The sequence below is a fragment of the Podarcis tiliguerta genome (assembly GCF_965153285.1).
Source record: "Podarcis tiliguerta genome assembly, chromosome: 4".
Taxonomy (NCBI): Eukaryota; Metazoa; Chordata; class Lepidosauria; order Squamata; family Lacertidae; genus Podarcis; species Podarcis tiliguerta.
Window position 1 is genome coordinate 49,374,646 of NC_139537.1, and position 277,852 is coordinate 49,652,497.

At 41.2% G+C, this 277,852-nt stretch overlaps 3 protein-coding genes across 9 annotated transcripts; all 3 read right to left on the reverse strand.

Annotated features, from left to right (window-relative positions):
• Positions 1–25,788: 25,788 nt before the first annotated feature.
• Positions 25,789–183,001, reverse strand: GRIK1 (glutamate ionotropic receptor kainate type subunit 1). 7 transcript variants are annotated; one of them, XM_083438600.1, is made up of 18 exons: positions 181,663–183,001; positions 98,098–98,265; positions 94,301–94,558; positions 90,839–91,020; positions 80,379–80,432; positions 78,642–78,815; positions 76,382–76,525; positions 64,950–65,057; positions 62,123–62,167; positions 57,725–57,838; positions 57,037–57,240; positions 55,854–56,077; positions 47,555–47,673; positions 41,357–41,574; positions 37,280–37,505; positions 34,847–35,097; positions 32,237–32,402; positions 25,789–26,274 (listed from the first exon to the last, which is right to left on the reverse strand). In XM_083438600.1, the coding sequence occupies exons 1-17, from the start codon at positions 181,784–181,786 to the stop codon at positions 32,253–32,255; spliced, it is 2,763 nt and encodes a 920-aa protein (XP_083294726.1). In that variant the 5' UTR covers positions 181,787–183,001; the 3' UTR covers positions 25,789–26,274; positions 32,237–32,252. The 7 variants fall into 7 exon arrangements, with proteins under 7 accessions (XP_083294726.1, XP_083294729.1, XP_083294725.1 ...); XM_083438603.1 differs by lacking the exon at positions 62,123–62,167 and having other exon boundaries at positions 181,663–182,999; XM_083438599.1 differs by lacking the exon at positions 32,237–32,402 and having other exon boundaries at positions 181,663–182,999.
• Positions 183,002–240,621: 57,620 nt separating this feature from the next.
• Positions 240,622–241,287, reverse strand: LOC310676699 (claudin-8-like; the record flags this gene model as incomplete). Its single annotated transcript, XM_083438805.1, has 1 exon — positions 240,622–241,287. One exon carries the CDS (start codon positions 241,285–241,287, stop codon positions 240,622–240,624), a length of 666 nt encoding a protein of 221 aa, XP_083294931.1.
• A 9,031-nt stretch (positions 241,288–250,318) lies between these two features.
• Positions 250,319–251,844, reverse strand: LOC310676621 (claudin-8-like). Its single transcript, XM_083438643.1, has one exon. It carries the CDS (start codon positions 251,683–251,685, stop codon positions 251,002–251,004), a length of 684 nt encoding a protein of 227 aa, XP_083294769.1. The 5' UTR covers positions 251,686–251,844; the 3' UTR covers positions 250,319–251,001.
• Positions 251,845–277,852: the final 26,008 nt, after the last annotated feature.

Genomic DNA, 277,852 nt, shown 5'->3' on the forward strand with positions numbered 1-277,852 from the left:
TCCGAATCAGATTTAATGACTTTTAAACATACATGCATGCTGCCTTTAGGAAAGCAGGACACAAAAACGGAGACAATCAGATGATGAACGATAGGGCTCTGTTTTAGTCTGCAGTATTTCTAAATGATTCAAAATGACTTCACAGAAATGTAGCCCAACCCTCTGCAGTGCAGGAATCTTTTGCCCAACCCCATGACCAAGGGATTAAGGGTCTCATAGAGCAGTGTGTGCCATGCAATCCGTCTTGTGCCACCTTACCTGCCCTGCTGCCCTCAGGTGTTGTGGTGGACATGGTCTCATTGCCAGTGCTGATAACAGTTGGCAGCCATGGGCAGGGTGGGCAGCACTCTTCAACTCAGGCCCTGTCAGTAGACTCAGTACAGTAGATTCCTCGCCACAGGCACCCAATAGCTATCTTAGGTAATCATTTTATATGAATCGGGGAGTTACACATAAGTGCACTCTGAACATGATAGTCCTCAGTCCAACCACAGAATGTGCAGTCTACGGAAAAGAATACCAGAGGGGAGATTTTGCTCTTAAGTTAAATAATTTACCTTCCCAATTAAGGAAGCATGACTGCTTAGTGGGGTAAAAAATAGTATCAGCTGACACCAATCTCTTCCAAAAGAAAAATACCGGTAAACCTTGCCCATTGTTGCCTGCTTGCTAATGTTAGCTCATTAAATGTATCATTTCAAACCACCCATTTCATCTGCTGTTAAGGCGAGTTTAAGGATTTAAAAATGATATCAAAGAGTGAAGTTCAAAGGAAAAACACAATTGTGTGGTATTAAATCTTGCAGGGCATAATTCTATTATGAAACTGACTGGTTCCTTAACCCCCCAAAAGTTACAACTGGATACCCCTTTATTAATCATAACCACTGTTGTGTTAATGTATGTATAGCCTTGAAGAGCTCTGCATGTGTGATTTGCTGAATGAAATGCCAAAATAAAGTGTCTGGACACTGATTCATTCTTAAACTATAGACTCAGAAATGTGATGTACATAATATGAAAAATATTCAGAATTATAAACTCACTCCTTCTTTTGCTAAATGCTTATCAATTGTTTTATTCCCTTTCTGCAAGAAATGTACCGCATTTACATCCCTCTCACACTCTCTCTCACATACTTATACTCAATGTCAATAAAATCCATACTGTTCTGACAGTATGCTCTTACCAAACAGGGATGCTATCATATTCATCAATATACATAGTATATCTATTTTTCATACATTCCATCAACAGGAGCCATTTACTTATAAATTTTGTCTTCCATCCCACAATCGAAACAACGCTCTGGGTTTCTCATTTCCGCCACTTTCCAAATTTTAACTAGCCATTCTTTAATTGTTGGTTGTAGCTCTTCCATTTTTTGGATCCTAACAAATGGGCAGCAACATTTAACTATTAAGACTGCCTGGGTTTTTACACACTTCTTGACATAGAATCTATTTTATGGAGCTCCACCTTTCTGTTGCATTACACGGGTTATTTTCACTTGCTGAAATTTATTTCTTCATGACATCCCCTTGTTTAGAATTTTGATAGCCCAACAGATGTAATGTGTGTGTGAGCTTTATTAATTTGAGAAAACAAAATTAAGCTTATACTCCTCCATCTGGCATTGAGCAAATAATTACTGTTCAATGTTAATCTGTGTTTTCTTTTGCAGATTTAGTGTGAGTGATGTTAATTTTGATTGCATTAGGAGTAAGCCAATAAAGGGGAGTGAGAAGCTTTGGAGTTCATTACAAAGGTTTCATTCATTTCAAATGCAACTCAAGGCAATATGTAAAGAATTCTTCTAGCGCAGCTCTTGTGTAGGTGTGTTGTCATAACATGGGGTACGGGTTCAGGGTTTGGAGATTACTACAGGCATATAGCAAGTACTTTTGGGAATCTTCCTATAGAGATTCTATTTGAGTAAATACTTTGATCATAGAAGAATTATATGAAAATCCTATACCACATTGTGCTACTTTAAATATTGAATTAAGGAGATAGCTTTTCTTTCTTTCTTTCTTTCTTTCTTTCTTTCTTCCTTTCTTTCTTTCTTTCTTTCTGACCACCCTTTGGAGAACGCATAAATATTTGCTCTTTGATATGACTTAATCTTCTCTCAGATTTATTGGGAGTGTGTGATTCCACAGCTACAACTGCTTCAGCAACTGTGAGAGCACCCCCAGGGAAAATTGGAACTGCTGGTGATGAGCTTTAAAGCCCCAAATGACTGGGGACCAGAATCACTTCCCACACTAGGAATTCCTTGGTGTTGCTCAGATATTACTCTTCTACTCTTGGCTGTAAATAGAGTTTTAAAAAATGGCTGTTCCACACTGTTTAGGGAAGTTTTAAATGTTAGATGTTTTATTGTATTTTCAATATTTTGTTGGAAGCTGCCCAGAGTGGCTGGGGTATAAATGAATTATTATTATTATTATTATTATTATTATTATTATTATTATTACTACTACTATTACTGCACTTGATAATGTACAACATTTCTGTTAAATGGCCAGGGTGGCCATTTAAACATCACCAAAAAGGAGACACAGCGGCATAAAACATACATGTGATGATTTATATGTATGTATGCGCTGTGGGTTAAACCACAGAGCCTAGGACTTGCTGATCAGAAGGTTGGCGATTCGAATCCCCGTGATGGGGTGAGCTCCTGTTGTTCGGTCCCTGCTCCTGCCCACCTAGCAGTTCAAAAGCACCTCAAAGTGCAAGTAGATAAATAGGTACTGGCGGGAAGGTAAACAGTGTTTCCGTGTGCTGCTCTGGTTCACCAGAAACAGCTTAGTCAGGCTGGCCACATGACCCGGAAGCTGTACGCCGGCTCCCTCGGCCAATAAAGCACTGCAACCCCAGAGTCGGTCACGACAGGACCTAATGGTCAGGGGTCCCTTTACCCTTTACCTTTATGTTTACTTATTTCATAAAATTTATACACTGCTTTTTTGTAAGAAACCTTGAAGTGGTTTACAAAAAGATAAAGCAAGAAAATCAAAAGTTTAAATACTAAAACAGGTTAAAATTAATATAGATACAGATTTTGAAATTCAGTGGTACCTTGGTTTAAGAACAGCTTAGTTTATGAACAGCTTGGATTAAGAACTTTGCCTTGGAATAAGAATGTGTTTCGCTTCCTGTTGAGTGTGTTTCATTTGTAAATTTAGTCCCCTGCTTCTATGGGAAAGCACGCCTTGGTTTAAGAAAGCTTTGGTTTAAGAAAGGACTTCAGTTCGCAAACCAAGGTACCACTGTAAGTACTATAACTTAATAGAAATGCCATAGGGAGGAAGACTGTGCCCAGGTGACTTGAGTACCTGCTCATTCTGTGGTTCAGGTGCTGTTGGTGAGCAACTATAAGACACCTCCTAGTTTAAAATATCTTTAAACCACGCCTGGTTGCTTCATATAGAGGACGCCTTAAACAGAGGGCTCTCTTCTGTAAAGTAAGACACATGGCCACTGCACTAACATCTGACAAGGCCCACCCACACAGTGAAATATGAGGAAGGCCATTTGATGAGACCCCTCTAAAATGGAGTGGGGGTGAGTGGGGAAGGCAAACTTCCTTTTAGTGCTAGAACACAAGTACTGTCGTCCATCAGCACTTTTTACACATCTTAGTGCTCTGGGTTACAGAATGCACAGGGCTTCTTATTTCTGAACTTCAAAGCTTAGTGCAAGAGAATGGGCTTTTCTCCTTCCACTCTCTTATGGAATAAAGCTTTGAAAGCCATAAAGCTTTGAAAGCAGCAAGGGTTTCATGCTTAGATCTGAGCAAAAATTGCCACTTAAAACTGTACTGGGGTGCAACGTTGCTAAATTTTCTTTGGGTGGCAGAGAAATACTTCAACAAGTAGGTGGAGCTAAGTATAAACATCAGTTGAGCTTTTTCTCAGCAGCAGCAGCAGCAGCAGCAACTGTAATGTCAGCCTAGCAGATGTTTTGCATCTACCTCAAATGCCTCAAACCTGGCATTGTTCTGGAGTATTGTTATGGGGGTGTGTGAAGAGGTGGGGTTATGGCCACCAGAAAAACAACAGGGATTCAGAGGTATACTGCTGTAGTACATAGCCATAAGGCTACTAGGTATTGATAGCCTTATACTCCATGAATTTATCCCTCACCCTTTTAAAGGCATCCAAGAGGCCATCGCTACAGCTTGTAGGAATTAATTCTGCATTTGCCTCTCTATGCAACACCCACCTTTATTGGAAGATCTTGCTTTCTAATATAATGAAGGAAGGAAAAACATTCTTTTTTCACTTTCCCCAAACTGTGCATAACTGTACACACTTCTATCATGTTTTCCTCCTTACTAACCTTTCTTCAATATTAAAAATTCAACTTGGAGTCTTATAAATTAGCACAGCCTCTTGCTGCTTTCAAAACCTCACAATTCAACAATCAACATGACTAATAGAAGGGAGGGATACTCTCCCCACTTTCAGTGGGTCTGTGAAGGCTTTGCAGAGCTCTCTGACTCAACACAAGGCCCTCGCATGCCCTGTCCCACCTCCGTTGAAACTAAGGAATGTACCGAGAAAACAAAAAGCATTAAGTGTTCACAGTACTTGTGTTTCATCACAATAAGGAAGTCTGTGGAAGGGAGAGTCAGCAGTAAATAGAATCGCTGAGGTTGCAGTGTTTCAGGGTTTTCCCTCCAGTCCGAATGCATTAGATCTAAAAAGGAACAAAACAAAAGAACAATGGTTTGCTGACAACACTATATGATCAGTAGGGAGTGAATGGACCAGAAATAGCAATTGGCTAGTATAGAAGTAGCTCAGGTTATCGGAACCATCTCCTGTATCAGGGATGGAAAACCTGTGGCCCTCCAAATGTTGTTGGATTCCCAACTCCCAACAGCTCCCGCCAGCATGACCAATGGTCCCTGCCCTATATGTGTTTCAGATCTTCAGAAGACGGCCTTCTGTATTCCTCGCCACATCTGTAAACTTTCTTTTGGTGTCCCCCAACACCACCCTGTTGCCTCCCACAGACAAGAGGTAAACAATCCCCATAGTTCTTCTCTGTGCCTGGCTCAAACATTCCCATTCCCCTCTCCAAAGACCATCTGATTTACAAGAAATATATCATTTCCAATCTAAATGTTGGCTGCCTTTCAGCTGATAGCAAATGTTTATTACTAGGCATAAAACTCTGTAAATAGCCATTTATAACTGAAACACTGATGAAACTAAGCAATAAAACTAGACAGCACATCAATTTCAATGTAGTTGCCTGTTCCTTGTGCTGGACCAAACACACACACACACACACACACACACATTTATAACACAGTCCTACATATGTCTGCTCAGAAGTAAGTGCCATTGAGTTCAGTGTACTTAATCTAGGTAAGCATGGGATTGCATACACTATTATGCTACTTATTTCCTCTATGCTGGATTATAAGAAACAGTTGTAAATTTCTCAGATGTTTATATGAAGAAATGGTAATCCTCAAGGTCACCTAGTCTTCCCAAATAGTCCCATTAACATAAATGGGAATAGAATTTGACAATTAACTCTTCTGCTCCATTGTATTGATATGCACATATTTATTTGCTTTTTAAATGACAAGACTAGGAAATTATTGCTTCCAAAGCAGGAGGGAAAGCACCCATCTGTGAGTCTTCTTTTCCTTTCAAGGATATTGACAATTTCCAGTGTAAATAAATAAATGCTCTCTGACTAAACAAAACAGTAAGTACAAATGCATCTGTGAAAAATATACTTATTTCAGCATATGCTCCCTATTACCAATTATGTCAAATCATGCTTGTGAATTAAAGGCAGGAACTGAAACAGATGAGTAGTAAAACTCACACTGAGAGAGAGAAAAATTCTCACAGTGTGATTTACAGAACAGGTTGTGGCTAGTATAGTGGACTCATAAAAACAAATATAATTCAGATGGAATTTAATGAGAGACTGTTTTGGCCAAGGACAATCCCTTCCTATCTGAAGCCTACCTTTTGTCTGTCTCAAGGCTTTTTTCTTTCTGCACAGAAAATGCCAAAAGAATCTTACTTTGTAATGCATGATGGAGATCCAATGAGCTGCCCGGGCCCCAGCAGAATTTTTCATATATATAATTTTGTCCTGGGTTCAAAAGGCTATCTTAGGCTGTCTTAGAAAGCAGGTTGTTTCAGTTGAACAACCTGCTTTCCAGCAGTTCACCTGGGCTGATCTGTGTCCATATGGATAGCCGTAGAAAGCAAGCAGTTCCCCAGATTCCATCCGCTCAATCCATCTGTTCTCTTTCTCTCTTATCCAAAGAGAGGCTCCAGAGCAGGGATCGGGAAACTTTTCTAGATGGTGCTCCCTGTCCCATCTAAGGGCCTTCTGGTGATCCCCTTACTGTGAGAAGTGAAACTACAACAAACAGAAGGCATTATGGGTAGTTGCACCTGCCCTGTGGAGTACCCTCCCAATAGATGTCAAATAATTAAACAACTATATAATTTTTCCTAGACATCTGGAGGCAGCCCTGTTTTGGGAAGCTTTTAATGCTTGATGTTGTTTTTCCTATATTTTTGTTGGGAGCCCCCAGAGTGGTTGAGGCAACCCAATCAGATGTGCGTGCTAAACTGGGTAGGCTAGGAGGTGGAGTTGAGGAAGGGTGGGGGCCTGGGAAGAACCATGAGGACCAGAGAAAGAGATATCTGAAGGGCCACGCTGCACCACTTGGCCTGAGATTTCCCCACTCTTACACTAAAGGTAAACAAGCTAAGTACTTAACATTGTCATTCAGGGCACCTGTTTTGCTGAGTTCTCTCACAATATTGCCAGGCAGGCAGGACTTCCAGAAAATAAACTGACTTTTGTCACAAAAAGGGGACCTCGCACACCCAGGGGAACATATCACCTGTTTCTTCCCTCTGGGGAGCCAGAGCCTTAAGTATCTCAAGAATATCTCTCTCATATATAAAATTGTAAAGATCTCATCACACTGCACTTCACTTGGCCACAGAAAGGTGGCAGTAAGAACTACAGCATGGATATCCCAGGAGAGGAGCAGAGGAGGGATCTAGAGGATGGAAATGCAAGCCCAGGCAATGTGAGGAAGACAGAACTGGAGGAAGGAGATGGGGACTGTTGAGCATGGGGACAGCCTGGGCAACATGTTGTCAAAATGGAAAAATCTCAGCCAAATCAAGCAACACTTTCCACTTCTCTTACTGAAGAATTACATGTATTTGATCATTTTTTCACATTTTATAGGATATGCTTTTTCTGTTAGAATGAAGCAAAATTGCCAGATATATTGTTTCCCCTTGTAAAAGCTATTTAATGAGCTGAAAGCATGACAAACATTAAGTGGTAATCTTGCCCTGCCAAGTCTTGTGAATATAATAAATGCATGTGCAATAAGCCATGGGTTTATGTAAATAATGAATGTCCTTTGTTTTTAATGTGTTCTGTTTTAAACAGCATTACATTAACATCACACTCAATTTTATCTATAAGCCTGGGAAGCAGAACAAATCAGGTAGGCTGGGTATTTGCTTACAATTATAGAATGAATTTTACTAAAGAGCAGGGTATAAATCCCTGTACAAACAAACAAAGTAAATAGGTTGCTCCTCACTCCATCTTCACAGTTCACCTGTTTCTACTTTGCTTTGATCCAACAAAAGGATAGATGAGCACAATCAGAAGTGAGTCAAGCAGCCACTTACTGTAGAAAATAAATACAATTACAAAAGTAGGCACAAGTGGCTCTAGAGACTAGCTTCCTGCAGGTGTCTTTAGACTAGAGGTGCTGCTATAGCAGGCCCACATAATTTACCTCAGTGCAGCCCACAAGGTACACATTGTGGATTTCCAAGTTCTTGACAACACCATCCTCCATTTTAAAATTTCTGATGAAGATCAAGCATATCAAGTAAACTACAGTACATGGCTGGGGACAACCTTTAGCTTGATGTTTGTTGTTGCCCAAGATTGAATCATATGGTGATGAGGATGCCACGTAGAATGCCTAGTTTCCAAAATCTTTGGGAAGGTCCAAAGGCAAGGGAATGGTTCAGTATGTCCAAATGAAAGGAAAAGCCAAGCCTCAGGGGCCTTTGTTTCCTCACATCATGACCCAGATCATCACAAGTGTTGTCCTGCACATTCCACAAAATAGGTATCTCAAAGTGTCCCACATCACAGGCTGTAATTCGAAACAACTTCTCTGTCTTCCACCCACAGAGTGATGCCAACACCCCTTCAATGTGGAGCTCTCTGTTTTGCCTGCCAAAAAGAGAGGAGATTACAGGTGGGATTCCCAGTTATGGTAGTCTATGGAAGGCCACAAAGCAGGGTGAGGAGGGACTGAAACAGCCCCAAATTCACCAGATCCCAAGCCAGCCCCACTGCCATCACTTGACAGCCATAGCTAAGCACAAATATGTGAGCATGCAGCTACTCGCAGTAGAAATAGTGGCTGCTTTGATTCTTCCCAAGCCATCCTGCTATGCTACCTGTCGCTAAAAGGTCGTCTGGCTTAATCATCCATCTGAACCTGAACTTGTGGTGTATCTTGCTCCAGATAAACCACAAGCTGTAGCTAAAGTTAATTCTTGACAGACCATCAAATAATTAAATAACGTAGTTTGGCTTTCATTAGGTCTTAATAAATTTAGATCAGCATATGTGAATGTTAAGCAAATAAATTGTGGTTTAGAGCTAACAAACACAGAAGCCCAAATGTTCCTTCGGTGCAAAGATCCCAGCAATAATATGGCTTTAAAATCTACTTCTGTTTACATAAAATCTGCCCCATAATAACATATGAAGACTACTTTTTTTAGGAAGATATATAGCAATCATGAACAGAAGGGATTAAGAAACATACTGTCATTTATTACAGCTACTGTATCCATTACTGCATGGAACATCAAGTTAGCATATTATAGAAATGCTTAATTATTTCAAACATGGATTTAGATGAAAGGAATCCATCAACATAACTTTTAAATAGCCAGATGGTCAATGCATACACATGTTTATAATTTCTGTTTGTTGCAGCCTTCCCTGAATTAATATTACCCATCTGATATTTTTTAAGGAATCTGATTGTCCATCTAGCAGCTGGCTACGTTAAAAGTGTTAAGTTTATATAGCTTTAAGGCAGTAGACTTTTTGTGCTTGACATAATAGAACATTGCCTTGTGGCTATGAGTGTAACAGGCCCTTTTCAAAACTTAGCAGTTCTTTTGTATTGCTCAGCTTGCTTGGTCATGAGGAGATTTTGCTAGTATTCCTGAAGGATGTTTGTCGAGTGATGGGCTTCTCATTTCTGAGCTATCTCTCTCAAGTGAAGGAATACTGTCTGCTGCAAATCTATGGATTATGTGAATTACCTTGGGCAAATGCTTTGCAAAACGTTGTGACAGAATTCAGAAAATTATTTCATTCAGTTAAGATTATCCCCCCAAATATATTCAGATTCTGTTTATGGCAAGAAAAATAAATTAATTATTCTGTCGTATATTGTAGCTTTTGATGAAAGTTGGCAAGAGATAAGTGCAGTCTCTGGAGATGGCTTATTATTATCAATTATTTAAGAACACATAGGAAGACAGCCTTACAATCAAATATACTAGAAATAAATGTAAAGTTGGAGGGCAAAAAGACTCCCGGTGCAATCCTAATCAGTCTAATCAGAAGTAAGCACTACTGAACCTAATGGAACTGGCTCTTTAAGGTAAGTGTGCAGAAGTGCAGACTTACCGTAATTGGATGGTAAAAATAAATACAAATGTGTACGACTGACTACTCTGTATTGGATGATTCATAGGTGAATAGTAAACAGATTCCATAAATACTGTCTCAGAAGGCTCTCCATGTGTTAGAACCTCTGGAAAATCAGGACCCTAACAGATGAAGGGAGTCTCCACTTTCAGAGGAGGAAGTTCATCCTCCAATCCATGGAGACATGGTCTCTCTCTCGCTCTCAAACATAATGACTGAAGAGAGCTAGAATGTCTGCCTGTCTTCACCCTAAGCAGAAGTTTAGAATGAAAGGCCCATATATTAATAAACTATTAGCGTTATTGGTCATACCTTTTTCTTAAGACCATAACTTTTGTCTTGTATTTCAGCCTGGCTGAGAGGTAGACCAGAAGACGAGCACTGGAGATGGGGCACCATAAAGCCGCAGTCCACTAACCTTCAGTGGAAAGCATGATGTATTCAGCGTTTTTCCAAGCTCCAGGCTCTCATGCCACAGAAAGCCACTTTTCAGACTTGGTGGTTTGATCCTGTGGGTTTGTGTATTGCTTTTTAGAGTTCAGCTGTACTAATACAAACATATCCATACTCCAAAGGTATATTGTTTCTGTTGTCATGCCTTCTCTCCCAGAATCTTGAAAACTGTGAGGTGCTGAGAATGGGACGTTGATAGTCCACTCCTTAAAGAACCACAGTTCCTAGGGCTCCTTAAGGTAAGGAAATTAGTATTACTATTAGATCGTTTTAAGTCTAGGAGTTGAGAACTGTTGGTCCTCCAATTGTTGTTGGAATCCAACTTCCACTGGCCCCTGTCAGTATGACCAATGATCAAGGATGATGGGAATTGTAGTCCACCACCACCTGGAAGGCCACAGGTTCCACATCTGTAGTCTAGATGTGTTTTTGCCACTTGTTTCTGGTGGTGTTTTTGTTTTAACTGTTTTAAGTGGTCTGTGCTGTTTGTTTGATTTTGAGAGACACAAGGGAGTTTGAAATAAGACATGATTCAAGAATTTGATACTGGTCTTGTTCTAAAAGTGGAATGGCTTTCTTTTAATATTATAAAAATACACATGAACTCTCTCTCACTCTTGTAGTGGATTTCATCCTTTGGGGTGACAGAGGGAGGGAAGGTACAAGAGCATGTATATTGGATGAAAGAGAATCTGACCATTTAACATACACGCTTTCCTATAATCTCTTCCTGCTCTGGTCATTTATATTTGCTCTTGCTGGAAAGGAAGAAAGGGGAGCAAAGCAGCTGTGTACTAGAGGCAGGTCATGGGTCTTTAATCTTCTATTTGCTACATATAAGATTAAAGATCTGCTTTGAGTTTTGATTAAGAATTCAAAGTTAAGAGATTAAATACCCGCAAGCCAAATTAAAGAGGTTTAAATCCAATCTCAGAATTCATCAACCTACCAAAATTTTAAGCTGTCATTACAACATAGGATTGTGCAAAGCTCTCCTGAATCTTGATTTGATGTCCTTTAGTCCTCGCTATTTCTTTCTCTTTACACTGTGAGAAAGCTATTGCTGTGCTTTAGAGTTCATTTCACCTAGAATCTACTAGTTAAATATCCACTGTATCTTTTGTGATCCGCCACCTAAATAGCCACAACCACAGCATACCATTCTACATTGTCCCAAACTATATTAGAATTTTCCTCTTTTAGGAAATAAGAGAAAGCCTTCCTAATAATTCACCTTGTTCTGCAATATGTCCCTTCTATATCCTCACTTGCCTTGATTATTGAAAAAGATATGTTGAGTTGTAAGAAAAGGGGGAATGCAGTAAGTAAAATGGGTGATTAATTTTGTGATTAAGGACTGTAACTAATGAACATTCCTGATGATAATCAGGAAATATTTCAGATAAACTTGACAAAGATAAATTATTTCTAAAATGGGTAAAGATTAATCTCTGAATCCTTCTACCCCAAATCTCCCCAAAGAAATTATGCAATTATCTATATTCAGGAACTTTCATACTTCTATTTTTGGTTTGGATTCAGTCACAAAACAGCAAATTTAGGCTGTGTTATTAAAGTTGATTTGGAAGTCTTGCACAACATACCCACTTCCCCCGCAAATCAGACTTGTTGCCATAAGGAGAATGCAAACAAATCGGAAAGAATGCTCAATGAAGCCATCTAACTTTCCCACAAACTATTTGCAAATAAATCAGGATTAATACTCAATATCTAGGCTGTATGTAAATTACCTAAATCAGCAACCCAACTTTTCATACCGAGTGCACCAGAAGAATATATTTTGACATGTTAGCGGCAGGTTGCACATTGCCTTGTTGCACGGGTGAGGGGAGGCGAGTCCAATATTTTATGCCCCCCCCCCAACCCTCTTGCTGCCTTCTCACAGCCAGATAAGCTGAGAGGCTCTGGCAGTGTCTTAGAGTCCCCTGATCTCCTTCCCAAAGCCCAGCGTCTCACTTAGCTGGCTTTGGGAAGGCAACGTGAGGGCTGGGGAGGGGATGTCAAATGTTGTCAAGGGCTGCCCCAAAAGCCCTTGAGGACCACGTGTTGGACAGTCCTGACGTAAACTACAGTGGTACCTTGGGTTAGGAACTTAATTTGTTCTGGAGGTCTGTTCTTAACCTGAAACTGTTCTTAACCTGAGGTACCACTTTAGCTAATGGGGCCTCCCGCTGCCACCGCGCCATTTCTGTTCTCATCCTGTGAAGCAAAGTTCTTAACCCGAGGTACTATTTCTGGGTTAGCGGAGTCTGTAACCTGAAGCACATGTATTGCAAATAGACAGGTTGCTTGCTTGCATTTTTTCTTATTGTAATGTTTTGGGTCTTTTCCCATTTGGGTACTGTTCTGTTTTTAAAGTAGATGGTAAGTTCTTGCAATTTAAACAGGAATATTTCACTGGCTATGACTGTAACCACTTGTATGTATTGCACTGGAGATTACCTCTACTCAAAATGATTCCCAGAATACTGTGTTGTGTGTGAAATGACCTATGGAGAAAAACTCCATATAAACCTGGGATTGCAGGGAAATTAGTAGAATAAGAAGAATGCTACTTGGCTAATTTTCATACTGTATGAATGTACACAATAAAATAAATACTCTACTGTTTTGTTGAAAACATCAGATTAATATTAAGGATGTGTCAGGTGAGCTCTAAACCAAGGCAAGTTATTTGTCAGAGTTTCCCCCCAGTTAATTTACATAGTTAAATGCAACACTAGTCTTTATGGCACAATGTTTCTCTTTGTTTCATATTACCATAAATAAAAGTGAATTACAGTGGTGCCTCGCAAGACGAAAAGAATCCGTTCCGTGAGTCTCTTCGTCTAGCGGTTTTTTCGTCTTGCGAAGCAAGCCCATTAGCGGATTAGCGGATTAGCGCTATTAGCGGTTTAGCGGCTATTAGCGGCTATTAAAGGTTTAAGGGATTAGCGGATTAGCTGCTAAAAAGGCTATTAGCAGCTTAGTGCCTTAGAAAAAGGGGGTGGGGAGCGAAAAAAAACCCCCAGGAATCGCAAGACATTTTTGTCTTGCGAAGCAAGCCCATAGCAAATTCGTCCTGCGAAGCACCTCCAAAACGGAAAACCCTTTCGTCTAGCGGGTTTTCCGTCTTGCGAGGCATTCGTCTTGCGGGGCACCACTGTATGTTATTTCCTTGTGAAGCTGTATTGTATAAGCAGTAGTTTATATTGCATCCTGTAAGGGAAGGCACTGTAAAAGCCTGACTAACCACACTTAGGCCTCAGTAACCCCTCTAATAGCAAAGTTAAATGCTAGTCTGTGGATATGAAAGGTGTCTTTCCAGGCAACCAAGAAAGAACAAACGAAAGTCTCAGCGGATGATAACGTATCCTTGCAGAAAAATAGTGTGTGGGACTCAAAACAAGCTCCCTGTCAAATCCCCAAAATGTTCCTTGGCAACAGGCTGTTCCTATGTGCACACATTAGCTGCAAGGGAATATCCCCAGTAGCTGAAGGCATCATACATATGCTAGCCCTTGGCCTGAGAGGGTCGGGGAGACTGTCCATATGGCAGAAATGCCTTAGCTGAGTGGAAAGCTTGCTTTCCTTCTTCGTCAACACAAAGAGCTGCCAGCTGACAGGACTCTGGGTCCTCCTGTCTGCCACTGTAAAATTATATGCTTCACTGCTTGCCCCCCTTTGCTGTCAAAAGGATTGCAAGGACAGCAGAAACAGGCAGGGCATTTTTTTTTTATATAAGCATATAACATGTGAGGGAAATCCCATGCAGACCACATGAATCCCCCTCTCTGGTGCCCTTTTCATTTTTCCTGGCTGGAGTTTGCATTTGGGGAAAACACTGAACATGCTAGATGCTGCTTTGTGTTTTCCTCTAGACAATGTGATTTAGCACCTGACATCCTTCTTTTAAGCCTATGTAACCAACATGAGTTGTTTAGCTTATTTTGTAGTTGTTGATATGTTAACAGTGTTTTATAGATTGCAATTGTTTTGCTGACGATTTGTTAATTATTCTGTATGATTTATGCAGGGTTTGTGATAACGCTATTGTTATTTATTGTTTGTAAGTCGCTTTGGGGTTCATTTGAAAGAAACGTGGCACTGAAACAGAAGAAATCAATCAAATAGTAAAGAAGTGGCTTAATTAGGCCTGTTACTTTAAGGATCTCCAAGGCTTTTAAGTGCAGGTGTGTAGAGAAAGCAACCCAAGGCTTTGGAAGCCATTTTGATTAAGAGCTGCTGAAGAGCTGAAGGAGTGAATTTCAGGGCAGGCCTGGCCTACCTTGTTTTAAAGGGTGAGCCCTATTTGCCTAGTTATTATCTTGGGGGGCGGGGGGGAGGTCTTTCAAATCCACATGGCAAGGACAGCAAAATAGATTTGTGACTGTTTTCAAATTTTTTTCTAGAATATGCTAGAACCCTGAGTCAGGAACTCCCATTTCCCACCAGGGCTGCTCTGCAAGGACCAACCCCTTTCCTCAGCAATCCTGCTTTTTTGGGTTAGGAGGCTTGGGGAAGCAAAAGGATATTCAAAGTCCTGAGTTGGAAGAAGACTTTGGCTTGGGAAAGTCTGCTGCTATTTGTTAGAGCTTTATCTAGTTAAGAGCTGGAACTGAAGGAAGCTTGAACCATTCATCCCAGGTGCTACTTTTTGTATAATCCAGGTAGATGATAGGAGGCTGTGGTTTTTTTTGTGTGGGCTGTGTGTGTTGGTGTGTGTGTGAAATATAGGACAGTACTTGCCTATTATCCTGGACTAAACAACAACAACAAAAAATTTCTTATACCCTGCCCATCTGACCAGCCACTATGGGTAAGCATGGCTTCCCTGTTGCCAAGTAGTGCCTTATGTTTTAGTATCTGTCCCACAGTTTGTGTCTGATCAGGGGACTCTCCTGCAGATGGATCTGAGGGAAAGTTTTTTTGAGTTGTTGTTTTTTAATCAAAACTGCATAATCCATTCAAACTCCAGTTCCCCAACCACCACTGACTGGTAGGGGAAGTTCATTCCAGGGCCCTGGTGGAACCTAATGCAAGGCAAGGTCTGCTGTCTGAGATCTTCTATCTGCACAGTCACAGAATTTATGAAGGCAGGATTGATGCTGTGTGCCTGAGTCTTTCCAGGGAAAGGTGGCATATTTGCAGATGAACCATACAAACAGTGGCAAGAAATTTCTGAAGTGCTGCTTCTCCCACTTTGGAGTGATGTAGGATGTTCAGTGTTTGTGTCTTTGCCTGCTGGTGCCCATAACTTTTGGCATCGGGCAAAATCTTCTGGCAGCAACTCTCTCAGCACACTCGCAAACAGAAATAATTGCATGACCATGCATCTTATTATGCTGGATGACACACAAACAAGTATGACACAGATAGTTAATACGTGGTGAAACATACCTCGGAATGAGATTGGTGCAATGTGTTATGGGTAGTGGATTATTGGGTTGTTCTTGTTCTTGTGTTATGAATTTTGTGTTTTTATAGTGTCATTTTATATTGTATACAGTGGTACCTTGGGTTACATATGCTTAAGGTTACATACGCTTCGGGTTACAGACTCTGCTAACCCAGAAATAGTGCTTCAGGTTAAGAACTTTGCTTCAGGATGAGAGCAGAAATCGTGCTCCGGCGGCATGGCGGCAGCAGGAGGCCCCATTAGCTAAAGTGGTGCTTCAGGTTAAGAACAGTTTCAGGTTAAGAACGGACCTCCGGAAAGAATTAAGTATTTAACCCGAGGTACCACTGTACTGTCCTGAAACCTGTGGGTATAGGGTGGTATACAAATTTAATAAATAATAATAATAATTCTTGGCCTGTTGTTGTCCAGAGACAGGAGACAATACCAGCCTGTTCCAGAGATTTCTTCTGAGCAGGATTTTGTTAAAACAGCCGCAACACCAAAGTAACTTTCTGAGTTGTGTACATTGTTAGCTAATTCTTAAATACAGGGGTACCTCGGGTTACACACGCTTCAGGTTACAGACTCCACTAACCCAGAAATACTACCTTAGGTTAAGAACTTTGCTTCAGGATGAGAACAGAAATCTTGCAGCAGCGGCGACGCGGCAGCAGCAGGAGGCCCCATTAGCTAAAGAGGTGCTTCAGGTTCAGAACAGTTTCAGGTTAAGAACAGACCTCCAGAACGAATTAAGTTCTTAACCCAAGGTACCACTGTACCAAGTTTCTTTAGATTACTATTAAAATAAATGTTTCATTAAAAGCTTAATTATGCACATCTACTTATTTAAAATGTAGATTTAAATGTCCTTCTGCATGATTTTAAAGTGTACTTTTGAGTTCATGCATCCCCTCCCTCCATGAAAATTCATTTTTTTTAATTATGGGTCCAATACTACATGTACTGGGATGCCAAAACCTACCAATTAATTTCAGTGTCAAAGTGAGTGATCTTCTTTCATCACTGAATAGATTGTAAGGGAAAGAAGAACTGAATGATGGTGGTGGGAAGAAAATGGACAAAAAAAAGTGTGCCCTTTTCCATTCCCCTCAGCAATTTACTCTTCCTTTTCCTGCAATTATTTGCATGACCTTCCTTCTTAATAATGTGGATGACAATGCAGCTTGAATGTAGGAAGGAAATGCTTACCATTTAAAGACTCTCACTCTCTCAAAGCTGAATTTCTTGTAAAAATCATTGCATCAATAACTTGGTTCATCATTTTGGAAATAGTATCATCAGTGCACTTATCACTTAAGGCATAAGTGTTGAAGCAATTGCTTCAATCACTGCCAATCACCGTGTCTTTGTTCGGCTGATGGAGCTAGTATTACGCTTCATGTACATATTTCATTACGCTGTGTCTCATTGACCACCTACTGAGAATGCTAGACATTTCCCTTTGGGATTTCATGTTTCTAGCCTTAGAAAAGCAGAGTGTTCCAGTAAAAGCTGAGATGCCGACTAGATGAGATATGTCTGAGAGTTTATTCTATTTTCTGTTTTACATAACTGTGCAAGCAGGAAATGGTGCATGTAGTCAGGTTTGGGGTTGTTTTTTTAAAGCAAAATTCTTTTAAGCAATGTTCCAATCATTGCCCTGTCACCACTTCTATGCATATTAAGCCATGGGTATGTTATTCTGGGTTATCTGTACTCAAATTCAAAAAGATAGCAAAGCATCCCTGAATGTTCTTTGTTGCTAGAATAGTGATGAACCACCCTAGGTATGGGGACTATTATTCCTACATGTTGCTGTTACCATATAAGTGTTCACACCCAGAAGAGTTTGACTTATTATCTCGTGTGGGGAGCCTCTGTGGCTAAGATAAACTCCACCTGAGGAATGATGAAGTAGTTGCCTTCTACATAAGACCTACTTACTATGACTTTATATGATCAGGTATTGCCTCAGCCTCTTTTCTCCCCCACACCTAACTCCCCACAGCACCAAAAAAAGAGGCAATCTCCAGTGTAGTCCACACTGATGGTATGGTTACTTTACTGATGGTATATTTTTCCTTTATTTTATGTGTAAGATCATGACAACTTTAGAATAGCCTAGATGTTTTACGATTATGCCTTTTAAAGGCTCTCCCCCATGTTTTATGTTGGTACTTGAATGTAATATGCTGCTTTGACTCACGTTTTTTCATAGGTTTCTTGCTTTTCCTTTGTATAAGAGTCATTATTGACATTTATTGACATTTGTTTATGGAGCATTCTGTTATAAACAAATTTTTCAGGATACCACTGCTCTGTAACAACTACTACTTTCTGGTCCAAAGAATAGCTGTCCTCTAGGAGGCATACCAAAGAATGTAGCATTCGGCCTCTTCAAGGAGAGTTGTACTATATAGTCAAAGATATATAAACAATGCAGTGTGTGAATGGTATTTGGAGAAAGATGTCCAAAGTAAAGCACACTGTTGCAGAAGAACACAGAGAGAAAAATAGTTACTGTATTTTTCTGTGTATAAGACTAGGTTTTTTTACTAAAAAAATATGTTAAAAAAGGGGGGTAGTCTTATACACGGAGGCAATCTTCCCCCCATTTTCTAATTCTGAGCCTCCAAAATAGGGGGCATCTTATACATGGGGGCACGTTATACACGGAAAAATACAGTATATTATTTATAAAGACCTCTGGGGAGTCATTCTGCTACCGGCAGTTAAGTAAATCATCTTTCTCTTTTTGATGCTTTATTATCTGTGGCTTCATTTATTTAAGGCTGAGTTGCACAAAGAAAGGGATCAGATTGAGCAAGCTGGATCCCAGTGATACTTCTTTTTCTTAAGTAAATTAAATGGTTTAAAATTGAAAATTAATGAACAGAAGCATTCTTAGAGATTTCGTTATCTTGTTGAACAAATGTATGATGACAAGTGTAAGAACTAGCTATAATTTGTTTTAGTTCCTATGGATTTCTGGCACCCAACAATAAAGGTGAATTGGGCCTATTGAGGTATTTTGTACAATTACCGTATTTTTTGCTCTATAAGACTCACTTTTTCCCTCCTAAAAAGTAAGGGGAAATGTGTGTGCGTCTTATGGAGCGAATGCAGGCTGCGCAGCTATCCCAGAAGCCAGAACAGCAAGAGGGATTGCTGGTTTCACTGCGTAGTGATCCCTCTTGCTGTTCTGGCTTCTGAGATTCAGAATATTTTTTTTCTTGTTTTCCTCCTCCAAAAACTAGGTGCATCTTGTGGTCTGGTGCGTCTTATAGAGTGAAAAATACGGTATATCTCACAGAATTCATGCTTGATTTGTCTTACAGCCACTTGTGATTTTGAACATTTTATTTTATACTTGACTAATTCAGAAAACCAGTTGTCCTTCAACTTAGCTAAGGTCTAGACAGTGCCACCAGCATTTATTTATGAGCCCTCAAATACTAAAATGATCAATACTATAGAAATGCCTTTATTTAGGTGGCTAATTCCCAGAGTATAGAGTTACATACTGGCTGCTGCATGTTCACCCCAGAATGTCTTGATTTTGTCTAATAGAAATATGATCTGAAGAGAAACCAGAGTTTTATTTTTCTTTTGCCAGATTGCATCCGTGCCTGTTTTTGTTTTGTTTTTTATTATGCTAGCATAATTATCAGTAAAGTCTCTTAATGGGGAACAATTCACTTACTTTGTTAAGAATAACATCAAATTTATATTTCTGGTTTTGTAAGACATATTAGGTTCGATAGATGCTTGTGTCTAATGCTGGAGGAAAGCGTGGGAGGATTGCAATTTCTGCATATTCCTTTTACTGTTTCCTTCCAAAAAGCCTGCTCCAGAGGGCTCTCCACAACTGCATGAGGTGATGCTCTGGATTACAGGGTAAAAGCGGAAATAGTGAAAAATGGCTTCCTCTATCAGAACCCCCCCCTCCCCTTTGGATTTTGCTTTCCTCTGTGAAGGGAAAGAGCCCTTCCATTACAAGGGTAAATTCAACCTTTTTATTTTTAAAAAAGTGTTCTTTGTGTGAAACAAGAACCAGCCCTTCCTCTGGACACAAAACATTTATCCCAAACTGAAACTGTATGTAACAGGAAAAAAGGATTATGGATATATCTTCTGGTACTTTACTAAGAGCTTAATTTCCCTGGAAATCTAGACCATGTCAATATTTTGTCATCTTACGCCACCTTCCACCTTGCATTTTAGCCAACTCAAGCAACATGTAATAGTAAATCATAGCAGTCTAGTGTGTTCCCGTGTTTTACTCTTGTGTTTTCCTCTCCAAGCTGTTTGTGGCGATTTTGGACTATCCTGGTTTATGCTTTTCTGACATTTCCCCAAAGCAGTAGAGAACTGAGAGAATGAATGCAATTCTGAAACTGCAGTACTGTACCTGCACCTATAGTTTACACAGATACATTTACTTCAGTTTGGAACTAAACTTTATCTGCTGAATGATATATTTTCTCTGGGCTCAAATGATGATGATGATGATCTAAAACTTCTGTTGCTCAGTTTTTCAGTTGTGAGTTAAATTAGCACAGCCAGCCATTAGGAAGTAAAGATACACAGTATCTTCTTTGGTTAATTGGGAAGGTTTGAGGAAAAACACACACTAATGTGCCAGTTATGAGATTCTGCAGTGCTAAGTCCAAGGTTGCAGAGATCCTTTCCAAAATAAAACCACCACACATTAGAACAGGATTTATATGTTGTTAGCTAACTTGGCAGGACCTTAAATAAAAGCAACAACAGCTAAGGAACATACATACTAAAAATCTAACCTGCATTTCCCCTTCACTGTGTACCTTAGTGATTTACAGAAACTTAAGTGTTTTGTATTGTTTTTGCCTATAGGTCCCAGGGGTGGAGTACTGTACTTACTCAGGCTTCTGTGCCCAGATAGATTCTGCTAATAGGCCAGCACTCGGCGGAAACAGGTAGGTTCATAATCCGCTTTCTTTTTATTAGGAATGACATGTAGAAACATAAGAATCTTGCTGCTAGACAGAGCATCACATACATCAGAGGTGGATAATTCCTTTCAGCCAAAGGAATACATTCCTTTCTGAGCAGCCATGGGGGGGGGGGGGACACATACCAGTGTGGGAAGGGTAAGAGGGAAAAATAGCTGGAGAAATGAATATAAATGTTACTTCTGTATGTAGGCTGCTTTCCACAGAAAATCACGCACCCCTTTCTATTCTCCATCCTGTCAAGCAAGAGGAACTACCATAGTTCAAGAACACATTCCAGCCAGCCAGTAACGTGCAAGGAGGGTATGAAGCAAGGCAGGTGAGGGGTTGGTCTTTTTGATGGAGGAGTTGGTGTTGCCTGAGGAGAGTCTCAAGGGTCAGGCAGAGAGGCCTGGAGAGCCACATTTAGTCCCTGAACCTGAGCTTCCCCACCCCTCTCATACAGTCTTACCACTCATTCAGGTTCTTCTTTCTCACATACATGTGTTGGTCTAAACCACACCAGACAAGTATCAGAGAAGAAAGTAAGCTTTTACATAAAATGGATAAGATGCATGAAGCAACAATTCCCTGTTTATCATTTTTTAACTTCGCCTTTGTCAAATTTCAGAGGCTCTCTAAGTTTATTTTATGGATTTATAAAGATCTGCTTATCTTTGCCATGAAATATTGATAGGGCAAGATAGCTTTGCAATACCATTGTAGTTCATTCTGGGAAAGTCAGAACCTCAGCCAACTGGACATATTTATGTTCTGTGGGAGCCTCTGTACACAAAATTGGAGAGTTGGTGAAATACATCAAAGTGAACCAAGCAGCTTTTGTCTTCTCCCCTGGTAACTGGCTAGCAAGCAGGAAGCAGAGGCAAAGAATATATGGATAGTTTTCACAGTGGAAAGAAGTAATCAGCAGGGCCCCTTAAGGATCAATATCCCACAAGGATCTGTACTGGGAAAAGTCCTATGTAATTTATTCATGAGTAATCTCAAGTCAGGAGTGAGGCAACCATATATTCAAGTGTTAGCAAATTATTCAGGAAGGTGAAAATTGATGCAGAGTGCTGACTGCTCAGTTGGTTAGAGCATGGTGCTGACAACACTAAAGTTGCAGGTTCAGTCCCTATAGGGGATAGCTGCATATTCCTGCATTGCAGGCGGTTGGAATAGATAGTAATTTATTTATACCCCGCCCATCTGGCTGAGTTTCCCCAGCTACTCTGGGTGGCTCCCAATCAAGTGTTAAAAACAATACAGCATTAAAAATTAAAAACTTCCCTAAGCAGGGCTGTCTTCAGATGTCTTTTTTAAAAAGGATAGCTGCTTATTTCCTTGACATCTGATGAGAGGGCGTTCCACAGGGCGGGCGCAACTACAGTGGTGCCTCGCAAGACGAAAAGAATCCGTTCCGCGAGTCTCTTCGTCTAGCGGTTTTTTTGTCTTGCGAAGCAACCCCATTAGCGGATTAGCGCTATTAGCGGTTTAGCGGCTATTAAAGGCTTAAGGGATTAGCGGATTAGCTGCTAAAAGGCTATTAGCATCTTAGTGCCTTAGAAAAAGGGGGTGGGGAGTGAAAAAAAATCGCAGGAACTCGCAAGACATTTTCGTCTTGCAAAGCAAGCCCATAGGAAATTCGTTTTGCGAAGCACCTCCAAAACGGAAAACCCTTTCGTCTAGCGGGTTTTCCGTCTTGCGAGGCATTCGTCTTGCGGGGCACCACTGTACCGAAAAGGCCCTCTGTCTGGTTCCCTGTAACCTCACTTCTTGCCATGAGGGAACCGACAGAAGGCCCTCGGTGCTGAATCTTAGTGTCCAGGCTGAACAATGGGGGTGGAGATGCTCCTTCAGGTATACAGGACCGAGGATGATCCTTGGGATCGCTTCCAGCTTGATGTTTTATGTTCTAATTTGTTGGAAGCTGGCCAGAGTGGCTGGGGCAATGCAGCCAGATGGACAACATATAAATAATAAATTCTATGATTCTAAGATCTCTCCAGACTGGGTTTGTGAGAAACAGCATGACATTCAGTGTAGGTAAATGCAAAGTTTGAGACAATAAAGTCTGATTTTTGTATATGTACTGTTAGGATGTATGCCGGCTGTGACTATGCAACAGACCTTGGGGTCATAGTGAAATGTTCCATGGAAATGCCAGCTTTTGTGTTTATTCATTGCTATGGATTATTAGGAAAGGATCTGAAAATAAAACAGCTAGTATCATAATATAGTCTTTATAAAATATGTGTTTTGCAGCCGCATATGGAATACTTCTCACAGTTCAATTACTTCATTTCAGAAAAGCGTACTGAAGGACTAGAAAAGGTTCAGAAAGGGTAATGAAAATGACAAGAGGTTGGAGCATATTTTCTACAAGGAAAACCTCTAGCATTAGAGGCTTTAAAAAACAACATGCTCATAGTTTTAAAAAAGTTATGGCGCAGATGAAATCAATATAATGGAGATTCCCCCCCCCCTTTCTTAATAGCACTTGTGGTTGATAGTGGATTCAAGATAGACCAAGAAAGTACTGTTTGACACAACATTTACATAGTACTTGCAGAATTCACTTTCACAAGATGTGGTGGAAGCCACTAGTTAAGGTAAATATTTGAATGGTAGTCCCTGGTGGATGGCGGAGAAACAATAGGGCAGGCATGTCCAAAGCCAGTTTTGGGGGCCCACCGGTCGGCTTAATCTGGCCCCTATGGCAGTTTTCCTGGGGCAAAATCCTAAAAAAAACACCTCAACAACTTCAATCCTAAGAAAAGCTCAACCACTTGGGGGAAAATGCTTAAAAAAGCTCAACTTCAGTCCTTGACTTCATCAAATCTGGCCCCCCTTTGAAAAAAGTTTGGACACCGCTGCCATAGGGAGAGGCCTGCTGCCTTTGGCCCATGCTTGTGGGCTTCCTGGAAGTATCTGGCTTGTCTCTGTTAGAAGCAGGATGGATGTTGAACCAGCTGGACTATTTGTCTTACTTAGAAGATCTAGCTGTTAATTCTCCACTGAAAGGGCCTAAAGTGCATGGCACTATTACCTAATCAGATAGTCATGTATTGATATCCATGTGCCTGAGCCTCGTACAACATGGTTGACTCACTGAGAGTAATCAACAAGTAGATCTCCAGATGACAAGTATCTTTGAGGAGGATGTTGAGGTGAAGTGAATGTTTGCATAGCTTGCAGCAGTGCTTCCTGTTTAAATACAATACAGAATTATGTGAACAGGCTCAACTAACCCTCTGTCATTTGTAGTGCATAATGTGCTAATATGGGGAGCGTTGATACAGTTTTCTTTAAAAGAAATATATGAAAATGGACTAGTGTCATGAATTAAAAATTCTCCCACAATCATATTCAGGAGGTTGCAAAACATTTCCTAATGAACAATTCACTTGTGCATTTAATTCTTCCTGTTATCACCTTCTCCCTGGGTAGTTTATGTGATTTGTTACTTTTAGTTCTTAACTGGAACCTGGAGAGCTAAAGAATATGAGTGTGTTGTTTTGAATAAAAGTATTGTTACGTCTGCACATCAAATAATTGTGACACCCAGGAAAAGTTTCTTTCAGGAGGGTGGAATCCTGCTTTAAGCAGGAGGGAGCACAGTTTTCTTGCATTTATTTCTTTGTATTTAGTCAGATTGCCCACATGACTGTGACTTTTCAAGATGTGAAAATCATTTGTTCCTTGATGTGCACATTGTTCCATGCAATACACAAGCAGGGGGTGGATGCTAAAAATAAAAATCCAAGTCCTCTGTCCAGAACACTGACATTATGTCATATAAATAACACACACACATTATTCAGATGGGCATGATTTTGCTCAAATTATCTTCTTCAGTTGCACAATTGATTACTTATAAACTTCAGGTCCGCTCATGGCTACCCACTAGTGGTGGCAGCATGACACTTCTACTAAAAATGAGGATTGAGGAACATGCATGGTTTATAAATTTACTCTCTATTGCCCATGTATACAATGCTACTTCACAATAATGGTTTTGTGTGTGCTCAGTGCCTGAAGCAGAATTCTGTCTATCACAGTGGCACTGAAAAAAGAAAATCTCCTTTGTCTTCTGCTGCAGAACTCCATAGATCTGCCCTAGAAAACTTTCTGAGATCATCTGAGAGCTAAATCTGAAGCCTAGAGATGGGCAGATCTCGCTGATAAATTTTGCTAGTCTTACTGTTTTGTATGTTTTGCCAGAGAAGAAAGGTTCAAATTCGTCTGGCAATGTACCTTTAGAGGTGCAGAGTTCCCCTATATTCATCAGATTTTTTTTCTCCATCACTTGAAATTCTTCTGATTTCACCTGAGCAGCAACCCTTGTTTTGGATGAAATTCAGGGGGAACTTGATAGATTGTATGTATGTATTTGATTTTTTCATGTAAGCTGTTTGGACATCAGCATAACCCTTTCCCATCATGGAAGTGTAGAACTTCCTATCAGCATTTGGTCCTATTAACATATTGACTAAAACTCACTCATTTGTCATACAGAGATCTGGTAACCTCTAGGCTAGATTACTACAGTCCATTATACATTGGGCTGTTTCTGAAGAAGTTTCAGAAACTTCAGCTGGTGCAGAATTGGGCAGCTGGGCTGCTCACTGGGGCAAGACAGTTTGAGCATATTACACCAATTCTGACCTAACTGCAATGGCTGCCAATTAGTTTCTGGGCCCAATTAAAAGTGTGGGTGTTGACTTATAATGCCTTAAACAGCTCAGGACTGCAATACCTCAAGGAACGCCACTCCCAATCAACATCATCATCATCTGAGCCCCTTATTTGTGTTCCTCATCCATGAGAATGAGCCTTTTCTGCGGTGACTCAGCATTTGTGGAATGAGCTCAGAGAAGCTCGCCTGGCGCCTTTATTACATATCCTTAGGCACCAGGTGAAAGTGTTTCTCTATAACCAGGCCTTTGGCTGAATAATGTTCTATATATAATAATTTAAGGAAAAACAAGATATAAAGCAGCCTGTTGCATTATTAAGTGATTATGTATTATTATTTATTTAATTTCTATACTGCCCTGTACCTGAAGGTTTCAGTGCGGTTTGACCTTCATTGTATGGTAGCTTCCTGAGTTCAATGTAATCATGCTGAAGAAGAAAATGTCAGGTGACTTCTGATGAGGAAGTGAAAGAATAATTCCATACTGAAAAATCCCTGTTTTTATTCATTTAGAAAGCACATACAGCAATGAATGGGGAAGTAGTAGAGAGAGATGCAAAATAGGTGACCGTACAAATCATTTCAAAAGTAAAAGCGAGACGTTTCCTGGGTGATTTGTAGTACATCAGTCTTATGTGAGTTCTGATACTGCTGTACCGCCTCGAGATTAAAAAAGGGGAAATCACACTGAATTTCTGAGATGTAAGCTGTCTCTTTTTAAAAATCCCTCTGTACAATTGTCTGGTAGGCATAAAAAGTTTTTTGCTTTGCCTTTTACTCAAGATCTCTTCCATGGGGAAAGTTGAACTCATTCAAGCCATGGTTTCTTTTCTCAGTGTCCGCCTCTGATGACAAGTAAGGATACTTGTGAATGACGACCGCCCTTTAGTTCTTGTCCTTTTCTTTAATTTCTTCTGGTGTTTGAGTGAAATTCCAAGTTCCTCCATTATGGCATTGAAAGAAAGACACTAGTAGAAGGTGGGAGATGAAAAAATAATTAAGAATTACGTTTAGTACAGATTGTCACCCTATTTTGCACAATTGATTTTCAACTAGATTCTGAACATACTAACTGGGAAGTCTGAATATCTCAGTTCATTGAGTTAGATTTCTTCCACTATTACTGTGAATTTGCAGAATTGAATTAGGGGTGCGATGTGTAAAGGATTCTTTATGACCCCAGAAATTGTAAATATTGGCTGCTTCTTTATTGAAATGTGTATGTCCCAATGGCAGGAATCTGGCTAATTGGCATTACACAGAAATAAGGGTTGCAAAAGAGTAGAGTCACATATTTAATAATATCCAACCTCAGATGGAATTCATGTTGCCCCTTAAAAATCTAAATGAGGATAACCAAGATTTGTTGGTTTAGCAGACTTCTAACTTGCATCCAACTGCAAAGCCTTACCAGTTGAAAAAAAATAAACTATTAATCAGCAGACATGTTTATCTAAATAGCATTGAGCCAAAATATTACAAAATCAATACTTTGGAGCAAAATGGTGCTTGTGCTGTGGTGGGCTTCTGATAACCCTGAACCATGCGTTTAATTTGTTATTCTGCAGCTGTTTGCAAACTTTGACCCCACAAGAGAAGTGAGCCCCATCAAAGGACTGGAAGAAAGGGAAGCATCCCCACATTGATTAGGCAGCCAGATGAATTTTGCTATTTTCCTTTGCTGTGCTGCAGTGACTCACCAGGTTCAGTTGAGTGCAAGAAGAGAGGGAAGCAACACAACATTGCCTAGGCAATGCAAGGAAATACCCCTCTCACTCTTGCCACCAGCACAATGAGTGAACTCTCCCACCCTTGAAGTCTCCCCTGAATAACTGACAAAGGGAGGCAGCAGTGAAGCTAGGATTGGTACCTCAGCTAAGTACAAATTTTTGGGCTAAACTTGCACATACTGATCAAAATCCAAGTTTTGGGATTTTAGCTAGTTCATTACCATGGACTTCAACAGAACAAAATCAGCTTACACCCAAGTACTTAGTCTTATTTTGGTTGCGCATTAGACTGCCCACCACCTGCTCTACCTCATTGTCATTTTGCCCCTTACTGATTTTGTACCAGAAAATGTAGCCAAAATTCTGTCTTTTGTGTTGAACTTTTTTCATGCGTTATTCAGCATGACCAAAATGCAATAGCAAAAGGCTTTTCCAAAGCTTTATTTTCCTGTTTAAGTTTGTGTCATAAACTGTAGGGAGCAAGTAGGGAGCAAGACCAATGCTTGTTTTCTTTCTTTCAAAGAGTGACTAGAACTTCTTAGATAAGTTTCATGCTTGAACAGTTTAAACAGGAACGTTTTAAGCAGCAACATATCACTGTAGTGGTGAGAAGTAACAAAGAAATAGGTTAACAGTAATAAACATTTGTGAGCACCCAGATTATATAGCTAAGTGCCAATACCAGAAGTTGAGTTCTCAAACCCTTGTACAATTTTTTTGTTTTTCGTCTCAAGAATTGCAATCAATTGTTCTTTTGTAACAAAGAGACTAAATTGCAAGAAAGAAACTGGAAAGGACTCGAGCTATAATTTTCTGAGCCTGTTGAGGTATGTAGGAAGACTTGTAGGCAGCCAACAGGGATTTCATTCTTTCCTTTCCCATATACTACACTGAAATGGGAGTTTGTAGTTCCTTTGTTTAAAAACAAAGAAGATGATTGTGAAGATTACTATGGTGGAAGTGGTGTTTTTCTTTTAATTCTAGTCTATGTCATGCATGGACAGATGGACAACAGAAATTATTGCTTACGGTGAAAAACCACAGCTCATTGAAACGTATCTGAAATCCTCAGAAGCTGCTGCTAGCCAGTGTAAGATATCTCAAAATGTTTAATTAGCATTTGCTATTCAGGAAAGGAAGAATTTAAAAATAAATCCAAAAGCTTAGAGCAGGAGTGGCCACTTTTAGGGCCTGCTGATGTTGTTAGACTACAAGTCCCATAATCTCTGACACTTGGACATGCTGACTGGGCCAACTGAAGGGCCACAAGATATCCATTGTAGAAATTATTCTGGTCATGTGGAAATGGAGAAAAAATGGAGTACATCTGAAATGTTCTATGCCAGAATTGTAAGGAAAATGGAGATGGAAAGGTAGCAAGAGTTTCAGTAATATGCTCAAATAATTTAAAATTTATCTTAATTGGATAAGTGAGAGTTTCTGTTTTGTTTTAAAAGCAGCCAATGAGCAGTGTCTGTGTCTATAAATAGTCAAAAAGACACATCTGCTATAATCTAGAGATCATGGGTTGTACGTGGGAAAAGGCTGTTGTGCATGTGTCAGCAAATGGCTGTGTGGCTCTGGTACCATTTATATTGAAAATCCATGTAGTATATAGAAATGTGCAAGGGCAAAGTCAGGCTAATGGGCTGCCTGGTCTGGTGCCAGATTGATTACACGGGAGCTGAATGCAAACCCCATGTGCAAGTTGCATGCCTGTCAGAAATACATCCAACGTGTCCATTGACTTGTTTTCTTTCCTTTGCCAAGATTCCTTTTTATAACATGGAATTTATAAACAAGATACAAAGGTAAAGTGAATACAAGAGAAAACAGTGAGTCATTGATACGCAGCTTGTAGCCATGGTTTAGTTAGCTTACAGAACATGGAAGTCAAGGGGAGTATAGAAATATAGAAATGTTGATCAATTGGCGATGGCATAAATTGGAAGTAGAATTCATAAAAGTATTGCATTAAATTAAATATTACTCTGCTGCCTTGGAACAAACTGAAGGTTACATAAGAGGAGAATAGTGCAATGTTGTGTAAATAGAGGGGGTGAGCATTTAGGACCATAATTTGAAGTAGACAACTGATGACACTGTGTTGTTCCTAGAATCTTATTTTAAACTTATTTTATTGATGTCTAAGGTTACAATTCTGATCACAATAACTTTCCACTCAAATCAGTTTAGCTCTGAAGTAGAAGCAATGATAACTGGGGTGTAAGTGTGTGAGCGGTTTTGAAGTTGAACAAGTTGCCTTTAGTGGGTTGTGAAATCTTTGTCCTTAGTGGGTTCCCAATAAGTCCTGGACCTACTGCAAACATTGTCAACTGTGAAAAGTGAATAATTTTAAGGGGGTGGAGAGAGAGAAAATATGAGTGATATTTGCTCGAGCAGATGCATTGAAAGGAGTGGCTCAAACACAATCATGTCCACTCATTTCAGTGGGTCTACTCTGAGTAAAACTTTGTTAACTACAACTCTACAATATTTACACTGGCCATAGTACAGATGATAGATGAGATTTCAGTTTTAAAGAATGGGCTCTGTAAACACAGTTCCAGATGCTGGATCAGGGAAGGGAAACAGCTGGTGCCAGCAGTTTCCCATTCTAAATGCATGGAAGCATGCTTTCACACATGTAATGGCCCCAACTGGATTGAGTTTATTTATTAGTTTGAAAGATAGCATTGCATTTTGCCCAAAACATTTTCATAATTCTGTTTGGAAAATACAACACACTGAAGCACAAGTAAGGCTAACTAATTGAAGTGACATGAAAATGGACAGTGTTATCAGATTATGATGCTATACTAGAGTAATTTGGAAATCGGATTCATTACTGGCTTGTGAAGTCTAGCTATTTTATGACATATAAATACTGCAATTTATTTGGTAAGTTCTATCAATTTGATTTTACAGTAGTTAGAAATATATGATTTTTTCAAAATCTTGACTTCACAGACACAAAGCTGTCAGCAAAGAATGGAACTGTCTGTATCTGTGCGGTAGTTCTCAGAAGTCAACAGGCACCTGAAAGCTTATGATTGGATAAGAAAGAACAGCATTGGCTTTTAGTGCAGGTAAAACTTATCTAAAATCCTTGGTTTCAGGTGCTGGTACTCTAATTAGTTCTGCCAGGATAGAATGCAAACAAATTTATCTTACCTGAAAATGCTGAATCATGCAAAAAGAATGGTAAAAATTTATTGACCCCAATCCAAAAACAGATGTAAGCAGCAAGGCACATACTGGTGGAGTGATCCAAGACAACAGACCTTGCAATGTAGATAGGAATTACCGTATTTTTTGCACCATAACACTCACTTTTTTCCTCCTAGAAAGTAAGGGGAAATGTCTGTGCGTGTTATGGAGGGAATGCCTACAGGTGGCGGGGGGGATCTGCTGCAGTCGTGAGCAGAGGATCCATGGTTCCCCTTCCTTCCCTCCTCCGTGGCTCGCTTTGAAACAGCAAAGCGGGAGAAGAGCCTCTGAGTGGGGAGGAGAGAGGGACAGCGAGCCTGCTTCTTTAAAGGAGCAGTTCCGGTTGGTTTCTTTAAAGCAAGCAGGCTCTCTGTCCCTCTCTCTTCCCCACTCAGTTCACTAAATAGCAGCAAAGTTTTTCAGCTCGCTAAGCCGGGGATGAGCGGGGAGGAGGGAGAAAAGCAGAGCCTGCCTGCTTTGAAGGAGCAAAGCGGGAGAGGAGAGGAGCCTTCTCCCCTTATACCCCTCTTCTTCATTATTAGCAGCATGCTTCTCCACCCACCCCACACATGCTCCTTGTCCCTTGAGTGCTTTTCCTTCCCTCCCCACTTAAAACGTGGTTACAAAGCACGGATCCACATGGATCCTCAGGATTTTTGCACTGGGTCACCCCAAATTCACCATCAGATCACATAGCATGTCCATGGCTACATCTTGCACCAAAAAAATCACGCACCAACTGTTGCCTGGGGCCGCAGTGGTGCAAAAACATGGTTACAAAGCATGGATCCACATGGATCCTCAGGATATTTGCATTGGGCTACTCCAAACTCACTGTCAGATCACATGCCTGTGGCCACAGCATGAACCACAAAAATCATACATCCACTGTTTCGTTTAGAATATTTTTTTTCTTGTTTTCCTCCTCTAAAAACTATGTGCGTGTTATGGTCGGGTGCGTGTTATAGAGCGAAAAATACGGTAACATCCTCATAAAAGAGAATGGATAGGGATGTATGTTTCATTCCACATGGTTAGACAAATGAAAACGTGGGCCTGCTCCAAACCAATGCATTGTGGATAGGGATTACATCTGATGTGTAGGAGCCCTTTCCAATGTATCTTGTACAGTGGTACCTTGGGTTACAAACACCTCAGGTTACAAACACTTCGGGAAACAGACTCCACTAACCCGGGTTAAGAACTTTACCTCAGGATGAGAACAGAAATTCTGCGGTGTGGCGGCAGCGGGAGGCCCCATTAGATAAAGTGGTACATCAGGTTAAGAACGGTTTCGGGCTAAGAACGGACCTCCGGGACGAATTAAGTTTGTAACCAGAGGTACCACTGTATTTTACCAAACAACAGTTATTAATTATAACATTCTGTTACACTGTGATGTGGCATTTAGAATACATTTTTAACTTTACCAATCTTCAGGATGACTGGAGAGTCATCCAACAGTTTGAACATAAAGCCTTGGTAGAAAAAGCTTAAAAGTATTTTAGACACTCAAGTGGTAGGTATGCCTAGTAGGATTTTTTTTTAATCTTTGAAAAGCAGCTCCTGATAACATACCACAACCTGCTTTTGAAATTCCTCTCACTTTCAAAAGCCATTTGCTATTTGACACGTGGGGCTACTATAAGAAACTCTAGCCCAGAACTGACTTTAACACAGTGGGTAGTATTCAACTGAATAGTTGTGCTGGCAGAAGGATTAGCAAGAATAAAGGGGGTTCTCCCCCCTTCACTACATTCTGCCCTCAAATCTGTTTCAGAGGGTTTTTGGGGAAACCCAGAAGAGATTTAGAGAGGGGCTGTGGGGAGGAGAGGGAGAGAAAGTTCTATTGTGGAAGAATAAATCCTTGTGCTGACTTAGATTAGTGCTGTGTTGAATACAACCCACCACGTTTTTCTTTGGATTCCAGCCAAAATATGGTTTCCTGCTAATGTACATTGTTGAAGAGGTATGCCTTAGGTGCACACACCTTTGCTTTACTGTAACTATACAGTATGGATTGAGGGTTGTGTTCGAATCCCTCGTTCCTCCCGAATTAATTTGCCACAGTCTAACTCCGTAGATAAGGTAGTCCCAGAAGTGGAGTTGGATGGATGCGTTTGCTTGCACTGCAGTCCATAAAAGAAACAAAAGGCCTTTTCGCATGCAGAAAGGAAAAGATGGAAAAAAGAAAAATAAAGATAATAATGGTTAAGCAAACCAACAAGAAAGTTTAAAATAAGAATGATACCAAAAACTATAGGAAATGGGAAATGAAAACTGTCAAAAATACGAAAAATTAATGGCCCCTCCAGACAACCTGTTTATTGAGCATTCATCAATATTTTCTTGCACAAAGCTTATGTGGAGGATTGATTATATATTGTCTTTACTGAGCATTTATCCTGATTTGCTTGTAGGGTGTATGAATGTCTTCCTGTATGTTCATTCCATACTTTTCACTGTATTTCCCTATCTCTTTCCAAACAACAAAAGGTCATTTAAAAATGGATTTGTTGTGTTAGGGTGAAAGAGCCCTTTAATCCACGCTTCATTAAGCAAACCTAAACTTCCAGTATGTGCTTGAATTCCTACCGCAAAATAGTGGCAGTCTGGAGGTGCCATAACTTAACCTCTGAAGATCATGTATATTTGTACTTTAGATTATTAAATGTTCATATTTTCAAGAACCAAGCAATCTGTATGAATGCTTTACCCTTCACAGTTTTCTTAATTGTTTCACTGAATAATGATAGAAGAGCAGAATAATACCCATATTACCATTTACCAGGGATGCATATGAGATTTTCTTCTGTGATTTTGGGGTTCTGAGTTACCTGAACTTTTTAAAAGAGCGGCAGTGATGTGTTACCAATCCACCATTTTTCTGGGTTTGATTCTCTGACTTCTCAAACTTCTGCATATGCAGAGAGTTTGATGCAGTATCCAGCTTGTACTTCCACCCCCCCCCCAAATTTCTGCTGACACCATGCAAAGAGGAATCTTGATAAGATTAGCTTGTGTACATTGATTAAATCAGAGCACAAAAAAGGATCCTGATGACCATTAACATTTGCACATAATCTCATAATGAAAACAAAGAAGAAAGTTATGCCAACATTAATTTTCTAAATTTTTCAAGGTAAATTTTCTAAATTTTTTAAGGCAGACATTACAGTATACAGGGCAGAACCTACCAACGTGCATAATGATAATGATAAACAAAATAGGGGCAACTGCTCATCCACCCCTGCTCTTTACAAGTTTCTGCCATACAGTGAGATGATTTTACATAAATATGATATGTATTATGTCAGAATTCTCCTCTTGTGAAGCACAGAATGCTGATCTGTACATAGGAGGAATTTATTAGTTTCACTGAAATGAATGTGTTGTTTCTTACTGACTTCAAGACTGTAGAAAACAGATGCCACCCAGCAAACACTGTTCTTGTGCAGTCCCCAGTCATTTTAACAGGATTTGCATAGAAGCAACTGACCTTTACTGTATTATATAGTTGCTCTAATAACAAAGCAACCATCTATCAGGCAACTCGCCATGCATTATTTGCTAATTTTAAGGTAAAAATGTTCCAAAGTTAGGATTATAAATACAGATTTCAAAATAGCAGGCTGATCCTATCCATAGTGGTTCAGACATGCAGAGCCTCAAGCCACGGTGGCTGCAGCAGCCTCCTGCATTATTCCAGCAGAGCTGGAAAGCTCTCTGTTGCTGCATAGCAAAGGAAACACCCATGCTATAATCTCAGGATCGCCACGGCTTTTCCAGAAGTAATGAACTGAAGCCACCCCGGCAGCTTTTATGATGGGCATGTTAGCAACACCTCTGAACCTCATAGAGACGTTGTAACCTCTCTGTTTGAGGAGCAGGTGCCAAAGCACTGTTCTCTTGTACTAGTGTTGGGAATTTAGCTCTCGATCATCTGCTTTGGTTTCATTATAGGATGTCCCAAATCAACTGGTACATACATTTCCAGCTGGAAATACAGCAAGGCTACATCCAGAGCTAGATATTTCTGCCTTATTTCCTTCCAAGCCAGCCTATGCTTGATTTCCGACAATAAAACAACAACTGTGTGCAATATTAACTGTGCCAAAAAGTTCTGCACAGTTTTGCCAAGTATCAAAAATTGGATGGAGCCCTTGGTACTTCCCTCTCCTCATTAACAAATGTACACAAGGCAGTGCCAGAAAGTCTGGCAGACTGTTAGTGGAGGAGTCTGACTCATAGAGCCTATTCTAAAGCTGAGATTCCCATGGGAGCTCTTGCACTGAAATGCCAAAGCCTGCAAAAACCTAACCTGGGTCTTGACCTGCTTCTTAGGTAGGTAGCTTAAGCGCTGCATTCTGCCTTGCAATGAAGCAGTTATGCAGAAAGAGGCCAAGATAGACTCTCGGCAAGTACTGTATTGCCAGGTCACAACATAACCTTGACAGCTGCTGCTGGCAAATGACCCTGTATGCAAAGATAGTCCTTTGGAATCTATGGAGAGGGAGCAGTTTTGGGGTTCAGTCTCCCAATCTCAAACCACACGCAAACACATTTTTGTACCACACAGACTCACTCAAACTCTACCTACCTGTTCAATGTCACTGTTTTTCCTCGATTTGTAAATAAATTCTCCAATAGCTACAAACACAGAAAGAACAAGTCCTGCTGCAAGCACTATGAAGATGCCCCCAATGTTCTCCACACCAAGGGCACTGGCTTCTTTGCTGTCCTCCTCAGGGCAACCATTGCCTCGCCACCACTTCTCCTTCATCATGTGCAGCTTTCCTTCCTCCTGTAGCTGGAGAATGGCAATAGTGATTTTGTCTCTGTAAGGAGAGCCTGGGCAGGGTGGGAGGGAAGCAAAACAAGAAGGATTGAATATGACATTCAGGCAAGAGCACAGGCAAAAGTGGAGTTATCAGTCTGATCCAGCTCTTTGTATAGTAGTAGTAGTAGTAGTAGTAGTAGTAGTAGTAAGTTGACGTTATCAAGAGCACTAAAATATACATTGTGCATTCAAAGCATCCAGAACTGGACTTTTTAACAATGTTACTTATGCTGGTTATTCATATTGCTTGTTATACCACACAGAATGGGCAATAGTTCTTTTTAATATTTTTGAATCTTGGTGATTTCTTTGTTCAGCCATTGATCCCATGGCTTAGTAGGACTTTGACCTGAGATCCAATTTTCTGTTCGTTGGATAACACTGCTCTTTATCCAAACGGAAAGTAATATTACAGCCAGACACCTGAACCTTTAATTTATCCAGCACTGACCATGCCTCAATCACAGATAAAGTTCTCAGTGTTAAGAGTTCAATCCTGAAACATGTATATTATTAATGTAGGAAGTACCTTGGAGTTTTGGTTTTCTAACCGTTCCATCTATGTAGAAGAATATTTTCCTAATATTTGGACAAAACAAACTTTTCTATCCCTTCCTATAACCAACACCACCTGTTAGTGGCAAGGCTGACAAAGTTGTCAGATGTCTGTAAATCCTGGAGAAACCTGACTTTCCCATCAGTCATCTTGTGCATTTGTTTTTTGTTGTTGGCAGTTCAACAACACTGCAGAGCAATAATGCAAGAAAACATTTGAGTTTGTTGACTTTGCGAGCATTGTAGCTTATGAAATATTTTAACTTTTTTGTTTGTTTCAATTGTGTGGATGACATTGAAATTATTGATTTCACCATAAACACATACATATCTTCCCAAATCTTTCTTTAAATTCATATTAATCATATAAGAAACCTCTTATAACTACATCCCCCAGCTGTATTTCTGATGCATACGTTCTCCCTAAGGAGCTACCATCTGTTCTAATTTATTCCTTCATTGTTTTGGGCTTGAAGCATAGAATCTTTATCACTGCCCTGAAATCTTTACAGTGCATCAATCATTATCTTGGAACCTTTGCATTTTCTCCTGGGGGCAGTGGTTGACGACTGCTGTCATCAAAGAAATTCAAATACAGTCTGAAACATTAGTCAAAATGCAACAATACTTTACAAATTAAGAGAACTTGGATAAACCTAGTCCTAAAAGCTAATCTAGAATCCTAATATTAAAAATCAGCAGCATTAAACTGGAATGATGAACTGACACAATTGTTCAAATTTACTGAAATTATTGAAAGTATTTATTAGTCATTATTGAATTATTGAAAGTATTTATTAGTCATATTAAGGTTGTAGCTCTACATGCGTGGAGAACATGGCCCAGGGGGCTCCCCTAGACTTCCAGTATAATTACTCCCTTTCATGCCAAACATGCCACTGTTGTGCTAGGTGTGGTCCAATGTACCCAGATGACTGGGGCCTTGCTGGGCTTTCCCTAAGAGGCCTTGTGCCTGGCTTTACTCTTGCTTTTTCTGAGAGCAGCCTGCATATTATGAATCTGGAGAAGAATAAGCTGCTAGATGTTACAAGGAGAGGCCTGCACTTGACATGAAATCTACTCTTGCCTCTATAGGACCAAGGAAACTGAGGAACAATTATCTGGTGAGTGCCAGGCCTGTTTTCAAAGTACAGAAGGGGAAAGGAAAGGGCAACTGTCCCCCTCAAAGCACCCATCTCCATCTATAACTTCTTCTGATGAAAAAGGCCCCAGCCTGGCTGCCCTAGTAGCCCACCTTGGTGCCTTAAAGAAGGCAAGCACAACCGAGGAAGCAAAAATAGCTGGTAGGGAAATAGGGCAGGAAATGCTAGAAACCACCAGGTCAATGCAATTGATCTTGGTGCTGTTGAGGCCTGGGTTTTAGTTGAACCTCTACGGGAGGAAAGTTCCATCAATTTCGAACGCCTCTTTGTTTTTTCTTGTTATTAAAATGAGAAGAGGATATAAAAGAATATAAAATAATAGCTTGTGGGGCTTATTTGGATATATTTGTGAAAAACATTGGAACTCTTTCGACCTACCAGAGCTCTTGCAAAGCAGTGAATGTGTCAGATAAAAAGGATTTTAATTTACCTATCACAGTCTAGCAGTCACCACTGATATTCATACACTTCTTACCAATGGGAGTTCCTACGCCGTAACCTTTGGAATCAATGAGCCCTCCAATCTGGGTGAGATTACAGTTCCTCTGAGTGACGTATTCTATGCTAGTTGATTCCATCAGCAGAGCATAGTCGGTGGTGAGCACACGCTGGATTCCCTCGTCATTGTTCTTTACCAGCGCTGTCTGCTGCCTGCTGCTCATGAATGCCCACATTTTCTCATAAGTTGATATTTTGGATTTCTAAGAATAGAAGTCACAAGCATCAGAAATAGGTCCTATTCACACGCTATATATACATTTTTAAACCCTCACATTGCTAGTTGGCATCAGTTCTAGTTGTTGAGTGTAGGAGAATCTTTTGAGAATTGGGAATCTTTTCCATTCAGATATATTCTGCTGAATGAAGCCTTATGGGTCAGCACTTTTACAAATTTCCAACAGCTAATATAATGAGCACATGGCTTCTTTTAACACCATTTGTCACAAAATACCATAGAGGCCTGTGGTCTGTTTGTGACCCAGTGAGACCTACAATGGAAAACCGATGGACAGTACAGAACAATTACTGCCAGGTGTTCTATAGGAAAAGAGCTGTGCTATTGCTCAGCTGTGATAGAATGTACTGTATTGTTCTTAAAAATAGTCCAGTCTGATAAAGACAGTTTGTCAGCTTCAAACAAAAATATAAAGGCAAACTAATAAAAAAGAATTCAGGAACTTAAAAGAGTGCTCAGGATAACCAAGGCCCCTGGTCTCCATGATAAAATTGCAGGTGAACGGTTTAATTACTGAATATTCAAAATACAGGCTCAGTTTTTAAATTTATAGAGCCCAAAACACAACTGTGTTTTCTTTTATCCATAAAGAACATTATAGTCCCAGCCTTGTTCTTCCATCACTGACTGGGATATGATCTTTTGCTAGTGATATCTGCTATTCAAATCAATTATACATCTCTATTTGCCAGAAAACACCTGAGGTTTTTTTTAAAAAATACTTAAGAAGTTGAGATTTGCATACATAATATGAATATCACTTTGGATGGTACCAGGATCTTACATGAAAAACACCAGAGTTTTTTTAAAAAAAAAATACTTAAGAAGTTGAGATTTGCATACAGAATAGGAATATCACTTTGGATGGTACCAGAATCTTACATGCTGATGCTTATATTTCTAGTCTTGCATAGAAACCAGTACATTTCCATCATGTTAAAAGGATCCTCTACCATAAATCTTTAAGGAAACAGCTTGTGAATAAAGTCCCTACTGCCTTCACCAAACAAGAGTTGAATCCCATTACAGAGTCTTTATATTCATGGATGGGTGTAGCCAATACTTTGCGAGACAGGATGTCTCTGTAAATATAATCTTCTGGGATGGCCCCAAGGCAGTGAGATGTTACCTTATCTTTAAGCAGAAACTTAACCTTAGACTTTTCAGTATTTGAACTTTTACTATGTCTCTTCTAGTATGCTGTTTTAAACAAAACATTGTTTTTGACTTAAATGTCAAGGTTATTTTGTACGCATTGAATACCATCGCAAACACTTGTATAACCCATATTTTACTGTAGGGCAACATAAATTTCCACATAACTGCAATCTGGAAAGACACACACATTCTGGCAACACAAATCTGTAATTAATTAGCAACACTGGTTTCAGTGTGCCAAATGACAGTATTTATCCTTACAGCAGTATTGTGAAATAAGTAATTTATTAATTAATTCCATTGATTAATCACCTAATTAAAATATTTCTCCAGGTGACATAAAAAATAATATACAAAATTAAGACAGTGCTACAGTTCAGTAAAACCAATAAAATCTACCTCACAACAATTCGGTAACAAAAAGGAATTATGATTCTGTGTTTAGAAGCAAACAAGGACAGAGAGAGAGAGAGAATGACTTAAAGCATCACTAGCACTGAAGCACAACTTAGAAGTGATTCGTGTGGCCATCAGGCACATGGCAATTTCTGGAAATTAACTTTAAATCAATTGCATGTTTTGTTATGACCAGTGGTTTTTAGGAAATAAATTTGACTGACTGACATTGCAAGTGTTTTGCCTTTCTCCCTTAGTGGCCTGGTTGTTTGTGTTGGCATTACGCTGCCACACAAATGTACAGGCTTTTTGCATGCATCACAGTCCACATTGTATCTGGCTGGGTGAATCTGTTCTCACCTGTGAGACATGACCAGGTCTTAAGTAACAAGGCTGCACTCTTCTGACTCCTGTTCAACTACTCATAGCATCTGTTGGGTGTCCTCTGCAGCTTCCATGAGGCTCTCCTCTCCTGAGCATAGGAGAGCTGGGATTCCTGCCTTTCCATCCAGAGGTGTTGGATCTGAGGAAGGGTGAGGATTTCTTTCCTCCAGCCTTGGCTCCAGCACTTCAGCCTCCCCCTCTTCCTCCCTTTCCTCATTGCCCGCCAGCCCAAGCCTGACACCATCTCAGGGCACTTCCAATATTTGTCATGCCCTGAAAGCTTTGCTACCACTCTTTCTTGGTATGGGCTTCTGAGGGGCAATACCTTTCTTGTATAGTGGCATTTCAGCTTCTCTGTGTTGCATGATTTATAAGCGTGCACAGTATTAAAAAAACATTTCGGCTGTAGCCTCCAGAGCCATCTTAGCAAAAACATGTTTATAAATGCAAAAGGAGAAATGTACATAGTTATCATAAGGGGAAAAAATGGGGAAATGGTTTAAAAATACAACTATTCTTTAATTCTATTTATTTTGATGCTTTTATGGAGAACACCAACAGAATAACAATAGAAAGTACTAAATACTAATGCAGTTAGTTTATTAATCTCATTTCCAAGCAGCAAGGAAGGCTTTATTTATGAACAGAGGTATCAAGGAAGTTTGTCGTTAACTGTGCTTTTGCAGCTGTGTTAATACACTTAGATATTGCTAGTTTTTAGAAGAGTCAGAGATATAAATGCTGAGAATCCCAACCCCACAGTTTCACCATGAACTTGTAAATGTGTGGTCAGTAACTGAAAGCAGCCATTTATAAAGTCATGATGGCAACCATAGAAATCTGTTCGCAGAAAACAGCAGAGATAGCAGGAGCACATTCCTTTCCAAATTCCCATAGCTTTGTCAATCTGTCACAGCGTCTTTACAGTGATAGCTTCTTAAAGGTTAGCTTTGCCTCTGTGCATCATGCTTAGATCCCACAGTGGGGATGTGGATAACTATAATTACCTGCATCTGCTCAGGTGTTTCCTCCCTGAGATTACCAACTGCTGTTTATATAGCTCTGCCATATTCATAGCTCAGAGGCTCAGAGTATGAAACTAATAAACCAAGAGCTGCCCCTGTGAACTAAATGAAATTTAATGTGATTATTCCAGAATAAAATGTGTGAGAATTGAAGACGTGCTTTATTTTATGAGTTAAAGGTGCAAACCAATGGTCCCTGGGCGTGTGTCCCCGGTACCATAAAATTCTGGCAGATCTCCTCTCAGAAGCCCCCTCCCAGGAAATGTGGGAAGGGCTGCTACTATTGGCTCATCACCATTGATACTCCAGGGACAAGAGAGTGTAAAATATATTTGGTTTATATCTATATAACATAGTTTTGAAATTATATAATTATGTAATTTTGTTTATATTTCCTTAGCTGTGGTACATCTTTCCAACTAGTTCAGATAGATAACTGCCAGAGTTGGTCCAAATTAGCCCAACATAAGTGCCAATTTGATATTGTGTGTAATTCTGCCAATGACACAAAGCAAAGGCAACTGGTGATATATCACTTGAGATTCTATAGACTGACTGACCACATTTCCCCCAATTTGTCTTTTATTGCAGTAAGTTTTGGCTGTTTCCCAAATGCTGAGCTGGAGTTCTGAAGGGCTTACTGGTGGCTCCAATCTATTTTGGGCTGATTGTGCAATGGAGGGTTCCTTTGCAGACTGAGCAGTATGGCTTTGAGCAAAGATCTTTGAGTTCGGCAATGGAGCAGTGCAGGTCACACACAGTTTCCCGCAGCTATTCCGACATAAATATCTCAGGTTCATTTGATTTCTCCATTCACATTTACTATCTAGTTCAAGAAAAAACACTATCTTACCTTGAAGAAGGTCATAGTTGAGCCATCTCTAACAGCTCCGTATTCTATCTTAGTTTGCTTTGCCAGATCATCTGCAGAATCAATGGGGGATTCCATTCTCTCAACAGTCAAGAAGGCGGCCAAATTAGCAGTGTAGGATGAGATTATGATCAAGGTGAAAAACCACCATATTCCTCCAACTATTCTGGTGGAAAGAGCTTTTGGCATGAGCTCAGATCCTATATAACACCATCAAAACATTTGTATTACAATTGGCTGAAATAAATGTCAAACTAGTTCTACGGACTTACGTTTAGGAACATGCTAAATGTATGAACAACAGACTACAATGATTTGATGTAATAATCGCGGACATACAGAGTTAACACTAAACAAGGAAACATACTTTGAAAAATAAGTATGAATGCTAAATGATAAACACATGGATGTCCTTGGGTCTGAATTCCAAATTCATCCTCCAAAATTCTTTGTCATTAATAATATATTGCTGTTCCCAGTAACATAATTGGGCTCTGATGCTGAACACACTTACTCAGATGTAAGTTTCATTGACATTACTGTAATAAATGTGGTTAGGAACAGGGAACTTATATTAATGTGAATTATTTTCCTTCCACCTCAGTAATGGCTTGGTACCACGAAATCACATGGAGGAATAGGCTTACTTTAGTAACAGCTACAGAGCTTAAATGGGTAAGAGGAAAAAGGGGGGAAAACACATAAATTGTCTTTTAAATATACAGTTAAGCTCTTAGGGACAGTTAAAAGTGAGAACCCTAAGCCATAATGGACAACTGCGGTGAAGCAACACAAGATGCAGCAAGCTTAGGACAGTAAATGGATAATTTTAATGTTAATTCATTGTTGAAAGTAAAATTCTTTCCCCATATTAAAGATTTAGTTCTATCTATATGTTTATTGCATTAATTTGAACCCATTTTCCCATCCCTGCCCCAGTAAAAATGGTTCCAACTTAATATTTGGTGCTCATTGGATGACTTTATGAAGTGATCCCATTAAATATATATAACCATTTTTAGAGAGCCTGCTGACATCCAGGCCCTTCAGAATTAACAAATTCTCACAGGACCTCTTCAACATCACTGCCAGGTCAAAATGTTATGTCAGAATCAGCCCTGTTTGCCCTGCATAGCCTTTCAATGCACAGAAGACAGAAATATTATTAAAAGTTTTCTTGAAGCACCATGAAGTCAGTCTATTCTTCATGGCTGAGCTGACAGACAAGCATATTAGCAAATCAAATACTGATTCAAGATGTTTGCACGGCCCTCTCCTGCACTTTCCCTTTGCCTTTCCCGTACTTGCTTGCTTCCCCTTCCTATTCCTGCTTTATCCAGGGAAAATTAACAAAGTGCCCTTCAGCTTCTGGGCAAAACGTAGACATGAGGTTAATACTCGCACACATTGTTAAACTCATGGGTGCAAGGTGGGCTCAGGCTTCCTTGTAGCAGCTATTATACAGGGCTGGAACAAGGGATTGTGCCACCTGAAGCAGGCAGAAATATTGCTGCCATGCCACCTCTTCTCACCCTCCCATCCCCCTCTTTGCAGCAACAGCGATGGTGCTCTTCTTCCTGCGCTTCCCCATGTCTTCTCCCCCCTGTGTTCTTCTCCAAAAAATGCATTAGCAGCATCATCACTAGAGGGAGGTTTATCTGCCTCCCTCTTTCCTCCTGCCCCCTGGCTCAGTGCCTCACTATGTGGAAGGGTCAAAAGTGGCCAGGAGAGAAGCTGTTTAAACGTATAAACTTTTCAAAAGATGCTTTAAAGTTCCTTAATGTTTTTCCAATGCTTTCCCCCACCGTGGAGTGGGTGGCTCAGACCCTTATCTTGCTAGGGGGCAGACAGGCATCTAGCGGTGTTGGCAGCAGCGGCAGCAGGACCACTGGCCAATAATGAGATGGGTTGGGGGCACTTGGGATTGGGACAGTTCACTGCGTTCCTATGACCACAGCCCAAAACAGTTGTCTCATTCCTCCTCATGTTTGGGTTGACCCTGTATTTGCATAATAGAAACTGAGCACACCAAGTTCATCAACACAGTTAACATCACATCTAGTGTGGCTCCCCATTCTGGGAACCAGCCAGTAGAGAGCTTTGCTAATTTTCACCAGGTATAGGAGGGGGATGTAGCAACAAGGGAGAGAACAAGGAACCAGGCAGGGTCTGTATGCTCATCTGTTTAGTTTCAGCTGGGAAATCACGTTTGTGTATCTTCTCTTCAACTGCAAGTCTCTGCTCCTACTGAATTTACAGTTGAGTCAAAGTACATGCTTAAATGCTTATTGGACTAAAGCATACATCAGCATGTGGTCAAATTTTGAGCTGGATACTAAACACTTGATACAATTTGTTCAGCAAACATTTTTTGGCACTGAAGTGCTGTGCCTTCTAAGACAATTATGTGAGATGAATACAAAAGATCGATGGCCTTGGCAGATTTATTAGTTTATAAACTGTATGGCTGGAAAAGGACCATCATTTTCCAAATGATAGCTGAAAAATAAAACTTCTCTTTATATCAATATGTCTGTGCTAAGAATGAGTCAAGGCTCCAAGCATGTTGATGTAGGCATTTTGAGCGTAATTGATGGGAATTTGCTCCAATTACTTAGAGTTAAGTGGGTGCCTCTGATTCTATTCTTTCATTTTGTGTTGTATTCTATGTACATACATGGAACGATAACTTCCATTTTATGGGGAATACTTGCCAAACACACGTTTCTTTGTAAATGAGATTGGTAATCTGACATATTGCTTGGGTTTTGGATTGGGATCTGCATATTTATGGCACATGCAGAGCTGCATAAAAATTAACAGCCTGATCCAGCAAAGATCTGCACATAGAGGCAATCTTCCATGTGTGCACCCAGTGCAGATATGCAGCTAAAGAGCAATACTCAGCCGAGTACCACTGAACTAAATGGATTTGTTTGTTTTGTTTTGGGTATGAATGATCATCTCAGCCCAGGGTCACTAGTTGTCTACAGTAAGAGCTGGATAGTGACTGTTTAATGGGATTGTACTCCTCATTACTCAGAAGCAAGTCCTTCCTGAATTTAACATGACTTACCTTCCAGTGAGTAGATGTAGGATTGCAGCCAAAGCTTCCTATTAATCTCAGAAATGCTATTTTTAAAACCAGTATCTTTATCTCCACTATAATTCTTTTCCTGGCACTCCAACAATACAATTTATTTTTACACACACCAACTCTTCCAGGGGTGATGCCCTTAGATTTGATCTGCAGCTGATCTAAACCAGCACAAGAAGCAGCTGCAAAGAGTGCTGATTCAGTTCTTCATGAAAACATTATTTACTAAAAGCTCAGCAAAGGAATATAAATTATGTAGACACTGATGTAATGCCACATTTTAATGAATATAGATGGTAATAATGGCTACCTACATTTCAGAAACCATTGCAACTTGGAAGAATAATCTAGAAAATTGGTTTCCTAGATAGGTGTTCCACAATAAAACACTGAGAAGTTTTGAAAGGTTTCAACCTCTAGCTAATTCTAATTTCTCTTTCTCTCCTCTGATTTTCTGTCATAAGGAAACTCAGTTGCTTGAGTGAAAACAGAAAGTCTGCATTTTACCTCTTTTAGATTTGGTTAGGTTGAAAATTGCTGAGCTTGTAAAGTGTCAGTGGACACCATCAGCAACTGCCTTAAGCAAGTAAGAAGCTGAAGGCAAGCAATTGGCTCACAGGACCATGATGACTTACAAATTTTGATTGCTGATTCAGCACAGCTAAAGAATGAACACCTTTAGACCTACTTGGGTAGCATACAGATCTTTTTACAAGATATTCAAGAGAAATCATTGCTGTCTTTTGCCTCAGTCCAGATCCTCATGCAAGCTCTGATGCATACATGAAGCTCTTCTATGTGCAATTTCCCCTAGTAATCTTTTTGAGGGGAGCAGACCTGTAAGTGTAGAGCTTTATTGTTGCCCTGTTCATCCCAGTGAAGTGCATGAGTTAAAGCACATGTGAATTAGGAGTTCTATATGTGCATCAGAGTTGTGGCACATACAGAAAATTGCTGGATCAGAGGGTTTTCTTCAGGGGACCTAAGATTCAAAATATGCTTAACAGCCTGATCACATTCATGGGTTGGTTTTTTTTCTTGCGTAAGCCCTATGGAGTTCTCTTTTTTTATTCTTTTAATATTATTATTATTATTATTGCGATTTTGTTACCAAGCACAGGCTTGTGTTATGACACTAAAATACTATATGTGTCTAAAGGAAGAGTGTCATTGAGTTTAGGGGGATAAATGGACATGGGACTGCAGCCTTAGCCTTATTTCATTCATAAGATATTGCTCTTCAAAGCAGCACGCTGTACTCATTTCAGAGGAATTTCACTGTCATTAAATAGGCTAGTAAGGTGGGAGCCATGACCTGTGTAGCTTTCTATACATTGTCAATTAATTTGCCAAGTATTTTGATAACCTTTCAAAGAAAATATGCTGTATTTGTATAGAGAACTTAAATAAGAGGTGTGAGAAAATAATGCTATTATTAAGAACCAGAGTCAGACAATACTTGCTGAAGACTCTCTAGTGCCTTTTTATGGCAGACATGACAGCCAATCCTGATCCAGACTTTGCTCACGCTCTGTAGAAAAGAGAAAGTCTGATCATCACATTTTAAAATGTAATAAACCAGTGGCTTCCAATCAAGCACAACAAGCAGCTTCTGTTAACAAGAAAGAGCATAACAATAGATGCAGAGGTTAGCAACCGTTCATCTCTTGTTCAGACTCTACATGTTAATGATGGTGCACTTACAGTCCACACGTACCACAAGTTTGTACATGGAAACATTTGCTTCAACTTACAATTTTGGTTTTTTGCTTTTAAAGCTTCTTCAAAGACAAGCAGAGTCTGGTTGGGGCTGACTGTCATGTACCCAAGGTAGTGGTAACTAGTAGGCACGGCATCCCACAGTTTGCTGTGGATGATGGTAAACTCCAAAAATGGCAGGCCATTCAGAACACAACGTATTTGGGCACTTGCACACACAAAGCATTCACAACTATAGACCTGTCCAATACTGTAAAACCTTAGTCTGTGTTTTACTGACAAACTGACAAACTGGGACAAGAAGCTGATTTTTCAATTCATCTTGGATAGAATCCATTCTATGAGTATCTGTGCCCCCCTTCCCACTTAGCCCAATAAATGCCTAATATACTACAGGGAACAGAATCAATGGTCAAATTCCCACTGGTGTTAGAAAATCAGGCTTATGAAATTGTGATGTTTGATTTCTACTCAACCCCAATTTGTTATTCCTCATATTAATTGTTCTTTGAGTTGGTCTAGGGGTGTTTTCACTTGCATGCCTTTATTAAAATATTTCACTATTCTCATGATTTTCTCAGTGTGTGGTTTTTTGAGGGGGTTCACAATGATTAAACATATATTCTGAACACGCACCTCACATAGAGGCAAAAGCTTATTAATGGGAGCCTCAGAATGAACACATCATATACACACATGGTTAGTATATGCACCGCTGATTCTTCACGTCTATTGCACCTCATTTCCTTTCATTGTAAAATGAGCATCTCTGTGCAGTTTCCAGAATCAACAGCTGTTAGGACGTTGTGGGTGTCAAAGGCTGGATGCATTTACAAGAGGCAAAACCATAAAGACCTGCAGAAAAGTGATTAATTAAGTTTGGGGATTTTTAAGCAATAGAAGTTTGACAAATGCTCATGAAATAATGATTCCCACAAAATGTATTGTGGCCCTTAAAAAAAACAAACCACCTTGCCTTAGTGTTTTATAATGGCATGAAGTCTAATTGAAAATTATTTTCTTCTGTAGTTTGATTCATATAGATTACTACTTTCAGTGAAAACAACTCCAAAGCCATCTTGCTCCTTAGATTTTGCCTATCAAAGTACAACCATGTGATATAAAAACAAACTTTGCATTTCATTGCATGCTTTCCTTCAGTAGATTTACTTTGGATTTTAAAAGTTTTAATTTCTTCCCCGGACCCCCTTTTTAATTGTCAATATATACAGTGTTGTTGCATGTCTCTTGTCTAGATCAGGTTTTACAGTATATGCTAGAGCTACAAATGGTGGAGTTTACCAGCACAGAAGCTCTTGAGCAGACTGTGGGATGTGTGCAGTAATGAGGTGTAACCGGTGTACCTTGCTGCATGAGAGCTCCAACTCCAAACCAGAAACTATTAAGTAAAGTAAAATTGTTTTCCACCACATCTGAGTCAGGGTTGCACGGGTGGGGGTTATACCACTCATAGGGTGTAAACCTGTGGTAGTTAACAGAAACAGTTTGTAAACATCAGATTTTAAAAAAAATACAGACAGCACCAGCAAACCTGCTGAACAATGCACAAAATGCAAAGATTAATGAGGAAAACAAAAGAGAAGAAAATTAAGGCCATATTCATAAATGTACAGCCACAGCATAGAAGTTCCAAGGCAGCTTGGCAATGCAGCAGGCAGGTTTTAGAGCACCAGAGTCAGTCACATGCCTTAACGATAATTGTACTTTGATTCTAATAAGTCCAGCACACTCTTCAAAGAGAAGGAAAACTGCTTCCAGACACTTGCTTTCCAGGTGACCCTTGAACTATAGTTTTGAAGACCCTTGAACTATAGTTTTGAAGACTCTTTGTGATGCAGAGAAGACTGTTGCCTCAGATGTGTTCTTGCCAAATGCACTCGTTTGCTCTCAGCTTTCTCCAGGCAGGCAGTGCAACCGTGTGCATGCCTACCCAGAAGTAAGCCTCAAGTTCAGTGGGACTTGATCCCAAGTAAGCGTTACAGGACTTCAGCCTGAACAGCTTGATTTCTGGAAAAGGAATTGATCCACATAAATGTTCGGATCATTTCCATCCAGTTCACTATTCAGATGTGTATATTTGTGGTGCCACAAATTAGGGTCAATTCACTCTTCATACTGCAGTTGTGAATAAGCCTCTCCTCATCCAAGAGGTGGATGAGGGGTGTGTGTTGTGGGCGGGATGCGATTTCTGCATCACGCAGGGGGCATTACGCCCCCTGCCCCAGTCACCTGGCTGGCACACCACGCCCACAGGTAAGGCTTGGAGGGGGCGTGGTTTGCAGTTTAACTTACGGCTGTGCCAGCCATTCCGCCTCATTTTCCACCTTCTCATCGTGAAGGGGTGAAATATTTCTGAACACTTGAGTACATGGCATGGATTCATAAGTGGACCTCGCCCACCACACACACCCCTTTCATGTTTACAGGTACTCTTCTCATCTTCTCTTTATGCAGGAGCTTCACACATATATCCCAGCGATGCCAGATGCAAAGCTCTTCCTAACTCTTGTACAGTGGTACCTCTGGTTACGTACTTAATTCGTTCCGGAGGTCCGTTCTTCACCTGAAACTGTTCTTAACCTGAAGCACCACTTTAGCTAATGGGACCGCCCGCTGCTGCTGCGCCACTGCCGCACAATTTCTGTTCTCATCCTGAAGCAAAGTTCTTAACCCGAGGTATTATTTCTGGGTTAGCGGAGTCTGTAACCTGAAGCGTATGTAACCCGAGGTACCACTGTATCTATGTTTTGCATTCCTACGCAAAAAATAATAAAAATCTGTTTCTACTTGCTGATCTATGACACGTGTTTCTAGAAATGAAATGGCTAATAAAAGTTGGTTGATATTGTGAAGGAGTTCTTGTGCTCAAGCATTATAGGGGTCAACGGAAGAAATTATAAATTACCCTTTTGCAAACAGATACCCTCAGTTCTTGCAGAAAATGGACACTGTATTCTTTTGTGATCTATACTTCACAAAATTATTTTAAGACTGCCCTAGCCACAGAATCCTGCCTGTTGCTGATTATCACAGCTGTAGGGCATACTTTTATTGTGATGTTTATGAATATGGCTTTAATTGACAGTGTCATGCCAGTACATTTTAATTGCTGTTTTAACAATATAATTAAGCTTTGAATTTATGCACTCTTGCAACTAGAGTGCTGTGCTAGGCTTGAAGCAATGAACACTGATAATAATGAAGGCACTAATTGAAACAGTTTTTAGTTTAGGATGCTGTTAGTTAAATAACATCATCATTATTGGTACAATAGATAATTAAAAAAAACTGTAACACAAGATGCAGAATATAGCTTCAAGAAAAAAAATACATGCATTATATAAAGTCCCATTAAAAAACCCAAGTTCTTGTATTTAAAGCACAAGAATAGCAACATTGAGTCTAATTGAGCATCAGAGCTCATTACACCTGCTCATATGACAGTTTTAAATGAGCTGACCTACCTGCTGTCCCTTGCTATCCATTGCCTACTTATTGTTGGCTCCCCCACTGCATGCTTATTATACTCAAAATGACAGCAATGGACAATACTAGCACAGTATGGAGGTCTCTCGAGAGCAAACTATTATGGCAGACAACATGCACTGGGGGAAGGAGCTGGGGAAATTGGTCTAAATTGGTCTGTGTCACCTCCCGCCCACACTATTGCCTAACCCTCTAGATAACCTTAGTATGATTTGCTCCCTTGTAGAAAAGCAGCTTATGTGCTCTATCTGGAATCTGTGGAACAAAAGATGGATGGATGGACCTAAAACTTGTCCATCAAATAGAAGTAAATCTGTATTCTGAATTACAGCCATGAAGGACTTCCACTGTGTACAGGGACCTGGTTTCTTCTTTAAAAATTCTTTTTTTAAAAAAACCGCAGGGTTGTATTCAACTAACTCCTACTCAAAGCAGATCCATTGAAATTGATGAACTTAAGTTAGTCATGTCAATTAACTTCAGTGGGTCTTCTCTGAGTAGGACTATCATGAAATATAACCCATAATGCTGAGTAGGAGCAACTTCCTTCAGACCTTGTAGATAAAGATGCACTCCAATTATTATTAATATTATTATTATTATTCTGTCTTTCTCCCAAGTTGGGATTCAAGGCAAATTATGTTATGTGGCATACTCTATTGCATTTCCTGCCAACTGCAGGGCTGTCCTACAGGAAGCAGAAGGCAGACCTACAGAACTGACATTGGGTAAACATCATTGGCTGGATCTTGGTTGCAGGTCAGGTTCACCTCGATTTGGAACTGACATTGGTTCAGTTAGATTTACTGAATGCATGTTCCATCAACCATAGGAAAACATTCAACAAAATTGTTTCAGACTGATGTATCCAGCAAAAAGTACAGTATATTTTGTTGCGTCCTCGGTCACTATCACTGCTTCTAGCTTTTATTTCCTTTTTAAAAGTCATCAATCTGAGGTAGTATTAGCTGTTTTTAAGATGTGAGGAAATCACTGTTATATAGTTATGATAAATGTAAAAATAAATAAAAGACATAAATGCCCTTTAAATATTGAGAGCAACTGGCATTTGAAACCTAATCCAATTCACCTTCCTCTGTTCACCTCAGTGCAAGCCTGAGGCTCTTAACATATTGTGCAGGAGGCTGCTGTGAAAGAAATACATCAAATTGGATTAAATTCTAATTTGGCGGAAGTCAGTGGCTGCGGCTAGGCATAATAGTATGCATACATAACATCCTTTAGCAGCATTAACAATATGTTAAACCACCCACAAGGCTGCAGGACATCACATAACCTCCCCTCCTTTCTCTAGACTTCAAGACCCTCTTGCAGAATCGAATCTACCACTAGATGCCCCATTCTATAAATAGTGCAGGCATGATGTCTAAAATTTTCCAATTCTGGCACAACCAATAGGCTCCCTAGGAAGAGAACCAATTATCACTCCACATATGTGCATTTATGTCCTATTAATACTGCATTCAGTATTAAAAAGCAAAGCATTTGTGCTAGGGGTGCATAAGCAATATAGCGATGTTTGCAAAAATGCAAGTAAAGTGTGACTGTGTTGCTCAGATACTGGCTTCTTAAAATGGACAGCAAGTTAGAATTACTGGACTACACTCCAAATATATCATGTTAAAATGATTTCTTTAACACAATGAAAACTTCAAGAAATACAGTCACCCAAAGTGGCACATTTCTTGGACTGAAAAAGGCCCACAGAATAATTCCAATATAATTTACTTCTAAAAGCTTTGTATTATTAGAAACAAATGACTTTTCCATTTCTATTGCACCGCTGTAATAGTTTAGGCATTTCATGTGGAAAGTAGTTTACATCTGGAACACAAAAGGTCAAGAAAATCTATGACAACGGATATCACCAATGAATGGCAAAAAGAATCATAGCTTTGGAAGATAAAAAACAATTTGGAAGTGTAAGTAGAATGTTCTGGCATTTTTTTTTTAAAAAATGTAATTTGAGTTCTGTTATCTTAGCTCCTTAGCCATCTTTTCTCCCAAAGAGAGCATGTGCTGATAATCATAGTATAATATATCCCAAAGTTATTTTTGTCTAAAATCATAGCTCAGAGTTCTGAAAACACTTCTATGGATTCCATTTCTCTATACAGGGCAGTAGCAGAGAACGTAGTGGGGCTGTGCTGCTCATTTTACCTCCTTCCAGCTGAGTTGCTGCTGCATACTGACCCAAAGAGGTGGAGGCAGCAGTAAGGTTGGCCTAGAGCAAATGCACAGGCCAGAGCATTGGATTGGCTTCACTGGTGTGTTTGCACCATGCTGACCTTGTCTGCCTGCCTCCCTTGTCTTCCTCTCCCCCTGGTGTTCTGCAGCGACTCAGCCAGAGAGAGTTCAGGTGAGTGGTTCAACCCCACTGCCCATTGTTCACTACTGGAGAGGTTGGTGAGGCCACACGCAAAGGGGTAATTGAGATGTTTTTCAAAAGCAGTTCATATATGAGTATGGCTAGCTACGTATTTGAAAGCCAACCTTCCATACAGACCCTCTTGGTGTTAAGATCAGTGATGGGAGATCTGTTGGAAGCTCCATCACCTTCAGAAGGTCAGGATGATGGCAGTCTGCAAAAGGGAAAACTCTGTGCTGCCCCTAATGTGTGGAATTACCTCCCCATCAAGCTGCTCTGGCATTTTCATCATATAGCTTTAGTTATGTGCTGAATACGTATCTCGTAGCCCTAGACTTTGACACCTGAAAAAGATGTTTTTAGGTTCTTTTGATTGTAAATTGTTTTAGCTGATTGTAATATTGTGTTTTGGCATTGCTGTAACCCACCTGGAAATCTTGTGGTGATGCGCTGAGAAGAAATCTAATAATAGCAAGTACAACTTCTCAAGGGTGTTTTTGTGCATGTGTGCATATCTGTGAGCATATTATAAAAATGAGGTATATTGAAAATAGAAGAAAATATAATTTTAAATGAAGAAAATTAATTATTCTCAGAAATAAGTTTGTAGAGGGCTTCCGGTCCCGCCTGCCTTAATGGAGGCAGCCCCCATGACAGCGGGGGATCATCGACGAGCAAAAAGGATGACGGAGGGTAAATCATCCTTGCAAATTCCCCTCAGGGACGGGGGAGGGGGGAATGGGCTTCACTTGCAATTCGTTTTGGTACCTGGCTTTCGGTCTGGCATGGAATGTGGGAGGTAGAGAGGCGCTCAGTGCAAAAGCACTTTGCCTGGCAAAAACCCTCGTATGCCACCATTAAGGGCAGAATAAAGATAATAGTTTGAGTTCCTCACTTGAAGCGTTATAAATTTATATATTATAAAATCCTGAATGGAAATCATTAATTATGTAGCTGTTGTTTTGGGAGTTAATTGTTATTGTTATAATTTGGCTATTATTGGGGGTATATTGGAAAACTGATTTTAAAAATTACAAAAAAAGAAATAAGCTTGCAGAGATCCCTGTGTGGTGTTTTTTGATTCTAGTTAGCAATTCATGGCCCCCTGACCTGTTGTCTGGACACTTCACTTGCCCGTTGAAAATTCTAAAATGTTAAAAGCATTTAACATCTGTAAAGCTTCTCCAAATAACTGGAGAAGCATCTAAACATTTTGTCCTAATATGAAAGGAAGGAATCACTAGAGATTCCACCTTTCTTTTCTGTTAGAACTTCTGCATCCTAAAGAGCTCATGCCTGGCAGAAGCTTTTCTTATCATTTCATCTCCATGCTAGGAAAATACTGCTAAGTATCTGCTTCTCAGATAACTGTTGAGGACACAAACACTTTGCTAGAAGAGAAAGCTGGTAATAATAACAAAAAATGCTCATATCTAGCTATTACAACTAAGTGGATATGTCAACGTTTGGAGATTGGCATTCATTCAGAGCATCTTGTGTTGACATTGCTGAATCAAGCCCAAGAGAGAGGAAGCTGCAGGTTACTTACTTTCACCCATCTTTTTCTTAGAGACTAGAGCTAGTTTCAGTCTTGGCTCATTACACAGAAGACAAAAGAAATCTGTCAACGATGGTCAGATTGTTATTAGTCATGTATGAGTTCATGGTCCATGCAGAGTCAAATCTATTATTCATGGTACAGTGAGCAGAGTTTGCCAGAGTTTATGACTGTAAACAGTGGCTGCACTTGCAACAGCCTTGTTTAGGATTTGCATGGAAAACCAACCATTAATTTCACTCTCTGCTTTTCTCTCTGACACATGTACAACTAAGTTGAATATGGTTTTTGGATATTTTGCTCTAACTGTTCATTTTAAAGTATGAAACAACCCTAAAAAGTACAGTTTGATAGCAGATCTACTTTGAAAATCACTTTGGTTGAACCAAATTGATTTATTCACAGTACTATGATGTAATCTAGGAGTTTCCAAACTTTTTACTTTGTAAAGAACTTCTCTGCATCAGTATGCCAGCAACAGAATCCCCACATACTGTGGAAGAGTCTGGGAAATGTTATAGAGAGCACAAACAGTTCAGGTGGCACATGAAATTGCTGCAAATGTATTGCAAGTGGTCTTTGAAGCAAACCAACACTCTGCTTGTGACAGTGTGCCTCAGCCAGACATTGTTTACTTATGTGCAGGCTCATGGAGGGGGACGGGCAGCAGCCAGGTACACTTGCCCTGGGCCTTGGAGGACTAAGCTAGTCAGGGAGTCCTGTTCAGTCTGCTGAAGTTATGCTGTCATGCCAAGAACAAGATTCCCGCCCTAGGCCTCAGACAAACTCTGCACGGGCCCGATGATGTCCATTCATTATTGATCTTGGGCTGTGCTGCACAACCATAAAGTCTCTCTTCTGGTGGTCAGGGGACACCCCCCTCCCAAGAAAGGCCTGGAATGTGTGTGGGGGAGGGGAGGGAATTGTTCAAAATCAGGGGAGGTAGGTTGTACAAGCTTCATCGCATTATCCAGGCCGAAGATGCCTTGACCTTCAGTAAAGGCTTTGTAGAAGACACAGAGGGTGGAAGTGGGAGGGAAGTCCACTGAAAATATCTAATAAAAAATCCAAAACATCTCATGTTTCCCTCAGTTATAGTTTGGAAAGCGCTGGTTAAATGCCTTGCAGAGAAAGACTATAGTACAAAGTAACTCCAGCTGTATATCTAGTTGCCAGTCCCTCCCCAAGTGCATGTGACATGTTGCGTATCCTGGCCATAGTCAAGTCAAGAGACAGTGTGAAGCCCTTCTGTTCTCAACCATCATAAGTAACCTGATGTATAGTGCTAACATCCATGAGACCGAGATGGAGGTCTTGTTGTCTGGGTAGCCCACAAGCTCCATACACACTGCATAGAGGGATGCCAACAAGTGCTAATATAGTAGTGTGTTGACAACGTTACCACATTGCAGGGACATTTTGCAGTTTAGTATGGAGTAGAAAGGCACATCCCCCTGTCGTCGTCCCCATCCCGTCCCCCACATATTCTCATTTTGTTCTTGTTAACTCTGGCTATTTTTAGCCAGTGATGCCATGTAAAGGAGCTTTAAGTATTCATTAAAAAACATAGTATTGTTTTTTTCTCAATATGGTAATAGTAACCCTTAGGTTACTGTAACCCCTTAGGTTACAGGGTGGCGCTGTGGGTTAAACCACAAAGCCTAGGGCTTGCTGATCAGAAGGCCAGCGGTTTGAATCCCTGTGACGGGGTGAGCTCCCATCGCTCGGTCCCTCCTGCTGCCAACCTAGCAGTTTGAAAGCATGCAGTGCAAGTAGATAAGTAGGTACCACTACGGCAGGAAGGTAAATGGTGTTTCCGTGAGCTGCTCTGGTTCGCCAGAAGTGGCTTAGTCATGCTGGCCACATGACCCGGAAGCTGTATACCGGCTCCCTCTGCCAGTAAAGGGAGATGAGTGCTGCAATCCCAGAGTTGTCCACGACTGGACCTAATGGTCAGGGGTCCCTTTACCTTTAACCCTTTATTAATATGCCAATTGACTGTAGAAACCCCATCTGCTCTACAAATTCTTCTGTTTCCTGTTTCTACAATAATAAAGCTCTGGAGTTCACAATATTATGTATAGAATAGTGCACAGAATATCATGTGATTATTATTTTGGAGACAAGAATAATGTATGTGGTCAGTGTACAATGTATAGAAAAAGAGTTATTAATGTGGCTTAGTGTTAGACATGACCTTTCAACTTACCTTGCAATGACAAAGAGCACACAACTGACTCCAAGGCAAGCTAGGAGGACATACATCCAAATATCAGGAGAAAGAGGGTTTAGAAAGGAGAAAACACCAGGGTTTGTGCCATTGGGCTTCCGATACAAAATACTGATTCCCAGCGTCATGAAGGGCTTGGAAAAGTCAATGACTTTCTCTCTTACGTAGGTGATGGTGAGAGGAGCAACTGCCAGGTCAGCTTTCTGAGGACAAAAATTGGAAAATAATATTGTCATTAAAAAAATAATAATAATTTACCCACATTTTTTATTTCTTCACTTTCCTCAAGTGTACTGACACAAATAAGATTCATTTGCTCATAACTGTAAGCACTGATAAAATTTAAATGAAAAATAACTTTCTCATTGAAGCTCAATGGGGAGGAAATATAGCATCATTCAAACTATGTTAATTTCATAGTAATAATTCAGAGTGTGTGGTGCAGTGATGCCTTGAAGAAGCATTAAAGTGGTTACAGCCTTTTTCCATAGGACTTCCAGACTGACACTTTCACAGCAAAACTGTCATGTGGTAAATACAAATGTACCACTGCAGATAATCTTGGCATCATGTGGTTGTGGCTACAATAGGCCCACCCATGCTTCCAAGAGAAATGGTGCACATATTAGATGTCTCCATGTCTATATCGTAATAGGTAGACTATGCATTGTGCTCACCACATAAGAAATGGGCTGACTCTGCTTGTTAAGAACTTTGAAGCCTCCCTCCTGCTAAAGAAAGCTGCTGGGGATTATACCCTAGAGGAGCAAAGTGACAAGTTAAACAGATACAGTGGACCAATCAGTGTATGGAGAAAAAGTAGTCATAAGTTTCCACTTCCTTGTGATCTATCCAGCATTCTTTGGCTGTTGACACGGAGCCTTCAAAGTTCTTATAAGATGCAGCTAAACTGCTTACCACATGGTGAAGAAAATTTGGCTCTTGTAGGGAAAATTTTTTTTATGCAGAAACTGATAACTATATTCTTTCCTGAGTATATGTATATACAGTATACACTTTCCCATTCTAATTCTTCTTGCATCTCAAATGGTTATTCTGTCTATTAGTATTATTTTTTAAAAGGCTGAGTGTCCTGCTAGTTTAAATATATGTATCCAGCTATTGCTGGTTGACAAGCATGAAGAAGATGATTCCATCTTACGTGATCGATGAGTTCTTTGACCATCCCATTCCATTCTCCTTTGTCATTCTGGGCTCCATATTTCCCATCAGACACTAGTTTCACTTCATAGATGAAGCCTAAAATATTTGATAACTCCTTCAACAAATCCAAGCAGTACCCTTCAAATCTGTCGTTGCCATAAAGGGGTTTGTCAGATTTCTTGTACATGACATACGGATCTTCCTGCATGAAAAGACACAAGGCATGTCTCAGAAATTATTCTTCTTAAGTACATCTGTGATTGATAAAATACAGGAAAGGCTTAATTTCCTGATAAAATTTTACATGGGCTACTTAAGAATAATAAATACTATATAAAAAATAGCACAGTAGCATAAAACTATGGCAGAGTCAAAAGTCTGGTATACATTTTTAGTGAAGAAGCTGAAATGCTTCCCAAAGATCCCTGAAAAGTTCACATTTATTTATTTGTTTGTTTATAGCATTTATTATAGCTGCTCCTCACCTTCTGTAGCAGATTTATGGGGGATGCAGGGAGATGGTAGGATGGGAAAGTTCCCCTGCTAAAGCTTCTTGAGGCTGAAAACACCCACCCCTTTCATGAATGAACAAAAATGTGTAGTGATTAAATAAGTGGTTAGTAAGGCAACGTAAATTAACCAACGATAATACACAAAGAGTAGCAACAACGCATGCCAAAACTTACCAAAATAGTGGTGACTATGAGCGTTCGGTTCGCCAGCGAATCAGTGATATTGGTAGATCTGTCTTTATTGCTGTCAGTCATATTAAGGCCACTGTTTGAGTTCCAAAGCCCAATCTACATAGAACAAATTAGATAAATGGCTGCCAACCTTCATTAATTGTGTTAAGGAAAGGGTTGTTCATATAAAAAATGCAACTGAAAGTTCTGCACAGGAATTATTATTATTTAGGCAGAACTGTATGTTACAGCAATTGAGCAATAAACAAGTTGTATAGGATATTAAAGGAGCAGACCAGCTCCATTTTAAAGTAGCAGATCTATAATAAATGATGGGTTATGAGTACTGTTAGTCGAGGGAAACACATTGCTCATTAAAAAGCAGGCTGAGATGGCCTAGTCACAAGAGTGTTGCATTAGTTATGTATAAAAATATTAAAAATATATAGTTTTGTTTAAGCAAACCAGCCTGCATTGTGGAACACCTACATTTCTGTTCTAAATTCATGGTTTATGGTTGTTGTTTTTGTAAAGGTGAAGTGGAAACGTAAGAAAACCTTTCCTTTCTAATCCATCAGTTTATAGAATATGCTGAAATAGGCTGCTATATTCACTGGCCCTTCTCTTCTGTTAAAACCTGCTGAAGGTACAGATTTATTTTAGTTACTTTGTGACTATTGTATATGACAGAACCAATAAAATGACCCACTGATCAGTGCTAACTCAGAAAATTAAAACAAAAGAGGCAGGGAAATCTGGCCTTGGCCTTTTTTCCAAACCCAGGAGCATTTTGTAACAAGATGACTTTTAGGTGCTTTAGGCCTATCTATTCAGGAGGCAGATTTCTTATTTCAGTGGAATTTGAAATCCCATCTAGTGGCATACATGTAAACTGCAAAGCAAACAATAACATACTTGTAAAATCAACTGTGCATGAATTCAATTTTTCACCCCCTTAGGCTTTAATGGAATTGCAGGGGAAGAAAAATAGCTATCAATGACCAGTGTGAAACAACCAAGAGTAGGGCCAAAGCAGATGTGTTGATTGCACAAATGTGGATTCCGGGGGGGGGGGCAGCAATGGGACTGCAGGTCAGAGAGAAGAAGTTTAATCCTTCTCCACCACTATCTACATCATTGGTGCTAAGGCTTCCCTGTCAATGCAAATAGCTCACATAGTCTCAAAGGATGCTTTGATCCCCTGTACCTGTCATCTGCATTACAAAAAATGGGCATATTAATTGTATTCCTGCAACTGGCATTTACTTGAATGGAGAGGGTGTTTCTGCTTCTAAGGTGAAACTGTGAAGCACCCTTGTCATTTTTGCTAACAGATGCTGCATGTTTTTAAAGTAATCTTGTTATACTGTACGTATAATATTGACATGTGGTTTTGTTATTATTTTTCTTTTGCTGTGTTTTTGTGAAATTGTTTTTGTAGAGTTCGTTTGAAATGCATCCCTATTTCCTTATTGTAAGCCGCTTTGAACATGAGTTATTTGTGGAAAAGCGGCATACAAATAAAATAAATGAATGAATGAATGAATGAAAGAAAGTGAAATACACCAGCTAGGTAGCATTTATATTAGTACATACTTAATACATATCTGGATTTCTTGATGCTTCATCCAGTGAAATTTGGACAGATTGTTTTCTAAGACCACTTGATAATATTGTATACCAAGACTGCCAGATAAGATGCTGTCTGTCTGAATCTGTGTCTTGCTGATCTTATATATATACCATTGGTCACCATTAGAACTTCTACAATGACCATTATTTTAGTGGTCTCACCAGTAAAACCACATTTGGACAATCTGTGACTTGTATCAGGGTCTAAAAGTTTAGATCTTCAGATCCAGCCCAATGAATGATTCACACCCACACAACTCAAATAGCAGCAGACACACATAAACTCTACTAGTGATCTATCAGATTCTGTCAAATCTCCTGCTGGATTTCAGTCCTGATCCATCAGATCTGTTCCATTCTGCCAATGATCTGTCATTGTTCTATTATGCTTTTCTCATGACCTAGTAGATTTAATTCAGCCTGGATGGGCACTATTTTTGAAATCAGAAATTGGCAAGACGCCATTATCTGTCAGTAGTCAATATTGACTTTGGCGAGATAATTTCAAATTAGGGCCTCTCTGAATTTAAGATCCATCAGCATCTTTGGGTTGATTCTTCAGTGATGTTTAGTGGAATGTGTGAACTGCCTCTCTGAAAAGTATTGTACTTGAGGTAATAAGTACAATACTTAATTGTTATTTGAGCTGTTATAGATATTTCAGGTATGCAAGGCATTATAGGAAAGTGCTGTACTATAGATGAAATAATAAAAAATCAGGTCTTCAGTGGGTGAAAACCTGCAGGCTATCCTTAGCTTTCTTAGGAAATTACTTTGTTTTTACTGCCTCAGCCTGCTGATACCTCATTCCTGCTTTAATTTTCATGATTAAAGCTATATTCTTTGAAGTATTGTGTTAAAAAATAATGGCTATTTTTGGGTTGTTTGTTTGTTTGTTTCAGTATTCTGGGGCTGATTGTCAGCATCAAAATGAAACAAACTATCTAATCCTTTTCTTTGCTTCTGTTTGGAATAGCACTGCTATATTTTTATTTTCTCACTATAAGCTTTCTTTCATTCACTTTCAGAGGGAATCAATTCAGTGGTATTGATTCTAAAATAAATGAAATACTTGTATAATAATATAGTTTTGCTGGGAGTGAGGGGAAGATACACTATTCATAGATTCAGATTTTTTTCTTTGCAGTCTTTGCAATAAAGTCATAACTGTAAGGAACTACTGTGTATTAAGTCAGACCAATGAGCCATGTTGTCCGATGCTGTCTATCACTCTTCAGCAATTCTCAAATCTGCAGCAATTCTCAAATCTCAGGCAAAGCTTTTTCCCAGCCCTGCAACCTGATGGGTTTTGGCTGAAGATAGCAGAGGTTGAACTACAGGTTATACATGTAAAATGTGTGTGCTACCACAAACCAATGTCCTGTAGGTTTCCTGATGTACTTACACTGAGTGTGGAATTGTTGACAATGGGAAATTGTAACACATTCATACCAAAAAATAATTAAAAAGGGAACAATACAGTCACAAAATTTACAGAATACAATATATACACTGTACATTAGCATCAAAGGAATGAGAGTGTAGGCCAACCTTACAGTTATGGGAAAGGTCAGGAGGGCATTGAAGGAACGAGACCAAAGTACCACAGCACTAGGGTGAATTCAGGAGATTTATTGCAGTTTAGTGACAAGTTCAAAGCATAAAATATGACAAATAGTGTCCAGTGCATTTTTTTTATTTATTAGAATTTGGATTAAATTAATTAAGCATAATAACTTGAACTACCAACAATGAAAAGATTTGTTACAATATGTCAGATCATGACACATTAGTTGATGAGAAAAATTGGTTTTTAAAAAATCTTTGACTAGTTTACTGCTTATTAAAATATGTTTAATAATTAGGCATTTTATTAGGTTATAATGAGATTGATGAAAAGCTGTAACTAATAATACTATGCCTGGAGTGTAGATAGATAGAGAGATAGATAGATAGATAGATAGATATATTGTTGCAAGATATATAACCATTATCCTAGGTTTAAACAAGTGGGCTGCAATGAGAGCTTCCTGCTCTGTGATAGGAAAATACTTACGTTGTTCTCATGCATACACTATTTCTCTTTTAATTGGAGAAGCTCCTTAATGGGCAAGGCTAAGTGCATGCAAACAGTGCCCCTTAATTGTGGCATTTACATGGAAGTAAGCTTTCTCAAAATAAATGGAAAGTACTTCTATATCATATGTTTTGGATTAGGGTGTAACATCTAGATAGTGTTTAAAACTTGGTCCTAGTTTTGTACACTTCGCCATCAGATACAGTGGAAAGGTAATCAGCATTTCAGACTCCCATAATCTGATCTCACTATTCAGTAGAAAAAGACTGTATTATTGTAAAGGAATTCTTAAAACAGGCTACCTCAGCCTCGGCCCTCCAGATGTTTTATTTTTCCAGTATCACTGCAAAATATTAAGGCTGCAATCCAGCTGCCTTATTACTCGTGTATAAATCCCACAGGGTCTTAAAATGAGTATTGCTAATAGCAGGATTGCACCCTAAAGTGAAAGCTGTTACATATAATACTGACTCCTCAGCGGATTGTGGCCAAAACTCACTGTGACTTCAGCATTCTACAACTGGATAGATAAAATGGTTAATCAAAAGTCTATACTACATAGCATAGTTTATTCTAAGACCGACTTTTATTGTCTCTAAACTGCAATTGGAGACCATTTGTGGAAACCCTAAGGAAGAGTTTTTTTCAGACTCAACCTGTAGGTTTCTTACATCATCTGTCTATATACAAACCTTCTTCCATACTTTATATAAATTATTAGTAGCTTCACCAGCAGCCTTAATTTAGAAAAGAACAGAAAGGGACACAAAACAGTTCTTCAGTCAAAATATAAAGCAAATCTGTATGTTTTACATAGTCTTAGCATTTTCATTTCAATCTTACCATAGCATGTACACTTACAGAACCACTTACTGTAGGATTGAGACATTATTGTGTTTAGTAATTGGTAGTACTGACCTTTCATTTAACTAAATTAGAAAATTTACTCATGTTAGAATGAATTCAGTGCCTCATCTCTTCTCTCTACAGCCCCCCACGATTAAATAAATAAATACTGTAAATCTAATGCATATTTTGCTTTTTGATAACAGTGTGGATTTCCCACGCTGAGTCCCAGCATCTCCCCCCGCCCTGTCCAAAAACAGACCAGTTCCATATTATATAAAGAGGGTTGTTAATCCATAATTTAGTCAGTAGTAGATCAATTTGAATGGGGGTCACACCACACATAGATTTAATAGCTTTGCAGCTGCTTTTGTAAAGCGGAATCAAGTTTTCTGGATTGGAGTAGTTTTACGTTGCTCTTCTAGTGGAAAAAAACCCACCGGCTTCTTAAGGCATGTTATTAAGAAAGGCAGGCTATTTATGTTTCATCTTGTGTAACAAATAGAGGGTTTAGATAGCTCTATTGTTTATAGGCTTCTCAAGGCTGTCTTGATAAAATATGACTGTGCCTGACCTTTTCGCTTGGGTGTGATGTCTAAATCAAAAGCTGACTGAAAGCAGTAAGAACAGAATATATATGACATGATCTTTGCTTATGTAGATATAGCCCCTGCAGGTGAAAGAATCCCCATAGGGCTTAACAGAGCCCTGTTTTCATCCCTTCCTCCCCTCAATGCGGGCAGAAAGGCATGCCAACATGTCAGGGCGCTCTGGGAAATGGGATTTTTGTGTGTTCTCGCCTATCACCATTGCAGCTATTTCCTTCTGTTCAATTATTAAAACGCCAGAGATAACGTGCTTGTGTGTACCTCTGTGCACATACTGGAGTGGGGGGCAGGACTCTGTAAAGCTCTTCATGCAGGTAATTGAGCCCCCATGGGGAAATATCATAGCCATAGTTCTCAAAGAATGCAGTGTTCGCAAGGCAGGTGGACAGACATGGGCAATTAAGAATGGGGTAGAAAATGTTAACAAGTGCTACTCTGTTAATAAACATGAAGTGGCTTTGCTGCGGCAATGCCTTTGGCCAACATACACTTGCCTGTGAGTAATTCCCTCTGTGTAAGAAAGGCACATGTGTACAGCTGTTTGTGGCTATGGTGAGAAAAGAACAGTCATCTGACTGTAGCTGTTATCAGACATAGGTTGCTTGCATCAGATGCTGTCTTCTGCATGCAGAGAAATAGAGCTCTTCCTACTCTTAGTAGAGCATGAGACTCTTAATATGGTTTATGACATTCCTGCATTGCAGGTGGTTGGACTAGATGACCCTTGGGGTCCCTTCCAACTTTCCAGTTCTGTGATTCTTTACTCAGAGGTCCATACATTTTCTCTGGCCTTGACAGGTGCGGTCTTGCCTCTCATCTTGTACAGCACCTCTGGAACTCAGCACAAGGCCAAGGACAATTCCCTGCTCCCATCCCCAGCTCTAAGCATTGTGGATCCTTGCCCTATCTTCACAACATTTCCCCACATTGTGGAATCCCACAGCTGCCTTTGCATACAGAAAGTGTATCACTAGAACTGTCAACTGTGCAGCAGGACACTTGTGCTTGTGGATCTGCAGTGTGTGGGGGAGATGACTAGGTTGGGGCAATAATCATTGCTTCACTTATACTGAAAAAGACAAAACATAGCTAAAACAGGGTGGAGGGTTACTTTAAAAAGAAGTACTGCCATTCTTTACCAAATATGTATACTATAATCCTCAATCCATTTATTTTCGAGAAATTGCATTAGAACAGTAGGACTGGTATATACAAGCTGGTTTTCAGCGTCTGTGCATGTATGAAGATCCAAGAGTGTGTGTATATTTTCCCAAAGTGTACCACCCAATTCACTTATTTCAGTAGGAATACGAATCAGTTTTTTCTTTGTTAAGATTAGAGTTTAGGGTTGGTGCTATGAATGTTACTTTGTATAGCTGAAAAAATATTTCGGATATAAAATGATGACATTAGACATAATTCAAAGACGATCGGATGTGAAGAGTAGAAACAGGGAGCCCTGTCTATCAGTGTGCATGTGCATTAGTGGAAGTAGAATTCATACAGCCCTGTAAAATAAGCTGCTATGCCGCCCATCGGCTGTTTGGTAGGGAGAACAGAATGGGGGGTAAACGGTTTATCACCACGTTTGCCGCATACTCTATAGGGCTTTATGCATTGCACTCTGCTACTAAATTCTGTTGGAGAACTGCCTGTGCAACACACAGTTCCCTGTGCTAATTGCACAGGTAGGTGGCTTCTAATTAGGTTAGGGTATTATATCTAGGTTGTCACTTGGAAATTATTACGAGCTACAAGAGGTAAATAAAAACTGAACTACCAGCTTTTGAACTACCCACTTTTATTTGCTTCTATTAAGTGTGTAGGCTTCAGGATAATGCTGTCAATAGGCACACCACAAGGATGTCTGGTTGAACAAACTTCATTGAAATGATTGAGAGATATATACAAGAAGAAAAATGCTCATACTTCATATTAATTTCAGTGAGATTTGTACAGCAAGGTGCCTAATATTCATTGTTCCTTCTGCCTTTGAATATATAAAAATCTTGCTGTCTGCACCGTCTGGCTCACAGCATGCACACAGTGGTACCAAACTGGTTACCTTTTCTGTTCCTTCCTCCTTGAGGCTAATAATATCCAAATCGAAATCCTTTCTTAAGCCATCTGTTTTGTTGAAAGTAATTCGCCCTGTCAAACCATCCCAACGAGCCTAGAGAAAGAGAGAGAAATAATGTGTAGCGTCAACTTTTCAAGCCCATGAAAAATAATTGTGCATAATCTCTCTTTCTTAGTAGAATTCCTTTCAAAAACACTCCAAACAAAACAATCTTCTTTTATTGATTTTCTGATTTTATTCAACTCAATGCATTATCAATAGTTATATATAAGGACAGAAAACAACATGTGCATGGAACTTGGGGAACATCCCCAAGGTACATTATCCATCAACAACATTCAAACCAAAAATAATTCATGGGATTGCAGAGTTTTGAGCTGTCATATGTCCTGGTCTCAGGCCAATCTTTGCACTGTTGGAATTACAAAAATTAACAGAGATGCCATTCTGATAGGCATTAACCCAATTTATTACACAAAGAAACCCTATCAGTCGGCATCTACAAACCACTTTTCTGCTTTCAGGGAATAAGCAAGAAGGACTAAATTTAGTGGAAACACTGCGCTAAAGAATCTGTTTTTCACTGTGACCCCTGGCTCTATTCCAGAGGACACACTGTATGTCTCGTAGAGCTGGCCCAGATCCAACACATTTTAACCAAAATACAAGGGAGTAAGTGTGCGCAACTGGGGTAGTTTACTGAAAACAGCAGTGTGTCCATGTAAGGAACTAAAGAGAGCAAGGAAATGAGTTCAGAACTTTTGCAAAAAAGTTTTGTTGAGGATTGAATGGTTAACTAATGGAGGCAGATACCTGGGCTGAGTTCTGGCATTAATATAGCCCTTGGTGGGAGCACATAATGGAGAATTTGCCTATGAAGGGGTGGACAGAGGGAAGAGAATTGTGAAAATCAAATGCATTGTTGTGAGAAGTTGTAGAAAGGTGGAGGAGGGAAAGACAGGAATGGAGTTTTGTGGGTGATTTACTTTGTTTATTAAAAAAAATTCTGCCTCAACTTTCCACCCAAATTTGCTTTTAAGGTGACTTACAAAGTCCAGAAGAAAACCATGCACACACACAAAACAATTACAAAATCAATTGACAAATTAGATAGCACTTAAAGCAATTAAAACAATCCAATACTGATTAACCAAAAGAGTCAAAGAAAGAGAAACATTAAGACCTAAGATATAAACCAGCCAAACTAACAGAAACAAAAAGAGCAGTAAAAATCACTTTTAACCGTCAAACCTCAGGTAAACAAGATGGATTTCTCCTAGTGCCTAAAAGAAGATGCTAGGTGAATATAACTCAGGAGAGAGTTCCATTATATGGTGCAACCACAAAAAACATGGTTGTGTGTTCTCTTGTTACACAGCACACTAACAAATGTGGTAGCATGAAACATACTTAACAGTTCCTTTCTTTTACTGAGAGTAATGAAATGATTAATTTGTTAGTTGGGCATAAAGGCTACAACCAACATTTTTGGTTCTTGTTGTCCTCACACAAACATATACCTCTTTTAGCCTCATCTGCTATGAATAACTGCATCACTGTTGAGAGTTAAATAATATATGTGATAGCCTGAGTCAAAGGTAAGCCTTAAGATGCTGTTAAGAAAAAGCTGGCAGAGGTGGACTTGTATGCAGGCTCCAGACCTACCACTGGGCAGACTAAGGAGACTGCTTCAGGCACCTGATTTGGGACTTTATAAAAGGACAAGAAATGGCTAGCTACTTACATTATTATAGTTGTATTTGTGAAGTTTCTGCCTCAATGTCAAAATAAATTAATTGACCAGGCACTGGCTACAGCCAGGTCTCTCTCTCTCTCTCTCTCTCTCTCTCTCTCTCTCTCTCTCTGTGTGTGTGTGTGTGTGTGTGATTGTGTGTGTGTGTGAGAGAGAGAGAGTGCTTTGTGTTCCATCTGAGGCAACAAACTGCTGCAGTTTCTTTTATACGGCTTTCTTTTTAAAAACTCTGAAAGGTTTCTAATGCAAGAAATATTTTATATATGATTTATTTTTTTATTTCTTGCCCACTCTTTACCATAAAGTCCCAAGGTGGGTTGCAACAATAAAATAAGCAATTATGTAACCATTACAACCACAAAAGTGTAAAAACAATTTAAAACAGTTCAATATATTAAATAAATAAGCAACAACACTTCCATGTTTAAGAATAATGTAAGCATTTTAAAACAATTCCATATTTAAAAACAGTTCCAGTACAGGTGCAGTCTTCTCTTCCAATGTTTCCTGTGGATACAAACTGGCCTTTGGCTAGTTCCTAGTGACTTCCATTGTAACACTAGAAGAAAATAGATTTTCAAGTGTAGACAATCTTTATTATCCTCATTTAGCTTGCTCCTTCATGAAATAGCTTAAAAATGCCAGGAAGGCTCACAATATATTATAATAGAGCAAACTCATCAGTGTCTGCTTTACAATTCTAATTACAGGTTCTCTCAGCTATATATTTATTCCTATTCTGCATTAAACACATTGTAGATAGCTATCTACTATGAACCTGGATGGTGTACACAAAACTGAAAGAAGTATGATTAAGTTTCTATCTTTTTTATCTGTAGAACTGAATCTACTGAAATGAATATTATCATGTGCACAGCAATATCATAATCACATGGCACCTAAATCCTTTACGTAGTGTTATGGATAGTAGGGTGGGATTTTTAAGAGGTCTGTGGTGATTTAAGGTTCACAGAATAGGCTCTTCAGGAGTGTAAATGGTAGTTATTGTAGGAGCTCTCACTGAAAAGTCATTCTCCTGATGGTTCTGCCAGAGAATTATCAATTTTCAGTTGACAGGCCCTTTGTCACCTCTGTCTCAGAAAATATTCTCACATTTCCTATTGACTTGCTGGTGGGCCTGCTCTTCTCATTAACTGACACCCTCCATAAGCAATAAACTGTCCACTTTTGTAGTTACAGATGCTGTAATCCAATCTATAAAATTGCTCAAAAGTAATTGGGTTAAGCATTAGATCCCAACTTATTTGACCAGAAGTCCCAGCAATATCTTACTTTGAACTAATTTCAAAGTGTGAATGTGTCATCAATGAACATTTGATGGCCAGAGTAAAAGCTAGATTAGGAAAAATCCCCTAACAGGGCTCCTTCACAGGGCTTATTCTCCAGAAAAAGGTTGGGGCGGGCAAGCAGCTTCCTTTTCCTAGGAGAAATCACTGACTCCCCTTCTCCTGCTGCATACCGTACTTGTTGGTGTCCTGCCGTTCACTAGAGCATGTGACCCGTTCAGTTAGTGATGGTGCTTGAAGAGACATCCTTGATATCTATCCAAGAATACTGGAACTTCACTTGTTCCTGACACTTTCTTCAGGGAACATTTCCTATATTCCTATTTTAACCAAATTTTAAGACCAGTTGGCAGAGTTCTGGGGATTTAACATCTGTTGTCTTTGCAGTTTAATTTGATTTTAGCTGATTTATTTGTTATTACTAATCCTGAATGTTCCATATAGAGCAACATACGCATTCCAATGAAATAAAAGGAGCTCAAAATAAAAACACATACTGAATTTTATTTTCAAAATACTTTAAAATAGTATGAGCACCATGCTGCCTTCAGATATCCTCCTTGATGTTAACCAAGGCCCCTTGCCCCTCCCATTTTTTAAAAAAGAAAAGAAAGGTGCAGACATTTTTCCTGTTGTTTGTTTCAAGTGGGAGGTTCTAAGTTCCACCACTTTTTCTGTGAAATGGGTATTTTGTGGCAGAATAAGTTCCACATCCTGAACTAAATGACCTTGGGCCTAGTAATTATGTAACTGTACTAGACCAACTGTGGCCCTTCTATTCAAAAAAGCAGCCTGTGAGTTTTCAAGTAGTTCTTGGTTAAGTGAAAGTTTTGACAGTCTGTGGTAAAATATGTGAGGCACTTAGCAACTGAGAAGATGCCAGCAACTAATCTGGACAAGACTGAAGCACTTGCAAAGTATTGTAAAGTTCTTAGGTACTAGTTACCTTCCCCAGGGTTCTCTAATTATTATAGAACAGGTTGTGAAAATATGTTTCTCGATGGTGTAACTTCTTAGTTAGTTGTTGACCGGCAACCCAGTGAGACTGCCTGGCCCACAATATTAATATTGTGCCAGAGAGCTGGGATGTGTGTTATGCTTGCCATGGTGATGTAACCAAAATGGCAACTTCATGATGATTTCCCCTTCTTCGTGTCATGTACAAGCACTTACCATATGATTTGGCTCCATCATATGGGGAGCATCTCTTCCATGGTCTATATCAATATGGACAGAGAGATGGTGTAGGACAGGCCCTTCCAACTCCCAAGAGACTGTGATCTACTTCCAGTATAAAACTGGCAGTGATCTACCCATTGTCATTTCTGAGAGTTGTCAAGCTTTTTTGGGGAAGGATAGCCTGTAGGACACCCGCGATCAACCAGTAGATTGCGATCGACTGCTTGGACATGCCTGGTGTAGGACAATAGCTGCCTCTTGTCAGAAACAGGCATTAATTAATAGCTGCCAATGACAGTTGCATCAGCAGAAGGCAGTCACTGTAGAACAGTGAATTTTTAGTCCCTGCAAAAGAGTGGTGTAATCCACCTTCAGACCGTGTGCGTGGAAAATGTTGCTCAGATGATTGTCAACATGCTTGGTAGTTGTTTGGAAAAGGCACCATAAACTTGGATTTAGCTCTTTCCTTTATTGCCTAGTTGATAAGCTAGCTATCACAGATTATTGAACCAAGGTTATACATGCACAAAGTGGCACCACATATGCATGCAAGTGAAGCATTAATTTCTAATATAACTAACAAATTGTGCAGAAGATGCTAACTTTCAGTGGTCAAAATTGTCTCAATAAGCATAATTCATCTATAGGTGCAGTATTTGAAAGATAAATTGTCACTGCAATAATATCTGGAATCTATATTTTTAAATGAGGTTATTAACCTTAATAAAAACTGATTGAATATGAATGTGTATCGATCTTAAATTCAAGCAAATGCAATTTTCCCTGAAAAACTATCATTGTACCATTGATTGAGATCATTGTTTCACTTTCTCTGAATTTATTAGTCATGCATCATTGAGAATCAATATTACACCATGGTTTCTAGCCAACAGTAGCCATCAGATCAGTCAGAAGTTTTTAGCTGTGACTGTACCCAATTAGAGTAGTCAGTCATTCTAGGGAAACTTTCCCACACTGAGCTACTCTATATGCAGCTCAGTCCAACCCAAAAGTCTTTTGCAGTTGGTGTGAAGCAGACATTTCTTTGTGTTATACTAGCTAAAAAGAATAAACAGGCTTGAAAGTACTACAAAGCGCACACCATCTCTGGGCCATTACAAACTACCCAATGTGAGCTCTGTGTGTGTTTTTGTGTATATGCTTAGCTCAAAGCATTAAGATATTGATCTTATTTTCTGTGGAATTTATAGAATGGGGTTAAGCTGACTAATTACACTTTCTTCTGCCCTTAGTGCAAAGAGCTTGGTGTGGTATACAAGATCTCACCACCACCACACATTTTATCATTGCAACAACTGTTAGAGTTAGACTGAGTGAGGGACAGGTCCAAGGCCACCCACTGAGCTGCATGCGGAAATTTTGAACTGGAGCTCTCCAATCTTAATCCAATACTGTAACCACTTTACCAGAACTACGGTATATACACCTGGCTTTTTGCATTTAGTTTTATGTCCTTTAAACCCTAAGCTCAGTCCTATATGCTAGAATGTGAGGCTGGATTCTAAGGCAAACCACACTTATCCATATCATGCTTCACTGGTTTGAATTAAATTTTAAACATTTATTTTTTAAGATTATGGGTTTTTTTAAAGTGATATGTTAAAGAACAGGCTGAGCCTTTCAATTTTTTTCTTTATTCAAAATAGTAAGTTCCAAACCGGTACTAAATATAAATAGGTATCTATATTTCCAAACACTCTCTGGCTTCCTTGTTCCAGTTCTTTATACTTCCCCCTCCTCCATTGCTTTTTTTCTTCCACTTGCCTTTTGTTTTATCCTACCTCTATACCTTCTTTCACGTCCACTATCAAGAGTATATGTCTCCTGAAGGATGTCCAGTTTATGCCCTATAGAATCCATCTCTTAATGCAACTACCCTTTCATTTTCCATTTCTATTAGTTAAACTTATTATTATCAGGTATTAGTCAATGAGCTGCAATTAGGGAGGAAGTGAGAGATGAATACCTCTGAAAAGCTACACATTGAACCACCCCAATGCAATCTTTGCCAGATGGGCTGGGCCGCATATTGGTAAAAAGCAATTGGAAAACAGCCATACATTTATCTGAAGAGAACATAAAGACTATGCGTGAGCAAACAACCGGATGATCTAGTGTTAAGGTGGGAGTGGGGAGTTCATTCAATTGAATTCATAGGAGTCATGAAAAATCTGGACAGATTGAATTGGCATTTCCCCACCTCTTCATATTTTGATTTTTTTATTATACTGTTGCAGTTACAATATCAGCTATTACTACAAAAACAAAATATCCAGCATTTATCCATAGTTACTTTTCCAGTAAACAATAATAAATAAAGCAATACAAATAATAAGATCTTCTATGAATACCTTCCATCAACTTATCCATTTCACTTAGTTCCAGACATTTTTAACAGCCATTCCTGGACAGATGGCAGCTGAGAGTTTTTCCACTATATAATCCCTACTGTGTTAGCAGCAGTCAATAAATTTGGCATGTGAAGCTCAATTAAAGTCTAAATTTAAGAATGTTTAGTGTGTAGAGTATAAAATGTCTTCATTCCCATTAACCATATCTCTCAACATTCCTCAAGGACTGCAATTCTGTGAGTCACTGATCTGATCTGTGAGCCACAAAGTCACCTTTCTTCCTTGGAAGTATGACCCTGGAAAGTTATCTAATTCCCTGAGCCAGATGCATAGCCCGATTCACAACTCATGTGTATGTGTTAGTGTAGTTGTATTTAAGACTTTTAAGTCTTCATGGATATGTATAGTGCAGCTAATAGTCATTTCATTTCCTCAAGACATTCTGGAAACTGAAGTTCTGCGTGTGCTTCTTGAGAAATCTCAGTGCTATAATCAAACTTCAGTTCCCAGGATTCTTTGGGGAAGGCACAACAATTAAGCCAGTATAAAAATTATAGAAGTGTGGATGTGCCTTTCAGGCCTTGACTGTAGTTTCTTTTCCAATATGCAGTTTCCTTTTTTCATTTAGTTTAGCACACTGCACAATAATAAACAGCTAGCTTTGGATTTCTTCCTTCTTTGGCTTTCTATTATTCTTCGTCTACTTACTGTATAATTACTATAATGACTGCATAACTCATTGCACATTTTACCAACTAGAATATGCACTTCAAGGCATAATTAAACATATTTTTCATGCTAATATTTCTTATCAAATTATAAAGCTCTCATAGGTTTATTGAGTTCTACTAACAATCCTCATGCAAACCTGCCTGTTATTTTTCTGTAATCACCATGCTGTGAAAATTGTTCAAATCATCATCAAATGTTAACTTTAACAAATTAAGTTTTTATTTTGAGTTAAATCCATATCTATTGTACTGTATAATTGCAATGTTAAATCCATATTTATTGCACGTCATAATTGTAGGGTTTTTGGAGTTGGAGAAATGCAAAAATGTCATATATATATTGGGGAAAAGTAACAAATATATTCAGAGAAAGCTCAAGGGGACTGTGGAGCCTCTGGCTCCTTTTGTTTATCTACTGTTTATTTATGATTATTTCTCCTTTAGCTAGTTTTCACAAAGGGTTTATAGTTGGACAAATAGCTACAGTCCCTTCTATGTTTGCTGCTAATGGGAATCTTTAGTATATCCCAAATACTTTACTTATGAGGGGCGTGTATATTTTGCATTTATCTCATTTCCTTGCTCATGGAGCCTGGTGGTGGTGCTCTTCTGCTTTGGGTTTTTTAAATAGCTTTTCTCCCTATAAATCAGGCCTGGTTAACCTTTGGTCCTTCAGGTGTAGCTGGAATACAACTCCCATAATCTATAACTATTGGTCATGCTGGCTGGGGCTCATAGGTTATCTTCATTAAAAGAATCACAGGTTAGCCATCCCTGGAGACAGAGAGTTAAATAGCAAGGCAGCTGTCTGAGGAATTAAATTTAATTCCTCCAAACTGATTTTAGTTGTCCTGAAGAAAAAGATAAATTTTATTTTGCAAGAGAATGACCTGTTTCCCTCTTTGTCTGGCAGGGAATATAGATTTGTTTGCAAACTGTTTCATGAGGGGGCGAAGGATTAGAGTATCATTTAGATATCAAATGACATTAGGTCACAGGAACAGGAACTTCTGGAAAGGATTTAGTCTCCCCGTCTGATTGTAACTGAATGCTGATCCTAGGCAATGTACTGTATATAATATCCACCCACACAAAACCTGGCTTGTGAACTCTAGTTAGGTTACCTTAAATCAGCAGGAATATCCAAAGGGTTCCAGCAAGCATATATTTCTCCAGCGAAAGCTTAATGTTCCCCACACTCATACATAATATCCAGGGTTTGTGTAAAGTAACATTAATGGTATTTCTGTTGCAATATTAACTATTTTTTGTACATTCTTGGATATTACAGGACATTTGTTCTTTAAAGTGCATGGTAAGATGTTGCATCTAAAGCACAGCCATTTTTCAAAATCAAGGGACAAGCAGACAATTCAATAAAGTCTACTTTAAAACGTCTAGTACTGCAGGGCTATAAGTTCTAGGTAAGACTGGTGCTGCCTCAACTGTTACTCCCTATCCCATACCTCTTACTTAGCAAAAGCGAGGAGGAAAAAAAGTAAATCAGCAATCTACTTTTCTAATATATATAAATTAGTTGCTAAATGGCAAATATAGTGATTCTAGATTCCTTGGTGGCAATTTTTTTTTTTTTTGTGGTTATTGCAGAGATCCTTCCTTTTGTGATACTCAGCAGTCAGATAAAACTAAAACTCCTTTGACAGGAGAATTTCAAAGGAGGGGATCTAATACTGTTTGTGGGCACACAGCTCCTACTGATATAGCTGTCTAATTAAGCCTGAACAGAAAAGCTTGGGGCAATTTAAAAGTTTCTTCAGAGTAGCGGATGCTGTGATTTCCTGATCAAAATTTCTCCTCCCAAATGCTGATTGCTGCACAAGGAGCAGCTAAGTATGTTTGCAGGTCTGACAGGGAAAGAGGCACAGAGGAAAAGGACTTAACACCTCTTTTCTGTTAGTAAAGGTAAAGGGACCCCTGACCATTAGGTCTAGTCGTGGCCGACTCTGGGGTTGCGGCGCTCATCTCGCTTTATTGGCCGAGGGAGCCGGCGTACAACTTCCGGGTCATGTGGCTAGCATGACTATGCCGCTTCTGGAGAACCAGAGCAGCACACGGAAACGCCGTTTACCTTCCCGCCAGAGCGGTACCTATTTATCTACTTGCACTTTGACGTGCTTTCAAACTGCTAGGTTGGCAGGAGCAGGGACCGAGCAACGGGAGCTCACCCCGTCGCGGGCATTCAAACCGCCGACCTTCTGATCGGCAAGTCCTAGGCTCTGTGGTTTAACCTACAGCGCCACCCGGTCCCCTTCTTTTCTATTAGCTCTTCAGAAATTCTCAGTCCCCTACAAATGCATTGGAGTTTTGTCTTTTAAGAAATGCCTTGAAATTGAATCACAGATCTCTCACATAATGTGTAGCTGCCCGTATGCTACCTTTCCAAAGGTTTCAGAATAGCTCAGTGTTCACACATATGCACTATACAGTATCATTTTATTCTTCTTACTTTTAGATATTTGGGCTTTATGTCTAATTTTCTCAGATTGCAAGTTTCCCTGCTGATCTAGTTGCTCTTTAAAGGGATTTGTTGCTTGGATTGTTATTGTTTTAAGAACTTCATTAGTTGCTCTGTGAGGCGGTTGCCTGAAGTAGTGAGATATAAATCCTCTTAATAAATAAATACATATGTACACACTGCAGCAAAAATAGGAAGGCATAGATAAGCTTTGGCATTATCTATTACACCCTACAGTTTGAAAGCAATTACTGCTGTGGAAATAGCGCAGCATAGTGGTGTGCTGCAGTTTTCAATCCATCATGGTGATTGTCATTTTTCTCTTTTGCTAAGTACAAAAAAAACACACTTCAAAAGATAAGAAGCTTGAGCCTTTTGAGTTAATGTTTTATAGACCATAAAATAAATTATCTGTGAAACTACCAGTAATTAGGTCAGATCTCATGTGCCATGCAGAATCAAGCTGTACACAATAAATGTGAATTGTACAATAAAGTCACATATCAGACCATGAACTACATTTACTGAGAAGCTGTGTTGCTTTGGGGCATAACATAATTAAGGCATTCTATGAAAACTGCTTAAGCAATGACACAGTCTGGTTGGAAATGTTTCACAAATGTTTTGATAAACTTTCCCACAACCTCATTATTATTGTTATGCTAGATACTGTGGGAAATTAATGTGGAAGACTAGTGAGGAATTGGGTTTGGAGTGTAAATCTGGGTTAAGATGATTGAATAGATGTTGTGAAACATATACCGTATTTGTATATGGAGTAGGATTAGCTGAGTTTCTAAAAACAGAAAAATGTGTAGAAATTCAGGCATTAGCTCTGTTTGGACATCGCAATCAGCTAATGTTTCTTGTGACAGGAACAAGCATAAGAGAGATTTGACTCATACAAGAGAACAGGAGAATGAAAGCTTTCACTTGGAATTACAGTTAACCATAATTTAGTGTTGTGAGCACATGCTAACATGAAATTACTCTGAAGCTTCATAAGCCATTGTTTGAAGTTGGCTTGTTTCAGCAAAGCACAGTACTCATCAGATCTGAATATACAGTTGTGTAAGTCTATTATTGTATAGAAATTGTATGCTTGAAATAATCAAAATATCACACAAATTAACTTCTAAGAACTGATGTTTAAAAAGAGACAAATTTGATACTCACATTTCAATATTTATGTTCTTTGGTGCTAGTATCAAACATTTTAACTGAAAATGATTATATTTTGGTTTCCCCAAGCTCTGTGTGCTGATACAGGCTTACAAAAATGAAAATCACCCCCCAACTCCCAGTGGAAAGTTCACTAGAAACCTTAAACTAATAGTTCAAATGCAGAGGGCAGGGGTGATCTTTGCTTTTAATGGCCCTTCAAAAGTTACGTCAGGTTTGCTTTGTACCAAATTGTAGGCTGAAGTTTTAAATACTGTACCAGGAATTTCCTTCAGTAAAGAGGATATGTGAATATTCTGCTGTTAGCTAAGCACTAGAAATGACACCAAGCATTGTGTGGTAGAGAGAGTTTCTAGTGTATTAAACAGCAATAGAGAAAAAGGCTATTCTGAATTCCAGCAAATGGTCCATGCTTACCTCTTTTATCAGGTTCATAAATCTGGGTCCAAAACGCCATGGCTTATGTCTGTGACACTGCAGGGAGCTGACAGTCATTTGGGAGGCACGCTGGGAAGCCACTGCAACCATGTAAACAGCATCGTACACGAGAGCTGCTTCTGTCTGTATGTGGGAAAATAGAAAACACTTTTAAGACAACATGTTTCCCCTTCATTCATCCAAAATATGAGCCCTATGTCTAAGGCTTGTAGTACTCTCATCAATTATCTGTGATTATGTAAGAGTAATGTCTAATTTTAGACATTAGTTTTCGGAACCAGCAAAACTTCTTTGGATCGGGCCCTTAGTGAGCAATTATACATTTAAACGACAGAGGTTTGTTGAGTCTATAAGACCAATGGATAGAGTTAAAGACTCATCTGTTTAATGAGACATATTATTATTTATTATAAAACTTCACACACTGCAAATCTTTTGGGAAATTAATAGATTAATTCTATGCTTCATTGACCTACTTACACTACTTATAAATACTAGATAGTTTAGCAATCAAATGTGATCTGAATTTACTAACAGTTCTTAATATAGTACAGATCTGTGATCATTGTTGGTGCACAAATTAGGATTGGCGTAAAATCAATAGCTTTGTTTGAGAATAAATTTAAAGTCTTAACTTGTTGTGAGCAGTGCTTCCCATATAATCTTTCAGATCTAGGACCTGGCTTTAACCACAAACTACAAATGGGAGCCAGTTTTAAATTGTTTACCTATAATAACCTTCATAAAAACCTAAGATGACCCCTCCTGGATCAGACCGAAGGCTCATCTACTCCTGTTCTCATAGTAGCCAACCATATGTTTTTGGGAAGCCTGCAAACCAGACCTGAGTACAACAGCACTCTCCCCACTTTCGGCTCCTAGAAACAATTATTCAGAGGCACACTGCCTCTGCAAGTGGATGTAAAACCTAAGTTATTATGGCTTTATCCTCCATGAATTGGTTCAATCCTCTTTTAAAGCCATCCAGGTTGGTGGTCATCAGTACATCCAGTGGGAACGAATACAATACAGGTAACTAGCAACTTACACACATTTAACTTGTGCACATTTAGCTACACACGCCTGACAATTAAAAAAATGAAAAATAAAAAGGGGGCAGTCATCTGGGGGAAAAAGACTTTAGCAGTCCCACCTGCCATTAAACCCTATGTGTTTTTAACTATATACGGTTTTGGCTTTACAGGGAATCCCTGAAACATAATCCCAGCGTAAGTTGAGAGTTGCCTGTATTTTAACTATGCACTCTTTGTGGAAATACTTCCTTTTGCCTGTTTCAGTATTCTAGTATTGTACTTCACTGGACAACAATGGGCTCTAATATTATAAGAGAGGATTTACTTTCTTCACTTTATAATATTACACACTTCTGTCATGCGCCTTCTTACTCATTTCCCCCCTAAACTAAGAAACCCCAAATGTTGTGTAACCTTTCCTCATAGTGGAGCTGCTCCATCTCCTTGATCATTTTGATTGCCCTTTTCTGAACCTTTTCCAGCCCTAGAATATCCTTTCGGAAGTGAAGCAACCAGAACTGTACACAGCATTCCGACTGTGCTTGTACAATACATTTGTGTAACAGCTTTATGATATTGGCAGTTTTATTTTCAGTCCCTTTCCTAATGATTGCTAGCATTGAATTTGCCTTTTACACAGCTGTTGCACACTGAGTTGACATGCGAGCAGAGTCATCCTGCACAGAAGATGTAGCTTGTCACTGTACATGAGGAAAAGAGCTACACCTGCTGAAATTTCCAACAGTCAAAGGCACAAACTTATTCTTTATTGGGTTGGATGATCTTCAGGGTCCCTTCCAACTCTACATTTCTATGATTTATTAACAATGCTACCCAGTAACAATTCTCTAGGTGGCACAGAGTGCTAGATTTGCTAAGGCTCCAGTTCTGTATACACACTTGCCTTTGAGTAAGCCTCATTGTATTTAGTGGAGCTTATTCTGAGTAGACATGCATAGGATTGTACTGTAAAAGACAACTATAAACCTGAAATAAATCACCACCACCACTACAGCATAAAACCTCCAGCAGAAGAGATTAAAAGCAGTATAGCAAATCTTTTAAGCAACACCAGAAAACATTTTTAAGAGGTTTTCAACAGACATTAAAATAAAAAAGTCTTCATCAAGCAAGTGAAAGACCACAGAGCAGACACCATTTTCTGCCAACATTGTGGATATAGTAGACAGTGCTCTTTCACTTACAGTCATCATGCCATCTAGGAGACCCGTCTCTGGCTTGGGTGGTGCCTGTAGCCGTTCCATTGACCACTTCTCAATAACTGATGACACTTGTGGATTGTCAATGTTGAGTAAGCGAAATCCAGTCATATTGACTCCACTGTATCTGTAGGGTTCCAGGTCTAGTGCAAACAAATCCTAAATCATCAAGGTTTCATTTTGGGGGGAAATAAAGGAATAGATTGTATTAATGATAAAAGGAACCATCCTATATATTGAGTCAAGCCAGTAGCCTAGTAGTGCCAACCTAGAGTAGTAATGGGTTTCAAAGCCATGGCTCATGAACCAAGGAATTGTTTTTTCCTAGCCCTGTACTGTTTTTCCTTGATCCCAAGCTCACCAAAAATGGCATTCATTATAAAATCTGAATAGCTTTGATCTGAGTAGGATTTATTTTCCCCACCTTGACTTTAAGCTCACCAGACTCCAAGCTCACCAGAAATGACATTCATTATAAAATCTGAATAACTTTGAGCACAGTAGGATTTATAACATAACTCATGTTTGATTTGTTGGAACATAAAACATTAGATGCTCACAACATTATTTTATAAGCAAGTTTCAGTGCAGTACCTGGTATTGATTTATATTATCCCAGTAATAATGTTACAGCTATTACAAATGAAAAGAAAAGAAAGAAAAGCTTGAAAAATTGGCTGGTCAATGTTAAGAAAACTTTCCAGCCCTGAGAATGAAAAAAGCTTACAGCAGTGTGATGAACAACACAGTTTTAGTACTTATGAGCACCATATTTCTGCTGCCTTGCCAGCTTTGGTAACATGCAGTCACTGTGTCTGATATATGTTTCAAGCTGGTGAAGAAGGAGTTCTGTGTGCATTAGAAGTTTGCAAAGCAGGGATATAATGGAGGCCTTAAGTGATATTATTTTTGTGACACATTTCATAAGCAATGTCATGGACCCCCCAAAAAGTGTGAGACACTTGTCAGGATTTGTTTCAAGGAAAAGTATTGTTGATGCTGATATCAACAGTCTTGCGAATAAACATTGTCAATCTCTGGCAGGATTTCAGTCACACTATTAAAACTTCGCAATGTTTACAATACCGCAATTGCTTCTTTAAATTATAGAATACAAAGCAAAAGCTTGCTAGTCTTTCCTATGGAAGGAAAGATTGCATAAGCTAAAACGTGTTTAATTGGCTTTAAGCAACAACGAAGTGTTTCACAAGGGATGACAAATTAGTTTCCTTTCTATATCTCCTATGTCTCATAGAACACAGCTAAAAATATTTTTTTATTTAGGAATATTTTTGCCTAGCCTTCATCACATAGCAATACTAGGATGGGGTAGCATGACTCTAGCATATTAACATTTCCACTAATATAGAGAAGCACTATAATTAGTTAAATAAGATGACCTAATTTTGAATAGTCTAGATTTGGTTCTCTCCATCCCCCCCCCCCCCCCAATTTCCTTAGATATGGTTTTGAAGTATGGATTCACAGGCATACAATTCTATTTTCCCCTATGCAGCACAGAGAAATGAGAGTGGGGTGGAAATAGGTTTGGTGAGTGTGACAGATATACTAGGCCACCTCTATTGCAAGATGGTTTTGCTATCAACAGTAATACAGTTAAGAAGCACTTTTCATCTATAATGGTTGACACACAGATCATAGGGGATGAAGGTCTTTAGCTACTACTGCTGTAATAGATACAAATTTATCAAAATGTCTTACCAGGGTTGTAAAAAAGTAGTGATAGTATTCAGTCATCATTCCCATGGAGAGGATCTGTTGAGAAAGCAGATTGGGAAGGAGATAAGCAAGAGAGAGAAGCACAACACAAATAATAAGCAATCTACACGAGAAATTATGAGCATATTTGTATGGCAGGTGACTGCAGGGCTTATATTGCTTTTGCAGATCTACAGAATAGCACGGTGCTGTATGTGGTGCTGAGGGATAATAGCCTCATATCTAGATTGTGCCTTATCTTACTTTCCTTACCTGTATGCTAGTTTAAAAAATGGAAATGGGAAAGTGAGGTTTCATTTTTGAGGGAACAGGGGTTTGGGACAAGATTTCAAACTCTGGAGTGGAGAATTGTCAGATAAAACATATTTGGTACATTTGTGCGGGTAGGTTTCTGCTTTGTACATAATCAGCAGCATAGAAATCAGCACTAGTGAATGAAGGAATTGTTTTAACACATGTTGCTGCTTTCCCACTGTAAGGTTGTACTCCCTGTCCATAGCCCCCAATTCTCCTTCTGAGGGGAGAGCTATGGGGAAAGCAGACACACATACTCTGGAACACTGGATGAACCAGTACCTCTCCCCCCCCCCCCTTCAACAACAGCAAAACACTTTCATGTATTGTCATTTTTATTGAGCATATTTATTCGATCATGGAACTCAAGGCAGCATGCACGGGGCTTCCCAAAGGGCCCTCCCTATAGACCAGGCTTCCTTGACCTCAGCTCTCCAGATGTTTTTGGCCTACAACTCCCATGATCCCTAGCTAGCAGGACCAGTGGTCAGGTGAAATATACTCAGAGTCGCAAAGTGATTTCATGCTCTTTATTCAGCTCATAGTGGTGAGGAGGAATGAATGCCAGTCCCTCAAAGTATCTGCCTTATATACATTATTTACACAATGGGCTGCACATGATTGGCTAATTCCGGAATTCTACTGTAAGCCAATCAGGTTGTGGATTCACTTCTATCTGGAGCATGATTGGGTGGTTCCTGCCAACCAATCATACTGCTGCATTGTTCTAGGACCAATCAGACTGCTGCATTCTGAATCCTATTGTTCTAGGACCAATCAGACTGCTGCCTTTTGGATCCTATTGTTCTAGGACCAATCAGACTGCTGCAGTTTGGATCCTATTCAACTCAGTACATAACACCCCTCCCCTCTAAGTTCCAGTCCTGCCCGGGAGGTCGCATTCATAGTCCTCAAGGTACGCTGGCGGCCTACGTGTGCGTTGCGGCCTCTGGTGTTCCCTGGTCCGGGGTTCCGGTTCTGGCTCGTGTTCCAAGGATGCTGGCTGTGATGGGGCTGTTTGGTCTGGCGCAACTGGCTCGCTCAGTCGTGGTTCTGGTTCTGGTGTCCTTTCGGCCTCACGGGTCCTCTCTGTATTTACTGATTCTGCCTCTCCTGCTGGCCCCTGCTGCTCTATGGGCCTCACTGCCCCACTGTTCCCTTGGGACTCCTCTGACCTGTCCGCCGCCTCCTGGTTATCTCCCGGGAATCGTCGCCGTATCTGGTCGCAGTGGCGGCGCCAGCATTGCCCCCCATCTGTTAGCACCTCGTACGACACGGGGCCAGTGACCCTGGTGACCGTGGCGGGTACCCATGCAGGGCCTGCCCCAAAATTCTTTGCGTACACTGGGTCCTGGGCCTTGAAGGTCCGGGGGTTCCTGCCTTCCCCCACCACTACCTCATCCTGAGCTCTATCGGGGTGAAGGCGGTCCAACCTGATTGCAAGGCGCCGACCCATTAGTAGTTCAGCGGGGCTCCGGCCAGTCGTTGAGCTGGGGGTGCTGTGCTGTGCTAGAAGGAATGTGGCAAGGCGGTACTCCCAATCCCCTTGCGTCATGCGGCGAAGGGTGTCCTTGGTGGTCCGCACCATGCGTTCTGCTTGGCCATTGGTGGCAGGGTGGAATGGCGCCGAACGGATGTGGCGGATGGCATTCTGCGCTGTGAAGGTTTGGAATTCTCCTGACGTAAATGCAGTCCCGTTGTCTGAGACGAGAGTGTCAGGGAGCCCGTGGGTTGCAAACAGCCTGCGTAGTACCCGGATGGCTGCAGATGCAGAAGTGGACGGTACCAGTGCGACTTCCAGCCATTTGGTGTAGGAGTCCACCACTATGAAGAATGTTTTCCCCTGAAAGGGGCCAGCGAAGTCCACATGCAGGCGTGACCATGGTGCTCGGGCGGACTCCCAGGACTGGACTGGGGCCCTTGGGGGATCTGGGCGGGATTCTTGGCAGGCCTGGCAGTGTTTGACCCAGGCCTCTATCTCTCCGTCGATCCCCGGCCACCACACATAACTCCTGGCCAGGGCCTTCATTCTTACTACCCCTGGGTGTGTCTTGTGTAGGGCTGTGAGGACCCTTTTGCGGAGGGGCTGGGGAACAACGACCCTGCTTCCCCATAACAGGCACCCCTTGTGGGCCGACAGTTCATGTTTGCGAGTTGTGTAGCCAGCGAATTCTGGCCCAGGGCTGTTGCTGGGCCATCCCCTCCACACCCAGTCCAGGACCCGGGAGATGACCCTGTCTTTCTTGGAATGGTGTGCAACTTCTTGTGCCTGAATGGGGCGGTCGGGAAGCAGCTCCAGGCTCATAACCTCTTGTGCAGGTGCTGGGTCGGGGCCTGTTTCCGGTAGTGGTAGCCTGCTGAGGGCGTCCGCATGGCCCATTGCCTTCCCAGGGCGGTGAATCAGTGCATACTGGTAGCTGGCAAGGAAAATTGACCACCTGAGGACGCGAGGAGACAGCACTTGGGGGGTCTGCTTTTCGGGGGCAAACAAGCCAAGCAACGGCTTGTGGTCAGTCACCACGGTGAAGGGCCGCCCGTACAAGAAATCATGGAATTTTTTTACTCCCTTCACGATTGCCAGACCCTCCTTGTCGATTTGCGAGTAGTTCCGCTCGGTTGCATTGAGTGTCTGGGAAAAGTATGCCACCGGTACCTCTCTTCCATCCGGGAGTTGGTGTCCCAGGACAGCGCCAATGCCATAGGGTGAGGCGTCGCATGCTAGCACCACCGGCAGCCTCTCGTCGAAGTGTGCCAAGACCGAGTTTGAGACAAGCAAGTCCTTGACTGCCTGGAATGCGGCCTCCTGGCGCTGGCCCCACACCCAAGGGGCCCGCTTGTCCAGGAGTCTGTGTAGGGGCTCTGCTACCGCTGCCTTGTGGGGAAGGAAGGAATGGTAAAAGTTCAATAGTCCCAAGAAGGCCTGAAGCTCAGTCTTGTTCTTGGGCGCTGGGGCATCGCAAATGGCCCGTACCTTGTCCCCAGTCGGGTGGACCCCTTCTGCATCCACCATAAATCCCAGAAAGTCCACCTGAGGCACTCCTAGTAGACATTTTTCCCACTTCACCTTGAGACCCGCCGTCTGGAAACGGTGCAGAACGGTGCGGAGGCGGTCCTCAAACTCCTCTGGTGTGGGCCCGGCAATCAACACATCATCGAAGAAGGGGGTGACGCCAGGGATTCCTTTAAGGAGAGAGTCCATTAGATTCTGGAATATGCCTGGTGCCACGCTGACACCGAATTGCAGCCGCTTTACCCTGAACGCTCCTCTGTGCGTCACAATCGTCTGTGCCTCTGCTGTGGCCTCATCTACTGGTAGCTGTTGATATGCTTGGGCCAAGTCCAGCTTGCCAAAAATTTTCGACCCAGCCAGGGTGGCAAGGACATGGCTGACCACTGGCACTGGGTATGCATGGGCCGTGAGGGCCTTGTTTATGGTACATTTGTAGTCTGCGCAGATGCGGACCGAACCATTAGGCTTGACGGGTGTGACGATTGGGGTTTCCCAGGGGGCATTAGGCACCGGCTCCAGCACTCCTTGCTCCACCAGCCGGTCCAATTCCTCGTCTATACGGGGTTTCAGGGCGAACGGGACCCGGCGGGCCTTGAGCCTGACTGGTCGTACTGCGGGGTCAAGCTGTAGAGCAATGGGGGGCCCTGTATACTGTCCCAATTTCCCATCAAAAACCCCCGGAAATTCCTTGCATATGGCGTCCACGTCCACTTGTAAGCTAGTGTGGTTCACCCCGGTGACGGCCAGCCCCAGTGGTCCAAACCATGCCAATCCCAGTAAGCTAATGTAGGGGCCCTTGACCACAAGCAAGTCCAGTTGCCGCGTCCGCCCTCGGTATTGCACCCTGAAGGTCCCCACCCCCATTGTGGGGACCTTACGTTTCTGGAAGTCCCGGAGGGTGAATGGGGCCGGCCTGAGTTTGGGACCCCCAGTAGGACACAGTTTCCTTAACGTCCTTGCCGAGATTATGGATAGAGTTGAACCCGTGTCAAGCTCCATGCGGCATGGGGCCCCCTCTATCTGTACCTCTACATAAATTTTCTCTACGTTGGGGTGGGGCAACTGGTATACCTGGAAGTCCGTGAGCTCCGTTGAGTTGCCTTGGTGCGTTGGGCCCCGGGACCTGGGGCTCTTGGATTGGTCATCTGATGCCTGCCGTCGGGTGGGCCGAGCCCGACACACCCGGGCGATGTGTCCCGATTTTCTGCACTGCCTGCACTCTGCGTTGCGGAAACGGCAGGTCCTCCTCTTGTGACTTTCTCCACAGCTTGCGCAGTTTCCTCCTTCTCGTCGAGGCAGCTGTGGTATGTGGGCTGCTTGAGTGCGCTGCTGTACTCGGTGCACCTCCTCCCTGTCAGATCCTGAGTCGTCGGTGAGGTCTTCGTGGTGGACCCTCGGTTGGGGCGGCTGGCTCGGCCGTGCCTCTTGCGTCGACCTCTCGGCAGCTTCCGTTGCCAGGGCCTCCTCCAGAGCAACCTGGAACGTTAGGTTCTTCTTAGCGTAGAGGCGCCGTTGCAGCTTCTCATCCCTCAGGCCACCGACGAGGCGGTCACGAAGCATGTTCTCCAGCTCTGAGAAGTTGCAGAACCGGGCGGCTTGGCGGAGAGAGGTCACAAACCCAGTTATGGTTTCCCCAGGGGCTTGCCGCTTTGCGTAGAAGGCATTTCGCCGAGCCACCTCTGAGGGCTGTGGCGAAAAGTGCCCCTTCAGCTGCTCCATTATTGTTTTGTATGGAACCGTAGCGACGTCTTCAGGCGCAAGGAGAGCCCGGGCGATTTCAAACGTCTCCTCTCCGCAGACGCTGAAGAATATTGCCCTCTTCTTGGCGTCTTCTTCATCGGTGACCCCTTTGGCTTCTAGCAGGAAGGTGAAACGGGAGGCGTACGCTTCCCAGTCTCCAGATGCTGGGTTGAACGGCGAGAAGCTGCTGTTGGTTGCCATTCTGAGTTCCTTGTGTCCCGGAGCTGAAGCCTGGATACACGGTGCGAGGCAGCGGTGCGGCAGGTGGCGGTGCTGCGGTGCTGTGTGTGGCAGTCAGCTCAGCGGGATCCCACCTTCGTCGCCAGTGAAATATACTCAGAGTCGCAAAGTGATTTCATGCTCTTTATTCAGCTCATAGTGGTGAGGAGGAATGAATGCCAGTCCCTCAAAGTATCTGCCTTATATACATTATTTACACAATGGGCTGCACATGATTGGCTAATTCCGGAATTCTACTGTAAGCCAATCAGGTTGTGGATTCACTTCTATCTGGAGCATGATTGGGTGGTTCCTGCCAACCAATCATACTGCTGCATTGTTCTAGGACCAATCAGACTGCTGCATTCTGAATCCTATTGTTCTAGGACCAATCAGACTGCTGCCTTTTGGATCCTATTGTTCTAGGACCAATCAGACTGCTGCAGTTTGGATCCTATTCAACTCAGTACATAACATCAGGGATGGTGGGAATTGCAGTCTCAAAACAGCTGGAGGGCCGAGGTTGAGCCTTCTCTAGACACTGATCAGCCCCAGGCCCCCAGCCATGCTTAGCTACAAGATGGAGGCGTCATATGCCTTCAGACTATACACTAGCCAGTCAAAGTCTTACCAAATTGTGATTATGAATATCGTAATATTCTGATTTAGAATGAGAATATCAACAACAACAACAACAACACAATGGTAACTGCTCCATTACACCTGAGGAAGCCATGACTTGGAAGCAGCTTATAATGTCCTTGCCTCTACTTGGGGAGTGGAAAGGGTATGATAGAAACAAGCTTCATCAAGGTGATAATGCTTGATTTGTGAAACAGAGTCAGTTCCAAGCTACAGAGTAGCAGATAACAGCTGCTGTTGTATTCAAGTGCTCCCCGTATAGTATGAACTCATATTGCTATCCTGGGGTGGCCTCCTTCTGTGCACAAGCTTTTAGTGTAAATGTACAGCAATAAATTTGACAGAGTAGCCAAAGAAATTGTTCTTTAAATGGTGAATGCCTATGGAGAATTGATTGCTCGAAGGAGCCACAAAAAAGCTAAAAGAATGATTAGGCATAGCTTTCAAGGCTTAATATGTTTTAGATCTATGTAACTTAAAGGAAACTCTCTGTGGGAGGTACAACTTTCCCTGAGAATGAAAATAACACCTTTAGTGGTCACACACACATACCCACATCTCAAGAAAGTGGTTGGCTTTGCAGTACACGCCACCACCTCTTCTCTCAGGTCAAAGATGATTACTAACCTCTGCAGCCTTCCATTCTCTGGCAGGCTTCCTTCAACCCCCCTTTTTATGCCTTTCCTCCAAATCCAGAAAAGTTGTCAGCAGAATACAGAATAAAAGTCTTGAGGCTGATAAATTAACTGGAAAATGCAGGTGTCTGACTCCCACTAACTTTGAAACTCAGATCAAAAGACACAAGCTTAGCATGCTTAGATGGTTCAGTTTTCATCACTAGTAAATTCTTTCCGTAGAATTTTTTGGTTCAAAGAATTTAAGAATATCACAGACTGAGCAGAGTTATAAGATCTGTTGACTGAACAGCTTGGTGATATCTGTTGGTATAGATACCACCAGCCAATTTTCTCCAGATCATAGAGGTTACAAACTCCATCAAAGAAGTATTAGATACGAATTCAATGTTGTCCGGGGCTTTACTTAATAACATGAAATCATATCTCCATTACAGATAGGATTCAAGCAAAATATCATCTCTCCCTCAGCTAAACACACACACACACAACGACCATCCATAATATTCTGCTATATGACGTATAAAGGCTTCAGATTTCCAGGCTATAATCATACTGAAAATGGAATTCTCTCTCTGCAGTTTACCCTTGGGGAAAATTCAAGCAGCTATACTTATAATTACTTACTGCTTTTCCTTGCTGTTTGAATATGACAAGGGTGGTTATTCTTTGGTCACAATATGTCACATCAGACAGAAGTGGCCGTATTAGCCCTTGACTAGAAAAACTGAATAGAAAATTAAGCTTTCTCAGGTGAAGAAAGAAATAATATCCTGAGGAGAGAAATCAGTGGTGGGAGGAGGTGGTTTGAGATTTTGCTTTTGTTGTGCACTTGCCATGAAGGAAAATTTAAACTGGCTAGTATTTGCAATAAAAATAGATAGATAGATAGATAGATAGATAGATAGATAGATGATAGATAGACAACATGTTGTGTTTCCATAATACTAGAGGAGGGAGGAATACTGTTATTAACCTTTCTAATATTCCACCTCTGGGCAACCCAGCTACTCTCCAGATTTCTCATTGCCTCACTGGGACATCAGCTTCTTATCTATTTTTTTGTTCTACAGTGGTGCCCCACAAGACGAATGCCTCGCAAGACAGAAAACCCGCAAGACGAAAGGGTTTTCTGTCTGCAGAGGTGCTTCGCAAGACGAATTTCCCTATGGGCTTGCTTCGCAAGACGAAAATTGATGAAAAAATTTGAGGGTTTTTTTGCTCCAAAACCCCTTTTTCTGAATCGCTAAGCTGCTAAAAGCATTTTAGCAGCAAAACAGCTAATCCCCCAAGGCTTAAAAAGCCGTTTTTAGCCCTTAAAGTGCCAATAGCGCTAATAGCGCTACTCCGTCAATGGGCTTGCTTCGCAAGACAAAAAAACCGCAAGACGAAAAGACTCGCGGAACGGATTCTTTTCGTCTTGCGAGGCACCACTGTATTTCTTTCTTACTTAATCACCTATGATCAAAAAGCTTCTCGGGTTTCCCCCAGCTCTGACAACTTCCTAGAAAGATACATCAGTGGTGTCCCTCATGAACACTAAACCCTAAACAAAGAATAAACTCCATAGAGTTGATTCCCCAGATAAGCACAGGTTCTAATCTATACTTGATTCATCTAATCCCACTCTGCTTTGTTAATTGCATGATCTTCATCACCTAAATAGGGCTTCAGTACTCTCTATCCTGGGAGAAACTGCCTGATACTGGGAAGCAGAAGTGGATGGGTTTAAGGTGGAAATGGGATTTGCTGAGCTCAGGTGATGCTAAATGGGGATCAGCAACCTTTTCCAGCCGTGGGCCGGTCTACCATCCCTCAGACCATGTGGTGGGCCGGACTATATTTTGAAGAAAAAAATAATGAACGAATTCCTATGCCCCACAAATTATCCAGAGATGCATTTTAAATAAAAGGACACATTCTACTCATGTAAAAACACGCTGATTCCTGGACTGTCTGCAGGCCGGATTGAGAAGTTCTCAATGCTAATAGTGCTCGTGACTCTACCCTTTATGAAGGCTATCTCCCACAACTTTTGAGGCAGAAGAAAGGTAGTCTCAAAGATACATCAGAAGTCTCACTGTGAATTGATGAAAGGAAGATATTACCTCTGTGGGCCTTCTCAGTAGTGGCACCCACCCTGTGGAACACCCTCCCATCAGATGTCAAGGAAATAAACAACTATCTGACTTTTAGAAGACATCTGAAGGCAGCCCTGCTTAAGGAAGTTTTTAATGTTTGAAGTTTTATTCTGTTTTTAATATTCTGTTGAAAGCTACCCAGAGTGGCTGCGGTAGAAATAATAAATTATTATATGTGACAGGGAGAAGAATTTTCATGTCGTGATAAAAAGACACCCTTGAAGAAAGAATAGAGGACCAGGCTTTGTTGAAAGAATATACTTATGTGAAACTGTAATGCTGCAATCCTACACAAATTTCAAAGAGGTAAGCCCTGTTGAACACAATGGGAATAATTTATTAGAAAACTTTTTACAGTTTTAATGTACAAGAAACATCTAATTATCTGCATTCCACAATTGTGTAAAATTCCAATATTCGGATGTCTATCCAGATATGGGGTTTCTATCTCAATTCTTTTGCAAAAGTCTGCCTCTAATATACTCCAGCTCTTTGAAGAGCTCATAACTGTGTATAGAGCCTATGCATGAACAAGTGGTGTGCATGCACACAGGCAGCAGACAAAGAGATGTGTTTGGGCATGAAATGCCAATCCAAGGCCTCACATGTATGTGTGGTTATTTACTCGTGTCCGACTTTTCGTGACCCCATGGACCAGAGCACGCCAGGCACTCCTGTCTTCCACTGCCTCCCGCAGTTTGGTCAAGCTCATGTTAGTAGCTTCGAGAGCACTCCAACCATCTCGTCCTCTGTCGTCCCCTTCTCCTTGTGCCCTCCATCTCTCCCAACATCGGGGTCTTTTCCTGGGAGTCTTCTTGTCTCATGAGGTGGCCAAAGTATTGGAGCCTCAGCTTTAGGATCTGTCCTTCAGTGAGCACTCAGGGCTGATTTCCTTAAGAATGGATAGGTTGGATCTTCTTGCAGTCCATGGGACTCTCAAGAGTCTCCTCCAGTACCATAATTCAAAGGCATCAATTCACACATATGTAGGCTATGCTAATCTTAATTTGAGCAGGAATTGTGGGCATTCTACTCATAGAAGGCCCAATCATTCATTCATTCTTCCTCGAATAATCACATCACAGGATCCTGGTGGGCAGGGGTGCCAACTTGAATAAAATATTGGGGGGGGGGGATGATTGGCAATGCCCATCAACAGTGCACCAACAAGTGCACTGTGCTGGGCTTATAAATTTTAGGAGGGAAGTTCCTGCTCCTAACCTCTGGTGGCTGCAACATAATTACATTCACATACACATAGTCAGGTATACACATTTGCACTTCAGCCTACCATGCATGCTATTCCTGCAGGATGTATCTCAGCACAATAGCAGATCAGGCGTTAAAGAGCTTTACAGCCTGATTTTCTTGGTTGGGATCCTAACCCAGAACAACCATATGGGAGAGCTAAGGAAACTCTCAGTTTAGAGAGCTTACCCTCAGCTGCTGGTTCTGACTGCTACGCACGTACAGGACATCATTAAAAGCTGCAAGAGCCTCTCCAGGCACAGGGTAGGTAACCTTTGAAATCTTCCACATGTTCATAGCCTTTAAATCGGCTTTTGAGAGATGTTCACACAGGTTTTGCTTGTCCAAAAGGGGCTCAAAGAGAATCCCACTGTTGAAAAATAGCTGCTCAACACAGTGATAATGAGTCAAAATCTAATCCACCTGAATGCGGTTTTATTGCTTCCCAGAAGCTGAAAAGCAGATGGCATGATAACTTTGATAGAAACAAATGGGCATTTTCTTCCTTCTTACCTGTTTAAGGATTTCTGCTGCTGTTTCATGTGAGCAATCAAATATCACATAGAACTCTTTGCCCTTCTTCATCTCCTTGAGTAAAGGCCGGGCATCTTTATTCCCAGAGGGCAACTGCCGGATTTTGATTTTAATGTTGTATCTAGAAGGGGCTTTGATGAGTTCTTGCAGGCGAATTAGACCTGGAAAATGACACCCAATCATTCAAATAGCTGCTCTGTGCAATGAATCTTCACTGTCATTTAGACTCAACATTTAATTTCACCATTCCGCAATATATTTCAAATTTACTCCATATAAAAGCTTAATGTGTTAGCATATCATTTATCAGATCTTTCACTGGTGAAGCTTAAGGAGTTTCTTTTTGCTTTATGGGCACCTTCACCCAGGAAAAACACACACCCTGAAAATCTATTTAGAAACTTATTGGCACATAATTGTTTACTTATTAAAATTATACCACGCCCTCCTCCCAAAAGAGCACAGGGCCTCTTTCTCTGAGCCTCAGATCATAATATCCTTTAATATTAAACAAGTCACACTCTGAAAACCTAGCATTTAATTTGCATTAAAGAAAGTGCAATGAAAGGCCTGCCCTTCTGTTTTGTGGATCACATGTTTAGTGTAAGTGGATTGCTGTGACTCTTGGCACTATGCAAGGATTTTGTGGTCAACTTCTATGTGGTAAGAGAACCAGTCAGGAATCCAAAGACAGGTCCAGTTTAGCAAGGTGTTGAGATGAATGCTGGTCTGATATTTCAGCCAACATTTAATTTGCCCCCTCCCCTCCATAAATGGTCAAATGGTCAAATGGTCAACCTGGGGAGGGTTGTGTTCTCTGTCTGTTTTCTGTTTCCTTGAGTCAGCATTGTGAAATGGTGGAGTGGTTTGATTTTAACTTCTTGTCTTTCCCAGCTTTAAACTTCTCTGTCACATTGTTGGAGGGCTATAAAACGATTCTCTTTGCTCCATGTAGTTTATCAGCCCAGCTGTGTTTGCTGGAGTTACTGGACACTCCAGAGAAGGCGGACAAACTTCAAAAAGCCATTTAAAGCATTGTTCTGATGGGAGACATGTGACCATGGTGGCCAACTTCAAGACTCAGACAAAAATGGAACCAGGAGGAATTGGGAGAGGCAACCCCCCTCCCCCACAAAGTTAGCCATGTGTCCAAAACTAGAGTAGCTGGTGTAGGAGTGCAGTGGCTGTTGCTAGCTGGGCCTAAGGGAGAAACAAGAGGGCATAGAAACAGAAGTGGTTGCAAAAATATCCATTCTAGAAAACCCATTGAAACAAATGGATACTGAGTAGTGTGGAATAATCAGTCATATATAACCAACATGCTGTAATTAATGCATGAAGGGATTAAGACCATAGAGTAAGCTGTCCTGCCAGGCTTAGTTAGGTCACTCTTCTCAACTTGGGAATAAGGGTTATCTAGCCTTTGCCCTTCCCATTCCACCATGTGACCCTTACCAGTAAGGAGTTCTAAGATGGTTGCTCTAGCTTAGCTTAAGCAAGTCTCCTTTATGTTTCTATACAAATAATTTAGAAACAGCCACCTTTTATAACCTACTTTTTATTGCTTGTGTTTTCTAACTGCTTTATGGGAAAGCACATGAATCTAACCTTTGAAGAGTTTGTAAATAAACCTTTTTTTAACTTAACAAATGTGTGGTCTCTTTCTATGCTAAGGGAAGAGGGTAATTTAGGAAGCAACTTAGAAGAGGATATTTTAAAGGTCTAACAACCTACATTTGCTTTGCTGCATATTTTGTGATTTTAAATCTCTGCTGGCGTTCTCTCTCTCACTAAGAGTACTTTCCCCAAACCTGGAAATTCTCCCTTTATTTGCATATCTTTAACCAACAAGTAGCAATAAGTGTAGAACTGAATAGAAAAGGGATGCCTAGGGTATCACTATCCAGAGCCCTGAAGGTCAGCAGACAGAACACACCTGCCAGTTTTCTAAGCCTTCACCTCTCTTGAAAATAGAGCTATCTTTCAACCTGTCCTGAGTTGAATAATTTGGCCATGGTTGACAAAAACAGTCACTGTCCTGTAATGCAGAAGTCAACGGGGTGGGGGTGCAGGATGCTGGATTCCATTGACTTGAGTCAGGTGTATTGCACAATCCTATATTATTCAAAAGTAAGCCCAACTTGATTCAGACTTACTTCCTAGAAAGGGTGCTTACAAATATATTCCAAATCTGTTTATATCCAAATATGGGTGGAGGATCAGGCTAAAATGTTTAAAATTCACTAGGTTGCTGTCTGTTGAGGTCAATAGGTAAATAATCCTCTGCTTTAAAAAAAGACATTCAAGAGTTTCTTTAGCATATTGCACCCTCTGTCCAGTTATGTACAAAATTTGTTTACTCATTCATACACATAAACACACCCTTATGATGTTCTCCAATGAAGCCAAAGGATAATGGGGCTGTTTAGAAAAAGATATTGAATTAAAGCCGGAATCGCCTAAAAGCCCTTTTGACAAATGGTAATTTTGAAAATGAATCATCAGCCTGCCAGCACATTTGATTTACTTCCTGTGCAAACCTACTTAGCATCTCTGGCATTAGAAGTGCACTAATAGAATGCAAGCTGAAGTATAAAGCAGCATAAAGTATCACCCTATTTCCTCTGATGTGAAGTGGTGATTGCTATGCTGCGAGCTATTGGCTTTAGCTCAAGGCCTCGCATTGCATGAGGAAAATTGACTTTTTTTCTTGGTAGACTGATTCTCTCCTTTCAGTTTTTAAGCATCCACAAACCGATACAGAATATGAACCATTATGATTATTCAAGTGGAAATTGTAGTAGCACAATACAAAGCATAGTTTGGCTGCTAAAAGGGAGGCCTCAAACTGCAACATTCAGGTTCACAGGCTTCCTGAAAGGACTTTTTATACAGTTGATGAGCTAGCAGAGGGAAGCTGGCTGTAAATCCACAGCTCAGCTGTATTAAGCAGTAAAGAACCCGGTTCAGCCACTGTGACACAAGTTACATTAACAGAGAAAAATGGGGCTTCAGGCACAATAATTTCAGGTGTAATTTCCGTTTACTGATAAGAACTCTTTGGCTCAAAATGATCCCTTTGTCATATACTGTCCTGTGGCAGCAAAAGTCCGCATAATAGCTACCGGTGAGTTTTAAGGAAATGGAATTGATTAAGGAAAATGTCTGATCCACAATTGATGTTCAGAAAACACGTGCCCATCTATATATATACTTGCATTCACATGCAGTGGCAAGAAAATATTCCACAAAGGAAAAGTAGAGAAAATATATACATTCTCTTTCGGTCTCCTTTTCACTCTCTTCTCTTAGCTCTTGATAGTGGTACTCAAATAGGGAAAGGGTTGGCATAGGGTTGTGGAAGCTCATAAACTTCTTCAGGAGAAAGGGTGTGATATAAAGTTGATAAACAATAATAAACAACAGTGTTGTGATGCCTACCTGTACTGTCTTCGTATACTACAGTTATTATCTTCCAGTTGTAATATAGCACCAAATCCAATACTGCTCTGCTGATGGCTGCATAGTCTGGGTAGAGGTTGATATAAAAGGAATCTTTGTTATCCACCGTAGGATGTTTCCATCGGGTCTGTATATGTGGAACTTCAAGTGCATTGCAGATAGATTGTACCGCACTGACTGATGAGCTGTGAGATGGTCCAAAGAGGGCAGCTACCCCAAGAGCAAGCTGATCACATGCTGTATGAGAGAGGGATAATGAAAAAACCAGTTATGCTGTAGGACCATTTTACTCTTTTGTCTAACTGAATTGGTGTAATTGCTGCATTTGGGGGGAAATGAGTTCAAAATGGGGGGGGGGGAGGAGTAAGGGCCAGCTCATCAGAACTTTATACCATCATTGTTTTCAACTACACAGATGGGATACAGCCTATTACAAAACCCCAAGAACTTCAAATAAAAATAATGCAAGGGTTTCACTTCATTACTTTTAAATAGGGCTGACTTCAAATTCCTCAGTCACGATTGTGAGACATTCAGGAGCCCTGAGCTGTTCTAGTAATGTATTCACCCAATGAAACTCTTATGAGTTATGATGCATGGCACAGTGACCATAGATACATTTCATTGCAATAGGCACAGCAAGGATTTCCAAGCTACCTGACAAATTGCTATCCAAGGGTGTTATAGTTTGTTAATTTCAAGGCAAACACTCATAGAGGATAAAGGGTACTATTATTCATGGTGACACTTTATGTTGTGAGATGTACTCATTTTATGTGGACCTTTGAGGAAAGCAAAGATGGAACTAGAGATTTGCACATTACACTAATATTTATCATGCATTGAATCATTTTTTTAAAGTGAGAATTCTAGTAAAGTGAAATCAAAATAACATTTTACATGCTGAGCTTGTTCGAGTCCCTGATAAAATGCAAATTATTTCATAAGAAAGACCCGGTCCCTGTGGCAGTTTACCTCCTGGGGTAAAAACCTCAACAACTTCAATCCTAAAAAAAGTCAAAACTTTGGTTGGCCCTCACAGCCCTTCACTTCATCAAATCTGACCCTCTTTGTAAAAAGTTTGGTGACCACTGGATTGCATTAAGACACTTAAAGGTATTGCTGATGAATACTCTACCACTGAGCATCTAAGGAAGCGGTGTGCAGTCAGAGCCAAAGTGGGCCCATCACCCATTTTCTCTCAAATTCTCTATTCCTCTGCTTCTGCTGCTGCAGAAGGGACAGACCACACTTGCAAGAGGCCTGAATGGATCACTTGCAAATTGCTTATTAAATTAGGCTGAGAGTCACATTAAATTAGACTGAGGGCTACATGTGGGCAGAAAGGTGCAGTTTGCTCATTGCTTTATTTTAAAGGTAGTCAGAAGAAGCACTTAAGAGCCATCTGACCAATGAAGATGAAAGCATCCCAAAAGTGTCCTTTTCTGAAAGCTATGAGCCTGTTCTGGCTTTGAAACTGGGACCAAAGCAGATGTTCTGAACAGTTCTACAGTCAAACAGTGAAGAACTTTGCACGGCCAACCTTGCCATTAGAAATTGGAAGAGGCAGTTGGGATGTCATGCTTTATTGTTGTATGCTTAGCCAAAGGAGAGGTACTTTGGGGATTTTCTTCATCAGGTACCATAATAACTTGGTCAGCCTTTGGGACTACACATCTTGACTCTGCCTGGGGTAGCTCCATTTGCGGTTTTGTCTGAGACAGAAAAATGTCCTATGTAGCATCTAGTAAAAGACTGTGTGCATGTGTGTGTTACCATGCACTCAACTGCAACTCTAATCACAACTATCACATCTGTATAAAGCTACCTGAAGTGACTTGAATGGCAGCAAACGATGACTGCATTTCAACCTGGATACGTCCTTCATCTACTTGCATCAAGTCAACCCATATTCTCAGCTTGCCAATGTAGTAATATGGATTTTATCACCTCAGGCAACTAGCCAACAATGAGAATCTAACTAAGAGGTGAAAGCAAACAGGGTTGATTATCATCTACTATGGAGAAGTTGTCAGAGAAATTGATGGTATGAGCTTAGCCCCATTATGTTATGTTTCAAACTTTTATTATAGTTGTTGTTATTATTTGTTTAGTGGCCTCGGTTTACATATGCTACCTTCCACAATATAATTTGCAAAAGTGAGGTCTCCACAAGAAGAGTTCACTAAATTTAGAGAAGGTAAAGGCAGGTGGAAGAGGAGAGACAAGGTAATAAGGGATGTGGGATACGACTGTTTGATCATGAAGTATTCATACTTTATTCCACAGGGATTAGAATTTTTTAAGCAATTTATTAAATTGTTCCTCAGGATGCCAGACAAGCAAGCATTTAATCCATTTATCTTTCTCTGAAGAAACAAGGCATGTCTGACACCATCTAATCTACATGCAGACCAGAAGTCTTGCCTCATCAAAAAGCCCACTTGGGACTGTTGATTTTTCTTAGGCACAACTAGTCATTCACCTCTTAGAGGCCTTCTTGACATATATCATATAAATGGTAATTTATCTCATGGTCCTTTGAAATAAAGACCTGTACATTTTCTGATGGAACCACATGTGGCATCAGAGTCATGAATTACTAAGAAAGGATTCAGAATGCACTCTGCAAATGTATTCACTACCATAACGGACTTCAGTTTCTTAGAATCAAATAGGTTTACTAGCAAATAAGTTTATGAAACCGTCTACCATGCTGCTGCTACCCACATAAACTAATTACAACCTTGAAATCCAACAGTGATTTCCGGTAATATTTTCATAAACCTGATTAAGGTAGCTTTTAGGCAGGAAATTTTATTCAGCTAAGGGATCTTTTACTTCTATTTTCTTAACCATGTTTTAAATAACTTTTTATTTTAATTGTTCCTTGGATGTTTCAGTGGAGCAGACAACTATTTATTCTGTTACCATTGATGTATTCCTTTTTTACCATGCATGTTACCTGGAAGAATTTTTATTCAGAAGAGTAGGATAAGTTTTCAGTAAATATATAAATGCTCAAAAATGCAGATACGAATGTTCCATTTTAACATTCTGTGGGGCTTTCCTCTATCAATTTTTAATTTAAAAGGTTATTGTTTAGAAAAGCTTTCTGTTTTCAAGGTTATACCATTACAAGCTGACTTGATTGAAGTAGACTTTTGTGATTCAAGTAGACTGTGGTCCAGGGGCATTTTGTCGATACTCCTATATGGTCAGGGCTAAATTAAAAATATTTTACAAAAATTCACACTCAGAGACACGGGCAAAACAAATGCAAGGATAGTAACCGGTCTGCTCTCTCAAAATATTGATAGTATCTCTGTGGTGCACATCAATACACACAACCCTTTACAAATGCTTAAAGATTAAATACTGAAATACTACATGTCCCATACTGTAGAAAGGCTGCTCATTTATAAGCAGTTTGATTTTCTGTCGCATACTATTACTATCACAGAGCTAAATATTAGCAAAGAAGATCAGCTCAGCATAGCTCTCTAGATATTTCAATATCGCAAGCAATTACAGCCATTTCAAATCTTCTACAAAACAAAGAATTAGATTGTTTCAGATAATTATGCAGTAAAGGCCTAGACTGTGGTTGAAGAAATATGCTGGCCTGGGTGTGTTGTCACAGATTATACTGAAAAAACCCCAACCTATTTGATATTTATTACCTAAATTTAGCTGCAATAAACTGACTACAAGGAAAGACAGAAATTTTTAGAGGCAATGTGGGCACAACATTTGAGAGTCACTTAGAAAGTTACCTCGTCTTGAAGCTTCAAAACTATCAAAAAGGTTTATTCTCTGGATGTCATAGGTTAATGTGGTATTAGGCATCAGTGTTCTGTTTCTGTTAATGTTGGTGACTGCAAACTTGAAAGCTAACTCTTCCACGTTGACAGGTTCATTTTCCACAGTTTCAAATATCCCGCCTGTGAAAATAAAGAGACAAAAAAATAAGCTTTAGTCATGTTTTAGCTTGTCTTAGCATGTCATTACATACAACACCAATCTAAATGAAAATAAGGAATGTCCATTTCAGAACAAGGAATAAAGAAAAAAATTGGTGGAGAGAGCAATTTTATTTCTTGTAGCACCTTGGTATATTGGCATTCAACTGATGGCTTGACCATCAGTTGGTCAATACAAGAGGATAATGAGAAGGTAAACCGGTTTGAGGTTTTTTAAAAAACCAATAAAATGGTATATAAATTGTTTGAAATAAATGAAGAAGTAAATTTTGATTTCAATCAACCACAGGGTAGTTATGGTTTGTTGAAATAAGCCAACTTCATAAATCATGGTTGGAACAACAAACCAGAGTTTAGATGAACCAGTTTTTCAGGTTCAGATTACATGTGTCCAGAGAAGGGCAACAAAGATAGTGAGTGGCCTTCTGCCTATGGTAAGCGTGATGTCTGAACCAGGCCTCTATCTTTCAGCCTTTATTGAGATAACAGCATGAAGGAGTAAATCACAACATAAAGATTGTAAGTGTATAGAATACAATAACATAACACATATTTTTAAAATTTGAGGTCCAATTTAAGTGGCACCTGTCATTACTTCAATAAATATCTCTCATGCCCCAGCTGTATTTGAACATGTACTGTAGATAATGCCCCTTAGATTATATCAATCTCATGGCCAAATTCTGTGGAAATGTGGGGCTTGAGAAATGCATAATAAACAGCATATTTTGAAGCAAGTTCTTTAAGCAGCCACATCTAACTGCAGCTCTTGATTTGCATGTATAATTTACTCATTTACTGCTATCCACTAGAGAATACTTTGAATTTTGCAGTCACTTATTTCCCCATGTGAAATTCACAATTCACATATTGCTTAATATTTCCCAGTCAACAAAATATAATCTGCTAATGTGCTGCAAGGGCTCTTTTGCTTTTTATATGTCGCCGGTATAGAGTAGCATAGTCATTATCTGACAATCAGGAAATGGAAATACACAGTAGAATTACAACCTGCTTTACATTTTAACTCAGCAGTCACAATGTTAATAGTTCTTAGAAGAAAATAAGATTGAAATGTCATACACTTTTTAAGCAAGTAACATTAGGTTTACCATTTAAATAACATGTAATTTTATAGATGATCACATCTTAAACAATTTTATTATGTATCTCTCTATATTACAGCTGCCTCACAATTCTTTATCCCATAATTCTTTTAGATAATGAATAATGGCATTACCAACCAGTCTACTGGTCCCTTGGTTCACTCTACTTAGCATTCCCCAATAGTACTTCGTTTGGATTATACTGCCAACTACTGAGCTACATGCTGAAATTAATGTCAGTCAGCACTGTCCGTCATATTTTTCTCTTATCAGGACTCCTGTAATCTCTGGAAGATTTATATCTATAAGTTCCCTCCAGCCATCAAGAAACATCTGACAGTTCCTTTGTCAGTTTGAACACGAACCAAATAACTTTCCTTGCTACTATTTGTCACCGTCCCCTCACTCACTGAGTTGGCATCCACCTTTTGGGGTTGCAGAATCCCGCTTTTCCTATAAATGCAAACTTCTTGCAGTTCAGCCAGTTATTTTCCTGCACAAGCTTGATAATAAATACTGGTGTTACAGAAAGGGTCACCGCCTTGCTTGTGATATAGGACTGCCCAAGAGACATTCCATGTAATTTATGAACAAGACAGTAGATATCCTCTTAGATACCCTGGACACACGGAAAGGAAAGAGCCAGGCCTGCATCTTTTCCTTTCTAGTAATCAGTTACCCTTGAGACACAGCAGCCTAGCATGGTTGAGATTGCAATCAAATAAGGCTCCTTAATCAACTCCAGGTTTCTAATTCAGTATAGTTTATTACTCCTGCAATCCCAAATTCTTTAGGAGGGCACACCAACGGTCAAAGGGTGCATTGGATCTCCCAATCTGAGGACAGGGAAAGAGAGCTCCAACTTTGGAAAGGGAGTTCAAGTGTCATTTTCCCTCCCATCTCTGACTTGTACAACCACCTCTGTGGCTGTTACCCTACTAGTGTTGAACTCTGACGTGGTAGGACCAAAAGGGGTGTGTGCTGGGAAAAGATATGAAGACCTGGTGACTTTCCAATCATCTGATACTCCTCCAAACCCAAAAACTTGAGGATTGCCTCTCTCCATATAATAGTAATAATAATATCTTTATTGTCATTGCCCCCTTCGGGGACAACGAAATTACTTGGCTGCTCCATAAAAACACTAATTAAGAAAATATAGTAAAATATATAAAACACCAATTAAAAAATATAGTAAAATACAGCAAAGGAGATTTGATGACTTTCAAAGTCCGGGCTTCCCATTCAGGGCCGAGATCGCTCTGGAGAAGAAGCTGTTCTTAAGACGGCTTGTTCTTGTCTTCATCGTCCTGTATCTCCGTCCCGACGGCAAGAGCTCGAAGAGACAGTGACCAGGATGCGATGGATCTTTTACTATGTCCAGTGCCTTCCTATGGCACCTTGTGGCGTAAATCCGCTCTAAGGTGGAGAGTGGGCAGCCAACAATGCTCTCTGCTGCCTTCACAACCCTGTGCAACCCCATCCTGTCCTGGGTAGTACAGCTTCCGTACCACACACATAAGCCATAAGTAAGCACGCTCTCAATGGCACAGTGATAGAAGGCAAGCAGCAGTTTCTGCGGAAGATTGTTTTTCCTTAGTATTCTCAAAAAATACAGTCTCTGCTGCGCCTTCTTCACAAGCCCCCTTGTGTTGACACTCCAGGACAGATCCTCTTGTAACTCAATGCCCAAAAATCTGAACGTTGTTACCCTCTCCACACAGACCCCATCAATCAAAAGTGGCTGGACATTGCTCTTCTGTCTCCTAAAGTCCACCACAAGTTCCTTTGTCTTCCTTGTATTTATGAGCAAGTTGTTAGCTCTGCACCACTCTGTCAGCCGCTCCACCTCATCTCTATAATCCATTTCACCCTCCCTTTCAGAGATGAGCCCAATCACGGTTGTGTCATCTGCAAATTTGACAACCCTATTACTAGGGTGAGTAGCGACACAATCGTACATGTAAAGAATATAAAGGAGCAGACTGAGCACGCATCCCTGTGGTGTTCCTATGTTAGTCTTAAGCATATTAGAGGTATGAGGGCCCAACCGAACCCTCTGGGGGCGGTCTGACAAAAAGTCCAATATCCACCCACAAAGTGATAACGGAAGCCCCAGATCTTCCAGTTTAGACATCAGACGTTGTGGTAGAATGGTATTAAATGCCGAGCTAAAATCTAAAAAAAGCAGTCTGGCATAACCCCCCCGCTGCTCCAAATGTGCAAGGACAGCATGGAGGGCAATCGCCACAGCGTCCTCTGTCGATCTTTTTGTTTTATAAGCAAATTGGAATGTGTCCAGTCCCTCTGGTAGGCAGGCAATGACATAATTTCGTACCAGCTTTTCAAAGCACTTCATGATTATAGGTGTGAGTGCTACTGGACGAAAATCGTTCAGATCTTCCGGGTTAGGTTTTTTGCTATTGGAACGATAATAGAGGACTTTAGGCAGGATGGAACAATAGCCTGGGCTAGGGATTGATTTAAAATCCCAGTGAAAACTCCTGCTAGTTGATCTGCACAGTCTCTCAATACCCTTCCAGCTACCCCATCTGGCCCTGTGGCCTTCCTTGGGTTGATTCCCTTCAACACCTTCCTCATCTCTTCTTTTTCCACAGAGACTACTACATTCCTTTGTACTGATGATGGTAATGGTGGTGATGATGGCAAAGCCTTCACAGGGAGTGGTGGTGGTGTTGGTAAAGCCTCAGCAGGTGTTGCTGCAGATGTTACTTCAAAACGGGCAAAAAAGGCATTCAAATCCTCAGCGAGGGATGCCCCTCCCCCGTCTGCCAGGGAGTCCTTGGATTTATACCCTGTTAATTCTTGTACACCTTGCCACACCTGCCTGGTGTTGTTACTTTGTAGATGATTCTCCAGCCGCTGTCTATATGCCTCCTTTGCTACACGGATACCTCTCTTTAGATCGGCTCTAGCTGAGCTGTACAGCGACTTATTTCCACTTCTGAAGGCAGTATTTCTTGCCTTTAGCAACCCCTGGACCTCCCTTGTCATCCAGGGCTTCCTGTTTGGGTAGATCTTTATCCGGCGCCTCCGTGTTACATTGTCAGTGCAGAACCTAATATAGTCCAACACTTGCTCAATGTGAGTCTCTACATCCTGTTGGGCGAATACCTCCCAATCGGTGTCATGAAAACAGTCTTGTAGTTGTTGGGATGCTTCAGCTGGCCATATTGTAATGTCCCTCTTTATAGCTGGAGTCTGTTTCCTCAATGGGATATATTCAGGAGTCAGGAGCAGGGACACATGATCAGATTGGCCTAAATGTGCCAATGGTTCGGCCTTATAGGCCTGTTTGACATTTGTATACAGCCTGTCCAGAGTCTTTTCTCCCCTGGTTGCACACTTTATGTGTTGATAGAATTTAGGTAGGACCACTTTCAAATCTGCCTGGTTGAAATCTCCGCATACAAGAAATGCAGCCTCGGGGTACTTGCCTTGTTGCCTGCTAATGGCATCATGCAGAAGACCCATTGCCTCATTGATGTTCGCATCAGGTGCAATGTATACTATAGTTATCAGTACTGCTGTAAATTCTCGGGGGATATATATAGGTCTGCATTTAAGTGTCATAAATTCCACAGTTGGAGAGCAATAGCTAGCTATCACGGCGTGGTTTGTGCACCAGCTGTTATTCACGTATGCACACAAACCTCCCCCCCTTCTTTTACCAGAGTCCTCTGTTCTATCATGGCGGAACACTGTATAGCCTGTTAGTTCTATGGCTGAGTCAGGAATAATTGGTGTCAGCCAAGTTTCTGTAAGCAGCAGAAGACAGCATTCACTCACAGTTTTCTCCGTTGCTATCCACAATTTCCACTCCTCCAGCTTATTCACCAAAGATCTCACATTCGCATAGAAAATGCTGGGAAGCGGTAAGTTATAATGTTGTGTCTTCAGCCTTAATTGCCTTAATCGCCTTCCTCCTCTACAGCCTCTCTTCTGTTTGCGGTCTCTCCTGTGTCTCTTTGATCCCCAGGTCTTTGAAGTCAAAAAATCTCCCTTGCAGATGCGGAGACACTCGCAATTTGTGCAGCACTCACTCCGTAGTCGAATAGATAACATGTCCTGCCGACTATAAACAAGTCTATTTTGGCAAGACAAAAAAGCCAAATTCTGAGCTGAGGAGCAACCAGCCGCAGCATCTACACGCGCCGCCATCTTACCCAAATCCTGCAATCATCATGCAGGCCCTTCTTCGTGTGTCTCCTCCACAAAAGGTCTGGAGGGTGGCTACATGAGAACAGGCCTACATGTGTTTTTAAAAAAACACATCCACATGATGCCCTTCAGTAGTTCCACAGGTGGGTAACGTGGGGTGTACATTGTATCTCCCCCCCCCCCCCATTACCACATTATCCATGGATCAACATTGTCTGGACACAAAAAGAACGTGTACATACAGGGTACATGAGATCCACTTTAATTTGCTGGATGTACACAGCCTCGTTATTCAATGAAACTAAAGGAAGCCTCCAGACTAAAGATTGGAAAGTTCCTCAGCTGTAAGATCAGTCATTACTTACGCTCAGCTTGTGCCATCTTTGTTCATGCCAATATTTAGTCCCTTTAACACCATAAAGTTAAATCACTTCCCTGATTCTGCTGCTTTTGCTTTGGCATTGATTTTCCACCCACCTCCCACCGCATGATCTAAATGTGCAAACTATTTATGAGATTATTAGTTCTCCAGTGGCTCGTCTTTGAAAATAAAACACTGAATACACTTTATGAGCTTTCCTGTAGAAGGAATCATGACATATATGCAAGTAACAAATTATTCATCTGTTTCAATATTTACTCAATACCTCACAAGCTTGTGAATCATAATCTCTAGACTGACGGTGAAATGGAAGATTAAAGTGGCAGCCTTGATGGAGAACCCATAAAATGTCAGATGCTGTATATAGGTAAACATAATTAGTGTATCTTAGAAATTAACTGCCTGGAAAGAGCTACAAGGAAGAAACTCAATATAAAAAAGATAATGAAATAAATCATTAAAAATGCTAGGAAAGTCTGCGCATGGAAGTCAGTGTTGATCTTTGGACAAATGTGCAGTTTATAGTAAGTATACATACGAAGATCTGAGTGGAAGGTCTTTAAAGGTAAAGCCTATAATTTCCCAATTCATTTGTTTGATGTAAAATTACAGGTCCATTCTATTACAGGCTTTGCAGCCTAATAAAGGCCTGGAACATTCAGATTAACAGCCACATCCTACGTATGTTTACTTAAGAGTCTCACTGAACTGAATGATGCATACTTTGTTGTAAACGTGCCAAGAACTCCGTCCTGAAGCAATCAAATGATTATTTCAAAATGGATTGGCTAGAGCATTCCTGTGGGATTAAAGACACTAGCATATCCTTTACTTTTCCCAAAACTCTCATAAATTCATGGGAAGAATGTGATATTTAATCCTTTAAGCAGGGGAAGGGAACCTTTACATGCTGCTGGACTAAAACTACCATCAACCAATGGCCACGATGGCTGGTATTGATGGAGTCCAACAACATCTGAAGGGCCACAGATTCCTTGCCTCTGTTTTAAATGGCACAATAGAAGTGTAGAAAGCTGCTTCATACCAGTGCAGACTAGTTGTCCATCTTGCGCAGGATGTCAGGCCGAGAAACTTTTGCATAACTGTTACCTGATCTTTTTACCTGGAGATGCCAAGGGTTGCCACTGGGGTCTTCTGCATCTAAAGAATGCATTCTAATACTGAGCTAAACTCATTCCCACACATACTACGGCAAATGAGCACTTTGGAGTGACGTGTGCTATGCTATGGATATATTCCCAAATCTTCCTCCAATTCTGCCCTGATTCTACATGGGCATGATTATGAATCCATTTTGAGTGCCGTATGCTGTATGCAATTCTGGTTACCCAGCTCAAAAAGAATAGTGTAGAGCTCAAAAGTACAGAAAAGAGCAGCCAGAATGATGAAGGTTTGGGGGCATTTTCCCTTACAAGGAAGGCTCAAATGGTTGAGGCATTTAGTTTAGAGGGAAGTATGACAGAGGGCTAATCTACACTTCCATTTGTCCCATGACTTCTTCCGTTTGTCCCATGATTTCTAGGTATGGGTCCAAAACATTTTTCTTTAGTCCCACCATTTTCCCTGTCAAAACCTGCTGTTTATTGCTGAATCAGAACAAACGTCAATCTGCCAAAAACCCAATTGACATTTGTTTTGTTTCAGCAATAAACAGCAGGTTTTCTCGGAGAAAGAGGCAAGATAAAAGACAAACCTCTTGGAGCCATGCCTAGGATTCATGGGACAAATGGGAGGGTGAATGAGCAGATATACAGAATAAGGAATAATAATACATTTGAATTTTTAGCATAAGATAAGCTCCATTGTCCTCTTTCTCTGAATCCTTCCTTACTACTGTTGACATCTGAATGCACATGCGTAAAAGTATTAAAGAATGAACTAACATCTGATGGATGTTTCAGGTGACTGGACTAAGATGTAGTTACTAAAATCGTTATTTCAAAATGTAGTCATGTCATACATCTTGTGTATGCTCTGACCTTGATCTGTCTACAGTAAGTGTCTAGTAAATAAGTCACACTAGAGAACATAAATGCATATACCAAGTAGCAACAGTTTTTGAGACAAAGACAATAACTGATCTGATATTTTACCAAATGTGTTATACTTTGCATGTAAGTGCTCTCAGTTCTATACCTAACATAAATGAACTCCAGTTAAAAGTTAGCAAGGCTGCAAAAAACTTTTGCCTGGTGCTTTTGAAGGCTGTTGCAAGTCAGTGTAGACAATAGTGGGCTGTATTAGAGGTGGGTAATGTGCGACCCTTTAGATATTGCTAGACTGCCATTTTCACCATTCCTGGCCATTGTACAAGCTAGCTGGGGCTGGTGGTTTAAAGCAGGGACTGGGAACCTATGGCCTTCTGGGTGTTGCTAGATTACAGCTCCCATCATTCCTGACCATTGGTTATGCTGGCTGGTGCTGATGGGATTTGTAGTCCAGAAAAATCTGGAGGCGCACAGATTTCCAACCCCAGGTTTAATGGCATCTTTTTGCTTCCATTGGAAACTATGTACCACACCACTGTTTTCATTTCAACACAGATTCAAACCAGGACAAGAGAGTTATTTCATTATTTTCATAAATAACTAAAGCATAATTGTGAAATACCCACTTATTTAACAGTGTATCTTTAAATACAGTGCACTTTTAGAAACACGAAATAAGTATGAACGAAAAGTAGCTATAAATAAAGTAAATAAAATGCAGTGGCTAGAATGAAGACCAGAAGGGAATTCACTTTTAAATGCCTTATGGGACAAAGTATGGGTAGACTTTTCTCTGAGCTAATATTACTGACTTTTTATTTGGAATTATTATACAATTATGTATAGTAAAGTTCTGTTTGTGCAGTTATGAATTAATTAAGGACATGTAAAGAACTCACACATAGATATTATAATCATCATATTCTCACACTCTTAGATGAGAATGAGGCTGGAAGGTTATTAGATATTTCCGGCAACCATTTGCACTTCAGTCAGATTAATTGCATAGGTACAGAAATACCTTTGGACATTACAGCCGGAGACATTGTCACAGCATATTAACATTAACCCCATGATCAAATTAATATTTCAACCTTATGTGTTCCTGCCATAACTCCTGGGGAAGCAGAATCACAGAGCTGAGAAAGTCTTGAAGGTGAGCTAAGACAGGATGTTCTATATGCAAACCTTTCTAACAAATTAGGCTACATCAATTAAAAATATGGATTTGGGTGTTCAAATCAGTGGCAGCAGAGAAGGCGTCAAGGAATCATGCTTCCTGTATCACAGATGTAACTTCCTGTTCCCTCCCCACTCCCTCTCTCTCTTCCTTTGACCAGCATTGGATGCAGACATGCCTTCACTTGCTCCAGTTTTAGGCACAATATTATGCCTACATACAGTGGTACCTCGGGTTACATACGCTTCAGGTTACAGACTCCGCTAACCCAGAAATAGTAACTCAGGTTAAGAACTTTGCTTCAGGATGAGAACAGAAATCGCGCGGCGGCGCAGCAGCAGCGGGAGGCCCCATTAGCTAAAGTGGTGCTTCAGGTTAGGAACAGTCCTCCAGAATGAATTAAGTTCTTAACCCAAGGTACCACTGCAGTTTTGACTGCTGCCACTGCTGTGAACCAAGACGTAAATCTTACTTCTAAACTTACTTTACAAATTGTTGTCCGATTCTTTTTTAAGCAGGGTAAGAAGAGGGCAGCCAGTTTACTTCATAGTTGAGATTGCTCAAAACATTCCTATGCTTTTAATTTTGTTTCAAACTGTTCAACCCACACATGTGGGTGCCTGGAGGGATAAATTGCAATTAGTATATCCTCTCCTACCCAATTAATATATCCTCTCCTACCCATTAAAACTCATCTCACACTTTTAGTGTGGATACCCACATTGCTACCTCATATGGAGATGCTCTGGGTGGATGACTGTATTCCTGGAGGGATGCTTCACAGGCTAGCTAACTATATGGTTGTCTGTGGGGAGGAGGGCAGTCATCCTGTGTGTCTTGACAACAAGTGAGGGGGTTTATATGGTTAGTCAATCAATTAGTCCTTCTGATTTGCCATAAATATAAAGTTATCTTTTGTGAGCTGCTCTGAGTGCAACTTTCTTAATAACAAATATGAAATAAAATGTATAAATATGCATGTAGATAGGCAGGATAGATAAAACAAATTTTGTGTTTATTATATGGAGGTTCCTGGTTCCCAACAGAGTCTTTTTCAATTAGGCGTTCAAGCCTGAAAGTATTTCCCTATGGCTCTATTGACATAATTCATGCTCCCGAGTTTCTCAGTAATGAATCCCTTTTTTAAAAGAACAACTGACCTGATTTACTTAGTTTTGGACAGTGGGCACGTGGCTGCAACATGTTAAAAGATTGCTTGCAAAGCAAAAACATTTTTGTGTGCCTATGAACACCAGTTATGTGCTGGCAAAGTATCAGAATAACCAGTGAAGCAGGGGTATGAAATGTAGTGGTTAACTGACATGTATGTATTCATTGTATTGTCTGACCAGCATCTAGTGATGAGGCAGGAGCTGAGCAAGAGAACATTGAAGGAAGCTGAGCCAAGAAGCGCAGTAGAATCAGTTATCCCAGCAAGAGTCCAAGAGCAACTGAGAGTCTTATATTCTCTTGCCAGCCTTTCCTCTTCCTCTGACTTCTCCCTCCTGGCAAAAAAAGCCTCTCCTATGACAACCCTGAGTTTGTCACCACTACTGCCTTGAAGTCCAGGAGGCAAATGGGGAAAATTATACACATACAGACACAACCTGAGCTCCTTTACAGGAAGGAAGCTTTGAAATGATGGAACTGATACCTTTTCTGGACAGAATAAATCCTCTATGGAGCCCTTTTCTGGGCTTCCTTCAGAAAACAATATATATATATTTTTGACCATCTTTATCAGAGAAATTATGTGAGTGAGAAACAGAGGAGCAAGAGAAGAAGAGAGTGTTTTGACACTTTCATAATCTTGTTTACACTGTCAAAGGGCACCCAAAGCCTAGTAATGTGTGAAATTCCCTTCACAACTATGTCACATCAAAATTTTGATTTCCCGCAATACCCTCAGCAAGGATCCTACAAATTTGCTTTGACATTATAAACATGCCCATATCATGCTGCAGATGATTAGAGACTGAATCTAAATAGAGCAACCTTGACAGTAACTTCCTTCAGTAGTGTTGGTCTATGTGCAAGAAAGCGGCTTAGTCCTGCTGGCCACATGACCTGGAAGCTGTACACTGGCTCCCTCGGCCAATATAGCGAGATGAGCGCCGCAACCCCAGAGTTGTCCGCAACTGGACCTAACGGTCAGGAGTCCCTTTACCTTTACCTTCATATTTTTGATAATTATCCACAGTCAAGAGAAGGAGCACACAGATAGATGCAAACCCTGAGCAGTGTGAAATAACAAAAATGTTATTTTAATCAAATGAAATTATAGAGATCAATATGTCAGATGATCACTTTTGCCTCACATCTTTGTTAATCACATGTTGCAAGCTATAATGCAGAAAGTGTTCCACAAAATAATAAATAAAATATACTGGTAATCATCATAATATAGCTCACCACCTTGGGATGGGAAGTAAAGAGATTCTCAAGAAAAAATCTTCACCTTTCGTGCATTCAGTGCATATTTTTGAACTCAGACATGTAATGGTTTGATCTTGCCCCCCACCCAGTCCTCTTCCTTGTTATATGGGCTATCTGTACAAAGAATAAACATTATGTCTTCCTCATCAAAAGTTACATTGCTCGAGTGCCCATTAGTTATCTATAAGGCGCTTACAAACATAAGGTTTTTACTGTAGCTGCAGAAATCTGAGCTTATCCTGGAAAAGCATGGATTAGCTGAGATCACAGCCTTTTCATATAGCACAGCTTTAAAAGAACAATTTGATTTTTGGAATCAAAATAAAAGAGAAAGAAAGAGAAATAAGAATACAGTGTCTTTTGAGTTATATCTGATTTGTTCCCTTCCTGCTACCTTTTTCTTCTGAACTAATTCTGTTAACTGCAATGGCATTTCATTGATCAATGAAATAATAAGCTCCCTTTCTTCTCAACTCCAGGGAGTGATCTACCTAGATCTTTGGAACAGCTTTGAGATTAGGAGGGAAATATGTGTGCTCTTTTCTACTTCATGCAGGGGGGAGAGGGAGAAAAAAAATGCAATACAGTTGGATCTAGGATTGAACATTAAGAACCATGATGTCTGCACTGCTTAATATCTTCCAATTAATATACAGATTCATTTGTTTAAATGTAATATTTTTCTACCCTGACTTTCATGACATACTTTCACAAGGTGGCTTACAATGAAAACTTTTCAATATTTAATATTTTTATTGTATTGAACAAACGTAATAAAAGGAACATCAGATTAAAAACATTACATGCCATACCAATCTCCACGCAGTGCAAGATTCCAGGCACCTACCCAGGGTTCGTGTTTCCTTTGGAAACAATATATAGGATGGTGGCAATAAGAGCAGTCAAAAGACTTAGCATAATAAGAAGTATTTAGAGAAAGACCACAAGAGAGGAGCCCAGACAGTGCTCCTTTGAAGAAGGCAGGATTCCAAAAGTGTGCGAATACCACTGAAAATGTACACGCCACCTTCTAGATACCCCCCCTCTGTGTGTGTGTGTGTGTGTGTGTGTGAGTGAGTGAGAGAGAGAGAGAGAGAGAGAGAGAGAAGTGGGAATAGCACTAACTAAGAAGATTAGTTTATTCTGAGATCTAATGAAATGTTATCACATCAGATAAATAACCTATTTACTAACTGGTCATCCATAAAATATATCAAGCAACAAGAGAGGAGGTTGGGAGAAGTAGGTATTAGTTATTTGCTTCTTCAGCACAGCCACCTAGTAGCACATCATTCTTTAGCACCAATACAAAATGAGTACATGTTTTCCTTCTCCTCTGAGGATAGCTAAGAGGCATCCAATTGCTAAGTGGACTTGGGTGAGATATGCAGAGCCATTCTAATGAGGGCCTGGGGAGCACGGGGCAGCAGATTCTCTGTTCTATCCAAAGCTTTCCCCCTTATTTGCACCATGCCAGGTCCAGACTTGTAGCTGAGGGGCCAGAGGATTGGTTTCCTTGGAAGATGCACTGAGTTTTATATCAAATGTTGCCAGCATCCTTTCTCCTGGCTTGTTGGCAGGAGGATCATCAGCAGTAGCTTACTGTTCCCTAACCAGTGGCATGATCATAGAATTGTAGAATTGGAAGGGAATCCCAAGGTCAGCTAGGAGGCTAGCAGGGAGGCAGTGCTGCCCCACCCACCACTAGGGATTGGGATTGCTCCCTAAGTAAATCATTCCTGCCTATTTTTTTTTATGGTAAATGCCATAGCTGGAGGAAGCAGTTTGAAAATGTTTCAAACATAACCTTTTGATCTGTCTATAGAAAGCAAATATGTTCATTTCATGAACAAATCAGTATCTTTGACCATGCTCAGTTGGTACACAATTACTGTGGTTGTCATTGTATGATACAGATATGTAGAAGATGTAAGGCACAGATTAAATATCGCTTGGTTAGGACCAAGCAAAGATTAAAAGCTATAAAGCGCATTGAGAGCATCTGATAAAAGGACACTATGGTGAATTGTGTTGGAATATGTTCAGGCGGTTGTTGCCATCCAAGCAGAACTGTTCTCTGATGCTTTTGCATAAGGGACCATTTACACTTGACCGAGTCTGTCGCTATGTGACAAGCAGACACAGCCATTCATGGGAAGACGAAGAAGAAATGACAGTATGTGTGATGCTGCTATAGACAAAAATATTTCCATACTGAGCTTTTAAGCTGAAACAGTTTCTTGTGATTTTCAGGCCAGCAACAAGGTCAGGTTGCAGATAATGTTAGCACCAAACACTTTCCATTTTGGTATAACAAAACTTCAGCATTTGACAGAGGGAAGAAGCTACCTTTGCCTGACGTTGTGCGATGTTCTCTTGGCTAGGATCCAAAGACCTCTTAAGGCTCTCCTGAGGCTTTTGGCTTAAATCAGTAGACCCTTCCTGCCAGATCAGTGCTTTTACAACTCTCTTCAGTCTTCTGTCATGTGGCTGTTCAAGTCTAAATCACTAATGGGTGCATGAAACAAGAACTATCTAAGCATTTTACACTGAAGAGGCTTGTTCTACACTTTATCACCCCCTTTGAGAAAACTGCAGCTGTATGGGCGGTAGTAGCATTCCTTCTATTTTTACCCATGATGCACTCCGATAGGAAACTTTCCATCAGCACATACATGTGGAACTGCACTCATTTTTAATTTCTTTACAAGACTGTGTTCTAAATGATGTCTCTTGGCTGCCGTATAGACATTAAAAGTAAGGGGTCTGGGTTTTGAAACTTTCTTGGCAATTATCAATCTGGAACATTACTGCTTCTCAGTCCACCAAGAGCTGTTTGAATTGAGAAATGCTCTATTCATGCCATCATTAGTGAATACTAAAATTCCAAGATACTGCATTGTCTGCACCCACTCCTAACTCAAGAGAGCAAGCTTTGCTAGTTAAAATGGCAGCATTGCTTTATGAAAGTTGTTTTTTAATCTTTTTTATGGGGGAAATGTTTTTTCCAAAAGCCTACACTTCCTTGCCAGCTACTGAAAAATACTTCCTGTGTGAAATAAGATAGGTATTATTATTTTAAATAAGATCATAGCCCTATTCAGGCATTTCAATTACTTCCTGAATGATCTAATGCAGTTCTCTGCTTTTTTAAAAAATAATATAACAAAGTCTTATTTGTTTTTATGTGCATTTTAATAGAACGCCAGAAGTTGTGCCTTTTACCAGTTTGGGCTTCAATCTTCCCATGTCTACTCAGAACATGCATTCAACAGGGTTTATTCTGAAGCTAAGTGGGGATAGGGGTTTGCAGCCTTAGATTGGTACACCAGCTGGTATACCCTAACTAAAGTGTTACACTTGTTGCTAGTGGATTTCCAGACTCATTTTAAATGCTGGTTTAGACCTTTAAAGCCCTAAATGGTTTGCAGCCAGGTTACTTGCCTGCATCCATATGAACCTGCCCATGTTTTAAGACTGGCCCACTTTTAAGATCAATTAAACTAGTGGATACTAAGGACAGGGCCTTCTCAGCAGCGATCCCTAACCTTTAAGATGTGAAGATATAAAAAACCCACCTGTTTCTCTCACCTCGTGCGAGAGGTGGCTGGGTTGGATAGGCTGTTTTGTTATTTTATTGATGCGACTTTGGGAATGGTTTTATCTTGGTTGAATTATATTTACTATATGCAATGTTATACTATCGGACTGTATTTTTATGATCATATTGCTTTTCACCATCACGTGTTCCGGGAAAAGAAGTATTTAAATATTTAAAACAAACTAACTAACAAATGGAAATGTGTTTTTAATTACAATTTTGCAAGCAGATTTTTTTTAATAAATAAAAAAAGATTAATGTGGAAATGGGATGGAACAGACTTCCGAGTGAACACACATGAAAGCGACGTGAACCAGAAACGGACTGATTAGCCCATCTGTACTTCTAAGAGCTGTGCAGCTGATGAGAACAGAGAACCCCCACAATAAAGTGGCTGCAATGTATTTCATTCTTCTCTTTCCTCCCCACCATCTGCATTTTACTTTTACTTTATATTTTGTCAGAACTTTAAATAGCCTTCGGTGGGCAACTCATGTTGTTGTATGTTAGATTAAATATCTTTTAATGGTCAAGATGTAGAGCTAATGGTCAGCAAATCTGGGGAAAGAAAGAAGGTTGCAATTAAAATAATCAGGAACTGAAAATAATGTGAATGCCACCAGAAGCATGAGTGTTAGGACCCAGTGACTACTGTGAGATATTTTAGTGTGATAGAGAAACAAATTGATTCATTTGCGAAATTTATGCTAAACCTCCTTTCTCGGCTATTACTTTGTTAAATCCTGCTTCCAACTGGATAGCATATTTTACAGGTAACTTAACTTAATGGTTGTTGGTTTTTTTTAAGTCAAATCCTCTTTGTAACCTTCATTTCTTCCTAAAGATAAATAAGCAAAACTAACTCTAAGCTAATAACTACCATTAAGCCCAAAGAAGTACAGGGAAGGAGGAACCTGCACTTCCCAGAAACTAATTAACAAGTTAAGTCAAGCAAGCAAGCCATAATGTTAGCTTCACTTAGTGTTATGCATTTTCATAAAGGACATGACCCCTGCTGGGATCTACTCACCCCAGCTGGTAGGGAAATTGATTTTTTCCTCCTTTATGCTAATTAACAGCAAGACTGGAGATGAGCGGTTGCCCCATCCAAGATTTTAGCAAGAGAAATCTGGATGACTCAAGCAGTTTGATATGCTGTAGCTACAGGGGAAGGTAATCAAACTTCCAAACCATCAGCCATTCTGGCATGTGTGAAAAATTTCTTTCTCACCTGGCCCATTTTAAGGAATGTGCTGCTATTGTCGCCCTAATCTCCAAATGTAATGCAGTGGGAATGGCTGTACTGCCAGAGAAAGGGATGGTGGGAAGCCATTTTGATCTCTTAAAATGCTATATAAATGGGTATATAGACTGAAATGGCAGAACAGTGCTATGGGGAAGAAGTAACTAGGCACCTTTTAATTTATTTTAAAGGACTACTGACCACTTGGGTATGATTAAAGTAGAGAAGCACTCAGTTTTAAAAGAACTGTGAACAACCACACTGTTATTTCATAGACATGAAGTGAACTGCGTCAGTCCTCATCAGTGATATAAGGGGCAATATTCAACAGGTGACTTGTCATTCCAAGTTGGAGAACAAATAACATTTTAGCAACAAAGACTCTACCCAGGGGGGGTATGATTCCTCCCCCACCCCAGTTTTTATGTGCATGTTCAAGAAGGAAAAATGAAAACACAACTTGGAGGAAAGACATTCATAACCCACATGATACCAAAGAACTGCAAGTGTCAGGTCATTGCTCCAAAAAGAAACCATCTATGCAGTCTTTGCTAAACCTATTGAAAATATTAAAGCCGTTATGGCAAAGGTATAATTTGTTAGAGTCTTCTTGGGCCTTTCAACCATCCCAGCACAGGGACCATCTCCTGCCCTACCTTTAATTAGGTATATAAACCAATGTACCTGTTAAAAGCAAAGCCCTGTTGTTTCAGCTGGTAGAGTTCTAATTGGTCCCCAATAGTATTAAACTGAATTACATCTAAATCCTGTATAGCTGGTTTGTGGACTAGGCAGTGTGCAACCTAATGAACCTGGATTCAGCATGTGCATGCCTTACATTCCATCAAATTTGTAATATCTGCCAGAAATCTGTATTAATAGAAAAAAGAATATGAACTTTACGACCAAGGACCATTTGTTCGCCTATATTTTTGAGCTCACAAACACAGGTTTGATGTAATTATCAAACCCCAGCAACACATCATCCAATTGTATTTGAGAGACAAAAGCAAAAAAAAGCAGTTACCAAACCCTGTTATGTGGTATGGAATAACACTTGCCCACAGCTCCTCCATGAAGCTTACACCAACTATTGTACCTTCCAATAAGCATAGAGGCTTAGGAGAAGCATCTGGTATACAGCACCTATGGTCCTCTCCACAACTTCCCTAGTTGATGGGAAACTTGGATGCTCTCTATGTACTACTTTCTCCTACTTTCTACTGCATGCCTTTCCTTACACTACCTTTGAAAACAATTTGCATCATGTATTCCCAGCTCCTATTGGCTTCCCCCATCCCCCATTAATATGGTGCAGAATCCCCTAACTCCTGAGGTTGATACAATCCCCAACCTTTCATGAAACCACAGAAGTCACTATTTTCACCTTGTTGGTTTCCTAAAGCCAACCACAGCTCTTGTAACATGACAAAAAAATTGAGACCCGAACCTAAGCAAGAATCCAAGAAAAGGAAGTTCTCTTGCTGTGGGACACCAAGTACTTCGCCATGTACCTTTACTGTCTGAGCGTAGATGGAATCATCAAAAGGGCTGCCTAAGAGATGGCAATGCAGCATGTAGATAAGATAAACTGTAGGGCACCTGTAGCCCAAAGCCGCCAGCTTTAATTGTGAGTGGCATGGAACAGGAATCCATCCTATGCAGACCCTGCAGCACTGATGTCTACTGCTCTCTTCTGGAACAGATAATAAGCTTAACAGCTGTTCTAACAGTAGTGGTTTGCATTTCTGACGAGCCTGTCAAATTTGAAAAACCCCAGTGAGCTCAAAAGACAAAGTACAGACTCCTGCCCAAAAAGAATAATGCAAAAACAAATACTAGCTACCTTGCCAGAAACAGTTGGGCTAAAGAAAAGTTGCACTAGTCCTGTTGGGATGGATCCCTCAAGATGGAAAATGAGGGGTATTAGTAATGTTATTAATACGGAGCATTCTGCGTGATTCTGAACATAGAGACTCGGGCAATTAGAAGCTATGATTTACTGTACTTTTCGTTCATAAATCAAGCACACATAGAAGATGATTATAGTGCTCTACGTGACATGCCTTTAATGATTTAGATTGGATCCTGCTGAGAAGGATTTAATTTAAGGCACATGTAGCCCTGGGATCAAATTATTTGTAACAGTTGATTGAAGCTTATGCTTCCCCCTACAGCTTAACATTTAGCCAGAGATTATCCTTGTAGTAGATTCCATTTGACTCATGCAGAGATTCAGCCATTATTTTCTCAAATAGTTCAATCTCAAGCGGTATTATCTATCTCTTATCAGCATTATTGTAAGGTACGTATTACTTTTAAATCACCTGTCAGAGTAAATAATAATAATAATAATAATAAATTTTATTTATATCCCGCCCTCCCCAGCCGAAGCCGGGCTCAGGGCGGCTAACAACAATTAAATAATCAAACAATCAAATAATCAAACTTTCTAAAAACATTCCATTATAAAAATTAATTAAAGTCAAATTAATGGCAACCGTTGAGCAAAATTCTGTGCAGGTTGCCAGAGGAGGGAGTCAGGCTGGGACCTGACCAAAGGCCTGGTGGAACAACTCTGTCTTGCAGGCTCTGCGGAAAGATGTCAGGTCCCGCAGGGCCCTAGTCTCTTGTGACAGAGCGTTCCACCAGATAAAACTTAATGGATAATACAGTACACTTATTGTCCCTTTCCCAATCATTTAGCATAAGATTTCCAAGTATTTAGAAAATCACTTTCTTTGATAAAAAGAATGGAAAATGAATACTACACATTTCTTTGGAAGTGCACTTCAACTAAACTAAGTGGGACTTCTGAGTAAACATGCATAGGATTGCACTTTTAGCTCTGAAGAGCTTGTTAGGAAATGCAGAAGCAACTGAAACGGTTTTTCAAACATTTCAAAGATAGTTAAAAAATCACGATGACAATCCATATTTTGGGATAGAAACAAGAGCAGATGCCATACCTTAGAATCAATCCATATCATGATACAACTGTACCATGCCTTCCTCTTCCGCACACATTGAACAAAAAAACACACCTAAGAGATGTGGCTTGATTTTTGCTCCCATACTCTTGTTGTGCAATGAAAACAGCAGCTCGACACATCAACTAGGAAGTTGATCAGACCATTTAAGCTTAGTATTGTCTACACTCACTTACAGTGACAGGGGTATTCCCAGCTCTACCTGGAGATCCCAGGAATTGAACCTGTAACATTCTGCATGCACAGCAGGCGCTCTGCAACTGAGGGAAAGCCCTCTTTGTAGATAAAAGCTGGCTAATTCATTCAAACAAACGAGGCAATTGTCTAGAAAGGTGTCTGTCAATTAGGTCAGAAGCTTTAGTTTGCCTCCGAATACCACTTATTGAGAACCACACGTCTAGGTATCTGCTTGGCCCCTGTGAGAACAGGATGCTGGACTAAATGGGCCTTTGGCCTGATCCAGCAGGCCTCTTCTAATTTTCACTTGCACTGCTTCTTATTTGGCTGGCACCACATGCAAACTGAGGTGATTCTTCCAGGAACTCTCTAGGACATTGTAGAGATTTTAGTCAGCTCATGTGGAGATAGCCTCTCCCACCAGACTTAAGTTTTCAGAACCCATGAGCTAGCCTTCTGTACAAAAGGCTGAGCACAATATGATGAATATTGGGTTGGATCCTGACTACATTAGTTGAACTTGTGTCCCACTGAAATTGAACAGGATGAGTTGATCAAAATTTGACTTCAATAGGAACAAGTTCAAGAACAAGTTGTCTGGATTCCATTGAATGCATAGCATTCTACTATTTACCCATAGCGCCAGGGGACCAACTGATGAAATACAAAAGCAGCTACCTGTAGAAAATAATGATCCAATCTCACTTTATATTCACATTGTACTCCAAAATGAAAATCAGATTAATTAGTGCTTTTGCTTCATATATGAATTCAGCAGAGTGGCACTCCTAATCACATATAACATTTAAACAAAGTTAATAGCTTTCTCTTTTGCTTAAAATGGGGGGGGGGGGGGAGAGAACACCACCACAATGAATTGTGCAAAATCTGTATAGAAACAAATCTGCTTAATTAAGAGCTTTCTGGTGTATGCTGCCTGTCAAGGAAACTGTAACATTTTGCATAGCAACTTGGAGTCATGTGCTACAACCCACAGATTATGTTTTTCTCAACACTGATGGACATGATGCAGCAGCCCTATGGCTGAGCTCATAGCAATAGGAAGTCCTTAACATGGAACAGATTATTATAGATTACCGCAGCTGGCTGCTGCAATTTATAACCGTATCCAAAATAGGCAGCGGCAAAGTACAATGTTCTCCTAAAAAATGTTAAAATAGTTCAAAAAGCTGGTGGAAAAACCTATCACAGCATGCTACTAAAAGGTGGGGAAAGTACTACATGCGAAATCTGAGCATAGGAGACCCCAGGAAGGCGTGAGAAGGAAGTGATCACTGAGGACGTGGTAGAGCCCACATCCCTCCTTCCTCTTCTCTAGCTGGCCCTCTGTACACACACACACACACACACAATTATTTCTGGTGGATCAGTCCAGAGTCTTTGGTCTGATCCAACAAAGCTCTTCATACTGATACCTTCCATATACTGAGTTTCACTAACCTTGGGATGGATCATGTTCCAAATTATACAAAGCCAGACTTTCCCATATCTTGGCACTTTTGCTCAAAGCTGTGATCTACAAGCTGCTTATTGTGGAATAGTCCCATAGCAATTAACGGAGGTGCTCTATAAAAGGAGTATTTCAAATGCAGCTTCCTTTTACAAACCAAGACAACTGGCTACTTCAGATACTTCAGTACGAAGCTTTCACACATGTATATAACACAACTCATAGTCATGTTAGCATTTAAAATATATTTCAAATCACTAGGCCATATTTAATTGGAGTCCTGGTTACTCCTGAAGAATCCTGGTCATATTACCAGCTGGTTAGCATGTTAGGTATAAGTAGCCCATATAAGCAATATCAACAGTTGTGTATATAGAACTCAGAAATGGTACTTATTCCAGACGAGTTAACATCAAATACATGGGGAACATCTTGTTTGTGTAGCATAAATTCCAGGGATGACAGTGACTAAGCACCATGTGAAAAGTTACAGATATCGTGTTCTCTCTCCCCTCTGCAGAAACTTGCTTGCTTGAATGGGAAGATTCTTTACAACTGCTCCTTTCCACTTATTGCTGCCAGTACTCAGAGTAGTAGTTCTGACTGCAGTGTCAACCCAAGCAGTTGCTTATAGCAGCAATGATTTTATAGATGCCTATGAAGAAGTATCAGAGCCATGGCATGTTTATATTATGATTTGTGAATACAAGCCAGGATCAAACCATGGTTTCTGACCCTGGCTTGCTTTGAAACCACAGTTTAATACACTGCAGTTCTGATTTTGTAGGCAAATGGAATTGTATTTAAAAGAAAGAAAGCAAAATAAGCAAACCCTTCCATGAAAGGAAAGGAAAGGAAAGGAAAGGAAAGGAAAGGAAAGGAGAAGGGTGTGTTCCAACCCAAGGGCCAGACAGGCTCTTTCACATTTTCCTATTATTTCTTTACTGGATCCATGTATTGCAGATGCTGGAGATGGGAACATGTCTCAGGCCAGTCCTGCACAGTGCTTAGTGCACTTGCATGCAGTTATAACTATTTTATTGACATTTGTGTCATAATGTTTGCCGTGGCACCCTGGAGATGTTTTCATAACTCAAACCTTAATTATACAGATTTGTTTTTTAAAAAATTAAACATCTGAAAATAAGTCTCTCAGATGCACACAAATGAAATCCAAGTTCTTTCGCAGCATCTATGGTTCACTGCAGATTCTTCTATATACATTAAAACCTTTGCCAATATCCTTTCTTGCACTCAAGGGACTGCAGTTGCACTTACATAACTTCATAATTAAACTGTTTACTTAAAATGGGTTGGAAAGCAGTTTGCTATTCACTGTACCTGCTGAACTTGCTTGCCTCTGGAAAACTACCCAATCACTTATTTTAAATGGCTGCCAGAATTAAGTTTAGCTTCCAGCCTCCAATTTTGTGCTCTCAGATAATCCAGGATGCAATTTATGAGAAAAGAATTCAAGCATATTTTATACTACATATGCATTCACTATCTAATTACACGTCATAAGGAATGCTACCTGCTCTAAAATACACCAGGAGCAAATTAGGCCCAAAATGTGCCTGCAGAAATCTGCAGAAGGATTAAATGCTCTCTCAAGAACTGAAAGCTCAAAAGCGCAGTGGCAATTATAAGATTATTCTACAGACCAGGAAACTGGCACTCTTGCAAGAAAATGCTTTAAATCGCATTTTAAAGGGGTTTCTGGGTCTTTATTAGAACCTGCTCTATAGACTCTAACTGCTTAATCCTATGTCAAGAAAGCTTGAGCTAAACTGCAAACAAAGAAACGGTAGAAGCATTTTCCTCACACATGTCAGCACTAGAGCAACACAAGCATCCCCTTCTTAGCCACAGGGCCACCTGCCACCAACTGGCTTATGGGAAGGATTCCATGAAAAAGCTCCAGCTCCAGCTGCTGTAGGATTGTCCCCTCAGCACAGGATTTTCTACCACCAACTGACATGTGGGAAGGAACTTGAGGGAAAAACAAGCAGATAAAGTAGTGTTCCTGCTCAAGCTGATCTTGTTTGGTGTTGTTTATTCATTGTATTCATTGCATTTTATTAATATTGTGAGTGACTTTGAAGACTTCAGTCAAAAAGTGACATACAAATATAATAAGATTTCTTGTTTTTGCTATTATACTATGTATTTCATGTTTTTATTTCATAAACCACCTGTAATCTTCAAAAGAGGATGAGATATAAATTTAATAAAAGAAAGAAAGAACTGGATAGCTCAGTTGGTGAGAGTGTGGTGCTGATAAGGCCAAGGTTGCAGGTGAAATCCGTGTGGGACAGCTGCATATTCCTGCATTGCAGGGGGGGTTGGACGAGAGGATCCTCCAGGTCCCGTCCAACTCTACAATTCTATTATTCCATAAAACATATAATCTTGGTTCCCCTGCCAACTCATCCCTTTCCCCTTGTGTGTCATATCACTTAGATTCTAAATCCTAGGGATTATCTTAATACAGATCTTACAATCCATTCTGGGAGCCTTTTAAACTTAAAAATATGGGTAAAAATGCTTTAAATAAAAACAAATTATTATTAAACATTTCCTAAGTATGTCATATCGCAGAGTACTGTACCTACAGTCATTGAATTCATCCGGTAAGCGCTAATATTTTATTTTAATATCTAGCATGCCTTGACCCAAAGTCTTAAACTGTATAGCAAGATATAAAATGCAATCAGATTGTAACAGCTGAAAAACAAAGCTGTGGTGTGGATGGGAGGGTGCTGGCCACGCTGTTGCTGTGGCCTGCTGTTTCCTTCTCCCTCACAACTGCTTGTCCAGTCCCTTTCACCTCTGAGTAACTTCTATAAATATAGGCTGTATCTGTCCGTTAGTTAATTAAATAAGTAGTCCTCGGAAAAATGCTTCACTTTGCACGAACAGGTATTTCTGAGAATGATAAGCCACAGTAGGAGTGGGGAAGGGGGGAAAACATCAAAGAGATTTATGCATAAAAAAAGGTATAAACAGCCTGTCAAAGAGAAGCCTAGCAGATGCTTAGTGTGCACTTAACCAGGTGGTTGAATTGTAACTCTGGTTTTCTATAATTGAAGCTGTTGGGTTCTTATTTGAAGTCCAGTAGTTTTGTGATTGCTTTCTTTTTTTAAGTGAAGGCATTTTATTTGGGTGTTATTTTTCATAGTTGAGTTTAATGGGACTTATTGGCTCAGAAGCAAGCTGAGGAGGAGGTTTATCAGAGAAGATGCTTCCATACTAAACCCTAAAGGCAACTGCGTTGTCTGAAAACTCCATTGCACTTCAGAGTCTATATGATCTGAAAGTGTTAATTAGAACATGAGAGAACCAGCGGGTTCATTTTCACTGCAATTTGGGGTAGGGGTCATTTGTTTAATTCTTCATAAACACCAACTAATTTTAGTGAGCGAGACACACAAACCTTTTGCAGCAAAAAATATGCATAAAGTATTATATTAGACCCAGATCTGCAGACATCATCCCTTAAAAGTCACTGGGACATCTCCAAAAACAAGAGGTTTCAGCAAAACGAGAGACTTGAGAATTTCATTTCAACTGCTTTTGAGATCTCAGTTCTAATCAGTGAGACGGTTTTGAATAATGCTCTATTTGTTACTAAAATGAAATCATTCTGAAAACAGTTGCCAAATACAGTGCTAGAATTAGACTGGTTTTTTAACTGCTACAAAAAAAATGAAACAACAACCACAAAAATCAAACGATGTTTTCTTCCTCTACTTAGAAGCTCATTCTTTTAAATGACACAGACAGATAAGATGTCTGAAAGTGCAGATATGTCACACTATGGATCTTTATTCCCAACACAATTCTAAATTAAAACTCTGTTTCAAGTGCGTTTTTAACAATTGTTTGTGTTGAAATGAAGTTGGCATTGATGATCTGCACAAAATGCACAAATAAACTGGAGAACTGTCACTTGTGGCCTATATAACAAAATTGTGGAAGGGTTACATATAAAATGACCTGTTACTGAAATGCTACCATGCCCCATATAGTAATTATGGCTAAATCTTATATTGGAGGTGCAGCCATGGTACAACAGCAGCCTGCCAGAGTCAATAACTCTTCAAAAAATCAATTACATTTTTATAAGCTAGATTTTTGAATACCCTTCATTTTTAAAAGGTCTGACAGTTTATGTGACTCCAGTTGAGGTAAGCATTTTCAAAGTATAGCCTAGATAGATTTTTACAAGATGACTAACGCTTGATTATTTAGATATCACTCAGAGTCTTCAAAATCCTCTTCTTGAATGTTTTTAAAGACTGGATGATATCCAAATTATCAAACATAAGTCATACTCAGAGCAGACCCACTGAAAATCAATGGACTTAAGTAACTTAAGACAATTGATTTCGATGGATCTACTCTGAGTATGACTTAATTGGATATTATGCGGTATCTGTGTCACTATTAAAATATTAATGCAAGGAAATAGCATATTCAATTTAAAAAACCCAAAGCAAAATAGCAGCTATTTTCTCATGTATTTTGGCACCAAATTTGTAGAATGCCTTATACAAAAATTATAGGCAGCTACTGTATATCGGTTCATTAGTGGGGCGGGGGGGGGGGGGAGTACAAATGCCACAGTAGTATATCCAGATATCACAGCTGGAAGGAACTCAGTCATGGCAGGAAACACCAGAAAAACCAATACTTTACTACCATGATGTCATGAGAGAGAAATCTGAACATGGAAACAGGTTTCCTCACACAGATTGCCTTCAGGGTTTGATCTTGTAGCTAGTCTGGAAAAAGCTTAATAAAAAGCCCAGGTTTGAACAAGACACCAAACCAAAGGCACACCGAGGCTTTTCTTTACATTCATTTCCACTGTTTATCAGTTGTGTGCGCTGTATCCACCTGCATACAAATATATTAAAAAGGGCTGGGGGGTGGGAGCAAGACCAGTTGCTTTTCTCTTTCAAGGATTCCTTGGATATCTGTATTTCTATATAAGGACTAAATACTGGCCACGGCCATCATGGTGCTCCCCTTCTTCAGTCTGTTCAATAACTTACTTTGACGAAATACGCCACATGTTTTGGTACATTTGTGTGTCCCACATGGTCATACTGCGTCACATTTTCTTTGTAGCTTTAAGACTGTATATACACGGTTCTATCTAACTGAATCAGGACTAGGGAACCTTTTGATATTTTGTCGCATTATTATTATTATTCTGTTGGGAGCTGCCCAGAGTGGCTGGGGAAACACAGCCAGATGGGTGGGGTGTAAATAATACGTAAATTGTTGTTGTTGTTCAAACCAGGGGCAACATTCACTTCTTCCAGTGGCCAGTGCAGAGCAATGAATGTGAAGTTTACCTTTATGCAGAAGGATGGCTTCTACACATTTGCACACCCCTCTCTAATCTCCATCCAGGGAAGCAAGAAGTATTATAAGAAATCAAGGACACCCCCCAAAACACTCAAGGAGGGGGTGAAGCGGGCCCAGTAGGTAGAATCTCAAGGACCATATAGAAGAGGTTGGGGAACTACATTTGATCCTAGGTCTGAAGTTTCCCACCCCTGCACTAAGACGTACAGTAGACACACTGAAAACAGTGGGCTTCAGTTAATCAAGTCCATTGGTTTTAATGTGCTTACATTGCATAGTATTTACTGTAGCTGAAGCCAATCCACAGAACCTAAGAAGAGCTTGCTGGATCAGGCCACTGGCCCATCTAGTCCAGCATCCTATTCTCACATTGGTCACCCAGATGTCTGTGGGTAACCCTCAAGCACAAGAGCCCTCTCCCCTCCTGTGGTTTCCAGCCACTGATATTCAGAAGCAGATTGTGCCTCAGACTGTGGAGGCAGAGCTTAGCCATCATGGCTAGTAGTTTTTGTTGTTCTCATGCTAGCATGTTTTGCTCACAAGAATAAAGACGACTGGGCTTCAAAAGGTTAAACTATAGCAAGGATACATAATATCTGCTGCAAAAAAAGGTTACAATATCACTCAAATGCAAACATTCAGGTGAAAAATGGTTGAGAATACGTGCATTAAAAGAATATGCCATAACTCTTCATGCAAGCATGGCTTGCAGGTGCGCGGAAGATTTCAGAATAGGATTCAAAAGTGGAAACAGGATTTTAAAAGTCCATATGAAATTTTTGTTTTAACTGTTATCAACATTCCATCGGATAAATGATAGGGTGTGAGACTGGAATTATTTTTCTCATCTGTGGCCTTTATTCCGACCCTGACAGCTGCAATCTTCTCATCCTGCAATGGAGGAAGAAAGGGCCCACACCCACAACCTTGCCACCGGAGATTATTTAAAGCTCCCGGCTGTTAAAGTGAAACAAAAGATAACAGCTCGAGTGACAGCATTCATTCTTATCCCAGACCTGTGTGCAGACACATGAAAAGAAGCTTGCATGCAGAATACTACTTGCATTTAGAATATCATGCCCAGAGAAATCCAAAAGCGAGTTTTAAAAGAAAAGTTAAGTTACTCCACTGCCAACACTTGGCTTAAACACCACTTTTCCCAAAAAGGCACATACTGAGAAGGTCAAGGACACTGTGACTGCAGCTCATGGGAGAATGGCCTCTTATAGGCCAGCTCAGGGGTGGGAAACACTGTTGTTGTTTAGTCGTTCAGTCGTGTCCGACTCTTCGTGACCCCATGGACCAGAGCACGCCAGGCACTTCTGTCTTCCACTGCCACCCGCAGTTTGGTCAGATTCATGTTTGTAGCTTCGAGAACACTGTCTAACCATCTCGTCCTCTGTCGTCCTCTTCTCCTTGTGCCCTCCATCTTTCCCAACATCAGGGTCTTTTCCAGGGAGTCTTCTCTTCTCATGATGTGGCCAAAGTATTGGAGCCTCAGCTTCACGATCTGTCCTTCCAGTGAGCACTCAGGGCTGATTTCCTTAAGAATAGAGAGGTTTGATCTTCTTGCAGTCCATGGGACTCTCAAGAGTCTCCTCCAGCACCATAATTCAAAAGCGTCAATTCTTCGGCGATCAGCCTTCTTTATGGTCCAGCATAGTGGGAAACACTAGGGATGGGCAAATCTGACAATTTCAGCTTCTCTCAGTTTCCTCCTAATATACACATCTTTGCAAAGAAATTTTCATTGCATTTTGCTTGGACATTTTATCCAAATATGTGCGTTCTTGAAACGTTACTTGGCTGGAGAACTGCACTGCAAATTTGGAGGTGAGTAAATAGTCAAAGGATGGCTGCAGTTCAGTTTGTATATTGTTTCAGAAAACACGAATCAGGTAGGTTCACCTTTAAATGCAAACTGCAATGGATACCTCTCTCATTCGTACCTCAGGCCCAAGTATGGCTGGAATGTGTTTTGGCCTCTCATAATGCCTATATGTGCATGTGTGTAGAAATTAGCCTACTGTGCAAAGACAAACTTTTTCTATTTATTGCTCAGCCCATTTTTGCCTCTGGCATGTGGCCTCAGGAAGGTTGCCCAGAAGGCAATGTGGCCCTCAGGCTAAAAAGGTTCCCCACTCCTGGGTTAGCCAACCTCACAGGTTTATGAAGCTAAAACACAGCACCTTGGGCGCAACCACATGAGTATCTCTCCTGCTCTATGAGCTATTCTGGGCACTTGCTGCCATTTCTCCCTCCTTCCCTATGCACTCACCTACACCAGGCCATCTTGTAAATGGGATATTGTGCAGAAGCAGGTAACACTCTCATAAATGACAATGGACTTCTCATAAACAACCAGCCATATTTTCCCTAAGCGGCTGAGTTACGGCTAGGAGCCCTCTTGTGCACACCAATGAGAATGTTCACATTATGCATGCAGACAAATCAGAGGCCCTTTGAAAATGTCATGTTTTCAATAAATCGCTCCTGCTTCTGGCAGATTGTTCCCTGAGCACTGAGTCACTTCTCAGCCTCTCCTTCAAAAAGTTAGTCATCCATCAAATAATTAATCATGCGCCCCAATCTGAGAAATAAGGGGAATCAAAGTACAAGCTGCTAGGAATTCAAACCTTACCAGAGGTGACGTCTCTCCGGCTTGTGCACCTGTGTGCAAGCTTTCTGCAAGCTTCCCTTACTGAACCCACCATTCTTCAGATGGAGAATAAAAGGCCTCAATAAATGACTTCCCTCATTATGAAATGTCTTTGGCTCCATTTCAACATTTTAGTGCTCGCAAAAGCTGCTTGTTGCCTGATACACGCCTCCATTCCTTAATTATGAATGAACTGCCAGATCTTGTTTTGTTTTTAAAATTAAATCTTCTTTAATGCCTGGAAGCTAAAGATGGATGAATTGCTTGCAACGAGTGTAACATTGTAAGTAGCCTCTAACCCAAATTTCTTTTTTATTTGGTTTTGATAGGGCCAATTATCTTCCTATTATGCAGAAATCAGTAACGCAGTTCTCAGCATTATTATTTGGTCCACTTGCTCTAGAAAGTTTCTTAAACGGGTTTTTTGAAATTTATTGGCACACTACACTGCTTTTTTCTCCAAGGAAACCAGGGGCAGTGGAGGCCTCAAAAAAATGACGATCCTAACAAGTCCCACCCACCCTGTCAAGCCATTCTCGCTACATTTTTCTTTGGCTTCACCCAGCCAAGATTCTCCTATTTGGTCTGCTCCAGTTCTGTCTGTGAAAACCCATCAGATCAGTCCTCACTCAGTGGAACCTGCATATTCTACTTGTGAATATCTGGCTCTAGGCAGATGCTGTTACCTTCATGACAACTGTGGGAAACAGATTGTGGGATAAAGGTAAGTTTCTTTTTTTGTGAAGCCATTGGCAGAACCCCATATTTCCCATGCCCTGTTGTTACTTCATGTTACTAAGCTTCTGAAATAACTACATACAGTACTTCTTTCTGAATCAACCCTGCCTCCACTCTCCCAGCTACCTCTGTTGTAAACTGTTGGGGGCACTTCACTCTGTGAAGTGACATTCACACAGATGACAGACAGACAGACAGACAATCAGAGGGTGGTCTGAGCATCAAATACTAAGACACTTCAAACCTCCGTCCTGTTTCACTGCTACACACTCTCCACTTAAAAGAGAGGAAATTGCTGAGGCTGAGAGAGAAGTGATTTGCTCAAGACCAAAAAATGTGGACTGCATACACAACATACATTTAAAGCAAAATGATTTCCTAAAGAATCTTGGGAACTGTAGTTCTTTAAAGATGCTGAGAATTGTAAGTTCTGTGACGGCTAAATTGCAGTCCCCAGGGTAAGTAATAATGTATGGCATGTACACAGCTTTAGTCTTGAGCAAGTACAAGACAAAACTGGAATCTGAGGTGCGGACACCACAATAATGACCGCTTCTGACTCTCTCGCGGAGACGAAAGGAGTTCCATCTTAATCTCTCAAAGTAATGCAACAAACATTACTTTTCCCACACAATGTGTAATTAATTTATGGAATTCACTGCCATTGTGGTTAATATGTCCCCAACACTTAAGGTCTCCAACTTCATGGAGAGTAAATCTGTCAATGGATATTAGCTCCGTGGCAGGGGAAATTTGAATCTGGCATAGGGTTTAACCTTTCCCTCTTCTACTGTGCCAGAGCTAAAAAAAAAACAAAAAAAAAACCCTTCCATGGCTGCTTCTAACACATCAGAAATGCAAGTTCACATTTCTGACACTACATCTAGTTTGGCCCGCACTCATGCCAGAAGCAGTTGCTGTGGAGAGCATTTCCCCTCACTTTTCTTCAACACAGACACCTTATGTTTTCACAGCTCTGCATCCAGTGGGAAAATGAAGTGGTAGGAAGTTCAAATGGGCAGCTGTTTCCCAGTCAGCAGCCACCCAGCAGCACCTCAGTAGCAACCCTGTATCTACCATTTATGCACAAACACACACTGTGGAGTTGCCCACGCAGCACTCAACACTTGTATGAAAGGACAAGCAGAAAATAAAGCCAGCAAACAGCTGGGGACCAGCTTACTTGAAGGATCACCTTGCCCCATATGTGGCTACTCAAGGGCTTTCATCTGTGGAATATTCGCCTTTACAAGTGCCTTCTAATGTTTGTTCCATATCTGCTAGGAGCCAGTGTTTTAGCACTGCCTATTAACATTAAGCACCCAACCTTGCTGTTTTAGACCTGCTAAAAACATTTTTCCCCCAGCAAGCCTACTCAGGAGATAATTTAGCTATGTATACTTGCCTTCAACACGCAATGGTTTCTTTATTGTTTCATGCACACCACTTAGGGGTTTGTTTGTTCTGTTAAGGAATTTATATGTTTTTCATAATTAATTAACATTGATTAGAACTATTTCTGATTTCCTCAGTTGGCTCATAGCTGCTGAATTTTAGTTCAGACCTTCAACCAAATCTTATTTAAGAATACATACTGGCCATGTTTATATGCATTGATCTTCAATGATATTATTATTATTATTATTAGCGCTTTTCCGAAACAGCAGGAGCAAGCATGTTGCGTGCACTGAATGAGAAGTCAAAACTGTGGAAAACAAAATGATTTCTTCTCAAATGAGCTTTGAGGATTATCAGACCAGAAATGACATTACTTTTGGGGAGATTTGGGGTTTAGTAAAAATGATGAAATGGGGGGCGGGGTTTTAGGTAAATCCCACCAATTCTGACTTGGCTGTGCTGGCTGAGGCTGATAGGAGTCAAATCCTGCTCTGTCTTCAATAGACAATAAAATATGGGAAATGAGTATAAGCTCCTGGTCAATTTCTGGACCCAGTTTCAAGTGCTGATCTTAATCTTTATAGTCATTCACTGCTTGGGGGCAGCAAACCTGAAGGACTTCTTATATCCACATTTAATTGGCCATACTTACAGATGTCTATACTTGAAGATTCCCACAGAGTCCCTTCTCCAGCCCAACACCAACAGCTGAGGTATGATAAGTTGGGAGCTACCAGAGAGGGGGCCTTGTTAGTGATGGCTCCCCAGCATCTTCTGAGAGCCCATTCTGGTGTCTTTCTGGTGCCGGATTTTATCATTTCCATTTTATTCCCTTTCCTTTCTCTATTTTATTTGGGTGCTACTCTTAAAGTGTTTCTGTTTTTGGCTTATTTTAATGGCTCAATTATATTTTGAAGCTTTTTGTTTCTTTAAAGCCACACATGCTCTTCATAGAGCTGCCAAGAGATGAGGGACAGGCACTTGCCACATATTCAGAATCATATCTGCTTCAAATTAAGCAAAGACAATGACAAGTTCTGGGCTCAACTTTTGTTCTAATAAAACCTTCGCCACCCCTGGGCATCTTTGGTTCTCCCAAATCACAGTCTTCAAAACCTCACTTTCGACCAAGTGCCAACAATAATTTCAAGTCACTATGCATAAGCCAGAGGGCATGTATGAAAGTCCTGCTTATCTTCCTTCTCACAGTCTACAATGCTAAATAACAAGAATAAGACATCTTATGTATTATCATCAGATTGGGTGGGCAAATCAGAGGGCTTTGTTGGTGCTTCCTAAAGCAGAGAAGGAGAAAGGGCTAGGACTGGCCTAAGACATTCTGCAAGTCACAGTGCATAATACCCAAGTTCAGCCAAGTTATTTTGGTACCTGAAGCAGAAAACCCCCCAACAAACCTCTGTGATCACCCCACAAGCCATAAAAACAGCATCGTCATCAATAAATAATCAATTAGTCAAATCACAATCTGCTACCCTTTCATTATATCCAAAATCAGCTGCCTGAAGCAGCCACTGCACTCTGCCCAATGGTTGGGCCGGCCTGGTGCTCATTTTTACTATCTTTTTACTATAAAAAGCAGAACACTTCATCCCTGTTTCAGATGTGAAGAAGAAATGTAGCTGTGCCCATCATCACACAGACTGCTGCCAATGAAGGGAAGAAGGGGGTTCTGACTGCATTCATGCACATTCACTCTCTATTTAAGGAAGGCATGCTAAGACATATGTGGGCAATTTCACTGTTTCAAATTAATACTGCCAAGATCTTACTCATTAATTCCCTGCCACACTGCAGGTGCAATCCTCAGGACGCAGAGTGTCACATTGCAATCCTGTGATTCTTTCTGACATATTAAGTCATTTTTAATTTGGCCTCATCTTCTTGAACCTCTTGAGATGATGTGGAGTAATTCGGGGTTTCTAAACAACCTAGGATGATTTAGGTGGGAAACAAGGAAGTTATAACTCTCATACAAATGCCTATTTAATTGCCGGAGTGCTTTTATTATCATTTCGAGCATGAAAAGCTGCTCCCTCTAGACAAGGGACGAGATGATTTCCTGGTGGTTTAAATGAGCCTCTCCAACTTTTTTTCTCTTGGCAGATAAGGCTAGGAAATGTTCATGTTAAAAATCATCACAACATGTGTCAGTATCACATTTGATTAAGACAGTCTATTTAGACTTTGTAATGATAACCACCACAACAAAAACAAAGCATCTAAAGTTTTCTAAATGCTATACAAATATTGAAAAACACAGTTCCTTAGGAATGTAGATGGGGAACATTGGAAGCTGCCTTGTACTTGAGTCAGTCTGTTGTAAGTCACTTTGAGTTGCCTTTGGCAAGAGGAAGCAACCAATAAATTTAATAAATAATAAATAATTCCTCCATCTAGCTCAATAGTGCCAACACTGACAGGCAGCACCACCACCAGGCTTTTCAGGCAGGAATCTCTCCAGCCCTGCCTGGAAGATGCCAAAGCTTGAACCTGGGACTTCCTACATGCAAAACAGATGCCCTGCCACTCAGCTAGGGCCCTTTCCCTTCTCACAAGCTTACAATGGAGACAATATAAAAGGGGGGGGGGGGGGGAGAGACTGGGAAAGAATTGGAAAGCAAGCAAATCCAGTACTAATTCTCCATAAAGTAACACAATACTGTTATTTTTGCAATGACACAGGGATGATGATGTAAAATGTCCTCTCCCTGGTTGTTAAATGTTACTGCTACCACTGTTTCAGCTGCTGCTTCTGGAAAGCTCCTTGGGGAAAATAGTTTACTTCTCTCCCCCCCCCCCCCGTGTCCTCAGATGACCAAGATCAGGTCTCCTCAGATGATTTGGTACCAGAGGGGCAAGGCATTACCTCACAGAGGAACGGAAGTTTGCAACTCCTGGCATTAGCGGCAAGGGTGATGGATGACAGAGGTGACAGAGATGGACAATATCCGCCCCCCAGAGTTAGATTTTGCTCCGGCTGTGACTATTCAAAAATAGAACCTGGTTTATGTTCTTTGTACAGATCTATTCTGCTATAGGTGGAGAAAGGAGAATAAAATTTGGGAGACCTATGTCTGTGCACGTGGGACGCGGGTGGCGCTGTGGGTAAAACCTCAGCGCCTAGGACTTGCCTATCACATGGTCGGCGGTTCAAATCCCCACGACGGGGTGCGCTCCCGTCGTTCGGTCCCAGCGCCTGCCAACCTAGCAGTTTGAAAGCACCCCCGGGTGCAAGTAGATAAATAGGGACCGCTTACCAGCGGGAAGGTAAACGGCATTCCGTGTGCTGTGCTGGCTTGCCAGATGCAGCTTGTCACGTTGGCCACGTGACCCGGAAGTGTCTGCGGACAGCGCTGGCTCCTGGCCTATAGAGTGAGATGAGCGCACAACCCTAGAGTCTGGCAAGACTGGCCCGTACGGGCAGGGGGTATCTTTACCTTTACCTTTATGTTTGTGCATGCACAAGAACCCAGTGGAGTAGAAGCAGGCCCCAGGCCCCACTATGAGTCCCTATGTCAGGGAAGGGAAGGATTGTAATAGCTAAATATGAACGGGGGAAAGCCTGATAGCTGATTCCAAGCATGTGGAGTTCCACAGAAATTAGAGAGACTGGCACAAATTGTGCTGCACAATAAGCTGGCTTTGCACAGCAGGAGTGGATTGCGCAGCACAGATTTCTGGATCCCTGGACAAGGGAATTCATCCTAACTTCATCTCAACATATTCTCATGCGCAGTATCAAATCTTTTGAATAGCAGCCCTCATGTTATAACACTAAGAATCTCATTGCCCAATTTTAGTGTGATTCAGGGCATGAACCCTCTGATCCATAGGCAGATACTTTCCCATTGCTGCCAAAGTTCCTGCCCTTACTACAAAATAAACAACTATACGCTTTTGTTGCAATTCAGCTAATGGCAAGTGCACTTTAAGTAATATGTCTTTGAGATAGTGGATCTTTGCTTCTCAGCCAAACCGTCAAAGCTGACCCAGTATCCTGCTAGTTGGCTTTTAATCTAATGGGACAAGATGCAGCTTTGAACCTGTAGAATGAATGGCAGAGCTTTGAAAATGTGCCCTTTGTCAAAGTCTACTTGCTACAAATGGTGATAAAAGCTTATATGAGTCTTCCATCAGGAGTTGATGGAGCCACATGCAGAGGAGAAACTGTACCTAATGTGGAGAGAGAAGAGAGAATTATTCTTGGTCGACAGGCCTTCCAAATATGAGAAAGTAAACTTACAGAAGGGAATATTGACTATGAGTGCACTAGTTCTGTCTCTTTTATTTCCATTTTTATCACCTTCTAGCACAATCCAAACTCAAGATCCGCAGGGATGAGTGACATTGGAATAGGGGCCTCTTGGGTTGCCTTGGCAAACCCGAGGCTGTGCCAGAACAACACCCTCATCCCAGCTGAACCAGGGATACACTGGCATAAGTCCCTTAACCTGCCTGAGATGGAGCTATGCTGAATCAGCCAGAGCTCAGCTGGAAGAACTTATGCCAGTGTAAGTCCCTCAAAGGGGGCAGCAGGAGGCTCGGAGAGACACCTATCCCAAACCTATTTTAAGCTCAGTCATATTACCTGGCAACCCATCTGAACTTGCACAGACAAAAAGGGTGTCGTAAGTCAAACTATTTAAAAGCTCAGGTCCGTTCAGCAGGCAATAGACCTGATCCTGACTGGAGTTGGGGATATGGGTAATTTAGGCTATCTTAATTTAATTTAATTTAATTTGACATAAATTCCTCTGGTTACTTTTCTTAGGGTTGCTCTGTTACTCCTAGAGCGTAGCTGACTGAATTGGGGACTCAAGAGCCTTTTGTGTCTGTGGAGGCTCCCCATGTATTTTGGAGCCTGGATTTTCCAGGATTCTAAACACGCCAGAAGCCTCCATGAAAATTGGAAGGCAACAGGCAGAATGACAGAGAGGGAGCAGAATCGCCATGCTCAACCCCACTGCCTTCCTCTCATGTGATTTACTCCCCCCTATTTGAAATGCCTGAAGAGGACATACAATTAATAAATAGTACAATCTTTGCTAACTTTATCAAGAATCTAACCTTGTTGCCAGTCTTTGGAATTTTGATTCTATTCTGCAATATGTATATGCACTGGAAAGCCATAAACAGTCATGAAGAGAAAGTAAAGTGTATGCATCTGCTATCAATATTATGCATTTGTTAATTGGAAATGTTGCCTTGAGACTGGGAGTTGCCGGTGTTGAAAATAGGTGGGTTGTTTAGTTTTAGGTTTTTACAAATCTGGTAGCACAACAAGTGAATTACTTATAAAAAGAAAGAAAGAAAGAAACTGGTGGCTGTTTTCAGCCACTACTGTTCTTGCAGAACACTTTTCTTTAGGAAAATTCCTCTAAAGCAGAATAGAACTCAAGAAGCCCTATTTTTGACACAACACATACTGGATCTTCACCACATTATACATTTTGTGAAGTTGAACAAGGGATACATCCTTTTGCACTGCTTGCCTTTGCTCTGTTATTCTCATTACATGCTATTCTGATGTTAATTTCCCTCCCTGCATTATTCAAAAGCGGAATTATCCTTCCCTATCAATGATGCTCCTTACAAGAAAGAATCTCTCATTGCTGCAACATGCCTGATTGCTCATTAAAGCTAAGCTGAACACTGGATGAATCCAATGCAGATACACAGTCAAATCCTCTTCCATCTCTCAAAATGCACCCAGGACAGCAAAAGCAATTTAAAACTCAAAGCATGCGCCTTTAAAGAATTTATTTTTCCTGTTTGGAAGTACTGCCTAATTATTGCGATTCGTCAAATGTATCTTTACCGTTATAAGAATGTTTCTGTTCATGCATTTGTTGACAAAAAGATAATTGCAAATGGAATGGACAAAAATGACAAGAACTTTAATTACATACAATAAGACAAACATCTCCCAGGCCAGGTGGGTTTGTGCAAGGACAAAGTCTGCTTGTACAACAGAGCTTTCCTCCCTTTCCTCCCACCCAACCCCAAATATGCACTGGGGGTTTCCCCTGTGACAAAGGGGAGAAAGGAGAGTTTCTCACACCCTCTTCCTTGCCCAACTGCTGCCAGCTGGATCTTACTCTCCAGTAGTTGCTGCCACCATCACCCTTTTCAAATTATCCACACAGCCCCTAAGGCAGGCATGGCCAAACTTGGCCCTCCAGATGTTTTGGGACTACAATTCCCATCATCCCTGACCACGGGTCCTGTTAGCTAGGGATGATGGGAGTTGTAGTCCCAAAACATCTGGAGGGCCAAGTTTGGCCATGCTTGCTCTAAGGGGTGAGACCTGGGATGAATCAAAGCAATTAATTTGAAAAGGCTCTGAGCTGGCACACCCTGCACTTCTTGGTTCAACCTACATACAGATTGCTGGCTTATTCTTCCCCAAGACCAGCTTCCTCAACCTCGGCCCTCCAGATGTTTTTGGCCTACAACTCCCAAGATCCCTAGCTAGCAGCACCAGTGGTCAGGGATGATGGGAATTGTAGTCTCAAAACATCTGGGGGGCCGAGGTTGAGGAAGCCTGCCCAAGAGCAAAGCAGCTTGCTCATTTCCCTGACAGACCCCACTAAACTTCCTAAAACCAAGGAACTCTGAAACCAACACACCCTGTGTTTCTCAGACAGTTCCCTTAGAAATTACTCAGAGTGTAAAGGCAGCCCATACTGTGGAACTTCATTAGAGATACAGTGGACACTCGGGTTGTGAACGTGATCCGTGCAGGAGGCATGTTCAAAACCCGCAGTGTTCACAATCTGCAGTGCCATGTCTGCACACTCACGGGTTGCGATTTGGTGCTTTTGTGCATGCGCGAGCACCAAAACCCGGAAATAACCTGTTTCGGTACTTCCGGGTTTGGCGCGGTGCACAACCCGAAAACGCGCAACTTGAAGCATCTGTAACCCAAGGTATGACTGTAAAAGGTAAGGGGAAAGCAATCAGAAAGTCAAGAGAGTACAAAATAAACCAGAGCAATGTAGCTCTACAACGGGACTAATCCTAGCCTATTTACTATACTGCTATATAATTGTTATGGTCCACTTACAAGTAGGCAGTGAAGATAAAGAATTTCTTCAGTTGTATGCAAGACCCAGCCAGGACCCTGATAGCAGAAAGATGCAGCTGCAAGGCAGCTCAGCTTTTGAAAGGCTGTCTCTATAGTGACCTCTAACTCTTTCTGACCAATGGGGAACCAGCACCAGCTGGTTATGGGTCACATCTCGCAGGTACCCTCTTGCATTTGAACAGGACTGGTGGAATATATATGGCAGAAAAGCTGCCATCCGTTATATGCATGCGTGCTTCTGTTCCCTCATGATTCAGCCATGGAAGAACTGTATGCCAGAATACCGCCCAAGATTTCATCATGTGAGTGGCAGTGGTATGATCCATGAAAACCACAGGGAAATTACAGTGCACAGCTCCTGCAACTTTCCGGGTTAATAGGGTTGCAAATGGATTTTTTTCTGAAAGCAATTCACACTGAATAGAGCAGTAAACTTCTGTGAGATTTCCAGAAGTGGCTTTTACATCATGGGAAAGATCACATGAAACGTGAAATTATGCGGTGAGGAAACATCAGGAAAATAATGTGCTGCCTGAAGTGCAGCCTTGCTCAAACATTCCAGCTTATCTTAAGTGCTGGGTCACGGTGACCACGACCATTTATTGTCAAACTTTGTCTCAAAGAACAAACATAAGCGAAGTGCTTTTAACTGGGTCCTTGCACACTGAAAAATGACATTGGCTTGGTTCCTACACTTCTTCCTATCCCTATCCCTTCCTCCCCACTGCATCATTCTTGCCCCATCTCACATTGTTCAAAAAACTCCCCCCCCCCCCAATCTCCTGGGAAGGCTTTTCAGGGTGCACAGAAGTCTGAAGGAGGGGCAAAGAGGTAGGAAACTTTCCTTTTATGGACTTCATCTATCTTATTTTAGGATCCAAGCCTATAAATCTAAAAATTACCCTCATTAAAAAAGAAATGGCTTCCATGTTGTTATGAGTTAGTGGGGCAACAGGGATCCCCCAGACCCCTGGGTTGCAGATTTTTCCCTCTGGTTTCTTGGGTGCTGGGGTTTAATCAGAACTGACAGGCTGAGCTTGTTTTTCTGCCAGAGAGAGGGGCAGAGGGAGATGATGAATAACTGACAGCTTTCTTAGGATTCTTCTTCCTGTTGGTGGGCCACAACAGATTTTGACCCCATCTACAAGGCAAAGACACTGCTGTTGGGAAAGATGGAGGGCACAAGGAGAAGGGGACGACAGAGGACGAGATGGTTGGACAGTGTTCTCGAAGCTACCAGCATGAGTTTGACCAAACTGTGGGAGGCAGTGAAAGACAGGAATGCCTGGTGTGCTCTGGTCCATGGGGTCATGAAGAGTCGGACACGACTAAACAACAAGGCAAAGGACCTACAGATAACGTGGGGGGTTGCCGGGACAATGTGTGTGTGATACAACACAGTAAAAAAACTTGTCCTTTTGCACGGAGGTGTTTTTTTGTTTTTTTGGTAAGGCGTTGTGAGAACAAGAATGAGGAAATGAGGAGAAAGGAATATCTTAATCCATTTTTCCTACCGTATACAATTGTCTACACCCATACCATTAGGTAAAGGGACCCCTGACCATTAGGTCAAGTTGTGGCCCACTCTGGGGTTGCGGCGCTCATCTCTATTGGCCGAGAGAGCCGGCGTACAGCTGGTCACGTGGCCAGCATGATTAAGCAGCTTCTGGCAAACCAGAGCAACACACGAAAACGCTGTTTACCTTCCCGCTGAGCGGTTACCTATTTATCTACTTGCACTTTGACATGCTTTCAAACTGCTAGGTTGGCAGGAGCAGGGACCGAGCAACGGGAGCTCACCCCGTTGCGGGAATTCGAACCACCGACCTTCTGATGAGCAAGTCCTAGGCTCTGTGGTTTAACCCACAGTGCTACCCGCGTCCCCACCCATACCATTAGTTAGCCACAACCACTGTATCCTTTCCTTATAGGGCACTTGCTCCAGCCCCTTGGATCATTTTAGTTGCCCTTTTATGAACTTTCCCCTAAGTAATATTTATTTTCAAGTAAACGAATACAAATTCAGTTATATTCAAAATTCTCACTGGTTCAGTTTCACCTCTTATTCACCATAACAGTCATGAAGATCCCTTAGAAACACCCTTGCTTTCTATTTTCATATTTAGAGAGATGTGCTAGAAATGTAGAGGTGACCCAGGTTCAAGTCCCCACTCAGCTGTGAAACTTTCTGGGTGACCATAGGCCAGTCTCAGGGTTGTTATGAGAATAAAATATGGGAGAGCTATGTATGCTGCATTATAAATGTAATTAATAAATAGCCATCATATACTTCTGATTACAAGACAACATATTTTGGAGGCAAAACATAATGGCAATAATAATTACAGCATGACATGCCTGTCTGAGATTAGAGGGGTCAGAAATTCTCACACTTTTCTACTGATTGCCTGGTCACATCGATGCTTACTAAGAGGAAGATATGAAAAAGTTAACTTGTGTAGATTTTCTGGAGATCAATCTCATGGGCTTTTTCAAACAATAATATAATTTCCCCTCATAATTGGAAAAGAATTCATTTTACAAAAAGCAGCATGAAGAATAGTGACTAATATCTTCGGACTTGTAGGATTTAGATTAAAGTTGAGGATTTAAAATAGATTAAAGTGCAGCCATCCTTGATGAGCACATTTTTCTCACATTTGTTCTAGAATTAATTTGGGGTGGGAGAACTTAAGTAGAAAATTAGGATGCAGGTTAACTGTGAGAAATCAGAACTGCTCAACACCTACGGTACTTTGCCTCCGTGGTCACCCAAAAGGAAAGCAGTGGCCAACCTGGTGATTACAAAATAAACAATGCAAGGAGGCAGCTGCAGCCCAAGATAGAAAAAGAGATGGTAAGGGAATTCTGCTCTACTTTAAATGAATTCAGACCTTATAAGCTGCACCAAAGGATCCTAAAAGAGCTTGGAGATGTAATCTCAGAGTCTCTGTCTATAATCTTGAGAATTCCTGAAGAACAGGTGAGATCCTTGCATACTGAAGGTGGGAAAATGCTGTCCCTATCTTCAAAAAGAGGTGACCGGGAAGAAGACCCTTCCAGTTGTTCGACATGTAGGCTTTCTACTCAGCAGGGAGATTCCACAGTGGTTATTGCAGTCCTGGCAGTCACCTTTGTTCTTGTAGATCAGGCATGGCCAAACTTGGCCCTCCAGCTGTTTTGGGACTACAGTTCCCATCATCCCTGATGATGGATGCCAACAGGAATGTAGGCTTTGTAGCACCTTTATCACCAGAGTAAATAAAGATCACTAAATTCTAAACAATAAATGCTGAGGTTTTATTCTGGCTCCTTTAAATGTTCTCTCTCTCTCTCTCTCTCTCTCTCTCTCTCTCACACACACACACACACACAAACGTGTATAAAAACATGAAACATCTATAGTGTGGGGTTTTTTAAAAAAATTGTTGCCAGACCTGTGTGAGGCATAGTAGCACCCTTTAAGGGCATTAATACTGTCAAATTTCAGAAGGATAAGTGCAGGTTCGTATTCCCCTTAAGTCACAAAACTACTCTACCCATCTCTCCCCCAATTACCCACCCTGGTCATTTCCTTACATGGAAGGTTTGGAAAGAAACGTCTGACTCTCCCTTTGCTTCTGTATCTCTGAATCACTCACAAGACTTTGGGAGGACCCAGATTTGGCCTAGACCTAGAGTAATTCAGAGCCCAATTCAGCTCAGACATCTGCCAGATCCCTTCAAATCAGCCTCATTTGGCTCAAGATGTGGAATTTATCCAAATCTGATGCACAACCACACTAATTACCATTATTTGCATGGCAAAATATAGTATGTATAGAAATTATGCATGAAATAAAATAGCAGATGTCAAGGGTTTGGGGAATCTATATTTTGTTTATGCCCTACAACATGTTTCAGAGCCATGGAAAGAAACCATACATAATTCTTCACTTCCCCTCCCTACTCTCAGTTTTCTGATTCTGACATTTATGTTCTGCATTTGCTGAAGTTAAATGCAAATGAGTATATCAAATCCTGTTTTTCTCAGTGACCAAAAAGGCTGTGCTAAAAGCTATGTTCTTCAAGCTGCCACTTGAGCTATGCCAGACTTGCTTCCTCCCTCATCCCAGATCATATTTTAAGAACACGGATATGCTCTCATGAATCATACCTGCATCTAGTGATACTTTCTAATCAATGGATCGGAAGAGTGATACGGATAAGCACTTTCATGACTCATAAGTGCTATAATTCACCTTCTTTATTTCACATTTGCATATCTCTTCAGATATGAGTATGGACCATGAAAAATGAACACAGGGAGCTGCCCTTTATCAGATGACTATTTACCCATCTAGCCTAGCATTGACCAAGGTCTCAGGCAGAACTCTTTCCTATTGCCTACCATCTGATCCTTTTATCTTGAGATGCTGGGGGTTTGAACCTAGCATCTTCTACATGCAGAGCAGTAAGGAGACTTAAAATTTTTACATGAATTGTCTAGGTGTAACAGATTTGACTATTATTTGCATAGAAAGGGGTGGGACAAAACCAGAGCTTCATTAATTCACTTCTGCTTACCTAGGCTAGAGCTTGGATCCAGGATCCAACTCCTGGTGAACATGCATAAAGGCAATAACTATATTTACAACATTACGCACACGTAACTTGGTAGCAAGCTCCACTGAATTCATAAGGAAATATGCATAGGATCGGGCTGGGGCTGACCTTCAATAAACTTCCATTGTAAACCAGTTGTTGGATTTCTAATTAAGGGGTATCTGAGGCTAGAAAAGACTTGTGATTCATGGTTTAACAACTTGAAAAAATACAATGTGAGGGTCACACGCTTTCTCCCTCTGAAGCTTTGGCACATAATGACTGCAAGCATTTTCTCTTGACTTGCTGTTTTTGTCCGTAAATTGCATCCTCCACAAGCTCAAACTTTGTCAGAGAAAAAACTGTGCGGTTCCTCCCCCCCCCCCCAAAAAAAAAAATAATAATAGAAAAGGATGGCATTTTGTCAACAGTAAAAAAATAAGTGTTATGCTTTTCAGGTAGGATAATAACAGAATAGTGGTATAACCTTTTACTGTATGATAGCTTGAAAAGGAACTGTTAACTGACAATGCCATCGGAGGGTTTAATGCAGCTAATGGCAAGCATATGGTGTTTATATACTTTGCTGGAAGAGTGGCTGGGGCAACCTAGTCAGATGGGCAGCATATAAATAATAAAATTATTATTATTAAATTACTGATGGCCATATCCCAGTAGGAAAAGATACACCAGCTGAAGGTACGAAACATAAAACTGGCTACCAACTGTGGGTATTTTCTGGAATTTATTTTTCTTTATATTTATGTAAAGGTGCATGAATCATTTGCCACAAAATGCCACAGTTGGCAATAGAAATCCTAATCCAAAGCCAGTTTAGTGCTGACTTTTTACTTGCTATTTCTAGGATAACTGCAATAATTTGGCACTGTAGCTAAATATTAAAGTATAAGGCAAGACATTCAAAAGGAAGACAAATGGAATGAAAATGACAAAATTAGTTTTCATCTTTTAAAAAATATATTCTATATTTGATACTGGGATGGTATTTTATTGGTGCACTTGAGAAATGCCATCCAAGATTTGCTTGGCTAGAGGCGTCTTGGCCAGAATGGGAGACCTGGACCTGTCTCACATCTGCTTTAGTGATGGTACGGAATGGCACTTTGCTCATTTCAAATGATCGATTCTGCCACCCAAGCAGAAACACAATGAGCTGATGCTGGATGAATTTTAGATGCTTTTGAGGACCTCTCTTTGCTATGAAGTGCTGCCTGATAGAACTCTGTCAGATATGAATTATGTATTGACATTTCACTCCCCCATCATTATACCTTTCATTCTGCTGGGTCTGCACAGATAAGATTGATTCACACACATATACATTGTAACATTTATTATGAAGCAAAGCTAGAAATACTGCCCTTTTTTGTTCTCTGAAAGCAGAAAAGAAAAAGAGCTGTGAACAAATATACATTTGGTATAATCACATTTACGGTCAGTGCTATGGATTCTTGAGTGCATGACATATCAAAAGCCTTCTTTGCTTTTGTCAAAACATCAGACACCTAATGTTCAACACCCACTTGCATATGGTCTTATAAGTGAAGGAGTTCTCACATTTTGAATGTGCTCCTTTCTTGAAGAATACTTCAGAGGAGGCGTATCAAACGCTCAAAAGCATCACATTAGCCAGCGCACAAAAGTGGATCACTTCAACCGTGTAGCGGATTAATCGGAACAGAAATGTTGCAGATAGGAATGCCATTAAGTGCCAGTAATATGGTACTTATTTTTCAGAGAGGAACATGTGCTTTATAATAATGTGCCTATTTTCTGCCTACTTGTTTTGCTTTTGATCGTGCGCATCTTCTCACTGCCTCATTTCGTTTCTTTCCCCTTTCCAAGCTTATTAATGGATTCTGTGTAAATACCTGCTAGCTGGAACTCCTGGTCTCATTTTTACGCTTACAAGCCACATTTGGCATATCCATCTTCAAAGAGACTGATTGCATCCAAACAGGCGCAGTTTTACAAAGAGGGAACTGCAGGACAGAACAGGAATGCGTACCCACTTGTTTACAATGCTAATCAAAAGGATAAAACATCCATCAAGGTAAAAATTACAAATCCTACAACTCCCAAGGGCAATGGTTTTACCATTAAAAAGTCCACCTAACACCCTAGAATCTAGCAGCTTCTATATTGTTTTCGCTTGTAAGGGAACAATTTAGATAGAAATAGGAGGATTTGAAAAGTTAGCATTCTCTTAGATCACTATACTGAATGGCATGGTTGTGGTCCTATGGAATGAGGGGCATTGGCGAGAAATGTATCTTCATGAATGTGTGATGTTTAGATTTGTCATAGCTATTTCTATGTTCTCGTCTAGTTTACAATTTTTAAAGGCCTAGGTTTTGTTTTGTGTTTCATTTCTTCCAGCTTGTTGGTTCTGTGTGTTTTGGTATGTCTTGGCCCAGCCTGCTTCCCTTCCTTTCGAAATCCATCCGTCTCCAGATGCTACATTTGAAGGCGGAAGTATTGCCACTTGCCCTTCTGCTTTACCTGCTGCTTCTGAGCTACAGCCAACTTGGCATCTAGATTCTGATTGACAAACACGCTTGCATAGATACCGTTTGCAATGAATTTGAATAAAACTCTTCCTGTGGAACGCATACACTGTACTAAGACTGCAACTATACAATGGTACCTCAGGTTAAGTACTTAATTCGTTCCGGAGATCCGTTCTTAACCTGAAACTGTTCTTAACCTGAAGCACTATTTCTAGGTTAGCAGAGTCTGTAACCTGAAGCATATGTAACTTGAAGCATATGTAACCCGAGGTACCACTGTACTGGTCATTCATGTGCAAACCCTACAAACATTTTAAATGTTAAAATAAGTGCCAAATATATTTTTAGAAGTCTGTTTCTTTTTCTTTTCTTTAAAAAATATGAATATTTACTGGGAGCTAAAATTCAATTACAATTTGCCAGCGTCTGTCAACAAGGATTTGCATATATCTTGGCAAGTGTCACATATTTCTCCTTACATCTGAGCGTTTCTATGTTTCTGAAAGTGTATCAGTGTGATTAACATCTTCACACAAAGAGTCAATAAAATGTGGACCGCTATCAGCTTCCTGCATGGTTTTTGGATGGTGGGAAAGAGCAGTGTAATTCTGATCCAGCACATGATGCGCAGAGCAGCTGTGGCTCTGAATGTGGAGCACACTCTAAAAACCCAGATGCCACTGAGTGCCGCCTTCTCTCACACACCTGATAGGTGGGATTTTAACTTCTAAATAGGGACTCTGGATAGCTCAGTCAGTAGAAGTTGAGTATTAATATAAGGGTCGTAGGTTCAAGCCCCATGTTGGGTGAAAGATTCCTCCATTGCAGAGGGTTCGACTAGATGACCCACATGGTCCCTTCCAACTCTACAATTCTATGATTTTATGACTTTGTTCATAAAGCCACAGTGGTTGTTTTTCGGAGGGACAATCTGTTTGTGCATGCTTCATCCTGCTAGGAATGCATGCACATAATCTGTGTATATATACCTTTAGATGGATTGGGATAGCAGTGACTATTCAGCTACCAGTCCAACATAGGAAGAGCTAAGGTGCAATCCACTAAATCTATATAAATCAATAGGGCAATTGCCACTGACTTCTCCAAACCACAACATAGATCCAGCCCAGCAAGCATGAAATGCTTGTTGCTGATTGCAACACAAAAGCATAGCTATTTCTCTAGGGACCTGAGAGTGCTGCACCACAAAATGCCAGGTCCTTCCACAAACAAGCACACATTGTTGTAAGCCAGTGATTCAAATTCTCGAATCAGGACATAGTACCCCACTTAAGGGAATTCTGGTATGGTACACAGTGTAGATCAGACTTCCCAAGCTGATGCCCACCAGATGCTTCAGGCTACAACTCTCATCAACTCAAGACATGAAGGTTGTTAAGTTGTGGGTGAACATATCAGATGCCACAGCAATTCTTCAGACAGCTCTTGTTTATTCACAGGCCAGAACAGGACTGAAGGGTTCAGCCAACCTGCTTATATAGAGCTCAACTACATGGCAACAGTAACAACTTTCTGTAACTATCCAATCACTGAACGTCACTTTCAATTCCTTATTTGCATATGCGGATCTGAGTGAAAGCTATCTATAGTATCCCCCTGCTGGCCCAGGGTGAGAACTTCAGTACATAACAAAGGGCATTTAGGGATGATGGGAACTGTAGACCCACACATATGGAGTGCATCAAGTTGGCACTATCCCCCAGTGTGGGCTGCAGATATCAACAGCCTGACCCATGCCTATGTTTATATGCCTTGAGAGAAATCATATGGAGTGAGAAATAGCTGTTGAATTAGAATGGATAAAGAGACATGGCACGACTCCAAAATCTAGCTGTGAGTGGAACCCTACAATGTCACCAGCTGAAAATGTGGAGCAGGCTTTGAGCTTGATGCTGTTGAACTGAACATAAGACTGGTAGGCAGGAGCTCACTGAACCAGATCCTAGAGTACCAGGACACATAGAACCAGAGCTGGGATCCTCAAGGATGACTTTCCCTGGACCTGAGGAACCATGTACCTCCCACATTATCTCTCTTGTTCAGTGGCATGAGGAATGTTCCATGTGGGAGAGCCTAGAATGCAGAAGTGCCCATATTAAGGCCAGAGGGCTGATCCTTTTGGAACTTTTTAGTTCCCTGAAAGGGAGCATTGGAGAAATGGACTGAAGTCAGAGGCTCAAAAGGCCTCAATTCACCTCCAACTCTCATTGAAGCAAGCTGCTCAATGGGAATCCACCTTGCCTTGCAGAAACAAAACAGGAGAGCACATTTACTTGGTGTGAAATTAACAAAAAAAAAATTTACCTAGAATGTTTGTAGTGAATGTGAGTGAGTGGCCAATGTTGATAAATTCACAGGAATTGCCATTCCAATGAGTTACTCCAGTACCTTAATTTGGGGGCAATGTATATCAAATGTCTCTTCCAGCAACTGTCCACTGGTTGCTGATAATATAGTCTCACATCTCAATTGCCTGAGTGAACCCGCTATCAAATAATGTCCAGGGTCTTTCCAAAATATCCCAAACACGTACACTTCAGGAGGAATGTCAACTGAAATCAATAGATGGCTGAGCAGAATTGTCAATGTTTGTCTGGATTAACTGATGCATTGTGCAGTTGTTGTGGCCTTCAAATTGTATTACATATAACTGACTGAGTCTTAAAATTTATTTAAAGGAATTAAAAAAATATGCATGCCATAACTTTACAATTTCAACACATTCCACTCCCACCTTATTAAATGGGGTGGTTGTGTCACACAATAAGAAAAAGCCTGCCCTTGAATAATTAAAATGATTGGGTACTTTTTATTATTTCTTGCAAGAGCAGGGACAAATTAATGACTAAAAATCCCCACTGAGGGGATCTTCTAAGAGGGTAACTACTTTTTTCATAAAGGTTCCACTCCATTGATCATGATAAATGAGCATTTCCAAATCAGGTTCCCCATAGACCTTTTTTCCCCCAATCAGTGCAACTCCTAAAGTTAATTCAGACTCTATTTTTAAAAACCCTGGTAAAATCTGGACCCTTTTTTCCTCCCCTACAAATAATGAATGGATAAAGAACACCCCCCCCCCCGAGGTAATGAAAACCAATGTAAGGTGAGTTGCCCTGCTTTGTAGAAATAGGAGGCAAAAACTATAATGTTTGAGAATATCATGGGATTTATGCTCTACTCAACAGGCATAAAAAAGAAAAATATATTCATACAGCAGATGCATTTTTATAAAATCACAGAAGCTGTCTTTTGCTGACAAATCACTTTAGGGATAAGGCTGACAGCTTGCTTTAAATTAATAACAGAAGCAAGAGACAATCTCCAGATCCATAATCTAAAAAGAGCATCTATCAGGTGCTGAAGAGGAAGGAAGGCCGCTTCTCAAAAGATGTATTGGCCAGTTAGCAGCAGTGCAGACTTATCGTGCAATCCCAAGAATTGTTCTATTAAGTTTAGTGGGACTTATTCCTAGGTTAGTGTATATGCAGTTAGCATGAGAATCCCAGTCCATTTCTGCACCAGGACAGCAGCCCCACAACACAACTGTGCTGGTATTGAGCCCAGTTTTTATGAAGCACCAAAGTACTAGTGAATAGGTTTCTTCTTGAGGCTACAGTAAGCAGAGTGGCACTCCCTGCAATGCACACTCAAGCCGATCAGAGCATATTTATCCCCATAGCACTGATGCACTGCAGTATTGCACAGCCGCAAATCTCTAGCTGAAGGTTTAAATGAACTGAGGTTGGTGTGCTTGCTGCTGCTTCTCTTGTTTATGCAACTTCAGCTGTTGCATCTGCTTTTTGTGCAGCAGCAAAGCCTGATTCCATCAACATTTAAAGGTAAAGGGACCCATAACAGTTAAGTCCAGTCATGAACCACTCTGGGGTTGCAGCGCTCATCTCGCTTTACAGGCCGAGGGAACCGGCGTTTGTCCGCTTCCGCAGACAGTTTTTCTGGGTCATGTGGCCAGCTGTGCCAGAGCAGTGCATGGAAACTTTGCTTACCTTCCCGCCGGAGTGGTACCTATTTATCTACTTGCACTGTGTGCTTTCGAACTGCTAGGTTGCCAGGAGCTGGAACCAAACAACAGGAGCTCACCCCGATGCAGGGATTTGAACCACCAACCTTCCGATCAGCAGCACAGTAGTTTAAACCACGGCGCCACCTGCATCCCCATTAACATTTAGGGTTTCTACAATTCCATATCTTGATTTCTGAAGCGCCAACTCAGACATTTCACATTGCATGAACTAATTTGTGAACACGGCATAGTACACCTGCACCAGAACAACCATGTCTCAACAGTCACAGCAGGTGCTTGTAACCCTCCAACCGTTTGAGTTCACCTCCAAAGGTGCACTCTTCCATTGTTTTCTGTGACAGACGGATGGATCAATGTCCTGACTCCATATGCTCCAGTGCTTTTCAACTCATGTCATATTGCATTTCTTCAGTGCTGCTGACCATTGTTCATCTGTGTTCTAAGTGATGTTACAGCGTAAGAGCATGCCTTGTAAAACATGACCTCCAAGAGGTCAGTCTTGAGCAACGGAACTTCAAAGATAGACATCAGCTTGAAACCACTAAACTGCAACTTACCAAGTAGTTCATCAACTGCTGCCTTAATAGAGAGAACTGGTTTTATGCCACTAAAGGTGTTAGGTAATTTACCAATGCCAGAATGTTTGTGTTATCACCAACACTACTTTGCGAACAGTTGATATAATTGTTTTACAAACACTTAAGATTTTGTGATGTTTGCACTTCGTTTCTGTCTGATGACCTCACTATTTATTTTTTCTTCTCTCTTGTGCAATAATCAATTTGTTAGTATTTAAGGCCCCACAAGACTGTTTGTTGCTTTTCCATAGTTAGCTTGATTAGGATTGTATCCTTAGTCTCCAAGTGTACTAAGGAATTCAGCTTTACTGTAAATATTAGATGCATTTCATTTATACATTGATCCTATACACATTTACTTATAAGTGAAGTCTCATGGAATTCGTTTCGGTGGGACTTACTTCCAAGCAATTCTGCCTAGATTTGCTCAGCATGAGGTAAAAAGGTAAATGACCCCTGGACGGTTAAGTCCAGTCAAAGGCGACTATGGGGTGTGGTGCTTATCTCACTTCAGGCTGAGGGAGCCGGCGTTTGTCCACAGACAGCTTTCTGGGTCATGTGGTCAGCATGAGTAAACACCGTGATGAGTGCCAGAGCGCATGAAAACATCATTTACCTTCCCACTGCAAAGGTACCTGTTTACTTGCATTGGTATGCATTAGAACTGCTAGGCTTGCAGAAGCTGGGACAGACCAATGGGCGCTCACCCTGTTGCATGGATTTGAACCGCTGACCTTCCGATTGACAAGAGGCTCAGTGCTTTAGACCACAGCACCACCCACTCAGCATGAATGCCAAAGTGTCATTCCTATTCTACTTTCTAGTATTTTAATTGACAACTGCTTTCCCTTCTTTGCTTGACTTTTGCTTTTCCTGAGACAAAAAGCTCTGATAAATTGTGGCCTTTTGTTATCAGTTTCTTTTATAACAAGCAAAGCTGAACAAAGTATAAATCTTATCTACTAAATTAGTTGTGGGTCTCCTGAGAGTCCTCTTCTTGGGTCCTAAGCTCGTCTGTGTTTTGCACTTTGTCTTCATGTTGCTTTGTTATTCTTCCTTGCCTTGACCCTACCACCTGCTTCCCCTCCCCATCCCATTTGCCCTTATCTGACATTATCACTGGCGGTATGCAATTGTTCAGATTTCTTTCCACTGCTTTCCCTTTCTCTGCTTTCATTTCTGCATCATGCATCCACACAACAGCCTCGGTGGGAGCAAATATTGTACTGATACTTCCAGCATTGCTGATCCTTTATCGTTCTGGTTCTCCTTCCAGTCACAATTATTTGTTAGGAAGTTGCTAAAATCTTTCAATAATATCTCTGCACCACTGAATTTCCTGCCCTAAATAGTATTAATGCACCTTCACATTCTAAATGTGAATTTGTGGCTAACGTAAACAAGATTATTTGAACGCTCCACTAGATAATTTAATGCACATTTGAATTCTAAATTTATGATATATTCTTGGCTGGTGGGGGGAAAAAGATAGATGTAATTTTCAGATTTCAAAACCACAAAAGTTAAGGCCTTTAGAGATAGAAAAATATAGCTTGCCCTTTCCACACTGGAATCAGAAACAAGATTTCTGTGGGTGGTCTTCACATTTTTGTGCCTTAAGAAACTGGAAGGGTGGTAGGTGGGGTGGGTTTTTATTTCATTAGTTAGCAGACAGGCTGTGGACATCATATCTTTTCCAGGTCTTTGGCCTGGTATTTCTGAAGCTTCACTGCATTCACAGCTGAGTACTCTTTCTCCAGGGGCATCTCTATCTATCCCAAGGAAACGAATTTCAGATGAAGATATAAGATAAGCAACAAATGTGTGTGTGCACACAATTAAAAACATTTATCAATCACTTGTTTGAAGTGGTGGCCTTCAGGGAATAGTGATGGATGAATAATTCAGCCATTTTCATACTTGTGTCAGTGAATTTTGTTACAGAAGAAGAGAAGAAGAGTTTGGATTTGATATCCCACTTTATCATTACCCGAAGGAGTCTCAAAGCAGCTAACATTCTCCTTTCCCTTCCTCCCCCACAACAAACACTCTGTGAATGAGTGGGGCTGAGACACTTCAGAGAAGTGTGACTGGCCCAAGGTCAGCCAGCAGCTGCATGTGGAGGAGCAGAGATGCGAACCTGGTTCCCCAGATTACGAGACTACCGCTCTTAACCACTACACCGCACTGGTGCTCCCAAGCCAAAAGTCCAGGATCTCAGTCAGCCCAATAATTACCCCCATCCCAATGCAGACTTCTCCAAGAGGGTCTAGTGCTACTGCATCACCACAGTGTTCTTGGGGCTGGGAAACACAAACACACCAAAATGAGGCAGTGTAGCACTGGGTTCTCTCAGAGAAAGAGAATAACTACTATGATGAGTCCCTGCCCTCGAGCTTGGGGGCACAGGGACAGCAGGACCCAACATAGGCAGGTAGAAATGACTTAATCACCAAAGAGCAACTCGCAAAAGAAGCAGAAAGCTGGGTAGTTTACAGTTTAAAAGGTACTTCAGGGAACATGATAGGGGTCCTCCCCCCTTTGAAGGCTTAGGATATAAGTAAGCCTCCCCTAAACAATGGCAGGATTGGTGGCTGCATTGGGATTGTTGGGAGGAGGAAACTAGTCTCATTTTCTGAGGGCAACCACATAGCTCTGATGATTAGGGCTCAGGAAATAGTGGTGCGTCTCTTATGTATACAGACATCATTGATACACATCGTGCCATATGCATAATTGACCCAAGCCAGGAAAAAGGTATAAAGCTTCGGCACTCAAGTATCCTTCATGGATTGAGAGACCTCTGCACACAGAGCAGTTGTGCATGCTCATCAACAGAGCAAGATGTCTGGATGCAAGACACATGAGCCCTTTTCGGGGGTTAGGATAAGGGCATGCATTACTACACGTATTGCAATTCAGATGCAAATACACACCCACAGCCACTGTACCATCCACAGGGTTGTGCATGCCTGCACATGAGTGGGGACCGTAGTGTACATTTGGATATGTACAAAACATACATTATGCCTTCTTAAATGCTGCTATCACTTTCTTTACTACATGAGGCACATTTGTTTTATGGAGTAAGTTATATAATGGCAGGAAAGTCACTGCACACTGTTTTCATGCATTATATCTATCTATCTTTCATGCACATGCGCATGCCTGCGTGCGCGCGCACACACACACACACACACACACTTTAAGGTTTTAACGCACCGGAGATTTGTTGGTCTTTCTCAGCAGAATAAATGCCAACAGCAAATATTTGGCATGGAGACCAGAAAGGGGGTCACAAATCTAGTGTCAGAAACATTCAGACCCAAATGATGAAGCCTGCTATCCTGTGGCATGCCCTTTAGACTTCCATCGGGATCTGGAGAAGTGCAAGCTATTTGACAATAAGGGCACAGCAGCATCTGGGGCTCATGAGCCGAAAGCCTGTCAGGGTCATCCCAGGCAAAGCCTGATAATGAATCCTGCAGAATGGCCAGCTAGCTGGAGGTGCCAAGAATCACCTGTGACTTCCTTTGCTATTGGAGCGTAAAATCATAGCCAGAGCAGGACGAAGCAGTTGCAGCCACTTCAAAGCATATACTGCTGGATCCAAGGACTGAAGCTCAAATTATTGTTTGATTCAGAATTTGTTACTGGTATGTGTTGCTGCTTTCTAAGTTGATTAATGAATTAAACATCATTATTAATTTGGAACTTCAGGTTGATGGCACAGAAAAGTCCGGCAACTAATGTTCAGCAAAGAGACTATGAAGAATGGAAACTCTCTCTTCATTCCAACCCTATGAAGAAAGGCTGCAGTAAGAGGGGACATGATAAGAGGTTTATAAAATTATGTGTGACATGCAGTGCTTTTTTTCTAGGGGGAAGCAGGGGTATGCATACCCCTAAACATTTTGTGAATCTAAGTTTGGCCTCATTGAGGGGCAGTATTTCAATATGAGTAGGAAAATGAGAGCACCCCTAAACATTTTTTAGAAGAAAAAAAAAAGCACTGGTGGCATGCAGAAAGTGGATAGACAAATGGTTTTTCTCCCTCTCTCATAACACTAGAACTCATGGGCATCCAATGAAGCTGATTGTTAGAAGATTTGAGCTAGATAAAAGAAAATTCACGCAGAGCATAGTTAAACTATGGAACTCACTCCCATAGGAAGCAGTGATGGTCACCAACCTGGATGGCTTTCAAAGAGGATTAGACAAATGGAGAGCCAGTGTGGTGCAGTGGTTAAGAGCGGTAGTCTCATAATCTGGGGAACTGGGTTCGCGTCTCCGCTCCTCCACATGCAGCTGCTGGGTGACCTTGGGCCAGTCACACTTCTCTGAAGTCTCTCAGCCTCACTCACCTCACAGAGTGTTTGTTGTGGGGGAGGAAGGGAAAGGAGAATGTTAACTGCTTTTGAGACTCCTTCGGTTAGTGATAAAGCGGGATATCAAATCCAAACTCCTCTTCTTATGGGGTAGAGCACTGTCAGTGGCTAATAGCCATGATGTCCACAGTTGGAGGCAGTTCTGATTCTAAATACCCTTTACTAGGAACCGCAGGAGGCAAGAGTTCCTATGCTTGAATCCTGCTTGCCAGTTTCCCACAGGCACCTGGTTGGCCACTGTGAGAACAGGATGCTGGACAAGATGGGCCACTGACCTGATCCAGCTAGCACACATCACACATACAGGCAGGCAGGCAGGCACACACACAGCCAATCCTTCCTTCTCAGGAAGGAGGCAATTTGAATCTATTGTGGGGGATTTGGTTCCACTTACCCCAGCACTGTGTGTACTTTAATGTTTTGGTTTGGGTTGTGTTGTGTGTTTGTTTGTTTTTTACTTGCTGCTGCTCCCACCAAAATCAGTGGCTTTGAGGGGGAGGCAGATCAAGTCCTCAAACTGGAGGTTAACCATGCCTATAGGTACATTCTTTCTTAATACTTCAATGAAAAGTGCAGATGGCAGAACTTATCCCCACATTGGGACGACACACTTTTTTTCCCCATAGGAAGGTGTAAACTTTCCCCCTTTGCAGAATACTTGGAAGCACCGTGATAGAGTTTGTTAGTAGCTTGCCAATCCTTTTGCTGCTGCTTCTGGGTAACATGCAAGGTAACTTTCAGAGCAGATCCAGTTCCAGCTCTGGAACCGTTTATTTTACTAAGTGGATTAGAGTTCATGTCACGATAGATATTCCCCCTTTTGCAAGAGGCTGTATTTTCTCCAGCTGAAGTAGGAAGAAGACAAATGGTTACAGCTTATCTAAGAGTAATGTGGCTTGCAACGTCCCCCATATTGATGCTTTTTTTCCAATTGCTGCCAGCTGTGCTGAAACAATTCCCGGTCATGCTTGGAATGCAGACATGGAGGGGGGGCTCTGCCTGAGCACTGCTGAAGTTTGCATAGAGATTTTCTATGCTACAGCACCAATCCACATATCAAGGCCCCTTCCATATATTATAGCCGCCATGCGGTGCTCCCACTGCCAATGGCCACCACAAAACTTCCTTTGCTAGTGATTGGAATGTCTCCACCACACAGTTTGGAAAACCCACATGGCTAATAACTTCACAGCACGAGCTCTTTCAACTGACCTCTACGTAACTGGTGCTAAATGAGCAGACTTGGCCCTCATATTGAGAAGCATTTGGGAGCACAGATCCTTCATGTATATGCATAATTGCTTTAAATTACCCTTGGAATAGGGCAAAATCTCAAAATAAATGAGCACATGCTTGATAGATTTATCTCTACAATGTTAAACAAACTAACAACAACAACAACAGCGGTTCAGACATTGCACCAAGGGAAACCTCTTGACTTTCCCATGCAAGAACTGAGGGAACATTTTCATGGCAAGAGATAGTTGTATGATATGATCTCAAAACAACTGGCAGCATGGGGAGCAGTATCAGGATGCAGGCGCTGCAAAACCATTATTCCTAGTCGTATACATTTCATAGTAAAATATAAGCTGACCTTTACAGTAGCTTGCAAGGCAATTTTAGATTGAAACAAACACCGGACTGATTTACCAGCCACTTACAGGGGTGCAATTAATTTGGAGAAAAGTACTCCAGTGTAAGTGCTTAGTGTATTACCAGTAGGTCCTCAATGTTAGCATTAGACTATCCTAACAGATCACTTTATTATTCCTTTTAAAGGAATGATAATTTCAAGTCCTTCATTTTACCCTTGGTTACTCTTAAATCTCCTTTGATAATCTTCTCGAGCCATTAATCAAGCTTCAATTTAAACTGTTAAACATCTTTCTGTGGATTAGGACTTTTAGTCGATTGCCATAAAGCTAGCTGCCTACTGGACTAAATAAGAGACACCAAAATGACTCGGAACAACAAGAGTTTGCATTGAAGAGTAAAGATCTTAGTGCCCATTGAAGAAACTACCCAGGTTGAAAGTGGCTGAATTTAAGGTAGAATCTGCTGTATATTGACATCTTCGGGAAAGGAGAATATACTCCATGGTGTGCACTGCATATTTTTGCTCCAGCACAAGTGAATTTCTGAAGAGGAATTGCTAGGAGCGTTTCCAAAACCCTGCTGGTTTGAAGTTGCTCAAAGCTATGGACCAAAAAATAAGGAAGCTCTTCAGAATGGTATGAGGAAAAGCTCTGTGCCACGCACAGCAGTTTCTCAACTGACAGTTGTGGCGGGGGGCAAAGACTCTGCTTTTGTCATGCTGAAGCAGAGAAATAAAGTCTTAGGCAGAAACCCTGATCGATAACGGGTTGTTGGTTTTCTGCTTTCCATTTAACTGCAATCTATTTTGTTAGGTTCTTGGGACTTTGTCCTCCAGCTGCTCTGGCTGAGATGGGGAAAACATGAAATGTGATCTAGCCTTTTGGTGGCTCTCTGTTCTAGTCAGAAAAAAAAATAACGAAGGTCCAACCATATGTAATAGTACTGAGTGCAGGATAATCCCAGCAGGAACAAGTTCTCCCTCTCAGCAAAAGAGTGGGGGGAGGAATGCTTTTAAGACAAATTCACTTTCTGGGAAGAAAGTTACAAGCGACGAAAGAGGCACCACAGAGGAAAAGAGGTTGCTTTCTTACATTTGTCCATAATATTTTGAACTTGATAATATTCTGTCATTTTGAGAGTAACTTTTATTTTAAAAGCCAGAGATCTTTAAAATAAGGTAATTCTTCACAGCCACAGACATATACGGCATAGAACAGGGACTCTTTTTCCCACAGAGGGTCAAATTCCCTTAGGGGTTACTTTTCAGGGATCCCGTGGCAGCTGAGAGTGGTGCCAAACCCAGCAGTGGACAGAATCAGAGTCAGAAGAGTGACATTCCTTTCACTATTTCCTTCCCTCCCTGACCAGTGGGCCGACACAGGGAGACAGGGCATTTTTGTCCGAGGTTTGAACTTGCAGAGGGCTTTTGTAATTAGGGTAAGCTTTATGCAGCCTTAGGGCTGCAGGTTGCTCACCCCTGATAGGAAGTCATAGCTGAACTGCTGTCTGCTCCCCAGCTTAGGGGGGAACTTTTTTTGGCTCAGGCCACATTACTATCTGTCATGGGCCAACTTTGATAAGTGGGTAGGACAACCGCCTGCCAATCACTTGGCATCATTTTGACATCAATCACAATAATAGTAACTCTGTAAATTAACACTTGAATGGGGCAGGAAACCATCAGCCTGGTTTGCACATCACACTATGCCAGACTATGGCTCATCTTACAGCATCACAGCAAAAGCAAGACTGAGGAGCAATCAGCAATTTCAATCTCCTCTCCAGGAACCCTCACCCTTGCATGCTCACACTAAGCCATCATTTGGCTGGGCATTACGTGTGAACCAGCCCATTGTCTTTTTCCTTGCCAAGATTAATTCAAACTACTACATCAGTTCCGATTCTGCTATTTAGCATTTGCAAGGGAGTCTAACTTAGAAATTCCTCTGCTGGAGAATATCTGGCACTGTGAGACACGTAATAGCTCCTTTGTCTTCCCTTGGTGATGCTAAGGAGAGAGTCAGCAGACAGTTCCCTGGACTAAGCATAAACCATGGCTGACACATTGATGATTTGGTGGATAAACATTTGCTTCTGGGAAGGAATAAAACAACAGATCCCAACTCCAAGGGAAAGCCCATTTGCTGTGATTTATACTCGCACTGCAGTGGATAAACACTAATGCCATCATGATTGCCTGTTATAAAGATCCTGTCATCTGCACTAACAACCTGGTGTTTCCCCTGCCTGCTGAGGCCCTCTGTGCTATCTATTGCTGAAGAATAAAACTCTAGAAGGGCCTGTAAAAGTAAGAAAGACTTATCAGCTGCATTGTTTTATTATTTTCATTTTACGTGAATAAGCTGGAAGAACCAGTGCCTTTTCTGCTCCTTAACCAGGAAGAAGCTGTTGGCCATGCAGACACCAGTGAAGGATCAATGAATCAATCCACCATTGCCAGGAGAGAGTTCCTGCACTCTGATGAAATGCAACCACTGAAGATGTCTAAAATGTTCAAGTCTTGACCTATAACATGGCAGAGTTCACAGCAGAGCTCTCCCTGAAGCTTTATACATCTCCGGGCACTTTCCATCTTGCTTGGATTTGTGAGGCGTGCATTTGTGTTTCACAGCATAGATGCTCTAAAGTCCTTGTAGTTCTGTTTCTAATTGAGTGCCACGTAGGCTGAAAAGTATGGCAGGCAGAGGTGTGAGCAAGCAAGAGCAAAAATACAGTTCTGTCCTGTTTGTGTAAGATTAATGCCAACCTTCCATTGTTGTCTTGAGAGCACTGAGGGGAGGAATTATGAGCTGGAGTTTTAGCCTTTTATCCAATTTCTCTCTTTATCCTCTTTATGTGCCTGTGCTTTGGGACAAAACACCAGGGACACCAAGGCTGAACTTATCTAGCAACCCCCCCCAGCCATTACATCATCTCACAAAAGATTAGTTTTTACCGTGCATGACCGTTGGCTCCAGGGAGTTTATCCAACCAATGAAGCAAAATCCACTGTGACATGGTGGGCTGCAAGTGTGAGAGAAAAGCAAGCAAAATGAAAATGGACATAAAGGGTCGTCATGAGGAGAACTTCTCCAGAAAACATATTTAAAATGATCCATTGGTCATATATCACTAAAGAGAGTGGTGAGGAGAGATCAGGGAGAGCTAAATTTAACACACTGAGTGTGTTGACATTGAATTCAGTTAGACGAAGACTGCAATACGAATGCCATACAGAACTTTGGACTTGCTTCCAAGCAGATGTCCAGGTAGGATTCGGCTTAAATTTTTGGTATACCAAACTGTGTCCCCTATATTGCCCTGTGTCTAGAAACAAACAAAAGACTCTCAGTAACAAAAGCATGGCTGCTAACATTTTAATTTTGGTTGTCACTGCATTACAGATTTGAACCTCATAGTCTTGTTGTGGCCATGTTAGCTGAATACCAAGTATCAGGAGGATTAAGAGGGACTGAGAACAAAATTAAACCGATAGGAATCTCACTGGACTCCCTGTACTGCTTATTGGGAAATCCTGTGTTTGAGATAATTAAACGCCGATTGTTAGACAAGGAATTTCAAGAACTTGGTAGCCAAATCAGGAATAGCGTCTGTGCAAGTTTGGGGATGGTGCAATGTGGACAGCCAATAACGACTTATCTCTACTATCTAACCAGCCTGAATCAGCGCAGGGGGTACCTGCTAGTGAGACTGAATGCGCTAACTTCGGCAATACTGCAAGGGAGATTTCCCAAATGCAATATATGTTCATTAATCAGTTGGTTGTTAGAAGGGAGTGGCAGTCAGATAAATGTAAGGTAGCCTTCCTAATGTTTACCCAGGATGGGGATAAGATGGAGAGAGTAGCCAGGTTTCTGCAACACACAATCAGGATTCATTAACAGTATTTTAATGGCTAGATGCAGATTTTGCTGAGTGATTTTATTGTACTGAACCTTTCAGAATCTTGTATATATGCCAAAAAAGGATTGAGATTGAAATTGAGTTATTTGATCAGACTACTGGCTGGAATAGTGCCCCTTAGGAAATGGTTCATTTAAAGAGCTAATAAAAAAACAGTGGGTAGCATGAAGAGAATTCCCTCTGTCTAACCACTAATGTGATATAGCTTCCCTGATCCAGCACTGGTAGCTGCATAACTGTGCAAATGTAATGGTTGGCAGCCTCTTATTGGGGAAATGCTTGTTCCTTCCCATTGTCTCAGATAGACCAGTGTTCCCAAACTGGTCTGTCGACCTCCAGTAGTCCACAGATTTCATTCAGGTAGTCTGTGATGTGTTTGTGAGTTAGTGGCTGAAGATGGGAGAAGACACATCCATTACATTAAACAGCTGTGCTGGTTTTTCCAGTATAGACAAATACATAGCTTAGCAGGTCTTGAGTAAATCCAGCAGAGTTTAAATAGATAGAGTATTTCATAGATAATAAATTGGATGATTAAAAAGATGTGGAATACACTTAGTAGAAAAGCAAAGGAACCAGGAAAAGTGAGGAAGGGAAGTCATATGGTGTATGTATACATGCTGTATTTGGTACGAAATTGGAAGTTGGACGGCGGAAGGGAGGGGGTTAAATATACTCTGTTCCTGTTTTTGAAAATGCAAATAAAAGTTGAAAAAGAACAGCCGTCCTGGTTTTTAAAATTATTTGTACTGCTTCTTTTATTTCTTTTTTGGTATTTGATAGTATTAACATTTGAATTGCTTCATCAGGCAGAAAAATAATTAAGTGGTCTATCAAGATTCTCAGTAGTTTTCAAATGGTCCACGGGTGGGGAGTGGGGAGTTTGGGATCCACTGGTATAGACTGTACAACAATGCCATATGCCTTCTCCAATACAGATGTTGCTGCTGTGCCTGCCTCTTCAAGCCCCTCCTGGTCCATGGAGACAGTGGGGAAGAGGGTGGGGGGAATTCTCCCAGCCTACTCCTCTCAGGAACAGTCCTTTCCTCTGCTTCTGACATGTCTTGCACATCCTTCCTCATCTCTAATTGTTCAGACTCTCTCCCTTCCTCCAGCCTTGGCTCCTGCTTCGCAGGTGACACAAAAGCCCATAAATCACTGACTCCTTCTCCTGGATCAGCCTTGGGGGACCCCTGCCTCCACTGCACACTCCTCAGAGCCCTGACAATCCCTGACAATCACCAGTTGGGGATGGGGCATAGACGTAGGCAGGGCTTTGTCCTTTAGTTCTTCAAAGCTTTTCAAGTTGAGAATCTTAATGAGCTTTAATTATATGGATGAATAACAACAAATTAGCTGGTGCTGCCTTCAGTCGGAATAATATATTTTTGTCAAAATATAAATCAACCAAGCAGCAATTAATGGCGCTTTTATTGTTTCTAGAGAGATCATTTCAAGATTTCTCTACAGACTCCGTCACTATACATGAAGCCCTATGAATTTGGAAGTCGCAGACATTTTGGAAATTATTATAAAATTTGGAAACTGCTGCCAAACTGAAACTTCACAGAATATTTGGAAAAGCTGGTCGGTGAACGACTGAATATGCGGCAGCATGATGCGATATGAAACACTAGATGTGTACATATGTAAGTATTCAGAAAAATGCACACCACAGCCCTTTAATCTACATAGCATGAAAACTGATCACAATCAACGGCCATGCAAGAATAAACTGAAGATGATGAGACTCTACTTCAAAAGTACAGTAACTGAGCAGGTTACTGCTATGTTGTGTCTCCTTCTTTTTATGTTCCATTGTTGCAATACTCAGCATGTGTGTCTTGTTGAATTCAAGACAAAGGTATCTCTCAGTGATAAGTGTTTGGTTTAAAGAACTCGGCGCACTAGACTTAGGCTGAATCTAGATATATAGGAAAAATCACTGTGAAAATGCTTTTTTAAAATAATGTTTTAAAATATACCGTATATTGAATTTACCATTAGCTCACTATCACCATCTAGTGTTACTTTTGTATAATGCACTTAAAACATATTTGCAGCTGTATAGCCGAGTCCCTAGTTCAAGACAGTGAGTATTACTATGGATGCAACACTGAATCACTGGAAAGGGGCCTGCATGATACCACCGCACATCTTACTCATATGCTGGCTCCTGTATTTTGCCTATATTTCCCAAAAGCCTATGAAATTTCACTTTCTAAAACACTGATAAATTGTCAGTAAGAAAGTGAATTCAGTTTTACAAAAAGACCTTAATGTGCACAAAGTATTTGGCCTCCAGGTTCCCAAATTCTGGCTTTACTGTAAAACATGGTACCTTTTAATGGAGAACTTTCAATCTGATGTACCGTAAGTTGCGAACAAGTCCTATAAAACACAGTGGGGCTTCATTTGAGAATAGATAAACCAGGCTGCAATTTATACAACATCCCTTGAGCAAAAACTATGTGCCGTACTTTTCCGTGTATAAGATGCCCTCATGTATAAGATGCCCCCTATTTTTGGGACTCACATTTAAGAAAATGGGGGGAGATGGCACAGAGTTGTTGAGCTTTTTTAAGGGGAGGATTGCCGAAAATTGATCACCCCCACGCATCGCAAAATCCACCTCTCATCTGTCACCTCGCCAGCAGAAGCTGCCAATCAACTGCCCAATCGCTACAGCATCAGCCAATCAACATCACCCATTGACACAGCAACCAATAACATGCACAATAGTCGTTAACAGTTGCGGCAGCAACCAATCAAACAGCCACCCTATGCACAACCCATGTATAAGACGACCCCCATTTTTTGCATGATTTTTAAAGAAATAAACCTAGTCTTATACATGGAATAGCACAGTAACTTCCTAGAAATATGTCTCCATGCACAATTTTAAGAGGGCCCCGCTTTATCAGATTGTACTTATCCCCATTGTGGACATTTGTCAGTAACTCAAAGGCATGTAGATCACTTTCCAGCAGTATTTTTGGGGTCACGCAAAATGCACATTGTGTATTTTTTACTGGCTTCCTTTCCAAATTTTAGTGAGCGAAACTGTGTTTATTCCTTATGAGTACACACAGACTTTCCTTTGCGACTACTCTGTTTCAGTTCCTATGCAAATTTCATCTTAGGAGGTTCAATAGTTGTATCCTTTCCCCAAACACCCCCAGAACAGTGCAATAAAACAGTGGCACAATCTGCTCTGATTATCTTGATAATCTTGTCATAAAGTTATCAGCAATGGAAATCCACGAAAAGTCGCTACACAGTTATAGGTTTCTTCTTGGAGGAAAGATCCCTTGTGAATACCTCCAGAGAAGTTGCCCCAATAAGTTGTAAACAACTCTAGGATCTCCAAAATAGCAATGAAATTTCAGTCAGGTTATATGGGAATGCATTTGCCAAAAAGCTTCATCACTGTGTAATGTAAAGGTAAAGAGTCCCTGTGGCGATATCCCCACCCCATCATAAATGATCACAGTCGCCATTAAGTGACCTGTGGGAAAACTCAAATTTGAGAACCGCAGATCCATGTTGACATTTTCATATTTTTATACCCAAAAAAAAGCCTTAAAGGGGAAAGAACAAAACAGAAATCACTTTACATGTGGAGGAACAAGATCTGGCAGAAAACTCCTATCTGTTTTACTGCCAGGCCCTACAAAGAATTATAATCATGTTAAACCAAATGTCAAAGCAATGATAATGCCAAAAAAGCTCTAACGATGGATTTTTCCAGTTACTCTCAAAAACTCCCGAGTAAATCAGAGACAGGGAAAGTCCCATGACACTTGTCTGTTAACTTTTACTGTTAAATGAGGCATATCAAAGAGATGGCTGTCATCTTCAATATTTTAAATCATAATTTCTTTTTCGCCTCGTGCTTTCCTTTGAAAAGAGTTATCAGTAAAATTACGGCCACTTGCTTAAAGTTCTGCTTCAATGGAAACAGAACCTGTGAATGATCACCTTGCCCCCAAGCACTGAAATGCAGGTGCTCAGCAAGAAACAAATTCCTTATTTGCCTGTTTTAACATTACTTAATGTACATATGATTAGAGTCCCTTTTCTCAAGTCGATGAGGCAAAAACCACATTAGTTCAGGACAACCGAGTGTGTAAATAAGTCTGTTGAAGATGACTTTTATCCTTATGCTCTCTACTTACTTCAGTTGAATAATTTATCACCGGCCTGAGTAAAATGAGATTTCTGACCTCTAGGGAGATGGGATGCATGAAAGGAAAAGAGATGAAACATTTCACCACAAACTGAGGGGAATGTCCTGATTGTGAGGCTAGGGGACACATTTGTGGAACATTTGCCCATCGTTGACATTTTTAAAAGACCTGAATGGTTTGCTTGGATGCAAGTACACTCTGAAATTGTATAAGAGGGGGAAGAGAGTATCTAGCAACACTCACATCTTTTTTGTAAAATAATGCCAAAGAACTTTATCTTATTTTTAAAGCTGCTTCACAGAATTAGTGCATAGACAAGAGACCTAAAGGTGGTATCCAACTCAGCATTACTCAAAGGGGACTCACTGAAATCAATGACTAAGTTAAGTCCGTTAAGCTCAATAGGTCTCCTCTGAGTAAAATCTGGGACTCAACTAGATTGGTAAAGAAAGTGTTTTACAGTAGTACCTCGGGTTACAGATGCTTTGGGTTACAGATGCTTCAGGCTACAGACGCTTCAGGTTACAGACTCCACCAACCCAGAAATAGTACCTCAGGTTAAGAACTTCAGGATGAGAACAGAAATCGCACGGTGGTGGCACGGCGGCAGCGGGAGGCCTCATAAGTTAAAGTGGTACCTCAGGTTAAGAACAGTTTCAGGTTAAGAACAGACCTCCAGAACAAATTAAATTCTTAACCCGAGGTACCACTATATATGCATTATATATGTGATATACAACAGTGACACCAGATGGCGTTGTGGAGTCCCATGTTTCCCAACCAGATTTCCCTGTATGAGTTTAACTGAAACGCTTCTTTGATGTGTCTAGATCCAGCCTTAGTTGAATACTACTCTAAGGGCCCAACTACATGTGACATTTACCACGTAGTTCACCATTTAATTCAAGCCTCTTCTTTCATAACTGATCTGAAACAGGGCCCTTGCATGGGGGAGTGCTTTAACTCTTTGTCCCCGCTCTACTCCCTTCTGAATTGGGCCCCTCATACCTGCAATATGCATTAGTGGAGGAAAGCTCCAATTAGACCAAATGACAGAGTTATTTCCCAATTGCCACCAGGGCGCACATAATCTCTTATTAGAACCACAACAAGGAGGCAAAGGGTTACAAATAGAGGTCTATATATCATCTCACACATATAACTTCTCCCAATGACATAATTGCCTGGATCTATTAAAGCACACTGCCTAATGCGAGTGCCGTATTTTTCCATGTATAAGACGACTCCTATTTTTTGAGCCCCAAATTAAGAAATAAATAATTGCAACATTCCATGTATAAGATGACCCCCAATTTTAAATTTTAAAAAATTGGGGGGACATATAGTCTTATACACAGAAAAATACAGTATTTTGATGCCTCTACCTTGCATGACAAACTTTGGGTGTGGGAAGGATGTAATCAACTACTGATGTGTAAGACAGGCTCTTCATTCCGAAGTGAAAAATCTACATCCTTTAATAAGCATGGTTCAGAAATATCTTTATTCTGCTCAGTGAAGCAAGTATACAATTTAGAGTGGCAGATAAGGCTAGAAGAGGTGGGGTACTGGTAGCAGTTTTTTTGCCTATATTAAAATGCATCTTGGGCAAAGTACTCTTAACTTTTTCTTCTATGTTTCCAGCTGATGAGTAAACAATTTAGATGGAAAATGAAATTTTTGAACATAGCTGTTATTGGAAACAAATCAATTTTTATTCATCTTTGGCTACACCACTGTTGAGTTCTGGGTGGTTTGGTACAAAGAAAATCAAGCGGCTATGGATGGGTGAAAAACCCTCTGTGCCCAAACTGATAGTTCAGAGAGAGAGAGAAAGAAAGAAAGAAAGAAAGAAAGAAAGAAAGAAAGAAAGAAAGCTTCTAATGAGGTTTCAGGGGAATGAGTCGGTGTTGAGCTGAGACTGAAGAACTCTACACTCGAGTAGGTAGGAGATGCAAAAAGGAAAAAATACAAGGAGGAACATTCTAATTAACAAGAACCAGGAGAAAAGGTACATCATGAATTTCAATAGGGTACAGGTCATTATTTAGTTTCCACCAAATATCACCATCATCTTTGATTTTTTTCTTGTAGCACAGCCACAGCCAATTTATGTTCCTAGGGGGATCTGTATCTTTTTCCAGACAATGGTCTAAATACTGGAAATGCATTTTGCTTCACACAACAAAGTTCTCCCTTCACATGAGGTCAGATTCTAAAATACAATCAGCTCCATCTAAGGACTTCACATACAGGCACATATAAAAAAATTTGCATATAAAATATTAATGTGAAGAAGCTTTCTCCCACATAGTGTTAGTCATGAGGGGAAAAGCTATGGGCAACATATCTTACTGACCTTAATTAAAAGGCCTATTTTTATATTCTATTATTGTTCTACTTTTCAGCCATTGGTCTCCAAACTAGATGCCACTTGGCCAGCCTGGGCCAACCACAATGAATGGAGGGGAAGGAACACATTCTCTTGACTATGAGCAGTAAGCAAATAAACAGAGGTGATGTTTTCTTCTAACATTCATTGCCTACTGGGGGCATAGACATTTCTGGATTTGAGTGATTTTGTTTATAATATGAACAACATTAGGACACTCTAATATGCCTTCTCTATTCTTTCCTGTGGTTTGGTTGCTTAAGTCATCCAGAGGAATTTTCACCACAGTCCAACTCTACGCTGAATGGTCTTTCAAGTAAAGAAAGAGGGTGTACAGGCATCCTTCTTCCGACAAATTCTAGGAGCTCCAAATTGCGTCTCCTACTTGGCTTTGTGTGCAGAGCTAGGCCAGCATCTCTTGAAATCTAGGGGCTGGATTATGGCTAAATATTCCTTTTAATACATACCCAAAAAGTTTACTAACTTCTTTATTGAGAGATACACATAATTTTATGTGGTTTTCTGATATTACCCTCAAACTCAGGCAAATAGGGATTGCAATAGATTCCCTTCTTCTATCGGATGAGTCACAAATCTTCTCTCTCATCAAGCAGAGACCACTAGACCATGAAATCCAAAAACTCCCAGCCTTTTGTATGTTCATCTGCTTACTTAGGATTCAAGCCCCACCATGGAATAATGCCTAATTACTTTTATAATTTAGATACTCCATTGCATCACAGAGCTTTTATGCTAGCTCATCTAAATACATTTCCTTCCTCTGATTTGTCTGGAAGGTGTTTTTTACAAACAAACAAACAAACAAACAACAAAGCCCTTCCAGAAAATACCACATAGAATATATCACATAAATTTGGATTGCCCTCTTCTCAACACCCTTTACAGAGATCTCCTAGTGACTCCCCTTACAGCATAAAATATTGATTTACAAAGAATTTGTAATCCAATATTTGTTGAGGGATGATACTCCCAAAACTACCAAGATTGTTTTGGGGTATTTAGCTGAGATTTTTAAAGCTAAATCTAAAGTTGCCTGATTTACTCAAGGGTGGCTGTCTAGTCTTTTATATATTGTATGTGTTTGGATTATTGTATTTGGATGACTTTGTATGATTTTATTGTTTAAACTTATGCCAATAAAGGCCAATAATAACAAGTAAAGAAGAATTTGTACTGGATGGCCGATTGTTTTTTCTAACTCAGCAAGTTTTGTGACTTAACATATGAAGCAGACAAATTAAGTCATAGCATAATTCTGTCTAACCTGTACTGTTGACTCTAGCAATAGTTCTTCTAGATCTACCACTTACTATCCTTTTTCAATAAGACAAAAAGGATTCCATTCATTGAACCTAGAAATCTTGGCATGTGGTCTGTCACTCAGCTATGCCCACAACTGCATAGCTTCCTTCATCCTCTGAGTAAATGTTAAAGAAAGATTCTGAAATCAGCTGGTGGGCCATTTTGCCCTTTGATTTTCTCTCACTCTAGTTGCTTCACTAGCTCTGCAGCTATAACTGCCCCACTTGAAGAATGTGTGTGTGTGTGTGTGTGTGTTCCTGCATGCAGGAATCTTTTGCCCAACGTGGGGCTTGAACCCACAACCCTGAGATTAGGCGTCTCATGTTCTACCAAATGAGCTATCCAGGAGAACTCTGAGTTTTCTTTTCTTATTCATTCATTTTCATTTTCTCACTTGTTCCCTTTCATTTTCTTACTTGTTCGCTTTCTTAGAATCATAGAATCATAGAGTTGGAAGAGACCACAAGGGCCATCGAGTCCAACCCCCTGCCAAGCAGGAAACACCATCAGAGCACTCTTTTTCTATGCTGATTCTTCAAATATTGGAAAGAACTGCCCAGTAGAATTACATTGCTTGTTCTGGTAAAATATTTATTTTTGAAAGGCAGCTAGCTTACTTTGCATCAAAGGGTGCCAAATAATTCCTCATTAGGCCCAAATAATTCCTTATAGGCCCATTTCAGCTGCAACATGAATAAAATTGGGAAGCTCCGTTTTATCAGTTTTAATTGGAGTTGACCCAGACCCCAGATGTATCTTAAATAACTAAATTATCGCTAAAGTTCTGTTTGAAGGCTAATGTACCCATAGGAATGGATCAGTCCATCTGTAGAAGCCTATTATCTACACAGATTACCACAATCAAACAAGCTCTCCTCCTGCACTACCATTAAGCATTAAGAAATCACAGGGTCAGGCAACAGAGAACAATGTGCTGAATCTCTCTTGTCTTGAGAGCCAGTGTGGTGTAGTGGTTAAGAGCAGTAGATTTGTAATCTGGGGAACCGGGTTTGCGTCTCCGTTCCTCCACATGCAGCTGCTGGGTGACCTTGGGCTAGTCACACTTCTCTGAAGTCTCTCAGCTCCACTCACCTCACAGAGTGTTTGTTGTGGGGGAGGAAGGGAAAGGAGAATGTTAGCCGCTTTGAGACTCCTTCGGGTAGTGATAAAGCGGGCTATCAAATCCAAACTCTTCTTCTGCTGCTGCTGCAATCCTTTGTTGCTTTTTCCATCACTCTACTACTAGTGGAAGACAACTGCCTGAAATGTATTTGCTGAGGTCCTCCATAAGTTTAGAACCCTGGAATAGATAGTGGTGACCTCTCACACGTTTCCTTAACACTTAATGGTAACACGTGGAGAGCACTACAGAGGTATACAAATGTGATACAGTTGCTACAGTAACTAACTTCATTCCATTGGCAATATGTTCTACTCTTCAGATCAAGATTCCATGGAACTAGCGTCACAAAATAACTAGTGTTATCATAGCAGAATCAAAGCATCATATACTGTTTACAGTAATTTTGAGGTCTTAATGTTTCAGTGAATGGAGTATACAAACATTAGGCCATTTTATACATTGCCCCAAAACAAGTAGGTTTGCCACAAAGTGCACATGTTTTCAAAGGCAAGTTTACCACATTCATACTTCACACTTTTAGGCACACACTTGGTGTACATCTAAAAGATATAATGTGAGAAGTGGTTCTTGATCTGGAGTTCCTTCCACCACAGTCACCCTTCTGTAAAAGAACAACTATGCTGATCGACTTCTTAAGGCCATTGTCAGAACAAACAAGATAGGGATAGTAAGATACTTGAAGCTCAAGCCCATTAAAAGCCTGTTGACTTCAATGGGAGTGAGCTGACTGCATGCTTAACCCTTCCTTTTAAATTCTGGATAGACTGTCAGAAACAAGAGTAAAAACAGGAAAAGGTTCTTACACCCTCCATAATTTTCTGGCTGCAAATACAAGTAGTTGGGTTTTTCCTTCAGTATTCATACTCATACACACACAATTTAAAAAGAAAAAGAAAAAAGAAATACTAGCTACAGTGAATGCAGTCCACTGGGAACTGTTCCATATGAAATGAACAAGAGTCACAAAGGAGCAGTGCAGCAACTATTCGCTGCATTGCTCACCTGAGTGTTTTTGCACAATTCCCATTCACTCCACTGGCAAATTGATACAATCACTTATGATTTATAGAGGCAGCTGGTCATTATTTTTATAAGCCCGTTGTTTAAAACATTTGATTTTAAACAACACTATTACTGTAAAGTTTTATTTGCATCAGCAGAGAAAGGCGAAAGCAAGGTAACAGGAACGTTCCCTTTCCTAAATCATAAACTCTCCATAAACTAGGACAAACTGGGCTTCGAGGTCACAGATCCAAAGCTATGCAGTAAAACTAATCAGTTCTTTGGACAGGATTTTTTTTTTAAACTGCTGAACAATCTCTGGACCAGTCAGTCAAATCAAGCCTTTCTGAGAAAAGAAGATTAAAGGGAGTTGCTTAAAATACTTGGAGGGGAGGAAAGATTTAAGCTTTATTACTGAACAGTATGTACAAAATAGTCCATAATGAAGAGGGGAGGGAAAACACCGAAGAGGTCGTCCTCCACCAGTATAAACAGAATGTACTTAGTTTTATAGCAGGCATGGGAGATGAAAACAATTGCCCTTTGAATAGGGAAAATTAGGAGAAGTGTTTTCAGTATTGATTGCGTGTGAAATTATTTGCAGAAGTGGGACACTAAGCATGATATGGAAAACCTGGGAGGGAGGGAGAGAGAGGGAGAGTGAAAGAGAGAGAGAGAGAGAGAGAGAGAGAGAGAGAGAGAGAGAGAGATCACACATATATTCATATATTGCATGCATGCATAGGTATATGAACCCAGGGTATCCTCTGAAGGCTCAAGCTGGTGACTGCCTGGAAACCACAGGCACATTGCTTTAGGTTAACACACATATATATTTGTGTGCACGTGTGCATGTGTGTGTGTGTGTGTGTGTGTGCGCATGCACATATATACACACACATGCATACATACTCTGGGCAGCATACAAAAAATGATAAAAACATTTAAAAATCTACATCAAGAACCTCCTCTACACAGCAGCAATGGTAAAAATTGTACTTTAATATCAGAGAGGGAAGCCAAAAATCATAAGCAGCAGCAACTAATAAATAAACCATTTCCATGGAGTTGAGCCGATGCATGAACATACCACACGATGCCGGAAATTAAAAGCATGGCGGTTAAAAAGGTGTGTGAAATGCCTGGTGCTGAAAGGACATTATAGTACAGTATGTGCCTGACCCAGCTCTCTGAGGGCGGCATTCCATAACCCAAAGGCCATTGCTAAGCAACCCCTTTCTCTTGTGGCAAGGGCACTTGGAGAAGGGTCCCCATTGATGACCTCAGGACTTGGATAGTTACATATCAAAAGAAGCAACACATCAGCCACTGCAGTCATAAGCCACAAACAACTTTGGCCCTATCTACACTATGTATTTCCATACCGGTTTAAATAGTTATAGCTCCCCCAAAGAATCCTGGGACCTGAAGTATGTTTAGGGTGCTGAGAGTTGTTAGGAGGTGCCTATTCCCTCTCACATGGCTATAATTCCAGAGTGCTTTAAGAATCAATTTCTAATTCCAGGGATTTCTGGGAATTGTAACTCTGTGAACAAAACAGGGGGGTTTCCTGACATCTGTCAGCATGCTTCACAAACTATAGTTCCCAGGATCCCAGTATGGGGACTCCATACTGCTTTAAATGTATTGCGCAGATGGAGCCTTGTATTGATTAAAAGGTATACTCCATTTAGCTGAGAATGACACAGTCAATAATTGGGGTGGAAATGGCAAGAAATTGGGCAGTTTTCAACCTTTATGAGTCATTTGTAAGGTGAGGAATTTGGTTGTGCATTAATTAATGACTTATGGAGCTTGCGGGACAAACCTTTGTGCCTTCATGTTGCAGCAAAGGCATTGACTATAGCGTGAGCCACCGAGGACAAGAAATGTTCAGTTCTGTATGCCATTTAGTCTTCAGATTATCTTTTATAAATCTGAATGCACATTGCAAACAATTATATATTTTGTTCCTATCCATATATTTTCCAGTTACTGAAATGGTTTCTATCTTTCAGGAAGAACTCAAGTTTTAATGCAATTTAAAGGAATTTAAGCATAATCTAGCATCATTCCCTAATTGCTGCTCCTTCTGAAGATTGTTTCTTTTAGAATTCCCGAGAGGCTTTAAAACAAGAGCTAATTACTGACCATTTGGATTTAATTGGAATCTAAGTGGTTGCCTTTTGCATAAATCTGAAATTCACCCATGTTTCAATACCACAGCAGAGCAAGGCACAAACCTCCAAGGAATAACATCTTGCCAATTCTTTGATTCATTCATTTTTATGCTGAAATAAAATTACAAGCTCAAGTAAGCAAATTACCTGAAGAAAGACCTCTCTCACATCAGAATTTCCTAAAGCACCAAGTCTTCTGATTGACTGCTATGAAACTATAGCAAAGCATGGAATCTGTCAGAGCCAGAAATTGTTGGATGCTGTTTACATGCTGGTGCAAAGCTGAGAAAAAAGCAGAGGCCTGATTTCTCACCCAACATTTCCAGTGTATCTTATTATTGCAATACATCTTCATGGCCAGTTCTGAATATACCTGGGCAGGAGGACACATATTCATGTGGCCAAACACAACTATTAGACAAAATAGTGTGCAGCAGTTCCTCAGCTCAGCCCTGGGACCTGGCTCAAGACATTATTTAAGCAGTACTGATGGAACTAGTTGGTAGAGCCAGCCCACTGCCGAGACAGGTGAAGCACCCGCCTCAGGTGGTAGAAGCACAAGAGGTGGCGCCCTGCCTTCCCCACTGCTTCCATCTTCTGGAGTGCCCTAGCTCTCACTGAGTTTGATGAGAGGGGCTGTTCCTGTGCACGACAGGTGACAACACCTTCCGAACTGCCCTGGCTCTCACCAAGATTGGCAAAAGGGGTGGCATTCCAGCAGAAGTGGGGGACCTGTGGACGGAATAGATGATCATGGAACATTGCGCATTCCCATTTCATCTCAAGTGGCCTCCCCTGCCGGTTGGTATGCTTGCTCAGTTAAGCCAGCCATCCTTGTGTTGGCTGAGAGGCTAATGCCATGATCATGGGAGCTGCTGTGATTGCCCAGCATTACAGAATTTGCTGGGGAGAAAGAGGAGATTCATGAGGGAACTGGAACTAATGTACATGAGAATGAGTGACCTTTCTTGGCTCAGGACATGGGACTCTGGTGAAAGAAGAGTCTCTGTTTTTGGAAGGTAGGCTATCTGAAATTCCTTGTGGTGGTTTTGCTTTCTCTTTGAAGCTAGGGTTGATATTTCCAGTGAGCTGAGGGCTGGGGGTGACTATAAGAGTCTTGGACAAAAGAGAGGGCTTTTACCTGGATGTTTTGGCCATGTTTGTCACTATTACATAGTGGTTATATCATTTCTTTTATTATGTATTGTGGTTATTGTGGGGGGAGGGGAATCATTTGCAGACAGTAAGAATACAACAAAGGAAAAGAACAAAGCATCAACAAACCCCACCATCAAATCAATTGTCTCCTTTGTCTTTTCAGGTACTCAGACTAGCAGAGGAAGGGAGGGAAGAAAGAGCATGTCAGATAAACAAGGAGGAAAAGAGGTTTTGCAGAAAGACTCATATTGAGCAGGGGCATAATGGGTACATCTGTTTTTAGTCACATATGCGACAATGTCCCACCAAACTGCCAGAATGGACTCTGATTCTGCCTTTTCTCCGCAAAGATTCAGCCGCTGTGCTAATTTTTCTGACAATACAATAGAAAAGCTTTTATATCAAGAGTCAATACTTAGTAAACATTAAGTCTTCCATCCACCATTGTGCTATTACTATATTTATTTTCTTTTTTCTATCAACAGCTTTGAGACCAACTTTTTAAAAAGTTATACAAATAAGTGGAAGATGACTAAATATTATGTGAACTGATCTAAAGTGCAGGTAATGGAAGAATATCAGGCACCATATTCAAATTATAAGAAACAGGAACAGTTGCAAATGAAGACCTTTTCAGTTTTGCTGGCTTCCGGAGAGTTGCATAGAAAATATCAGAGATGAATATTCGAATCCCCTGAAGAGACTAGTATCCACAGTAAGAATCAGAAAAGTAAACCAAAATTGAAAAATAACTAGACAAGCTAACTATTAATGCAGCAGTTATCCCCTCTGGAAATTACAAACATATTTGATAAAGTGTGGCTCTTAAAGTCTAATCCTATGCACACTGGCAGCAGAGCACACAATTTCACTGCAAGCTTTCAATAGTAGCATATGGGAGTCACCTCTTCACCATTATGCTGAAGCTGTAGTGTCCATTGGCACTCAGCTTTAGCCGATATGTAATTCACATGAGTGTTATGTAAGGTAGCAGCATGTGGGAAGGAGCAACAGAGGGAGCCAGTGTCCCAACCAACTTTTTGCAGCCCATCATAGAATTTCACATAGCCCTCAGCTGCTAGAACAAAAGCTCTAGAATAGCCAAGATAAATGTATTCTATAAAGCAGGAGTGGAGTGTAGCTCCCTCCTACTTCCAATCATCCCCCGTCAGCATAGCCAGTGGTCCAGGGTGTTAGTTGTCGTCTCTCTCCATCCATCCATCCATCCATCCATCCATCGGTCTCCATCCCTGCTAAAGGCTCACCTGGTTTCACACATTGGAAGCTTTTCTATGCCAAGCTTAAACATTTTTATTTATCCAAGCATATTGCTAGCACATACTTTAACATACTTAGGAGGGCTCTTCACCTGCACCCCTCACTTTCCTATTATGTTTAACCCAATTTTGGTGGTAGTTATGGCCCAGAGAGCAACAACCCACAAAAGGCAGCATCCTGATTATGAAATTCCCTCCCTACTGAAGTGATGCTGTCTCCCATACTGCCATCATTTATATGTTGCCTGAAAGCATTTCTCTGCATCCAGGCAATTGGTATGCTCAGCAACTATGTATAAATAATGAAAATATGTTTTTAGTGTTTAATTCCATTTTTTAAAATATTGCTTTATTTATGATGTTGCACAACTGCCTCCTTTGGAAGGGCAGGATAAAAACTGAGGTTAATACTACTACTACTAAATAGATGAGACCGTGCCTTGAAATTCTGAATAGAATGAAGGGCTGTATACATACATTTTAAATAAAAATGTCGTTTCTATTTATATTCAGGGTGATCAGGGTGATCCATAACAACAGTTACAGGAGTCTCTGGGGCTAGAGACTTGAACCTCTGTTTCCGTGTTCCCTTGTCCTTGTGCCAAGCCACTCAGAGCTGCCGATGAAAGGGTTCCCAGCATTTATTAAGTTGTCTTGGGCTCCATATTAATTCTTCCAACCAAAGGAACTTTTTCATGACCTGAAAGGGCGATAAAATCTTCCATGTCAGATTTGGGTTTGCCAGGGCAGCAGTTTGTTTGCATCTTGCATGCCCAGCCGATACCCTCTGCTCTCTTCTCTCTGCATAGCAGATTCCCCTAAGGAACCAGACCTGGAGACTAGTGCCTTAGTTGCACCTTACACTGCTGGTTTTCTAGCTTACCTACAGCTGAGCATCACAACAGCTGGTGTGGTCTGTCTTTAAAACACTAAGATTTGGGGTTTCCCTCTTAAATGCATTGCCCAGCTGTATATTATGGAGTCTAAAATAGAACACATGTGAACAACATATTTCAGGGGAGGGGGGTTCAATTTCTGACTGCTGGAATTCCACATGAGGTAACCTAATCTACACAGGAGAAAGATATACTGTTGTACCCAATCAAAGGTGAAGGCAAGATTCCAAACTGAGTCCTTCAGATGTGCATCCCCAGCCTGGGCGTGGTACAAATAGCCATCTCCGGGCTCTCTTCCAGTGGTAGGCAAACAGGAGAACTTCCTCCTGCAAGAACTGCAGCAGCTTCTGAAACTGAGGAGTGCAAGTGCGCTTGCCAGTAAGGGGACTGGAATTGTGTAGTCATACTTGCCCCATAGAGGATACCACTTTGTCTGCTGGACTGGAGTATATGTGATTGATAACAATATGTATTTCTTTTACAGTGGTTACACAGAATCTCAATGGAAGCTGTTGGTCACACGACTATTCATCTTCCAACTGTAATAGTCAATCAATGGGCTTTTGTAACAGGTTTGTAATTTAAGTGAAGATGTTGTAAATTAAACACATTACAACACAATTAACCTGCAGGTGATGGACTCTGGAATATAAAACTCAGATTGCCACTTTTTGTCTGAAAATGAAAAACATAGCTCTTTGATTGCATATGGATTTCAAAAGAATGTGGCATTTTTCTTCCTGCTCATTCAAAAGCAGATATTCTAGAATAATCAAATGTGATGCAGCAGGTGTTTTCTAATCCCTGCATCATCATATCCTCATTTGGCTAAACGGATGTTTGCATTTTGGTACAAGCAAAGCTATCAATCAGTATCAATTCACATAACTGATAAATATATGTGTTTACTATATTTTCAGGACATTTGCCTTTTATTTATCTGGTGTAAATATATATTTGTAACCATGGGTTTTAAGACGGCAATGATAAAGGCACTAATTCTCACACACATATATAAAACCGTAATAAGATGCCTCTTGCAAGATTGATTAACATGTTGGCATTAATCAGTGAAAAAGCACAAGAGTGAACGTCATTGTAGTCAAGTTGGGCCTGCAAAAAATGTTATACGGCAGAGTGGAGAGTTCCTGTTCAGGGTGCCAGCCAGCCCCTTTCAAGGATGCTCTGTTCACCTAGTTCTCAAATATGCCTTGAAAATTGCTGAGCATCTTGGTGGACCACTTAATGGTTTTTCTCCCTGCTCTAGCCATTGTAATATGTTGTGCTAGATGCTGCATGGTTTTTAATTGTATTTTCTTGCTTATTTTATTTTTGATGTATTGTACAATATCCTTCCTATCACTACTGATTCATCTGGCTCTTCTAAACAAGTGAGAAGTGAACAGAGGAGGAATTGCTTCCACCCACCTTGTCCTCTGCTTTTGGACAGCTCTACAGATGGAGGCCAATAGAGAGGGCAAGTTGATGAACAGTGATGACAGAGAGATGAAAGAGTGGGACAAGGGGACTACGGTGGACATCTTCTTATGCAAAGACCGCAACAGCTGGAGCTCTGTGACATGAGCTCTGCATGTACATTTTCACTTTGAGGGGTCAGGTTGTATCATCCACTAGTTAATCTCATCAAAGCCTCATGAACTGTTTGATAAAGTCTTGATGTTCTTCTCACTACAGAAAATGAAAATTCTTGGATATCAAATCAAATCTATTGGGTTCATGAACTTGGTCTCTCTTTTTTTGGTAATACACATGAGTGTGTGTGCATATAAAGATAACATTTCTGCTATTACTGTGGAGTGCATTGCGAGCACATACATCAAAGGAAAAGCTTTTGTAACATGTTCTTGGAAATCATAAAGTCAGCAACCCACTGAAATCAAAATGTTATATTGTCAAAAAGCCAGTTCATTCTTTATGTATAGAGGAAGTAAGTCTCTGATCCTCTATTCCAGTGCAATTTTCTTCCATTTCAGTAAGGTTTTCAGAAGAAGCTGCCTGCATCAGTAGTCTTTGAAATGAATGGAGTTTTACAAATTCACTTCAATGGGGCTTGTACAGGACAACTTCCCAGTAAATTGGGGGTATAGTAGTTTGAGACTGCATCACACAATTGAACCTTTCATTTCCGAGGAGTTTTTATTCAGTGTATACTGCACTGACTTAGTGCTTGGAAAAATGGGTATGAAATTTCCCAAAAACTAAACCAAGGATAAGAACAATAATTGACACTACCTTAAGAACTTTGCGGGATGTGGGTGGCGCTGTGGGTAAAAGCCTCAGCGCCTAGGGCTTGCCGATCGAAAGGTCGGCGGTTCGAATCCCCGCGGCGGGGTGCGCTCCCGTCGTTCGGTCCCAGCGCCTGCCAACCTAGCAGTTCGAAAGCACTCCCGGGTGCAAGTAGATAAATAGGGACCGCTTACTAGTGGGAAGGTAAACGGTGTTTCCGTGTCTGGCTCTGGCTCGCCAGAGCAGCGATGTCACGCTGGCCACGTGACCCGGAAGTGTCTCCGGACAGCGCTGGCCCCCGGCCTCTTGAGTGAGATGGGCGCACAACCCTAGAGTCTGTCAAGACTGGCCCGTAAGGGCAGGGGTACCTTTACCTTTAAGAACTTTGCATGATCTCACCACCTCCTATGACAATATTCATATTAAGTTAACCCCTTTCTCAAGTTAGTCATCCTTAATAATTGCACTTCAGTAGGTTTTTTATATATATATAAACCAGTATAAGTACAATTCAGCTGAAGTCAATAGTAGTTTCCACACTGATGGAGCCAGTCTTGTTGAATAAGAGAAAACTGGACATTAAGAGATTTGAGTAGAAATCATTGCCTAGCTGTGGGCTCAGTTGCTGATGTTGACAAATCACCCATCTCTCAGGCTCCTCAGGGAAACAGAAGCAACCATTTGCTCAGTCTTTGTTACATATAGCTAGCTCTACATACATACAGTCATACATCCAGAGTCCTTTGCAGACATTCAAATGAACATGGTTAGATTGTGGATGGAGTTTGCCAACTCCAGTCTATGAGGTCTGATACTGAATGCCTAGAGAGGATATAGTATGCAGAGGGGATAAGTTATTAGTGCTTTCTATGATGTCATAAGCACCTGCCAATAGGCATTTGTGAATTTATTATTATTATTATTGTTTATACCCGACCCATCTGGCTGGGTTTCCCCAGCCACTCTGGGTGGTTTCCAGCGATATATAAAAAATAATAAAATGTCAGACATTAAAAACTTCCCTGAACACGGCTGCCTTCAGATGTTTCCTAAAAGTTGTTTAATTCTTTATCTCCCTGACATCTGATGGGAGGGTGTTCTGCAGGGAGGGTACCACTGCCGAGAAGGCCCTCTGCCTGGTTGGCACTCACAGTTGTAACAAAAGTTCTAGTGGTAGAATAAGGCATGTAGACATTATGCAAATGTATGTGGCATAGAAATGAGCTGTTTCGGAGGCTGCTTATTCCTCACCTTAGCCCTGAACACCCAGGTGTCATTGGTAGCTTGAACACTGATCCCAGTTTTAACTCCGATACTAAACTCATCATACAGATACTTTGAATAATGTCAATATCCTTGGTGATTATTTATTTCACACCAACATGGCCCTGATGTCACCAACTGGTAGTAATTAATTCAGATTGCAGATCTTTGCCTTATTGCTGAGTGTTATCCCTGTCACTCTGTAAATCTCACTGAACCTAGGATTGAACCTATGAACACATAGGGACTTAATTTAGATTAAACACGCACAGCATTGTGCTGCATGCCTTTCAATTCCTTTCCACACCACATTCCCAAATGAACACTTTCCCAGGAGCTTAACCAAGCAATAGACATAATTGCAATCTTTAGCAAATCCTGCTAAGTGGATTCTGGCAGAAAACAGACTCACTTAAATAAGAAGAGATTTATTAATCAATATAGACAGGAGAACATATATTTTCAGTGTAATAAGAAAATAAAGATAAAAAGAAAATATTTTTTTCTAGGAGAGAATCAAAGCATGCAGCTGTATCTTTTCATGGGTGCAGATAATTCAAAACCAGCTCCTGAAGTTAAAAGCCAAGACCAGATTCTAATAAGTAATAATGACATGGCAACCGCAGCATGATCAAAATTGCAACATTGGAAGTGCAGCTAATACACCTTCCACCAACTGAAACCCAATTGCAGCAATGCTTGCTCTACCTTTGTTTGTTTGCAGTTTTTAAAAACTTACAGTATTTGGGAAGAAGTACTTTGGTTCAAGATGTTGCAGATAAATGGAACAACAATCAATTGTTGAATGTATGGACAGTTTCTGCACTGCAGCCTGCTCTGCCATGTGTCAAAGAACAGGAAGAGATATCCCTTCTTAAGAAATACAATAGGACAGACTCACAAGAATTCATCATATGAGGGGAAATGGAAGCTATGAAGCTCACTCTTTGAAATTCCCCTTGTCAGTTTGGGGAAGAAGATGTTCCCATCTGTTAATGCTGTCAGTTTTCATACCTGAGGGACCTTAACATCAAAGTACTCCTATAGTAGACTAATTCCTGCTAAGTTACTAACCATATGATGTCACGCTGTGGTGTACAGTCTTGAGAAATTCGGCACAATATACCTTTTAGTGAGGTACACAAGTATATTCCCTACCCCAAACCCCCACTCAACACTCTTCATCTGATCTGGCCAAGAAGAGATTATAAGCATCTGCTTCTGTTTTCAACATACTGCTGATTATCATTTTATTTTTACTGGGAATTTGGTTAGTTTTCACTATGGCTCATCCCTGCAGATGCTGCTGTACAACAAATCATCATCATTGACTATTGGATGTGCTGGCTGGAGCCGATGGGAGTTAGAGCGCAACAACATCTGGTGGGCTATAGGTTTCCCATCCCTAGTTTATCTGAAGCCAGGATCGGAGACTATTGTTTGCTTGGACAAATCATGCTTTAAAACAACCAGAGTTTGTTCTTATATGGACAAAACAAATTATGTATAGTTGTAAATGGAAGTGGACGTTTCCCATCATCTTCTCACAGCCACACTGAAGAGCGAGAAGGAATGGGGGAGCAAGCTTGTGATGCAACACTAGACTATGGTTTTGTATTATGTCCATGCTTCTTTCTAGGTTCTGGAGTGCAGAGATTCAAGCTATCATCCTGATAGCTCCTTACTTTAGTGCTACATCAGAAGAGTTAATGCAACCCTGGGACCATAACTTAAGTTGCTACAAGGGTTCATGTTCCCGTGTTTCTCCCATAATTTCTGTGTAGCACAGATGAGCCATAGCAGGGTCTTTGTATCATTCTTGAGTGGATAGAAGAAGAACAGGAAAAACACAAAGCCCCTTTCTGCCTTCTTGCACAATATAGCCCTATAGAAGCCATAAGGGTCAGTGTTAATTGTGCATTACTACACGAAAAAAGGACAGATTTTCCAGCTAGCAAGCTAAGAATGCTCCTTAAGAATGAAATCAGGCTTCAGATGCAGCACAGCAATTTAAGCTGAATTAGGGCTGCTGGTCTGCCATTTTCATCTTCCATAATCTGATATAGTTTCCACAACAATTTCAGTGCAATAATTAAGTGTAACTAGTTCCGAGATTGCATCCTAAGCCCCTCTTGATGTGCATTCTCTAAAGCAGCTCACACACTGTTGAACATATTCCCATTACGCATCAAGCTTCCATTTAATCACAAAGGGGAGCTCATTGACTTTACAAGGATTATTCATGTAGGTAGAGTGCATATGAGTTCTCAGGATCAAGGTTAGATAGGATTCAAGTGAAGGCCTTTCAGGAACAACACCCAAGATAACCCTTTGACATATTATGGGCTCTTTCCATTACTTATGTTTGCATGTAGGTTCTTACAGAACACTGTCTAGTGTGGACAGTTTCCCATGGCTGATCTCAGAAACATTCTTATTCTTATTTATTGAATTTATATACCGCCCTACACCCAGAGGTCTCAGAGGTTCACAGAAGCATGGCTGTATGAGGATTATTGCTGCATTTAATTTTAAATGCATATGTCCCTGCAGCATTTTCCCCCTTTATTATATTGCTACTGCACTGTGCTCTCATGTTATAAAGCACTATTCAGACTGGAGGAGATATAGGCATTTTCCTATACAAAAAACTGTTATGTACTCACAAAAGAAAGATACGAAATACTCAGCATCATCAAGTCCCATTTGACTTGCAAGGAACATCTTGCCTGTTTTGTAGGAGAGAGATCCTATCAGCATGAGAACAATTTTTCCTGGAGCTTAATTCAAATTATACAGCCATATGCCTATGGATATAACTGAATTCCTTTCCATTTAATAGGCCTTTCTTCACAGTTACAAAGCATTAAATCTCTGAGATAGTCTCAAAGTTTCCTGGTTAAAGGACAAACTTAACATGCATCTGTTAGCCACTTCGCTATGCAAGTTCAGTCAGCAAAAAGAAACATGTTTGGGAATCCTGCTTGAGTCATGTATTCTTCTTGTTGCTTTTCCCCAGTGTCTGCTTCCGTTTCTTTTGATACTTGGTATTCACTGTCTCACTTGACTGACACAAGAAGCCCACTGTGGGAAGAAACACTTCCTCTGAACTTTGCCTGGTTTCCATGGAGCAAAGTTTTCGCTTTAATTCTCTCTCCAGTAAACTGCACACATGTGCAGCCTTTGTGGTGTATTTCTGCCAAGTAATCAGTATCAGTGTGGGGAAAAGAACTGACACACCATCACACCAATGGATCAACAATACTGTACAATTTCTAGCTCCAACTCTTCGTTCAGATTCAAAGAAACACTTTCTTGCTTGCTCCTTGAAGTCAGCAAGTCACACTGTTTCTTGGGTGCCATTATTTTTTTACAAAGAATAACCACACTAGCTTCAAATGCCCTGTCAGCAAGTGTCTTAAATGCTGAATCTTTTATTCAAGGTTGTGCTTTGTTAAATAGGCACAAGCCGCCAACATTTCCCTAGTTTGACACCCTAAAGAACTTGATGTGAAGTATGAGCACTTCAACATCGGTTTCAAGCGAGTTAGACTGAATGAAACCACCAGAACATAGTTGACTCAGAATTAATGTAAACTAACATCCTCTAACCTACTTGCTCTCATGCACATAAACACACTTCTGTACTTATCTTCATTAATACTGGGGGGCAGGGGAGGGGATTCACAAACAAGAGATTTGCCACATCAAATTATATGGAAGTGTTCCACACAAACACTTGGAATTCAATAGGAGAGGAGGGCAGGGAAATTAACCCTTTACTGCTCCATTCTTGCAAATGCAAGGTGTGGGGGTAGAAATCCATACAGAGTGGTTTCCAAAACCAAAGATAACCTGAAAAGGGAACCCTAAAGGGGAACAAAACCGTTCCTTTTTCAGGGCTGAGTGCTGAAGAGTGCAACTCACCTTAAGAAACCCCACACACGCTGCACACAACCAACCAAACTTCTTTTGCTCGTTCTGTCTATTTCTCAGACCTTCTGAGCAGCTGCATTTGGAAAAGTGGGGGAGAGTGCTACTGAACCAAGAAACACGAGGAAAGAGAAAGAGAAAGCCAGGAGACAATCCATAGGCGACACAAACACCTCCCAAGGAACAGGGACCGACCAGAGTTGGGGGGGGGGGGAGGCAAGAGGTCAGTTGCGTGCATTGCAGCCAGCCAGCCAGCCTCTCAGCAGCCCGGGGCTACGAGTGTGCCCAGTCACCACCGCACACTGCGGACCTGGGCAAGCGCTTCAGCAGGTAACAAGTCAAGCTTTCCAAGTCATGTGAAGGATATAGACACACACACACACATACACACAGAGAGAAATGCATGCATAGAAGAATTACTGCCGGCTGATTTTTCTCACAGCGTGGTTATGGGGCGGGGATGCCTAACCCCATTTTCATCCCTGTACGTGCGATTTGTTATTTTAAAGGGGGGGTGTATTTCGTGCCTAAAAGCCAGCAAGGCAGATTTCCCCGATGTAGAACAAATGCACACCCCAGCCCCGCCGTTCCGGGCCCCCGCCCCCCCTCTCGCCCGCCACTCACCGATCCGGAGCACTTGCTGGGAAGTCTGGGGGACGCCTAGGCAAAGGTAGAGCAGGAGGAAGAAGAGTCCTGCGCCGGCCTCCATCGCGGAGTGCCTCGGCTCGCAGCAAAGGGGTCTCTCCATCTTCTTCACTCCTCGCCTGGATTCATGCTTCAGCCTCTCGGCCCCGCTTCTGCTCGCCCCTCATGCAGAAGCTGCTGCTCCCACTCGGGCAGGATCGCGATCCCTCATTCTTGCTCGGGGTTTTGTTTCATCCTGGTAAGGAGCGGCGTGGTGGATGCTTGTGGGGTGCAGGGGGTCGGATCGCGGCGTGTGTGTGTGGGGGGGGTTATATTTACACCATGAAGATCTGCCGATCTTGCTGCTTGAGGGGATCCACTACGATCCCTCCCGTCGTCTCCCACCCCCCACTTTCTCCCCCTTTTAGTCCATCACGCTACCCCTCTGCATCCAACAGCCGTCGGGGGTGCTAAGTGTGTGTGTGGTGGGGAAGGAAGATTTTCTCCCAGAGATCAGCGGAGGGGTTCGTGAGGTTGGAAAGTTGCCGCTCGAAATGGCCGGCGACGCGGCTCCCTCATGAGACCTGCCAAAGTGTCCCTCGGGAGAAACGGCGCGCGAGCGGGGGAAAGATCCGGGCTGGAGCGGGAGGGGAAGCGGGAAGGTCCCCTGGCCGAGGCGGATCTCCAGCAGATGGGAGCGGGGACCGAGGCGCAGCTTCTCCGTGCGCGCCTGCCTCTCTCCCTCCGTCTCTCTCGCTCTCTCTCTTTCCCCGCACAAACTAAACTACTTTGGGCGCCTTCGCTCCAGCATTGATTGAGTCTCTGCTCGCCGCCTGATGATCCCGGCCAAGCTCCTCTCCGCATTGGCCGGCGCCGCTCTCGGGGCTCATTAAAGGGGACACTGTCAACTCCAAGCCGATCAATTGGACGGAAAGTGAACGAAAATCCTTTGGTGACGTCAGACGGCGCAGCTCTGCTCTCCGGCCCGCCCGCTTGGCAGGTCTCTCCGGCCCCTTCGTCGCCGCCTTCTACCGAATTAAATACTGAACGTCTATACGGAGCCGGGGTCCCTCGGGGGCCGCGGCCGAGACTCAGCTCGGGGCACGCGGAGATCCGAGGAGACAGCGCCGCTGAGCATATGCAGAGTGCCTTTCGCTCGCCGCTAATGGCAGGCTCAACCCGATTCGGAAACGCAGCTTCGAGGTTGCGGGGCTAAGCAGCGAGACTAAAAACTCTCCCTCCCCGAGGGTTACTTACTTTACTCAGCCCAGCAAGCTTCCCGGGTGTAAATGGCGCGTGTTGAGGGCTCAGAGCCTGCAGCCACGCCCTCAATAAAACTGCAGGGGCTGCGTTGATACATTTATATAGGGATCAGCTGCGAGTCACGCTTGGGAGGGGGAGCCAGGTGCTTGAAAAGTATGGCCTGAACCCAGCTATAGAATTATGACGGGCTTCACTTTATTGCTTCCCTTATGCTGGTATGTCGCGATCACAGTGAGAACCTGAAAGGCTCATTCACTTGCCAGAGTAAGGACAGTCCATCAGTTCTCCAGGTGCACCTGCAGATGACCTCATCGCTTGGGGGGAGGGGGAGTCCAGAGACGACTTTCCCACGATCCACTTCAGCCACCAACACCTCATATCCAGCATGCAACCTTTTTTAAAAAAGCCCATGGGACCCTTTTCCTTGCCAGGAACCACAAGTGGCCAACGGGAGGCTGAGCGAGAGTCAGTGACAGGCAGAGCCACCTCCTTCCTACAAGTAGCAATGGGGACCGAGGAAGCTGGCAGGCAGAGGTACCAACTTGAATAAAATATGGGGGCACAGGTAAGCCCCACCCCAAGCAACCAACCACAAGATTTGGTCCGCACCATTTGAATGGGAATGCCCATCACCATGGACCAGAGCACGCCAGGCACTCCTGTCTTCCACTGCCTCCAGCAGCTTGGTCAGACTCATGCTGGTAGCTTCAAAAACACTGTCCAACCATCTCGTTCTCTGTCATTCCCTTCTCCTTGTGCCCTTCTCCTTGTGCCTTCAATCTTTCCCAACACCAGGGTCTTTTCCAGGGAATCTTCTCTTCTCATGAGGTGGCCAAAGTATTGGAGCCTCAACTTCAGGATCTGTCCATCCAGTGAGCACTCAGGGCTGATTTCCTTAAGAATGGATACGTTTGAAATCAAAGGCCACTATGGGGTGCGGTGCTCATCTCAAGCCTCCATTGCATTTTGCCTGCTGCTGCTTGGCATTCCCACACAGGCCAAACCATGGCTTGGGTTTCCGGTGGGCAAAGCAGTTACCCTTTTTCACTACCACATTAGTGGTAACCTCTTGAATCCATTAGCAACCTTCTGGAGTGCACCTGTTTTCAGCTTGTGGCGAGCTATGGTCTGGATTGCATCTCAGAGGCCAGATTTATTCTAGTTGCAGTGAGTCCCTATATGTTCTCCATGGAGCTGACTACCAAAGCAATCCTCATGCAACCATAGATTTCCTAATGAGCAGGGTTTATTCAGAATTGGCTTACTGGAGACTGAAAATATAAGATACAAATCGGGCTCCAAAACGTGGGGAGTTCTGGCCTGCCAAAATCAGTTCCCTGCAACGCAGCATTTAAAAACATAATTTACAAGCACTTCGCAAGGAATTTACCTGTGAATTCCATGAAAATATGAATCAAAGGCAGCAGCATTCATGTGGGGCCCGCCAATATCTTGTCGTCTCCACTGACAGAATATGACTGAATGATGATTAACAAGTTTTATTTCCACTGCTCTCCTGACTTGATTCATAATGGGGATGCATGAACAAGTATCAATTTAAAAGTCAGTCACCATACTATCCACTTCATTGACATAAGGCAATGTTTCTCAAGCAGAAAATTACAAAATTGAAATGGAAAATGCACCGGCTGTACTAGTAACTTATTTTACTCCAAAAAAAAATCATGTAAATGCTTTTTCACACAGGAAGCAAAGTACAAGAAAATGAACAAGTATAACAAAACATAGGAGATTTGTTACCACCAGCTACTGAATTCATGTATGATATAAATTTTCAAAAGTAAACACTAGACTATTCAAATGCTACAAAAAGGCTTTGATTAGGGTTTAAACTGTATTACTATGCTAGGCTGTACCAATTAAGGATGGTGTGAGGATTTAAAATTTTACCGACAGTAACCTTAGGCATAAGTCTTGCTTAACTTTTAAGTACTGGCTTTGTTATGGCAGGTGGTAGAAAACACACTGCAAATCAAAATAGACTGTGTGTGAAAGGTACAGGCAATATTTGCAAATTTGTTTTAAAAGAGAATGTCACCCGTTCTTATCATTATGGCTCTCCTGGAGATTTTTAGCCTCTGGACCTCTTGAGTCAACAGTTCAGAATTCACATCAGTTCTTGAATTAGTATTCAGTGGCAACACTATATTCCAGTGCACTTGGAGGACTGCATTGTCTGAAGTACCAGCCTAGGTTTCAGTTCACATCCAAATCATGTTCCCTGTTGCCTTTCTCTGGCCAGCATCCTGACGTACCCTCACATGAAACAAACAAGAGTCAAGAGGAAATCCCAGCTCTTTTCTGGCCAGTGCTCCCTTTCTGTGTCAAGCAGATTTCAGTGCCCAGAGCCTTTTGCATGTGAGATGTTGTTCAGAGCAGGCTGGCTGCCACATTTGCTTACTCATTCATTGCACTGCCAATATTTAATTCCGTGCATTAGTAAAATGCATTGGAATACCGTGAGAATGTTCTAAGCTCCAAAGGCACTCCATGGCAAAACCACAATGCTTGCAAGCTGCTTACAATGTGGAACCAGCCAACTGCATGCAGAGCCTTCGCAGTAGTGGTTGCCAGGCATGCGTAGCACTGGCAGGGAGACTCTCTGTGTGATCAGTCCAGACAAATCTATGTCTCGACGGATGCTTGCAAACATGGCTCCCCTGCAAGCAGCACCAAACAAAAGCCCTTTTTCCCAAGGCTGCAGCTTTTCATTAGTAGCTTAATCAACTAAATCAATCAGTTAATTGCTGGGGGACAATTTTAATTGGTGGGGACAGGTTGTAATCAATTGGATTGTGAGTTAAGGGCACACTTGCTTTAGCTACTTTGGTTTAGCAAATTAAAGGAGGGGAATTAAGACAGTGTCTCCTTCTAACAATGAATAGCCATCTTGTTTGTTAAACTGGAATTTATTTAGGATCATAGGGAGCTGCCTTATGCCAAGTCAGACACTGGTCCACTTTGCTCAGTATTGTCTTCAATGACTGGCAAGGCTCAACAGGATTTTAGACAGGGATCTCCTTCAGTCATACCTGGAGATGCTCAGAACAGAACCTGGGACCTGCAGCATGCAGTGCAGATGGTCTATCACTGAACTGCAGCCCTCTCCTTATACTTCCTTTTATACCTCAATAAAGGCACTTGTATTGCCAACCGTCCAAATAATTGCACCATTATTTCCACATCCCCAAAGGTGCCCCCATGTTGCATGGCTCATCATAATTTTTGGAACTGCAGAGGCTTTCATAAGTAGCTAGTGAAACAACATGGGGATCTTCTGCCTAAAGGAAAACATAACAAAACCTCACTGGACATGTCAGCCCATGGGCATACATAGTGCAGGCCTCTGAATTCGGCCACTGAAGTTTTGGTAATATGCAAATAAAATATGCAAACATATTTGAATGGAATGCATTGATTAATTAGCAGCACAATCCTGCACAGGTCTACTCAGAAGTCCTACTGAGCTCTGAGGTTACTGTGCATTGGTTTGCAGCTGAAAAATATGTAATCAATTTGAACTGGACCCAAATGTACACACATAAATGTTATGCCTATTAGTAATGTCCCTTTATTTTAGAAATGGGAGCTTACTTGCAACAGCACAACCAATTATTTTAGGTTGCTTAAAATGTGTTTCTATTGTTGTTTTAAGTCATGCCAAAATTGCTACTGCAACTTGGCCTATTATGGGAGTAAATTTGACTTTTATTGCAAGAATCCAGCTTAGGGTAGTCAAATGCAGGCTATTTATATGTCCTACATTATAAACTTTATCCCTGTAGCTTTGATGTAGGACTGCTACTGGAGTGATCCTGAATGCATCTGTTCAGGCTAATGAGACAGACATTCACAGCTGAAGAATCCATGTCAGGCATTCCTCAGGCTGCAATACCTACTCAACAAAGTGAAAGAGAAGATCAACAGGGCCAGACTGATATTCAGGAACCATCATCTACATGACAGACCTAGAAGAGAAAATTGCAGGACACTACTTGTCACTTATAATTCCCAGCAGAAAACTCTCAAACTTCTCAGTGACCTGCAGCCTATTGTGAACAATGACATGCTTATTAATACAAAAATATCACCTTTCAATATCTGTTGGGAGGGGATGTATTGTTTCTAAGAAAGAAAAGAAAACAAACAGCCCAAAATAAAGTGTGTTGAACCAGCTTCTAAATGCTTAGAATATAGCTCACGAAAGCAAAAGCAACATCACTGCAACATTACTGGACACAATGTTTAACTGAACTATGGAACTGTTGAAACGATACAACAAGCAAATCATTTAAAAAATATTTATGATGGGAAGTGTAACATTTACTTTAAATTGATCTAGAGTATTTCTGTTGTGGGCATTACAGGTTTGGCTCACAATGTCCTAAAACACTGAACTTTTAGCAACCTTCCTTGTTGAACTTATCTTTCAGCAAAATAAAAAAAATCCTTCCAGTAGCACCTTAGAGACCAACTAAGTTTGTTATTGGTATGAGCTTTTGTGTGCATCTGAAGAAGCGTGCATGCACACGGAAGCTCATACCAATAACAAACCTAGTTGGTCTCTAAGGTGCTACTGGAAGGAATTTTTTTATTTTGTTTCAACTACAGCAGACCAACACGGCTACCTACCTGTAACTTATCTTTCAGCATTCACTTATTATCTTTATATATTCACTTATTATTGATTTCTCCTTATACTTCTTCTCTCCTCTCCTCAAGATTAATTTAGCATCCTGTATAAACATCCACTCTGTCCTTTGTACCTCATTTAGAATCAATATATGATTCTAAACAGTTTCCCCTCAGATTCCAATGCTTTCCAGACTTCTAAAAATCCACCCCACTTCTTAGAAACAAACACAATCTTCTGGCCCCAACCCAGAAATTCTAATTTATTGCCAATGCATACTGAGCTTATATATATATAATATATATATATGTAGGTTTTGGTGTCCTCGGGTGTCTTCCCGTGTAAAAGTTGGGGTGTCTAGGCGACGTTTCGACGAGGTCTCACTCGTCATCTTCAGGCTGGTGCTTTCGGCTTCTTGTTACTGGAACAGAGCAGGATCTCAGTGTTTGAGTTCCTATAAATACTGTTGAGGAGGTGTGGTGTATAGCCTCCAATGTTCTGGGCAGAGAGGAGGTTCCCAGGCTAGTGTGCCTTTTCTTCTTTTGTTCCTTAATTACTTGAGGGATATCTTGAGTGATTTCTTGAGTGATTTCCTGAATCCCACTTAGGTGGGTCATTAGGTGTGGATTAGTTGCTAAAGCCTTCGTGTCTTGAACTCTTGAACTTTGTGAAGAGTTTTTCTGAGAAGATGGCTGTACTGCACTTGGTTGTGCTCTGGCTTGGCTTCCCACTAGCCTGGGAACCTCCTCTCTGCCCAGAACATTGGAGGCTATACACCACACCTCCTCAACAGTATTTATAGGAACTCAAACACTGAGATCCTGCTCTGTTCCAGTAACAAGAAGCCGAAAGCACCAGCCTGAAGATGACGAGTGAGACCTCGTCGAAACGTCGCCTAGACACCCCAACTTTTACACGGGAAGACACCCGAGGACACCAAAACCTACATTCCTGTACCCGTGAAAATCTACGAAACCAATATATATATATATATATATATATATATATATATATATATAATCTGGCCACAAATGTTATTACATTAACGGTGTTTGGGAGCCAACCCACTATTCTCTCCTCACCCCTCAGTGCTGAAAGAAAGAAAGAGAAAGAAAGAAAGAAAGAAATCTGTTTTCCTATAGAATTACTTCTCAGCGATGTCTGAATTAGATATGTATGGAAAAATATATGGTTATTTTTTTCCCTTCAAAACCCAAAGCTTCATAAATTACATTTTGTCATGACTAATGAGTCAACATCATTGACAGTTTTGTGTTCTTGCAGTAATACGAAATTGTACAATCTAAGCCAAGATCTGGGTGCCGGAGCAAGATAAAGTCTGAGACTGCTAGGGGCAAGCAGCTGAGAAACCCATCCTAGAGGCAAGAAGCAAAACCAAAACCCTCATCAGCAACTGTGGAATCCTTTCAAGATCACAAGAGTGGGAGTGTAGTCAGGGCAGACCAAAGCCAGCAGCTAAACTATCAACTGGTTCAAAGGGGAAGGAATGACTATGGTGCAGTGCAGCCAGAGAAGAGAGACACTCAAGTCAGTGGGTGCAAGCAGTCAGAGTAGCAAAAAATGTGATGAAGGGCAGGATGGAGCAATGTGTAAAAACCAGCTCTGTAGGAGGCATATCTAGGCAGCAGGGGCACGGTTATGTAAAGGATGCTGTCAGTGCCACTCCCTTCCCCAACTCCACTATCTCAAACCTGCAACTCGAATTGAGAGATAGAACTTGTATCAATCTGCTAACTCGTTCAAGAGCTTCTATGCTTGGTGTGTTTGTGATTCCTGATGAGCCAACATTATATAATGGTTAGAGTGTTAAACTAGGTGTAGGGAGGGCTTGGCACCAAATCCTCAAGCAGCCATAACGTTGCCCATCGCTATCTCTCAGCCTGACTTCACAGGATTGTGATTTTAAAAAAATGGGGAAGTAGATACACCTGTTCACACACTGGTTTGAGCTTCTTGGAAGAACAATGAGATAAATTTGAAATAAATAAATAAATCCCAATGAAACAAGCAGCTTCCCTTAACCTCGTCTCATAATCATAGCTGTCAACTTTTCCCCTTTCTTGTGAGGAATCCTATTCAGAATAAGGGAATTTCTCTTAAAAAAGGGGAACAGTTGACAGCTATGCTCACAATACCTAGTTCTTTCATTCTTCACTTGATTCGCCCCCCCCCAATAAAAACAGATAAAATTAGTAGTATATGGATTGATAATGGGCCGCACAGACTTCAGCTCTGTTGTTTGTTTTGTTTTATCCTTGACTTTGGATTAATTCACATTCTGTCCACTCTGTTGTGTTGCTGCATGAATGCATTCATTGCAGCTAGCTGATGACAATCTTGTTATTTGATCCTATAGAAACACTTCATTGTGTTTTCTGCACAAAATGAGACAGGATAATATATCTCAGTCAGGATAGCTTGTTTTTGCTGTATTGTGAATACGTCTGGAAGTTAGTTGCCAGCATTGCCATCAACTGAAAATGGATGCTTTAGAATACTGTGTGATAGCTGGGATGGAGAAAAACCTGAGCCATTTTCTGCCCTCGTGCTTATTGTTAGGTACATGGATCAAACTTGAGGTCAGGGAAGGTCGACCGTATCTCTAGTAATGTTGTCAAGTGCACTGCCAGCCTTCCCCATAGATCACTTTGGACTTCTTGTGATTCTTAATTATCTTGAAGTGCAGATAATTGAAACAATCCATTTGATATAGGTCAAGTTCCTCCACTGTGACTATGATACATAATGCAGTGTTTTTAGCAATAAAAAATGCCTTTGCAAAAGTGAGAAATCAATCAACACGGTTATTTTTAATCCCTTGGACTGCTACAGACTTTCTGTGTAATGTTGAATAGCACCAATTCCTGATCTTCCCATGTTGGTTCAGGTGGTGTTTTTCTCACCTTAGGTAACATAAGCTCCACACCTGGTTCTGAATTTGACATTTGGCTTGAGGTGAAAAAGTACTAATAATTGAGTGTTTCAAATAATAGCAAGGGGAAATGGTGGCATCTTTATTCCCCTCAGCTGGAAAACTGATATCTGAAATAATATTTCCCTGTGAAAGGGACAGGGAACCTGTGAATCCTGCAGGTGTTTTTGGACTTCTAACGCCCCTCAGCTCCAACCAGAATATGGGCAGAGATTATGGGATTTGTAGTCCAGTGTTGTCTGGAGGGACGCAGCTCCCCCAGGCCTGCTGTGCTGTATAAGGTAAGTGTAGTAGTGGAAATGGGGTGGTGTCTAAATTGTATTCCCAAAGCAGTGTATGGATTAGGGCACCTGGAGCTTCCCTGACTGAAATTACCTGGACTGTTATCCCAGACACTGTTCTTCCAGCCCAGTTCTAAGAAAAGAAGCAGAAGTTAAAGAGCAAAGGGAAGGAAGAAGAAGAAGAGTTTGGATTTGATATCCTGCTTTATCACTACTCTAAGGAGTCTCAAAGCGGCTAACAATCTCCTTTTCCCTTCCTCCCCCACAACAAACACTCTGTGAGGTGAGTGAGGCTGAGAGACTTCCGAGAAGTGTGACTAGCCCAAGGTCACCCAGCAGCTCCATGTGGAGGAGCAGGGAATCGAACCCAGTTCACCAGATTACGAGTCCACTATTCTTAACCGCTACACCACACTGCAGGAAAGCAGGAAGGAAGGAGGGTTCAGCATCCCTTTGGATGTAATAAGCTTGATACCCAGTCCAAAGCTATGCCATGTTTTAAAATGAAATTGTGGGTGTTTGCAGCATTGGTAATATCGGACAGGAAGAAATATTTTAAAACATCTTATCAGGTTAAACTGTGTTATGAGTTTGGAGTGTTAAGCTTTATGCCAGACCCCTCTGATCCCTGGATTCAGCAAATGTTAAAATCTAAGCAAGCGTTCTCATTCCTGGAAATAGCAAAGCTATTTCTCAGTTAGAAAACACAACAATGCATGTATTTATACGTCTTGCTCTGTTTTCGGTGCCTCCTTTTGCTTTCAGCTGCTGTCATTCTTATTTTTATTATGGCTAGGAGCCTCAAGAGCTGGAAGTGGGCCAGAACACTTTGGACTTCCGATAGTGCTGGTCCCACCCCCTCCGTCATTTTGGGCACCTGCTTCTGAATCGTTTCTAGTTCTACAATAACATTTTTGAGGTGAGAAGATCAGAACGCTACATGGTATTCCAAGTACGGTTGCACCATATATCTGTTTAGCATCTTAGAGACTATAGATTTACACATCATTGATTTGAAGGAGGAAAATGTTACAGCATAATTTTTCTTCACCACTATATTATGGTATTTCTGTTCTTTGGCAGGGTGCCAGGCCTTTGGACCGGAATGCTAAAGAAAGATCAAAACCACCCACCCATAAACGCAGGTTAATAGATCACAGTGGTAGATATAGATATAAGATATGTGACCTAGGGAACATATAGGAAGAGATTAACGGATTTTTTAAAAAAATTATTGTTAGCATACAAAATGTTTTACAATCCTGGTTCCCCATCACTACAATCCTTGGTTAGGTTGGTAGATAATGGTTTGCTCATGAGCTTTAAGGTAAAATCATTATTGCAACCGGGTTGCATCTAAGAAGATGACCTCTGACTAATTTGTACCAACCTTCCTCTCTGTTCAGCCCACTTGGAACAGACCTTGGATATGACCTACCACGACAGTTTGTTGACAAGGGCATATTAGGAGGCTGTGTGCCCCAAATGCATATTTGCTTCTCATGATTTGTTCAGACTTTACTCACACAAGGTTTTCTTATTTTATCCCTACAGCCGATATTATTCTTGACATGGTCTTCTGCATAGTCAGACCTTGTTTGCAGCCTGCCTTTGCAGCACAAGGAAGCTGAAAGTATGCCCTGAGTTTTAATATTTATGTCAAGTTCATTATATTCAGAAAGCAGTTTTAGAGAATTTGTTGTATTGGCACTGCGGTTTGGGGCTTTACCTTGGATTGCAGATATCCTTTTCATTCCAGGCAGGAATGCTCCTCCAGGAAGGATTGTGGCTTATTTTATGAGGTTATACATATGCATGCTTGGGTGGATTTCTTTAACTGTTCTATAAGTGTATTGTGCTAATATGAAGACTGTATTTCTGCTCTTGGCTATGAGTCACTTCAGGTACATCTGTGTAGAAAAGTGGTGTACAAATTAAAAGTATTACTACTACACATCATCATTCCTATTCCTTTTTGCATTTGGAAAAGGATTAATTCTGAATAAGCAAGCTTAGGGTTGCAGTGGTGCAACTCTGCTTACTCAGGAGCACATTGCTGCATGTAAAACATTTTATTGCTGAATAAAGATCAATAGAATTGCACTGCCTATCTTCCAGCTGGAATTGATTTTAAACAGCCATTGGAAATTCACTGTTTATCTGTTTAAAAATTATTTAAAAGGAAGCATTAACTTATATGTAAAATAAGCAGCATGATTTCACAATTCCATCTCCCCATCAAGTGCATGCTTTTATTCTACAGTAAAACCGTGTTCATGGTAAGAGAGGAATTTGATGCAAGAAGTCCCTTGAACCAACTGCCTGCAGTTCTTATGCTGCAGCACTCTGCAGTGTGGAAAGCCCTAAGACGCTTCCCTTCGAATCTCTGTGTTATTGCAATAAAGCAGCTGTCTTTTCATGGCTACAGAGGCACTCTTACATTACGTGAAGAACTTGTAAAGCAACCCAGAACTCATTACTTTCTGCTATAGTATGAAAGGGAATACGGGCAAAACATTTTCTCCCTTAGAAAAGGTCACGAACTACATGCTGTATTAGCACCGGAGATGAGAGATGGCTTTACTCTGTCGGCTAAAATAAATTCCTCCTGCAAAGGAAAAGGTTCTAAATGTTTTTATGGTTTTAAACAAGTATTTGTGATTACCTAAGGGACAGTGCAAAATATTTATCATTTACTAGTTAGGCGCACTGATGTTTAATTCCCCAAGTTTATTTTCCTTGAATTCATTCCTTGCTTGAGGAAACTGTTCTGTTCCCAGATCATGTATTCGGTGCTCTTGGAGAACACTGCCAGAAGGGGAAGGAATGCAGAGCAGCAGGCCTGGGAGCTTGTGGCTCTCCATGCGAAGTTGGCCTCCAAATCCCAATGGTCCCAAACACCATGGCCCGGTGGGCAGGGATGAAAGGAGTCCAGAAACATCTGGAGGGTCACAGGTTCTTCATCCTCTGCAGTACAGTCTTTTTGATTCCAAATGAGAAATGAGAAACAGGGCCATTACAAGCACCAACACTAGACAGGAATGCTTGTATGCTTGGTATCTGAGGCAAGTGAAAAGCCACAATAATTCACAATCAGTTGACTGGATGCTATACTGAAAGGAATGGTATTCTCTATACCGTTCTTTACTCTCTCCCTGTTCAGCCCAACTGATCTGTCACGGCTCAGTTTAGTCTTGTCATAAAGCACATGCACACACGCGCGCGCACACACACTAAGCCACACTTGAGGCCATCTCAGTGGAATTACCTAATTTGTAGAGAGACCCAGTTCTGGTTCTTATGAAAACCAATGGGGCGTTAAACCTATAGCAATTTAGATTGCAGGTGGGATTCACATGACTGAAAGCTTCTCTGTAGTTAGTGGATGTTTTGCATGAATGGAGTTCAAGATTCAATCCCAGATGTTCCCAGTGAAAAGCAGGGTTTTTTTTCAGCTGAAACTGATGTTTGCACTCAAATTGTAAGCCCAGCTGAAGCAATAGTCTCCTGGTGTCCTTAGACATTAGCAGCACACTTTGCCTAGGGATGACACTAGCAGAGTGCTGATTGTCTACTTAGTGGCTGTGGTCAGCTGTTCTGAGCGCAGCCGATTCCAGAACACCAGCAGAGCATGACAGCTTCATTTAAATTAGGTACAACTGTAGACAAAGCTACAAATGGGATACTGGCTTAGAGTCTTTTTTCAGAGACATGGTGGAATTGGTTGCTTACTTCCCAATGTCCATAGGCTCTTGTGCATTAGTGGAGAAGCTAGGTTTCCCAGGCTGTTTCCCCACAAACAATATGCATTGATTGATGGATTGATTGATTGATTGATTGATTGATTGCATTTATATCCCACATTTTTATCCAAGAAGCTCAAGGTGGCATGCATGATTCTTCCCCTCCTCATTTAATTCCCACAACTCTGTGAGGGATGTTAGACTGAGAAGTAGTGACTGGCCCAATGTTACCCAGTGGCCAAATGGGGATTTGAACCCTGATCTCCCCAGTCCTAGACCACCACTCTAACCAGTAGAAAACACTGGATCTCAAAAATAAAAATAAAACAATGTTTTCTTTACACCAATGCTGCTCTAAAATAATTTTGTAATTACATTTATGTAAAAGCTATATGGAGGATGCAGAGTAAATCTGAATCATTACATGTTTTGAGAAGTCAATCTTCAGAAGGTTTATTCAGTAGACATGCCAAAGATTACACTGTGTGAGCCTCCTACCATTCTCGTCTGGGTTAATCTCATGTTCTCAATTCCCTACTGGAAGGAGTAGAATAACCACAAATCAATTCATCCAATGCATAGAGAAAGATACTATGGTCAGTGATGCTGAAGGCCACTGAGAAATCAAGGAAAACCAACAGGGTCACATAACCCTTTTGTCTCTGTCAATAGAGTGGTACCCCTGGTTACGAACTTAATTCATTCCAGAGGTCTGTTCTTAACCTGAACCCATTCTTAATCTGAGGTACCACTTTAGCTAATAATAATAATAATAATTTATTATTTATACCCCGCCCATCTGGCTGGGTTTCCCCAGCCACTCTGGGCGGCTTCCAAAAGAATATTAAAATACTGTGATACTTCAAACATTAAAAGCTTCCCTAAACAGGGCTGCCTTCAGATGTCTTCTAAAAGTCTGGTAATTGTTGTTCTCTTTGACATCTGGTGGGAGGGTGTTCCACAGGGAGGGCGCCACAGCTAATGGGGCCTCCCACTGCTGCCGCGAGATTTCTGTTCTCATCCTGAGGTAAAGTTCTTAACCTCAAGGTACTACTTCCAGGATAGCGGTGTCTGTAACCCGAAGTGTTTGTAACCAGAGGTAACACTGTTTAGATAATCCATCAGAGTGACCCAGACAGTTTCTATTTCAAAATTAGATGAGAAACTAGACTGAGATGGATCTAGATGATCAGTTGCATCCAGGAGAACACTGCACTGCCCAGTCACCACCCACCTGAGGCGAGTGATCCTCAGAGATCTGCCAAGCCTGATGACAGAGATCTGCCAAGCCTGTACTTGTTATAATCTGCAAAATCCAACAATGGCTCATAGAACAGGTTTTTTTCTACTTGTTAAGTTGCTTCCCACCCCCTTTTGTTTATTGAAGGGTTTGGGGTGACCAGGTTTGAGAAAGATCCTGCCTTTTGAATCTTGTTTTGTGATACCTTTTATTTTTATTTCTACACCCAGGGATTTACAACCATGGTTCTTTTCGAAGAAAATGTAAAGCAAGTTTAAGCTGTAACAAGTATATTGAGCAGGATATATTAGCTACAGTAAGAGCAATGCATCTTTATTAGGCTGCTGCCACGAACTCAGATATTGTTACTGAAGGAAATGAATGCAAAAGGCAACTTCTGAATTGTCTGGAAATGTAACTGTTGCCGATGAAAATGCTAACAAAACAGAAAGGATCAAGAGAAATAGTGTCATTTCATTAGACAGACATGGATGCAAAGAATCACTTGGATGTTTGCAACATTCATGTTGTACTATATTCAGATCGTGCTTCTCTGACTTCTTGAAAGCTGCAATGCTTACAACACAGGCAGAAAAAAAATGTATGAGATGTCTGATTACTACTGAACCATATCATAGGAATATTTTGGTGTGCTTGGCTCATTACAACTCCATTAATTTCAAATCAGGATGAGATGTGTAGTCCAATAATTGGTTTAACTCAGTAACATATTAGGGGGGAAACTCTAGAGAGTCTCACAGCTATCAAAGCTTCCACACCTCTGCAAGTCAGCATTATGTAGGATGCACATCTTTGCACACTTACCTGGGAATAACCCTCATCGAGCTAAATGGGACTAACTTCTGAGTAGACATGTATAAGATTTCCCTTCAAACATCATTTGCACAGCAGCCTTGAGTACTGAGTGGTAAACCTGTGGCCCTCTAGATCAGGGGATGGCCATTCTAGAGGCCCCAAATTTTGAGAAAGTATCATGAGTGCCAGTCACAAAATGGATGTGTGTGGCACAATTCAAAGTGTCTGCCACAACTAAAAGAGCAGAGAGAGAGGTCTACAAAATGGTGAGAGCATGCTCCCACTCAGCGGACAAAATGGTGTTTACATCAGCCACCACCCAACTCGTCCTTAGAGAGAAGCTGTCTGCACCTCTCATCTATTCCGAATGGAAGGGAGGCTGGGTGTTCAAGCTGGCATCCAATGAAACATGGACATGTTTAAGGGGAGTGTGTGTATTTTCAGTGTGCAAGAGGCCAATCCAATGCAAACAGAAACTGAGGATAAATAGCCAAGAGTCTCACATATGCTATAGACCTTTGAGGGGATATTTACTGAGAACTCTCACAGGTGCTACGGGAGGTACTGTTGGGCACCCTTGAACCTATGGCCATGATGTTGGCAACCTTTGCTCTAGATGTTTTCAGACTCCGATTCTCAGCAGCCCCAGCCTGTATGACCAATAGAGAGGCATGATGTGAGTGCCAATTTGAATAAAATATTGGGGGGCCAGTTAAGCCCTGCCCCACATAATCAATCACATGATGCACGCCACTTGAATGGCAATGCTCATCAACTTAGGGATTGGGGCCTCTAATATTTTATGGGGGGAGGCAAAAACCCCTTGGCTCCTAGGAGCTGGCGGTATATAAATTCAATAAATCATAATCATGGAAGTCACAGTCTAACAACATCTAGGTGACAAATTTTATAACAAATAAGCAAATACTAAATAAGGCAGGTTCCTTATCATTATTGTGCCTTTGATTGTGTGTCTTGGAAATGGCAAATACCTCCCATATAATGGAATACGGACTCTATAGGAAGGACAGGGCAGAGTGGCAGGGCGCTACTGCTTTCCTATCCTACAGGCATCTTGCTGGCCACTGTGGGAACATGATGCTGAGCAAGATAGGCCTTTGGCCTGATCCACCAAGGCTCAGCTTAATGTTCTTCATGTTTGGGGATCCACTAATTATGGGATGCATGAAATGGGGCTGTATATAGCAACATATCATAACACATCAACCATGAGACTGAACTGCCTTTATCATTGGAATGAGGAACCTGTGGCCATCCAGAGGTTGTCAAATGGCAATTTCTATCACTGAGTGATGGCTGTAGAGGCAGTTCAACAGCATCTGGAGAGACACAGGTTCCCATCCCATATATATAGATACTAGTTAATTCCAGCTATTATTTCTGCTTTCAAGGAATGAGGGAACTGAAAAAACAGTTACTCCCCTTTCTAGCTTTGTTCCTTGCTTTTAATGTTTGTGGGGCAGTACACTGTCCAGTCAGTGTGTGTTCAGATCGATGCATCTCTTGTGCCATATAAATATAACTACTGTAGTTATTTTAAAGGCTGAAAATTCACAGAGCAATTGTGATGAGGCAGAATTTCTTTTTGCTGCTGCCCATGAGCAAAGCCACTAACAACCCCAAGTGCGAACAGTATATCTGCTCTTTCCAGAGCAATTTGCAAACAGTAAGTTATTAACCCAAACAGTTTGGGGGATAGGTTTACTATTATTACTAATGGAAACCATTACACACTTGAGGGAAATAATAGAGTTAATATTCGTATTCAGACAAAGTCTTACATCAAATGGGCATATAGCTGCAATGAGAATTTAAGTTTTATCTTTTCTTTGTGTTCTAGTAATATTTTTATCCCACAAAAGGAATAAATGGTTTAAAGCCTGAATTTCAGTGAGGCGAGCGTATGGGCCTGCATAATCAGTCAACAAATACATTTACATCCTAGCTGTGTATACTAGACTTTTAACCCTGATAATATGCAGTGAGATATTCATAGCTTCAGTTTCAAATTGAACAAAAGGGAGTGGTCTGTGCAATTTCACCTGTTTCACCTTTGTGTGCACCACCATGACCTAGAAGTCAGTTCGTTTTCTTTAGTCTCCTGTTCTTCAGGATATTATTATTATTAATTATAATAAATACAGTGGTACCTTGGTTTAAGAACAGCTTAGTTTATGAATAACTTGGATTAAGAACGCTGCAAACCTGGAAGTAAGTGTTTTGGTTTGTGAACTTTGCCTTGGAAGCAGAGCATATTTCGCTTCCTGTTGAGTGTGTTCCATTTTGAGTCCCCCACTGCTATGGGAAAGCACACCTTGGTTTAAGAATGCTTTGGTTTAAGAACGGACTTCCGGAATGGATTAAATTCATAAACCAAGGTACCACTGTACTGTGTATCAGGTTGTAGTTTTTGTTTGCTACTATGTTATGTATTTTTGCATTTTTATATTGTAAACTGCCCTGTGATCCTCAGCTGAAGGGCAGTATAGAATTTTAATAGATATTTAAATATGACATATAGAATCATCTACGATGTGTATAAAGTTTTATAATGTACAAAAGGACAGATTTGTGCCCAGACAAGCTTACAATATGAAATGTAATGCAGGGGAGACAATACAAAGTAGGGAGAGGGTTGGAGATAGGGATAAACAGAGGAAGACTGTGTATTTATTTTGAGCAGCAAACTTTAAACAATTAATTGGTTAAATTAATTGATTAAAAATATTTCCTCGATGGCTAACAACGCATCTTTGATTAAACAGGCAAAATATTTCTTTTAAAAAGTAATGTTTTAGTATATGAATGTGTAAAATAGGGAAGTGCAAATGATTGGGTGAATCACAAACCCTGAGCCAAAGGCTGGAGTTTTGAAGATTCTGAACTTGTCAGAGGCAAAATGGGATCCTGAGTCAAAGCTCCCCCTCAATTGTCTCATGGTGTCTGGAACACAATCCCCATACCTCCCTGCTACAGACAAGTGTTTGCTAAAAGTGAAAATAATGTCTCTACCATATAAGGAGAATATGGTCATTCTTGGATGCCAAGGAAACAAATAACCTTGGTCTCACATGCTTCTTCCCCTTGCTCTTAAAAGAATTCTCTGGGATGTAGCCAGGCACTTTTTTCAGCCAGAGCTCACAGGAACTCTGTTCCAGCCCCTCTCAAGTGGGCACCATTCTAAGAAAACGAGGGTGAGTTCATGGTGATTTCCAGCACCTCTTTTTCTAGAAAAACAGCACTGGACACAGCTGTTGGAGTGAAGCTTTTTCTGCTGAAATTCATCCCAGTTCCTAACCCATCCTGTCTTTTCTAATCCTATTTTTTCCCATTTATTATTTTTGATTTAATCATACAATTTGCATTTGGGTTCTATAGTTCTAGACTATAGTTCCACACAGTGAAACATCATGCAGAATAAATTTATCGCCTTCGTCACCATTGCACAGTCACACCTTATAGTTAGCAGCCCTGTATGATCATGATACATGTACGTGATGCTGGCACCAAACTACATGGTGCCTCTAGAGACTGGGGATGGAGACAATGGGTGCCTGAGTTCTTCCTACTTCAAGCTTAGATGTGCCTTTACTGTTGCAGGGCAGAAGCATGGATGATACATAGCTTCTGCATGGCTGGCACCATTTGTAGAGGGAGCAAGCAGCACCACAGTGGAGCCAAGCTGTGCCCTCAGCCTGCATTGCAGGAAGTAGCTGCAATGGGGAAGATTCCAGGGCAATACACCAGCAGCAGCCTTACAATGTGCCTGCAGAGTGAACCCCACTCAGCGAAGTGTCAGAGAAGCTTGGCAGAGTGAGATAGAGTACAGAATTGAGGTGAGGGAAGTATGGGCCTACAAGATGGAAGTTTCTAGCACCCACACAGTTGTACTCTTCAATAATAATAATAATAATAATAATAATAATAATAATAATAATAAAACTTAACTTGATGCTCTGTGTGCAAAGACCATACAGAACAATTGAGGAAATACTTTTAAAAGCCAGGTTGGAGGCAGGGAGCAAGAAATGAACAGGAAAGAAGGGAGTATGATATGAATGGAATACTGGGTGACTTCAATAGGTGCTGAAGACCACATAAAGTGAGGCCAGGGAAAATTTGTGCAGATTTAATTGATTAACCAAGCTGTCAGTTGCCCCCCTCTCTATGTTTGGGCTCTGAGCAGCATTGCTTTAAAAAGCAAAAAGCCAGTAAGAGAAAGAACAGTCCTAAATAGCAGCTTGTTGTTTGAATTGACAATATGCCTATGCTTTGGGAAAATATATGCTAGTGCCACATTAGTTAATGCCTATAATGAATAGATTTAGAAAGATAATTCACAGTACGTTCACAATGGTAATTAAACTTTAAATTTTCATGAAGTGCATCCCTCTTCCTCCCTTATACAGATTCTCTTCAATGGGTTGGAGTTAATAGAAAATGAGTCTGGGGATTGAATATTTCTGGAATGAAACATTTTGCTGACACTGGATAAGCAAAAGGCAATGCAAAAGGCAAAGATCTGTTACTGGTGGCAGAGATGCTGTGAGCAGGGTGAGTCTCTGCAAAATTAATTTCCTCTACAATCATTTGCATAGAGCTGGAAAAGAAAAGATCAGCCTTATGAAGGATTTAGAGACTCTAACTGCCTAACTTTTCTAAAATGTGTCCTGCTTTCCTTAAATTAACAACCAAATGATAACTGCGGGAGTCTCCAGTTGCATGTGAAATACTGATGTGCTTTTTAAAAAAGCAACTATCAATATCAAACATCATCTTTCTTTCTTTCTTTCTTTCTTTCTTTCTTTCTTTCTTTCTTTCTTTCTACAAAAATGGGAGATTTCATTTTGCATTTCTTTACAAACTTCTAATGCAGAGAAAACTTCCCTAGGTTAACAGCTTGTTATGCTTAAGAAGCAAAAAGCACCGGAAATTATTGCAGCCCATATGTTACTAAAAGGGCTTTTGCTGTGGATTAGTGTCTTACGTAATGAGGGGGCCCAATCCACTTTGGGATTAATTTAGCTTCTCTCCACCCTTCTTAAAATGTTTGCTTCCTAATGATAAACCTGGTATTAGTTTAATTTGCAATTTGTTGTTTGCTTGCGGGCATAATCACCATACACTGCAATAAGCTCTTTCAAAGCTGGTAGGGATAAGGTTATTGTATTTTCTGTTTGATTTCATATATATTATTGGTTGTTTATGGAATTACCAATCCCACTGTTATTAAACTGGGTGTGGAGGGGGAAATAAAACAAGTCCACCAATTTGAATTAGCTTCTGGTTTCATCAGACCACCCGGAAGCTGTCGCCAGCATGTAGAAAAGTCAGCACCATATTTGATACCGATGATGATTTTTTAAAAAAACAAACTGCTAAAAAGATGTATCAGTAAGTAATATGCAACTATATAATGTTTAATCATAACAGTCACCCCAAATGACAGCACACTATATATCGTTCCCTCTAACAGCAAACTCAGCTGGTGAGTGCCGACAGGAAAGCAGTCAAAACTGAGACACGAGGAGGTAACAGCTAAACTGTGCCAGGGATGCTACCCTGCTCACCATAACCCCATTTGCAGACCATGAAAAATGGGGCAGCATTTTCAGCAATGTTATCAGGAACAGGGAACAAGATAAACATTTTTCAAAATTTCAAGCCTGGGAGGGGGCTGGCTTGAGGAGTGTGTGTTGTTTTTCTTTTTCAACTGTTCATGTATCTTTTACAGGTTGGAGAGGAAATAGAAATGCAATAAGGGGCAGGGAGCAAATTTCAATTTGACCACCCTTCCCCATGAGTGTGTGTTCTTTTAAAAACTAATTACACTGGAACACTGAAGTTGCTGTGATCTTACTTGCCTCCACCCCCCTTGCAGGTTGCAGGGGAGTTCTGTATGCACGCATCTAGGCTGTCTTCCTGCAGAGCAAAAGTGCTTGTGAATGTTTAACTAGCAATAGCAGGGGCCAGAATGGAGAGCCAATAGAAGCCTAACCTGCATGTAGAGCTGAGTGCTTCCTCTCCCCTTCCTTTCTTGTGCATCTGGAGTCCCAAAGGGAGGTTTCTGTCAAGGGTCTAGGCAGGGAAGTGTTAATATGCTCCCCTACCCCTGCGTGTTGTTGAGACACATTTTCTGCAAAGTGTTCTTTCAGCTCAGTTGCCTTTTCTCTTCAGGTGGGTGCAATGTGAGCTGAGAGAGAGAGAAAAAATCCCCATATTGAATGTCTATTGCAGGAGTAATGGTCTTCCTGTGTGGGGTTTATATATTGGCAGTATATAAGCTGATTGGGTGCTGACTTGCACCATAACCTATGGTCTGGCATGGTGACATAGGTGGGGTGGACATTGGGTATGGCTAAATATTATCCTCATTGAGTACAGGGCTGAGGTAAAGTTGCAAAGTTGATGCAGTTGTGGTTTGAAGTGACACTGGCAAATATAATAGGTCAACCTACTTGTCAATCAAGCAAAGTGTGATCTCCTCTAACTGCAAGCTTCTCTCCACCTGTAATCTGGCCCATTTTGATGAGAGTCCTGCCACTCTAGCAGTGGCTTTCATTCAGGTTTCAGCTCTATGGGTCCCTTATGATCAGGTCATCCGTTTGCAAAACTGCATTTGCAGTGCAGCTGCCAACATAATTTCTTGCTTGTCAATAAAGCAGTTAAACCCCTGGGGCTCTGTATCACTCAGTGGTAATACATCTTAAAAATAATTATGTCTTTAACTCTCAATTTAACTGGAAGAAAGGAGGCACGAAATACCCAGCATGGCTGATTTAAAATGGAAGCAGACAAGTGTTTGTTATTGCTGACAGTGCCCATTAATTGAAGGATGCATTAGCAGGAGTGCCTAATGCTTCCATCTGCATGATCTTGCCTTTGAAATAAAGATCTGAAAGTCCTAATCAATTCAGTAATTGAGAAATCCTTTGGCAATCTTGTGTGAGCATGTACTTTGTAGTTTTCCATGCCAGTAGCACACTGGAAAATTCAGTGTTCAGTTGAGCATAATGTCCACAGTCTAATAAATACCTGAGTATGCTTGAGCCCATTGCCCATACTTGAACTTCAGAGTTTTTAATTCTGCAACAAAGTGGCCTATAAATATAGCTCTTTGTGACAAACAAGTATTCAGGTAACGTTCTTGAATCCACAGCCTTTGAACTTTAAAAAGCTTGTTTAAGAGTTGCTCTTTTTTGGAGTCCCCCCCCTCCCAGATTTTATAAAAGTTTGAAAAAAGATATACAAAAGTTAATATCAAATACCCATTTTTTATAAGTATATTATATTTTATCTTTTATAAGTATGTTATAAATATAAAGTATTTTATAAGTATATTATAAATATAAGTAAAAACACAATTCAAAAAGAGAAAAAGAAAGAAAAAGTGGGAAAGAGAGGGGGGAAATAATTTCTGATTCTTTGTCTGTCAGCTATATATAGAAAATTATTCAAAATATTCATTCCAAGGTAACATCCAGCTATTCCACTTTCTAAAAACCAATATTTCTTCAATCCTCAAACCCAGATATCACAACTTTTCACTTTTTCTTTCACAATTTGGTCATTTTGGTCTCCATGATCTCATGCAATTTTACTCCAAGATCTCAGTCTGGGGGGAAAAACACCACTTTTTGAGGGCTGCAATCTTTCAGAGTGTCCCAAAACACAGCCTCCCCTCCCCCAAGCACATCTTTGGGGCTCCATGATCTCAGTCATGTGACTGATGTGGGAGCACAGATGGGAAGACGTGTGTCCTGGTTTGGGGATTCCACATGTTGGAGGGGTTGTTATACCACAGATCCCACTTTAGGAATTAAATCAAAACAAGTAAAAATTCCTACAATCACCATAAAACTGCACAATTAGAAAAGAGCAACAAGGTACAGACAATTAAAAAGACATTTATAGAATCATAATAGAACAGAAACAGTTTGCTGGCTAAATGCCTGAAAGACAGGTCGCTGGCAGGTTTGACTGTATGAACACTATGCTTAAATACCTGGATATGAGTGACTCAGAGGAAGACTACTTTCTAGTTATCATGTTACTCAAGCATCTTCTTCGATGCAGCAATAGAACACCCTTTGTGCCACTCAGCTCCCCAAGTTAGATGTTCCTTTCAAATGAGAGGCCTTTGATGTTTGCTTTTGAACACTATTATGCACCTGGCTCCACAACAGGGTGTAAACAGTCAACAAGAGACCAAAACTGTGTAGGAAGGAAGGTACAGATGTGAACATTTAAATAAGGTGTGGGTTGTGTTTCATATTTGTAGGGGAAAATATATTCTGGTTTTGAAATTTTCTGTTCCAAGAAAAATGCACAAAGCATACAAAATAATCCAGTAAATTACAACCAGGCAGATAAATTTTTTTAGGAAATCTTATGTATCAACCTAAAACAACACTGCCAAATTAAACATCATGCACACAATTTACCATCACAAAATACACTAGACCTATCTCACACCAAAACTTTCTATCCTTCAAGTACTATTTTATTTCAAGTATGTTTATCCTGCTATCCAGATCACTAAAATAAAATAGCCCCTGCCCTCAAACTTGCTATCTAAAAAAGATATAACGCAAAATGAAAGTGGATTGCAAGGAAGGAAATTTGTACTCTGGTCCAAATTATTGTTGTTGTTTAGTCATTTAGTCGTGTCCGACTCTTTGTGATCCCATGTACCAGAGCATGCCAGGCACTCCTGTCTTCCACTTCCTCCCACAATTTGGTCAAACTCATGCTGGTAGCTTCTTTGTCCATGGAACCTTCTTGGCAGGGATATTGGAGTGGCTTGCCGGTTCCTGCTCCAGGTGGATCATGTTTGGTCAAAACTCTCCACTATGACCTGTCCTTCTTGGGTGCCCTGCACGGCATAGCTCATAGATTCTCTGTGTTATTCAAGCCCCTTCGCCACGGCAAGGCAGTGATCCACGAAGGGGTCCAAATTATTAGTTACAATTAATTACAGTTAACAGCTAATTGTAAGGGAGCATACTCCAGTGGGTTCCAAGCCATCCATTCATACAAATATTTCAGTGGCCTGTGGTCTTAAGCATGCTTAAAGTACTATATATTTTGAAATTAAGGGGCATCATTTCCAGCTAACTGCATTTAATAGGGTATAGCTGTAATGAATGATGTTCTGTAGTATTCAGTGAAAAAAGTAAAGGTAAAGGTACCCCTGCCCGTACGGGCCAGTCTTGACAGACTCTAGGGTTGTGCGCCCATCTCACTCAAAGAGGCCGGGGGCCAGCGCTGTCCGAAGACACTTCCGGGTCACGTGGCCAGTGTGACATCGCTGCTCTGGTGAGCCAGAGCCGCACACGGAAACGCCGTTTACCTTTCCGCTAGTAAGCGGTCCCTATTTATCTACTTGCACCAGAGAGTGCTTTCGAACTGCTAGGTTGGCAGGCGCTGGGACCGAACCACGGGAGCGCACCCCGCCACGGGGATTCGAACCGCCAACCTTTCGATCAGGGCAGATGACTAATGTGGAAAAAATAAATATGACCAGACATTCAGATCACAGCAATGCAGTGCAGAAATCCTCACATCAAGAATCACCTTAGGTCCTGCTTCTGGAATGACTCTCCAGAGCTTTGATTAATATATACAAGAAAACAACAAAGAGCAAAAAGCAAAAAGAGATCAAAAGGACAGAGATGATACAGGGGAGAAGAAATTGCTCAAAGCACCAGTAACCTGTGCTGCAGGGGTATACGGTATGCCAGATAAATTTATATTCAAATATATTGGCACGACACGCAGTACAAATGCTGCCCAGGAAATAGAGACAGACTCCTGAAGTATCTATCAGGGCTCTAAAGTCCTTGGAGGAACACAGAAGTGGCTTAAGACGAAGCAAGGTTAGGTTGATGAGTGATGTTTGAAATCAGTGTGAATAAAACATCTACAACAGCTTTTCTGGCTGGCGGGGTCACAACCTGGACTGCTGACAGTGAACACTGAGCCCTTCCAAGGGTTTTACTTCCGGGTCAGAGGTTCGAATCAAGAATTATTTGTAAGCTGCTGCAGTAAAAAGAGAAGATATATCTCAGTTCTGGCCGACATATTAATAGAGCTGCAAAATGAAGATTAACATTTGCAACCACTGAAACGTAAGGAAAATGTCAATTCTAACTCATTGGATCAAAGCACCCTCCTCTGGTAAACTTGTACTCATTTTTTGAATACTATTGAAGCAAGAAAAACTTAACCTCTGTAGAAGCTTCAACAGTTTCATTTAAAGTTATAATGGGGTTTCCTCTATTTAGGGACTGAAAAGGTTCTGAAAGAAACAAGCAGAAGCAGAGAAATAAGTTGACCGGAAAAGGCCTCCTGAAAATCTTATGTGTTGGCAAAGGTCTTGTGGGCCTATTTAAAAAGTGAATTCTATACTGAGAAGCAACTCAACATGGTGGAAAAACAGAGCATTCTTGAATAGTCATAAAGCATTCAGGGCATGTACAGAAGAAGGTTCTCTTTAAGGTACCTTTTGTCCCAGCCATGTAGTGTTTAAAGGTAAATGACTAGCATTTTGTTCCATACGGGCTCCATGTTATTTTTTTAGGCCCAAGTCAATTTAGTTATTTGTAAAATATTTATATGCCGCTGTGTCATAAAAATATATCCTGGCAGTTTACAACAGTATAAAAATATAAAAGCAAAGAATACAATTGTAACAAGTGAAAAACAAAAACAAATTAAAAACAAACATGATAGACCATTGTAGGGGATGTACTCTTAATTGCCTGCATAGGTCTGGCAGAATTGGTCCCCCCCCCCCCAAGCAGGAATTTAAAAGTTGGCACAGAAGGTGCCCAATGTTGCTGTCAAAGTGGTTGGTATGGAGTGAAATTCAAATCTCACATAAATGCAGCTTGGACGCAAAAAGAAAAAAAGGGGGGGCAGAGAGAGAGAGAGAAGTTCCTACACGTTTTCAAAGAAAACTTGTTGTCAAAGCTAAATAATTTCTTCCTACCACAAATTATTAAAGACACGATTCACCTAACAAACCCCATCAGCAAAAACGCTGCACAAAGGCATCCATTTGTGCAATGGGATATTCCTCCATCTCAACCCACCCTGAAATTGGTTTGGGGGATTCAGAAGAACCCCTAAAATGGTGTACGGGAGAGGAGGGAATAATTCCTTCTATCAAGCTGATACGGTCACCCAGACAGAATGTTTGTAATAGCATGATGCTGAATTTTACCCTAAATTACTATTTTTCTGTTCCTCGTTTACAGGGGGAGGGAAAGGCATGATGTTATCTCCAAAGATGCCTTTGTATTTTGGGGGCATTCTTTATGAAACTGTCCTCTTAACCTCAGCTTTTTATTTCTTTCTCCCTTTGTTCGTCCTTCTTCTCTCGGATCTTCAATCATAATTTATCTAGCTGTTTTTCTGAATGAAGCTGCCTTTCCCACTCCTGCTGTTCCTATCGCCCACATCCACTGGAAATAGTCAAGTTCTTTGTTGACTTAGGCTTCATCCATATTTACTTTGGCTCTGCATTTCTAGGCACAGGTTTATGCTTTCCAGAACAGCTTATTTTATTTTTTATCCCAGCACTTTCCCCAGGGAAACCCACTCTTTACCACTGAATCAGAGTAATGGCAATCTGCAGAAAACCTGAATTGCTGTTTGCTCCAATACAGCACAAAATACCAGCTTTTCCTGGGGAAAGTGGCAGAGGGGGAAAAGTCACTTGGACACATACAGGGAAAGCGTGGACATGTGCCTAGAAAACGTGGGGCAAAAGGTAAATGTGGATGAACCCTTAGTCACAGAATTTGGAAGGGGCAAAAATGTACAAAAAAATTGCAACCTTGTACAAAAATATAATTCCACTTTAATCTTACAAGACGTATGTACGTACATAAAACATATGAATGAAATTTCTAAGATACTATGGCACAATACCAAATGAAGCCTTATCATCAAACAAATGTGGCAAACGATGATAAAATTAATGCTAAGGACCAAATGCTTCTCAACCCCCATGTGGTCTTCCTCATATTCATAGGATTACTTTGCACATATGGTAAATCTGGATTGATAGAAAATGTTGGGTTTTTCTCCAGGTTTATCATCTGTGCACAGTAATCCTATGGATATGACTGGTCAGCTCACTTTATCTATCTAGATCACCCAAACGACAAAATTCTGGTGACAACATTGTGTGTTACACATTCATTGACAACTAAGGAAGACACCTTAGGAGTAGGAACCAATTCACACAATGGCTTATTGTGACCACACAACCACCTTGCTCCTCCCTAGTTATCTGCGTTTGGGCCCCTGATAGGCCCTTTTGGTGGGCAGTCCTGCCCTGCAATGTGGCTGGCCAGGTAAAATTTCAACAGCCAGCCAAGTCCATGGGTCCTGGCTGCTGAGGATTGCAGCAGACCCACAAGGGGCTGCAACCACCACCCACCCAAAAAAGGTATGAGCAGCCATTCCCACACTACACTGAGCTAAGCCAATGTATGACTGTGCTGTCAAAACCCAGGCCACCATCTACCACTGTCATGCTGCCCCCAGAAGACTGCTGACAAGGGAATGATTCCATTCTGGAAAAGGTTTCCCATCTCTGACTTAAACCTTCAGTGATGTTTAACTAATGCTGCATCCTACATAATTGACTTGCCCTGATTCTGGCTCTGCTTACAGTGTCAATATCAAGAGAAACTGATTGCCACTGCTTGGAAAGGCATGGAGAAATCATGGACTGAATCCATGATATTAACTGTTTTTTACTGAATGCCTCCACTGCATGGTAACAGTTTAAAGTAGCCTTCCCTTTGTGAGCATAACATATAGGCTAGGCCAGGTAAGGAGAATATAAACACCTGGGCTCTATTCATTAGCCATTGGATGTCACTGTTTAGCTGTGAACTGTTGGCGGTAGGCACAGAGAGAACCACCGTATTTCCTAATTATAACATGAGCTAGCTTCTTTTTATGGCTTATACTTAGTAGAACTAAGTAAAACCTATCATCCCAAAAGTTTACTTAAAATTTACTCCCCTGATGCCAAAGAATTAATGTAGTCTTACATATATATACTTTCTTTCGGTTGCCTGCTTTTTAAAAGATCTCTTTACTGACTTCAGCTTCATTAGAATTAGGACTTCAGTCTTTAGTTAATTAATCACTTAGACTTATCACTTTAAAAAAACCTTTGGACCTGGATAATCTTGGGCTGGTTAGTGTCTCTCAGAGCTTGTCCACACTTGGGTTTATTGGGTGTGTGCATTCTCATTTAATTTTCATAGGACCACATGAAGTTACTCCTCCATGCTTTCCTCTGTATACACTGGTACCTCAGTTGTCGAATGTAATCCATTTCAGAAGACCGTTCGACTTCTGAAACGTTCAACAACCGAGGCTCAATGGGTGGTCGGCAAATCTCATTGAGAAAATTGAGGAGCATGCCTCGGAAGCCGTTCGACTTCTAAGACGTGTTCGAAAACAGAAGCATTCACTTCCGGGTTGCCGACGTATGAAAACCGAAATGTTTGGCTTCCAAAGCGTTTGACAACAGAGGTACCACTGTATTTGGGTTCACCCAACATGCGTATAATTCAATACCCATATTGGATGGGTCAGAGTTGTTTTGGTGTTTGGGGGTGAGTAGATGAATCATCACTTTCTGCTGCTCCCTTTTCCATGCTCATTACTTCCTCAATGTTTTCATTTTTTCCTATCTGTACTCATAACTATTTCCAGTATGCTCCTGAATGGAGGATTTCCCCCTGCCCTCACTTTGATCCCTCAGATATGCACAAAACCAGAAGCCTACACAAACAAATTTATAATTGCCTGACTGTGTTCTTTTGCTTGCTTCCTGGAAAGGGAAAATTTATATCTCTATAAAAACAAGATGTGTGCACAGTGTGCTTGCCCTGTTGGTACTTAATCAGCATAACAGAATCAACAAATAAACACAGGAAGAAACACAAAAGGTATTGGTAAGAATGAGAAAGACTGAAATTGCTCCTCATATACAAAATCAACCACAAATGGGTATGGACCACTCCAGTCTAATTTGAATGGGAGGATGAAATGAATTAACAGCTAGATAATGCTCATTTGTGGACAAGGCCTCCCTCTATCTTACCTCACGGGGCTGTAACGAAGATTTTAAAAGAGTGGGACCATATATGAATACCACCCTGAGCTTCTTGGAAGAAGGGTAGGATATAGACATAACAAGCAAATCATTAAGTTAATAAGCAGATACCACTGCGGAATTGGGCAGCAGAGCTTCAAAGAACTTCCAAAATTGTTGGTTCCAGGAACTGCCTTAGAAAAAGCCTTCACCATTTTGCCTCTTCTAAGATGGTGAAATGGGTGTGCATCATTTGGCGAGGGGGGAGGGAAATATGTATATATTTAAACTGAATACAGGGAGATTGACTAAAGCAGGGGTCGGCAATTTTTTTTAGCCGTGGGCCGGTCCACTGTCCCTCAGACACTGTCCCTTGTGGCAGGCTGGAGAAGTGGCACCGGGGTGGGGGGACCTGGAAGAAGAGGCGAGGGGCACAAGTAGTCCTCCTCCCCACCCCCTAGCCCCCAGCCCCAGCGCTTACCTTCCCAAGGGCTGCCGCCACTGCCACCACCACTGCTGATTCTTGTGGGTAGGCAGAGGGAGCTCATCCACTCTGCTCTCTGGCCCACAGGAGCACAAGGGCAGTGGTGGCAGAGGGAAGATGAGTGGCGTGAAAGGGCTGGCTCCGGAGAGGGGCAGCTTAAAATGGCCAGCTCAGCCCCCTTCCTCCTCTAGGCAGGGTGGGAAGAAGCCAGAAAGAGGGAGGGAGGAGGCGCAGCCACCGTGGTGTGTGTGAGGGAGAGGAGGGGAATGGAATGCCGCAGCCCAAACAAACAGAATCCCCACGCCAATCCACAGACAATCCATGGGCCAGATCCTGAAGGCAATTGGGCCTGATCCAGCCCCTGGGCCTTAGTTTGCTGACCCCTGGACTAAAGAACATAAGAACAGGCTGCTGGATCAGGCCAGAGGCCCATCTAGTCCAGCATCCTGTTCTCACAGTGGCCAACCAGATGCCTGTGTGACATCAGCAATCAGAACATGAGCACTAGAGAACTCTTCCCTCCCCTGGTTTCCAGCTACTGATATTCAGAAGCATTGCTACCTCCAACTATGGAGGTAGAACATAGCCATCACGGCTGTTAGCCATTGACAGCCCTCTCCTCCACAAATTAGTCTACTTCTCCCTCAAAGCCATCCAAGCTGGTGGCCATCACTATCTCCTGACGAAATGAGTTCCACACCTTGGCCATGCTTGACTTCTAAGCAGGCTTGCAATGTTAGGGCTTATTGTTGGCATATAATGCCATTTCATCAGCAAATGAGCTCAGCTTATGCTTCTCTATTATCCACCCCTACTAAGGGTGGATTTCATCTTTTTAAATTGGATATCTGGATTCTCATTAGCTAGAATATACCCCTTTCTGTTTGTTAGCATCTCACTCACTTAAAGTCATATCCTAATGTTCACAATAGCTTTAGAAAAAGTGTAATACCTGTTCCTTACAAGCACAAAAAGTTACGGGAGGCAAAACATTTCAGTCTAAATGGATAACATTCTTCCTAAATGAATGAAAAAATAGTTTAAGAAATAAGTCTCCGAAATTCTAGTAAATGAACAGGCGGTGAAGAAAATATTTCCATTAAACTCCCTAATGTGTGTATGTGCGTTTGTGTAGTGATGTGCTCATAAAACATTTTCAAGGACAAACAGTATATTATAGGCTTCAGTGAACCATTACGCAAAATTTGCAAAGATTGGATGTCTCTTTAGATAAGATGGCCACTAGGTCAGCAAATCTACAAGCTAAAATAGACAAGAAACTTCATCTGAATATTGATGTATATTATTTTATGCTTAAGCCACTGCTTGTTATTGGGAATATTTAATGGGATAAACATTCCTTAAGGGAAAAGGTAAGTAAAAATGTATATGTAAAATGCATTTGAAGCGATTTCTGATTAATAGCTGCCACAACCAATCATAATCAAAGTGTTGCCATTGTATTACAGGTATGAATTAATTTTTCTAGGAGTATATCCCAAGAAAAGTTAGTGCAGCCTCACCTCACACTGATTGATGTCCCCTTGCAGGTCAAGAAGGGTGAGAAATTTGACTCAGTTTGCATTAAGAGGCAAATTTATCATATTGTTTCAGAAAGTGTGGATTTGCGAAAGTCCCTCCAGTTTGGGAGCATGAAGACTGTTGTGTGTCTAGACCCCACAACCACCCTCTCATAAAGAAGACACCAGGACACAGATATTATGTTAATGTTATTGGGCAAATTTTGGCCACAACTTTATTGATTACAGACTGTGAGCAGTATTGGCTTAGGCATTGAATGAACCCGACTATATCTGACTCTTGCCCGATGTGCAGGAAGTCCGGTAAGGGTAAACCACCAGAAAGGGGAGCTCCGTCGATGCATACCAACTCAAGCTCTCCCAGATGTTCCCGTTGGGGTCGTGGAATAGCCCTAGCCCCGCCCCAGACTTCGGACAAGATCCACCCCCCTGTATTCCTTTAATGGAATACCCTTAAGCTTGGAAGGGCAGGTGATGGCCGCACCTCCCCTCCCCCATCAAAAAGGTCAAACAATGCCTAACCGCAAAACCTTACAAAGTTGTGACGATTGCTACAATGTAGGCAAAAACCAAATGGCCCCATGCCAATTTTGCCAAGTGGACAAATTCCTACCAGGCCCCTCAATGGTGACCATCCGAGGTCCATAGCAAGGCCAATGAAACAGCAACATGTAAAATAGGGTGGGAGGTTAAAGAAGCGAGCTAAGAGGGGGCCCTCTGGCTTGTGCGAAAGCTTAAATTGCCCTGGCCACGCCCCCCCCAGCCACTGGATTGGCCGGTTGGGCGATGACGTGGCCGGAATCCCCCGGGCAACGTGGGACTTCATCCCCCGCCACCAGAGGAGAGTGGGTGGCCTCATGGTCCACTGCAACTCCTCCCAACGGTGAAATGGAGTGGACTTGTGTCTTATGTTGGTGCACTACACAGTTTGCTTTCTTTTTCCCATCCTCCAGTTGTCCACAAGCCTCAGAAAACCTTTGAATTAATTGATTCTTTTTAGCAAAATCACTGGTGGAAGTTGCCCTTACAAACTCATCAATAAAGTTTGCATTCAGTGCAATCCAAAAAATGAAGATTTAAGAAAAATATAAACATGTTGATGTCTATTTCTTTGCATGTTTAGACATATGGGAAGAGTGCTGACCAAAAGATTTCCTAGGCATCTTTGTTTCATATTAAATGAGTACTATCAGATTTCTGAGTTCAGATCTGAAGGGTGCAACAAGTGCAGAACCTCAGAATAACACGAGCCATAGTCAACCACTTCAGAGTACCGGTGTTGCAAACTTTGACAGCTAGCTAACTCGTCCTTTCTTCCCTTAGGTCGTTTCTGCATAGATGGAAGGGAACACTTGGCAAGGGATGTATTTTAGTAAGAAAGGTGTGTGTGTGCGTGTGTGTGCACTGTGAAATTATTTCTGTTTATGAATCTGCAGATAATTACTACAGGTAGATCTAGTAGTCTTATTGGTATTCTTGGCCAGCATTCCCTCATCAGTTGGGAGTTGGAAAATAATTGTTTATGCACCAACAATTGCCTCACTATTCAAGCAAGGTTTTTGTATTCCATACAGCATTCTACCACAACCACCCCCTCCCATATGCAGTGTGGCTGTGGGGACGAGGAAAGAATGTGCAAACAGTGGTTGTTGGTCTTGGCATTTCATTATTATAATTTCACTGTTGGGGTTCTGTCATTCTGCAGGATTCTACCAATGCTGTTAAGATGCACTTGCACATTTACTTTATGTGTGGTGCTCCTTGCCATTTGAAGAGGGCTGCAGGTACATATGAAAAGAGATCAAATGAACTTAACAGCTGGGATAGCTCAGCCAGTAGAGCATGAGTCTCTTAATCTCAGGGTTGTAGGTTTAAGATCCATGCTTGGTGAAAAAAATCAGCATTGCAGGGGGTTGGATTAGCTGATCCACATAGTCCTTTCTGATTCTATGATTCAAGTAATGTTTCAGAGATACTGTGGCAAAGAGAATGACCAGCAGATCTGCTTTTATGGGTATGATATCCTTAGGTCAGCCAAACCTGCTTTTGGAAAATTAAAGATCATATTGAGATGGTATTTTTTCCTGCCTTTTTTTCTGCCTTGTGATCAAAATGCAAAGGGAACACCTGCTTTTGTAATAAATAGTTAGATAGAAATTCACTGATGGGTTACTAAAATGAACTACAATTATGCCCTTTCCATATTCATTTGTATGCATGGTAGAGAGCACTATATATTAAAAACAAGCAATTCAGGGCATAAAGTAAACATGGAAATCCACTCTCAGTTATAGCCACCCAGTACAAGCAATTATGTTGTGGTTTCATTTGAAATGCATCTGTTAAAGCTGAAATTTGGCAAAGATGTTCATTTTTTGTGTCCTTGTCTCATATCTAAATGCCAGAAATTTTCAGAGTTACAAGGACCTCACAATTCAAAATGGCAGCCACCAGACACCTTGAAAACATGTTCATTTTGGTGTCCCTTCACTCATATCTAAATGTCAGTAAGTGTCAAGAGTTGCAAGGGGCTCATGATTCAAGATGATGACCACTAGACATCTTGGAAATAATTAATGGAGCAATAATAGTGAAAGGAACAAAGGAAATATTCAGTCAAGTGTCTCCTGATTTGCACTTGAAACAGACACTAAACAGATCTGTGAAAGAGTCTACAGTTAGCATTAAATTTGGTGAAGTATTATCTGTGGGTTCATTAGTGAAACAGATAAACATAAAGAACAGTGGTGTAGAGGCGGTTTCAGGGTAGCACAACTAATTTGGCCACACTGGGCACCATGCTGCAGGGGGCGCCACAACAATGCTATAGAATGGAGCAATGGTATTTTAGCTTTGCACAGAATGGAGAATGGTATTTTAGCTTTGCACAGGGTGCCAATGAAATTTGAGAGCTGCCATTGCCTGGTGCCACCACACTTCAAGCCAAATTCAAGTAAGCAGCCAGCTTTAGTAATGTTCACAGCAAAACTCTGCAAGACCCTAAAACAAAGGCCATCTTATGCTATAACTCAACCAACACCTGAGAGAATTGCCCTTGAAGACTTATTCAAAGATAAAATCATAACAATAAAGGAAGCGGACAAAGAGGGAGCTAGTAATAATGGTTACCAGCAACATGGATATGGCAACAACATTGGTCAGAACAGAGGAATAGTCATCATATCCAAGTATTTCTAAAGGACTAGCCAGTATAATATAAATGTAGATACCATGTCTCTCTTCAGACCATAACGTGCGACAGATAGAAAGAACAAAAAATGACCAGGTAAAAAAATTAAGCCATTTCACACCATTTTCAACCCAGGCCCAAAGCCAGGCAGCATGTGACCCTCCTTGCCCACTCCAGGAAGAAGGAGGTGCAAAGCTGTGGCAGCAGCAGGATGGGGCACAAACCTACAGACTTCCTTCTCTCTGTGGTGGGAGGGAGGACAAAGGGGAAGGGAGAGCATTATTTTGCTTTGTAAGAATTCCTTGTGGATTGGCTGACTTTGGGTGGTTCACCTGCACATGGTGGAGACACACCTGCCCTAGGTATAGCATGGGGACTTACTCTCAAGGACATAAAAGGAAGTGCAGAGTTTTGCTCCCCCATGGCGAAACTGCGGATCCGGCACTGTTTCAAACCGAGGACAACCTCCAACCAAACTTCTGTCCAAATGCATGTTCGGGTGGTGCAAACAAGGGAGATGCTTGCAATAATTCTGACTATCAGCCTGCTCTTTATATAAATGTATTAAAGGCATGGAAATGTCATTGGTCATGAATAAGAAATGTGTGATCTCCTCCTACTATTTTATTAGGGTGATATGAGAACCAGTTGTTATCAGAAGTACCATTCTTCAAAGATCATTTTTATGAATGTGGATTTAATGACATCTGAGGTATTTTAATTAAAGAACTGTAAAGCTGCCTGGGCCATACAAATATTAAATTTGAATTGATGTATTTTTAGCCTCTGTCTCAGGGCTTAGAAAAGGCTCATGAGAATTCATAATACTCTTTTAACTATGGCTCGGCCACGAAAACCATCAACTATAGTTGGTTTCCACCCCTGCTACTTGTAATTATTATTCTGCTCTCCAATTCAATACTTCACAAATGCTTGATATTAAAACCAATATTAACATCATTTATGTGTATGCATTATTGCTGAATACTTTGGATACAGCAGAAGTCACTATCAGTATATTTGTTCTTTTAAATTTATAGAACTCGCCTTGAGCTATTAATCAAAAACAAACAGAGGAATAGAGGAATTGGAGTTAAGATTTGTAATGCTGAGTAGTGAAGAAAAAAGGGTGCATTTAATTTATTCCTTCTGTGTGCAGATAAAAAAGTTATTATCCATCCCACTGTGTATCAATTATTATCAATAATTACATTATTAATAATAGCAGCTATCTCCACTGCGTAGTGTCAGCATGGATCCTTGTCTTCTGAATGATAGGCTTGAAAGTTTTGTCTTTTTCTTTGTTAATAGACTGTCCTAGCAAATTATCTAGGACAGCTGTTTGCCTACATGCCAGGTACACATATTAAATGCAGTGAGATTTTATTAACAGGCATCCAATAAAATGTTGATCTGTGAGTATCCATTTCCTGCCAGAATTAGTCTTTAACCTCTGCAGGAGTTCATAGGATGCAATATTTTCATGTTTTTGATTTTGTTTGGTTTCTCTTACTTGTTGTTTTTGTTGTTGCTGCTGCTGCTGCCGCTATGGGCTTGTCCACTGTACAGTTTACTGTGCTTGCAGTTGCTTGCATTCCCGTAGGAAATTAACAACCCCAATCTCAATACTTCCTCCCCCCCCCCCCCCGAAGGTTTGGCTTCACCAAATACAGTACAGGGATAATCCGATAAATTGGGCGCCAACTGTTCCACTTGGGTCACAGTTTATTTGAGGTGGATGGATCAATGGTCACTTTCTGCTATTCTCCCTTCCATGCCCACTACTTCCTCAATGCTTTCATTTCTTTTCTGGCCATGCTTGTAACTAGTTCCAACACACCCTAGCATACGCTCCAACTTTTAATATCACAAAACTGTGACATCCCCGTCATGCCACCCACCTCACCCCTCCCAGGCCATGACAGTGGAGGAGGAAGTGGGACATCCAGGATTGACATCAGAAACTGGAGCGGCTTCTGTCAATCAGGGCTGTCCCACTCAAAGTGGGACAGTTGGCAGGTACGTTCTTGGATGGAGAAGTATAGCTTCATATACATTTTTTCTTTGATCCCTCAAATTTGCCCATAACCAGAAAACTACACAAGCAAACCATATTAAAAATTGTGTGCTGAGAATTTACAAAAAACAACAACCCCAAAAACAAAACCCAGCAACTTGGGAACAATCGGGGGAAGGATGGTGGTGCTGATGCTGTCTCTGCACTGCCCTTGCAGAACAACTTGAGAACAATCAGGAAAAGGGGGATAACAGTGAGGATGCCTCTGTGCTGTGTCCTCTCCAGCTTTGGAACAATACGCATTGTATGGCATGCAGCAGCCATAACCTCCCCTGATATCATAGCCAATTGGGTGGTCCTTTCAACTCCAGCAAGTGCTCTGTGCTACAGAGCCAGAAGAAGCATTATACTTATCCCTCTGCTTGGGTCAGGTTGGTGACTTCTAGCTTAGAAGGTTGCCTGCACATTATGCTTTCTAACTTTCTAGAAGGGCTAGACAATTACAGTGGTACCTCGTTTTACGAAATTAATCCATTCCGGAAGTCTGCTCGAAAACCAAAACCTTTCTTAAACGGAGGCATGCTTTCCCTAACGAGGCCTCCCGCCGGTGGTGCCCTTCCACTGTTCGGATTCCGTTCTTAAACCGAGGTAAAGTTCTCAAACCAGGACACTATTTCTGGTTTTGCGGAGTTTGTAAACCAAATCATTCTTAAACCGGACTATTCTTAAACCATGGTACCGCTGTCACTGACGGAGGAACAGAGGTGTGGGGAGTGCACCGTCCCTGGCAGCATGATCCCAGTGGGATGCCATCATGGCTGTCTCCCCCCCCCCCCGTGCTGGGCACCACGCACCCGCTGGTGGCTTGCCATGCCCCTGCGGGCAGCGTGCCACACCCCTAGGACATGTGCCACACCCCCAGGATGCATGCCAGCCATGCCACCGCCTGCTCTCCACCCCACCCCCCCGCCGGAGCGTGAACAACCCATTTATCAATCATAGCTCTGACTTCTCTCGTTGGCTAAAAACACTGACAGGTGGGAGAGAAGCCAGGCTGGCTCATTTAATAGAAAATGCTTAGAAGACTTCTTGAACATTGTGCTTCATAACTTTCAAGAAGGGCTAGAGATTTACAAGAAGGAAGGAAGGAAGGAAGGAAGGAAGGAAGGAAGGAAGGAAGGAAGGAAGGAAGGAAGGATAGGCACCAGGTCTCAGTGACCCTGGGTGCCGTGGTTCCCACAACATTTTAAATGAGGAGGCCGAGCACCCACAAAGTTCAGTATGGCCATGTGTGCACACACACCCTGGCATGCATGCGCTACATCACCACAGCTCTGGTGGGCATGAGCTATGACCCTGTGCCCTGCTACATGCCCAAGTGATGTCAGCAAGCCAGGGAGAAGTGATGACGTAGCACAAATGCCCCCTGAGGTGTAAGTGCGGCCCCCGGTGATGGCGCACGGCCCCGGGCAGTTGCAGGGGCAAGACAGTGCCGCAGGAAGGAAGGAAGGAAGGAAGGAAGGAAGCTGAGAGTCTGCCAGTTAAGGCCTTCATGAACACTGATTTGAACTGAGTAGTAGGGGAAATGGAAACAATGCAACAAACTGAAATACTAGATTCCAACAATGGCGATTCATTGTTTGTAGTCACGTTTCAAGGATATCTTCTGATGTTAACAATGTATACTTATAACTCGGGGGCCTTCAGCTGCAGAGGGTCCTAATTCTTGTGCATGCTATGCATACTTATAAATCCACCACTGATAAAGGGGTATCTGTTGAATTCTTCAGGAAGATCACATGTTTGTATTGAAGCCTCAGGATAGGGCAAGATGAATGGAAAGAATGTGAAGGGAAAATAAAAAGAAGGTAGCTTTAGCTTTCTTGGGGGTTTGAACTCATGCTCATAGTTGTTGAACCAGCAGAAGTATTTCTAGCAGGGTATTTACCAATGCACCAGTGTGAACCATAAATAAATTCCTTTCCACTTGTATAACTTGTTCTTCATGGTTATGCTAGCGCTAAACCTGTCTGCAGCTTAGAATTGCTTTTATTCTCCTTTCAGCTATTAAAATGGCATGGGAAATACAAGAGTAGAGTAATGCTACAAAAATATAAGTTAAATGTTTTATATGGTCCTTTTAACGAGAAAGATTGCAAAAAAAAAGTTGTGATTTTTACCACTGCTTAAATTTCCCTTTGGAACTACAGGCTCATCCTTGGGCATAATAATAATTTTTAATTGTAGCTCTATTGCTATTTAAGCAAAAGGAAAGAAGTGAGCTATAAAAACTGCACAAGCATTTAAGGTTTTGAAACATAATGCTGAAAAGAATAATTTGTTTATTTCTACCAGAGCTTACAGCTGGTTGCCAAAATTGTCCCTGAGCACTTTTTAAGACAAGCTGTCTTAATTTGCTAATGATAGAAGAGTCTCTACTTTATCTTTTTGTTGCTTGATTTGCTTTTTGCATCCCGTGCTTCAAGTGTTCCAAAACATGGAATCCTTTAGAGGAGATGCTAACGCAATGAGAGATGCAGCGGTATAGGAGTTGATAACCATGCTCAGCTCTTTAATAATGGCAAAGGTCTGTGCTGTGCCACCTGCCACCATCTGTAGCCCCTATTTTAAGCAGAGAGCAACAGCATTTGCCTTAAACCTGTGCATGGATTGTGTGTTTCTCCTAAGGAGCTCAATCTGTTTGTTTGGCCCAGCAATGTGGAATATTCTGCCAACTTTGCTTCCCCATACATAGATGGCAATATCCCCAGCAAGCAGGTAGTCTAGAAAAGACTCTTCATTAAATAGATAAATAAATAGGCATTTACGTACTTACTTACTTACTTACTCACTTACTAAAAAGGACTCTTCATTAAAAATAATAATAGGCATTTACTTACTTACTTACTTACTTACTTACTTACTCACTTACTAAAAAGGAGCAGGTCACCTTAAAAAAACAATTGGAAGAATATAAAGGACCAAAGAATACAGCAGTAGAACTTATGTACCTATACGAAGTCTTTCCACAAGTCCGTGCCAATATGGGAGATTTGCATTATATCAGTCTCTGCAGCATCTAAATGTACTTCACTTAGGCATGATTCAAGCATCCAGGCAAGTGCATGAGTGGCCCTGGTAGATGGTCACATGAAGTCCATTTCGTATGGCAAAGTTGTCTGTGTATATTCAGTAGTCTTCTCAATGCTTTTGACTACTTTCCCCCTGGGGGAAATGTTCTAATGGCATTCTCAAGATTGTTGAAACTGCATGAGGAGTTGTTTCACTTGCCGCATAGAGTAGCCTCCCGACACAGTGATATGTCAAGAGCACAAGTATCTGACAGAATGTGAAATGGGTCTACTGGAGGGTTAGGTGCAGTGCCTGTATAGGCTTGTCATTTGGGAATATCATTTCTGTTGCAAATAGGAATCATTCGTCCCAAATCCAATCCTTCTGCTAGAGTCAAAGCAGGGTGAATTGTAGATGCAGAAAAGTTACCACTCCAAACTGATGTCAAGATCCAGCCACTGGGATCTTGAATTGGACAGGGATAATTTTCTGGATTCTGATGAGGTTGGACTGAATGCAATGTATTTATTCCAGCATGAAGTATCTATATCTCTTGGATATGTCTGTGCATTCAGAAAAAGAAAAGCATCGGGGCATTCTGAGGCTCTGCTGGTTTGACAGCCTCAGATGGCATACAATCTGCTGTTGCTAGAGCAGCTGATAAGCCTGCCATCAATTATACAAATTAAATAAAACGAAGTAGGTTGCCAGCCCTATCAGACATTAAATATCAGTAACGTACTTCCTTCTTATGGGTAGACTGGTGCCCAGAAGTACATCCCCTTATTCTTCATGTAGTTTTCTCCCAGTTCCTGACTAGCTATTCATACACAAACCTCTCTTCCAGTTCATATGAAAGTCTGTTCCTAATCTAGCATTCTGTTTCCTCCAAAGGCTAACCAGTTGTTTCTGAGAAGTTCATAAGCAGTACATGAAGGCAGTGGCCTTTTCTTGTCTATCCACAGCATCTGGTGCTCAGAAACCTGAAGCTTCAATTAGATATTATAAAGATTGGCTGTTTATCTTATACTACAGGGAGAGAAATCTGTGGCCCCTGAGATGTTGTTGGACACCAGCTCCCATAAGCCCCCGACAGCATGGCTGGTGGTTAAGGATGATTGGAGCTGTAATCCAACAATGTCTGGAGGCTCATGGGTTTCTCATTCCCTTCCTTTAGATAAGGGCCATAGCTCAGGGTTAGAGCATCTGCTTTGCATGCAGAAGATCCCAGGTTCAATCCCTGGAGTCTCTAAGGTAGAGCTGGAAGAGAACCCTGCCTGAAATCCCAGAGAGCTGCTTCCAGTCTGTGTAGATGATACTGAGGTAGGTAAAGGGTAAAGGTAAAGGACCCCTGGACAGTTAAGTCCAGTCAAAGGCGACTATGGGGTTGCGGGGCTCATCTCGCTTTCAGGCCGAGGAAGCTGGTGTTTGACTACAGACAGCTTTCTGGGTCATGTGGCCAGCATGTACTAAACAGCTTCTGGTGCAACGGAACACAGTGACAGAAACCAGAGCACACAGAAACACCGTTTACCTTCCCGCCACAGCAGTACCTATTTATCTACTTGCACTGGCATGTTTTCGAACTGCTAGGTTAACATAAGCTGGGGCAGGGCAACAGGAGCTCACTCTATTTAGGGGATTCGAACTGCCGACCTTCTGATCGGCAAGCCCAAGAGGCTCAGTGGTTTAGACCACAGTGCCACCTGTGTCCCAATACTGAGGAAGATAGACTTGGTATAAGGCAGTTTCCAATGTATAATAGCTTTGTAAAAACGTTTGCCCCCAAACTTCATACTCCTTACCCAGGAACAAATAGAGGTATTTCATCAGCAAGACAAGATTTTTTCATTTCCTGTTTACTACTTGTTGTTACTTTATTATATATTGCACCACCCACAGGCTATAACAATCTCAAAATATGAACAACACAGAATGTCAGAAAATAACCGAAGACTAAAAGAATCCAATACCGCCAGATTGGTTTGTTTTTGCAGTGAAGAGGGGAAAAGTTATGTACACCTCTCTATTTTGGGGATCTTAACACCAAACAAATTAGGTATTATATAGGGATGGGCCATAGGAGATTGTGTCTAAATTCAGAATTGCCATATCTTACACATATCATTTGAATATCTTACACCAGACACTAGATACTGCTCTTTAATAGCACAAGCCTACTTATGTCTGCTCAAAAGTAAATCCTGCTAAGTTCAATAGGCTTAGTCCCCGGTAAGTGAGTGCAGGATGTCAGTCCTCAGCTCCAACAGACAAGGGAGAAATGACAGTAGTGCAAACCTCAGGGCTAGGAGCTAAATGCAACTCTCCAGCCCTCTATATCTGGTCTTCAGGACTATGTCCAGACCACACTCCTCTCCCCAAGCCACAAGGCTCCTCAAGGCTTTTGCCTGGCTGGATTGTGTCCTTGAACTGTAATAAAGGCTCTGAGCTATTAATATAGTATAATGAAGACTGCTGAACAAAGATACGCTTTTGCCTCTGGCTTCCTTACTGTTCATTTCCATCATGGTCAAACATCTGGGTCATGTCTGGGGGGTGGGGATGTTGTTTCAGGGACACAGGGGCTAGCAGTACATTTGATGCATCTGGCGGCTATAACACTACCACCCACGTGTTCAAACCATGTACTCCACCCAAGAAGGAATCCTAGACCTGAACTCATGGACACCAGTGAGTGCATGGCCACCTGGTGCATGATTGGCAGGGATAGGGCTACTCCAAACAGCCCTATAGCCCCACCACATGTTATTTCAGTGCATGGAGGGGAGCCCTGGTAAGTTGCAGATGGGGAATGTTCCATGTTAGGTCGATAAAAAAATAATCATACAGTACATAATGTGACATAAGAGCCACCCACTTTTTACTGCACTTTGCAGTGGCATGCAGCACAAAATGGCATCACAAACAAGAGAGAGGTAGCCCTGTATGTATTCCATACAGAGTGCCCTGTGAGCAGCAGTTACATTTGCAAGAATATACCACTACCGTGATGCCTCCCAACAAAAGGGGCTTGAGAGTAGATTGCACCTTGTATAAGATTGAACTGTTAATCTTTGTATGATCTCTAAAGCTCTCCTTTGAATCCTTTTTCACTTTGTCAGTGCTGTTCTTGATTGGTGGTGTCCAAATAAGAACACACTGTTCCAAAATGAGCTCTTACCACCGATAAAGAAATAGGCCACATTGCTGCCATAGTGTTGGATATGACTCTTGTTTAGACCATCTAAAATTGTTCTGTCTTTTTGTTATTGTTGTTGCTTTGTTGTTGCTCTGTCAAAGCACTACATTCCTGATTCATATTCAATTGGTTATATCCACCCTAAGCCCTAAATCTTCTCTAATACCTCTGTCTAACATGGATACTTAATTTTCTGTTTTCAAAAGTACTAGTAGTAATATATTGCAGATTGATGACAGAAATTGAAAATTTTAACCAACAAGAAAATGTGCTGAAAGTATTAGTACATACATACATGTCATAGAATCATAGAATCTTAGAGTTGGAAGGGACCCAAGGGTCATCTAGTCCAACCCTCTGAAGTGCAGGAATCTCAGCTAAAGCATCCATGACTGATTACCATCCAACCTCTGCTTAAAAACCTCCAAGGAAGTAGAATCCACCACCTCTCGTGGGAGTCTATTCCACTGCTGAACAGCTTTTCTTGTCAGAAAGTTTTTCTGAACGTTTAGTTGGAATCTCCTTTCTTGTAACTTAAAGCCATTGCCTTGAGTCCTACCCTCCAGAGCAGGAGAAAACAAGCATGCTCCATCCTCCATGTGACAGCCCTTAAGATATTTGAAGATGGCTATCATATTTCCTCTCAGTCTCCTTTTTCCAGGCTAAACATACCCAGCTCTTTCAAGTGTTCCTCATAAGGCTTGGTTTTCAGGCCCTTGATCATCTTGGTTGCCCTCCTCTACACACGTTCCAGCTTGTCAACATCCATTTTAAATTGTAGTGCCCAGACTTGAACACAGTGTTAATATATGTATAATATAACTGGCACCTAACTGGTCACCTGTACTGTTTCAGTTTGTGTCTCTGTTCAGGACTAGGGCATCTGCTAGTCTGCTCCTGCTCCTCACCCTGCATGATTTCCCAGCTCTTTTCTTCTTCTGGGGTGTGTCCTGTTTGCCACCACCATGAACCTGAGTCCATGCTATCTTCATCTGCCTCTTGCCCGGAAGCCTCCTGGGGTGACTGTCTCCACCACTCTTTCTCTTCTGGCCAGTCCCTGAAATCACCATTGATGGTTTGCAGCTAAATATGTGAACATGTGTATTTCCTGCATTTGTACTCACCTGCTGATCTTCAGGTATAAAATTGTCTCCTAAGTTGCAACTTCTAGGGACGCGGGTGGTGTCTAGGGACGCGGGTGGCGCTGTGGATTAAAGCCTCAGCACCTAGGGCTTGCCGATCGAAAGGTCGGCGGTTCGAATCCCCGCGGCGGGGTGCGCTCCCGTTGTTCGGTCCCAGCGTCTGCCAACCTAGCAGTTCGAAAGCACTTTCGGGTGTAAGTAGATAAATAGGGACCGCTTACTAGCGGGAAGGTAAACGGCGTTTCCGTGTGCGGCTCTGGCTCGCCAGAGCAGCGTTGTCACGCTGGCCACGTGACCCGGAAGTGTCTTCGGACAGCGCTGGCCCCCGGCCTCTTTGAGTGAGATGGGCGCACAACCCTAGAGTCTGTCAAGACTGGCCCGTACGGGCAGGAGTACCTTTACCGTTACCTTTTTAAGTTGCAACTCTTTTCTTTAGTATATTAAATAAATATAACTTTGCCTATTTTCTGGAAGATTCTGGGTGGTGGTGGCAATGACCAGCATTCTTTTCAAAGCATTTGCTAATGTTTACATCCTCACACACAAGGAAAGGTAATTTGAAGCACATGTTGTAGTAGGGGAGACTTAATTATAAACACCTACCCACTCTTATTTCAAAGGCACAACTTCTCTTCCACTAAGCAAGTTTCAAAACGGTTGCCCTCTATCAAAACCAGTGAACCAGATACAGAGGCCTTTGAAACAAATTTAAGTGTCTTCCTGACTTCACCAGACTTCGGTTTCATCACAGGTCATGAGCTCTATGAAGTTCAAGGAAGATCCATTCGATTTCTATCTGAATAATTACAACATCGAAAAGTGTTGGTCATATGCTACCTTGCTGCACTACAAGAGACTACATAGAATGGGGGCAGGGACTGATTGCTTCAAACCTTTAGGTCAAGTCGCAGCTTACTGATTGACATGATTTTCAGTGCCTGTTGAAGATGGTAGGAAAGAAACATGGTGTGTGGAGTGTAAGAGTCAGGCAAATGGGAAAACAAGCCAGCAGGCACAGACCGAAGTCTCAGCATGCTCAGGAATGAGGACGCTGTGGGCCTCCAGATGTTGTGAGATTTCTGTTCCTATCAGCCCTGGACAGTGTGACCAATAGGCAGAGCTCATGGGAGTTGTACTCTAGCAACATCTGATGGGGGCATGAGTTCCTCCCATCCCTGTTTTAGAACAAGCCTTGGTAGGAAAGTCTTTGCAAGTTTAGAAGGGTATGCATTTTAATAAAGCTTGAGAAATTCTGGGCCGAAGGGTTCATCATAATGTGCATTTGGAGTTTGCAGTTCAAGACAAATTATCTTCAAATGTTTTGCTGGTAGTTGATAGTTCTCTGAAAAATACTGGTGAAATTAAGTACATTTCTCAAAAAGCCCAGTTTTCTTTGCAGAGTAATTCCAGTTTTGTCAAAGAATAAATGCTACTCCATTTGTATCCAGCCTCCTGTCCCAAAAGCAGTGTTTGTTTTCTTTGTTTTGGGTGGACAGGGGAATTGATTCACTAATGTTTAATTCATGAAAATATATCTTCTAACTGTGGCTTCCAATACATATGAGGAGCAAAAGTATTGCTAACGGAGGCACCTCATGAAATCTCTCTACTTCTGCAACAAAAGGTTCAGCAAATTGAATTATTACCACTAATGGATGTCCCAACTCCATAATTGTACTCCAGCTTCGAATACTGCAGAAGCAATTAGCTCCCTTCAGAAATACAGATCATAAGTTCATTGTAATCAGGAAAAGAGGACATCTGGACTTAAAGAAGGGAGTGCTGCTTTGTCAGAAATCTGACAAGTTACTGTCAACTTGGTGGAACGTTTCAAGCCATTCTGCCCTGATGTCTATTCTTAAAGCTGATCATAATGATATATGAATTTCCCACCTTTTGGTCCTTCTTAATTAATATATACAACCTAGTGAAAATAAATAAATTCTAGGCACAGAGCTTTTTCCTGCTGCGCATAGATCCCATAAATACTTATAAAAATGATGAAATGTCATGCTAAGTAGTGATTCTAGGAAATGCAGCATTTTTCATTTTCCTTTGGGCCTCTGTCCAGTTGAGGCCATTGCAATACAGCAGCTGCAGAACAATCTCTACCTTTTCTACACAAGAGGAACACCAGGAGCAGAGCTGGCTCTGTTCAACTGTAGGCAAGCAGAGGGATTAATGGGGACAAAATCAGAGGACAGAGGTCCATGTCATCATCATCATCCTCATTATACCTCTTCACAGCCTGAAGCCATCAAAGAGGCTAGAGCATAGGACTCTTAATCTCAAGGTTGTGGGTTCAAGCCCCAGGCTAAGCAAAAGATTCCTGCATTGCAGGGGGTTGGACTAAATGACTCTCAAGGTCCCTTCCAACTCTGCAGTGCTATGATTCTAAGGGTGTCTTGGGAGGCAGGAAAGCTAATGTATCAGCCCATTTCATCACTTTAAGAGGCACAAGTGGCATTCAAAGCAATGGAGATGCTCAGTTTATCTGCTCTGGATTATAAACTGCTGTGGTTGTTTCCCTAACTCATTAATATTATGTTTAGGGGCAGCTGCTCCTTGGAGGCTACATGGAGGTGCCACACAGAGGTGAAGTCTTTTCACTCATAGAATTTCACTATACAGATCACACACAACCATTACAAGTCACCATCAACAATATTTGATGTGTGGTGATCTACTATGCTGATCTGCAGTATGATCCAGTACACATGAAACAGGAAATAAGTTTCAAGGATGCTTTGTTGAGTGAATTAAACCTAGGCTTGCCTTAGTCAGTGCTTTAATCAACTGGGTGGCCACATAGGAAAGCAGTAATGTCTTTTTGATTTATTGCATATAGGTCCCTAGTCACAGGTTGTATTTACTTCCTTGGCAGAATATTAAGCTTGCAGCCAGATACTTAGAAAGCCAAACCCTACCAGTTTAGCTGATCAGAATGAAACACACTCCCCCTACCACGTGTGCTTGTGGATGTCTTTGTTTCTAAGTTTTGTGTCTTTAATACAACTAGAACACTTCTGTAGATATGAGCTGCTGTGGATGTAGAACAGATTCCTGCTAGGGGGGGCAATACTTTCGCTTGATGTTACTTTATGGACCATTTTGTACTACAGCTGGTATCTAGGGTATTTTTTTTCCTGCAGTATCTGCCTTTTGCTTTCCCATGCTGCATATGTTACTATGGCATCCGTGAGCTTTGGGGATGTACATCATCAAATTTACTTGTAAAGGAACTGTTGGCATAGTTAACCTTACACTCTCTTTCTGTGGCATGCTTAATGCTTGCAGCACATGGCAGAGAGAATGACCTTGCAAATGGATAATGTGACACAACTGCTCAGGCAAGAGGACCATGCCTCACTGAAGGGGGCTGAATTAGGATGACCTTCCAACCAACCAGTTTTATGATTCTGGAAGTTGTCTTTAAAAGTGTTCCTTCTGTTCATTAACTATTAAGGAAATGACACTGCTTCAAATAAAGAATTTTTGTATTTTTATGTCTGGAAAGTGACTGCTATTTATCATACTTGCATTAGGTAGGCTATAAATGGAAGTACTAAGCAGCTGATTCATATGTGTGATACCATAATAAACAATCAAGAAAGTTTGCTAATATTTTTCAAAATATGAAAATCTTATTTAATATGAAACAATCAGTGTAGCTGTATTGGGAGTTGCCTGATTGGTGACACATGCTGATAAAACCCAGTACTAATAAGGCACATTTTTAAGTGGAATTATGAGGAAAATGGGAAACACTGGATGTGTTGTCAGATAAGTACAGTCTTCAGCCAGAACGATGTTGTGCAATTAGTAATTCAAACCTGGCTTATTTTAGTCTAATTAAGGCCATTTATACCTTAGCTAGGGGACGCGGGTGGCGCTGTGGGTAAAACCTCAGCGCCTAGGGCTTGCCGATCGCATGGTCGGCGGTTCGAATCCCTGCGGCGGGGTGTGCTCCCGTTGTTCGGTCCCAGCGCCTGCCAACCTAGCAGTTCGAAAGCACCCCTAAGTGCAAGTAGATAAATAGGTACCGCTTTATAGCGGGAAGGTAAAAGGCATTTCCGTGTGCTGCGCTGGTGCCAGCTCGCCAGAGCAGCTTCGTCACGCTTGCCACGTGACCCGGACGTGTCTCCGGACAGCGCTGGCCCCCAGCCTCTAAAGTGAGATGGGCGCACAACTCTAGAGTCGGACACGACTGGCCCGTACAGGCAGGGGTACCTTTACCTTATACCTTAGCTACTCACACCCAATAACAACATTCTATGCTTATTTACTAGGAATTCTAGAAGCAAGTTATTACTGCCTGCAACATCGCATGTGAAGCCAAAAGAGGAGGGGGTGTACTATGCCTTTTTTGATAGCCCAACTGTAAAGTGAAAAAAACTGCATAAGGGCTGGGTATCAGCTCACCAGCTTCACAGATGTTTCCACCATCCAGTGCCCTCCCTACATCCCAAGCCTCCAGGATCTTCAGTTCTGCCAATGCATTTTTTAAACATCTAAATGAAGCCGCTGGGAGAGAACATCAGGGGGGGTTGGGCTGGGTGTTCATCAATATGCGGATGATACCCAGCTCTACCTCTCTTTTAAATAGGAACCAGTGAGGGAAGTGAAGGTCCTGTGTGAGTGTCTGGAGGTGGTTAGAGGATGGATGGCGGCTAATGGATTGAGGTTGAATCCTGACAAGACAGAAGTACTGTTTTGGGGGAACAGGGGGTGGGCTGGTGTGGAGGACTCCCTGGTCCTGAATGTGCCCCTGAAGGACCAGGTGTGCAGCCTGGGAGTCATTTTGGACTCACAGCTGTCCATGGAGGTGCAGGTCAATTCTGTGTCCAGGTCAGCTGTCTACCAGCTCCATCTGGTATTCAGGCTGAGGCCCTACCTGCCTGTGGACTGTTTCGCCAGAATGGTGCATGCTCTAGTTATCTCCCGCTTGGACTACTGCAATGTGCTCTACGTGGGGCTACCTTTGAAGGTGACTCAGACACTGCAATTAATCCAGAATGTGGCAGCTAGACTGCTGACTGGGAGTGGCCGCCGAGACCATATAACACCGGTCCTGAGAGACCTGCATTGGCTGCTGGTATGTTTCTGAGCACAATTCAAAATGTTGGTGCTGACCTTTAAAGTCCTAAACAGCCTTGATACCAAGAAGTGAGGTTACAGGGAACCAGACAGAGGCCCTTCTCAGTAGTGGCGCCTGCCCTGTGGAACAACCTCCCAACAGATGTCAAGGCAATAAGCAACTTTTTAAAGACATCTGAAGGCAGTCCTGTTTAGGGAAGTTTTTTAATGTTTAATGCTGTATTGTGTTTTTAATATTTGGTTGGAAGCCACCTAGAGTGGCTGGGGAAACCCAGCCAGATGGGTGAGGTATAAATAACAAGTTGTTGTTGCTGTTGTTGTTGTTGTTGTTTACATGAGAATAGGTCACTTATGGTTTGCAATTTTTTAAAAAAAACAACACCACCACTTTGGCTAAACTAGTTAACTGGTTTTGTAAGTCAGCTTTTGATCCTGTTTGAGCTCTACTATGATCTGTTAGGTGGATGAGTTTGAATAATAGATGCCCCACATTAACTGCTTCATTTAGTGGTGGTTTTCTCATCTAGGTCCCCAAATCTTTTTCACAAGCTGAAGCCAGGCTCTGCATCTCCAGGACTTCTGTATCCTGTATTACACTAGCTGCCTTGTATTTCTCTGGACTTGTGTGCTAGCTGGAGAAAAGAAAAGTGCTTGCCTGCGTGTGCAGATTATTGTAGACTGTGATAAAAGCATTTGCTAGTCTTGAGAGAGAATACCTGAGCTGATGTCAAAATCAGGCTCCCTCCTAGGCAAGGCAAAGGTCTCTGTGGCTTGGGAGGCGAGAACAGCTAGAAGGAAAGAATCAGCTGAGCAGGGAAAAGTAGATAAGTAAAATGGAAGAACAGCCACAGGGAGAGATCACTGAAGTCAGGTGCCATCAGAAGAGAGATAACTTGTGCATGCAAGAGCAAGATGGTGCAAACCTAAGTTTGAAGTCAATCCTGTTGTGTTCAATGGGCTTACTCTGCAGTAAGTGTGTTTAAGCTTTTAGCCTAAGACAGTCTAAGCCAAGGATGTGGTTCTGCAACACAGGAAATGGACTCCCACCTAAGGTTGTTAAGTAAAACATTGTTAGGTCCAAGTGCCACTAACCAACTTAGTCTGGTTGACAGTGCAAGGTTTACTTATGGACATGGCACCTGTGGGAAAGTCCATCTTGTAGCTTCTGCTCTGCATATATAAATTAGGGATATGTGCAATTTTGTCTCATAGAGTTGGTTTGATTAGGCTTGCCATACATCAGGAAAATTCCTGACATGTCCTGGTTCCCGGGTGTAAAAATGGCATGGGGGGGGGGGATTTTGCTGAATCGGTAAAATGTTAGGAAAAACCCGGGTGTATGGCAATGTGATGGAAAAAGCAGCAGAAACAGCTCCAAAAGCTTAAAATCACTAATTTGGGTTTGGCCCCAAATGCAACCCTAGGTTTGATGATATATTTACACTCTCCATACTAACAGTGCAATCCTAACAATAGCTACTCAGAGGCAAGTCCTACTGAATTCTAAAGGGCTTACTCTTGGGCAAGTAGGTGGAAAAAGTAAACATGTTTTGATAAGATCATTGAAGGGTTTTAAAGATGAGTTCCCTCTAAGAGGATGTGTGAACCTGCTGGAAACCTCTACCAGAAAAAGGGCACTTGCTCATTTGCCTATAATAATTTGTTTAAATATGTGCAACTAATGTTATTGATCACATTGCTGAGCATTATTTTTGCTTTGTTTTTAAATTATTTGCTGGATTCCCTGGAGGCATAAAGGCCAGCTGCACTGGATACTAGCACTGTGTAAAATAAAAATGGTATCATTGCTTGCAGCGGTCTTCATCAAAGTAGACTTTGAGGACTAGACATAGGTTCTTCTGCTTGATGATAATAAGGCACAAGGAGTGGGGGAAGAGCAAGGCATTAGAAGAAGCACGGCAACAAATCGATAATTTAAATTGCAGTAAGTCACCAGGGCCAAAACTTCATTCCAGCAGACCTGCAGTGAATTAGGAGCAGAGTGAGAAAGCTATTGCTAAGGGTCATGCCGGAGCCCAATATACTGCTTTAGAACAAAGGCTTTTAAATTTATTAATGAGTAATTCATATTAGTCACTTCTTTTTAGTATTAAAAAGATACAGCGGGAGGGGAAGAAGAAAAGAATCAGGCTGATTATTATGTATACAATTCTTGGCCTCCAACGCAAGGTTCCTGCTGTGAGCCTGAGATGACTGACAACTCATTTTTTCAGCCTAGCCTTGCCAAGCACCAGCTTTCAGCACTGATGTCACCAGTGGCAGGACTATTCTGATAAGGGGGATATACAGGATGGATCGCCTTCCATCTTGTTGAACAACATCCTCTTTGCTTTTGAAGTTGCTCTTAACAATAACAAGAACATATTCCTAATGCTCTTTAACTTTTCAAAAATACACTAGAACAATGTGAATAAAGCAGCTGTGAGCTAGAAAGTGGCATTTATTGATACTCAAGTCTGCAGAATGCTGAACATTAAAGTGCCTGCTTAGTGGAGGCCTGACAAGGATTTGTGATGTTTGTATATTTTGCCAATAATTAGAATTTGAGTTCAATATATCTCCTTCCTTGATTGTCACATCTATGTATGTTAAATTGTATTTTACCGTTTTCTTCTGTGATTCTGGGCTAGTTATAGAGATTGATTTGTTTGTTGTGCACAGTCTCTGCATAAAGGTATTAGAAGATACAATGCAGTCTTGCAAATAATATATCTCAAGAAAAGAGTGTTTGGCAAGAGTTTATCTGGGGCTCTAAAAGTTATGGCAGAACAGGAAATGGAAAAGGTAAAAGCCTCATTTTGAGGGGGGAGAACTGAGTGAGAGACGTAGGCTGAAGGAGTGCAGGAATAAACAACCAGAGCCGCCTTTGAAATATTACAAGAACAACACAGTACAGTGGAAGTTGAAATGTCAACTCATACATTTTGTTTTTGGGCAAAGAAAATGTCTGAAGTGCTGCAAACTACCAGCAGGGGAAAAAAAAGGAGAGAGAGATTGCTGGAAAACACCATGGCCTTGAGGATGTTGCTGAGGAAGAAAAGTTTATTTAGTGCTTTAAAAAAGAAGAAGCTGTTTTGTGAGAGAAGTCCTATGGAGCGCCCTCAAGCAGGGTGCAAAGCAAGGGGGAGGAGGACATGCAACAGCAGGCACAGGGCAAGGAAGGCACCCCTTGGATGGACATAGTAAAGGAAAAGAAAATGTCCCACCACCAAATTGTTGGGGCTGCATTCATAATTGCTTGAGGGTCCCATCAGGTATACAGGCCAAGGGTTCCTCACCCCTACAGCAGGGTTTGGTGCCAACAACAATAACTGTACATAGCTGTCAACTTTTCCCTTTTTTAAGGGGAAATTCCCTTATTCCAAATAGGATTCCTCGCAAGAAAAGGGAAAAGTTGGCAGCTATGCAATAACAGAACCCTGTTTGGCCAGTATCTGAACTCATAAATTCTCCTTCATTCACAACTTTGAGATCTACCTCTCTTTTTTGCTTTTCTGCAAATTATTATTATTATTATTTATTCCCCAGCCACTATGGGTGGCTTCCAACAAAATATTAAAATACAATAGTCTGTCAAACATTAAAAGCTTCCCTAAACAGGGCTGCCCTCAGATGTCTTCTAAAAATCTGGTAGTTGTTTTTCTCTTTGACATCTGGTGGGAGGGCATTCCACAGGGCAGGTGCCACTACCGAGAAGGCCCTCTGCCTTGTTCCCTGTAACATGGCTTCTCACAGCAAGGGAACCGCCAGAAGGCCCTCGGCAACTCAATCATGATTTTCAATAATTTCATATGATCCTCCAGCAGTGGCTCATGAAATATAATTTCAAATTCACTGATAAATCATGCACAGGAAGTACCACCTCCAAATTCCTAACTCTTCAAACACAAAGCAGTTCTCAGAATCAAACACCTGTTCATAACAGAGTACCACCGCAGTAACATGAATGGAGTATGGAATCAGCTTCCGGTGTCCTTTGGAACCAAACATTTCATTGTGTATTAATGCTTCGCCTCCTTTGCTATACACGGCTAATTTATTGCTGGGAACCAACAGCAAATGGTGATGTTTTGTTTTTCTTTTGAAGACTATTTCCACACACTTCTCAGATGACATTCTGCACTTTCTGGGTGTGGTGGCAGTGATGAATTGAGAGCAAGGAAATGACACATGCACAGTTGTATTTGGTGGAGCCTCCCCTAAAACAATAACTTCACAATATATATACATTGTGATGTGATGGAGTAATTTAGCCAATCATTCACCAGACCTGTAGATGGTAATGTTGTGCAGAATCTCTCAAGCCAGTCAGGCGATGAAAATCAAACCAGTATGTCAGCTTTCCTCAACCTGGTGCTCACCGAATACTCTGGACTCCAAATACAATCAGCCCCAGCCAGCATGGCCAATGGCCAGGAATGATGGGAACTGTAGTTCAAACCATCTGGAGGGCACCAGGTGGGTGACTGCTCATATATGTCATGGTTTCCGGAGTCATCCTAATACAGTAGGGATAAAGATTGGGGTACAGTTTAAAGCTCTTCCATCCCTGTGTCTCCTGTATCTGTCGTGTCTTCCAGATCCCTCCCCAGAGATGCCATTATCACTACCTGCCCTGCCCCAAAGACTGGATGGGAGAAAATGGAATGAGAAAAGGCCTCCAAGTAACCACAGCATTTCATGATCTCAGCAGCCGTCATGATGTAGCTCAGGAGCCCTGCTGACTGGATTGACATCCATGTCCCTGCTTATCCACCACTATCACAATACCTTCATAGACTGAAGAAGGAAATTTATATGCATAAAGAAAATAGGCTAATGGGTTTTATGTGATCCTCTGCAATCCCCACGTTAAGCAGCATCAGACAAAGAAGCATATTACATGAACAGATTGACTTCCGCTGTTCAGGTGAATTGTAAGGTATCTGAGCATGTTAAGCTTTTGCTCTGATTCATGCTAATTGGGGGAAATGCATGCAACAATACAGAAGGCGATATCCGAGTCTGAGGGCTGAAGCTCTCACTCTGAGAGGGAACCATCTGGCACTCCATCATGAAATCTCTAATGAAAACATCATAGATCAGTCTGTCCGTCACCTAGGCATCTGACAGAAATTGAAATGCAGATTTACCCATCATCTTTCATCTGGTAATCATAGGCAACATAATAAAGCACAGGAGACGGAGACCTGAAATTGATTGCACGTGCCCCTAAACTGGGTAACATGGAGTTCAAAACGCTTCTTTGAATTAGGCCAACATTTGGTGCAAATGTCACTGATATTTTCCTTCTATTTTAAAAATCTTTCCCAACAAGCTTTTATTTGGGGTTCAAGGTAAGAGTTACCTTGCAGACAAAACCCTGCAGATCATAAATAGGACAAGAGGCAGTTTCTACTTTCTTTACAGTATTTAATGCTGCAAGTGGAATTCAAAGGACAGCAGCAGCACAATAGTACAACCTCTCTTGGGTGGTTTGGATTTGTACTTCTAGAAGAGCCAGCCCTCCTCCCACTTCACAGAAAAAAGCTGTTTATTAATTTGAATAGGATTCCTGCACATGGCAGAAAAGGGCTTGCTGGGGCAAGAACACCCCCCCCCCCCCCGCAAAGAGTACTCATTAATGGTTACTTGTCATCCTGGAAAAAAGTGACTGGTGGGGTGCCGCAGGGTTCTTTCCTGGGCCCGATGTTGTTCAACGGCTTTATAAGTGACTTGGATGAAGGAATTGAGGGGATGCTCATCAAATTTGCAGATGGCACCAAACTGGGAGGTGTTACTAATGCCACAGAAGACAGAATCAGAATTCAAAATGACCTTAACAGATTGGAGAACTGGGTGCATGTCAACAAAATGAATTTCAATAGGGACAAATATAAGGTTCTGCACTTAGGCAGAAAGAACCAGATGCACAAATATAAGAGGGGGACACACCTGGCTTACTAGCAGTACATGTGAAAAGGATCTACTCCTACTCCTACCCCTACCAACGCTATTGATGATTAAGGGAAGCACTGGGGAGTTGCCCTTCTCTGGTAAGACTCAGAATTCCCACAATCTATGGGCCTTATTCCTCCCTGCCTTGGAGGTTGTTGCAGGAAGTGTAACTTTAATTAGGGTTCATCCTCTCCGCATAAAAACTACTGCAGGAAGATACTGTTTTTTTAAAAATCCCGTATCAGCCAGTTGAGACAGCATGAAATATTCCTTCCTGAGTCCCGCAAAGAGGAGCCAGTCAAAGCCTCAAATAAGGCTGAACTTGGGGAAATAATCTGATACAGGCATCTCCCAAGTCTCACTAGTCTAAATGTTATGATTGCTGGGAAATCCTAGCCATCGTGAGATTTCCTTCCTCAAAGTCTTTCTGTATCTGGGAACCCCGCAGACATTACAAGATTCAATCACCTTTCAGCATTTTGCCTCTAAGAGTAGCAGGTAGAAGTCACAACCTCTTGCCAGCCCTCACAGACCATCCTAAGAAGCAGGAGGACTAAAGTGAATGGGACTTAGAGTTCTTTATGCAAAGTCCAGTGCTATATTTGGATTGCAATCCTATGTCCACATACATGAAACCAAGCCCTACTGAACTCACAGGGACTTATTTCTAAGATCGGAGCCTGATGCTATTTTGTGAGATTTTTTGTGTATTTTTTACAGCAAGGAGTTTCTCTGAAGTTATCCTAGTCACCTTGAACACATCTATTGTTTGAGATAATATTTGTCGTTTAAAAATCATACTTTATTATCAAAAGGTATTGAAATGCAAATACTTTCCCATCATTTGCATTCCACTCTTTTGGTGCAGTTGTGTTTTTCAATTTACAGTACGAATCATTATGGTGGCAAGCAGCCACTTCTTCGAATCAGATAAAGAAACCTTGATCAAGATGGCACTTCTCTTTTAAAATGTATTTTAATTAGCAGCGCTTGTTCAGATAGCAAGCTTCATTATCTGAATCCATAATGTCGCTGGAAGATAAACATGCATGTAAGCTTATTTTCCCATTAACTCAGAAACCTGGGACGAGAATGGTAAATACTTCAAAGGAGAAGCTTGATTTGTGACTCTCTGCTCCTTTTTAACCCTCAGAGAACTCCAATGTATTTAAGCAGGGTAGAAAGAAGTCACACCTCCTCCCTAGGTGGAAGTATACATTACCTTGGCAAACATACTTCCCCAACCCACATTTGCTAAAGTAACCAGCATATGGGGGCAAATATTATGAATAGGTAACACCACCTGCCAACCTCCCTCCCCCATCCGCAGCTGGGCTTACTGCCTATCTAGGAATCAGGCTAAGGATAAAAAGAATCAAACATGGCCCGATGATGGCAGTTACATTCCAGCAACTTCCGAAGGGCACCACATTGGACGCATCTGGCCTCATGTAGCAATTCCATTAAAGTAATGGACATGAGTGGGAAACCATAGGGCAATCTCTCCTCCCACCCCCTATGAAACACACACACACACACACACACACACACACACACATCCTGGTACCATTCACATGGTTTGGACTACAACTCCCACAAGCCCCAGCCTGTATGGTCAGCGGCCAAGAATGATGTAAATTGCAGTCCAAAAGAACTGACGAGCACCAGGTTGTGGAAGGCTGCCCTACAAAAGATGCACCTTTGAGCTAAATGTACCATGGTTATGATAATATAAGGAGCTTCCTATGTTTCTGAGTAATGGTTTTGTGTCTCTTTTATATGGATGGTTTTAATTTCATCTTGGGGCTCTAGGTTTAAAGGTGAAGGAGAGATAAATTTATTTTTAAATGAATATATATTCCTGTATTTCTGAACACAAGCAATAACGAAACTGGTGTTGCAATCAAGGCACAGTAATTAAAATAGATCTGACTTAGTAATGTTTTAATTTGAGATCAGGTCTATGATCTATACGAGCTATTAGAAGCTGAAGATAAACTATTGTTCAGTGGAGCAACAGATGTGACTGCTGTTGTTAATTGCACTTGTCACTATTTCACAAAATAGAGCAACTTACAAAATAATATAAAGATTAAAACCTGAACAAAATAAAAACCTACTAACACAACCATATATGTACATGTAAGACATCCTACCCACTGGAAGAGGCCACAAGGAGCCACAGTCCTCTGAATTAAGGGTCTAAAGCCTTGGTAAAAAGAAATGTTTTCACTTGGTGCCTAAGAATAGACAGTGATGGGGCCAGGTATGCTTCCCGGAAGCCAGCACTCCACAAGTGGGAGCCACCACTAAAAATGCCCCTTCTCATGTTGCTGCCCTCCACACCTCCTTTGGAAGAGACACGTGGGCAAGGGCCTCTGTCCTGGAATTATAGTAGTAATTCCAGAACTGTAATTTCTCAGAACTGTTTTTCAGATCTATCTATCAGCCCCTCTCCATGTCACATGTCAGCAAAGCTTCACTACTTTCATGGTGTTTGATGCTGGTTTTTGTCAGCTGTTGGCACATTCCATCTGAGGTACAGTATGTATTTTCTGGCATTGGAAGAAAAATGTTCAGGCTGTCGGATGTAACAGTTGATTTATTCAGGGACAAGTTGATACCGTGACACAATGTTGTAATAACTGGTAATCTGAGATTATTGAAACCAGAAAATGTACATAACTGCATTAGAAAGATGAATTAAGCCTGACAAGTGAGGCTAGAAAATGTTTGCTATTGATTTACTCTCCAAAAAAAGCGATAGGGTTGCCTTTCTTCAAACGTAAATGTGTATTTATGCAGTATGTCTGCCATTTTTAGTATCTATTCATATTGATTGATCTGAAATTAGTTTATAAAAAAGCTATTGCTGAATTATGAAAAACTGGTCTTTGATTCAGCAGCCCTGGTATTCCTTAAAATAGTACGCACCAGGACAAAATATATTTGAGTGTGGCAGTGTTTGGATTCCACTCCTAAAACTGGAACATCAAATCCCAGGAGAAAGACTCAGGTTAAATCCCTAGTGTCTGCAGGTAAGGTTCAGAGAGACTCCTGCCTTGAAATCCTGAAAACTGCTGCCAGTCAGTGTATGCAATACTGAGTTAAATGGGCCTGTGGTCTAAGTCAGCTTTATATAGTCCTTTGTTAACCAGGTCTGGGGGCCAGAAATGCAGTTTGCCACACAAACTTGTGCATCTGCTCACAGGATAGTCAGGTGATATAATAAATTTGATACCACTTGGCAAAAAGGGCTTCCCTATTATATAGGATAGTCAGTCATTGCATATAAAATTCAAGGACAGCTGTAGCTTGATGTCTCTTATCATTTGAACATTTACTAACCAATTCCTTCTAGGTGAAACTGTGGGCAACTTTATCTTGCATTGATTACAATTTATCTGGAGTCTGGATAAAATAGCTCCAGGGAACTTATCTAGCTATTCTTCCACACTTTCCCTTCCCTTCGCCTCTGATTTCATTTACGACCTCCTGAAACAATTTTGACCCATCAAGCTGAATGCTGCCAATTAACTAAATATGGTTACGTGGGCCTTAAGATAGCTCTTTCTCCCCTTCTGTTCTCGTTGACTGAATGCTTGCTACGTTGAATAGAAGCAGGGGAAGAAGCTGTGATTAGAATGCTTTAGTTGTAATAATATTACATATTTTGCCTAAAGAGCCCCACAAATGAAGCCAGGGCCCTCTAGCAGGTTCAGAATATGACTGAAAGCACTTGTAAAAAGCACTGAATCCTAAAGAACCGATGGCACTGTGCTTTTAATATAACTTGGAAAATTAGGCTACATTAAACAAAACAAAAAAGTTTCTTGCATTTCACATTAAAATGCTGAAGAACCATATTCACCTTGATCCAGAGAACGTCAGGAGCAGCAGAGAGGGGTGTTCATATTGCTAGCCATGTGGAGACAATGCCTAATGCAGAAGCCAATACATTGGGTAGCAATATATAGTTATGGTATATCAAATCCCACACACTTCTGCACATCCAAATAGCAGATCCATGCATGGAAATCTTTTTGCACAACTGAGTTGTGTTAATTGGATCTGGGTGACGCTGGCCTCACTGGTGTATATATAGGTTGAAAGAATTCTGCTGTTGTCCAAAGCAAGCTCAACATGCAACACTGAAATAATCAGACATAAGAATGTACACTTAGAGGCATCATCCTGATATGTTCAGGTTTGTTCAGTCTGCGACTGGATGGCGATGAGTCTCGGTATCTTCCAGGCTTCTCTGCAGAGCCACAAAAGCTGCAAAATATGGCTCCTCCGCTGATTAGACATGCTGAAGTGACCCAGCCTAAATAGAGTGCAGGTCCCAGTTCACGTTTCCGGCCAAACTGGATTACTGGATTGTGGAAGTCCTCGATGATGTTTTTGGCAGTCCAGGAAACAGGAATCAGCACAATGACCCCAGTCAGAAGGAAAATTGCTCCAGCTGCCAACAGAATCTTGTTCTTCATCTGCTCATTACTGCCAGGACATCGGATGCACTTTGTGCCAGCAATGGCAATCAGAAAGGCAATAACTGACAGGGCACACGCTGTGCACATTAGTCCTCTGGATGCTTCCAAGGCAGGTGGAAGGGCCAACAAGGATCCGTAGAATTTGCACTGATGCTTCTTGAAATGATTGACGCACACCATCCATAGGCCCTCCCAAATGGTCTCAAAGACTATGATGTTACTTTCTGTGAAGGCAGATACTTTCCACTGAGGCATCAGAGTGACGGTAAATGTTCCAACCATGCCAATGCCCCCAAGCAGCAGGGCCACAGTTTGCAATGCACAGCAAGCCATGGGGCTTCTCAGAAAGCGATGCCCAAGCAAAAATAATTCAGGAATACTTTTCTAAAGAAGATCTTGCATTTCTCCCCAAAACATAAGAACCTTCCCCCTGGTTTCTTCATGTGGCAAATGAATTTAAGATGGACTGTCCCTGTAATCCTGAAGAACAAGGAGGAAGAAATCCACTCCTGCCTAACCTGAAGGAGCTTCTATATATTTCATCTAAAGTTCCACAGTGAGTCAAGGCCCAATACCTTTGTGGCCAATCAGATTCTGTGCAAGGGTGAGTCCAGTCATATTCTACCTGACGTTGTTTTTTGTGTATTCGAGTGCTGCTAACATGCTATAATTAAATGATTATGCTCTAATTTTAGATCCCCAATTACAGCACTAATAATTATTTTTCAGCAATAATCATTGCATCAGTGTCAAAGCACAATAGCTTAATCACGTTTTCCGGTTAAAAACGTCACATAAACACATTTACAATTTACTGGTGACAAAAAAATTGTAAGGTTTATTTAGGTTGAGTTTAGAAGTTTTTCAATGCTGCAAACAAAAGAATATGAACGTGTGTGTGGATATATGATACAATACGACAATCTTTATTGTCATTGTCCTATACAGAACAACAAAATTGAAAAAATCTACATCAGACATTCAAAAACCAACAAGCCTGCTATCCCAGCTTGGTTAACCCCCTAAAAACTCTGATACTCCATAATTAAATACAATATACTCCCATAGAGACTACTTTACACTGCGTTTAAAACCAAAATCGCATTTGGATAGAAACTGTTTCTCAGGTGGCTAGTCCTAGTCTTTATAACATTGTACCTTCATATATATATATATATATATATATGCTTTCGTAGATTTTCACGGGTACAGGAATGCAGGTTTTGGTGTCCTCGGGTGTCTTCCCGTGTAAAAGTTGGGGTGTCTAGGCGACGTTTCGACGAGGTCTCACTCGTCATCTTCAGGCTGGTGCTTTCGGCTTCTTGTTACTGGAACAGAGCAGGATCTCAGTGTTTGAGTTCCTATAAATACTGTAGAGGAGGTGTGGTGTATAGCCTCCAATGTTCTGGGCAGAGAGGAGGTTCCCAGGCTAGTGTGCCTTTTCTTCTTTTGTTCCTTAATTACTTGAGGGATATCTTGAGTGATTTCTTGAGTGATTTCCTGAATCCCACTTAGGTGGGTCATTAGGTGTGGATTAGTTGCTAAAGCCTTCGTGTCTTGAACTCTTGAACTTTGTGAAGAGTTTTTCTGAGAAGATGGCTGTACTGCACTTGGTTGTGCTCTGGCTTGGCTTCGTGTATAGGGGCGAGCTGTGGTTTTGTGGCCTGTGCCAGCCAGATCTGTGTAGGGATTGCAGGGGGGTGCAGCATCCGGAGGTGCCACCCTGGTTTGGCTACTGGATGGTGTCTGTAATTTATCTGTGGAGAGGGTTTGGGTTTGGGTCTGGTGTGGTTGATTGGTGATGGCGTTCTGTGTGCCTCTGGATCTGGTGTCAGATTTTGTGGGGAGGGCTAATTTCCAGATGTCTGGTAAGCGGGATGTGTCGTCACGCTTGTTCATGTTGTGAGGGTGTTTCTCTATCTCGATGGCTTCCATGATTATTCTCTTGTGGTGATGTTCCATGTTAAAGAGCAATTTGGAATCTGCAAAATTAATTTCGTGTCCTGTTTCTTTCATGTGTTGGAAAAGAGAGGAAGTTTTTTCTTCTTTTTTGACGGCATTCTTGTGTTCTGCGATCCGTGCATTTATTCGTCTGTTTGTTTGTCCAATGTACGTGGCTGGGCAGACTTTGCAGGGTATTTCATAGACCCCTTGGTTTTCCAACTGAATTTTATCCTTGGGGTTTCTGAGGATATTGGCTATTTTTTGGTTGGTGCAAAAGGCTGTTTTGATATTGTGTTTATGGAGGATTTTGCTAATTTTATCTGTAGTGCCCTTGATATAAGGAAGGAGGGCTATGCCATTGTTTTCTTCTGTGTCTTGGTTTTTGGGGGGTGTTTCTTTTTGGATTAGCTTCGTAACCCTGTTTTGCTGGATACCAGCAAAACAGGGTTACGAAGCTAATCCAAAAAGAAACACCCCCCAAAAACCAAGACACAGAAGAAAACAATGGCATAGCCCTCCTTCCTTATATCAAGGGCACTACAGATAAAATTAGCAAAATCCTCCATAAACACAATATCAAAACAGCCTTTTGCACCAACCAAAAAATAGCCAATATCCTCAGAAACCCCAAGGATAAAATTCAGTTGGAAAACCAAGGGGTCTATGAAATACCCTGCAAAGTCTGCCCAGCCACGTACATTGGACAAACAAACAGACGAATAAATGCACGGATCGCAGAACACAAGAATGCCGTCAAAAAAGAAGAAAAAACTTCCTCTCTTTTCCAACACATGAAAGAAACAGGACACGAAATTAATTTTGCAGATTCCAAATTGCTCTTTAACATGGAACATCACCACAAGAGAATAATCATGGAAGCCATCGAGATAGAGAAACACCCTCACAACATGAACAAGCGTGACGACACATCCCGCTTACCAGACATCTGGAAATTAGCCCTCCCCACAAAATCTGACACCAGATCCAGAGGCACACAGAACGCCATCACCAATCAACCACACCAGACCCAAACCCAAACCCTCTCCACAGATAAATTACAGACACCATCCAGTAGCCAAACCAGGGTGGCACCTCCGGATGCTGCACCCCCCTGCAATCCCTACACAGATCTGGCTGGCACAGGCCACAAAACCACAGCTCGCCCCTATACACGAAGCCAAGCCAGAGCACAACCAAGTGCAGTACAGCCATCTTCTCAGAAAAACTCTTCACAAAGTTCAAGAGTTCAAGACACGAAGGCTTTAGCAACTAATCCACACCTAATGACCCACCTAAGTGGGATTCAGGAAATCACTCAAGAAATCACTCAAGATATCCCTCAAGTAATTAAGGAACAAAAGAAGAAAAGGCACACTAGCCTGGGAACCTCCTCTCTGCCCAGAACATTGGAGGCTATACACCACACCTCCTCTACAGTATTTATAGGAACTCAAACACTGAGATCCTGCTCTGTTCCAGTAACAAGAAGCCGAAAGCACCAGCCTGAAGATGACGAGTGAGACCTCGTCGAAACGTCGCCTAGACACCCCAACTTTTACACGGGAAGACACCCGAGGACACCAAAACCTGCATATATATATATATATATATATATATATGCTCTCTCTCTCTCGCTCTCTCGCTCTCTTTTACAATGTAAATTGGTGTGGGCAACCTGAGCTCATCCAGATGTTGTTGGCCAACTCCTCCCATATGTCCCAACCAGTATGCCCAATTGACAAGAATGGTGGGAGCTGTGGTCCAACAACATCTGAAGAGGTATGGGTTGCTCACCCCTGCTATACGTCTTTTCTAAGTTCTGCCCAACTTTCTCAACAGATGTGCTTAGTTTGCTTATGGGATCTTAATACAAAAAGGGGAAATGTGTGTTTCCTTTCCAGCAGCCACTCCCATCACCTCCTATGCTGTGTCCCCACCCCTCCAAAAAAGATAGGGGAACCAGTACAGACAGAAGGGGGAACCAGGAAAAATGCCCTGCCCACTTTCTGATCATGGAAGACTCTGCTGGATCAGAAAGCCTACCATGAGGAAAGGAGCATAATTCGGCAATCTGGAATTTCTAGGCATGAGAGCAATGTTCCTCAAAGAGTGAGCCAAGACCCACCAGTGGCTCTTTGGCCACTTTCAGATGGGCCTCAGTGCCACAGCCTGCCCAGCGCCTCCTCACTTGCCTTTCCCCACCATTCAGCCATGACATAGGCTTTTGGTTGGATCAGTGCCAGCACTAGCAATTCCTTGCATGCTGAGTAAAAACAACCAATAGGAGGAGGAAAATGTGACTAGAAAAGGACCAAGGAGGAGAGAGAGAAGAAACTGGGAGGGGTTCTGTGGGGGAGGCATGGAAGATATAGTTCAAGAAGAATAGGTGAAGAAATGATAAAAAATACTTTGGGAGGCACAGTAACATAGAACTGTAGAGTTGGAAGAGACCCTGAGATCCTCCAAATTCTCCTCAAAATGGGGAGACTGAGTCACAATAACCTCATAGCAAATGTCTCCTCTAAAGCTTGTGGAAAGCTGAGCTCTGAAACTTCACACCACAAGAAAAACAGGATAGCAAAAGGATTTAGCAATTTCAAAAGATGGAGTAGAAATCGGTAGAAAGTGATGCCAGCTGATTATGCCAAACTCTGTCTCCATCTGTCATCATTTTGCAACTGGCTCTGTCCCTGCACTATCCTTTTGTGATGGGGGGAGGGGTGGTTCAGTAGTTTTCAGCCATCTCAAGTGGACCTTGGGGTAGAAAGTTTGGGAATCCCTGCATTGGAGATTGAGAGTGCAGTAGCACAGACACATTCTGCACTCACCGTGAAGTTTTGTTCTCTCCTCACAATAAAATTGTGCCCCATGTTCTTCCCTTCTCCAGGAGAACTGTAAAGCATATGTACGTAAGCAAATATTAAGGTGTATATGTATATATATTAGGTAGTGGTACAAAGATCCTGTGTAGAGTCCAAAGTCCAGGGAAATGTCACTTTCTTGATGGCATAAACTTGAGTAGCATGAAGGCATTCAGGTTAAGCAGACTTTTGAGTGCCAAAACCCCCAAACTGGCATAAAAATAATCATAGAATCATAGAATCATAGAGTTGGAAGAGACCACAAGGGCCATCGAGTCCAACCCCCTGCCAAGCAGGAAACACCATCAGAGCACTCCTGACATATGGTTAAGCCTCTGCTTAAAGACCTCCAAAGAAGGAGACTCCACCACACTCCTTGGCAGCAAATTCCACTGTCGAACAGCTCTTACTGTCAGGAAGTTCTTCCTAATGTTTAGGGTGGAATCTTCTTTCTTGAGGTTTGGATCCATTGCTCCGTGTCCGCTTCTCTGGAGCAGCAGAAAACAACCTTTCTCCCTCCTCTATGTGACATCTTTTTATATATTTGAACATGGCTATCATATCACCCCTTAACCTCCTCTTCTCCAGGCTAAACATGCCCAGCTCCCTTAGCCGTTCCTCATAAGGCATCGTTTCCAGGCCTTTGACCATTTTGGTTGCCCTCCTCTGGACACGTTCCAGTTTGTCAGTGTCCTTCTTGAACTGTGGTGCCCAGAACTGGACACAGTACTCCAGGTGAGGTCTGACCAGAGCAGAATACAGTGGCACTATTACTTCCCTTGATCTAGATGCTATACTCCTATTGATGCAGCCCAGCATTGCATTGGCTTTTTTAGCTGCCGCGTCACACTGTTGGCTCATGTCAAGTTTGTGGTCAACCAAGACTCCTAGATCCTTTTCACATGTACTGCTCTCAAGCCAGGTGTCACCCATCTTGTATTTGTGCCTCTCATTTTTTTTGCCCAAGTGCAATACTTTACATTTCTCCCTGTTAAAATTCATCTTGTTTGTTTTGGCCCAGTTCTCTAATCTGTCAAGGTCGTTTTGAAGTGTGATCCTGTCCTCTGGGGTGTTAGCCACCCTTCCCAGTTTGGTGTCATCTGCAAATTTGATCAGGATGCCCTTGAATCCATCATCCAAGTCGTTGATAAAGATGTTGAATAAGACCGGGCCCAAGACAGAACCCTGTGGCACCCCACTAGTCACTCTTCTCCAGGATGAAGAGGAACCATTGATGACCCTTTGGGTCCGGTCAGTCAGCCAGTTACAAATCCACTGAGTGGTAGCATAGTCAAGACCGCATTTTACCAGCTTCTTTACGAGAATATCATGGGGCACCTTGTCAAATGCCTTGCTGAAATCAAGGTAGGCTACATCCACTGCGTTCCCTTCATCTACCAGGCTTGTAATAATGAAACTTGGGGCACAGTATAGCAACATTAGTGTGAAAAACAAAACTCTTAATGTGCCCTCTTTTACTCCCCACAAAGCTGTCTCAAATTGTATCAGGGCCACAGTGTCTCTGCAATTTCTTGATACCAGCAGCTTGCCTCAGAAAAACTGCCTCACAAATTACCTCGGAATGGCACCTACTAGGCAAGTGCATTTTTGCCCTTCCTTCTTGGAGGCTTTAAATGTATGTTTTTTGTTTGTTTAGGAATCAGGGATACATTCGCTCTGGCTTAAAGTTCCTCATGACTTGTGACAGAGAGGCAATTAAAATTGGTAGTCAGGTGAGCCAGCTGACGAACTAAAGCTGCTCACATACCAGTCACTGTAGCTAACATTTGCAATAGAGCTGAAATATTTGAGGAACAGCATTAGACCGCACCAACTAAAAAGAAGATTGTGTTTATTTTTGTGTGTAAGGTGTAACCACGCTGAAAGACACTCTTGTCATCTCAAATGATAGAATAATTACTGGTATTGAAGGCTGAGGGGAGTGAAATAGCAGCAGGACAGATGAGTATATAGGTATTATGAATTCCACAAACAGACAGTATCTGAATGTGTTCTCCAGAATTCCAAAGGATATTGTGGGTTTAGTTTGCAATTTATTTTTTTATCAAACCATTAAAACAAAGTTGAATAACAGTCTTCATTATTGTTATGGTGTAAAAGAGAAAAGACTGAGGTCCTGGTTCCAGTTTTCGACTGCAAACCAGGTTATTCTGTGGAAAACCCATGAAGGGATAGCTCCCACTCTCATTACTGTTTTGCTATTTAGCAGAGGCTCTGTAGGGCTGCCAAAAGGGACAGAAAATTTATTGCCCCCGTGAATCAGTGTAAACCCGCCGTCGTCATGTTTTAACTCTCCCAGAGACTGCATGCTCCCAGCTAAGTTGATGTTCCTGGAACATGTTCTTAAATCTAATTCACACATGCAATGTTAGTCATTTGGAAATGCAAATAGATAGAGGCTGTTGCACATGGCAAGCTGTTTCTGTCACTCCTCCCAGTTCTAACAATTTTCCTGGAATTCAGCAGTAAACAGAGTAAACAAAGAGCATTGCACTGCCTGAGATGCAGACCCTCCAAGTGTCCCTATTTTCCAGGGATGTCCTTGATTTAGAGAAGCCATCCTGGTTTCTGATTTGATCCCGGATGTCCCACTTTTCCTTAGGATGTGCCTATTTACATTGGCAAAATGTTGGAGGGTACAAAGTTATCCGACCCATGACCTGTCTGAAAGCAATCCTGTACAGGAAAGTTTTTTAATGTTTAATGTTATATTATGTTTTTATATATGTTGGAAGCTGCCCAGAGTGACTGGGGCAGCCCAATAAAATGTGTGGGGTATAAATAGTGAAATTATCATTTTGGAATGGTTTTCATTGGAGAAACATTGGAGGGTATGGAGTTGTGTGTCCGCCATCCTCACTCTTCCTCTCACCCCACTTCCTATAAACATTGTTTTGCTATTGCTAATGCAGCAGCATACATGATCTTTCTTCCTCAGCCTCCTGTGTGCCTAGCTCTTCCTACTAAAGTTACCGTATTTTTCGCCCTATAGGGCGCACTGGCCCATAGGGCGCACCTTGGTTTTTTTGGGGAAATTAATAACCCTAACTCTAACCCTAACCCTAACCCGAGCTTCCCCCGACCCCAGCCCCCAGAACAGGCTTGCGGACACCTGCGCGAAGCACAGGGCGCCCTCTGGAGGGCGCCCCATGCTTCGGGCTGCAGGCTGCTGCCCGCAAACCTTGCAAGCCCGCGGGAACTCCCGTCGGGCTTGCAAGGCTTGCGGATAGCTTCCTGAAGCCTGGAGAGCGTGTGCACCGACCCCTCTCGTTCTCCAGGCTTCAGCGAAAGCCTGCATTCGCCCCATAGGACGCACACACATTTCCCCTTCATTTTTGGAGGGGGAAAAGTGTGTCCTATAGGGCAAAAAATACGGTACTTTATTAACCTATAACTTTTACTTTTTATTATTTAAACAAAAACAATTTTTAGCCACAGCAAAATGGCTAGAATTTCCTGGGCCCCTCAGCCAGAGGAAGCACACCGTGGCTCAGAGTGAGGCATGAGGGTGAGACAGGTTTCTTGGAGTCCTGAGGAGCCTTGCCAGGTGGTGGGTAGTGGTGCCAGTAGAAGTGGGTGACCACAAGGCAAGCTACCAGGGCCCAAGAGTGTGCTAATTTCCTCCTCTCTGGGCCCTGACATTAATTCAGCTGGATTGCATGAAATTGCTCCCGTATGAAAATAATCTAACAGTTGAAAGCATTTCCACAGTTAAAGGACATTTTGTTAGTTCTTCAGCATGGCACACATAACATTTTGCTGCAGTTTAAACAGAGCAAGGTTATCTTCAACATATCAGGACATTGTCACATAAATATGACCAATACCTCATAGAGTATTGGTCAATAGAGTAACTTTGAATATGTTTCTGGGAAAGAACTCTGCACAGCAGTGGGGGTGGGAAGTAGGACAGGGTGGAGTGTCAAGATAAGAAACATTTACTGCAGTGCTGAAGTCTTTGGGGTGGGGAATTTGCTGAAGTCTTGTGGAAGGGAGGGAATTGGCTGGCATCCAGTTCAGCTGGTGGAAAGACTGGAATAGCAAAAAGTGTACAGTATGCTCGGAAAACTCTAGTTATATGCTATGTGACTCACCTGATTATATATTCAGTTAACCTTTTTAAAAATTTCAAGCAGTCTTAGCAGCTACTGTTAACATGAATGGTTTGCATTCCCTACAGACCTGTCAAATGAACTAAGCTAAAGTGCACTGTGAGTATTGCATGCATGCATGCACACACACACAAACACACAGGCAAACCTTGTTAGTGTTTATACTTTGATTTGTAGTATTTGTGCATTTTTCCATCAGCCACATACAGTTCCAGAAAGATGCCAAACTGCATTAGAATTCGCCTACAGGACAGCTTGCCCCATGCTTCTTCATGGCTGCCATTCTGCATGTTGTTGTGGTTACGTATATCTTTACAGTTCTGCCTAATGCACCCTGCAAATCACCAGGAAGGTCACACAAAACAGATGAAGTTTAAAATATTTTTATTAAAACGTGTTAAAACTCTTTTGCCACAGAACAAACAATAATGTGCAGGAAAATAATGGTAGAATATAGTTATATTGAAAAACAAGAAAGGAAAGCACACAACCTTTTATCACTACTAAGAGGAGTTAGTACTATTGGGCAAAAAAAATTGTTTTCAGGAAATGTAGAATGTATACTTTGAAATTTTAAAATATTCAAGCACATCACTCCTCTTCTTTTTTTACACAGCCAAGCAACACTTCAATAAAAACTTTATATGGTTAAAAAAAAAATCAAATATAGATTTAGAGAAGTTTTCCCCCACCTTCATTTTCCCCTTCACCTCCCAATAAGAGCCTTTGCTATATTTTGCATATTAATATAGTATTGATCATAGTGGACTTCAGTAAGATAGAATTTTTGTTGTAACATAACCTACCCCCCCCCCCACTGCAAAGCAATTTCAAATTACTATTAGAATGAAAACATATTCCCCTTAATAAATGCTAATAAAAAAATACAAAAACCTTGGACAATATTCAGTTCAAATTTCTGATGCTGCTCTGAAATATCTGAAGACGTTCCCTTGTGTTCTAGAGCTTGCTTTGTCTTAGAGGTCACAGACAGTTTCCTGGATTTTGCTCCCTTGTACACAGCGTGCTGCACTAGCAGAGTTTCTTCTAGAATCCAAGTTTGATCAGAAAGGATACTTCCGTTGGAAAGACAGTAAATCAAAGGCAGACTAAACATACTGACTTTTAGTGTACGAACTTTCAGCTCTTCTTGGCGTACGATGGCTCTGGAAGGCTGTACGTTGTGAAGGCACTGAGTATCGATAGCTTCTGGTTTTTTCTTCACAACGGCAGAAACAGCAAAGAATTGCTCCTCCGGCGACGAGGCAGAAGGCAGACGTCCAGCCTATGTAGAGGGCTTCGCCAAGCTCCCGCTTCTGAGCCAGCTGAATGGCTGGGTTGTAGAAGTCTCGGATGATGTTGTGGGCAACGAAGCACACTGGGATGAGCACGACGATGCCAGTCACAATGAAAGTGATGCCACCTGCCAGCAAAATATACCCTTTTATTCGGTCGTCATTTCCTGTGCACTTCGTGCACTTCATGCCAAGGACAGCGACTGCAAAAGCAAGGAACGCCAGGGCTGAAGCTGCGCACATCAGACCTCTTGAAGCCTGGAGGTCAGGAGGCAGAGCCAAGAGGGAGTCATAGACCTTGCATTGCAGCCTGATGTTAGATTGCTGTATGCAGTTCATCCACAGGCCTTCCCAGGAGGTTTCAAAAACCACCACGTTGCTTTCGATGAAAGCAGTCACTCGCCACTGGGGCATGCCCGTGATGGCGAAAGTCCCAACTGCGCCAATGCCTCCAAGGATCAGTCCAGCAAACTGCAAAGCAGCAGAAGCGGCAGCCATCTCTTCATTCCAGAACAGGGCTCCAGATATGTTCTGTTCAAGCGCAGGGCTTAGGGTGTTTGTTCGTTTTGCAGATACAGGTCGTCAGCAGAAGAGAAACCTTTCGCGAGCAGCTTGTGCAGCTGTCACCTGCAGAAACGCTTGCTAATTCAGACCAGTTTGAATCAGATGCATGCTGGTTAGCACTCAGCTGCTTCTTTACTGCTTGGAGTGGAGCATTCCACTGCCCCCATCATTTGGAAAGGATGGAGTTATCTATCAGGTTTAACAACTTTCAAAGCCAGTGGAAGGTCAAACACAACAGGGTTTGCAACCAGAAAAATTCTTTCTGGAAGGCACACCTGTGTCTCTGAAGAAATTCTGTCATTTACCTTTTTATTTTCCCTCCTGGCAAAATGTTAGATAGTACATAAACATTCTGAAATGGAGCCAAATGGCTTTAATATACAATCTGTAAACAAGCATTAAGTTTCCACCCCAAATAACTTTCAACGAGCCAAAGAGAAAACCCACAGGAGCGTTCAATTACACTTGTGCTCATTAGCCTATGATTAGATATGTTTGCATAGAAAACTCCTTAAAATATTTTTGTAATGTGCAATAGTTGTGTAAAACTCTCAAAACACTACTGTGGATGTGCTGAAGTATAATCCACAGGCAAAATCATCTTCGGAACAGCCGCATCTTAGTTGTAAGGCATCTGCCTTGCATGCAGAAGACCCCAGGTTCAATCTCTGGTGTCTCTACGTAGGGGCTGGGAAAGACCCCTGTCTGGAATCCAGAAGAGCTGCTGCCAATCAGTGTAAACAGTAGTGGACAGCATGACCAGCCTGCACTGCTAACTTGACTTCCCTCCAGCTGAGTCCCTGCTGCATGCTGCAACAGTAAAGGGGAGGTGGAGGTGGGCACTGCATTGGCAGGAATACCAGATTGGCTGACACCATGCCCCTTCTCCATCCTGGTATACAGCAGCAACTCAGCCGGAGAGAGGTCAGGTGGCAGGGGGATCACATAACAAGCCTAAGCCAGTTTCTCCTGCTCACATCTTACATATAAGTAGCTTTACACAAATATCACAGTTTGTAAATATTAGTGGAACAAGCTGATCAAACAGAATAGGGTTACTTGTGCGTGCAGAAGCCCTGTTGTCAAGAACAACTGAGATAATACTGAAAGCTTGTACATGGGTTAAGAGCTTGCCCCTGGATTTCGGTCCCTCCAGATGAACATATTGTTGGTGGAATCTGCAGCGTGCTAGAGGTTTATTAGTTGTTCTGCAACGCTATCACATTATTGCTATCTAGAAGGGCTACTGCACAATGAAAGCAGGACAAAAAAAACCAAACCCAGGACATTTGTAGTATGAAAAGGTTACAGGATTTCAGAAAGAAATCAAGGCTAAGCACTAATTGGAAACAGAGTAGTATAACTGCCCCCAAACTTTTGCAGGTGCAAATCATTTTGAAAGCCAGGTTGCATACGACTGCCCTGACAGCAATAAAAATGATGTCTGTGGGTACTACAAGATTGATAAATACCCTATTAGCATAAGAGCTGAAAGTATGGTTTAAAGTAAAGACTGATCCAACTATCAACTGCTGCTGGGAATCAGGTGGGCAGAGTGCTGTTGCAGAGTGCTTTGGGGCTTCCCCCAGGCATCTGGTTGGTCAATGTGATTCCAGAATGTTGGACCAGATGGGACTTCCATCTGATCCAGCAGGCTCAGCCCATGTTCCTAACTTTGGCCCCAGCTGGAATCCAGCTTCCTTTCCCCTCCCAACTGTGCCCCTGTGAAGTACTTCCTGATGCAAGCTACGCAGGAACTGACTGGAGTTGGAAGAAGCAAAACATGTGCCATCACAAGCTGTGTAATGGGTAAAAACAGCAATTTCTAGCCTCGGTCCTTGATAATATGCTATGTATATGCACATTCTATGCTCTGGTAACTTGGGTGTGGAGTTTGTGAAGAAGATCATTGTGCTTTGGTTTGACATGCATTTCTAATCCTAGCTTTGTGCTGGTGGCACACAGGGTGAATTGTGCTAGAATTTATAGCCGTGGCTTCATATCCTCAGGGTAGAGGCTGGAGCCACCTTCTTCTTGGGTCAGAATTCCATCCCAGCCTCTGCCTTGGTTGCCTGGATTCTCATATTAGCAGCCCATGAACTCACTGACTTTTTAGATGTGGTGGCAGAGCTGGAAGTTGCCAGCATTCAGATCTTGGTTATATGAGAGGCCCAGTTCCAGTTGAAGAATGGATGGAGAAAGCTGATCAAAGGGAGCCTTTAGGGCCAGATGCTGCCAGTAAGCCTGATGTTAGCTTCCTCTGGATTAATACATGGTGCAATCCATATTCAGCTCATTATCAAATCAATAAATGCATAATTAGGGAAGTACTGCAGCCTGGATTTTTGCCCATTTCCGCCTCATAACTGAAATCAATGTTCTCTGCCCTGTAACTCCTCACCTAATAACATCTTCCCCTCAAGTCTTCCAAATCTGCCTTAACTAAGATAAGGCACTAAGAAACAGTTAAAAAGTACAAGTAATGAATGCATGATGCAGACCCACTCCAACTCTGAATTTATATAGGATATTCAGAAACCTTGTAAATTAATCAATAGCACAGGTACCTGCTGAAATTAATTGTGTGATTGTGCTGTATAAATTAAAACTGCTGCAATATAAAAAAGGTAGTACTTCTTATCAAAAACTTCCTCACCTGCAATTGGAAGAACTGCAACCACTGCAGAAGACTGCGTGCCCATTACTATACGTGTGGTTTCAAAGTTTGATAGACAGCCCCCAGCAGACATAACAAAAGCAGAAATTTCAGCCTGGGAACTCTTGCTCTATTCCTTTAGTTCTTCAATGTGAGATTGTGGCTTGGTAGGTTAGGAAGTGAATGAGCACTAGTGAGCTTGTCCCACTGTCAGCCCAAGACATTTTTCAACCTTAATGGAGTGTGTCTGCACCCCTGCTAGGGCCAACTCACTTTAAATTGTTGAAGAATGCTGCAGCCAACCAAAAGCACTCTCCAAATATAGACAAAACATTGTTCCCTCTCTGTCTCTTTTACACATGCATACACACAGAGACAGCCTTCCTTTGCCTAAGTGAATAAAACTGCCATTGTGTCAAACCTTATTTCCTCTTCCTACACACACAGCTATAATGTAAGAAATTTGTTTTAGCTCTCCATGCCCTGGACTTTTATGCAAGGTTTGAAATGCTTCTATGCCACAGCTTCTGATTTTTATTAGGTGAAATCCATTGCGGATGTTCCACTCACGGAACAACATTTGATCCAACTAAGGTGTCTACTAATGTTAAGAGAGGGGGAGGCCATTTCCTCCTGTTTCTCATTTCCTTCTGTTCCCCCCCTGCAGCCCCCCCCCCACCTTCCATGCTGTTTTGGAGGGCCCTCCACTGAAACAGATTTTCAGGGGGTTGCAGCAGGAAGGTGACATTGGCTGCCAATATGCTCCCAGGTCAAGTTCAAGGTTCTTATGTAAATTCAATGAGCCCTAAACAACCTGGGTCCAAATTTCCTTGAGGATTGTCTGATTCCTTGTGCTACACCTCAGTCACTGAGTTTCTCCAATAGAGAAGCTTCTGGTGGTTCCCCATGCCCCTGAGGTTCAGTTTGCCTTCACTAGGAACTAAGTCTTTAGGGTGGCAGGCCCTGCTCCATGGAACTCTGATTGTAGAACCACCCCTGTCTTATTTTAGATGTCTTCTGGAAACAAGCCATCACAATATGAATTTCTCTTTAAACCAGCCAGTATCAACTAGTGTTTTTTTAATGTTTTAAATTATATAATCATAAGTTCGAAGGGATCCAAGGGTCATTTTGTCCAGCCCCCTACAATGCAGGAATCTCAGCTAAAGCACCCATGACAGATGACCATCCAACCTCTGTTTAAAAACCTCTCATGGGAGTCTGTTCCACTGCTGAACAGCTCTTCCTATCAGAAAGCTTTCCCAAATGTTTAGTCAGCAGCTCCTTTCTTGTAACTTGAAGCCAAGTCATTGTCTTGAGTCCTACCCTCCAGAGCAGGAGAAAACACGCACGCTCCCTCTTCTGTGTGACAGCCCTTAAGATATGACTATCAAATCTCCTCTCAGTTTCCTCTTTTCCAGGCTAAACATACCCAGCTCCTTCAAGTGTTCCTCATAAGCCTTGGTTTCCAGACCCTTGATTGTCTTGGTTGCCCTCCTCTGCACACGTTCCAGCTTGTCAACATCCTTCTTAAATTGTGGTGCCCAGAATTAGACACAGTATTCCATGTGTGGTCTGACCAAGGCAGAATAGAGTGGTGCTATTACTTGATCTGGACACTATACTTCTGTTGGTAGTGTATATATATATACCATGGATATTTATAGACTAGCTATATATATGTTGTGAGCCTCCTTTTTATATTATGCGAAAGAGCGGGCCAAGGTTATGAATGTTCAAATAAATAAGCAAAGTAGCTCAGTAACAGATAAAATCACCCAAAATATTAGCACAGAGATTTGGGCCCTGATACCTAATATTTTTGTGCCAGTTTGTAATACTGATAGATTATTCTTGGGGCAGCTGCATCTAGCTTGTGGACATTTCAACTTCCAACTCTCACAAATGAATAAAAACAAAATCATTCCATTCTAGCAAGAATAGTCTGAATGAACAAAAAGTTGCTACATGGATAATAAAACAGCAACAACCCAGCATTCAGTCCCATTGGGTAGTGATTGTATTGATTTGTGTTAAATCAGGGCTAAATATGATGCCCGCAGAGGACTCAGCGCTGAGAATTTTGTTGGTGTACCGGGAGGGGGAATCCCACCCAGCACAAGTTGGCAAGGTGATTGGCTCTGATAACCAGCTATGCTGCCAAAGGGGACAGCTGATATATCCTGTAGGTCCATGACTGTAGATCCAGGGACAGATGCTGAGAATTGCCCAGAGTAAGAAAACAAACAGAAAATGATAAAATAAAACATACAGATAAAAATGTGCTTGGCAGAAGCGTCTATTAAGAAGTTCACAACTAAAAACAGAACTTGAAGATGGTCTTAGTTTAATGGGACTTAAATAAATTGTTTAACTGATGATGATGTTGATAATGAAACATCATAGTGGGGGTTGCCCTTCCTGAAACAATACACACAGTGGAATTATTGAGACGATTTTTAAATGCTTAGACATATTTTTGATTAAGCAGTATGTAACCTTTGCTAAATAAATAAATTAAATGGATCACGATGTAGCAATGAAGCTCTCTATTCAAATACTGTGTACAAAAAATGCATATATTATGGGAAAGTGTGCATAATAATGCATGTATTCATGAAAATAACATATCAAATGTATTATATTATTGGAGATTGCTTGCAAAAATGTGTTTCAAATGTGTGAATCAAGATAGCATGGCAAATTTTCATGAGGACTTACATTTTAAAAAGTCCTCGTGAGAATTTGCCAGTGTTTAATAACTTCATTTAAACATGGCTCTGTATAAGAATAACTTGCTTGTGCAGGATTCCACATGCTCCACAGGATGCCCCAAAGATATGAATTCCTGATGTAGTAATGCTGCAGGGACCGGCACGGGCAACCTGACTTCAACATGACCCAGACCCCCTGGACCCCTGCATCCAATACTCAGTTCTTGGTGAATTTTCTGCATTTCATTTAAACCATACCTTAGGCAAAACTATTCTTTCTTTCTTTCTTTCTTTCTTTCTTTCTTTCTTTCTTTCTACATATAAGGACTCTTTTATTTCAACTCACATTGAGGGAGAAAGGCGTTTTCCATCAAAACTGACACAGATTGTCTCAGGACCCAACTGCATGTGACGCTGAACACATTACTTAGAAGCAGGTCCGGTTTTATAGGTTTAATACTAGGCATGCACATCAGAATTTATTGTCACTGCAGCAAATGTGAAGAGGAAATTTTGCCGTCCCCATCTGTGATCCAAATTAAAATTACTCCTGACCCCAAACTGCTATTAGCCTTTAAAAACATTCCCCTCCTTCATGTGCTTTAGTCTCAATGACAACCATGGGGCCTCATCCTAACTACTGCCTAACTAACTACAGTCATACCTCGGAAGTTGAACAGAATTCTTTCTGAAAGTCTGTTCGACTTCTGAAACATTTGACTTCCAAAGCGTGGCTTCTGATAAATCGGAAGTTATGGAAGCCCCATCGGACCTTCGGTTTTCAAAAGAATATTCGAAAACCGGAACACTCACCTCCGGTTTTCGATCATTCAGGAGCCGGAACATTTGACTCCCAAGGCGTTCGGTAGCCAAGATATGACTGTATTGAGTTTTTGGTTTCAGTAGGTCTTACGATCAGTATGTACAGTAGTTCTTAATCTTGAGTTGACAAGACACTGGTAAATATGCATGAGAGAGCAATCTTGTATTGACACGAACTTGAAAGTGATGACTTAATTGACCTTTTCCATCCATAGGCAATAGCACTTTTATTAGATGAAACTGTCATTCTGTTTGCTTTTGTCAGAAACTGACAGAGAAAGCATGAGTTCATTGAACCAATATCTGTTGGCAGGAATGTGCAAGCTCTGGAACTCACAGAGTTAGTTCATTAATGGACAAGATGAGGTTGGGGGGGGTTCCCTATAAAACAAATAAGCTTAATTAAGAAACCAAGCACTGCAGTCATGTCAGATGAAAAGTAGGAACCTCAGCTAGCCCTTGCCACATGAAAACACATACTGTTGGGGAACAACGTTGCAATGATAATTTGAACCAAACTGTTATCATAGACTCATGAGGCTATGGTAGCTGTTTGATTGGAGCTAAAACACCCTTATTGCCACACAGGGGGCATTTTCACATGGGATGCAGCTGGGGAGGGAAGTATTAGCCCTCCCCTTGCAATGCTCAGTGATTTCTACCAATAATTCCCCACCATGCTGCAATTGGGCTTGAAAACGGTGTTTCATTGGATCCAGTGAGACTGTAGGAGGGAGCAAATGGTTAAAGCCACCTACCCCATGCCAGGATCTCTATCTAAACTGGTGATCTTGGACCTGGTGTTTGTGAAAGATAAGACCTTGAAGGAAAACCATACGAATAACGTAATGTACAATTTGGCCTAAAAGCTTCATAGCCAATGAGAAATGAGGACCAGGAAGGGCTATGTAATAGTTTGCTATCTATGGGTCTTATCTGCTGTTTCGAGTGACCAGATACTCCTCAGCTTTACTGCTCAATGGTTTTTGTGCTGCTTTTTCAGTTTAGAGTTTAAAGAATTTTAAGGTATTTGTTTGTAAGCCACCTTGGATAAACTTTTGTTTTGAAAGTTGGCATATAAATCCTTACAATCCTTAAATAAATTCAGCAGCTGTAGATTCTCTTTCTTCTCTTTCTGCCTTCGGTGGAGTTTCCCTACCCTGACTTTGTTGAAATTACTGGCACTAAGAACAGAAACTCTTTGATTTCACTGACCCTTGACCTTTCGGGATGGGGGTGCTTCTCTGAAAGGGGTGGCGCTGGGATTTTCCTTATTATTATTTTGCAGAATATGTAACTGAATTAAAGATAGTCACTTACACAACACATGTGCTTATTAATATGTATAAGCATGAACAAATATATTACAGAAATGTATCAAACTGCAGTGGGGAAGAAGGGGACCGGGTGGCTTCTCAGTCTTCTCTTTAGGTGCTAAATGTTGGCTGGCAAGATCCAGGCCCCTGCAGATCTCCCTTCTTACAGTTTTTATATTTAAAACATACAGGACTCTAATTTATTTATTTTACAACTTTTTATACCACTTTATAATAGTAAAACATCAAAGCAGTTTGCAAATGAGGGACTATCCTTCGCAAACTAGAGCACCTGGCTATCCCAACTATATGCATGCTATTAGATTATTTTTATGAACACACATGCTTATCTCAAAGATATTTTTGGTTGTTATGTTGAGTATTTCATTTCTGGATCCTTGCCTTTCCTCTAGAACTTTACGCCCCTAGACAGCAATGAGTCTTTTATAGTGCTAGGCTTCCACAAAGAGTTTTGCAATGGTTTCAGAAAAATCTTCGCTTTATAATGAATATACATCAGGCAGCAAAAGTAAATAGCCACACACTTAGCTTTATGGTCGCTAAATTATTGAACGCTTGGGTTGTAAGCACATTGCCGTTACAAATTACAGGCAAACAAAAGTTTGGAAATTATCGTTTAAAGTTGTTGTTGCATATTAATCTTAATGAGCAAAATGGAACGGTATGCCCGTTTAATCCCAAAACACTAGAAAGAGGCGCACTACTTCTTGCTCACTTTTATGGCTGATTGCTATTCCCACTGCTGCTGTAATTCACTCTATTGCTTTTCAGTGCCAGCAACATTAAAACCTCATTTCTCCTAAAGTGTGTGTGCCTTTCTAGGGCTTGATACTCCCCACCTCTATCTATATCAAGAAATAATACAATAAATGCCTAAGTATTTCCTTTTTTTTATTGTCTGGAGGATGTTATTGGGGAAACACAAAAAACTATCAGTCGAAATAAAGTTTTGTTCAGTATGCATTTTTCTACTGTAAACAAGCAAAGTGCTGCAGTTTGTTAGCCAATCAGTAGTAACAGATTAAACACCGCTCTAGAAGGCAGGGTAAAGTAAGGTGTGCTGAGCTCCAAGAACTTCCCATTAATTTCAATAGGAGGGACAGGTCCACCTGCACATAGGAATACCTATATGAATGGACTCATTCTACTGAAATGAAAGAGGAACCCTTCCAGATAGATGAGTCCCTTGTGTGCATCTTGCCCGGAACAGATAATATTAGCGTCATGATTTCTAACCAATCCACTGGACTTGCAGACTCACTGAGTCATTAACTACCATATGTAATTCTCCAAATGAGTGAACAAGGCTCCAGTCCTTTACACTATTAGAAACCTAGCCAACTTTATTTTCATTTTACTACCAGATTTACAAGGCCACACGGAGATTAGTCTAACTGTGTATTCAACAGCTACAGACTACAAAACTCTAAACATTAGCACAGACATCTGCAGAGAAGAAGCCTACACATGATATGACTGCAATGCCTCAAGGACCACCACTCCTCAGATGAGCCAACCCAGACTCTGTGATCATCCTGAGGCTCTTCTCTGACTTTATGAAGCAACTGCTTGATCCAATTGCCTTAAAGTGGCATTGGTGCTCTAACCCAGTGGGGGTGGCGGGAATGAAGTATAATTGAGGTGCATTTCTTCTTTTTCACCCAAAGGCAAGACCATTTGTTTCACTCTCACCTCATTCCAGCAGTGACTTGTAACACAAGTTTTTCCAGGTCCTGAGACAACATATGCATCTCACCACCATGGCACACAGTCGTATTTGAATGTTATGCAACCTTAGGGCCTTGAAAGCACAACCAACTCAGGTGTGCTTCCTTTTATCCTTTCATGTTATTTGATTCCCCCACCCCAGTGGCATAAGAGACAAAGACTGAGAGCAGAACCCTGTAGATTTTAGACATCTGATTGAGTCATCCTACCTGGTCATTTCATTCACTAGTGTTATCCATTAAGCACCTGTTTTCCATGACCTGAAATAAAATAATATTAATTAGGTTCTGGTCTCAGTTTTTATGACAATTATAAAAATTCTGTAACAATAAGGGCATTTTATTGGTGTGCATATTGCCAACAAAAGAGGAGGCAGAAGATACCATTTGGAAATTGAATGCAGTTTTAATTAATGTAGGTTTTATTTTTACATTGTAGGCATGAGGGAAACTATTTATAGTCTAGGGCCTTCTGAAGACCAAGATCCTACCTAGTATGTACTTACTTTGGGAAGATTCATTTCTCCTTTCTACTGTATATCTCATTAAATGATCTGTGAATGGATCCTAAGCCTTTTGCATAAAATAATGTTTAAAATGGCTTTTAATCAATTAATCTTACTGCAATGTAACATATAGAAAATTCAGTGACCCCTTTAAGATAAATTATCATTGCTCATAGTAGCTAAACATAGAAAGTGTTTTTATGAGACAGAATATGAGAATGATTGAAATAAACAATTTTTGTTTTTTTTAATGTCAGAAATACTTTTTATTTATTAACTTTTTGACAGCTCTTCATACAAATAGGGTCCTAGGGCATTTTACAAATGCCATTTAAAACACAATAAAGGAAAAATTAAACAATGCAATGATGATAAAACAGTCAACCACCAACATTTTCTAAAAACATTTGACAGTGGTGCTATTTATTCAGCTCCCCTGAATTTTCTCCAAAATCATGAAGCACTTACATAGGTCAAAGGGGCAATAATTCAAAACATGTGAAATTTAATAAATGCAGCAAAGAAATCATAGTTTTGTTGCTTTCTCCATGCAAACTTGTTTTCATTCCGCCACATATTTTACAGAAGTGGGAGAAATATATATATATATATTCTCATTATAACTGCATGCAGCTTTCTCAGAGCACCTTTGAGAATAAGAAAAAATATTCAGCATTAGCAGGGCTGCAGACACCGTTCTTGACTTCTTTCTTGTTTACAAAGAAATTCAATACCCGAATGTACTGGAGAGAAGGGGGAAATAGCTAGAACCCTCCTTTTCTGCCCCAAGCACTTCTGCACGTGGACACTATCAAGCATTGTCACAGACTTCCAGAAAAACTGGTATACTTTCCTTGGACTGACAGTGTGTATCTCTCCATCATTAAAGACAAGAAGAACTAATGGCCTCAAATTTTAATCTGCTGTATCAGCATCAGGGACAGAAGAGCAAACATTCATCAGAGATGATGCTGTTGGGAGCATCCAAGCCAAAGTCCATCAACCTGGGCAGTTAGGCAGACATAGCACCTCAGATCTGCTGCCCTTTTATACTTTGCATGCTGATTGAAGCATCTGGGCTTGACCCTCACCTGTTCTGAGTCTACGGCAGCTGAGGAATGATACACCTCCCAGAGCTAAGGAGCCCCAGCTAGGCCTTTGCCTGCCTCAGCTTCACAGAGTGTAAATCCCAAAGCAATTTAGAATACAATGCAACCCTAATGTTCCATCTCTCCACATTCATTGCTAGCCATCCCCTTATCCCCTGTGATTCTTGCAGCCTGCCACTGCCTATGCTTATTTAAGAATTAGAGTTACGTATATCACACTGTAAAAAGAGGAACTTGTTCTCTAAGAAAAGGACACAAGGTTGAAGTTTTTTATCCGCTGCCACTGACAAAGAAAAAGGAGTAGGTCCAAGTTCTGAACAGTCTTTCCAAACACATTGTGCGTATTTATGAAGTCTGCCTAATTTTAATACTGTATTCCAATAGCAGGATTTGATTTAGGGTTGCAAAATCAGAGCATTCAACACACAACTAACTCGATACTTAATGATAGGTTCATGGTGACTTTTTAGGCAGCTGAAAAGGAACAAAAAGGTCACACTTTGTTACCACTAGACAAGACCTAAAATAAGCTGTTGTGCAGTGATTCTGTTTATTAAGCCTACCAAACAATTAACTCCTGTGCCTGCTAACACCTCAGGAGGTCCAACTTATTCTGCACACATACAATAGCCATACTTCTCTAGATACATTATTTCTTAAGTATCAATTACTAAGTGACAGCAGTACAAGGGCATTCTGAAGTTAAAACTCCAACACTTTCCCAACTCATTTTAAAGATGGAAGGATAAACAGTGTATCACTAAGTAGACATGACTGTAGTCCATGATGCTCCTCATGCATGATCTGAACACACTCCTGATTCTTTCAGAAAGTTTTGCTCTCAAAAATTGTCTTCTGCATACACACCCACATGCCCTTTCAAATTCCCCAAGTGCTTGCTTTCTGTGTAAAGTGAGGAGTTTTAAAAAATTTAAATTGAGGTTCATTCAATCATGGAATTCCATTTCCTGAAGGTTTTAAGGTATTGAGCTCTGGAACCATTTTATCTCATCTTCTGTTTGACTGAACCAGGAAGTAAGAAAGAAGACTGCTCCAGCAAACTGAGATGGAAAAATACTGGGAAAGGGGAACAGAACTGCATATTGCCACAGGGCAAAGAAGAGACAAGTCTTAAAGAAATAGGAAAGGAGGCATAAAAGACACAGTGAGAAATATACTGGAGAAAGAGGCATGGCAGGTCATATCATGGGGTTTTTTTTTGTAAGTAAAGGAGTAAACTTTTATTACAGCAGTCTAACAGTACAAACTCAGTGGCTGGGAAAGAGCAGAACCTAGACCCCATGCTCTAGAAGGGTCGAGAAAGAACGACCATAAATCAATTACAAGAGCAATTGCCAAGTTCCAAGGGTGCATTCAGATGAAGGGAATCCTGTGTTAGTTTTTTTTCTGATTAAATTTGCAAGGAAACAGTGCTCTTCCGTTTTTGCCATTTGTATTTTAATAGATTTGTTTTTATATTGTTTTAATTCTATTATAATTACTATTTATTTTGATTTTTAACTATTATATGTTCTTAGCCTTCTGTATTTTATCTGTGCTGTTTTAATTTGTGTAAGCCACCTTGAGTCCCAGGCTGAGGAATGCCAGAATTTGTCTGCAACAATCAGACTGAAGAGGAGGCAAAAGCAGAGAGCACAGCTAACAGCACCTGCCCCCACCAGAGATGGCCACAGGGCAAGCCATAGTGGTGGTTTACACTAAACTAAGGCCCAGGGGCTGGATCCTGCCCAATCGCCTTCTAAATCTGGCCCGCAGATGGTCTGGGAATCAGTGTGTTTTTACATGAGTAGAATGTGTCCTTTTATTTAAAATGCATCTCTGGGTTGTTTGTGGGGCATAGGAATTCGTTCATTTAATTTTTTTTCAAAATATAGTCTGACCCCCCCACCCAACAAGGTCTGAGGGACAGTGGACCGGCCCCCTGCTGAAAAAGTTTGCTGACTCCTGGTTTACACCATCATTACCAATTGCTAAAATGATTGAATTGTAGGGGGAAGTTAAAATGCCATAAGCGTATCTGACCTTAGTCACATTTTGTTTCAGGCAGAATTTTTCCTCTTATGTGGTCTATGTGCATCAATGTAAAGTTTACTTAAGTGAATAAAGTCACAACCACAGCATACATTTAGAGCACTCTTAACCATTTTACTGCCATGGCTTGCCTCAAAGTGGTCTTTGCCAACTGGTGCTCTACCATGTTTTGGACGACAACTCCCATCAGCCCCAGGTAGCACAAATCTGGCCTGAGGTTGATGGGCATTTTAGTCAAACACATCTTGAAGGTACTAGGTCAGTGAAGGCTACCGCAAACTATAGTTACCAGGATTCTTGCAGGGGTGCAGGAGTGCTTTAAATGTACGGTGTGGGCAATCTAAGCTTCACAAGAGAAATGTCGTATCCCTGTAGTCCAATTCTGCCCTGCCTGATAATGGATTTCCAGTCCTGTTCATTTTGATGATTCAAGGAATACATTTGGAGTCGAGAGAGAACTTTTTGCAACTCCAGTAAGCTCCTAAAACATCAGAAGTAGATTTTTGTCAGGCTGTGTTCATTTATCCGGCTCTGTTTTTAAAATTAATTGGGTTCTTTGCTCCCACAATGGCTTTAAGAATAATTATCCTATTAACTTCAAGGCACCCATATAATTTTATGTGATCTAACTGTGTTCTTTAATTGTATTGTGAAATTGGTTCGAGATGCTTTATAGGAAGCGATTCATAAATGAAATAAATAATAATAATAACTGTATCCATTTTGCTCATACGCTAATGAACACTAAATTTCAGAACTGGGCTGCAAAACTGAATGCTCCCAAAGATTGCTGGAATCCAGTCGAAAGATTAGATACAAATGATACAAATCCTGCTCAGGATTTTGAGTAGAGGTTAGGATTGTGCTTCTCACATGACCTCCTCAGACATTCAGCAAACAGAGTATAGGAGCCAACTCCTAGGGGCTGAGGTCCATTTAGGCCCCCAATAAAAAATTTTGAGGGGGCTGCCCCCCATGTCGATGGGCATTGTCATTCAAATAGTGTGTGTATGCCATGTCATGTGCTCAATCACGCAGGGTGGGGCTTATCTGCCCTCCCCCTAATCTTTTATTCAAGCTGGCAACCCTGAAACAGTATCCCCATTTCAGACTATCAGCCTCAAACTTGTGGAGGATGACAGAGATGTGGCTAGGGAAAGCAGAGCTAGCAGGCTTGTTCCTGCACACATTCACACACACACTTCACATGTTAGGCTACACAGTTTACTGAATGTCTGAAGAGGGCTATGACCTTAGTCAGAACTAGGGCTGCAGGAGAAATTCAGTTCAGTTTGCTCTTTCCGAACATAAACGCATGAACTGACACACAACCAATCCTCCAAAATTTGCCCTCCTCCAAATTTTCTCCAGCTCAGTAATGTTTACAAACATTACTGCAGCAAAGCATGCATTAAAATGCATATATTCAAGGAAATAACATGCAAAATATACATTAAGGGAAATTGCTCTGCACAAGCGTGTATATTAGGCAAAGCTGCATGCAAAATGTATATATGTGAAAAACCATTTTGTGAAAAACCATTTCCTCCCCTTTGCAATCAAGTGGTATATATGTTTGTGAAATAATTAAAAATTGGGAGAAATTCAACACTAAAATGTTGGTGAATTTGCATGAGGCCTCCCCCCCCCAAAAAAATACAAACTGATTAGAAATGTGGAGAACTGAATTTAAGAGTGGAAAGTGAACAGCTGTTGTTCAGACTGAGCTCTGGAGCTGTCCTGATCTAGTAGGAAAGTACTGCTATGTCAGGGGCACTATTTACTGAGAAGCAAGGTCAGAAGTGAAATCTTAGCAAGAGGAAACAAGCAAGACCCAGATATGATCTTTTACTCTTGAATACACACAGTCGTTATTCTCTCAGTCCTTATTTTTTTCCTTTTATAGAAGCATTTCACATACCAGTGAGATCAATATTTAAGAAATACATATATGGAATATTGGAAGCATTTCCCTAAATCAATCTTAAATGAAAGCATACTGTATATACTCCCCCCCCCCCCCACTAATGTTTGGAAACTTGACACATTTGGATCTCTTCCTCAGTGCTCAGGATGGGAAGGAGAATGGATTATGCATTAGGTCAGGGAGGAAGGATCTGAAAGATTGTGTTCCCGCTAAGCTCCTCTCTCTCAAGCCTGATGCCCATATGGTCTATTAATAATGGAGTACTATAATTGAACAGCATTTTCCTTCAGATAAATCCCAAAGTAAGTTCCACACAGACAGCAATCATTTAGCACAGTCTGACCAGCCAAACTGCAGTAACAAATGCGCCCAAGGGCACATTTACAGGAGAAAATCCCTGAGGGCCAAACACAATTCAGATACAGAAACCAACAGTTTGACCCCTGTCCATTTTTAGAAAAGTGATTTTAACCCACTCAGCTCCAAGCATCCAAAACACTTATAGTCTTCTCCCCGTATAGAAATATTAAGATGTTTTTAATACATTCATTTTATGACGTGCTTAGTTTGCCATATTGTTGAAAATGCCAAAACCTAATAAAAAGGTTGGTTTTTTTGGTTTTTGGTTTTTTTTAAAAGCAATTAAAGAAAAAGGATAGAAGCAGAGCAAGGTGGTTAAGAGCATATATCATGAACTAGGGTATCTCAAGTTCCAATATCTCCTCAGTTATTAAACCTACTTAAGCAAGCCACTATTATTAAGCCCTTTTCAGACAAGACTGCGCCTCAACAAGTAGGCAAAATGAGGCAACCCTCTCAGGCAGCTGATTTGGGGTGCCGAGCAAAATTACACAGTTATTTATTTCTATTTTATTTTTAGTGCCAGGGAGCAGGACATACACTTGTGGGGTTGCCTGCTTCAGGTACCAAAATAACTTCCCTTGCCTTTGGTTCTGTGCACCAAATAGAGGTACCATTTGCTAATTGGGCTCAGGCAGCAAAATGTTTTGAGCCAGCCTGAGAACACTGAACACATGGAAGGGGAGCAGCTCATGAGCAATAGTTATTCTGCCCTCTAATCTTTATGCATAAGTCATACCTTGCATGCACATCTTGTATACAGAACCTAAGCTGACTCAATATATTTCATAGGGCCCTCTGCTGAGAGAAGAGAGAACCTACTCACCCAGGCTCTGTGTGCAAGACACAATCTATGAGGAGAGGTTGGGGCCTAGGATCTGCTGTTACGATCCCAACATACTGGGTTCTCGTTGTTTGAGCAGGTCTTTGGCCTCACTAGGACTTTATCCTCACTTTAATCTCTAACAAAGGGATAACACTAGTCTACTTTACAAGACTGAGATCTTATATGTAAAGGTAAAGGTAAACGGACCCCTGACCATTAGGTCCAGTCGTGACCGACTCTGGGGTTGCGGCGCTCATCTCACTTTATTGGCCGAGGGAGCCAGCAAACAGCCTGCGGATCATGTGGCCAGCATGACTGAGCTGCTTCTGGCGAACGAGAGCAGCGCACAGAAACGCTGTTTACCTTCCCGCTGGAGCGGTACCTATTTATCTACTTGCACTTTGAGGTGCTTTTGAACTGATAGGTTGGCAGGAGCAGGAACTGAACAACGGGAGCTCACCCCGTCATGGGGATTCGAACCGCTAACCTTCTGATTGGCAAGTCCTGGGCTCTGTGGTTTAACCCACAGCGCCACCCACGTCCCATGAGATCTTATATGTAGAGCAATATAAAACTGCTAAGAACTATCCATTCTGTGTCAAGAAAGCTTGTTTGAGTAAAAAGATAATGGGTCGCTTTAAAACAATAAAAGTTGTGTTGCACATGGCATATCACCTGCACAGGTATGGAAAAGATTTGCTATTATGTTATATTTAAGCTTACTTCTGTTCATGCATACCCAGAACTATTTTTTATTTCATTTTTTAATATTTGGCCATACATACAAAACATGGCAAGATAATAAAAGCATCCCTACAGCCCCATGAAGAAACACAATTGTCTTCAAACCTTTGCAATGTCTACTCAACAAACAAGGGGACACTGCAGAGGCACCTCAGTCACAAAGGTGAAAAAGAAAGGAAAACAGATCTTCATAGGATGACCAATTAAACTGTGACTAATATAGCATGATAGACCAGTAAGCCACCTTGAATTCCTTCATTCACAAGGAAAAATGAAATGGTCCTTGGTCTGATCAGTATCAGAGGTTAAGGGCTACGTTTTCAAGAGGTGTTTCAGAAAATACACACAAAAGGAGCAGCTATACAGCTGCAAATAAAAAGCTTTAAGTGTGTTTTAAGTGCAATATACAATGTGAAACTAGATGGCTATGGTGAGCCTTATGGAAAATCCAATGTACTTTTAAAAATGCTTTTAAAAAAAACATTTTCAGAACGGTTTTTATATGTGTGTAGATTCCACTTAAGTGCTATACAGTATATCTAGTAATTAGTACCCAGTTATTCCACTGGGTCCTCAAAGTAGCTCATACAACTTTCAGAAAATGCAAAGAATCCATTAAAATCCTTACAAAACAAACTCAGCCAGCATCTGATGGTCTTCGATGACCATGTGAGGTTGGAGTGGATCCACAATCCAGCTAGAGCACCTGCCAATGTCTTCATTGCCTGCCTTCCTCTCTCTAGCCCAATTTACTTCTGAAGATTTCCCAAGGTGTCAATTTCCTCAATTCCCTACCCACGTAATTCAGCTCTTCAATCTCTACCCACAATTATGTTTTAAGGACAACAAAAGCTCTTTAAACACACACACAAAACCCACACACACACATGGCTCCACTTTGCCATAATTGGGGATCTATATTGACTTTTTTTAGAGCAGTAATTGTGTTTTGTCTGCTTTTCCTTTTTCGCTTCAAACAAAAGGAGAGAAAAATGATAAAAGGTGAAATCCATATTTGGAAAGAAAGAAGTTCAAAGCAATACAACCTGTTCAAGAACAATAGCAGCAAAGTCAGGGCAAAGTTAAACCCGCGTAGTAATTTAGATGTCCATTAAGACAAGCAAAAGAATGTGTACTGCTTATGTAATTAAGTTACTGATAAATACTGGTTTGATCCTGACATACAAGTTGATCTTCTGTTGTGCAAGAATTTCCTCACAGAGCTTTTCCAATTGCACCAACTAGTCTTGCTTTTAGGAATACTAACATTTCTCATTATTTTGCAAAAAAAAACCCCAACGATTCATTGCAGGAGGAGAGCTTGACAATAACAGTTTTCATTTGTGAATATTCTACAGCTCTTTTTCAACCACATGACTGGAATTTTCCTCTGGATTCCATACTAACCTAGTGTGAAAATGATACAGAGCTCCATTTTGTATTATACTTTCAAGATTACTGCATTCTCTCCTAAAACGCTCTTGGCATAAAAGCTGCGCCACAGTTAAAGTTCTAGTTTCTTTTTCCTTTCTTTTTAAAAGGGGGGCGGGAGCATGCACTCATGGTTTTATAAAAAGTAATTTCATTGAAATCCTCACAACTGTTGCTCTTTCACAAAGCAAACTATGTATACTGAAAGCTCAGGTTTTCACAAGCCTGTTCAGAGCGTCTCAATGGAAAACCCTGACCCAATGCCAACATGCCTTCACGTGGTATCCAGAATCTAAATTAAGGCTATATGTTCTATCAAACTGTTGGGGTGGTGGAAAGGAATGGAGCGACTTAGCCCTGGATGGGAGCACTCCACACAGCAACATTTTGTTACAGGGTCCCATCTGTTTTGTTCCAGGTAAGGATGGAGGAGAAATTTGACCCATGGCACATTTTACGGCAAATCTATTAAATTCACAGTTTCCAAAACAACATGAAAACAGTATAGTTTCAAGAAACACATTCTTTTTCTCTGATTTATCTGGTGTGCTCTCAATACTTCATTATGCCTGTATTTCAGACTGCATTGTACAAGCCTACAGTACTTGGTGAACTACTTACTCTGTTGATACATGGAATCTATCTATGGAAAACCTACATTAGCTATCCATGCAAAGGCTTAGGTTTGGGCTGAGGATTAGTTTAAGAGTACTTACGTGATGCAAGTAAATCTACTTTAGCTGCTCATTGCTATAACGTTCCTAGTTTAAAGAGAATTTACTGTATGGAAAGCTGCTTTTCTTCACTTCTAAAGTATATGCAAGAATATTATAAAGCGTAATTCTTCATGATCTACCGATCGCTATGTTCTGCCCCAGTTATATCTGCTATTTGAAATTCAGATGTATTTCCCTGCAACATATTTCTGAGGTATCCATTTCTGTTCTTGCTTTCACACTTACATGTTTGTAACATATCACTCGAGGCTATGATTGGAAGTCCTGCTCCACCTGTCTCCCACAAGAGACCAGGCAAGTAGTGACCGAAGATAGGGCCTTTCCCATCGTGTCACTCTGGCTTTGGAAATCTCTCCCTATAGATTCTCACCTGGCACCATATCTACCGAATTCAAATCACCAGGTTACAATTTTTTCCTACCTAACCATTAATTTTCTGAATGGTAATTGATGCATTTGTACCTGCAGTTTTAGATGTGTTGCTGTGTTGTTTATCAAATATGAAGAAAACACATGTTAGGGAGCGGCCCAATACCAATGACCGCTTATCTATCTAGCTCGGTATTGTCTAAACTCATTGGCAGTGGCTCTCCAAGGCAGAGAACATTTCCAGCCCTACCTAGAGATGCCACTGGGCTGCAGCTCTCCCCGAGAATATGAGAATCTCCCAAAATAATTCTGTTGAGCTGAGCAGGAACAACATCCCAGAATAATAGCTTCTTCTGGTGGCTTTCTATTATAAGCAGATGGTGCTGAGCATTCTGTAAAATCAACATGTCATATATGCTTGGGAACTCCCTCTCCCCCATGTCAAGAATTTATAGCCGACTGCGTGCACTTAATATCAATTTAGATGGGAGTAGGAGATCATGTGCAGAAAAGGACAGCCAAAATGCTAATGGGGGCAATTACCCTATGAAGAAAGGTTACTATATTAGGAGCTTTAAGACTTACCCCCCAATAAAGGTGAGAATGGGGCGGACATCATAGAAATGTAAACAATTATGCACCATCTGGGGAGAGTGAATAGAGAGAAGTTTTAATGCCTCTCTCATAGCACCAGAACCATCCAACATAGCTAAGGACAGGCAAAAAGAAGTACCATATTTTTTTGTGTATAACACACCATTGTGTATAAGACACCCTCTACTTTTGGGGATTCCAAATTAAGAAAATGGGGGAGAGTGTTAAGATTTGTTAAGCTTTTGGGGGGGAGGATTGCCAAGAGTTGTTGAGCTTATTTGGGGGGAATTGACCAGAGTTGTTCAACTTTTTCTGGAGGGGGAGATTTTGAGCAATTGGGGGGGGTGCCGAAAATCACTCACCCGATGGACAAACGCTAACAAATGCACACGTCGAAGAAGCCCAATTGCCAAATGGCATCCAATCCGCAGCAGCCATTGCCACATCCACCAATAACCCACCAAATAGGCAAAGCAGCAGCCAATACACAGCAGCCATTGCCACAGACAACATTCACCCACCCAATCGCCACTGACAAGCTCCAGCTCACGGCTGCAACCAATCGTACACCACCCGCCTCAGCATTATCTGTGTCTAAGGCCACCACCACCCATTTTAAACATTCTTTTAAAGTAAAAAAAACATCGTCTTAACACGGAAAAGTACAGTACTTCTTAACACAGCAGCACATAGTAAAAATGCGGACTGCACTACCACAAGACATAGTGATGGCTGCCAATTTGAATGACTTTAAAGAGGATCAGACAGATTCATGAAGGATGAGGCTCTCAGTGGATAATAATGGTTATATGTGCTTCCAGAATCAGAGGCAGCATGTTTATATCCCGCTCATCTGCAGGTTTCCCTTACACATCTGGTTGGCCTACATAAGCCCCTGTTCTGCTCTAACAGGCTTCTTGTTATGTTCTCACCACATTTTTCACTATTGTTTTTTTCTGATTGCGACTCTTCAGCAATTATTGGGTGAAGAATGTTGGGGAGTGAGTATTGATTTAGAAATGGTGCAACCATTTGGATATTGATGAGAATAACCACAAATAGCCACAGGGAAGATACAAATATGAAATATGACATGTTTTCTAAAGATACTTATCAAGTGGGTTTATTGTATTTTATCTGCTGTAAGCTGACAAAAGGAAAATGTGGATTAAATTTTTTTCAAACGAATAAAGCAGTTTGGAGTGCCAAGCTGCACAGTGCTCAAAGCTCTACAGAAGCTTGTGGAAAAATTGGCTATTTGGGAAAGCAATTCTGTAGCCCATGTTATTGCCTCAGTAGCTTTAGGGACTTTACACAGAAGGGGAGGGGGGTACAGCTTTTCTTTCTGCCAGGAATAGCCAAGTCATGGGGATCAGGGTGGAGGAAAGCCTAGTTGTTGTTGCTTTTCAATTATATTTGCAGGAACTATATACAGTGGTACCTCGGGTTAAGTACTTAATTCGTTCCGGAGGTCCGTTCTTAACCTAAAACTGTTCTTAACCTGAAGCACCACTTTAGCTAATGGTGCCTCCTGCTGCTGCTGCACTGCCGGAGCACGATTTCTGTTCTCATCCTGAAGCAAAGTTCTTAACCCGAGGTACTATTTCTGGGTTAGCGGAGTCTGTAACCTGAAGCGTATGTAACCTGAAGCGTATGTAACCCGAGGTACCACTGTACTTGAGTGCTGGAGGGAAAAAGAGACAGCCACAGAGGGAAGCTGGCAATATAAAAAAACATCAAAAAACAAGCCCGTATTGCTGCTTGCTACTAACATGCCAGTCAGTCCTTGAATTGTGTTAGCCCAGTCAGTGGTAGAATTCTATGTCTGAAATTGTAAATTTGAATGTTGTATGAATCGCACACAGCCCTGAGTGGTGCTTTTGAACCAAGAGGGTGGGATATAATTGTTTTAATAAATCAAATAAACAAACATTTAATAAATGCTACTCACTTCCAATTATGTATTTTTGCAATCAGGGTAAAGTGCAAACAACTGATTTCCTAAACTGAAGGATCATAATCACAAATATTTTCCCCATTTTATCCTATGAGGCTTGTCTGATGCTGCTGGGTAACAAAGAAAACTTCAAAGCCCAGATCATTTTCCTTCACTATACTGAACACAAATTCAGTATAGCTCAATCCAAAACAATCTTAGTTGGATCATTTTAAAGCCAGTTTATTCTGCTCACAAAAGATATATATTTTCAAAACATGTTCCATCTGTTTGGGGATTTTAGCATCTGTGGTGCTGAATATAGAGAAGAAGGAAAGGTTTCTGGAATTTCTAGTTTCTCAAGGCAATAAAGGTTGTGATTCTAAAAATGATCAGGTTCTTGATGCTTGCTAGAGTTGAGCCCCACAATAATAATTTGTGGTCATTAGAACTATAATTTGTGAGGATCACTGGAAATATTTTAGGTTATCAGTAAATATGGGTAAGCACCAATGCACTATTTTAGTTGAAAAAATTGCTGATAAGGTTCCAGGGGTTCTGTGGGACATACTGTATTTTTTGCTCTATAAGACTCACTTTTTCCCTCCTAAAAAGTATGGGGAAATGTGTGTGCGTCTTATGGAGCGAATGCAGGCTGTGCAGCTATCCCAGAAGCCAGAACAGCAAGAGGGATTGCTGCTTTCACTGCGCAGCGATCCCGCTTGCTGTTCTGGCTTCTGAGATTCAGAATAGTTTTTTTCTTGTTTTCCTCCTCCAAAAACAAGGTGCGTCTTGTGGTCTGGTGCGTCTTATAGAGCGAAAAATACGGTAGTTCAAAAACCAACAATTAGGAAAAGAAAAAGATCCAAAATGTTAAATAATAGTTTGATTGTGTGCCATTTTCACTTTCGGAAAACACATAGCTTGATATTCAATCAGGAGTATTCAAGAATAGTGACCTTTAACTTCAAATGTAAATACTTTCTGGAAATTGTTCATCATGAACATATTGCTGATAGTGCAAAGGAAATTCACATTTGAGTTAGCTGCAAAAACTCTGGCTTAACCTTGCAGTCATCCTTAATTAAAGTGGGATTTTCTTCAGTGTTACAGGTCACATGGACTTGAGCACTTACATAAACAGAGACAAGCCCTTTAGCTTGCACTACAATTCAACTGCTTCCATGAATTAGAATGACAGCACTGTGGCTCTGTCTTATGTCTGCTTTTTGACATATTAAATGCCTTAAACTATTTGTGAGCATAGCGAATCAATATTTATTCCAGCAATTCGGAGGTATTACATCAATGTAATGATGGACTTGTTCATTCATGGTGTATGCATACCAATGCAGGATGAATGAAGAATGTCAGATGGAATGCTAAGAAACTACTTGAATTATAAAGTAAAGAAACGCTTCCAACTCTAAGTTGTCAGTTTAAAATATGGTCCATATGAGAGCAATTGTCAGAATATAAAATCACAGAATCATAGAATTGGAAGGGACCCCAATGGGCATTTAAGTTCAGCACCCTGCAATGCGGGAATCATAGCTAAAGAGTCCCTGACAGATGGCCATCCAAACTCTGCTTTAAAACCTCCATTGAAGAAGAGTCCACCACCCTTTGAGGTAGTCCAGTCCTGCTCTTACTGTCAGAAAGTTCTTCCTAAAGTTTAGTTGGAATCGCCTTTCCTGTAATTTGAATGCATTGGTTTGGCTCCTACCTTCTGGAGCAGCAGAAAACAAGCTTGCTCCATCTTCCATGTGACAGCCCTTCAGATATGTGAAGATGGCTATCAGATCTCCTCTCAGTCTCCTCTTTTCCAGGCCAAGCACACCCAACTCCCTCAACCATTCCTCAAAAGGCTTGGTTTCCAGACCCTTGATCGTCTTGGTTAGGGTTGCCATATTTCAAAAAGTGAAAATCCAGACAGAAAATTTGCTGACCTTTTTCGCAAAATCTTGGAGGGAAATGACATTTCTGAGCTATTTTTAAAGAAAATTGCCCAAAACGACACTGCCAACATGGGTTGTGATTTATGCGATTGGGTTTCAATGATTTCTGACAGCTTCCAACGGCCAATTGCCAGGTAGGTCCAGGAAATTCTGGACGTATGGCAACCCTAATCTTGGTTGCCCTCCTCTGCACACATTCCAGTTTGTCAATATCCTCCTTATAAATGGTAGTGTCCAGAGCTGGACACAGGACTCCAGGTGTGGTCTGACTAAAGCAGAATGGAGCAGTCCTGTTACTTTCCACTATACTTCTGAAGAAATAAAATTGAAGTACTGGACCATACAAGCCTTCACCTACCTGGTGCCCTGCAAATGATTTGAGGAAAAACTCCCACCAGCCCCTGCCAGCTGTTGCAGGGCACCAGGTTGGATAAGGCTGTGCTCTACAGTTATTAGCCAGGGGATAACTAGTGGTTGCATTAATCTGTTGTGTCAATTTCTCCTGTGGAGATAATTTTCTAACCCCTAATATTCCCCTCTCTGCCTCTGGTGTCTAGCAGGAAGGTGAGAAAAGCATTTTTGTGTAATTTCTTTAAGGTCCCCATCAGTGATGTCCAATATCATTTCACTGAAAGTCTAAGCGGATAAGTTTACTTTTTTATTGCAAACTTGTTTCTAGAATGTTTGCATGTCTTTGCAGTTCTTTACCAAATGACAACAAAGGGGCCGTTTTTGGAGCAATATTAACAGAAACAGTCATTCTGGTTGGTTAAGGCCAAAAATATTGCTGTTTGATTAAGAGCTGAGAATTCATTTTCTCCATGTTGGAAAAGCCTATTCTGAACCTTACAACCAGAGGTTCCAATACTTTTTGTACGGGCAGAAGAGAGCTGAAATCAATACCAATGCCTTAAAAAAAAAAAATTAAACCCTTTTGTCACTTTCTTGTTTCAATCTGTGGCTTTTGTTCAGTTAATTATGGGTGCCTATTGTGCTCTCTGAAGATTAGATCTTTTTCTTCTACATTTAAGTACTTCAAGCTAATTTATTTTTATTTCATGCCATCAGCTGCTTTTTCCAGCTTGCAAGAAGTTCATTGCTTTCCCTCTTATCAAATCTAAGGCCTTGTGCAGTCAAGCATCCATCAAGCACAAAAAGCAGAGCTTCCTTGCAAGAGCAGTGTCTCTCAGGGAGGGGGGATTTGGTTTTCACAGGCTCAGTTCATTTCTTTTCCTCTACACTCAGGGCAAGAACATTAACAGAGTCAAACAGAGAAGAAAACAAAAATGCAAAATTTGCCTATGCAGAAATGACATAAGGAAACCTGAAAAGCCGCTATTTGCCCTCTCAAAGCTAAATTATTGCTAAGGCCAATGTAATTGTGTAACGTCTGAATTAATACTGCACACAATTTAATATGAATAATAAAAGAATGTTTAATGGCAAATACTTTGCAATATGCCAGCATTTCCTGCCCTGGTGCCATTCAGATGTTTTGACTAAAATTGCTATCATCCCTTACTATTGTCCTTTCTGGTTGGGGTTCATGGAAGCTGTAGCCCACAATAATTATTTTATTTTATTTTATTTATTTTATTTTTACCCCGCCCTCCCCAGCCAAGTCCGAGCTCAGCACAGCTAACATCAGGAATAAAAACAATTGATTAAAATACAACTTAAAAACAAGATTAAAATACTACTTAAAATGCAGTCTGATTTCAGTGGAAGCCCAGATTAAAAACTGTTTGGGGGGAGAAAACATCAAATCTTCACCAAGGCCAACTAACCAGACTGGTCCTATGTGGGTCAGAAAAGCCAGGGAAGTCCCCAAATAGGGGTTCCATCACAGAAGGAAAAGGAATAACTGGAGGGAACGTGATTAGGAATGTTGTTTTATAGTACAGACAGCACTTAGCTCCCCTGAAATATTATTATCATTGATGTGCTCAAAATGGAGTTGTTTCTCCTTCAATTATTTATTAAAAAATTGTTTTACAGAAAAATTCAGTCACCACATAATTCAGGAACTGAAAAATCTGCACTTCTTCAAGGAAAAATATGAATATGGTAGGTGGCAGTGTGCATAAAAATGCAAACATTAGTGAAAACAATATTTAAAATGCATTCTATTGAAGGGAAACTGCTTACAAAAATGTGTGTATAAAGAGAAATGTGCAATAAAATGCAGATAAATGTTTCTGAGAGCAGTTTTTATTGCAAACTAATGTGGAAATGTGATGAACTTTTAAAAAAATGGGGGGGGGGAGTAACTGAGGGAAACAGCGGCAGATTTGTC

Coding starts and splice junctions, on each gene's coding strand:
- GRIK1 (XM_083438599.1), bottom strand. CDS start 181,786: ATGGAGAGACCCCTTTGCTGCGAGCCGAGGCACTCCGCGATGGAGGCC. Junction 47,674..55,853: donor GTGCTCTTTGTCATTGCAAG/GTAAGTTGAAAG, acceptor TAACTACCACAG/GTTTACACCCTATGAGTGGT. Junction 37,506..41,356: donor CAACTATGACCTTCTTCAAG/GTAAGATAGTGT, acceptor TTCTATTCTTAG/AAATCCAAAATATCAACTTA.
- LOC310676621 (XM_083438643.1), bottom strand. CDS start 251,685: ATGGCTGCCGCTTCTGCTGCTTTGCAGTTTGCTGGACTGATCCTTGGA.